Source organism: Macaca nemestrina, chromosome 1 (genome assembly GCF_043159975.1).
Source record: "Macaca nemestrina isolate mMacNem1 chromosome 1, mMacNem.hap1, whole genome shotgun sequence".
Classification (NCBI taxonomy): Eukaryota; Metazoa; Chordata; class Mammalia; order Primates; family Cercopithecidae; genus Macaca; species Macaca nemestrina.
This window is the reverse complement of record NC_092125.1, coordinates 217,642,368-217,886,160: the sequence shown is the minus strand read 5'-3', so window position 1 is coordinate 217,886,160 and position 243,793 is coordinate 217,642,368. Positions and strand designations below refer to the sequence as shown.

Here is a 243,793-nt window from a genome sequence, read left to right as displayed (position 1 = left end):
CTTTTGTTACTGTAGCATAACCTAGCGAAAGCTCAGTGAGACAGCATATAGAATATATGTGTACAGATAGACCAGATAGAGCAGTAGATGAGATTCCGACGATAGTTCAGTAAGCATTAACTAACTACACCCACACTCTCTTAATTCCCTAACAGTAATAATCGAATTCTCGTTCACTAAGATGTGCCTCAAATATTACTTACTTTGTGAAAACTTCCCTGGCTACTCAAGTATTTGGTCAGGACTCTTTATTTTTTTTCCCCCCAGGCTGGAGTGCAGTGGTGCCATCATAGCTCACTAACCTCTAACTGAAGTCTCAAGGAATCTTTCTGTCTCAGCCTCCCGAGTAGCTGAGACTACAAGTGTGCACTACCATGCTCGGCTAATTTTTCAGTTTTTATTTTCAGAGATGGGGTCTTACTATATTGCCCAGTCTGGTCAGGACTGTTGATTACATATGATAGAAACCCAACCAACTCTAGTTCCCCACCACCTTTCAAGCCGCTGTTCCCTGGGTCTTCCCAGTCTCTATAAATGGCAGCTCCATCCTTCAAGTTGCTGAAGCCCCAAATCTCAATGTTAACCTTAATTTCTCTCTTTTATCTCACAGGCAATCTGAAGGCAAATCCTGTTTCGACCCAGGCGAAGGTTCCTGGTGATCCAGGGTCTCACCAGCCGATTGTCCCTTCCTTTCCTCCTGAGGGTGTCTGGAGCTTCAGTGTTGTGTGCTCTTGGCCTCCACGCTGGGGTGCCACCGACTCCCACTGTCCAGGGCTTCTGGTGGACTCTCCGAGGCACTGATGCAGAAACTTCCCCATTCGGTGCACCAAGAGCAGCCTCACATGGTGTGGGCCGACATGAAGAGCTGCCGGATCCAACAGGTGAAAATCCCGAGGCATTGCCCGCTCGATGGGGTCAGAGAGTCCTCTTTCTATTGTGACTCAGATGTGAAGGGAAGATGCCAAGGTCCCTAAAGATCGCAGGGCCTTGCCTGGCATGAAACAGATATGAAATAAGTATTTGTTAAATGAATGAACAAATATTCCCAGCGTGTGCTGCCCATGACCTGCAGTGCCGTGGTCAGGTGGAAGTGATTTTACTTCAGGAGAGGACAGTGTTCTCTCCAGGACTTTTCCTCAGTAGCTAGATCTGCATCCCTCTCCTCACTCTTCCCCTCTCACCCCCCATTGTCTGCCCCCTTTTCTCTCTGTTTCCACCCTGCTGTCCCCTTTCACCTGCTTTCTCTTCTTCAGCTTTCGTGGCTCATCTCCTCCCTGTCCCCCTGCATCCCCCAGGCTCAGGCCCCTACTCTCTCCTGGATGGGGAGATGTGTCTGGTTTTAGGCAGTGCCCTCTAGATGTGTCCAGGATGGGGAAACATGGCTCAGTTGACAGTATAATGGGTTAAAAGAGTGGCCACTTTTGAAGGCCTGTCCCATCTCCCATTCCAGAATCCTGTAGGACTTAGAATTTATGGGCCACAGTGGAATTCTTGGTTCCCCAGGACCTTGTGGTGGATGTCTTCTTTCCCTGAGCTTTCATGGGGTGACTATTAGGTAGCAGGTCCTGCTCTGGGCTAGAGGCCCCATAAATCTCAGGCCACTACCCCACGGAACCCAGCACTGCAGGCATTGGGAGGGGGAGAAAGAAAGGGGCATGATTTGTTTGTGTCCTTCTCACGTGGCCGCCCACCAGGTCCTGGGGGAGTGGGAGCAAGTGCAAGGAGAGAAGTCCAGTGAGAAAGGTAAATGGATGACATCAGACCCAGGGGCTGAGGCCACTAACTGCAGCCAGGTAACTTCTGGAGTGGACAAGGATCAGTAGGGACGGTCGTGGCCTGGTGTTCTGGGGTCCACTATCTCCTCTCATTCTTGTGGGCAGAACTTATCCAAGATAAGACTCAGTGCCTCTGGCAATAGTGGGCGAGAGAATGTGTTTCAGAGGAGGAGGAAGGGGTTGTACCCCATGGACAGTATATGGTTTTACAGTAGTGCGTCTTTCTCTAGTAACTAGTTAGCATGTTCCTGTTAATGGAAAATATTGGTGGTGTAAGTTCCCCAGTGTTCTCATCTTCATGTAAATTTGTTCCCTCCCTCCCTCCCTCCCTCTCTCCCTCCCTCTCTCCCTCTCTCCCTTCCTTCCTTCCCTGCTTCCCTCCAACTCTCTTTCTCTCTCTTTATTCTTTCCCTCCCGCCCTCCTTCCCTTCGTCCTTTCCTTCCTCCTTCCCTCCCTCCCTTCTTTCCTTTCTTCCTTTCTGCTTTTCTTTTTCTTTCTTTCTCATGCTCTCTCTTTTTCTTTCCTTTTCATTCTCTCTGCTTTTTTGAGTAGATCACACTGTATTGAAACCTACATTATTTACCAGAATCTCTGGAGCTGCTTCTGTCTTGCAGGCAGGGAGCTCGTCCAGTAGCCCTTAGCTCCTCCCAGCCCCTCCTTTGATTTGTGGATTCCACCGGGGCAGCTGCTGAGTCTCAGTGGTTTCTAGTCTTCACCAAGGTCTGCCCACCCAGATGGTTTGTACGTGTCTTTACCACAAACCTGCACTATCTAGATTGCTGAGGCTGCTTCTCCCTAACTGATCTGCTGTTTTCCGGGGCACCCCAGGATTCGAGGTAAATAGCACAGGCCTGGAAATCTCCAACTGCTCTGACTCCAGGTTGGTGCACTTCAATGCCAAGTACTAACCACACAATAACAGGATGCCACCAAAACCTTGATATGCGACTGCTGCATCCTATTTAAAAAAAAAAAATTAATAGACATTATTTTTTAGAATGGTTATAGGTTTACAGAAAAATTGAGTGGATAGTACAGAGAGTTCCCCTAGGCTCCCATGTCCTCCAGCACACAATTTCCCCTATAAGTATGTTGTATTAGTGTGGTTCATTCGTTACAATTGATGAACCGCTATTGATACATCATTATCAACTGAAGTCCATAGTATACATTAGAGTTCATCTGAGTTTCACAGATTATGTGTTTTGGCAATTACATAGTGTCCTAAATCCCCAATACAGCATCATGCAAAATAATTTCACTGCTGAAAATTCCCTGTGCTTCACCATTTCATGCGTCTACCTCTCCACTCCTGACAACCACTCATCATTTTACTACTTCTCTCTTTTTGACTTTCCAAGAATGTCCTAGAGTTGGAATCGTACAGTATGTAGGTTTCCAGACTAACTTCTTTCTAGCATTATGTATTTTAAGTTCCTGCATGTCTTTTTATGACTTGATAGCTTGCTTTTTAGAATCACTGAATCAGATTTCGTTGTGGGGCTACAACACAGTTTGCTTATCCATTCACTTGGTGAAAGACATCTTGCGTACTTCCAACTTTTGGCAATTATGAATAAAATTGCTGTAACTACTTATGTGCAGGATTCTGAGTGAACTTAAGTTTTCCAGAGTGACTGTACCCTTTTGATTTCTACTGGCTATGGAGAGTTCTGGTTGCTTTTCATCTTTGAGAGCATTTGGTGTGTTCACCTTTTTGAATTTTAGCCATTCTAGTAGGTTTACAGTGATATCTCATTTTTGTTTTAATGTGCAATTCCCTAATCCCAAATGATTTTGAGCATCTTTTTCATATGCTTATTTGCCATCTGTGTATCTTATTAATGAGGTGTTCAGATCTTTCACCAATTTTTTCTTTTTTTTTTGGCTTTGTGTTGTTTAGTTCTCAGAATTCTTCATATATTTTGGAGAGAAGTTTTCCTACCAGATTATTTTGTAAATATTTTCTGCCAGTCTGTGACTTGCTTTTTCCATTCTCTTAACAGTGTCTTTCACAGAGCAGAAGTTTTTAATTTTAATGAGATTCAACTTAATTTTTTTTCATTAGTATATTGTGCTTTTGGTTTTGTATCTAAGAAGCCATCGTTGAACCCAAGATCCGTGAGATTTTCTCGAATGTTATCTCCTAGGATTCTTAGGGTTTTGCACCTTGTAGCCTTTTGCTAGCTGTGAGGACAAGTGATGGCTCCCTAGCTCTTTCTGCGTTGGAATAGAAACCCAAAAGTTTGTTTAAAGAATGACTTGTTATAAAAGTCACCCATTGTCAACATGCGACTCAGTGATTTCAGCTGATTTATGGAATTGTGCAGCCATCAGCAGAGTTTCTACTTCAGCACATTTTGTCGCTTCCCCAAATTCCCTTGAACCTCTTTGTAGTCATTTCCTAATCCCTGGTCCCCATGACTGGGTTGGAAGAGAATGAATATTTGGAAAGCAGACTTCATTGTATTTACATTTTCATGTGTTTGGGACTTTATATAGTGGACTATTGTGTTCATTTTGTGACAAGTAGAGAAGAGATTGCATTCTAGGGATGGTTTTTTTGGGAAACATAACAGTAGTCCTGTTTATGGCTCTCCTTGAATTGGTTAATCTGTGTTGGTGACCGGTATTTACTACCAGACCTTGTCTGGTGAGCACAAGGAAAGGAATTTTAAAAAATCTGCTGTTAAAATCGAGATGATACATTTTCATGTAATAATATGTGGAGTTAAGTAATGAACTATCTTTATTTGTTATTTATTTATTTATTTCCTTTTTGAGATGGAGTTTTTCTCTATTCCATGGACTGGAATGCAATGGTGCGATCTCAGCTCACTGCAACCTCCACCTCCTGGGTTCAAGTGATTCTCCTGCCTCAGCCTCTTGAGTAGCTGGGATTAAAGGTGCCTGCCACCACGCTTGGCTAATGTTTGTATTTTTAGTAGAGACAAGGTTCCTCCGTGTTGGCCAGGTTGGCTTCTAACTCTTGACTTCAAGTGATCCACCTGCCTTGGCCTCCCAAAGTGCTAGGATTACAGACATGAGCCACGGCCCGACCTGAACCATTTTTATGCTTTCAGAAATGTGATTGATAACGGTAAAGCCACGCTCCCCATGTGCCTGGAATACCCCTCATTGTCTTCTTCAGGTGGCAAGGGCTCTGGAACAACCACATAAGAGTGAGGGCAATATTTTTGCAATAGTTCTTTCATTCATTGATTGGTTGATTGATTTTCTCTCATAGAGGGGTTAGCATCCATGTGTCTGAAATTGAAATTCAAGAGGAGAGACAGACACCTGTACTAGTTTTCTCTTGCTGCCAATTATCACATTACTGTAAACCAGTGGTTTGAAACCACAGAAATCTGGAATGAAGTGTCTGGGTTCTCTGCTCAGAGTCATGTGAGGTGAAAATCCAGGAATGGGCTGGCTGTGTTTTCTTCTAGAGCTTAAGCGATTTCTCCCAGTTCACTACAGATAATGAAAGAGTTCCTATGCTTGTTTGTGGGGGACTGAGGGCCCTTCATCTTTGCTGACTGTCAGCCAGGAGACACTCTGACTTCAGAGGTCCCCTGCTTTCCTCCTTATCTGTCTTTTCCTTTATCAACCAATAGCAGCTCATGGAGTCCTTCTCAAGCTCCTATCTTCTCTAACTTCAGCTTCTCCAACCAGCCCCAGAAAGTTGTCATGTATGGAGTGATGTGATTAGATCCAGTTCATGCAGGTAACCTCACCAGCTTAAAGTCATATAACTGGCATATAACAACATAATCACAGGAATGGTGTCTCATCACCTTAATGGGCTTTAGAGACAAGGGTGTGGCATGTTTGGGGACCATTTCAGAAATTCCATCTACCGCAGTATTCACATTCCCCCAACTGCGAAATGCATTCACCCTCTCCCCTAAGGTTTCCGAATTTCATGTCATTAAAGCATTAGTTCAACATGAAAAATGTCATGTAGAACACATCAGATGAAAAGTTTAAAATCCCATTTAAAACATCCACACCAGGTGTGGATGAGGCTTCTGAGGGTGTCCGTTAAGTACAGATCCTTGATATAATTCCCTTTCCTCCGTTGACCTGTGAAACGGAACGAACAGCTTATCTTCCCCTAATGTGAAATGACGGGACAGACATGGAATAACAACTACAGTGATTCTAGTTCAAAATGAGGGAACAAGGAAGGGATAAAGAAGTCACTGACCCACAATAGTTTGGAAATGGAGCTGGGCAAAATCCAGCAGGAGTTTTTTAATTAGGATCCACAGCCTGGGACTGACCCGCTGTCCTGTGAGTCTTTGCCTCTGGGCTCTCTGCTCTGCATTTCTTGAGACCATGATTGTTCATCTCTTTTCTCAAGAGATTGTTCATACTCTTTTGTGTATGGCTCCTATTGCACTCAAAATGTTTTTGAGATTCATCCATGTTGTTTTGTGTGTCAACAGTTTGTTCCTTTAGGCTTTCCATGGAATGAATGTATCACCGTTTATTAATCCATTCTTGTATTGACAGATGCTTGAATGTTTCCAGTTTTTCCTCTTATGAATAAAAGTGCTATGAACATTCTTGTATAAATCATTTTCTGGACATATGTTTTAATTTCTCTTGGGTAAATGCTTAGGAATTACTAAGTCATAGAGTAGGTAGTTGTTTAGTTCTGTAAGAAGATGCCAGACATTTTTCCCCAAAGTGTTTATACTATTGTACATTCCAAGCCCTTAATGTATGAAGGTGAGAAAGCTTTTGCTACTTGTAAAGAGGCCTGTCTATATACATGTAATTTATTTTTTAATTTTTATTTTTTGAGACGGAGTCTCGCTGTGTCACCCAGGCTGGGGGGCAGTGGCGTGATCTCAGCTCACTGCAAGCTCCGCCTCCCGGGTTTACGCCATTCTCCTGCCTCAGCCTCCGAGTAGCTGGGACCACAGGCGCCCGCCACCACGCCCGGCTAGTTTTTTGTATTTTTAGTAGAGACGGGGTTTCACCATGTTAGCCAGGATGGTCTCGATCTCCTGACCTCGTGATCCACCTGCCTCGGCCTCCCAAAGTGCTGGGATTACAGGCTTGAGCCACCGCGCCCGGCCACATGTAATTTTTTCTAACTGGAGACAGGCTGATGACTTCAGGGACATGAGCATGGGATACAGGACACCTGTCATCACCACCAGCATGAAGTTGGGATTCAGGAAGGAGGTTAATTATATAAGGAATCCTGGGACAGCATGAGCTTCTGTCAGGGCACAAAGGGCACTGAAGTGAACAGGGCATAGGGGGCCCTGGTGTCATAGTAAGAAAGTGTCTCATTGGTAAAATCCTTACCCTTGGGGAGGTAAATAAATTCTTTGTTCCTTCTTGGTAGCCCTTGAAGATAAGGATGGTCAAACAAAATAATATCGTATCTGCAGAAACTCAGATCTTGGTAAGATTTTCTAGTAGGGAATCCAATGTTAATGCCAAGAAGCAGCGGCCAGTTGGGATCCAGTGTGAGCCTGTGGATCAAGGTGCGTACTCAAACACAGAGAGCTTTTTGAAAGATGCTACCAGTAGTTTTTCCAGGGCAGAGATGGGTCCTCTATCTTTCTCTCTAACCTAGCCCATATGCTTAGCTGAGAAGGTTTCTTCATATCACTTTAAATGATGATGTCCCTTGTTCAGCAATTTTCTAAACATTGTTTAGATAGGAATTTTATGGGCATTCTTTATTGCATTAGACTTAAATTTAATGCATCTTAAGGTTTTATCGTAAAGTGTTGCCTTATTTCCTTTTTAAGATGATACAATTTATAACATGCGAGTTTGCTGTCTGTCCCCTCCCTTTATGTTCGTATAAAATGAACAGACATGTGGCCATGAAACAGATGGTCATAGAATTGGTTCAGTGGTTGTGGGTGTAGCAAACCAAGAGTGTCTTATCTGAAATCCCACCAGGAATGCCTGGACACAGTAGACAAAGTTTGTTCAACTGGATGCCTTAGGATGCATGCTTCCAAAAACAAAGTAGCCAAAAAGAAACCAGAATAACGGAATATCAGAGCCAGAGGAACATTTGGTGGTAGTTCAGTACGTCCTCCTTTTCAAGCTACAGGGGACATAGTGGAACAGAAGCAGGGATGGGCCTGCCTGCTGTGCCCAAAATTCATTGGAGATTGTTGCGATGAAGAATTTAACTGATGATGAAGGAGAAATAAACCCCCATCAGCTTCAATTCAGGGAGGTTTATTGAAAAGGTGAAGAAGCGTCTTGCAAAGCACAGCATGGCTGAGGCTTGTGGGCTGTGTCTGGGAAAATGAGCAGCCGACAGTGGCTGATGCTCCCCTGACTCTGGGGCCGTGTGGTCTCTCGTTCCCTGAGAGCATCTCTTCTATTCTCTTGTGTCTTCCCTCAGCCTGGCAGTCTCTGTGTACTCTCCAACACATAATTGAGCAAGGCTGTGCCAGCCCCAATGCCACCTGGCACTTTAGGTCAAATTAGAAAGGCATGACATAAACTGGTCCTTTATAATACAGCTGTTGGAACAGCAGTTGAAAATACAGTATCTTGACTCCTGGTTTAGTACTTTATGCTGAACTTTCTTTTCTGAATATGAGCACAGACTTTGGAATGTTAGTGTCACCTAGCATTATTAGCTAGTATTCTCCTTTTGTTTACCCATATCATCCCCTCCTCCTTCCCACAGATCCACTCTCCACTCATTTCCATCCTGTCTTATGCCACTTGGTGCTTGTCCCTTCTAGAATGCATCCCTGGCTCCCCTGTGTACATACTTCTAGTTAGGTTTAGCAATGAAGGGCACCTGATGGAGCCTGGAAGTGAGAGGAAGGTGAGGTCTGTATTTCTTCCCTCTCCCTCCCTGCTCTGGCACTGAATATCTGGCAATAGCTGCATCTGTCTGTTACTTCAGTGGTCACTCTTCCATAGCCCCAATTCTCAGTGGGTCCCATAGCATTATTTACCTTTGTTCCTTTAGCTCCCATCAAGGAAGATCCAGAAACATTCTCCTCACCAAGGCATTAAGAAATGCACGGGTGAGGGGAACAGTGGCGTGACTGTCAAGTACCTGTGGTACCTACTGTCTGCAAACTGGAGGTCATGGCGGGAGATGCTGCATGGATTTGCCCTTGCTGCTGTCAGTGAGAAGAACAGGGTTCTGGAAGAGCAGAGGACAGGCCATGGGACTTGGCCATCTAGAGACAAGGCGGGAGGGATTTCTTTGAGAGGTAGGGTTATGTGGTGGTTACTAATCATTGTGAGGTGTCTGGGAATGTAATGGATGGGAAATCTAGTAAGAAATGAACTTTTGTAATAATTAGAAAAGCTCTAGTTCTGAGGACAGAGACCTGATGCAGTCACCATAGTGGGAATTTATGACCTGGCATCCAGTTGAGATCCCTGGAGCTTCTTGACTGAGGGGAGATGGATCCCTTGAGGAAGAGTGAAGCCTTCAATGTTGCCGCAAGTGTATGCTGTCAATCTTCCTTCAGGCCTCCCCCTGAAGGACCTGAAGTCATTTATGTGAGTGACTGAGGAAAGGGAGATACTCAGAGCTTCTGTGGCTTGTTAGATTCTGGCTCTGAAGAATGCTAACCTAAGGGCACCTGTGGTGGCCATGAAAATGCACTACTTGCATCTCCAGCAGCAGGAGGCCTAACGAATCAACAGCCCAGGCTGCTACACTCCGAATTGAAGACTTGGTGACATTTCCCCTGCGTCTGTGCTATCCCATGATGAGGAAAGCCTCATATCAAGTCCTCTCAACAGAACACCCCTGATGACTGATGAGGATGTCGAAGCTGTTTTCCTGTGGCTGCTGTGATTTACTTTCTTCAAAGTCTGTTTTGTTCATGCACATTAAGTGATTTATATAAAATAGGAGAATAAATGCCTAGACTCCCATGAGTCCATCTTTTATTGATAAACTCTAGTTCTGAGGACAGAAGCTTGATGGAGTCAGTATAGTGGGAATTTATAACTTGGCATCCAGTTCAGAGGCTTGGATCTTCTTGACTGAGAGGAGATCGGGTCCCTCTGGGGAACAAAGAAGCCTTCAATGTTGTTTCAAGTGTATCCTGTAAATCTTCCTCTAGGCCTTCCCAGAGGGACCTGCTATATGACGTATGATCCAGTGACCCCAAATTCAGAGTGTTCTCGTCTACTCTGAAGAATGCAATATCTTACTCCTCTGGATTCAACCTAGTACCAATATTTGTGTGTAGCTATGCAGCTTAATAGACCAAAGCTAATTAGATGAGGAATGGTAGACCCAATTCAACCGTACAGGCATCAACCAGATCAGCATACAGGCATCCCTCTCCCACCGTTTCATTTTTGTCCCCACTCCAACGTCTTCTCCATTTTGTTTGTATTAATTTTCTATTGCTGCATGCTAAATTACTGCTAGCTTTTAGAGGCTTAAAATAAGACTGATTTATTTTCTTGCAGTATCCACAGATGAGAAGTTGAGGCCTGGATTAGCTGGGTCTTCTTCTCAGGGCCTCACAGGCTGAAATTAGGCTGGGTTTCTTTCTGTAGTTTCTGGGGAAGAACTTGCTCTCTAGTTTCCTCAGGTTGTCAGCTGAGTTCAGTTCCTTGTGACTGTAGAACTGAGATCTCTATTTTCTTGCTGACTGTCAGCCAGGGGCCTCTCGCTGCTCCTGGAGGCCTCCCATGTTCCCAATACATGCTTCCTCCAGCCAGAAGAGGAGACTTGCCCTGCATGGAAACCCTCCTGCACTTCACATCTCTCCAGGAAGACCTCAGTCCCTCCAAGGAACTCACCTTCATTAGGTCAAGCTCATAAGATCATCTCTCTATATTAAATTTGACTGATCTGAGATCTCGATTACATCTGCTAACTTGTTTTTGCATTAAATTGTAACACAATCACAGGAGTGATGTCACTGGCCTTTGTCTACAGTCAGGAAGAAGTGATTATATGAGAACAAAGATCACTGGGGGTCATCTTAGGATTTGACCATAATATTATAAAGACACAGTAATTAAAAGAGTATGACAGATTTTTGGTTGTTTCCCCTAGAATAAATCATATCAGACTAATCCTGCCTCCATAAACAAGCATAAAATTGTTTTCAGACAGTGGACAACAGGCAGTACAACAGGAAACTAAAGGGGGGGGGGCATGATTTCCTAGTTCTTTAGGGAGAATTTTTCAGCAGCTGCATCGTGGGCTGGAGTCCACTCAAAGCAGGACAGCCCCACTGAGGTGAGAAGGCAGAGATCAGAGTTGAAGTCCACTGAAGCAACTGCAGTCTGTGGGGCAGGGCAGCAATGAGGAGACAGCTGTTCAGAGGGGCAGCTGTCGAAGTCCATGAGGGGTTCCATGTGCACACTTATCAAGGACGGTACTCTACCTGCACAAGGAAAAGACAAACAGATTTAACAGAGGGGTGGCTGCTGTCAAATTGAGTTTAGACCGGAGGTAGTTGAGGTGGAGGAGGGTTGGGGAATGGATGATGGCGTTTCTGCCATCCAGGGTGGGAAGAACTCACACACACCTCATTAGCACCTGGGTATCCAACTGAGACACTAGAATGACTGTGGTTTAGGAATAAGTGTCACACTTTACAGTAAGGCCTATTCTAGACCAACCCTAGTAAAGCCTAAAACCAAACCCTGACAAAATCCACAAAGCGGTGGATTGGTGATTGCCAAATTAGAGGGTCTTGGGAAATGCTGTGGGCTTTCCATGCATTCATTTTAATAAAACATAAACCAAGTCCACATAAGTCCAAAGTGATCAGACAGTAATTTTCCTGCCCACTAGAACAAAATTAATTCACACAATCAATGACACAAGCTAGTCAAGTCGACATTTAAGCAAAATACATCTAAGAACAGCTAACAAATAACTCTTCTCAAACTCACATAGAACATTCACCAAGATAAATCACATATGCTGAGGAATCCTTAGTATTTTCTGTCATGTCTCTTTGACTTGTGTATACTGTGCTCAAGCTCTTAAAATTATACACTTTAATTATACACATTAATATACTTGATTATACTTTAATAAATCTCAATTGCATGTAATTTATATTTCGATATATTTGTTAAATTTTATAATTAAAAAAAGTGTCCTGGCTTGATTCAAGAAATCTTTTTTATATTAAAAAAATATAATTTTATATATTATCAGGGCAAAAGAGAAAAACCATGTGATAACCTTATCATACACAGTAAAAGCATTTGGCAAAATTGAAAACTTTTTTCATGATTTTTATAAAAACAAATCCCAGAAAACTCTCAGCATGATAAAAACAGAAGGCAACACTTCTAACCCCATTAAGGATAGATTTGAAAAAAACTCACAGGTAACATTATATTAAATGGCATAAAATTGAATGCTTTTCTATTAAATCAGAGAAAAAAGTAGAATATCTGTTGGTACGCTTTCAATTCAGCATTATACTAGAGATCTAAATGCAATAAGGTAAGACAAATAAATAAAAGTATTGAAAAGATTGAAAAGAAAGAATTGAAATTGTTTTTATTCACAGATAATGGCTGTGTATGTTAATAATCCTAGAAATCTACAAAAATCTACCAAAAGTAATTAGTGAGTTTGATAATGTTACAGAATATAAGCTCAATATAAGTAGTCTTGTGTATTTCTGTATATTAGCAACGAGCATTTGCAAAAAGAAGTAAAAAACAGTGTCATTTAAAGTAACATCTAAATACATGTTTTCTTATAAATAAATTCAACAGGCTGGGCGCAGTGGCTCACACGTATAATCTTAGCACTTTGGGAGGCTGAGGTGGGCATATCATGAGGTCAAGAGATTGAGACCATCATGCGTAACATGGTGAAACCCAGTCTCTACTAAAAATGCAAACAATTAGCTGGGTGTGGTGGCATGTACCTGTAGTCCCAGCTACTGGGGAGGCTGAGACAGGAGGATCACTTGAACCTGGGAGGCAGAGGTTGCAGCGAGCTGAGATTGCATCACTGCACTCCAGCCTGGGTAACAGAGCAAGATTCTGTCTCAAAAAAAAAAAAAAAAAAAAAAAAAAAAGGAAAGAAAGAGAGAGGGAGGTGAGGAGGGAGGGAGAGAAGAAAGAAAGAAAATCAACAAAATTTATGTTTGGCCAGTACACCAACAACTACAAGAAATTGCTTTAAGAAATTATGAAAGAACTCAATTAGTGGGGAGATAAACCTTGTCATGGATCAGAAGAGTTATGTTTTAAAAGTCAGCTTTTCATCAGTTGATTTCCAGATCCAATGCAATTCTAATAAAAATTCCAAGCAGCATTGTGGTAGAAAGTTTACAAGTTGATTCTACTGTTTATATGGTAATGTCGATGATCAAGAATAATAAAGGAGCAATATTATAATAGAATAATGGTGAATGAATTCACTACCTATTTCCAGAATTACTCTGCAGCTATGAAAATCATGTGTTTTGTTGAAAAAAAATAGAATATATATCAGTGGAAGGGAAGAGAGAATCCAGAAATAGATACTCACATATATGTCTAATTAATGATTCTTAGGACATATGTATGTATACAAACCCCCCCCCACACACACACATATGTGACCTAGGGAAATTTTCCCATCTTTCTGAGTTTGTTTTCTCATCGGGAACAGGATAATACCTAAGTAACAGGCTAGTTCATAGATTTAAATATGATCCCGTGGCAGAGGACATGAACCATAATTAATTGTTAAGAATATATTTACACTGAACTCCCCTTTTTATCCATGTGAAAGTTGTAGACAAACAACAATTGACAAAGAATAGACAGAATGTTCTAAGCAAAATATTATTTATTCCTTTGTTTCTGGAAAGAAGTCACACATACAGTAAAAATAATTGGAGAGGACCTAGTTCATATTGAACAATCTTCTCCAAACCCTGAAACAGGTCTACTTTCTAACACCAGAGATGTCTTGACTGAGTCCAACCCCTGCAATCTCCTCTGTCTGGAATAGACAGAGGAAGTTTGCTCCAGCCTTAGAACAGCATGGGCTGGCAAGCATTCTCAGAGAGGCTCTCAGCTTCAACTCTAAAGGGCCTGAGGAATATGTGCAACTGGGTTGGGTTAAGGCCAAGCTGAACCACACGACCAGGGCTCTCACCAGCACCAAAGTCAGTGGAAGGATATGAGTCCCCAGAGCTCTGCTACAGGCCATGGATGCTCCATGGAGGGGTGGTGAGCATATGGATTACAATCAGGAGAAACATCGGTAATGGACAGGAGGCATAAATAAACCATGTCCACCCTCCTCTACAACCCAGGAAAGTTCTCCTTTAAAAAACGATGTCTTGAAGAAAACAAGTACAAATCTTTGTGACTTTGGATTAGACATTTTTTAAGTAGGCACAAACAATCCAAAAATAGATGGAGAAATGGACTTCATTAAAATAATAACTTATATGCTTCAAAGGACACTGTCAAGGAAGTGAAAACATAATCCACATAATGGGAGAACTATTTCCAAATTATATATTTGACACAGGTCTAATACCTAGAGTGTATAAGGAATTCATATAACTGAGCAAAAAACGACAAACGACCCAATTTAACAATGGGAAAAAAAGCTGTGAGTAGAGGTTTCTCTAAGGAAACACACAAATGGCCAAGAAGCACATGCTAAGATGTTCAATGTTTTTCATCATTAGGAAAATGTAAATTTAAACCAAAATGAGATACCAGTTCACACCCACTACTATGACTTAAGAAAAAAATAAAGACAATACATGTTTGGAAAGTTATGGAGAATATGGAATTCTCATATATTACTGTTGGGAATGTAAAATGGCATAGCTACTGAATTTGGTGAACAGTGTGTGAGTTCCTCGAAAATTTAACAACAACAAAAAAAGTAAAGCATAAAGTGACATATGATGCAGCAATTGCACTCGTAGGCTTATAACCAAGAAAATGAAAAACAGGTGTTCACTCAAAAACTTGTACAAAGCTGTTCATAGCAGCATTATTCTTAATAGTTAAAAAGTGGAAACATCTTAAACCACCATCAGTTGATGAATAAACAAAATGTGGTGTAACATATAGTGGCATATTATTGGGCCATAAAAGTTCATGTAACGAAAGATGAAACTTGAGAACAATATGCTAAGAAACAGATGGAAAATGTCACAGTTTGTTATTCCCTATAGAGGAAGTGCCCAGAACAAGTACATCTATATCTAGAGAAAATAGATTAGTGGTTGTCAGAGACAGCAAGAAGGGGGCAATTGAAGAGTGACTGCCCGTAGGTACAGGCATGCTTTTTGGCATTATGAAAATATTCTGGAATGAGGTAGTAGAGATGGTTGTGAAACTTTTGGAATATGGTAAAAGACTGAAATGTGTGGTTAAAATGGTGAATTTTGTGATATATGAATTATACTATAGAAATAATAACAGTAATAAAGCAAGGTGTCTTTCCACATCTCCATGTCCTGTATTTTCATTAAAAAAAAAAAAAAAAAGGGAAAAAAAAGGAAAAAGCATTTCAGGCCAGGCTCAGTGGCTCACTCCTGTAATCTTTGGAGGCCTAGGTGGGAGGATCGCTTGAGGCCAGAAGGTCAAAACCAGCCTGAGCAACATAGCAAGACCTTGTCTCTATGAAAAATAAAAAATTAGCCAGAAATGGTGATGTGTGCCTAGAGTTCCAACTACTTGTAAAGCTGAGGTAGGAGGATCGCTTGAGCCCAGTATTTCGAGGTTGCAGTGATCTATAATCACCGGTGCACTCCAGCCTGGGTGATAGAACAAGACCCTGTCTCAAAAAGGAAAGAAAAAAAAAAAAAAAAAAAGCATCTCACTTTAATAGTAAGTGACCAGAATGTGATGCTGGCAGCATGTTGTGAGGAAATGTATTAGATGAAAGAAGTTAAATTCCAGAAGTTTTCCTCTTTTCAGAAATGAGATATGGGGGAGAGAAACACGCACTTGGAAGGAACTGACCCGGCTGAATTGGAAAATGTGAGAAGGGAGTGGGGAAGAGGCTGCTCCACCTGAGATCTGGCTCCAGGACTTACAGCAAGGGGAACTTGGGCAAGTTACAGACTCTCTGTGCCTCAGTTTCTTCATCAGCAAAACAGAAAGAATCATCCCATCAACTGTAAGGTCAGTGCTATCAGTGGGTCCCCAAATTCAGTGCACATCCGAGTCATGTTAACAAACACATTCCAGGCCCCACCTGAGCCCTCTGAATCAGAATCCCTGCAAGGAGGACACTGAACTTGTATTTGCACTGACTTTCCCAGCTGTTTCTTACTTTGATGAAGTTGGGGGTAGGACCCATTGAGCTGCATCACATCATTCCGAAGCCAATACACAACAGCAGAACAAGAATATTTTCAATGCAGTCTCTAAAGCAGAGGAGAAACTATTGAGGGAACCTAGAAGTAAAGGAGAAGGAGATCTGGTTTGCTGGGCTCCATTTAAACTTTATTTTGAGTACAGCAGAGCCACGAGCCCTTCGGGACACATGCCTGAGGCAGTGACCGTCCAACTTTGGAAGAGTGGAAGCCCTAGTTTCAAATTCAAGCATGCTTTGAGTAGAAATTCAGTTGACCTCTTTTTGCACAGCCACATGGCCAATCTTGCCTAAGCTGCTCCCCTTACAAGAAAAGGAATCATCCTGCTAGGAATTCAAACTTCAGCAGTCATGGGTAAGTAAGGAAGTCTTATGAATCTATTCTAGCCACCTAACAAGAAACCAGAAATTTAGCAAGCTCTTTCCATTTCAGGACAGTTGTGTTCACTAGATCAGAGGCATGAAGAACAGACCCCTAAAAAGGGAAAGTGTTCCTTTCAGTTTTAGGACATCACTGGAACATTCGGGAAGTGGAAACACAGCTGCCTGCTCTACAGTATGGGTTGCCTTTGTGTCTGGAATGTGTCTGACATCCTGATCCCTGTGTCCATTTCAGGGAGCCTTGGGAGGAGCCTGAGTCACTGATGGAATTGGACAGTGCATGGAGATGCTTCAGCAGGACGCGGGTAAGTGCAGGGGCAAGTCCAGGTCATACTGAGGGAGAATGAGTGGTGTTGATGGGGACAGACAAAGGTAAAATCCAAAGTTTGTGCTTCATCTTCAAAAACTCAAACTAATAACAAACTTGGCCTTATGAGAAATCATAAGTATTTTTCTATTTCCATGAGAATTTAATCTCAAAACAGGAATCAGAAAAATATTAAGTCCAGGGCATAAAACCTAAACCGTTGCTCATATTTATTCTTTCTAAATAGAGCAAAGTATAAAATCATCTCCGTAAAACATACCCTGTGGTTATAAAAAGGCAAAAGTCTTAGTGAGAATCATTGGTATTCCATAGAAGACTGAATTAAACACAGCCAAGGGAAGACCCAAGTCTCATACTTCTCTTGTATATTTCAAAGTTTCAGGGAAATTCCAGGTGATAGAGGTTATTTCCCATAATGTTAAAGCAAGGTTTCAGACACTTGAGAATTTTGGTCCCAGTACTCTAGGAGGGCACACCTCTGTCCTGGAAAATAATCCAGGTATGTATACTCTTCCTGTGACTCATTGTGGTCATTCTTCCAGCTTCACAGAAACCAAAAAATAGAAATATGTCCAAAGACATGATTTGCTATCCCTCTTCTTCAGGTTTCTTACCTGTTACATATGGATAATAGCATTACCTTAAGGATTATGGTGAAGATACAACATCCAAATATGAGCACAGTTTTGAGCAAAATGCCTTGTACAAATTCATCAGTGAATATCTACTAATTATGTGAATATTTACTGAATTATATGGATCCTAGGAATAATGACTGAAGAATGACTGTGATTGCTTTTATTGGCAGTGCTGAAAACTCATCCCTGTGTGACCTCAAGTAAGCCATGTAACTTTGTGAACCTGCAGTTTTATCATTTTTAAAATGAAGAAACTTGACAGATTTTCATCATGACACAGAACGTCAGGTTTCCCAGACCCCGGAAAATACGTTAACTTAAAGCTGTTGATACATCTCAAAGCAGTATCCTTCCAGTGTCATTGGAGGACAGTGCGGGCTGCAGTGAGGCACGCCTTCAAATGGGATTGATCCAGTCCTCGTTCCTTAACTTCCACATGAATGCTGAGCGGCCCAGGATCACACCCAGTGCACCCACAACTCAGGCAAGTCCAGCAGCCAATCCTAGGAGACCTGGGCTACAGAACAGTCTCCCAAGTTCCAGGCTCACAAAACCTCGGTGGGGATGGAAGCTGAGAAAGTGAGGAGGTGGCTCAGGGGATTGCTCTTTCCTACTCATTCCTCTCATCTCAAACTCACCTTCTGCTGCACCACTGAGGATCACCAGCCAACCCTGACCATAACCTTGACCTTGCCATGTTCTGTTAGTGAAATGAAACCAAAAATGAATGATGTTAGTCCAACTCAACAAAATATATATCAAAACATATTCCATAAGAGCCGCTCATGGCCCTGTTCTTTCCAGTATATGGGAAAACAAAAGGGAAACAACCAAATAGCATCAGGTTTATGAAACTTCCTAAGATAGACGGTCATACATGTTTTCAGGAGATCTCTATATACATGAATTTGATCACTTGATCCCTTGAAAAGAGCTCTTGAGGCACTAGAATGACATCTACAATTGACAAGTATGAAATGTGGTGCTCAGTGCCGTGAAAATACAAATCAACCCACATAGAGGAAGAGCTTTGGACATAGGGATGTCAAACTGGTCTAGAGTGTAGTGAAAGCCAAGATGCTTTTCTTACTGGTGCCCCAGTAAGAAAAAAGAAATCAACATAACAATGAGATGCAGCAAGAAGAATACTGAGACAGGAAAGAAAACATTTTAAAAAAATGAATTATTTATTCACTTTCTAGTGGATACAGAAAAAACTGCAGAAGATGCAGAGGATATCAGGGCAGGCTAAAAGTTTCATATCTTACACTTGCAGAAAAGGCTTAAGATCTGTTTTAACTGGGAGCAGGTGGGGTGACTTCATGACTGCCATTAAGAAAATATAACCTGTTGGGAAACTGTTTCTGACTTGATGATGTTGTACAGACAAGAGAGAAACAGTGAGGAATGTGCTTAGATGTATTGGGAAAGAGACAGTCTGTGGCATTGTCACAAAGGTACATGAATATTGAGAGTGAATGCTGAAGGAATGAGCCCATTGGTGGTGACCCTCAGGTGAGACCAGGGTGCCTGTGTTTCAGCCAAGCCAGTGCAATTGGAACGCAGGCTCCTAAGATTCCATGACACCCCCACCTTCTAATTCTGTTATTGCAACTGCAGACCGTTACCTGGCACGCTGGCCACAATCTTCCTCACTCTTGTGAGACTCTGAGCGACTGGCAGTGCCTTAGCTCTGAACTCAGACACCTCGAACCTTGTTTTTGTGGTTAAGGATCCTAAAGTGCTGTGGGGACTGATCTCGTTTTTCTCAACAGTAAGTTAAGAATTTCAGTTACTGCCATCCCTCAGTCCTGATTCAACCTATTTGATATCACCGGTTTGTAACCCATCATGTGTTTGGGTTTCTTCTCCCCAGTCCCTGACTCCACGTCTTCTGCCACACACGTCAGCATGGTGGTATATGCGGGCCCTTGGTCCAGTAAGAAGGCAGAGATGAACACTCTAGAAATCAATGAGAAATTGCGCCCCCAGCGGACAGAGAACAAACATCAGTTCCTAAACACCAAGGAGAAATATCTTGTAACTCAAGTGGCCTACTTTCTGACCAAGGGGCAGAACAGTTACAGTAAGTTCCATAGGCTCACCATCACAAAAGTGATGGATGATGTCCTGTCTTCTCTCTGAGAAACTGAATTCTCTCTCCATCAAAAATAATTTAATCCTTCCCTTACTTCTAGGAAAATAGAAATGGGTATTTTCACATTTTGTTAATGTTAGAAGACAGAGGTACCAAAGTATTTTGAAACTTTCCCTGTTTGCCATCAGGTGGGGATGGACCTAGAGGTAGAATAGCAGTTATTGATTTCGGACACAGGCATGGAACCACCTGTTTTCTCCGAGAGGCTAAATCATGTTTTCAAGAATCCTCTCTGTACCATATAAGATCCGGCAGACAAATGACATCTAGTCTGTTGTTCTAAATGTCTGGGACTAGTGAACTTTTATTCAGGTCAAGCTTCTGTTGAGGCCCAATAGGCCAAGCTCTGTTCTAGGGACCCTGAGGGAAATTTGGTGTTAGTACACAGTACCCGCTATGTGGGGCCTCAAGAGGAGTCTGCTTCTAATAGAACCTGTGGTATCTATAACCGACAGCATCAAGAGCAGGGAGTAGGGGCCGTGCAAGGTGGCCCAGTCCTGTAATCCCAGCACTTTGGGAGGCTGAGGCGGGTGGATCACGAGGTCAGGAGTTTGAGATCAGCCTGGGCAACATGCAGAAACCCCGTCTCTAGTAAAATTACAAAAATTACATGGGAAATGGTGGTGGGCACCTGTAATTCTAGCTACTCGGGAGGCTGAGGCAGGAGAAACCTTTGAACCCAGGAGACAGAGGTTGCAGTGAGCCAAGATCACAGCATTGCACTCCAGCCTGGGTGACAGGGCAAGACTCGTCAAAAAAAAAAAAAAAAAAAAAATTAAAGAAAAGAAAAGAAAAAGCAGAGAGTACCCTGGTGAGAGGGAAGTCCTGCTTCCTCGGGCACAGGCTTTTGTTCCTAAAAGGAAGAAAGATCGCACCCGAGGATGTGTGGAAGTAGTAGTGCAGTGTGCAGAGCAGGAACCCTGAGTCTGTCTCCTGGGCTGCATGCAACTTGCTTGTCCTGTCTGTCCCTCAGTTTCCTCATCTGTTCATAGGGTGCTACAGTAATACCTACCTCTGTAAATTGCTGCAATGAGTTACATGAGTTATTTCTTGTCAATCTCCTAGAACATTTATGGGCACAGATTAAACACTATCTATTAGTTCCTCATTCTACTGTTTGTAAATTAACACAAACTTTGTTTGTATTAGGGCATATTTTCTTCATGGTCTTGTGGTCTTATGTCTCATACTTTATGTTTCTGTTATGATTGTTAAAATCATATCTGCAGATATGATTTAAAAATCAAAGATTTTTAAGATCTTTGACATATTTGTCCTTGAAATTCCCAAATGGAAACCATCAGTCCCATAGTCCTAGGGGCCTTCCCAACTGTCCAAGAAATCTCTACTTCATGCCCCAGTGCAGTGTTTTGGAGGAGAGGCTTCAAGGCTTGTGGAAGTGGCCCCGCATGCAGAGTCACACCTCAGGGGCTGTGAATTCTGACTCCACTTTATTGTGATTGAATCATCTTGTCAACTTCCTTGATGTGCCCTTGAGTTTCGGTTTGTTTGTCTCTAAATTTTGGAGGATGAGATGCCAGAAAGTCAGGAGACTGAAGAGTAAAGAGGTGGAAATCCCTGCCTAGAGCCTGGTACTGGGGTCAGTTATGTCCTTGGGACGGACCTGGCTCCTGCCCTGTAGGCAGTGACCACCGCTCTGTGTCCAGCTTTTCACTGAGGCCAGTGTGTCTGTCTTTTCTCAGACTATGAAGAGTGCAAAGACCTCCTAAAATCTATGCTGCGGGATGAGCTTCAGTTGAAGGAGGAGAAGCTTGCAGAGCAGCTCGGGCAAGCTGAAGAGCTCAGGTGAGGGGGCCCTATGCAGGCAGGTGGGCAGGTGTGTAAATCTCTGATGTACAGCCGCTCGGCGAGGTGAAGTAAGAGCTAAGCTGGGTCTGGGGAAGGGCAGGAATTGCCATGGCAGGCTCACAACACACAAATATTTATGAAACAGAGAGCAAGGATAATAATAAGTTATGGGTTGTGGTTGTTTCTCAGAGCCATGATTTCTCTTTTTGAAAGAAGTAATTGTTGAGGTGAAATTTGCATAACACAAAATTAACTAAAGGAGTGGGAACCACCCAACAGCATTCAGTCTACTCAAAATGATGCGCCATCACCACCCCACTTACCCTTAGTCAGAATCACCTCCTGACTGACTGTGGCTTCTCATCCTTTCGGTCAATCAGTGTTGCCTTCTGGAGCCTGTCATTCTTTCCTTCTTTCATCTTTTCGACTGGTCCCCTCTGCACTGGGCCTCATTTCTGTCCATGGCTTTGCATCTAGAGACTGCGAGATGCACTATGTGTATTTTCAGATGGAAATGTCCATGGCCAGAGTGAGGAACTGAAAGGATGAATGTCTTTTTGAAAGTGAATAAGGAAGGCACCTACTTTTGTTTACAGAAGGGAAAGATGAATGGAACATTGTCGAGGATCTTACAGGAGCCCTCTCTGATACAGACGAATCCTGTAAACCATTTTTTGTTCTTTCTCTTGGCCACAGACATTTGAAATATGTGCTGACCTTCTCCTTGGAGGTCTCCTTGAGAACATTGTCTCAGAAATCTCTGTCGCAATATTCGATCTGATCACTCACCCCTTTCCACTGTTCAATTTTCTCTACTATCTCACCTTAGGCAATATAAAGTCCTGGTTCAGTCTCAGGAACGAGAGCTGAGCCAGTTAAGGGAGAAGTTGTGGAAAGGGAGAGATGCCTCTCGCGCATTGAATCAGCATCTCCAGGCCCTCCTCACTCTGGACGAGCCGGCCAACTCCCAGGGGCGGGACCTCCGAGAACAGCTGGCTGAAGGCTGTAGGCTGGCACAGCACCTCGTCCGAAAGCTCACCCCAGGTAAGGTTTCCATAGGATCTGATGACCCAGAACCCCAGGCTTATGAGAGACTCCAGACCTTCGTACTTTCACAATGACAGTTGTATCGGTGGTGTTTTTTTCCACTAAACATATGTGGCCATGACATGACCAGGACTTCCTGGGTGAGATCAGAGATGGGAAACCCTGCAACCCATGGGGTTGGAGGTCACAGTATTGGGAATGTCCCTCCTTCCTTGATGGAAGATGGTCTTTGGAGCCAGAGGCAACATGTCTCTAGTTGTAAAGGAGAGGAAGGAGGCTGTGACAGGAGGGTGCTTGTTAGAGTGAAAAGAGCTCTGGACTAAGAATGAAGGTTCCCAGGCTGTCTCTTTGGCAATGTTCTTAGTAAGTGTCGGTGAGTGAGTGATTTTTCCCTCGTGAGATTCTCTCTCTCCATCTGCAAAGGCAGGCACATTGTCTCTTGCAAGGTTCTGAAGCATCCAAATGTGGGAACACTTATGACTGCTTTTGAAAATGAGATAAAGCCCTTCGCCGTGTGGTGTTGGGGAAGGCACTTGATGTGGGGGCATTTGGTGGTAGTAGGTGCTTCAGACTGGAGCACTCCCCATGGAGAGCATGTCCCTGAATAGCACAGCAGAAGCCACATGGAGGGCCTGTGAAGTCTCCTGATACATAGAGGACTGTGGAGCCAGTTTGTCCTCTCCTAAGAGAAAGAATTAGGTTCGAAATGCAAACTGTGACAGGACACCAAGCCTGTGCCTGGGAATCAGATTTGTGGTGGGATGATGGAGACAGCTGCCAAAGTTCTGAGAGAGACTGTGCAAGTCCCCAGTGATATAGGCAACAAAGGGTCTTTTCAATATTTGGCCACATCCTGATGGTGGCCCTCCAGAGCAGAAATGCATTGCCTGATGGAACAGGAAACCATGCCAGGGCATTTTGTTAAAGTAAAACATGAGGGCTTTCAGTTGAATGGTGACCCTTGCCTAGATGTTCATGTCTCTGTGCACATTGGGCTGACTGTGCTTCTAGAGTGTGAAGTGGGAAATATCTGAATGAACACTTCTGTATTTACAGAAAATGATGAAGATAACGATGAAGATGTTAAAGTTGAGGAGGCTGAGAAAGTACAGGAGTCGTGTGCCCTCAGGTAACCCTGAATAATCAGGAGCAAGTAATGGATTTTGACATATGAAAAAGGTCTAAGAGGCACACCCTCTCTGGCATCTATGATGGGCCAAAAGCCTGCATTCCCTTGGCCACAGTGTGTGAAATTCAACCCAACTTAGACACAGGGTGTGGCAGCTGTTGTGTTTCTCTGTGTGTGGCGAGTGTGATGTCTGTACTGTACAGGGATAGCTGAGTCCTCTTCTTTCTCAGCTCCTATCTGTCCAGTGCAATGAACACCAGTTGCCCTCTTCCTCTCTGTCTCCCATGGCTGCCATGCTGTATTGCAGAGAGAAGAGGATTGCCTGTTCCCTCTTAAAGGGAGCCTCTTGTTTGCTTTCTGTGACCACTCTCCTAATGCCTCCTGTCAAAACTGGCTAGGACTCCCTGGCGTCCAATCCCTCTGTGTTTAATCTTCTGGCATCTCTATCTCACCTCATCAGGGAGGTGCGGAAGGCAGAAGAAAAGGAAGTCCCTGAGGACTCAGTGGAGGAATGTGCCGTCACTTGTTCAAATATCTATGGCCCTTCTGAGTCCAACCAGCCTCACAAGAACTCCAAAATCACATTTGAGGAAGACCAACTAGACTCGACTCTGCTTATAGACCATGAATCATCTCCTGATGGAAGGCAGGATGCTCTAAACCTTGTCGCAGGTAGCCTCTATTTTCCTTGTGTCTCATACCTCTGTCTAGGCTACGGAAGATCCATTCTGAGTACAGGCTGTATAGGTACATATTGGTTTACTCAGAAACTAGGATGAAGCTAGCTGCGGTGACTGACATATATATTCGCAGCACTTTGGGAGGCCCAAGTGGGAGGATCATTTGAATTCAGGAGTTCAAGAGCAGGCTGGACAATATGGTGAAACCCATCTTTACAAAGAATACAAAACATTAGCCAGGCATGTTCCTTTGCCCCTATAGTCCCAACTGCTCAGGAGGCTTAGGTGCAAGGATTGGCTCAGATGATCCTCCCACTCATTCACTTTTCTCAGGCTAGACTCTCTCTCGTTTTCATTGGCTTGTCTTAGCTGTTAATAAGAAGTCTCTGGCCAGGGTCGCTGGGCTCACATCTGTAATCCCAGAAATTTGGGAGGGTGAGGTGGGCAGATCACCTGAGGTCAGGAGTTCGAAAGCAGCCTGGCCAACATAGCAAAATTGCATCTCTACTAAAAATACAAAAAATAGCTGGCATGGTGGTTTGTGCCTGTAATCCCAGCTACTTGGGAAGCTGAACCACGAAAATCACTTGAACACAGGAGGTAGAGGTTGCAGTGAGCTGAGATCATGCCACTGCACTCCAGCCTGGGCAACAGAGTGAAACTCCCTCTCAAACAAAACATAAAAAACCAAAACCAACCAACCAGTCAAACGAAAATTTAATGAAACAAAAAACAATCTCTTGAGCTACACAGAAACATTGGCCTCTCATGGGGTAAAAAGCTCAGAGCCCAGCCTTGCTTTATGGAAACTTCTAAGCAAGAAAAGGGTGGAAGTGTTTGTGTCCTGATTTCAAGGTGACTGCATAGGTCAGACACGTTGACTTAAAGGAGATCAAGAGTGGAGATGAGAAGAGTGAAACCAGGGAAACAGCATCTCCAAATCAGTGGACGAGGCTGTCAGTGACATCCCTCAGTCCTGATTCAACCTATTTGATTTCACCAGTTATTAACCCATCATGTGTTTGGATTTTTTCTCCCCAGTCCCTGGCTCCACCTCTTCTGCCGCAAACATCAGCTTGGTGGTATCTGCTGGTCCTTGGCCAAGTGAGAAGTCAGAGATGAACACTCCAGAAATCAACGAGAAACTGCGCCCGCAGTTGGGAGAAAAGAAAGAACAGTTTAGAAACACTAGAGAGAAATTTCTTGTAACTCAAGTGGCCTACTTCCTGGCCAACCAGCAGAACAGTTATAGTAAGTTCTATAGGCTCACCATCACAAAAGTGATGAATGATGTCCTGTCTTCTCTCTGAGAAACGGAATTCTCTCTCCATCAAAAATAATTTAATCCTTCCCTTACTTCTAGGAAAATAGAAATGGGTATTTTCACATTTTGTTAAAGTTGGAAGGCAGAAGTACCAAAGTATTTCATAACTTTCCATGTTTGCAGTCAGGTCGGGATGGGCCTAGAGGTAAAATCTCAGTGATGGTTTCAGACACAGGCACAGAATGACCTGTTTTCTCCAAGAGGCTAAATCATGTTTTCAAGAATCCTCTCTGTACCGTATAAGATCCGGCAGCCAAATAACATCTAGTCTGTTGTTCTAAATGTCTCGGGCTAGTGAATTTTATTCAGTTCAAGCTTCTGTTGAGGCCCAAGAGGCCAAGCTCTGTTCTAGGGACCCTGAGGGAAATTTGGTGATAGTACACAGTATCCGCTGTGAGGGGCGTCAAGAGGATTCTGCTCCTAATAGAACCTGTGGCATCTATAACCGACAGCATCAAGAACAGGGAGTAGGGGCCGTGCAAGGTGGCTCAGTCTTGTAATCCCAGCACTTTGGGAGGCTGAGGCAGCTGGATCACGAGGTCAGGAGTTTGATTCCACCCTGGGCAATGTGGAGAGACCCCATCTCTACTAAAATTAGAAAAATTAGCTGGGTGTGGTGGTGGGTGCCTGTAATCCCAGCTACTCGGGAGGCTGAGTCCAGAGAATCCTTTGAACCCAGGAGACAGAGGTTGCAGTGAGCCAAGATCATGCCATTGTACTTCAGCCTGGACGACAGGGCAAGACTCATCAAAAAAGAAACAAACAAAAAAGGCAGAGAGTAGCCTGGTGGGAGGGAAGTCCTGTTTCTTGGGGCACAGGCTTTTGTTCCTAAAGAGGAAGAAAGATGTACCCAAGAATGTGTGGAAGTAGCAGTGCAGTGTGCAGAGCAGGAACCCTGGGCCTGTCTCCTGGGCTCCATCCAAGTTGCTTGTCCTGTGTGTCCCTCAGTTTCCTCATCTATTCATAGGGTGCTACAGTAATACCTACCTCTGTAAATTGCTGCAGTGAGTTACATGAGCTATTTCTTATCAATCTCCTAAAACATTTATGGGCATAGAGTAAACACTATCTATTAGTTCCTCATTCTACTGTTTCCAAATTAACACAAACTTTGTTAGTATTTGGGTATGTTTCCTTCATAGTCTTGTGGTCTTATGTCTCATACTTTATGTTTCCGTTATGATTCTTAAAATCATATCTGCAGTTATGATTTAAAAATCAAAGATTTTTAAGATCTTTGACATAGTTGTCCTTGAAATTCCCATTAAAAGGGAAACCATCAGTCCCATAGTCCTAGGGGCCTTCCCAACTGTCCAAGAAATCTCTATTTCATGCCCCAGTGCAGTGTTTTGGAGGAGAGGCTGCAAGGCTTGGGAAAGTGGCCCCGCATTCAGAGTCAGACCTCAGGGGCTGTGAATTCTGACTCCACTTCATTGTGGTTGAATCATCTTGTCAACTTCCTTGATGTGCCCTTGAGTTTCGGTTTGTTTGTCTCTAAGTTTTGGAGGATGAGATGCCAGAAAGTCGGGAGACTGAAGAGTAAAGAGGTGAAGATCCCTGTCTGGAGCCTGTTATTGGGGACAGTTATGTCCTTGGGATGGACCTGGCTCCTGCCCTGTAGGCAGTGACCTCAGCAGCATGTGCAGTCTTTCACTGAGGCCAGTGTGTCTGTCTTTTCTCAGACTATGAAGAGTGCAAAGACCTCCTAAAATCTATGCTGCAGGATGAGCTTCAGTTGAAGGAGGAGAAGCTTGCAGAGCAGCTCGGGCAAGCTGAGGAGCTCAGGTGAGGGGACCCTATGCAGGCAGGTGGGCAGGTGTGTAAATCTCGGATGTATAGCAGCTCGGAGGGTAGAAGTAAGAGCCAAGCTGGGCCAGGGGAAGGGCAGGAATTGCTATGGCATGCTCACAATACACAGAGGTTTGTGAAACAGAGACCAAGGACAGTAATAAGTTATGGGTTGCAGTTGTTTCTCAGAGCCCCGTTTTCTCTTTTTGAAAGAAGTAATTGTTGAGGTGAAATTTGCATAACACATGATTAACCAAAGGAATGGGAACCCCCCAGCAGCATTCAGTGTACTCAAAATGGTGTGCCATCACCACCCCAGTTACCCATAGTCGGAATCACCTCCTGACTGACTGCGGCATCTCATCTTTGACCCAATCAATGTTGCCTTCTGGAGCCTGTCATTCTTTTCTCTTTCAATCTTTTCAATTGGCCCCGTCTGCACTTGGCCGCATTTCTGTATATGGTTTTGTATGTAGTCACTGCAAGATAGACTATGTGTATTTTCACATGGAAATGTCCATGGCCAGAGTGAGGAGCTGAAAGGATGTCTTTTTGAAACTGAATAAGGAAGACACCTAATTTTGTTTAGAGAAGGGAAAGATGAATGGAACGTCGTCGAGGATGTTACAGGAGCCCTCTCTGACATAAAGGAAGCCTGTAAACCATTTTTCCTTCTTTCTCTTGGCCACAGACATTTCTTTAAACGTGTGCTGACCTTCTCCTTGGAGGTCTCCTTGAGGAAATTGTCTTAGAAATCTCTGTTGCAATATTCGAACTGATCACTCACCCCTTTCCACTGTTCAATTTTCTCTACTATGTCACCTTAGGCAATATAAAGTCCTGGTTCAGTCTCAGGAACGAGAGCTGAGCCAGTTAAGGGAGAAGTTCCGGGAAGGGAGAAATGCCTCCCACGCATTGAATCAGCATCTCCAGACCCTCCTCACTCCGGATGAGCCGGCCAACTCCCAGGGGCGGGACCTCCGAGAACAGCTGGCCGAAGGCTGTAGGCTGGCACAGCACCTCGTCCGAAAGCTCACCACAGGTAAGGTTTCCATAGGACCTGGAGACCCAAAACGCCAGGCTTATGAGAGACTCCCGACCTCCATACTTTCACAATGACAGTTGTATCAGTGATGTTTTTTTCCACTAAACATATGTGGCCCTTCCAGGACTTCCTAGGTGAGATCAGAGATGGGAAACCCATGGGTTTGGAGGTCACAGTATTGCAGATGTCCCTCCTTCCTTGGTGGAGATGGTCTTTGGAGCAAGAGGCAGCATCTCTCTAGGTGTAAAGGAGAGGAAGGAGGCTGTGACAGTAGGGTTCTTATTAGAGTGAAAAGAGCTGTGGACTTAGAATGAAGGTTCCCAGGCTGTCTCCTTGGCAATGTTCTTAGTAACTGTCGGTGAGTGAGTAATTTATCCTTCTTGAGTTTCTCTGTGTCCATCGGAAAAGGCAGTAAAATTGTCTCTTGCAAGGGTCTGAAGCATCTAAATGTGGGAACACTTATGACTGCTTTTGAAAATGAGATAAAGCCCCTCGCCATGTGGTGTTGGAGAAGGCACTTGACGTGGGGGCATTTGGTTGTAGGAAGTGCTTCAGACTGGTGCACTCCCCATGGAGAGAATGTCCCTGAATAACACAGCAGAAGCCACATGGAGGGCCTGTGAAGCCTCCTGAGGCATAGAGGACTGTCGGGCAAGTTTGTCCGCTCCTAAGAGAAAGAATTAGGTTCCAAATGCGAACTGTGACTCAACACCAAGTCTGTGCCTGGGAATCAGATCTGTGGCGGGATGCGGGAGACAGCTGCCAAAGTCCAGAGAGAGGCTGCACAAGTCCCCAGTGATATGCGGAGCAAAGGGTCTTTTCAATATTTGGTGACATCTTGATGGTGGCCCTCCAGATCAGAAATGCATTGCCTGATGGATCAGGAAAGCATGCCAGGACATTTTGTTAAAGATAAAACATGAGAGCTTTCAATTGAACGGTGACCCATGCCTAGATGTCCATGTCTGTGTGCACATTGGACTGACTGTGCCTGCAGAGTGTGAAGTGGGAAATATCTGAACGAACACTTCTGTATTTACAGAAAATGATGAAGGTGAGGATGAAGATGTTAAAGTTGATGACACTGAGTAAGTACAGGAATCATGTGCCCCAGGTAACACTGAATAATCAGGTGCAAGTAATGGGTTTTAATATATGAAAAAGGTCTAGGAGGCACACCCTGTCTCTGGCATCTACAATGGGCCACAAGCCTGCATTCCTTTGGCCACAGTATGAGAAATTCAACCCAGCTTAGACACAGGGTGTGGCAGCTGTTGTGTTTCTCTGTGTGTGGTGAGTGTCATATCTGTACCGAACAGGGATAGCTGAGTCTTCATCGTTCTCAGCTCCTGTCTCTCCAGTGAAAACAACAGCGGTTGGTCTCTTCCTCTCTGTCTCCCATGGCCGCCATGCTCTGTTGCAGAGAGAAGAGGATTGCCTATTCCCTCCTAAAGGGAACCTCCTGTTTGCTTTCTGTGACCACAGTCTTAATGCCTCCCGTCAAAACCTGCTAGGTCTCCGTGGGGTCCAATCCCTCTGTATTTAATCTTCTGGCATCTCTATCTCACCTCATCAGGGAGGTGCGGAAGGCAGAAGAAAAGGAAGTCCCTGAGGACTCAGTGGAGGAATGTGCCATCACTTGTTCAAATAGCTGTGGCCCTTCTGAGTCCAATCAGCCTCACAAGAACTCCAAGGTCACATTTCAGGAAGACCAAATGGACTTGACTCTGCTTATAGACCGTGAATCGTCTCCTGATGTACGGCAGGATGCTCTAAACCTTGTCGCAGGTAGCCTCTATTTTCCTTGTGTCTCATACCTCTGTCTAGACTACGGAAGATCCATTGTGAGGACAGGCTATATACATACATATTGGTTTACTCAGCAACTAGGATGGAGCTAGGTGCGGTGACTCACACATATATTCCCAGCACTTTGGGAGGCCCAAGTGGGAGGATCATTTGAATTCAGGAGTTCAAGAGCAGGCTGGAGAATATGGTGAAACCCATCTTTACAATGAATACAAAACATTAGCCAGACATGTTCCTTTGCCCTTAGAGTCCTATCTTCTCAGGAGGCTTAGGTGCGAGGATTGGCTCAGATGATCCTCCCACCCTCATTCACTTTTCTCAGGCTAGACTCTCTCCTTTTCATTGGCTTGTCTTAGCTGTTAATAAGAAGTCTCTGGCCAGGGTCGCTGGGCTCCCATCTGTATTCCCAGCACTTTGGGAGGACAAGGTGGGCGGGTCACCTGAGGTCAGGAGTTCAAAAGCAGCCTGGCCAACATGGCGAAATTGCATCTCTACTAAAAATACAAAAAATAGCTGGCATGGTGGTTGGTGCCTGTAATCCCAGCTACTTGGGAGGCTGACGCACGAGAATCACTTGAACCCAGGAGGCAGAGGTTGCAGTGAGCTGAGATCGTGCCACCAGCCTGGGCGACACAGTGAGACTCCCTCTCAAACAAAACATAAAAAACCAAAACCAACCAACCAATCAAACAAAAAATTAACAAAACAAAAAACAATCTCTTGAGCTACTCAGAAACATTGGCCACTCATGGGGTAAAAAGCTCAGAGTCCAGCCTTGCTTTATAGAAACTTCTAAGCAAGAAAAAAGTGGAAGTGTTTGTGTCCTGGTTTCAAGGTGACTGCGTAGCTCAGACACGTTGACTTAAAGGAGATCAAGAGTGGAGGTGAGAAGAGTGAAACCAGGGAAACAGCATCTTCAAATCAGTGGACAAGGCTGTCAGTGACATCCCTCAGTCCTAATTCAACCTATTTGATTTCACCAGTTATTAACCCATCATGTGTTTGGATTTTTTCTCCCCAGGCCCTGGCTCCACCTCTTCTACCACAAACATCAGCATGGTGGTATCTGCGGGCCCTTGGTCCAGTGAGAAGTCAGAGATGAATACTCTAGAAATCAACGAGAAACTGCACCCCCAGCAGGCAGAGAACAAACGTCAGTTCATAAACACCAAGGAGAAATATCTTGTAACTCAAGTGGCCTACTTTCTGGCCAAGGGGCAGAACACTTACAGTAAGTTCCCTAAGCTCACCATCACAAAAGTGATGAATGATGTCCTGTCTTCTCTCTGAGAAACGCAATTCTCTCTCCATCAGAAGTAATGTAATACTTCCCATACTTGTAGGAAAATAGAAATGGGTATTTTCACCTTTTGTTAAAGCTGGAAGAGAGAGGTACCAAAGTATTTCAAAACTTTCCATGTTTGCAGTCAGGTGGGGATGGGCCTAGAGTTAAAATCTCAGTTATGGTTTCAGACAGAGGCACAGAATGACCTGTTTTCTCCAAGATGCTAAATCATGTTTTCAAGAATCCTCTCTGTACCATATAAGGTCCGGCAGACAAATGACATCTAGTCTGTTGTTCTAAATGTCTGGGACTAGTGAACTTTTATTCAGTTGAAGCTTCTGTTGAGGCCCAATAGGCCAAGCTCTGTTCTAGGGACCCTGAGGGAAATTTGGTGATAGTACACAGTACCCGCTGTGAGGGGTGTCAAGAGGAGTCTGCTCCTAATAGAACCTGTGGTATCTATAACCGACAGCATCAAGAGCAGGGTGTAGGAGCCGTGCAAGGTGGCTCAGTCCTGTAATCCCAGAACTTTGGGAGGCTGAGGCAGCTGGATCACGAGGTCAGGAGTTTGAGACCATCCTGGGCAACATGGAGAAACCCCATCGCTACTAAAATTACAAATATTAGCTGGGCGTGGTGGTGGGCACCTGTAATCCCAGCTACTCAGGAGGCTGAGGCAGGAGAATCCTTTGAACCCAGGAGGCAGAGGTTGCAGTGAGCCAAGATCACGCCATTGCACTCTAGCCTGGGCGACAGAAGAAGACTCCTCAAAGAATAAACAAAAAGGCAGAGAGTACCCTGGTGTGAGGGAAGTGCTACTTCCTGGGGGAAGAGGCTTTTGTTCCTATAGAGGAAGAAAGATCGCACCCAAGAATGTGTGGAAGTAGCAGTGCAGTGTGCAGAGCAGGAACCCTGGGCCCGTCACCTGGGCTCCATCCAAGTAGCTTGTCCTATCTGTCCCTCAGTTTCTCTTTCTTCGTCTCTAAAGTTTGGAGGTTGAGATGCCATAAAGTCGGGAGACTGAAGAGTAAAGTGGTGGAAATCCCTGCCTAGAGCCTGGTACTGGGGACAGTTATATCCTTCAGATGGACCTGGCTCCTGCCCTGTAGGCAGTGACCACCGCTGTGTGTCCAGCTTTTCACTGAGGCCGGTGTGTCTGTCTTTTCTCAGACTATGAAGAGTGCAAAGACCTCCTAAAATCTATGCTGCGGGATGAGCTTCAGTTGAAGGAGGAGAAGCTTGCAGAGCAGCTCGGGCAAGCTGAGGAGCTCAGGTGAGGGGACCCTATGCAGGCAGGTGGGCAGGTGTGTAAATCTCTGATGTACAGCCACTCGTCTGGGTGAAGTAAGAGCTAAGCTGGGTCTGGGGAAGGGCAGGAATTGCCATGGCAGGCTCACAACACACAAAGATTTATGAAACAGAGAACAAGGATAATAATAAGTTATGGGTTGCAGTTGTTTCTCAGAGCCTTGATTTCTCTTTTTGAAAGAAGTAATTGTTGAGGTGAGATTTGCATAACACAAAATTAACTGAAGGAGTGGGAACCACCCAGCAGCATTGAGTGTACTGAAAATGGTGCGCCATCACCACCCCACTTACCCTTAGTCAGAATCACCTCCTGACTGACTGCGGCTTCTCATCCTTTCGGTCAATCAGTGTTGCCTTCTGGAGCCTGTCATTCTTTCCTTCTTTCATCTTTTCAACTGGCCCCATCTGCACGTGGCCTCATTTCTGTCCATGGCTTTGCATCTAGTGACTGCAAGATGCGCTACGTGTATTTTCACATGGAAATGTCCATGGCCAGAGTGAGGAACTGAAAGAATGAATGTCTTTTTGAAAGTGAATAAGGAAGACACCTACTTTTGTTTACAGAAGGGAAAGATGAATGGAACATCGTCGAGGATCTTACAGGAGCCCTCTCTGGTATAGAGGAAGCCTGTAAACCATTTTTCATTCTTACTCTTGGCCACAGACATTTCTTTAAACATGTGCTGACCTTCTCCTTGGAGGTCTCCTTGAGAACATTGTCTCAGAAATCTCTGTCGCAATATTCGATCTGATCACTCACCCCTTTCCACTGTTCAATTTTCTCTACTATGTCACCTTAGGCAATATAAAGTCCTGGTTCAGTCTCAGGAACGAGAGCTGAGCCAGTTAAGGAAGAAGTTGCGGGAAGGGAGAGATGCCTCCCGCGCATTGAATCAGCATCTCCAGGCCCTCCTCACTCCGGATGAGCCGGCCAACTCCCAGGGGCGGGACCTCCAAGAACAGCTGGCCGAGGGCTGTAGGCTGGCACAGCACCTCGTCCAAAAGCTCACCCCAGGTAAGGTTTTTATAGGATCTGATGACTGAAAACCCCAGACTTAGGAGAGACCCCTGACCTCCATACTTTCACAATGACAGTTGTATCGGTGGTGTTTTTTTCCACTAAACATATGTGGCCCTTCCAGGACTTCCTGGGTGAGATCAGAGATGGGAAACCCATGGAGTTGGAGGTCACAGTATTGCAAATGTCCCTCCTTCCTTGGTGGAGATGGTCTTTGGAGCCAGAGGCGACATTTTTCTAGTTGTAGAGGAGAGGAAGGAGGCTGTGACAGGAGGGTTTTTGTTAAGAGTGAAAAGAGCTGTGGACTTAGAATGAAGGTTCCCAGGCTGTCTCTTTGGCAATGTTCTTAGTAACTGTCGGTGAGTGAGTGATTTATCTTTCTTGAGTTTCTCTCTCTCCATCAGAAAAGGCAGGCATATTGTCTCTTGCAAGGCTGTGAAGTATCTAAATGTGGGAACAGTTAGGACTGCTTTTGAAAATGAGATAAAGCCCCTCGGCATGTGGTGTTGGAGAAGGCACTTGATATGGGGGCATTTGGTGGTAGTAGGTGCTTCAGACTGGAGCACTCCCCCATGGAGAGCATGTCCCTGAATAACACAGCAGAAGCCACATGGAAGGCCTGTGAAGTCTCCTGATGCATAGACGACTGTGGGGCCAGTTTGTCCTCTCCTAAGAGAAAGAATTAGGTTTGAAATGTGAAGTGTGACAGGGCGCCAAGCCTGTGCCTGGGAATCAGATTTGTGGTGGGATGATGGAGACAGCTGCCAAAGTCCCGAGGGAGACTGCACACGTCCCCAGTGATATGGGGAGCAAAGGGTCTTTTCAATATTTGGCCACATCTTGATGGTGGCCCTCCAGATCAGAAATGCATTGCCTGATGGATCAGGAAAGCATGCCAGGGCATTTTGTTAAAGATAAAACATGAGAGCTTTCAATTGAACGGTGACCCATGCCTAGATGTCCATGTCTGTGTGCACATTGGACTGACTGTGCCTGCAGAATGTGAAGTGGGAAATATCTGAATGGACACTTCTGTATTTACAGAAAACGGTGAAGATGAGGATGAAGATGTGAACGTTGAGGAAACAGAGAAAGTACAGGAATCACGTGCCCCCAGGTAACACTAAAAAATCAGGAGCAAGTAATGGGTTTTAACATAGGAAAAAGATCTATGAGGCACACCCTGTCTGGCATCTACAATGGGCCACAAGCCTGCATTCCTTTGGCCACAGTATGAGAAATTCAACCCAGCTTAGACACAGGGTGTGGCAGCTGTTGTGTTTCTCTGTGTGTGGTGAGTGTCATATCTGTACCGAACAGGGATAGCTGAGTCTTCATCTTTCTCAGCTCCTGTCTCTCCAGTGAAATGAACACCGGTTGGTCTCTTCCTCTCTGTCTCCCATGGCCGCCATGCTCTGTTGCAGAGAGAAGAGGATTGCCTGTTCCCTCCTAAAGGGAACCTCCTGTTTGCTTTCTGTGACCACTGTCTTAATGCCTTCTGTGAAAACCAGCTAGGGCTCCCTGGGGCCCGATCCCTCTGTGTTTAATCTTCTGACATATCTCTCCCACCTGGCTCATCAGGGAGGTGCAGAAGGCTGAAGAGAAGGAAGAACCTGAGGACTCACTGGAGGAATATTCCATCGCTTGTTCAAATAGCCACGGTCCTTGTGAGTCCAACCAGCCTCACAGCAACACCAAAATCACATTTGAGGAAGACCAAGTCAACTCATGTCTCATTGACTCATCCTCTCATGATGAATGGGAGGATGCTGTATCCATTATCCCAGGTAGCCTCTATTTTCCTTGTGTCTCATTCCTCTTTCTGTGCTGAGGAAGTATAACCCCGAAGACAGACTCTATACACACAAATTGGTTTACATAAAAATCTGCGATGGGATTCTAAACCCAGATATCAGGGAGGTTTTCTGTCCTTCTCAGCTCATGTCATGCCTTTGTCTCCCGGTCCCCAGTGTGAAGTTACTGGACCCCAGGCAAGTGTGACAACCTCATAGTCACCTGAGTGCAGGAGGTGCATGGGAAGTAACTGTGAGGCTTCCTAGCTTCGATTCAGTATCTCTTGTCACCTGTGATTAAGTCATGTGTCCCTGAACAATGTCCATGGAGTTTCTATGCCTTTTGAAGGAGACTAGCAGCCTTGCCTTTGTATTTGGATATATTGCTCCCCAGGCTTCACTACTCTCAGCTTTAATCTTGATCTCTTTTAAGTCAGCTTGGTTAGCTGCACAGTCCCATTGAAATGTGGACGGAAACTTTTCTTGTTTAGTTTGCTGATACAGTTCCATAAAGCAAGGCTGGACCCTGGTTCTCCACCCCATCAATGCAATAGCTGATCCGATGTTTCTTTGTCGCATCATAGATTGTTGTTGTTGGTGGCGGTGGTGGGATTTTTTTGGCGATGGAGTCTTGCTCAACCACGGTGGAGTGCAGTGGCACCATCTTGGCTTGATGCAACCTCCGCCTCCCAGATTGAAGTGATTCTCCTGCCTCAGCATCTTGAGTAGCTGGTACCACAGGTACACACAACCACATATGGCTAATTTTTGTATTTTTCGTAGAGATGGGGTTTCCCCATATTGGCCAGGTTCATCTTGAACTCATGACCTCAAATGATTCACCTGCCTTGGCCTCCCGAATCCCAGATTCTTTTTAAAGCAAGAGTTGTTAGAATGCGTCTATCAGTTGAGTTTCATGTACAGATGCCCCTGAACATTTAATGTCCATGGTACCTGATGATATAAGTCAGTATTGCAGCAACACTCCTAGAAAATTGTTTGACTAATTTTTGGAGATTTGGGGGGGAAAATTTTATTTTCTTTGCATAGACGCAGGCAGGGAATATGGCATTATAGTCTACCCACAGAGGGAAATTTTGGCCTGTGGGACTGGAAAGCAGGGTCATCTACTTCTCACCAGACTTAATCTAGACCACCCTAGAATATTCATGTCAGAATCCATGTTCTTGCCCTGAGAATAGTTGGGTCCTTGTGCTATGACTGGACAGTGATTTGGTCATATGTGAAGTGTGAATTGCTTAATGTGACCTGCTTCTCTGAATGTATTTACAGAAAATGAAAGTGATCATGAAGAAGAGGAAGAAAAAGGGCCAGTGTCTCCCAGGTAATGCTGTGGAATTGTGAGCTGTGAATTCAGTAGTGACACCTGGAGATTGTAGATTTCGGGAAAATGAGGAAGCGATGAATAGAACGATTTCTTTCATTCACTCAGCTACAAATTGTCATTATTAACAATGTTGTGCATTATTTGTGGCACTTGTATTGGTTTTAATTTCATAGTCCTCTGAAGATAAGTACTTGCAATCAGTTGAGCCAGGTGAACTAGCCAAAGAGGGATATCTTGTTCATCTTTTCAAAAAACCAGCTCCTGGATTCACTGAGTTTTTGTTTTGTTTTGTTTTGTTTTTTTGAGACGGAGTCTCGCTCTGTCACCCAGGCTGGAGTGCAGTGGCTGGATCTCAGCTCACTGCAAGCTCTGCCTCCTGGGTTTACACCATTCTCCTGCCTCAGCTTCCTGAGTAGCTGGAACTACAGGCACCCGCCACCTCTCCCAGCTAGTTCTTTATATTTTTTAGTAGAGACCGAGTTTCACCGTGTTAGCCAGGATGGTCTCGATCTCCTGACCTCATGATCTGCCCGTCTCGGCCTCCCAAAGTGCTGGGATTACAGGCTTGAGCCACCATGCCTGGCCCATTGATTTTTTTGAAGGATTTGTTGTGTCTCTGTCTCTTTCAGTTCTGCTCTGATCTTAGTTATTTCTTGCCTTGTGCTAGCTTTTGAATTTGTTTGCTCTTGCTTCTCTAGTTGTTTTAATTGTGATTTTAAGGTGTTGATTTTAGATCTTTCCTTTCTCTTGTGGGCATTTAGTGCTAGAAATTTCCCTCTCCATACTGCTTTAAATGTGTGCCAGAGATTCTGGTATGTTGTGTCGTTGTTCTCAATGGTTTCAAAGAACATCTTTATTTCTGCCTTCCTTTCATTATTTACCCAGTAGTCATTCAGGAGCAGGTTGTTCAGTTTCCATGCAGTTGTTCAGTTTTGAGTGGGTTTCTTAATCCTGAGCTCTAATTTGATTGCACTGTGTTCTGAGAGACAGTTTGTTGTGATTTCTGTTGTTTTACATTTGCTGAGGAGTGCTTGACTTCCAACTATGTGGTCAATTTTGGAAAAAGTGTGATGCGATGCTGAGAAGAATGTATATTCCGTTGATTTTGGGTGGAGAGTTCTGTAGATGTCTGTTAGGTCTGCTTGGTGCAGAGCTGAGTTTGCGTTCTGGATATCCTTGTTAGCATTCTGTCTCATTGATGTGTGTAGTATTGACAGTGGGGTGTTAAAGTGTCCCATTATTGTTGTCTGGGAGTCTAAGTGTCTTTTTAGGTCTCTCAGGAGTTGCTTTATGAATCTAGGTGCTCCTGTATTGGGTGCATATATCTTTAGGATAGTTAGCTCTTCTTGTCGAATCGATCCCTTTACCATTATATAATGGTCTTCTTTGTCTCTTTGGATCTTTGATGGTTTAAAGTCTGTTTTGTCAGAGACTAGGATTGCAACCCCTGCTTTTTTTGCTTTCCATTTGCTTGGTAGGTGTTCCTCCATCCCTTCATTTTGAGCCTATGTGTGTCTCTGCACGTGAGATGCATCTCCTGAACACAGCACACTGATGGGTCTTGACTGTTTATCCAATTTTCCAGTCTGTGTCTTTTAATTGGGGCATTTAGCCCATTGACATTGAAGGTGAATATTGTCATGTGTGAATTTGATCCTGTCATTAAGATGTTAGCTGGTTATTTTGCCTGTTAGTTGATGCAGTTTCTTCCTAGCATCGATGGTCTTTACAATTTGACATGTTTTTGCAGTGGCTGGTACTGGTTATTCCTTTCCGTGTTTAGTGCTTCCTTCAGGAGCTCTTGTAAGGTAGGCCTGGTGGTGACAAAATCTCTCAGCATTTGATTGTGTGTGAAGGATTTGATTTCTCTTTCACTTACGAAGCTTAGGTTGGGTGGATATGAGATTCTGGGTTGAAAATTCTTTTCTTTAAGAATGTTAAGTATTGGCCCCCACTGTCTTCTGGCTTGTAGAGTTTGTGCAGACAGATGTGCTGTTAATCTGATGGGCTCTCCTTTGTGGGTAACCCGACCTTTCTCTCTGGCTGCCCTCACCATTTTTTCCTTCATTTCCACCTTGGTAAATCTGACAATTATGTGTCTTGGGGTTACTCTTCTCGAGGAGTATCTTTATGGTGTTCTCTGTATTTCCTGAATTTGAATGTTGGCCTGCCTTGCTAGGTTGGGGAAGTTCTCCCGGGTAATATCCTGAAGAGTGTTTTCCAGCTTGGTTCCATTCTCCCCATCACTTTCAGGTACACCAATCAAATGTAGATTTGTTCTTTTCACATAGTCCCATATTGCTTGGCAGCTTTGTTTCTTTTTACTCTTTTTTCTCTAAACTTTTCTTCTCACTTCATTTGGTTAATTTGATCTTCAATCACTGATATCCTTTCTTCCACTTGATCGATTCAGCTACTGAAGCTTGTGCATGTGTCATGTAGTTCTCATGCCATGGTTTTCAGCTCCATCAGGTCATTTAAGGTCTTCTCTACACTGTTTATTGTAGTTAGCCATTCGTCTAATCTTTTTTCAAGGTTTGTAGCTTCCTTGCGATGTTTTCGCACATCCTCCTTTAACTCGGAGAAGTGTGTTATTACCAACTTTCTGAAGCCTACTTCAGTCATCTCGTCAAAGTCATTCTCTGCCCTTTTTTGTTCCGTTGCTGGCGAGGATCTCTGATCCTTGGGAGGAGAAGGGGCGCTGTGGTTTTTAAAATTTTCAGCTTTTCTGCTCCGGTTTCTCCACCTCTTTGTGGTTTTATCTCCCTTTGGTCTTTGATGCTGGTGACCTAGAGATGGGGTTTTGGAGTGGATGTCCTTTTTGTTGAAGTGGATGCTATTCCTTTCTGTTTGTTAGTTTTCTTGTTAACAGTGAGGTCCCTCAGCTGCAGGTCTGGTGGAGTTTGCTGGAGGTCCACTCCAGACCCTCAAACAGGGATTTCTTGGTGTCGCCTGTTCTGTCCCCTGCGTTTAAATCCAGGGAGAGAATGTACATATGCTTTCTGCTTATTTTTTGTTAGTATGTTTTCCAGTATTTGTGCAAGAAAAGAAACTGAAAAAATAAACATATTCTATCAAAATATTGGGAAAATGGGGCCCTTAGCACACAAGATCTGTGTCTGCACTGCCTCAAGAGCTCTGTTCACTTGAATGCTGTATGGAAAATTCAACGCAATTTATGCAAAGTAGTTGAAATCTTGTGTTAGTCTCTGTGCTGCAAATCATGAGGGTAGTTTACAGGGAGAGTCGGGGTGCCCTACATTGGCTCATCTGTGGCAAGTGTACTGAGCACGTGCAGCCCATTTTTGGTCATTCCCCAGGGCACTCACCCTCTGCCCTGCATTTAGAAGGATACTTTTATTTCTGTCAAAGGAAAACTGGCTTTGGTTTCTGTGACCACTCCATTCTGCCTCCCATCAGATCATCTGGGAGGTTTTGCTGTCTAATCTCTGTCGGTTAAATCTTCTGTCATCCCTGTCCTGCCTGTGTCATCAGGAATCTGCAGGAGTCTGAAGAGGGTGAAGCTCTCCAGGAATCCTGGGATGAAGGTTATTCGACTCCCTCAATTCCTCCTGACATGTCTGCCTCATACCAGTCTTACAGCAGCACCTTTCACTCATTAGAGGAACAGCAAGTCGACTTGGCTCTTGACATGGGCAGTGAGTACTCCATTGTGAAGGTGATAAAGCTCCAGTTCATGTCCCAAGTAGACCCCGTAATCTTGGGGCTTTCCGTCCCTGGTTGGGCTGAGAGTTGCCATCACTGTGGGTTTAACTTATATATCAATGTAGATTTCAATCACTCTGGAGTTGAGTCTGAAGTACAGGCATGGCGTGGTTCAGTGAGCTTTAATATCTTGCTAGTCTCAGGCCATGCCAGTGCCACCCTAGACTGACTGTCAGGACATGGAACTCAACGCAGGTGTGGCAAACTCACACCAAGCCATGCAGCACATGCCCAGGTGTTGTCTGTCAGATCAGTTCATGTGAATTAAATGTGTCTTGCCAGCTACAAAGTTCCTCATGAGTTTTGTTCCCAAAGCATGTCTGTGCGGTTCTTTACCTGCCCGAGGCCAGTGTCACCATTGTCTACCTCTGAATCGGAGATGTGACCCAGGTTTCACTGAATTTATCCCCATTTTCTGTGTCTTCTCAGTTGGCTTGTTTTAGCTCATCTGTCCATCGTCTTGCTGGTGTGTTTTCTAGATAAATGACTGACTTTTCACCCACAAAAGCCATAATAGCTGATGCTTCTGTGTAGAACCAAGTCTCGTTGTAACAAGAGCTGGAATATTACACCCCTACATGAAATCTCAGTGTCCACAATCTCATAACTATCAAATCCTGGGTATTTGATGTGAGAAACCTGAATATTGCAGCATCTCTCCTACGAGGTGTTAGAAGTATTTGCCTAGAATCTATTGGGAAAGTCATTGCTCATTTGTGTACACAAACCTAGGACAGATCACATTGGGAAGATAACATTCCAAAAGAGAGGAATTTTGCCCAAGGCTCATGAAAGGAACCAAGTCAGTTCTCTCAAGACTTGACCTCATGCCTCTGGTTATGTTTCTCTCAAAGTCTTCTGTTCCCACACTGAGAAGACTGATGTCCCTGTGTTAGGATTGGACAGAGGAATGTTTCTGTGTGCAAGGAAGAACTGCTTCATGTAAGAGGCCCCATCTGAATTTATTTGCAGGACATTGGTGTGATGAAGTGAAAAAGGAGGACCAAGAGGCCACAGGTCCCAGGTGAGTCTGAGAAATTGTGGACAGTTCATTTGCTGTTGACACCTAGAGACGTCAAGTGCAGGGATAACAGTACATGCTGAAAAGAGTGACTTTGCCTTATCAGACAAGTCTGAATTACGCCTACTAATATTGCTTTTGGTTTTCATTACAGTAAATATTTAGGTTTCCATTTTTTCCCACCCTTATTATTTACTAACGTACTGAAGGTTGACCATGCCTCAAAAGCTGTATTCTCATGGTGACTGCAGGGAAACTTGAGCACATTTTATGCAAAATTATTGAGCCCACTGTTTTCATGATCACTGTTCACTGTTCGTCCTGAGGGCACAAATACAAAGTGTTCTTTGACTGCCTCATCAGTGTGTCACCTGGCCGATTCACTGAGCTCTTACTCTCTCTGTCTATCTCTGTCTCGTGTGTGTGTGAGTGTGTGTGTGTGTGTGTGTGTGTTTCTTTCTCTTTCATCCTTTTCTACCTGGCCCTGATTGTGCCAACATTAAGGCAATAATCTGTTACCTCATTAATAGAGCTGTCCTTTTTCTTTCCAAACACTTCCTTATGTTACCTATGAAATCTAGCTGGGGCTGTGTGGTTTCTGATTCCCCCTGGCTTATTCTTTACTTTTCCTACTTTTCCAGGCTCAACAGGGAACTGCTGGATGAGAAAGAGCCTGAAGTCTTGCAGGACTCACTGGATAGATTTTATTCAACTCCTTGTGGGTATCTTGAATTGCCTGACTTATGCCAGCCCTACAGAAATGCCTTCTGCTCGTTGGAAGAAGAGCACTTTGGCTTGGCTCTTGATATGGACAGTGAGTTCCTTACTATGAAGGTGATAAGGCTCCACCTGGTCTTCCCGATAGGGGTGATATTCCTGTTCCAAGTGACCCTTCCTGACCCGAGAGATGTCATTGCTGCTGGCAGGACCAATGGACACATATAGGTTGTAATGCAACTGTAGTTTCAGTTGGAAGCCCAGATATGAAATGGGTCAGTGAGCATGGCTCTATTCCTAGTCTCCAGTCATGCCTGTGGCAACCTGAACCCACTCTCAGCACATTGGACCGAGGCAGATGTAAAAAATTCACAGAACTATGATTCGGACTCAACGTTTGTAGATTTCCTCCTTTATTCTAATTTCAGTGTCTTGCGACCATGAACGAGTTGGGAATTTGATGAGACAGGGCTGAATACAGCAGTTTTCCTCCTAGAAATCATCTGGGGCATTTTCTTTGAATTGATGGGAACAATAAGACATAACTGTTTGCACAAACTTGGGATAAATGATTTTGGGATAACTGTCTACCAGAATAGGGACATTTGACCCTTGGTTCTGAGATGTAAATCACAGAATCTCTATCATGACCGGCTTTGAGGCCTCCTGCAGTGTATCTCTCACATTATCCTGTTCTCATGCTGAGGAGCCTGTGGTCCTTGTGTGGGGATTAGACAGTGGACTGTTATGGGTGTAGGTGAATTGGCTTATTTTGCCTGTCCCTGTCTGATTTTATTGCAGGAATTACAAAGGAAGAAGAGGAAGAAGACCAAGGCCCACCATGCCCCAGGTAACTCTGAGCAATTGACAACAGCGAATTCTGTGTTGACACCTGGAGACTCCTGGTTTGGGGAAAACAGAGCGGGCCGACATTATTGATTACATCTTTTCAACCAAGCCTGAATTATTCCTACTAACATTGCTGTTGGTTTTCATTGCATTACATATTTAGGTTCCCATTTCTTCCTCCCCTTATCATTTACTAACCTACTGTAGGTGGACCATATCTCAAAAGCTCTATTCTCATGGTGACTACATGGAAACTTGAGCACATTTGATGGAAAATTATTGATCACAGCCTTTTCATGATCACTGTATGCTGTGTGTCCTGAGGGCACTAACTCAGAGTGTCCTGTTACTCCCTCATCAGTGTGTCACCTGGACAACTCACCAAGTGCTCTCTGTCTCTCTCTCTGCCTCTGTTCTCTGTCTGTCTTTCTCTTTCATCCTTTTCCGTTTGGCCCTGTTCTGTCCCAACATGAAGGCAATAATTTGTTACCTCATTCATGGATCTATCATTTTTCTTTCTTGACCACTTCCTTGTGCTACCCATGAAATCTAGTTGGGGCTCTGTTGTGTCTGATGTCTCCTGACTTATTCTTTACTTTTTCTACTTTTCCAGGCTCAGCAGAGAGCTGCTGGAGGTAGTAGAGCCTGAAGTCTTGCAGGACTCACTGGATAGATATTACTCGACTCCTTACAGTTATCTTGAGCTTCCCGATTCATGCCATCCCCAGGGAAGTTCCCTTTACTCATTGGAGGAACAACACGTTGGCTTTTCTCTTGGCGTGGATGGTGAGTACCTTTCTCTGAAGCTGATGAGGATCCACTGAGTCTTCCGTATAGAGATCATATTCCTGTTCCAAGTGGCCGTTACTGAGCTGAGAGATGTCACTGCTGCAGTGAGGACCTATAGGCACATGTAGGTTCAATGAAACTCTAGTTCCACCTGGAAGCCCAGACATGGGATGGGTCAGTGAGCATGGCTCTCTCCCTAGTCTCAAGCCATGCCTGTGGCACTCTGATTCTACTCTCAAGACATTGGACCTGGGCAGATGTGACAAATTCAGAGAACTATGATTTTGACTCAAGGGTTTCCAGATTTCCTTTCTCACTCTAATTTCAGTGTCTAAAATCCTCACAACCATGAACAATCTGAGGATTTGATGAGACAGGGCTGAATATTGCAGTTTTTCTCCTAGAAATCACTTGAGGGCATTTGCTTTAAATTGATTGGAAAAATATGGCATAACCATTTGCACAAACTTGGGACAAATGATATTGGGATAACGATCTACCAGAAAAGGGACATTTTACCCTTAGTTTCTGGGACAAAAACCAAGGAATCTCTATCATGACCAGCCTTCAGGCCTTCTGAAATATATCTCCCACAGTGTCTTACTCTTATGCTGAGGAGCCTTAGGTCCCTGTGTAAGGATTAGACAGTGGATTGTTATGTGCGTAGGAGAATCAGCTTCATGTGTCTGAATTTATTGCAGAAATTGAAAAGTACCAAGAAGGGGAAGAAGATCAAAACCCACCATGCCCCAGGTAACTTTCAGCAATTGTGGACGCTTAATTCTTTCTTAATACCTGGAGACGACAGATCCAGGGGAAAGCAGTGTGTTTGGTTTCATGTTTTCAACGAAAGCTGAATTACTCCTACTGACATTGCTGTTGGTTTTCATTGCAGTAGAGGTTTAGGTTTCCATTTCTTCCTCCCCTTATCATTGACTAATGTACCATAGGTTGACCATACCTCAAAAGCTGTACTCTCATGGCGACTGCATTGAATTTTAATCACATTTTACGGAAAACTATTGAGCTCACTCTTCATAATCACTGTTTGCTGTGTGTCATCCGGGCACTAACTTAGAGTGTCCTTTTACTCCCTTATCAGTGTGTCACCTGGCCAATTCACTCAGCTCGCTTTCTCTCTCTCTCTCTCTCTCTCTCTCTCTCTCTCTCTCTGTCTTTCTCTTTCATTGTTTTCTACCTGGCCCTGTTCTATCCCAACATAAAGGCAACAATGGTTTACCTCATTAAAAAGATCTATCCTTTTCCTTTTTTAACCACTTCCCTATGTGACCCCTGAAATCTAGTTGGGGCTCTGCGGTGTCTGATTTCCCCTGGCTGCTTCTTTAGTATCATCTCGTTTTCCAGGCTCAACGGGGTGCTGATGGAAGCAGAAGAGCCTGAAGTCTTGCAGGACTCACTGAATGGATGTTATTGGACTCCTTCAAGTTACTTTCAACTACCTGACTCATTCCAGCACTACACAAGTGGCTTTTACTCACTTGAGGAACAGCACGTCAACTTGGCCCTTGACGTGAACAATGGGTTTTTTACTTTGACGATGATAAGGTTCCACCTGGGCTTCCAGATGGGAGTCCTATTCCCACACTAAGCAGCCCTTCCTAAGCTGAGAGATGTCATTGCCGCAGGCAGGACTTACAGGCACATGTAGGTTTGAATGAAACTGTAGTTCCGTTTGGAATCCCAGACATAGGATAGGAAAGTGGGCAGTACTCTATTCCATTCTCAGACCATGAAGTGGCAACCTGTGCTCAGTCTGACGACACTGGACCCAAGTTAGGTGTGACACGTTCACATAACTCTGCAGCACATGCCGGGAGTGAATGTGAGATATTCTGATTTGAACCAGGTATCTCTGGGTAGCTACAAAGTTCCTCAGGGATTTCATTTTACGCGCATGTCTCCGAGCTTCTATGCCTGCTCAAGGTCAGTGTCATCTTTGTGTTTAACTCATCCAAAGGTGTTACCCTGGTTTCAATGAACCTCCCCCCATTCTTTGTATCTTCAGTGTTGGTTTGTTTTAGCTGATCCATCTGTAACACAGGAGGGATCCTTGGCTGAGGATTGTATTTCAGAACCACTGACCGCTCTTGACAATTGTTAACCCACTAGGCTCCTTGGGTTAGAGAAGCCACAGTCCTTCAGCCTCCAATTGCTATCAATACTTAGGAAGACCACAGCTAGATGGACAAACAGCGTGGAGAGCCCTTAGCCTGGCTCCTCTCAATTCCATCCTGTAAAGAACAGGAGCCAAGAGCCGCTGGCAGGAGACAGCATGTCACCCGGGACTCTGCCGGTGCAGAATATGAACAATGCCATGTTCTTGCAGAAAACGCTTAGCCTGAGTTTCATAGGAGGTAATCACCGGACAACTGCAGAATGTAGAACACTGAGCAGGACGACTGGCCTGTCTCCTTCACACAGTCCATGTCACCACGAATCTCACAACAAAAAGGAGAAGAGATATTTTGGGTTCAAAGAAAGTAAAAAGGTACTGTAGCTACATTTCTTTATTTTGAACCCCAAATATTTCCTCATCTTTTTGTTGTTGTCATTGATTGTGGTGACATGGACTCGTTTGTAGAGGACAGGTCAGCTGTCTGGCTCAATGATCTACATTCTGAAGTTGTCTGAAAATGTCTTCATGATTGAATTCAGCCTAAATGTTTTGCCAGGAACACTGCAGAGTCAATACTGTGACTTTCCAACCTCAGCCTGTCTATCTGCGGGCATAGAAGGTCTAGTTTGTCCATCACCATTATCATGATATCAGGACTGGTTACTTGGTTAAGGAGGGGTCTAGGAGATCTGTTGCTTTTAGAGACACCTTACTTATAATGAAGTATTTGGGATAGTGGTTTTTAAAAGTATAAACGTCATGTATTCCAATCATCATCCTCTAAACACTTTATCGTTTATTAATCATCCCTGCCTGTGTCTATTATTATATCCATATCTCTACACTGGAAATTTTCTGTCTCAATTTTTACTCTGCCTCTGTTTTGGCTAGTGTCTGCTGTTGAAAAAAAAACCATTCTCTGCCTGAGTTTTAATTTTTGTCCAAAGTTATTTTACCCTATACAATTAAAAACGTTTGCCTATCGCTCTGGACTGTTGGATTGTTTTTTACATTCAGTGTTAGAATCTTTTATTATGCTGATTGGTTTTGGTGGGTTCTGATACAAATTAATAAAAAAATTTTCATTTCCCTGTTTATTTTCTAATCTCTTCCACATTGTAGACTATGTTTATCATATGTAGCAGACTATATTTACTACATTTCTTGATTCTAATTATTTTATTCTTTGTGAGCGTGTGTGTATGTGTGTGTGTGTGTGTGTGTGTGTCTGTGTGTGCCTTTGGCCTTTAGGAAGGGTTGCATAGCTCCTGTTTAATATTGCACTAAAAATGTTTTTGATAGTTTTCCCCCCTTTGAACTAGACACACTTCTAATATTTGTTTTATATGTTTTAAATTATGACTTTCAACCTCAAAGATTTCCATAAGACAGCAAATTACATATGCGTTATCTTTTTTCTACCTCCCTTACCTGCCACTTCTCTTTTTTTTTTTCTTTGTATTTTTTAGTAGAGACAGGGTTTCACCGTGTTAGCCAGGATGGTCTCGATCTCCTGACCTTGTAATCAGCCCGCCTCTGCCACCCAAAGTGCTGGCATTACAGGTGTGAGCCACCGCGCCCGGCCTGCCACTTCTCATAATAGTATTTGAACCTAAACATACACCAGTGACATTCTGTGATTGTCATCTTGGCCCCACCTTGGTTTTTGGTTAGATCCACAATTAAATATATTAATGCTCATGAGCTATTCAAAAGTGAATGTCACAGTCATCACTTGCTGAGTGGTACTCATCCTTAACAGAGTCCTCCTGAGGGAATCAGGTCTCGCTGAGCTTAGCATGTTTAATAATCTTTTCTCATGGTCTTGCATGGATCGCATGACTGGATATAAGGTACTCGCCCAAAATGATTTTTCTTGAGTTTTTAGGAGATACTGTCTTCCCTGGGGGACATACACGGTGTATGTTCTCATTGTGGGATTCAATTTTGTTCTACCAGGACCTCTAATTTCTGCCAGTTACTTCGTTCATGTGTTCTCTTCACCACGAGTCTCCAGAGGATGCTTCCTCTGTTCCTGCCTCCCCATCTCCCAGCAATTCTGCGTTTCCAAGATTGGCCCCTCTGGTCCTCTGCACGGTGAAGCCCCTTCCTTTCAATTCCCCAGTAGCCAGTGCTCTAATCCACCAGGTCTCAGGCATGATCTGTTTCTCCACACGCTCTTTCTGAGGGTAGTTTTACCTGTGTTCTGTCATGAACAGGCCCGCCCTGCTGTTCTGGCCTCGATTTGCATAGTGTCTCCTGCTCCCTCTGCAGTTGTGTGGCTCTCAGACCCAGCTAAAGACAATCTCCTGAGGGCCATAGTGTTCCCTAGCCCAGGTGTTTAGGGCCAGGGTTACAGGTGGGAGTTTTGACTCTCTAACCCCTAGGGCTTTGAAGTGTCCATTGAGAAATTCAGCGGTCATCATCCTAGGTGGACTTGCTCTCTCTTATCCTCCTACTTCTGCTATGCTTTTCTAGTATTATAGTTTATATTTAGTTGCATAATCCATTTTGAGTTAGTTTTTGAGTGAGTATTGAGGTTCAGGTGAATTTTTTTCCTTTGGGGATATGCATGTCCAGTTGTTTCTACAAAATTTGTTGACAAGGGAGCGCCTTCTCCACTGACTCATATCTGGAGGTTTGTCAATCCATTGGCTGGTTGAGACTGGTGAGAGGACTGTCCTGGTGTTTGGACAGAGAGACAGGGCATGAAGTCGGGTGGTTCTTAAGGGAAATATTAAGGAAGGCCCATTGTTGTATGAGGCATAGGAAAGCCCCAAGCACAACTGGGGTGCCATCTACCAGCATGTTGCAGCACACTCATCTCTGCTCTCTCCACCTCTCCTGTTGCAAAAGCTTGGGTGTGCATAGACACTGGGGTCGAGTGGTGTCTTTGGGCACTTTTGAGCATTGACAGCGAAGCTCCAGCATCAAATCTTAGAATATCAAGCAGCCGGGTGGATCGCCTGAGGTCAGGGGTTCACGACCAGCCTGACTAGCATGGTGAAACCCCGTCTCTACTAAATCCAAAACAAATTAGCTGGGCATGGTGGCGCATGCCTGTAATGTGAGCTACTGGGGAGGCTGAGACAGGAGAATCGCTTGTGTACCTGGGAGGCGGAGGTTGCAATGAGCTGAGATCACACAATTGCACTCCAGCCTGGGCACGAGAGCAAAACTCCGTCCCCCAAAAAATAAAGAAATAAAAATAAAAGAATATCAAGCAGCCAAAGAAGCAGGAAAACATGACACATAATGAAGAATCTAATGATCTAGTTGAAATTGAGACACATGTTGGAAATAGAAGAAAAGGACATTAAAACAGTATAATTTTATTTTAATTAAGTGGAGAGGTTGAAGATTTTTTAAATATCAAATTCTCTAGATAAAAACTATGATTTACAGTCTGAAATGGAGGAAGGCACTGGATTAAACATTGCGGAAGGGAAGATTATTGAACTAGAAGGAATAGAAGTTGAAACTAACATAAATGAAACACACAGTCACAAATGACTTGAAAACATAAAAAGACCATCAGTATAAAAACTTTAAACACCCTCTAGAGGGCTCAATGGAATCCCTGAAGGGCGTGTAGTGGAGAAGAGAGACAAAGATATTTAAAACATTGGATGGAAGATTTAGAAGCTCCATGGAAAGCATAAACTTCCAATATTACAGAAATACAAATATTCTAAGAACAAGAAACATGAAGAAAAGTTCACCAAGGAACACCTGAATCAAATCCATCAAAACCAATGATCAAAAGGAAATCCTAAAAGTAATCAAAGGTGAAAGAACATGTTCCATACAGAGCACTGCCTAGAAGGATGGCATAAGATTTCTCATAGGAAACTACAAACAAGAAGTTTGCAATAAAGCACTTAGAAAAACTGTTGCCTTCAATTCTACACCTGGTCAAATGATCTTTCAAATATAAACATGAGATAAAATATTTTTGAACAGAAAACAAAACGATCTCAATTTGCAGATGGTGTGATCCTATGGATAGAAAATCCCAAATAATAATTGCAAAGGCAAACACACATACATGCTCACAGACACCACACACCCACAGAGTTAATAAGTGAATTTAGCAAACATTCAGCAAACAATCCATTGTGTTAGCAATGAACAATCCGAGAAGAAAATTGACACAATGATTTCATTTATATTAGCATCTATAAGAATAATACACCTGGGAATAAGTTTGTTTAAGAAGCTGCAGTAATTGTACACAGACAACTCCTGAACATTGCTCCAGGTCACATGGTCCTGCTCCCATGGGCAAAGTGATGGTCTGGGCTCAAAACGCAGCCCGCCCGTCCACACCAACCCATGAAATTGGTAGGAAACCTGACAGCCAAGTGGCGGATTGGCTTTTTTTTCCCACTCTTCTTTTTCCTGGTGACCTTCCATCACCAGGAAGCCGGCTTCCTGGGAAGAAAAGCAAAGTAAGGGAGGAGATTCCCAAACAACCTCCCTCCTTGGGGTCCAGGCAGCGTAGGTCTAGGTCCCCCTAATAACGGAGGGCTCCTCTGAGTGAGCGATGTGAGCACACGAGCAGACCTGCTGGCAAAAGGGGACCAGCCTGGAATACCAGCACTTCGGGAGGCCGAGGCAGGAGGATCGCTTGGGCACAGGAATTTGAGACCAGCCTGGGCAACATAGAGACTTTTTTTGTAGAGACCCAGTCTCTACAAAAAAATTAAAAATAAAAAAAAAATTAGCTGGACTTGGTTGAGCCTGGGAGGTTGAGGCTGCAGTGAGCCATGATCGTGCCACTGCACTCCGGCCTGGGTGACGGAGGAAACCAAAATGAAAACCAAAAACAAGGACAGAAGATGCAGAGAAGATCCAGCACCATGCTAACCTCAGAGGAGGCGGCACGGGTTGGTGACCATCCCCTGGAGTTTTTTTCTTAAAGACCCTCATTCAGTCCAGGCACGGTGGATCACGCCTATAATCCCAGAGCTTTGGGAGGCCGAGGCTGGTTACCTGGCTTTGGGGTGATCGAATCCCTGCAGCACTGGGGGGCTGGAGCGTCCTCAAGGGCAGCCTCTCTTTCAGCCCATTAGCAGCTCATGCATTTTGCTCTTAGATGACTCAAGAGGCAGGAAATCAAATCGTCTCACTAAAGTCACTAAAAAACTGTCGTTAAACTAGTAAAGATGCTGTGCTTTCGATCAGAGGACAGTGCGTTTCTTCATTCACTGAACCCTGGCTGAGCCCTCCTGCTGTGGGAGGCTGCCCCTACAAGAAACGGAGCTCCTGCCCCCAGGTTCCCCTGAGTAGCTGAGGGACGTGGACAGGGAACCAGGCCTGCAGAATGGAGGGTTCTGCTGAGAGCAGAGTAATCACCACAGCCCGTCCCCAGGGAGCCCCCCATGGAGGCTGTATAAGGAAATATGGCCCATGGCAGGCTGGATGTCCTCACACAGGCTTGAAGAAGGGGCTGGGGGCTGGGATGCCTGTGCCTTAACAGGGCGTGTAGCCCACCCCACACCTCATTCTCCTGGGTCTAGCTGCTGAGCTAACTTCCAGAATTCCAGAATCACAAACTCAGCTGGGGTTGGAAACACTGCAGTGACTCAGTCACTGGTTCCATGAACTTGGGGTGGGGTCCGAGAATCTGCATTTCTCACAAGTCCCAGGTAACGCTGATGTTGAAGGCCCAGGGACCATGCTTTGAAGACTCCTGGCCTGGAGGCGAGGTCGAGGGCCAGGAGTCTAAGCAGGCCAGAGCCAGCCTGCTGCCTATTTTTGTAAATCAAGTTTTGTGGGAACACCTCCATGCCCGTTTGTTTACAAATCCTCTCAGGCTGCTTCTGAGCTCCAAGGCCAGGGCTGAGAAGCTGCAACAGAGACTGCTTGGCTGGCAAAGCCTAAATTATTTACTATCTGGTCCTTTACAGAAAGAGTCTGTGGGCACCTGCTCTACGCCATCGTCTCTCCCAGGTTCAGGGGACACCTGGCCACTCCTCCCTTCCACCTCACCCTCAGCTGCCACTGCTGCTTCCCAGACCCCTGAGAAAACACAAGCAACCAAAAGTCACCTTCCCCACACAGGGACACGATCTATGCTCAAAGGCACCTTCCTTCCTGTGGCTACCCAGTGAACCGGCCCCACAGTGTCCGTGGCCACGTGGCCACTCCCAGCCCCACACCCACTCAAGGGCATCCCAAGCCCATTCCTCCTTCTTCAGGAGGCACTGCCAGCTGCACCCAATGAGTTATTATTTCTCTCATCTCCAAATAAAACAAAAAGCACAGTTGCTTTTTTTGTGTGAGACAGAGTCTCACTCTGTCGCCTAGGCTGGAGTACAGTGGCTCAATCTCGGCTCACTGCAACCTCCGCCTCCTGGCTTCAAGTGATTCTCATGCCTCAGCCTCCTGAGTACCTGAGATTACAGAAGTGTACCACCACACCTGGCTAATTTTTGTATTTTTAGTAGAGACAGGGTTTCACCATGTTGGCCAGGCTGGTCTAGAACTCCTGACCTCAAGTGACCCGCCCGCCTCGGCCCCCCTAAATGCTGGGATTACAGGTGTGAGCCACCTCACTCGGCCTAAAAAGCACAATTTCTTTGACCCACTTTCTTCTCCCCTGTTTCTCACCTTCCATTCACAAGAAAATTCCTCAAATTTTTCCTTCACTTGTCTGCGATTCGTCTCCTTCTTCCGGCTCATAAACCGACTCCAATGAGCCTCTGCCCTCACCACTCCGTGGGAGCTGCACTTGCCAAGGTCGCGGTCACCTCTTTGTTGCTAGGTCCAGCGGTGCCCGTTTTATCAGGGCGACAGAGGCTCTGCCTGCGGTTTCCCCAGCTGCCAGGACTCCATGCCCCCTCCCATCCCTCCAGCCACTCCTTTTCCGTCTCCTGGGCTCTTCCTGCTCATCTCTGTCTTCCAGTGGCTGCCCTTGCTCAGGCCTTGAACCTCTTCTTTTCCCTCTCCACCACACCCCTCAGATTTCTGCCCATCTCCTGGCTCTGAACCCCGTCACTATGCTGCAGACCCCACCCCCTCTACCTCTCCCCTGAACCCCAGAGCTGTTTATTTCCTGCCTGTGGAGCTCCGCTACCAGGGTGGGGAACGTTTGCCTCAGATTCCCGGGTCAGACACTGAGCTTCCGACTGCCCTCACCCCAGCCCAGCTCTTCCCAGAGTGGCCCCCCACCCTCACAGGTGTCAGTCCCACTCCCAGGAGTCACCCAACTTCTCCCTTCCTCCACGTCCTGCCTCCCACATCCAGTCCATTACTGGGCCAGGGGCCCCATGCCTGTCCCTGTCTCCTCCCGGGCCCAGGCTCTTGTGCTGCTCCTCACAGCGTTCCCTGTGCCCACCTCGACCCCTGCCGGCAGACTCTACGTGGCCAGGGTGATCCTCGCAGAACATAAGTTCCATTATGTCATTGCTTTGCTCCAAACCTTCCTACGGCTTCCATTCCATTCAGAGCCAAAGTCCGATCTTAACAGTGGGTCCACAACCTTTCTAGCCACAGCCCCCGGCTGATCCCCTCACACACTGGCCCCTGCCACACTGTCTCCCTGGGGGTCTGTGAACCCAGCAAACACACTCACTCCCACCTCAAGGCTTCATGCACTCCCCTCCTCCTGCCCGAATTCAACTTCTGACCACCATGGTCTGCGTGAGCCCCCTTCCATGTTTGCCTCTTTATGCCAAGGTCACCTTCTTGTGGAGGTCTTCCCTGGACACCTCCCTTACATCGCAATCCCTGTCTCCCCCACGCTCCCTGTTCCCGCCCCTGGGCTGTTTCTCCCCAGCGCCTGTCACCTGCTCACATGCCTTCTCCTCCACCTACTCGTCTGGCTTGTGCTGTCTGCCCACCAAGATGCCGGCTCCGGGAAAGCAGGGAGATTTGTCTGCTGGTTCCCAGCTGTGCCTGGCACCTAGTAGACACGGAACAGGTATTTGTTGAGTGAATGAATGAGTGGGTGGATGCCTCTGCGACCCAGCCTGCTGAAGGCGGGAGGAGAGAGAGCACTGGAGAGGCAGCCGGGGCTGGTGGTCTGCTTTACTGCAGGTAGCACGGCCCAGGGCGCTGGGGATGGGGCTCGCATGTGGAACAGGGCAGCCTTCTCCGGAGGGTGCAATCCCCGCTGTGTCCAGTGGGGGTGCTCAGGGCAGCTACCGGTGCAGGGGCAAGCGGCACCGCTGGCCACTCAGGGAGGCGTCCCTGGGAGGCCACCTGTCCCACTCCCCACCCCTCTGGACTCCGAGAAGTGTTGACCTGAGGTCAAGCTGTGTCTGTGCTAGCCGTCAGCTCTCCAACCTGCAGCCACAGGCGGGAACTGTACACCGTTTGCTGACCACCTTACCAGGAACTGCGGGCCACCAACACAGCCTCTGTGTCTTTCCTCCCCAGGGGCCCAGCAGCACATCCCACCACCTTTGCCACCTCCCAGGGGAGGAGGGGTTGGTGAGGTTTCCCCACAGCCCCTGCTTTGCATTTCAGGATGCAAGACACACAGGCAGAGCCAACTGGCCCAGAGTCCACCTTCTCGAGCTGCAGATGCCACTGTCCAATCAGGAGCGACTGCATCTGCCAGGCAGCCAATCCCTGTGGAGCCGACATCCTTAGGGAGATAGTGTGAGTTCCAGGATGGGCACAGTGGCTCCTTCAGTGCAGAGGGAAGCAGGCACGGCTAAGCTGGGTGGCCCCGGGGTCCCTGATACCTCCGGGACTGGGGAGAACAGGCTTCAGAAACCGTTTGCCAACCCACCGGACCCAAGAGGGGAGCCTAGCAGCTGAGGGGTTGCAGGGCCCAGGGTCCAAGCAGGGAGCCCACAGGCTAGGTCCCTCCCTTCAGCTCCACTTCCACTTGGTCTGCCAATGACCTGGAGCAAATCTTCCGGATTTAGATTTGGAAAAACGGAAGCACGGGGCATTTAGAAAGGCTTGCCCAACTTCTCACGGAGCAAAGAGAAGCGAGATGTGAAAATGCTTGGAGCCCAGGAAGGAATCCGGTCATTAAATCCTAGCTCTTCCCCTTGACGTGGTTGGCTGACAAGGACAGGGGACCCAGGAAGGTCGGGAGGCTCCCTCTATGGGCATTTACTTTCTTCCTACCAACTTACTACTTTGAAAACTTTCAAACCTCATAAAAATGGAAATAATTGGAATGGCAATAAATCCCCATATACTCTTCATCCCAATCACTCACCAATTGTTTCCCTCTTATCTCACTCGTATGCATTCCCGCTCCTCTCCTCCCTTTTTCCTCTCTCTCCATGCACACACGCACACACATGCCATGCATACGTGCACAGGCACACACCTACATACGCACAGGCACACACATAAACACACCACCACATGCACACACATGCACACGTACAGACACACATGCAGTGCACACACGCGCACACATAGGCACACATGCAGATGCACACACAGGCACACACACATGCGCACACACCCACATGCACACACACACTTTTCCCTGAACTGTTTGAAAGTGCGTTGCAATCCCCTGAGCTCCACTCCTCAATACCTCAGCACTTACCTGAGAGTTATGTCTTAACCGCACCACCAGCATTGTACCTAAGATACTTAGCTCAGTATCACTGGATCCTCTATTCGGTGTTCCCAATCATTCCAAAATAACTCCTACAGCTTTACAAAAATCTGGGATCCATTCAAGGCTCTCAAATGGCATTGGTTATTTCTCTCTCCTCTGTCTCAATCTAGAAGCAACCCCTCATATTTTTCATTTTTGTGTTTTATGACGCTGACCTTTTTTGAAAAGTTCAGGTCATCTGTCCTGCAGACAGTCCCTCGGTTTGGATTTGTCTGACTGTAGCTTTGGGATTCAATTTAGCTGAACCTTTTTGGGGAGGTCTTGTCCTTCCCATGCATCCAGGCAGGGCCAAAGAAGCAACTTTGGCCATCAAGGGCAAGACCAGGTCTGGCCATTTGGTTAAGGTGGTGTCTGCCAGGGCACAGCTCTTTCTTTCTTTTCTTCTCTTTCCTTTTCCTTTTTTTTTTTTTTTTTTTTTTTGAGAGTCTCACTCTGTCACCAGGCTGGACTGCAGTGGCATGATCTCAGCTCACTGCCACCTCTGCCTCCCGGGTTCAAATGATCCTCCTGCCTCAGCCTCCCAAGTAGCTGGCACTAAAGGTGTGTGCCACCATGCCCAGCTAATTCTTGTAATTTTAGTAGAGACGGGGTTTCACCATGTTGGCCAGGATGGTCTCGATCTCTTGACCTCGTGATCTGCCTGCCTCGGCCTCCCAAAGTGCTGGGATTACAGGCGTGAGCCACCGCGCACCCGGCTTCTGCTCTTTCTTTTCTTCATGATTAACCAGGAATCCCAGGGAGGGTTCTTGAAGGCTGTGTGAATACTCGGTTCCCCTATGACTCCCCAGTGCAGGTTTTTTCTTGACTGCAGTTTTTCTAGAAAGGCCAAATGTGTTGCCAGTTTGGGTTCTGAATGCAGAGTTGGTGAGAGGTCAGGAAGCCGAGTTTCTTTAAACACAGGAAGGAATCCTGGGGGTCTTGAACTGTCATCAAAGCCACAGCCCCAAGAAGGCATCGCTGGTGAGACTCTTTCAGGGACTGATAGAAGGTCCACAGCGCCCCTTTATGGGACTCTGGCTCCTGGAGCAAGCCTGGGTCATGAGATTTAGGGCTGGCAGTTTCCTCCCCATGCTGCCCCAGGCCCCTCTCTCTTTCTTTCTTTCTTTTTTGAGACAGGGTCTTGCTTTGTTCCTCAGGCTGGAGCGCAGTGGCGTGATCCCTGCTCACTGCAGCCCTGATCCATGGGGCTCAAGAGATTCTTCGACCTCAGCCCCCAAAGAGCTGGATCACAGATGTGCACCACCGAGCCTGGCTAATTTTTTTTTCTTTTTATAGAGATGAGGCCTTACTCTGCAGCCCAGGCTGGTCTCAAACTCCTGGGCTGAAGCTATCCTCCTGCCTCAGTCTCCCAAAGGGTTGGGATTACAGGCTTGAGCCACTGAACTCGGCCAGGTTTGGCCATATTTTGGAAAAGGTGGACCCATACATGATTCTAGGCCAGGACACACAAGGAAGAGCTGCCCCAGACTAAGTGGAGAAATGGAGCAAAACTCCCTGGGGCACAGCCAACCAAGGCGAGGGCCTCTCTTGGAGCCTCAGTTTCCTCATCTGCTGAATGGGGGGCCCAGGACCAAAATTTCTCTGCTGGAGCTAATGGTAAATGACTGTTATTTTGGGGGCAAATGTGCCCTGGGGGGTCTGAGTAGGAGCTTTGAGGACACTGTCTCTGATTCCTTCAACCTCAGCATCAAAGATGGAATCTGGACCCTGTCGGAGCTGCCTGCGCTGCTCGCATGAGCTGGGAAGAAGTCAGTGCACCCAGCTGAGAGCAGGAAATAAATGAATGGCTTAAGCCAAGAAACCACTAGGGAAGGTCAGGACTGAGCCTAGGAGTCAAGGACAGAGACACAAAAATAATAGAAGACACTTTCTGATTTGACCTGGTGTGGGGACAACCTGTTATGGCTACCCACATGTTCTGGTTGATGGAGCTGGCACCTCATTTGCATAGGGAGGGCATGAGGGTATGGGAGGTGGAGTTACTGACCCCCAATGCCTCACTTCTCCCAGCATCCATGTCCTTTGCTGTGTGACTTTGCTGCCTCTCCCAACACACACACACACACGCACACACACACACCCCTACACACACATACAAACATATCTACTCACATACATACACACACGTACACATACATACACACACATGCCTACACAGACACACATATACACACATGAACACACACACCCCTACACACATATACACACATACACAAACATACACACAAACCTACACACATCCACACATATATGCACACATACACAAGCATACACAGCTATACATATACATACATATACACACATACACGCAAACACACTTGCATACACACATACACACACACCTATACACATACATATATACACACATACCTATACGCACATACACACATACCTACACACACACACACACACACACAGACACACACACCTAGACACGTACACACAGACATACATACACATACACAGATACCTTTATACGCACACACATATAGACACACATACATATATACACATATGTACACACATATACACACTCAAAAAGACACACATACAGACGCACATACACACACAGGCACACACACGTCAGAGGGGTGAACTCCTGGCCTTGCCCCCCTGTGCAGCCATGTGACTTGCTTTGGCCTCAGTCACAGGAGACTTGCCCCTGGGCCTCTGTCATCATCATGGGACACATATGCCCCAGTCCACCCTGCTACATATGAAAGAGCCACCCCACCTAGACCAGGCAACCCCAGCTTCTCTGTGATGTGGAACCAGCTGCCCCATGAGTGTGTGATCAATAAATGCTCACTGTAGCCGCCAACAGCATCATTATACAGAATTCGCCCTAGCGCTTAACCCCAGGGCTCCAGGGAGCAAGTTCTGCCTTGATTTAATCTCCGGGGTCGTATTTATCAACACTGAATTACAAGTCCAGTAGGTACCTGGAAACCTTCCAGTTCCTGCAAAAGGCATTAACTGTCTCTTTATTGTAGATTCTGGAGTACAAAACATTTGAGCTGGCCAGAACCTGCCTTCAGTGAGAAGTCTTGATCCAAAGTCAGTTCTTTGAGGCTGGAGAAGATCTCTCTTTAAGCTTAAATTTTGCCAGTGCCGACTGCACATGCTCCTATCTTCTTCGGGAGCTGGTTGATGACATTATTCCTTCCTCTTTGGGTGACCTGAGGTGATCATTCTGGGTCCTAGGAAGGAGGTCAGGCCCAGTCAGTGGTTCCGATCTGGGCTTTGGGTTTGGCGTTGGCGGGAATCCTAACTCTGCCGTGTGCTGGGCTATGGCCTAGGGCAATTCTCTCAGTCTTCCCTGTGTTAGTTTCTCCATCTGTCAAATGGGATGATGACGAGGGAGGACTCAGTGTGCTAACAGGTAGGGGTGTGCCACGGGGGCCGCAGGAGCTGAGAATAGCTTCTGCCCCACCCTGGTGTCACATGAGGCACAGGTGCAGGGCAGGCTCTGGCCCCAGGTCCAGGCGTGCCTCCTGGGGAGTCACTGACCACAGCTGCTTCCTGGACATCTGTGCCATCCGCATGACGGCAGGTGAAGCTGCTCTTGTGTGGTGCGCCCCGGGCAGCGGTCTTACCAGGAAAACCAGGGTTTGAGGGTCAGCCTTGCTACACCTGCTCTTCTGGCTGCTGGTCTCCTTGGCTGTCAGGAGGCTTCTCTGTCTTTTCCACTTTCCCAGAAAAGGCTCATCTTTTTCTTTTATTTTTGAGATAGAGTCTCTTCAGTCACCCAGGCTGGAGTGCAATGGTGTGATCTCGCTCACTGCAGCCTCTGACTCCTGGGTTCAAGCAATTCTCCTGGCTCAGCCTCCCAAGTAGCTGGGACTACAGGTGCACACTGCCACACCCAGCCAATTTTTTTTGTATTTTTGGTAGAGACGGGGTTTCACCATGTTGGCAAGGATAGTCTTGATCTCCTGACCTCGTGATCCGCTCGCCTTGACATCCCAAAATGAAGGCTCATCTTTTAGAGATGTGACTAGCCACGCCCAAGGTGAACCCATGCCTCAGGGTGTCACGGCAGGACCTGTGGCGCTTAGGCTTTCTGTGGCTGCATCCAAGTTCTGAATCACCCTGGAAGCTCTAAGGTTCTAGAAGGCTGGTCTGCAGATCCCTGAGGTCTTAAGAATGATCACCTTGTATTCCTTATCTATTTGGCAGGCGACTAGGACTCACAGCTTTCAAAAGGCCAACCCTAATACGATGGGGACCGTGGATACCAGGAGGTGGGGTCCCTGGAGGCCATCCTGGACGTCAGTGGCGCAATACCAACACTGGACTCTCCCCCAGATTCACCTCTGTACCCGTATCCCATAAGACTGCTGAGAGGTCAGATCCTCCCGGCAGGGAGCTTCATCTCTTTCCTTCACGGATGTGCCCCGGCGCCCAGAGCGGCCACCAGCACGTGGTAATGCCTAGTGAACATCGTGGAAGGAATGGAGAGAGTGGGGCTGTTCTGGGCTGGGTGTGACGTCCTGGGTGTCTTCCGGAAGGACTCGGGGCGAGGACTCTAGCACCTGCTTGTTGAACTGATGTTATTTTGCATGTTGCTTCTGGAACCCTGGAGGTCCCCCCAGGGAGTCAGGGCTGCCGCCGGCTGCTCACTCAGTAGCTGGCTGGGCCTGTCCCCTGCAGAGGCAGCAGGAGCCCACGCACGCCCGCGCGCGCACACACACACACACACAAGCACACACACATACATACACTAATCTGTCCCCCAGGAGGCTTACGACCTCCTCCCTCCATGAACACACGCTGCACCCACATCCTGCCCAGGGGAAGTGGAGGAGGCAAGTGAGAGGGGATGCGAGAAGCCATCACCAGGGAGCCCCTTGCCCTCCCCTCCGGGAAAGTGACCTCAGGGTTGTGCAAGGGGTTGCAGGGTGGGGAAGGGGTCTGAGAGGTCTTTATCGCCCACGACTGCCCTGTGCTCAGCCCCAAGGATGAGGGGAAAGAGGGACTGGGGACCCACGCCGTCCATGTTCAATGTAGGGGCCTTCGTGCCTTCCACTCAGAGATGGGAATCCCCAGGCTACGGCTTCCTGAAGAGAGCAGACAAGATGGACAGGGCTCTCCCCAGGAGCTCCCAGCCCTGCCCCCTGCAGAGGAACAGAGGTGGCCCCACAGGGCTCTCCATCTCTTGGCATCTCCCTCAACATCACCCCAGGGATGGAAGCAGAAGCCAGTGGAGAATGTGCGGCAGTCAGACATCTCTGCTGGGTGCCAGGCCCACTCTGCCCAGCAGCAGCAACAGGAAGCAGTGAAGGGCACGGCTGCATTGGGCAGAGTGTCTTTGGGGTCAGCTCACCCCAGGCTGAGGCCAATCCCTAGGGGGCACGCGGGGCTCAGGGGCTCAGGGACTCAGGCTGGCACAGTTAACACTGGACATTAGGGGGGCACCTAACCCTGCTCAGGGAGCGGGGGCTGCCCACCCATCAGACAGAAAACTGATCCTGGAAAACGTGATCCCTGTAGCACCCCGGGTACCTGCTCTTGAACGGGAACGACCAGAGACAAGGCCATTTTCAGAGCACTCCGGGGAACGCCAAGTCACACATTTGCTGCAAAGCAAGCGCCTTGGGACCACAGCACGCAATAGGAAGCTGGTGCAGCGTGTGCCAGAGCCAGGCACTGCTGCTGCAGGGCTGAGAAGCCTGGTGCGCCGGGACCAGGGCCCCGCGGGGTGCCGGTGCGTGGCCTTTGCTCTGAGGCAGGCCTAGCGCGTGACCCAGGAGGGAGGTCCCGACACCCCCGACCTTCCTGGATGAGCAGCGGCCAGATAGGGAAGGCGCAGGGAGGACAGGGAGCAGGTGGCTGTGAGGAGACAGTCCGGGCCTGTCCCCAAGCGGCCCCTCCAGAGTAGGAGGCAGACCTTCCCTGTCGGCCCAGGAGCCCCTTTCTCAGGGCAGGGGGTTCTGGTGATGTTGAAGAGTTCCCCTCACTGCTGCCGGCTGTGTGCTGAGATTGGCTGTGTGCCGGGATCCGCTGTGTGCCGGGATCGGCTGTGCGCCGGGATCCGCTGGGTGCCGGGATCCGCTGTGCGTCGGGATCGGCTGGGTGTCGGGATCTGCTGGGTGCCGGGATCCGCTGTGTGCAGAGGTGGGCTGCCCACCTTTTTACCTGAGCTCCTTCATCTGATCTTCCCTGCCGCCCTGGGAAGGGGTACTGCTGCCTCCCATGCCACAGGGGACAACACGGAGGGTCCGTGAGCCCTGCATTCAGGGCTGGCTGACTCCAAAGTGCGCTCTGAGCTGTGCACTGCTGAGAAGCCCAGGGCAGGCTCTGCCACTCCATCACATCATCTGTCTGCCAGGACACAGAGGGGGAAACCGCCTTGAGGGGACAGGTGGCCCTGGGAAGGACAGGCCAGAGGTAAGAGCACCGTCTGTGGGGGTTTTTCTCCCTCTCTGTGGCCTCTCCCTGCTCTGCTATTCCTTCTTGGGGAGGCCCCTCCTCCCTTTCACGCCAGCTGCTGAGCCTGGGGCCAAGCTCTCTGGTGACTCACTCTGGAGACAGCCCAAGCTCTTCGGGGTGCCAGGCAAAGGGAGGACTCGGGTGGAACATTCCATCTCCCGTGGTGCCAGCCACCTGCACTGTGTTGAGTCCCTGGTCCCAGGCCACCCCCGTGTGATTCCAGGAGGGAGGCTGGCACCCCCTCTCCTGGCGTGGGCACACAGCTCTGAAGCCTACACCAGGGGTGCTGCTGTGTTTTCCCGGCAGGATAAAGATAAAGACTGTGGTTAGGGGAGGTAGAAAGAAGAAAAAGAAGGGAAAATAAAATAGTTTGGGTGCTCAGTAAGAAAGCAGAGGTGTCGAGAGACAAACAGGAGGGAGAAAGGAGAAGGAGGAAGGCAAACAAATGGGAAAATGAAAAAGAAAGAGAGAGGCGCCATGAGGGAGAGCTGGGGGACAGCCACGCATGTTGAGCCAGCTCTGGGCCTTGCCCCCAGCCCTGGCAGTGACATGCTTTTTACAGATGGGGAAGTCGAGGTCCAAGAATGTTAAATAACATCCAAGGTCGCTTGGTGAAATTAGTGGCAAAGCTGGAACCAGAACCTGGGTGTATCCAGCTCCAAATCGGGGTTCTTTCCTCACACATACCTTGACCTCCCACCCTGGAGCCCCCCATGGACCTCTGGCTCTGGACAGGTGACCTCTACTGCCTCCCAGAGCCAGAGCACAGCCATTATCCTCCTGGCCCTCAGCACGGAGAGGTTGCCCTGACTCTGTGGGTCTCCAAACACAGGCTGTATTCACGACTCTCACAGACCACAGCTGCGGATGCTGAACCTCACAAGCAGAGGTAAAAGCTGGAGGCTGCGGAAGTAACCTCACTGGCTGCTTTGCAGTTTCAGACACACTGAACCAGCCCTCAAACCTCAGCTTCATTCCTGGCTCTTAAAAACAAATTGTATTTTCAGATATTTGTCAACCCTTTTTTTTTTTTTTTTTTTTTTAAAGTTTCTTTGGACCAGGAAGGCAGGTGACTGGTAAATGCTGAGTGGCAAAGTTAAAGACACTTCATTTAAAAGACACTATTGACTAGGTGCAGTGGCTCACACCTGTAACTCAGCACTTTGGGAGGTCAACGTGAGAGGATTGCTTGAGGCCAGGAGTTAGAGACCAGTCTGGGAAACATAGTGAGACGCAATCTCTAACATAAAATTTGAAAATTAGCCAGGCAGCTGGGCGTGGTGTCTCATGCCTGTAATCCCAGAACTTTGGGACACCGAGGTGGGTGGATCACCTGAGGTCAGGAGTTTGAGAGCAGCCTGACCAACATGGTGAAACGCTGTCTCTACTAAAAATACAAAAGTTAGCTGGGCATGGTGGTGGGCACCTTTAATCCCAACTACTCAAGAGGCTGAGGCAGGAGAATCACTTGAACCCAGGAGGCAGAGGTTGCAGTGAGCTTAGATTGTGTCATTGCACTCCAGCCTGTGCGACAAGAGTGAAACTTACCATTTAAAAAAAACATTAGGCACGGTGGTGTACGCCAGTGGTCCCAACTATTTAGGATTGCAGTTTGGGAGAATAAAAAGGTTCTGGAGATGGATGGTGGTGATGGTAGTACATATATTATGAATGTACTTAATACCACTGAACTATACACTCAATACCACTGAACTGTACACTCAATACCACTGAACTGTACACACAATACCACTGAACTGTACACACAATACCACTGAACTACACACTCAATACCACTGAACTGTCCACTCAATACCACTGAACTATACATTCAATACCACTGAACTGTACACTCAATACCACTGAGCTATACATTCAATACCACTGAACTGTACACACAATACCACTGAACTACACACTCAATACCACTGAACTGTCCACTCAATACCACTGAACTATACATTCAATACCACTGAACTGTACACTCAATACCACCAAACTATACATTCAATACCACTGAACTGTACACTCAATACCACCGAACTATACATTCAATACCCCTAAACTGTACACTCAATACCACCGAACTACACACTCAATACCACTGAACTGTACACTCAATACCACTGAAGTGTACACTCAATACCACCGAACTACACACTCAATATCACTGAAGTGTACACTCAATACCACCGAACTACACACTCAATATCACTGAAGTGTACACTCAATACCACCGAACTACACACTCAATATCACTGAAATGTACACTCAATACCACCGAACTACACACTCAATACCACGGAGCTACACACTCAATACCACTGAACTGTATACTCAATGCCACTGAACCATACCCTCAATACCACTGAGCTACACACTCAATACTACTGAACTGTACACTCAATACCACTGAACCATACACTCAATACTACTGCACTTTGCCCGCATTACCACTGAACTCTATACTCAATACCACTGAACTATACATTTAATACCATTGAATTGTATACTTAATACCACTAAACTGTACACTTAAAAGTGGGTAAGATGGCACATTTTACATGTACTTTTACCACAGTAAAAAAAAAACTGGGAAAAAAGAAAAAGAAACTTCTGTATCATGGAGTCAACAGCAGCTCCACATTTGGGTGTATGTGTTTAAGCCAAATATTGAAGCTGGATCAATAAACATGACACATGGTGGCTCACACCTGTAATCTCAGCACTTTGGGAGCCCGTGGTGGGTGGATTGCTTGAGCCCAGGAATTTAAGACCAGCCTGGGCAACATGGAGAAACCCTGTCTCTACACAAAAGACAATAAAATAATTAGCTGGGCATGGTGGTGTGCACCTGTAGTCCAGGCTACTCGGGAGGCTGGGGCAGGAAGATGGCTTGAGCCTGGAAGGTCAAGGCTGCAGTGAGCTGTGATTGTGCCACTGTACTTCAGCTGGGTAACAGAACGAGACCCTGCCTCAAAAAATATATATGCAAATAAAAATTTTAGGCCGGGTGTGGTGGCCTTACAGGTTTACAGGTGTGATTACACACCTGTAATCCCAACACTTTGGGAGGCTGAGGCGGGCAGATCACCTGAGGTCAGGAATTCGAGACCAGCCTGGTCAACATGGTGAAACCCCATCTCTACACAAAAATTGGCCGGACGTGTTGCTGGGAGCCTGTAATCCCAGCTACTCAGGAGGCTGAGGCAAGAGAATCACTTGAACCCAGGAGGCAGAGGTTGCAGTGAGCCGAGATCGCACCATTGCACTCCAGCCCGGGTGACAGAGCGAGACTCCGTCTCAAAAATAAATAAATAATAAAAAGAGAAATGTTTAAAATGTGGTAGATACAGTTGCTGGCTGGCCCAGCTATCACCCACGACCCCTATTTTCCTGAATTTTCTTCCAGCTGGGGTGGCCTGTGGCAGTCTGTAACCCGAGTCCTGGAGGGTGGGGCTTCGGGACAGTACTGCTTGGAAAGGGAAGCAATCCTGGTGCGTTCTTGTCATGGAAGAAGCTGAGTATCCAGTTCTGCTTCTGTTTTCAGCAGGGGTGGTGCTAGGGGCATCTCAGGCCGGATCAGGGGAAGGAGATGGCAGTCTGAGAGCTGAGGTGGGAGGCTGTACTGCAGCAGGTGATCCTAACCACAGAACGAGATCCCGAGCCAGCCCTGTCTGGGGACCACCAAAACTCTGCTCCAGCCTAATGGGGACCTCACAGTGGTTCTCCTAGCTTCTAGTTATTTCTACAACATAAGGATCAACTACTGAATCAATCTGCTTTGATGCAACTTCATTCCTCTGGACCAGGACTGTGGGGAGGGGGCACATCCCCCAAGCGTTACCAAAGATAACTAGGTTCACACGTCGTGACACGTCCGAGCATGCAGAGACGGGACCCCAGGTGCAGGGCTGCGGGGGATGCAGGACCCCCTCTGCAAGACCCGCAGATTGTAGGTCTCCCTGCCTCCACCTGTGGGAAACTCTAGGCAGATCGTCCCACTGGGGACAACTGAAATGACAACATGGTCCTTTGCATGATGATTGGAAACCAACTTCCTCATCACTTTCACCTGCTGGGCCTGCTCTGCCCACTGGAGATTGACAACGAAGTGAGTCCCTCTGTTTAGGACAATCCCTGGAGCATCTGAGGACACCCGCCATAGCTCACCCCATCTACAAGTGGGCCCTTTGTTCTTGAGAGCAATCCTTGCTTCTTTCCCTCCTTCCACACAAGGCTTCTGACTTAAGCCCATGAATGTAATTTTGGCCCACGCTGTGCAACTCGTGCCGCACATGGGCTGTGACATCAGACCCTCGCCAAACCTTACAGGCCAGCCTTGGGGCAGTGCTCTACCATGGAAGATGCTCAGGTCGAGGTCACCAAGCTGGGCTTTGGAGAGCAGGAAGTCCGGTGCTCCAGTGCCTCACTCCAGAGGCTTAGTTAGCCATCATTGGGCACAGTTTCTTTCTGGAACATCAGCACCCTGCCACCCTCTTTGAATGGTGTTTCTGTTTGCCACATCCTTCCTAAAATGACAGAGGCACCCAGAACCTGAGCAGCATTGCACGCTGGCTGGCCAGCAGAGTGCAGCGCGACAGCTTCCCTCCTTGCTCTGGGACAGGGGTTGGCAAACTGGTGGACCAGCCTGTCACCTGTGTTTGTGCAGCCCTCGAGCTAAGAATCGTTTTTCCAGTTTTATTTAATTCATTTAATCTTTTTTGGAAAAAGGAACTTGCTCTGTTGCCCAGGCTGGAATGCAGTGGCATGATGACAGCTCACTGCAGTCTTGAATTTGTGGGCTCAAGTAGTCTGTCTGTCTCAGCCTCCCAAGTAGCTGGAACTTTATGTGTGTGCCGCCACCCCCGGCTAATTTTAAGATTTTTTTGTAGACACAGAGTCTTAGCTGGGTGTGGTGACACGTGCCTGTAATCCCAGCTACTCCGGAGGCTGAGGCAGGAGAATGGCCTGAGCCTGGGAGTTGGAGGTTGAAGTGAGATGAAATTGCACCACTGCACTCCAGCCTGGGTGGCAGAGTGAGACCCTGTCTCAAAAAAAAAAAAAACAAAAAAAAAAACAAAAAAAAAAACCAAAAGAAAAAAGAAAAAAGAAAAGAAAAGAAAAGGAAAAAGAAATAGCACAGATGACCCAAATCATGAGATGAAAAGCCAATGACTAATGTGTGGGAAATACCTGCCAAAGACGTAGAGAGACAGAGAGGGAACACCTGGGGCCAGAGAACGCTCCCTGATAGAAATCACAGGGCCTCGCTGCCTCATCTGCGCAACTCCTTGAAGGCCTGTGGGCTTCACAGTGGAACCGCGGGGCAGAAAGTGAATTCCAGGTCATGCTGTAGTTCTTTTTCCCTTTAAAACTAAGTTTACACCCTTTGTGAAGTGTGTCAGAGCTCCTCCCATTACAGGAAGTTGATCAGGAGAAGCCAGGGAGAGAACAGAACCAGGCTGGACAGTGTGTTCCAGGCCAGTCCTGGCAAGAGGCTTTGATGGGGTCTAGACAGTGGACGTGCATCTGAAGATGTGTGTGCAGGTGTGTGCACACACATACGCACACATGCACACACACACGCACACATGTGCACACGTACACACACGGACACCGCCGGGCCCACTCTACCCGTTAGGGAGACTGCTTACGGTCTGATGCCTGCTCACGTTTCCAGCGAGCTGCTGGGGAAAAGCCGGACTCTGCACGAGTGGATGCCCCGCCCCATGCGAGGCAGGCCTCCTGCTGCTCTGGAAATCAAATACTCCAAGGGATAGGTGCAGAGTAAGGCCCAGCACCCCTACAGAGGACGGGGTGGCCACGAGGACTTGGAGAGCTGCATAGTGGTGCTGCGTGACCCTGGCTCATGTCCCCAGATGAGGATGTCCAGTCAGGGCCCACTGCAAACAGAGGTTCAGAGTGTGACCCGTAGCTCCTGGGGGAGAGGGGTTGGACTGTGGGGTGCAGTGCACCCAGGAGCACTTTTGCTTTGCTCTTTCCGGCCTGGACGTGCCCAGTTTCCCTGCTTTACAGCTTTCCCTGCGGCTGCTCCCAGAGGAATGGCAGGGCTGCTCTGTGGACTCACTGTGGGCCCAGGCCAGAGGCTTCGGACATCTCCCCACTCAGGCCCCAGGCCTGAGATTCCCACGGAAACAAGTCTCCCAGATGACCCCTCCCCATGTGGCACAGGGGGTCAAACTTGAGACCCCCGGGACCTGGGACAGAGCTCTGGGGTGGTGGTTCGGGGGCCTCACTCCCTCAGCCACTTCCCTGATTGCAGCTTTGTTTTCATCAACTGCTGCAGGTCTGTTGATACCAGGAGCATTTCTCAGCCCATGTTGGTGTCCTGAGTGATCCTATTTTTTGTGTGTGTGTGATGGAAACTTGCTTCATCTCTAGGCTGGAGTACAGTGGTGCAATATCAGCTCATTGCAACTTCCACCATGCCAGCTGGGTTCAAGCAATCCTGCCTCAGCTTCCCAACTAGCTGGGAATACAGGCACACACCATCATGCCTGGGTAATTTTTGTATTTTCAGTAGAGACGGGGTTTCCCCGCCTTGGCCAGGCTGGTCTCGAACTCCTGACCTCAAGCGATCTACTCGCCTCGGCCTCTCAAAGTGCTGGGATTACAGGCGTGAGCCACCGTGTCTTGCTGTGAGTGATTCTTAAAGAGGATGAACAAAGGAACAAGTTAAGCCTGTCCTGGGAGCTGGCTGCTCTAGGGGCAGGCAAGCCACTGTCAGGGTGATGGGGGGCAAGTCCTTTCTGCCATGGAGGACGCCGTGCAGTGGAACTGGACTTGGCTCGCCACCTGCCTCGTGAATTCCAAGCCCTGCCCTTCGCAACATGGAGAAAACAATCTGTGGATCTTAATGCCCCAGCTCCAGGATCTCCTCCTCATTGGTGCAGGTGAGGGGATGCCTGATGAGGCAGTGCTCCTGCCCCCACACTCATCAGCTCCCTTGGGGGGAGCCATGTCAAACCAGACAGTTCCAGGCAGCTCCTGCAGGCCACACTGAACTGAGGGGAGCCAGACCCCGCCCCTGCACCTGCCTCAGTGTCTCCCACCCCTCCCAGGGCTGTGGCTGCAGCTGCCTCTACCTGGCTGCAGTGTCAGGGAGAGAAGGAGCCTCTGCATCTGGGGGGCTCATCAGTGAGGGACCAGGGAGGGGCAGGTGCAGGAACAGGAGGGGAGGTCCCAGGTTCTCCTGGCCAGCCCCTCCCTCAGGGGTAAGGGCAACAGTGAGGCACACACACTGCGGCACCCAGCTTCTCCCACTCCTTTCCGAGCATCCACAGTAAATGGGGATAAAGGAAATGCTGAGTCTCCTCTCAGAGCCAGATTGAAATGTTAAGTGAGCCAAGGTAGGAAAATAACACAGGGGGATGGGGCCACAACAAGAACCACTTCCCAATGATGACCGCATTTCAAAGCCTGACTCAGCATGGCGGGGGGCGCAGAGGAGACCCAGCTCCCCATGGATGGGTGGCTCTGCCTCTGGCTCCAGCTCCAAGCTGCTGCCTTGGCTTCCTGGGCAGAGGTGGGGGGTTGTAACTTCTTAAATCCCAGGATGGGAGAAGGATGGAGAGACCAGTGTCCTGGTATTTCCCAGATGGGCAATTTCAGAGAGATCGTTGCTTTACTTTTCTGGTAAGTTTTCTTCTTCTCCTGTCAGGATAAAAGGTTTGCAGGGAGGAATCTGAGACCATCTTTCAAGTCTCAACTTCAGTATGATTGCCTCAATAAATAGTTTTCTGATACCCCTGGCTAGGAGAAGTCTCATATACGTCCTATGAAGTAAAGGTAGAATTCTAAGTGCCCCAACTGACTGGATGGACCCTTTCTCTTCACTAAGTGGCTCCAGAGACACTTGAAAAACTAGCTCAGGTCATGTTAGAAATAGAGGATCAGAAATACCTCATTATACTCTCCTCCCTTTGGAATTCAAGCACGACTAGCCAGCATTTTCATGAAAACAGAGAATTCAAGCCTCAGGAAACAGATTCTTTGTAGAAGTAAGATACCAAATTCCAACCTGACTCAAGAATAGTGGAAGGACACAAAGATAGATGTGTACCCGCCCCCCACCCGCTACACCCTTGTTCTGCTCTCTAATCTTTGCACATACCAGAGATTTCGTAAGTTCTGTGAGTACCTGGTTTTCCGCACGTACCAGAGATTTTGTTTTGCACATACCAGAGATTTTGTAAGTTCTGAGGCAAGGTCACAAGACGTGTTTAAGTAAGATAAACTCTTGCTGCCATAAACCTGCTCTCCCGCCTCAAAGTTTGAACCAAAATATCAGAAATGGCGGGAACCAATCATAGTTAGCCAAATCGCCTTGTTCAAACACTAGCCAATCATATATCTGATTTGTATAATAACTCTATGCCCACTTTTCTTAGACTATATAACACTGCTCGGAGCTCAGTGGGGGAGCTCTCCTGCCCGTCTCGTTTCACGAGCGAGGGAGAGTTCCAGGTTCGAACCTGTAATAAAGATCCTTGCTGCTTAGCTTTGACTCTGGACTCTGGTGGTCTTCTTCGGGGAATAAACGGTCTGGGCATAACAATAGCATCACATGACAGCGAGCAGGCCTTGAAATGATTCAAAGGCTTTTACCCTAAAATATATTTCTTTGACATATTTTCAAATTGCCCTGCACAGTTATCTTTTGTGAGAGAAATTTACATTTTTCAGAGAATCTCCTTCCCTTTCCAGGTCTTTTGTTATACTGAGGGGATTAGCTGAGAGTCTAGCATCTTTTAAAGGTCTTAACAGAAAATATTTGCCATCTGTTTTCTCTAAGGGTGGCCACATAAGCGACTTCTTCAGGGGCTGGGCATGGTGGTTCACGCCTGTAGTCCTAGCACTTTGGGAGGCCGAGGCAGGCAGATCACGAGGTCAGGAGATCCAGACCATCCTGGCTAACATGGTGAAACCCAGTCTCTACTAAAATACACAAAATTAGTCGGGTGTGGTGGCGGGCGCCTATAGTCCCAGCTATTCGGGAGGCTGAGGCAGGAGAATGACATGAACACAGGAGGCGGGGTTTTCAGTGAGCCGAGATCGCACCACTGCACTCCAGCCTGGGCGACAGAGCGAGACTCAGTCTCAAAAGAAAAAAAAAACAAAAAGAGACTTCTTCAGTAGTTTGAATCTTGTTCTCCAAAACCCATTATCTTAACTCAGACACTTTGTTATGCTGATTTCAGGTCTTTAGATAAAAAACTTAAGTCTTTCAATCAATTGTCAACCAGAAAATCTTTGAATCCACCTGTAAACTGTGATCCCCTCCCCACATTGCCTTACTTCTAGCAGTTTTGTGTTTATGGACCAAGTCAACATATATCTCACATGTATCGATTGATGTTATTAAATTTATGCTGCCATCAAACCACTTGGGCACATGTTCTCAAGATCTGTGGGGCTGTGTCGCAGGGCACGGGCCTCCCATTTGACTCAGAATAAATCTCTCTAAATATTTTACAATGTTGGCTTTTTACCAATAGTTCCAATAGACCCTACTCTGTGGTCTTTGTTCCATTCATCAGCATGGTATTCATAAAGTATTAGTTATTAAAATAACCGCATGTTGGCAATTTCTTATGAAGTTATATGTGGACTAACTATGGGATCCAGTGTAAATGTTTCAAAGTATTTATGCAGTTATTTCAAAATTTATGTTCCACAGATACTCCTATCAGATTCCGGATGACAGCTAATTGTTTGTTTTATAATTTTTGCATTTTTTCATAAATGCTCACACCCTATCTTTTCTAGGCCTTTATTGTAGAAAATTATGTGAAACTACTCAGGGCTACATGTGAAAGTCATGACTGCGGTGGCTGCCGGAAGTGAAGTGCCTTTCCTCTGCAGTCACCAGACACTCAGATTCCTCCAGTGACACCTTCATTTTGTTTCCCTCTTGGCTTTGGCCCTTAAATTGTGCTATCCAGGGAGACTCTGACTTTCATCTCCCCCAGTTCATGCCAGAGCCACAAGGACCTGACAATTGTCAATGTGGTGGGAAGGACTGCAGCAAACAGGCACTCTCTGTCCTCCCGAGGGAGCCATACTCCAGGCAGACATCGCAGTCCTGGCTCAGGGTGTGTCCTTCCAAGTATCCCTGCCCCTCCTGCAGGTGCGATGCTGATCCACGCATCTTCCTCCCATTCCTAGGTAGAGTGTCTCCTTGTTTTTCCCCAGATCATCTTCCAGCAGCCACTATGTCTTACACTGATGTCTTCAGCTTCCTCTTTTCTGCCCTTCCCAGCAGGATGAGGCTGTTTTTCCTGAGGATAAAGAGAGGAGGTGGGACATGAGTCTCATTCCTGAGAGAATGGACAGAGCTTTGGAGCTTTTCTTTCTTCTAACACAGTTTCTATGAGTTGCTCCAGTGCCAGTGACACAGAGATGTTAGTGGCTTTGCCCCTGCATGTTAATTCTTTGGTAATGTAGTGGTGGCAGGGGAGGTGTGTCTGGATGCATTTCGGCCACAGCTCCTGTTCCTCTTGCCCAGGCAGAATCATCTCAGGAGGGAGAGCGTGGAGATTTTTGTGATGTGTCCTCAATCCCGGGAGAAAGGTTTCAATAGCAGTAGGAGTCCCTCAGTCGTATGTCCTCTGATCATTTAAACAACAGCTTCTTTATTATACTCAATTGTAAACAATTGAGTATATATGTCTAATTTAGTCTTGCATTAGCTTATCTGAATTTGCTGGACACTGCCCCAGATAAGGTCATATTCTCTTCCTGTTTATCCCTGAAAGTCACTGACTTTCTCAAGATGTAAAGGCTCCTTTTTGTCCTATAACATCAATAAACTCGTGTATTAAAGAAAATGTGCTGATTTGCAGCTCAGTAAGGTTAGTTGTTGTAAAAATCATATAATTTTTATGGGATGCCTACATCTCCAGGCCAAGTAGAAGCTATATTTTTCATACTCAGAAACTGGAAATAACACAAATATTAAGGAGATTTATAAAGAAATAGTAAGGAGGCACTCATTAACTGGAATACTGTTCCTCATGAGAATCAACACATTCTTTGTTCACAACCAAATTACTGACTCATAGGTAATTATGCTGACCGAGAAGCCACACAAATGAAATGGAAACTATAAGATTTCACTTCAACAAAATCTTGAAAAATAGATCTGAGGTAACAAAGATGAGAGATTGACTCAGTATGGCGAGAGGAAAATGACTGGGACACAGGAATCACAGGAAGACAGGGAAACTTTTAAGCATAATTCATCATTATCTGGATTGTTATATTGGATGCACAGGTGAGCACATGTGAAATTACATGTGTTTTCCTCTAGAGACATGGTCTTGCTTTGTCATCCAGGCTGGAGCTCAGTGGTGAGATCATAACTCTCTGCAGCCTCAGACCCTGTGTCTCCAGTAATCCTCCTCCCTCCGCCACTTGTAGCTGGGACTACATGTACGCAGCATCATGCTCAGCTTCAGTGTGCATTACACTGCGCACTTAAATTATGCAATATTGAATACATAGCAATAATGCTTCAAAAAGGGTGTTGCAAATAAGTGGATAGATAATTTGCTCTATAAAGGTTAATGGAAAGATGGACACTAACGTGAGAAATGTGTTCTGCTTTTGTTGTCTGTTCTTTTAATGTGAAATAGAGGAAACCATTGTTAATATTATGTTTTGGGTGGGTGAAATTTTGCAATTGCAAGCCATATATTGAAATATTTAGCCCATTCAGAGGGATTTTTGTGTTTATTCTCACCTAAAATTCTCAATTCTTTGCATGTGTAGATTCAGTTTTTCTAACACCCTCTTAGGGAGAGACTTTGGTTTATCCACTGTGTATTGTTGGTTCTCATGATGAAAATCAGTTTGCCGTCAATGTATCAGTTTATTTTTCAGCTCATTCTACACATTTAGGCCAACACTATCCTGTTGTTATTACTCTGCTTTTGTGATTATTGTGAAATCTGGCAGTAAAATGTCATCAAGTTTATTCTGGCATTTTTACAAATACTATAGCAAAATGTTTTAACTTTTAGCGCCTAAGTATGATAAAAGTGTGGCTTTAAATAACGACTTTTGTTATGTACAGGTTATAGTCTTGCATTCCTCCTTTCCCCCCACCCCCCCCCCTTGGATCATAAAATTTTATTGGAAGGTCAGGGGAAGAACCAGGGGTAAGGGTCCCTTCCTTCCCATCCCCTTACCCAGGAGACACCCTCCGAAGGACAGCAGAAGCCCCCAGAGCCTGCTGCCTCAGAGGACCTTGGAGGCAGACAGGTTGTTGTAGTGATCTTCCTGGCCCTCGAGTGGGCTGCGGTAGGTGGCAATCTCCTGCTCCAGCCGCGACTTGATGTCCATCAGCCGCTGGTATTCCTGATTCTGCGGCTCACTATCAGCTCGCACATCGCCTAGCTGGGCTTCAACACCACTGATCAGTCCCTGATATGCGCCAGCTGGGCTCCAAAGCGCGCCTCGGTTTCTGCCAGTGTGTCTTCCAAAGCAGCTTTCATGCTCAGCTGGGACTGCAGCTCAATCTGAAGACCCTGGAGGGTGCGCCGCAGGTCAGTGACTTCGGACCTGCTTATCTGGAGCTGCTCCGTGTGGCCAGACAGCTCCCGGTTCGATCTTCAGTCCCGCTGGTGAACCAGGCTTCAGCATCCTTCCGGTTCTGCTCGGCCATGACCTGATATTGGCTTCGCATGTCATTCAGGATCTTGGCGAGATCAGTGCCTGGAGCTGAATCCACCTCCACACTGACCTGGCCTCCCACTAGGCCCCTCAGCACACTGATTTCCTCTTCATGGTTCTTCTACAGGTAGGCCAGCTCTTCCTTCAGGCCCTCGATCTGCATCTCCAGGTCAGTCCTGGCCAGGGTCAGCTCCTCCAGCACCCTGCGCAGGCCGTTGATGTCGACCTCCAGGCTCATACGCAGAGCTTGCTCCGTCTCAAACTTGGTTCGGAAGTCATCTGCAGCCAGACGGGCATTGTCGATCTGCAGGACAATCCTGGAGTTCTCAATGGTGGCACCAAGAATGTTGTCCCGCAGGTGGTGTAGTAGTGGCTGTAGTCGCGGGAGGGCCTGGGCCCCTGCTTCTGGTACCAGTCGCGGATTTTCACCTCCAGCTCGCCGTTGGCCGCCTCCAGGGCGCGCACCTTGTCCAGGTAGGAGGCCGGGCGGTCGTTGAGGTTCTGCATGGTGAGCCTCTTGTTGCCCGCCAGCAGCCCGTCGGACGTGGCCAGGACGCCGCCGTAGCCGCCGCTGTAGCCCCCGGAGGAGGACGAAGACACGAAGCGGGCAGAGGACACGGACACACCGCGGCCGCCGGAGCCCCCGTGCATGCTGGGCGCGCGAAAGGCGACCCCCGGCCCAAAATGCACCGAGCCGCCGCCCAGGCCTCCGACAGACGACATAGCCGACGACTGGAGATAACTGTAGGAAGTCATGGACAGAGCGACCCTGGTGCCAGAGGCTGCGATTCGCGGAAGGAGCCGCATTCCTCCTTTTTAGAGTTTTTATTATGAAATCTTGAAATTTTAAAACGTTATTTTCTGTGTCTGATCAGAAGTTAATGGATTTTTTCCTTTATTCTCCTTTTTTTTTTTTTTTTTTTTTTTTTTGAGACTGAGTATCGCTCTGTCGCCCAGGCTGGAGTGCAGTGTCAGGATCTCAGCTCACTGCAAGCTCTGCCTCTCGGTTTTATGCCATTCTCCTGCCTCAGCTTCCTGAGTAGCTGGGACTACAGGTGCCTGCCACCACGCCCAGCTAGTTTTTGGTATGTTTTAGTAGAGGCAGAGTTCACCGTGTTAGCCAGGATGGTCTCGATCTCCTGACCTCCTGATCCGCCCGTCTCGGCCTCCCAAAGTGCTGGGATTACAGGCTTGAGTCACCCCACCCAGCCTTCCTTTATTCTCTTAATTTAGCACTCCTAACTTACTGATTTGAAGATGTTGAATAATCAGTGCATCTCAAAAATAAATTTGAGTTTGTCATGTTGTATGATCCTTTTAAAGTCTTATAGAATTTGACTATTATTTGGGAGTAGTTTATTCATATGTACTAAGAAAATTTGTCTGAAGTTTAATTTTCTTCTTTCGCCATTCTCTATTACTTGTAATAAGGTAATTGTAGCCTCTTAGAAAGAATTTAGAAGGTTGGCACTTCACCCATTTTTGAAAAACTTAGAGAATGCTTGTCATTACTTTTTTAAATGCCGAGAGTCATTTTTTCTAATATATCACTTATCATGAAGAACATTTATAGTGTGCTCGGGAAGCAGGCATACTACGCTGCTCTGGGTTGGGATGTTCTGTAGATGTCTATTAGGTCCATTTATTCAACAGTGCTTCAGTCCACGGGCTTCCTGAGAATCTTTCTGTGGGTGTTCTATACATTATTGAAGGTGAGGTGTTGAAATCTCCTCCTTTTTTCATTGTTTTCTATTCCTCCCTTCATATCTCTTAAAGTTTGGCAAATGTAGTTAGAGTTCTATTTTTTCAAATATGTAAAAGAGAAAGAAAACACTAATTGCTTAGTAATTTTAATGAGAAAATCACATAACAAAATATTATATTTTCCAAATGCTGCCATCAACATTAAACTCCTCCAGGGGTCTCACATCTGCCCTGGACTCTGCTGTCTCCTCAGGCATCCCACCTCAAAGTTTGCTACAGAGGAGGGGACATGATAATAGGGTCCTCCCTCTCCTAATGAAAACCAGGAGAGCCCTGACCTGACAACTCTGGGAGAAGAGCCCCAGTCCAGAATTACCAGTAGTTTTGATTTGATGATCAGCTCTGAACGCACATGGCTCACCATAGAGTTAGGGCTGAACTGGGTTTTCTTGTTGCTATTTTAAAAGGCAAATAATGGAGAACTAGAGATATTGAGCATGAGTGGATGTGAGTGAAAAAACAGTGATGATGTGTGGCAGTTTCTTACCAAAGTGTCCTTAGGTTTGTAGGTGTCTAGTGTGAGGTGCAGGTGGTGGAGTCTAGGGGAGAGGCAAGAGGCAGAAAAGTGTGCAGGAGGCTGGGTGAGGCTGCAGACACCGTCAGTCCGCTATGCCAATCTCACCACAAGTGCTGGAGAAGGGTGGGGGTCTGATGGAGATTCCTAACAACCCTGTGGTTCAAGCTAAGTCCATCAAGGCCATTGGTTCTTCCCAGAGCATAGCTGTCCATCAGGAATCCCCCATGCGTCCAGCAGCAGCTATGCATTAGCATCTTCAAGGTGCACAGTCATTGTTGGGAGGAGCTCCAGGATGTGTTTCTTTGTCAAAAACTGGGTTATGATGTCAGAGAGCTATGCCGGGTGCCTGGTCCAGGTGCTCTCTGACGTTGGAGGTAGAGGAGGTGCGTTCTCAGGGTGGAAACACCATTTTTGGATATGTACATAAGAAAACATGATTTTCCTTGGTTCTCTTAGATGACATGGAGAAGCAAGCATGCAGCCTGCAAACAATTGTAATTTCCTACTTTACCCCAAGTTCATGGTTTCTTGTAAACTTTGGTTTCTGTCCAAGTACAGAGATATTGATTAGAGTTAGTTTGCTTCTTTTCACACACTAACCCTCACCTCCCCCAGATAAAGAGCACATTGTCCTCACTCTGAGTCTGAGGGAGGAGCTGTTCCTGTACAACTAAGTGCCTGCAGAGACCACCGTGTGCAGCTCTGCAGTCAGATGTTTCCCCACGTGAGGCGACCTCCATGGCCCGTGATTGCTGCTCAGGTCTCATTGTGGATTCAGGAGTAGCACGCATTTAGGCTATCACAGGTCAATCTGATTCTGAAAATCACCAGTTTCATAGAGAGAGGTAATAATCTAATGCCCATTCTTCTGTCGGCAGTTTGTCTTTCTTATTTGGTTGAAAGTTTGAAGAAAAAATGTGACCATATTTCTGTCTAATTCTAACTTCAGAATCTACTATTTGCTCTAGGAGACCCACAAATTGCAAAACAGGGAGTTCTTCATTTTCATCAAAATGTGCATATTTGCGAATTTCAACATGCTGTTCAGAACCTGTGCATGCTGACAACTATGGTTCCCGGTGCACTCCTGGCCTGGTGAAGCCCTCACAGACCCTGTCCCTCACCTGTGCCACCTCTGCATTCTCCATTACAACCAGTGCTTCCTGCTGGAGCTGGATCCATCAGCTCCCTGGGGAAGGGACTGGAGTGAATCAGGTACACAGGTCATGATGGAGTTCACATTCCAACCCACTCCTCAAGAGTCCAGTCACCATCTCCAGATCCACATCCAAAAAACAGATTTTCCTTCAGCTGAGCTACCTGAGCAACGAGGACACAACCATGGATTTTTACACAAAAGACACAGCCAGGGGAAGACACTGTGAGCTCAGACAAACCTCCGTGCAGGGGAGCTCGGGAACAGCAGGAGGCACTCAGGACACCAGGGGGCGCTCAGGACACACATCAAGGCAGGTGCAATGAGGGGGAAAAGGTGCTGGAGCTGGGGTTTGGCATCACCATTGTATTTCACCACTGGACACCGGCCACTATGTTTATTCTCATGTACGTGGTTCTTTGTATTATTAGAAAATGGCACTTATGTAAATATATACCATATGTAGGTGCATCAAGTCATCCTCTCCATCTTATACTTTTCCAATAAGACTCTGAGTCCCTGTATTTGTTTGAGCTCCTCATAAATTATGGTCAGTCATGTAGGATCTCTTTTTCTTCTTTCTCCCTTTTTCCCTCCTTCTCTCTCACTCACAAACTCTCTTTTTCTATCTCTCTTCTCACACACACACACACGCAGAATTCTGTAACTTCAATTTCATGATGTATTGAAGACAATTGATTAAACTGCAGCTTTTCCAGTTTAGCTGCTCTTCATATTGCTGTAAGAAGAAGAACGTCGTGTTTGTCAGCTATGTACTTCTCTAAGAAGAGTAGCAGCTTTTTAAATAATACCCAGATACTGAAAGCAGTCCAAATATCCATCAGCAGCTTAATCAAATAGTGGTAAATTCATTCACTGGAAAAACATCCACTGTTACAATCAGGTACTGCTGGATATGCTCAATAACAAGGGTAAATTCACAAGTACGTATGATGAGTGAAGTAAGTCAAACAAATATAAGTCCATACATATTATTCCGCTTTTATAAATTCTATAAAATGAAAACTAATGTAACATAAAGAAAACCAGTAGTTGACTCCGGACGTGGTGGGAGAAGGAAAGGTGGAGGAAGCAGGAGTTACAGGAAAACAAGAGGAAATTTTGAGGGTAACTGATTTTTCTATGTTGGGTAAGGTAATGGTTATGTCACTATTTTGAAATTGTACACGTTATTGGATGGCTATTATTTGCTCATTTTACCTCATTAAAATATTACAAATGTAAACACATATAATTTGATAGAAAATAAGTTAGTCAGAGATGAATAAAATATATGAGAAATGAAAAAAGAAAATCACCAAACAAGGGCATGAAGGACTTCACTCAATAAACTGAAGACATTTTAAATTTCTCAACACTGAATTAAAGATTTAATTAAATACATATAAGAAATTAAAGAATCCAATATATACACTTGAAGGAACCCTATCACTACCTATATTTTTAGGGAAAAACCAGAATACAACAAAGTAATGTCATGATTTCATAATGTAACAGGGGTTAATGAACCACACCAGGCATGTACAGCTCTGTCCCGGAGTTCATTCAGGGAACAGGTGTGTCCTGTGGTTAGGAATCGTGCACCAAGCTCACAGCATCAGTTCTAGTGGAAACAAGGCAAAGGCCAAGAGATCTCAACTAAAATGTAGTTGGATGTCACATCTGGGGGAGTGGCACATTCCCCGTGTCAGTATGGAAAGGTTAGTTACCTCTGGATGTGTCTGCCAAGATTAGTGCTCATATCTCAGGAATGTGCAAAATGACTAAATACAACAAGAAAGGAGACCGGCTCAGGGTTTCTACAGTGGTTTGGTGGTGGAGGCAGAATGAGGGTTCTCACTCACAGAAAGGAGGTTGTGGGGCTTGAATCTCCAAATGGCATCAAATGAGGGAGTTCCTGTGATTCCTAACTAGATTATTCATCTTGTGTAAGAAAGAAGAGAGATGATGGAGGAATGAGCCTTAATTATCAACAGCCAGGCTCAAAACAATAGTCTGACAATTTATTCTACGCAGCAACTATAAAAATCATGAATATGGGTTGAAAACTACCAGGTCTACACAAAATGAGAAGACTGCTTAAAGAATAAGCAAATAATAAGGAAAGAGAGGAGAAAAATGAGGAGAACGAGGTGGAAGGCACGGGATAGGGGATTAGACAAGGGTCCTGTCCCAATGTCTTGTGTGGAGACTTTTCACTGTCTAAAATCATCTGCTTATTCTGAATGTCTTAGGTGAGCTGTCTGCTCCAAACATCAGAAGCCCAGAGGATTCCTGAAGATACTAATATCTTCTATTTGGGTAGCCTTACAATAGTGAATTCTTCTTAGTTATTGTTACTGTAATGAGAGAGAGGCTCTCACTCTGTTGCAGAGGTTGGAGTGTAGTGGCACAATCACAGTCCACTGTAACCTTGAACTCCTGGCTCACATAATCCTTCTGTCTCAGCTTCCTGACTAGCTAGGAGAAGAGGAATGCACCACCACAACCAGCTAATTTTTAAAAAATTTTTTCATAGAAATGGGGTCTCCAACAGAGTGAAACTCCATCGCCAAAAAAAAAAAAAAAAAAGAAAGAAAGAAAGAAAAAGAAAAAGAAAAAGAAATGGGGTCTCTCTGTGTTGCCCAGGCTGGTCTTGAACCCCTAGTCTCATATGATTCCCCTGGTTTTGCTTCTCAAAGCAGTGGAATTATAGGCATGAGCCACCGCGTCTGGTCTGAACTGATTCTTTAGTTGCAAAATATCAACACAAGAATTGACTCCCTGAATTTTTTCTGCTGTGTTTTGGTCAGTAGTGACTGATAAGATTCATTCCAACATGTTTCAACAGCAGATTTTTTTCCTGATGTTTCTTCCAGTATACATAATTCCATGGCTGAAGATCACAAAACACTGTTAAAAGATGACATAAAAAGCCAACCTTAAACTTTTGGTGATTGAAGTGAGTATAATACAAAAATTACTTTCAATATTGTGTAACACATGCATGCAACAAAACGGAGGTGAGCAATGAGGGTAAAATTTTTCAATGTATGAATCTTACAGCTTCTGAATCACAGGGTAGTAACTGATGTGTCCTGAGGGAGGGACAAGAGTGCCATAGTACTAGTGGGATAACTGTTGGCCAAGAGAGTTTTCACATTTTAGCTGGGCACGGTGGCTCACGCTTGTAATCCCAGCACTTTGGAAGGGTGAGGTGGGTGGATCATGAGGTCAGGAGATCGAGACCATCCTGGCTAATATGGTGAAACCCCATCTCTACTAAAAATACAAAAATTAGCCGGGCATGGTGGTGTGCGGAGGTGCTTCAGTGGCTCACTCAGAAGCAGAACTGTCCCTGGAGCTGGCTGGAGGGAGGAAGCAGCTGTTGGTCAGCATAGACAGTGGTGGGGGGACTGAAATAATCTTTCTGCCGCTGGGAGGAAAGGTGAAGGTCCCTGTGCCTGGGAGGGTCCAGGCTGAGGCTCGGAGCACCCGCAGTGATGCTAATCCTGAGAGTCCCCTGCGTGCTCGGACTCAGGGATCTGCTCCCAGCCTCAAGGTTGGGGATGAGGCTCAGGAGGGATAGAGGGGTCTGTGTGGCAAGGGAGGCCCCCCCAGTGGGTGACAGCCCTGCCTACCAAGGGCTGGACCACAAGACTGAGCTTCCTCACGTGTCGTTCTTTGAGCCAAGTACCCTGTGGGGAGGTTTGGACCAGGCTGGCCTCAGTGCTCCTGCCTGGAACTTCGAGGCAGGCAGCCCAGGGGCCTCCTGAGCTCAGGCCATACCCAGCGACAACCTTCTTAACTGGGGTCCTGACCACATCCCTTCCTGCTTGAAACCGCTCAATGCCCAAGGTCCTGAACAGCGACTGCAGTCCCCCTACCCCCAGCCCCCGGCCTCTGCAGCACTCTGCACCCTTTCTGCCTGTTGTAATCCCCACTCCCCAGAGCTTGCTGCCTCTCTGCCTGCCCCTCTCCCTGCCTCTGCCTGCTCACCCCACCTGTCCCTCAGCTCTCAGCCTCTCCACAGGCCCTCCCACCACCCAGCTGGGCCTTCACACTCCTGTGCCCTGGCCTCCTCGAGCCCCCACAGGGCAGATGTCAGCTTCCCACTCTTCATCATGAGGGGCCTCGGGAGCCTCTTCAAAATGCTGCCGAGCACCAGGAAGCATGGGGAAACGGCCCGGCTACCCTTGGGAAGCACTCCGGCTCACCACACAATGCTGGGCATGCGCAGGGCCCTGGAAATAGCCCTGGAATGGTGGAGGGGAAGGGACCTACCCAGGGGCCTGAGCAGCGGACAGAAGCTGCAGTGTCCTGGCTCTGGGAGCCGAGGCTGCTCAGTGGCAGCTTCCCAAGGGCAGGCCAGAGGCCAGGAGTCTGGGGCACCAGTGCTGGGGGCCCTGCTGTCAGACTTGCCTGCCTGCCCTTCCTACTCAGTACCTACGGGGCACCTCACCATGAAGGGCTGGCACCGGACACTGGGTCCTGCTTAGACCCCGCCCCAGGGGCCTACTCATGCTTTCCCTGCCGCAGGGCCTCAGCTGGGCCAGCGCGATGACTCTGCTGACCAGGAGCTCTGGTGCCCCCTAGGAAGGGCGATAGAAAGAGTCAGGGCTGGTGAGTCAGGAGGCGGGTGCTCATCCTGGCTTCATGGCTGCCCCTCTATGGGGCCCTGGGCCAATGCTCCACCCTCTCTGCACCCCAGTACCCCTTCTATAAAGGGGCAGCAAGAATCTAGCAGCCTGTGCCCTAAGACCAGCACTTCCAGCCAGCTCAGGGGGCCCGGCTCAGCTCCTCCACCCCTGGGCACCCTGTCCAAGGGGCTGAGGCTGTCAGCTGGTTCCATTTCCAGGGAGGCGGAGTCACTCCAGGGGGCTCATCTTTGTCCTGCACAAGCTGCCATGGCTGAGTGCACTCCAGGGCTGGAGGAAGTGGCCTGGAACCTCCTTTCTGGGGCTTAGTCAATGCTTTCAAATAAGGGTCCTAAGGACTTTTGCCTTGAAAGGGTGACCAGGGTCCAGGTGCTTCTGGAGCTCCTCCCACCCCTCAGTGTTCACCTTTAGAGGGGAGTTCCCGCTCAAAACAAGTCTTCAGTCAGGAGGAGGAGTTGCCTTCCTGGCCTTTCTGAGCCTTCTGTCTGCTTCTTCTTAGGTCACTAGAAGGCGTTCCTCTTGTCAGATTCCACTGGAAAATTAGGGCCCCTTTGCTGGACAAAGGTCCCCATCCACATGGCTGGGGAGCAGCCCCAACCCCACTGGGCCGCAGTAAAATTTTCGAGAGATTGTGTGAGCCAGAGATGAGCCAAAGGGGTGCTCCCAAGGGAAAAGATGCCTTTCAAGGTGGCTCCTACAGTCAGAGGCTGCTGGCCTGGGCCCTCCCAAATTCTTCTCCACACACACAGACAGCCCTTCTCCTTCAGCCATACACTCCCTATATTCCCTGGAGCTGCCCATCCATCAGACAGGAATGCCACCTCCAGGCTGGGTGGGAGGAATTAGGCTTTGTGAACTTCAGGGGGTGGAAACCAGGCCGGCGCCAGCCTCCAATGCTGAACTGGAGGGAACTGTGAATGCTGCTCAAAAATCAGAAACTTATGTAAAACTCCAACAAACTCCCCATCAATCTAATAACACTCAGCTCTCTGGTGTTTCGGGGTTGGGGGTGGTGGAGGCAGAGCCACACACAATTACTCGTTGTGCACGTGCGTTACGAGAACACTGACTCTGGGGTTATATTTCCTGGGTTGGAATCTAATCTTGGTCACTTACTGGTGATGCTACCCCAGGTGTCTGTGCCTTCATTTCCCCACCCATAGAGATAGGGACAGGATAGCGGAAGGTATTGAGATTGAGCTGGGACCATCCGCATAGAGCTGCATGAGAGCCAGGAGGGCGCGAGGTGCAGCGCCAGGAGGCAGGCGAGCTGCAGGGCAGTCTGGGCGACGGCGCCAAGGAGAGCGAGGCCCTGCGGAGCTCCAAGGAGAAACTTCGGGCCGCTGTGAAAAAGGCAGAGTGAGCACATCAGGTGGGGTGTCATGGGGGGACCAGCCCTGAGTCCTCATGGAATCCCATCCCTGAAATCTAACTTCAACCCCAAGGTTCTGGCGAAATTGCCCAGATACGGATCCTCTGTCTCCTAAGCAGAGCCTGGCACCTGGCTCGTTTTAGGAAGGTTTCCTCCCTGTTGATTGGGGAAAGGGGCAGAGGGGTAGCAGGCAGGGTTGGGTCCAGACTCAGACCCACCCGCCTCATCACCCTGGAAACCAGGTCCCCTCCTGGAGTCACTGGTCTACCCCTCCCAGCCGAGAGCCTGGGCCCCAGCCCTGGAGGGCTCAGTTCTTGGAAGAGGCTGCATAGGCGGGCAGTGCCTGACCCTCTCCAGGAACTGGAGGAGGCAGCTTTTGTGTAGAGCCACTGACTACTCCCAGGACCAGGGCTGACCTCTGCCCTCTCCAGCCTGAAGCTTGCCAGTGAGGACAAGGAGCAGAAGCTGGCACTCCTAGAGGAGGCACGGACAGCCATGGGGAAGGAGGCCAGGGAGCTGCGAACTGGGCTGCAGGAGCTGGAGCGCTCATGGCTGGAGGCTCAGCAGGAGCTGCAGGAGCTCCGGCGTCAGGTACTCTCCCTGTGCCACCCCTTGTCCTGGGGCTTGCTGTGTGTCCTAGGGCCAGTAGCTCCCCCTTTCTGGAATCACGTTTCCCCATATGTAAAACCAGGGCCTTCAACTCTGACTCGCCCTCTCACCTAACCTTGGTGTGAATGGATGGGCTTTGCGCAGTCCTTGAATCCCTGAATCTGTGCAAAAGTCTGCGTGCATTTGTGTGCACGCTCAGGCTCACATTTCTCCAAGGAGAGGAGCTGGTGTCCTCGTCTAGTTCTCAAAGGAATCTGCGAACAACAAAAGGTACAGATTTCGTGAACTAGGTCAGAGGTTGGCAAATTGTTTTTTTTAAAGAGCCCAAATGGTAAATATTTCCAGCTTTACTGGCCACACAGTCTCTGTTGCAGCTACTTGGCTCTGCCGGGGTAGTGAGAAAGCAGCCCCAAACAGCGCATGAACGGAGGGGTGTGGGTTCCAGTCACACTTTGTTTAGGGACACTGAAATGTGAATTTTCTGTCATTTTCATGTGTCAAGAAATATTGTTCCTCCTTTAGAAAAGGCCATTCGAGGCTTGGTTAGTTAGGAGGTTTTGTCTAAGAGAATGGGAAGGCGTTTAAGTGGTTTAGGCTGGGAAGTGACAGGGTCACATTATATTTTGAAAAACCACTCTGCCAGTTGTGCTGAGATTAGAGAGGCAATAAAGTGGATATGGGTAAACCACAAGACTAGGTCAGTAGTCCCTCCACCCCCACTCCCCAGGTGAAGGTAGCCTGACTAGGGTGCTGATGGAAGAGACAGAAGAGGACACATTCAAGGAAAATTTGGAAGGTAAAAACCAGTAGGACTTGCTGATGGATGGAATATAGGAGGGGAGAGGTAGATGATCAGGGATGTATCTTTGTTTGCTTATACAAGATAGATTCAGTTGCAATGAAATTGGTAATTGAAATTGATTTTAAATAATGGCACGACCTAAAGTTATGCAAACATTTGCCTTAGATAAAACACCAAGTTTTCAAAGTTTAGCTGGGTGGACGGCATGGCTTTATTTCCTATTTCTTGATATTTCCAATTCTTGTTTAAAAAAAAAAAAAAGGGGGTTTTCTTTTTCTCAAAGGCTTATTTCTGTGGAAGCCAATCTGCAGACTCTGTTATAAATTTAAATTGGAAAATAACTACAAGTGCCATTGACACGTTGGTTATTGTTTTTGCGAGTGACCTAAGGCCACCTCTCGGGGGAGCTGGGGGCTGCCTTCTGAAGCCTGCGCGTCTGCACCGCGTGCCCGGGCCTGGAAGTCAGACTCTGGGGCGGGGCGGCAGCGCGAGGCCTGTGCTAAGTGCTAAGCGCGGGGACGCTCCTGGCCTCTGAGGGGGTGTGTGTCTGCCTCTTCAACCTGGAAGGGACTGTTCAAGTGGACGCGAAAATCAGCGATTCGCAGAGTGGAGGGCTGGTGCTTTGAAAGAGAGGCGGAGGGGAGAGAGAGATTTCCCCATCCCCGCTGCACTGGGTCCATCCACTCGGTTACTCCTTTTCTCGGCCCGCGAGACCCCTAACCTGCTGGAACCGTTATGCAGTAGAGGCGGCCCGGTCCCTTTAAGACCCCGCCGCGCCTGCGCCTTGGGTTCTGACGCGATTCTGAGGAGCCAGTCGCGGGCGGGCGCGGGCGCGGGCGCGGGGCTGGCTGGCGGTTGAGACCGCGGCTGTACTGGGAGGGGTAGGTGAGGGTCGCGAGGCTGCTTGAGCTTCTGAGTGAGCATGGCGCTTTTGGAACGCGGGACTGGCGACCTGCTGCGCCAGGAGCTGAACCGAGGCGCAGCGGTGCGGCTGCCGGCTGCTCTCTGGATGGGAAGTTACCGCGAAGTCCACCCAGCCTTTCCGAGGTGAGGACGCCCCGGCTGGGCGGGCGGTGAATCCGGGACTCGCGGGCGCACAGCTGGGTTGAGGCGCGGCGGTGGCAAGTTTTGTTGGGCGAGGGGTGGTGGGTGTGGGGGGTGCACGGCCGGGGCCTGAGTTCCCTGAGCTCGATTGTTCCCCTGCTGTGTCCGCCCGCAGCCCACCTCTGGTGCGCGCTGGGGAAGAAAGTCGCTGGCGGGTGTTGTGTGGCATCGCGGGCGGTGGAGGGACGGAGCAGCTTCGGGGGCACGTCCTCCTATATCCTGTAGAGGACACTGACCCCGGACCCCACCTTTGAGTCCAGAAATCGGTTCCCTCTGCTTGCAAAGTTGGAGTCTTTATTGGCCTCCCGGATTCTGCTCCTGGCGGTGCCTCCAGGCTGGCGATGGGCAAGCCAGGTGTGCCAGGTCCAGGATGCACATGAGGAGCGTTTGTGGCCATCACTGAATCACCTCATGACTAGCGGGGCAAGCCTCAAATTAACCGCAGGATTTCCAGTAGGATGGATTGTGGGGTTGGTGTTTGCACTGTAAAGAGTTGCTGTGATTTCCCTGTGTCTGTCTGTCTGTCGGACTTTCTTTCTGGCTTCTTAGATCATCTCATTTGGCTTCCTTTCACTGACGAGTTAACCAAGAGGTTTGGCCTGGTTTCCTCGCTTTCCTCCTGTCTGTTGCTGCTGGAGCTGCTTTGGAAAAGAAGTCTTTTCTCAAGTGGTATCTTTTCTTTGGGTTACAGTGTTGTTCATCCTTTCTTTTTGTTTTTAAATTTTATTAGTAAAACTTCACCGGTGAACCGGAAGCTATTTTTTTCTATTCTGAAATACTAGCTTTAAGATTTCTGAGAACTTTGTGTGAAAGAAATCTTTGAAAAGGTACTGAAGTATACAGAAGAAGTTGACTATTTTAAAAGTGCAGGTGGTCCGGGCGCAGTAGAGCACACATGTAATCCCAGCACTTTGGGACACCAGGGTGGGTAGATCACTTGAGTCCAGGATTTCCAGACCAGCCTGGGCAATGTGGCAAAACCCTGTCTCTACTAAAAATACAAAAGTTAGCTGTGTGTGGTGGTGTGTGCCTGTAGTCCCAGCTACCCGGTAGGCTGAGGTGGGAGGATCACCAGAGCCCGGGAGGCTGAGATTGCAGTGAGCCATGATCATGGCATTGCACTCCCACCTGGATGGCAGAGTGAGACCCTGTCTCAAAAACAAAAACAAAAAGAAACCAAAAATCCAAAAGGGAATGAATTTTTACCAAGTGAGCCACCACAGATGAAGAAATAGAGCATGACTAGACTGGGGTCTATTTGTAGGAGTGGCATTGTTGATTTCAGATGTATATGGATGATAAAACTTGAGTGTTACATATTGTTGAACATTTTCCCAAAATGGTTGAACCATTTAACAGGGATATTCTTGTTACCCCACGTCCTTGCTGATGCCTGGCAGTTAAAAATGATTTTGCCATTCTTGTAGGGATGCAGTAACATATCAGTGTGGTTTCATTGAGACTGAGTATCTTCTATTGGCATTTATATGTCCTGTTTTGTGAAGGGCCTGTTAAATCTTTTTATCCGGTTTTCACTGATATGCTTATTTTTCTGTTGATTTGTAATACTTTATTCTGGGTATGCATCCTTTCTAGGATATATATGTATTGCTTTTCCCTTTTTTTCAATCTGTAGCTTGGCTTTTTACTTTTTTAGTGGTGTTTTTTCATGAATGGAGATTCTCTTTTTTTGTTTGTTTTTGAGACAGGCTCTCACTCTGTTGCCCAGGCTGGAGTACAGTGGCACAATCACAGCTCACTGCAACCTTGACCTCCCAAGGCTTAGGTGATGTTCCTGCCTCAGCCCAGAAGTAGCTGAGACCTCCAGGGGAGCACCAGCACACTCGGCTATTTTCTGTAGTTTTAGTAGAGATGGGGTTTTGCAAGGTTGCATAGACTGGTCTGGAATTCCTAGGCTCAAGTGATACACCTGCCTCGGCCTCCCAAAGTGTTGAAATTATGGGCATGAGCCACTGCACCTGGCCTGAGATTCTTAATTTTAATGAAATTATACTTTATCAATCTTTTCCTTGATGGTTACTACTTTTTGTGTCCTGTTTAAGAAATCAATGCCTAACCTAAGAGTATGAACACATTTTTGTGTGTTAACCCTATAACAATTTTATTTTAGTTTTTGCTTTTTTTTTTTTTTTCAGACAGGGCCTCACTCTATTGCCCAGGCTAGAGTGTGGTAGTAGCATCTCAGCTCACTGCAACCTCCACCTCCTGGCTCAAGCGATCCTCCCACCTCAGCCTCCTGAGTAGCTGCGACTGTAGGCGTGCGCCACCACGCCTGGCTAATTTTCATATTTTTTGTAGAGATGGGGATTCAACGTGTTTCCCAGCTTGGTTTGAAATCTTGGGCTCAAGTAATCTGCCTGCTTCAGCCTCCCAGAGTGCTGGGGTTACAGGTGTGAGCCACCCCACTTGGCTATGATCACTGTTTACTACATGGGTGTGTCTGCTTGATCCAGCAGCATTTATTGAAAAGACCATCCTTTTCCTTCTGCACCGTGTGGCACTTGTTTTCATAAATCGAATGACTGTATTGTCATCTGATTTCTCAAATTAGTGTGGGTCTGTTTCTGTTTCTGGATCAACCTGGGTAACAGTGAGATCCCATCTCTACAAAAAATAAAAAGAATAAATAAATGAATAATATTTAAAAAATAAGTGCGTAGAGCTGATGAAGTCATAGGTGATAATTTAAAAATGATTGTCTGTTTCTTGGCTACATACGGGTTTTGGTCCTTCAGATGTGTTGGGCGTTCGGGCAAAATGTATTAAGTGAATTATATGGTGTTCAGAATGATTGCTAGATGTTCATTGTGAGTTGAATGAGATATAATTTGAGACTCACGGAGCTACAGTTTTCACTCTTTTATTTATTTATATGTCTTTTAAAAATTTTTGCATCTTCCTGTCAAGGCAGTAACTCTTTCATACTGAATTGTTCTTAGGTGTACTTAGTTCTCAGGAACGCTGTATGGACTGCACTGAAATAAGTGTTCAGCCATTGAAAGGGCTCACGTGATGTGATGTAAATAATAGTATTCTACATAATAGTTTGAGGACGCATCGAATATATATATATATTTTTTTCTTGAGACAGTGTCTCGCTCTGTCACCCGGGCTGGAGTGCAGTGGTGTGATCCTGGCTGTCTACAGCCTTGACCTCTCAGGCTGAAGCAGTCCTCCCACCTCAGCCTCCTTAGTGGCTGGGTCTACAGGAATGCACCACTATGCCCGGCTAATTTTCTATTTCTTTGTAGACAGGGTTTTCCTGTAGCGCCCCGACTGGTTACCAATTCCTGGGCTCAAATGGTCCTCCCACCTTGGCATCCCGAAGTGTTGGGATTACAGGCATCAGCCATCACACGTGGCCTTTTTTGTTGTAATAATTTTTATATTTTTCTAATTTAAAAGATTTACTAAAATGTCTTACAGCTGTTATTTATGAATATTCATTGTTGTTATTATGATGATTGTGTTTAATGTTATTTTCAATATTAGCTCCTGGAAATTAGAGATTTTGTCTCTTTTATTCACCACTGTATTCTCAATACTTGACCTTGCCTGGCATGAAAGAGATATTGAATGAATATTTGTTAAATGAATGAATGAATGAACATACTAATACCATATTCAGCAATCTCCAAGTATCACAGTTTTCACCATCTAACAAATAAAATAGCTTGTATAGAGCAGAGTCACAGTCAACCTGCCATAAGAGGAAATGTCAATGAAAAATAAACCTTTGTATGTGTAGCTGCTAAGATTTTGGGGCTTTTGTTACTGTAGCGTAACCTAGCGAAAGCTCAGCGAGACAGCATATACAATATATGTGTACAGATAGACCAGATAGAGCAGTAGATGAGATTCCAAAGATGGTTCAGTAAGCATTAACTAACTACACCCACACTCTCTTAATTCCCTAACAGAAATAATCGAATTCTCGTTCACTAAGATGTGCCTCAAATATTACCTACTTTGTGAAAACTTCCCTGGCTACTCAAGTATTTAGTCAGGACTCTTTATTTTTTTTCCCCCCAGGCTGGAGTGCAGTGGTGCCATCATAGCTCACTAACCTCTAACTGAAGGCTGAAGGAATCCTCCTGCCTCAGCCTCCCGAGTAGCTGAGACTCCAAGTGTGCACCACCATGCTGGTCTAATTTTTCGGTTTTGAATTCCAGAGACGGGGTCTTACTATGTTGCCCAGTCTGGTCAGGACTGTTGAATACATATGACAGAAACCCAACCAACTCTAGTTCCCCACCACCTTTCAAGCTGCTCTTTCCTGGGTCTTCCCAGTCTCCGTAAATGGCAGCTCCATCCTTCAAGTTGCCAAAGCCCCAAATCTCAATGTTAACCTTGATTTCTCTCTTTTATCTCACAGGCAATCTGAAGGCAAATCCTGTTTCGACCCAGGTGAAAGTTCCTGGTGATCCAGGCTCTCACCAGCCGATTGTCCCTTCCTGTCTTCCTGAGGGTGTCTCGAGCTTCAGTGTTGTGTGCTCTCGACCTCCATGCTGGGGTGCCACCGACTCCCACTGTCCAGGGCTTCCGGTGGACTCTCTGAGGCACTGATACAGAGACTTCCCCATTCGGTGTACCAAGAGCAGCCTCACACGGTGTGGGCCGACATGAAGAGCTGCCAGATCAAACAGGTAAAAATCCCGAGGCATTGCCGGCTCGATGGAGTCAGAGAGTCCTCTTTCTATTGTGACTCAGATGTGAAGGGAAGATGCCAAGGTCCCTAAAGATCGCAGGGCCTTGCCTGGCATGAAACAGATATGAAATAAGTATTTGTTAAATGAATGAACAAATATTCCCAGCGTGTGCTGCCCACGACCTGCAGTGCCATGGTCAGGTGGAAGTGATTTTACTTCAGGAGAGGACAGTGTTCTCTCCAGGACTTTTCCTGAGTAGCTAGATCTGCATCCCTCTCCTCGCTCTTCCCCTCTCACCCCCCATTGTCTGCCCCCTTTTGTCTCTGTTTCCACCCTGCTGTCCCCTTACACCTGCTTTCTCCTCTTCAGCTTTCTTGGCTCATCCCCTCCCTGTCCCCCTGCATCCCCCAGGCTCAGGCCCCTACTCTCTCCTGGATGGGGAGATGTGTCTGGTTTTAGGCGGTGCCCTCTAGATGTGTCCAGGATGGGGAAACATGGCTCAGTTGACAGTATAATGGGTTAGAAGAGTGGCCACTTTTGAAGGCCCGTCCCATCTCCCCTTCCAGAATCCTGTAGGACTTAGAATTTATGGGCCACATTGGAATTCTTGGTTCCCCAGGACCTTGTGGTGGATGCCTTTTTTCCCTGAGCTTTCATGGGGTGAGTATTAGGTAGCAGGCCCTGCTCTGGGCTAGAGGCCCCATAATGAATAAATCTCAGGCCACTACCCCATGGAACCCACCACTGCAGGCATTGAGAAGGGGAGAAAGAAAGGGGCATGATTTGTTTGTGTCCTTCTCACGTGGCCGCCCATCAGGTCCTGGGGGAGTGGGAGCAAGTGCAAGGAGAGAAGTCCAGTGAGAAAGGCAAATGGATGACATCAGACCTAGGGACTGAGGCCCCCACATGCAGCCAGGTAGATTCTGGAGTCTCTGGCAACAGTGGGCGAGAGACAGAATGTGTTTCAGAGGAGGAGGAAGGGGTTGTATCCCATGGAAACAGTATATGATTTTACAGTAGTGCGTCTTTCTCTAATCACTAGTTAGCGTGTTCCTGTTAATGGAAAATATTGGTGGTGTAAGTTCCCCCGATGTTCTCCTCTTCATGTATATTTGTTCCCTCCCTCCCTCCCTTCCTCCCTCCCTCCCTCCCTTCCCCCCTCCCTTCCCTCCCTACATCCCTCCAACTCTCTTTCTCTCTCTTTATTCTTTCCCTCCTGCCCTCCCTCCGTCCATCCCTTCCTTTCTCCCTCCCTCCCTCCCTTTCCTTTTTTCCTTTTTTCTTTTCTTTTTCTTTCTCTCTCATGCTCTCTCTTTTTTTTTTCCTTTTTGTTCTCCCTACTGTTGTAGTCGATCACACTGCATTGAAACCCACATTATTTACCAGAATCTCTGGAGCTGCTTCTGTGTTGCAGGCAGGGAGCTCATCCAGTAGCCCTTAGCTCCTCGCAGCGCCTCCTTTGATTTGTGGGTTCCACTGGGGCAGCTGCTGAGTCTCAGTGTTTTCTAGTCTTCACCAAGGTCTGCCCACCCAGATGGTTTGTACCTGTCCTTACCACAAACCTGCACTGTCTAGATTGCTGAGGCTGCTTCTCCCTAACTGACCTGCTGTTTTCTGGGGCACCCCAGGATTCGAGGTAAATGGCACAGGCCTGGAAATCTCCAACTGCTCTGACTCCAGGTTGGTGCACTTCAATGCCAAGTACTAACCACACAGGTACTAACTAACACTAACAGGATGCCACCAAAACCTTGATATGGGGCTGCTGCAACCTAATTTAAAAAAATTAATAGACATTATTATTATTATTATTTTTTTTGAGACGGAGTCTCGCTCTGTTGCCCAGGCTGGAGTGCAGTGGCCAGATCTCGGCTCACTGCAAGCTCCGCCTCACGGGTTTAGGCCATTCTCCTGTCTCAGCATCCCGAGTAGCTGGGACTACAGGCGTCCGCCACCTCGCCTGGCTGGTTTTTTTGTATTTTTTAGTAGAGACGGCATTTCACCATGTTAGCCAGGATGGTCTCGATCTCCTGACCTCGTGATCCGCCCACCTGGGCCTCCCAAAGTGCTGGGATTACAGGCTTGAGCCACCGCGCCCGGCCAATAGACATCATTTTTTAGAATAGTTATAGGTTCCCAGAAAAATGGAGTGGATAGTACAGAGAGTTCTCCTAGGCTCCCCTGTCCTCCAGCACACAATTTCCCCTATAAGTATGTCGTATTAGTGTGGTCCATTCTTTCCAATTGATGAACCACTATTGATACATCATTATCAACTAAAGGCTATAGTTTACACAAGAGTTCATTCTTTGAGTTTCACAGATTATGGGTTTTGGCAATTACATATTGTCCTAAATCCCCAATACAGTGTCATGCAAAATAGTTTCACTGCTGAAAATTCCCTGTGCTTCACCATTTCGTGCGTCCTCCTCTCTTCCAGTCCTGACAGCCACTCATCATTTTACTACTTCTCTCTGTTTGACTTTCCAAGAATGTCCTAGAGTTGGAATCGTACAGTCTGTAGGTTTCCAGACTAACTTCTTTCTAGCATTATGTATTTTAAGTTCCTGCATGTCTTTTTATGACTTGATAGCTTGCTTTTTAGAATCACTGAATCAGAATTCGTTGTGGGGCTACAACACAGTTTGCTTATCCATTCACTTGGTGAAAGACGTCTTGCGTACTTCCAACTTTTGGCAATTATGAATAAAATTGCTGTAACTACTTATGTGCAGGATTCTGAGTGAACTTAAGTTTTCCAGAGTGACTGTACCCTTTTCATTTCTACTAGCTATGGAGAGTTCTGGTTGCTCCTCATCTTTGAGAGCATTTGGTGTGTTCACCTTTTTGCATTTTAGCCATTCTAATAGGTTTCCACTGATATCTCATTGTTGTTTTAGTGTGCAATTCCCTAACGCCAAATGATTTTGAGCATCTTTTTCATATACTTATTTGCCATCTGTATATCTTATTAATGAGGTGTACAGATCTTTCACCTACTTTTTTTCTTTTTTTCTTTTTTTTTCTTTTTTTTTTTTTCCTTTGTGTTGTTTAGTTCTCAGAATTCTTCATATATTTTGGACAGCAGTTTTTCCATCAGATTATTTTGTAAATATTTTCTGCCAGTCTGTGACTTGCTTTTTCCATTCTCTTAACAGTGTCTTTCACAGAGCAGAAGTTTTTAATTTGAACGAGGCTCCACTTAATTTTTTTTCATTAGTAGATTGTGGTTTTGGTTTTGTATCTAAGAAGCCATCATCGAACCCAAGATCCCCGAGACTTTCTCCGATGTTATCTCCTAGGATCCTTATGGTTTTGCACCTTACATTTACATGTGAGATTTATTTTATGAAGGGTATAACATGCATACCGGGATTTATTTATATATTTTTTGCATGTGGTTATCCAGCTGTTGTAGCACCACTAGTTGGAAAGGGTACCTTCCCTGCTTTAAGTTGTCTCTAAACCTTCATGGAAGATCAATGGACTGTAGGTAGGCCTGTTTCTGGGCTCTGTATTCTTTTCCATGGATCTATTTGTGTGTGTGTTTTCTCTTTTCACCAGCTCACACTATTTAGGTTACTGTAGCTTAATGTAAGTCCTGAAGTTGGCAGTGCCAAACCTCAGGGGGGTTTTCAGAACTTCATCTTGAGAACCTGGTTGAGATCATTGTAGTAAAACTTGGAAATATGTGAGATTCCCCCTTAGTCTGGTTCTCAAGGAGTTTTTAATGCGCTAACCAGGCCACCCTCAGCTTCTAGTGATCTGTCAATACCATTTAAGTTCTTCTCCCACTTGCTGTCCCCAGTAGCTTCTCTTCCTGTGAGCTCTGACTCCTTGTGTGTTTGCCTGTCTGTCTCATTTTTAGGGTGGCAGTTTTCCCTGTGACTTCAATTCTCTGGTCCACCCTAGAAGGGTTGACTTTCAGTTCCTTCAGCCTTTTGCTAGCTGTGAGGACGAGTGATGACTGCCTAGCTCTTTCCATGTTGGACTAGAAACCCAAAAGTTCGTTTAAAGAATGACTTGTTATAAAAGTCACCCGTTGTCAACGTACGACTCAATGATTTCAGCTGATTTATGGAATTGTGCAGCCATCCGGAGAGTTTCTACTTCAGCACATTTTGTCGCTTCCCCAAATTCCCTTGAACCTCTTTGTAGTCATTTCCTAATCCCTGGTCCCCATGACTGGGTCTGAATAGAATGAATATTTGGAAAGCAGACTTCATTGTATTTACATTTTCATGTGTTTGGGACTTTATATAGTGGACTATTGTGTTCATTTTATGACAAGTAGAGAAGAGATTGCATTCTAGGGATGGTTTTTTTGGGAAACATAACAGTAGTCCTGTTTATGGCTCTCTTTGAATTGGTTCATCTGTGTTGGTGACCGGTATTTGCTACCAGACCTTGTCTGGTGAGCAAAAGAAAAGCAATTTTAAAAAATCTGCTATTAAAATCGAGATGATACATTTTCACATAATAATATGTGGAGTTAAGTAATGAACCATCTTTATTAATTAATTTACTTATTTTTGAGGTGGAGTTTTTGCTCTATTCCTCGGGCTGGCATGCAATTGCGTGATCTCCGCTCACTGCAACCTCCACCTCCTAGATTCAAGTGATTCTCCTGCCTCAGCCTCTTGAGTAGCTGGGATAATAGGCGCCCGCCACCATGCCTGGCTAATTTTTGTGTTTTTAGTAGAGACAAGCTTTCTCCATGTTGGCCAGGTTGGTCTCTAACTCTTGACTTCAAGTGATCCACCTGCCTTGGCCTCCCAAAGTGCTACGATTACAGACATGAGCCACGGCTTGACCTCAGCCATTTTTATTCTTTCAGAAATGTGATTGAAACAGTAAAGCCGCACTCCTCATGTGCCTGAAATATCCCTCATTGTCTTCTTCAGGTGGCAAGGGCTCTGGAACAGCCACATAAAGGTGAGGGCAATATTTTTTTTCATTGATTGATTGGTTGGTTGATTTTTTTTCTGTTAGAGGGGTTAGCATCCATGTATCTGAAATTGAAATTCAAGAGGAGAGACAGACACCTGTACTAGTTTTCTCTTGCTGCCAATGATCACATTACCACAAATCAGTGGTTTGAAACCACAGAAGTCTGGAATGAAGTGGCCGGGTTCTCTGATCAGAGTCATGTAAAACTAAAATCCAGGAATGGGCTGGCTGTGTTTTTTTAAAATCCCCTTTAAAACATCCACACTAGATGTGGATGAGCCTTCTGAGGGTGTCCATTAAGTACAGATCTTTGACATAATTCCCTTTCCTCCCTCGACCTGTGAAACTGAACGAACAGCTTATCTGCACCTAATGTGAAATGACAGGACAGACATGGAATAACAACTACAGTGATTCTAGTTCAAAATGAGGGAATAAGGAAGCGATAAAGAAGTCACTGACCCACAATAGTTTGGAAATGGAGCTGGGCAAAATCCAGCAGGCGTTTCTTAATTAGGATCCACAGCTTGGGACCGACCCGCTGTCCTGTGAGTCTTTGCCTCTGGGCCCTCTGCTCTGCATTTCGTGAGACCATGATTTTTTATCTCTTTTCTCACACTCTTTTGTGTATGGCTCCTATTGCACTGAAAATGTTTTTGAGATTCATCCGTGTTGTTTTGTATGTCAACAGTTTGTTCCTTTAGGCTTTCCATGGAATGAATGTATCACAGTTTATTGATCCATTGTTGTATTGACAGATGCTTGAATGTTTCCAGTTTTTACTATTATGAATTAAAGTGCTATGAACATTCTTATATAAATCATTTTCTGGACATATGTTTTAATTTCTCTTGGATAAATGCTTAGGAATTACTGAGTCATAGAGTAGGTAGTTGTTTAGTTCTGTAAGAAGATGCCAGACATTTTTCCCCAAAGTGTTTATACTATTGTACATTCCAAGCCTTACTGTATGAAGGTGAGAAAGCTTTTGCTACTTGCAAAGAGGCCTGTCTATAGACATGTAATTTTTTCTAACTGGAGACAGGCTGATGACTTCAGGGACATGAGCATGGGATACAGGACACCTGTCATGACCACCAGCATGAAGTTGGGATTCAGGAAGGAGGTGAATCGTATAAGGAATCCTGGGACTAGCATGAGCTTCTGTCAGGGCACAAAGGGCACTGAAGTGAACAGGGCATAGGGGGCCCTGATGTCATAGTAAGAAAGCGTCTCGTTGGTAAAACCTTTACCCTTGGGGAGGTAAATAAGTTCCTTGTTCCTTCTTGGTTACCCTTGAAGATAAGGATGGCCAAACAAAATAATATCATGTCTGCAGAAAGTCAGATCTTGGTAAGATTTACTAGTAGGGAATCCAATGTTAATGCCAAGAAGCAGCGGCCAGTTGGGATCCCGTGTGAGCCTGTGGATCAAGGTGCGTACTCAAACACAGAGAGCTTTTTGAAAGATGTTACCAGTGGTTTTTCCAGGGCAGAGATGGGTCCTCTATCTTTCTCTCTAACCTAGCCCATATGCTTAGCTGAGAAGGTTTCTTCATATCCCTTTAAATGATGATGTCCCTGTTCAGCAATTTTCTAAACATTGTTTAGATAGGAATTTTATGGGCATTCTCCATTGCATTAAGCTTAAATTTAAAGCATCTTATGGTTTTATTGCAAAGTGTTGCCTTGTTTCCTTTTTAAGATGATGCAATTTATAACATGGAAGTTTGCTGTCTGTGCCCTCCCTTTATGTTCCTATAAAATGAACAAACATGTGGCCATGAAACAGATGGTCATAGAATTGGTTCAGTGGTTGTGAGTGTAGCAACCCAAGAGTGTCTTATCTGAAATCCCACCAGGAATGCCTGGACACAGTAGACAAAGTTTGTTCAACTGGATGCCTTAGGATGCATGCTTCCAAAAACAAAGTAGCCAAAAAGAAACCAGAATAACAGAATATCACAGCCAGAGGAACATTTGGTGGTAGTTCAGTACATCCTCCTTCTCAACCTACAGGGGACACAGTGGAAGAGAAGCAGGGATGGGCCTGCCTGCTGTGCCCAAAATTCATTGGAGATTGTTGCGGTGAAGAATTTCATTGATGATGAAGGAGAAATAAACCCCCGTCAGCTTCAATTCAGGGAGGTTTATTGAAAAGGTGAAGAAGCGTCTTGCAAAGCACAGCATGGCTGAGGCTTGTGGGCTGTGTCTGGGAAAATGAGCAGCCGACAGTGGCTGATGCTGCCCCTGACTCTGGGGCCGTGTGGTCTCTCGTTCCCTGAGAGCATCTCTTCTATTCTCTTGTGTCTTCCCTCAGCCTGGCAGTCTCTATGTACTCTCCAACACATAATTGAGCACGGCTATGTCAGCCCCAGTGCCACCTGGCACTTTAGGTCAAATTAGAAAGGCATGACATAAACTGGTCCTTTATAATACAGCTGTTGGAACAGCAGTTGAGAATACAGTATCTTGAGTCCTGGTTTAGTACTTTGTGCGGAACTTTCTTTTCTGAATATGAGCACAGACTTTGGAATGTTAGTGTCACCTAGCATTATTAGCTAGTATTCTCCTTTTGTTTCCCCATAACATCCCCTCCTGCTTCCCACAGATCCACTGTCCACTCATTTCCATCCTGTCTTATGTCACTTGGTGCTTGTCCCTTCTAGAATGCATCCTTGGCTCCCCTGCGTACACACTTCTAGTTAGGTTTAGCAATGGGGGGCACCTGATGGAGCCTGGAAGTGAGAGGAAGGTGAGGTCTGTATTTCTTCCCTCTCCCTCCCTGCTCTGGCACTGAGTGTCTGGCAATATCTGCATCTGTCTGTTACTTCAGTGGTCACTCTTCCATAGCCCCAATTCTCAGTGGGTCCCATAGCATTGTTTACCTTTGTTCCTTTAGCTCCCATCAAGGAAGATCCAGAGACATTCTCCTCACCAAGGCATTAAGAAATGCACGGGTGAGGGGAACAGTGGCGTGACTGTCAAGTACCTGTGGTACCTACTGTCTGCAAACTGGAGGTCATGGCGGGAGATGCTGCATGGATTTGCCCTGGCTGCTGTCAGTGAGAAGAACAGGGTTCTGGAAGAGTAGAGGACAGGCCGTGGGACTTGGCCATGTAGAGACAAGGCGGGAGGGATTTCCTTGAGAGGTAGGGATATGTGGTGGTTACTGATCATTGTGAGGTGTCTGGGAATGTAATGGATGGGAAATCTAGTAAGAAATGAACTTTTGTAATAATTAGAAAAGCTGTAGTTCTGAGGACAGAGACCTGATGCAGTCACCATAGTGGGAATTTATGACCTGGCATCCAGTTGAGATACCTGGAGCTTCTTGACTGAGGGGAGATGGATCCCTTGAGGAAGAGTGAAGCCTTCAATGTTGCCGCAAGTGTGTGCTGTCAATCTTCCTTCAGGCCTCCCCCTGAAGGACCTGAAGTCATTTATGTGAGTGACTGAGGAAAGGGAGATACTCAGAGCTTCTGTGTCTTGTTAGATTCTGGCTCTGAAGAATGCTAACCTAAGGGCACCTGTGGTGGCCATGAAAATGCACTACTTGCATCTCCAGCAGCAGGAGGCCTGCCTAACGTATCAACAGCGCCGGCTGCTACACTCCGAATTGAGGACTTGGTGACATTTCCCCCGAGTCTGTACTAGCCCATGATGAGGAAAGCCTCATATCAAGTCCTCCCAACAGAACACCCCTGATGACTGATGAGGATGTCGAAGCTGTTTTCCTGTGGCAACCGTGACTTTCTTTCTTCAAAGTCTGTTTTGTTCATGCACATTAAGTGATTTATATAAAATAGGAGAATAAATGCCTAGACTCCCATGAGTCCATCTTTTATTGATAAACTCTAGTTCTGAGGACAGAAGCTTGATGGAGTCAGTATAGTGGGAATTTATAACTTGGCATCCAGTTCAGAGGCTTGGATCTTCTTGACTGAGAGGAGATCGGGTCCCTCTGGGGAACAAAGAAGCCTTCAATGTTGTTTCAAGTGTATCCTGTAAATCTTCCTCTAGGCCTTCCCAGAGGGACCTGCTATATGACTTATGATCCAGTGACCCCAAATTCAGAGTGTTCTTGTCTACTCTGAAGAATGCAATATCTTACTCCTCTGGATTCAACCTAGTACCAATGTTTGTGTGTAGCTATGCAGCTTAATAGACCAAAGCTAATTAGATGAGGAATGGTAGACCCAATTCAACCGTACAGGCATCAACCATATCAGCATACAGGCATCCCTCTCCCACCGTTTCATTTTTGTCCCCACTCCAACGTCTTCTCCATTTTGTTTGTATTAATTTTCTATTGCTGCATGCTAAATTACTGCTAGCTTTTAGAGGCTTAAAATAAGACTGATTTATTTTCTGGCAGTATCCACAGATGAGAAGTTGAGGCCTGGATTAGCTGGGTCTTCTTCTCAGGGCCTCACAGGCTGAAATTAGGCTGGGTTTCTTTCTGGAGTTTCTGGGGAAGAACTTGCTGTCTAGTTTCCTCAGGTTGTCAGCTGAGTTCAGTTCCTTGTGACTGTAGAACTGAGATCTCTATTTTCTTGCTGACTGTCAGCCAGGGGCCTCTCGCTGCTCCTGGAGGCCTCCCATGTTCCCAATACATGCTTCCTCCAGCCAGAAGAGGAGACATGCCCTGAATGGAAACCCTCCTGCACTTCACATCTCTCCAGGAAGACCTCAGTCCCTCCAAGGAACTCACCTTCATTAGGTCAAGCTCATAAGATCATCTCTCTATATTAAATTTGACTGATCTGAGATCTCCATTACATCTGCTAACGTGTTTTTGCCATAAATTGTAACACAATCCCAGGAGTGATATCACTGGCTTTTGTCTACACTCAGGAAGAAGTGATTATATGAGAACAAAGATCACTGGGGGTCATCTTAGGATTCGACCATAATATGATAAAGACACAGTAATTAAAAGAGTATAACAGATTTCTGCTTGTTTCTGTTAGAATAAATCATATCGGACTAATCCTGCCTCCATAAACAACCATAAAATTGTTTTCAGACAGTGGACGACAGGCAGTACAATAGGAAACTTAAGGGGGGAGCCCCGTGATTTCCTAGTTCTTTAGGGAGAATTTTTCAGCAGCTGCATCGTGGGCTGGAGTCCACTCAGAGCAGGACAGCCCCACTGAGGTGAGAAGGCAGAGATCAGAGTTGAAGTCCACTGAAGCAACTGCAGTCTGTGGGGCAGGGCAGCAATGAGGAGACAGCTGTTCAGAGGGGCAGCTGTCGAAGTCCATGAGGGATTCCATGTGCACACTTATCAAGGACGGGACTGTACCTGCACAAGGAAAAGACAAACAGATTTAACAGAGGGGTGGCTGCTATCAAACTGAGTTTGGACCAGAGGTACTTGAGGTGGAGGAGGGTTGGGGAATGGATGATGGCGTTTCTGCCATCCAGGGTGGGAAGAACTCACACACACCTCATTAGCAGCTGGGTATCCAACTGAGACACTAGAATGACTGTGCTTTAGGAATAAGTGTCACACTTTACAGTAAGGCCTATTCTAGACCAACCCTAGTAAAGCCTAAAACCAAACCCTGACAAAATCCACAAAGCGGTGGATTGGTGATTGCCAAATTAGAGGGTCTTGGGAAATGCTGTGGGCTTTCCATGCATTCATTTTAATAAAACATAAACCAAGTCCACATAAGTCCAAAGTGATCAGACAGTAATTTTCCTGCCCACTAGAATAAAATTAATTCACACAATCAATGACACAAGCTAGTGAAGTCGACATTTAAGCAAAATACATCTAAGAACAGCTAACAAATAACTCTTCTCAAACTCACATAGAACATTTACCAAGATAAATCACATATGCTGAGGAATCCTTAGTATTTTCTGTCATGTCTCTTTGACTTGTGTATACTGTGCTCAAGCTCTTAAAATTATACACTTTAATTATACACTTTAAATATACTTGATTATACTTTAATAAATCTCAATTGCATGTAATTTATATTTCGATATATTTGTTAAATTTTATAATTTAAAAAAGTGTGCTGGCTTGATTCAAGAAATCTTTTTTATATTTAAAAAATATAATTTTATATATTATCAGGGCAAAAGAGAAAAACCGTATGATAACGTTATCATACACAGTAAAAGCATTTGGCAAAATTGAAAACTTTTTTCATGATTTTTATAAAAACAAACCCCAGAAAACTCTCAGCATGATAAAAACAGAAGGCAACACTTCCAACCCCATTAAGGATAGATTTGAAAAAATCTCACAGGTAACATTATATTAAATGGCATAAAATTGAATGCTTTTCTATTAAATCAGAGAAAAAAGTAGAATATCTGTTGGTACACTTTCAATTCAGCATGATACTAGAGATCTAAATCAATGCACTAAGGTAAGACAAATAAATAAAAGTATTGAAAAGATTGAAAAGAAAGAATTGAAATAGTCTTTATTCACAGATAATGGCTGTGTATGTTAATAATCTTAGAAATCTACAAAAATCTACCAAAAGTAATTAGTGAGTTTGATAATGTTACAGAATATAAGCTCAATATAAGTAGTCTTGTGTATTTCTGTATATTAGCAACGAGCATTTGGAAAAGGAAGTAAAAAGCAGTGTCATTTAAAGTAACATCTAAATACATGTTTTCTTATAAATAGATTCAACAGGCTGGGTGCAGTGGCTCACACCTATAATCTTAGCACTTTGGGAGGCTGAGGTGGGCAGATCATGAGGTCAAGAGATTGAGACCACCATGCGTAACATGGTGAAACCCAGTCTCTACTAAAAATGCAAACAATTAGCTGGGTGTGGTGGCATGTACCTGTAGTCCCAGCCACTCAGGAGGCTGAGACAGGAGGATCACTTGAACCTGGGAGGCAGAGGTTGCAGAGAGCCGAGATCGCATCACTGCACTCCAGCCTGGGTAACAGAGCAAGATTCTGTCTCAAAAAAAAAAAAAAAAAAAAAAAAAAAGGAAAGAAAGAAAGAAAGAGGGAGGTGGTAAGGAGGGAGGGAGAGAAGAAAGAAAGAAAATCAACAAAATTTATGTACAGCAAGTGCACCAAAAATTACAAAAAATTGCTTTAAGAAATTACGAAAGAACTAAATTAGTGGGGAGATAAACCTTGTCATGGATCAGAAGAGTTATGTTTAAAAAGTCAGCTTTTCATCAGTTGATTTCCAGATCCAATGCAATTCTAATAAAAATTCCAAGCAACATTGTGGTAGAAAATTACAAGTTGATTCTACTATTTATATGGTAATGTCAGTGATCAAGAATAATAAAGGAGCAATATTATAAGAGAATAATGGTGAATGAATTCACTACCTATTTCCAGAATTACTCTGCAGGTATGAAAATCATGTGTTTTGTTGGAAAGAAATATATATATATCAGTGGAAGGGAAGAGAGTATCCAGAAATAGATACTCACATATATGTCTAATTAATGATTCTTAGGACATATGTATGTATACAAACGTGTATGTGTATAGACACACACACACACACCTTTTTGAAGATTATCTATCATTATGTCCACATAGGGAACATTAAGAGAACATAAAAGGAAACTACAATATAGGAGATATCACATTTATCTCCAACAAAGGGATTTTTTAGAGTGTGTGTATATGTGTGTGTGTGTGTGTGTGTGTATATATGTATATAGCACTCTGATTAAAGCATAATGAAACAGTTTCTCTAAAGACTTGAATAGATACTTCAGAAAAGAAGATACATGAATGGTCAATTAGCATAGGAAAAGATGCTCTACTGTTTAGTCATCAGGGAGATCAATCAATACGACAATGAGATACCAGTACATATCCATGAGAATGGCTAAAATTTAAAAGGCTGAAAGTAGCACATGTTGGTGAGGATATAAAGCACTTGCAAGTGTTATACTTGTAGGAGTGAAAAATGGTATGACTCCTTTGAAAGTCTAACAGTTTCTTAGAGGTTAAACATATACAACTCAGATGGACAGTCCTTCGATTCCTAGGAATTTACATACTATGTCTGCACAACGATCTGTGTATGTTTCCAGACTAAACTGAGGGGCGGGCTGCTATGTCTGGTGGCCCAGCAAGGAGATGCAGATGAACTGGGGAGGAAGAGAGTTTTTACTTCTGCAACTGGTTACAGGGAAAAGGCCTGGAAATTATCACCACACCAACTCAGAATTACAAAGTTCTCCTGAGCTTATGTGCCTTCTAAGCTATATGTGTATATGGAAGTTGCATTCATCTAAATACATAAGTGATTAACTTCTTTTAATCTAGAACTAAGTTCTGAGTCCTGAAGACCTTCCTCTGGAGCCTCAGTCAGTTCACTTAATCTAAATGGGTCTAGGTGCTGGGGACCCTTATCCTGTCTTCTGCTAAATCACAGAGGTTTGGGGAGTTCCTTCAGACCTCCAATAAACTTGTTCGTGGAGGCCTGGGGAGTTTCTTCAGACCCGCAATAAAACTTGTTTAATGCTAAATGACCCCTTTAAAAGTGCCTTTGTAATTTTGTCATGCTTTAAGGCTCAGGAAAATCCTAGGCAAAACTCTTGGTGGGCTTTTGTTACATTCCAGCCTTTGTATAAGGGCACTGGCTTTTTGTTTGTTTGTTTGTTTCCTCTTAATATTTGATTGGACCACTCAGTTGGTATGAAACAGTTGTCAGGAGGCCTGTGGTAGTGAGACCTGGCCTGCCATGTGCGGATGCTCATGGTAGTTTCTTCATACTAGCCCAAACGTGGAGGATAGAAATGTCCAATAACAGGTGAAAGGATAAACAAATATGGTATAGCCACACAAAGGAATACTACTTAGCAATTACAAGGCATGAACTCTTGATGCAAATACTCATATGGATGGATTTTAAAATTACATTGATGCATGAAAGAAGGCAGACACAAAAGAACATAGGTATAATTTCATTTATAGAAAAATGGTTAAAAAGGAAATGGACCTGAAGTGGCAGCGGCTCCTTGGGGCCGAGGGTTGAAAGACTGATGAACTGCAAAGGGGTCCAAGAAACTTTGGTGTGTAGGGAAATTCCTCTATCTTGGTTGTGGCAGTAGTTCCATTAGTGTATGCATTTGTAAACATGCATTGAATTGCACATTTTAAAGTGATGCAATCTGTTGTACCTGAATTATAACTTAATAACATTGATTTCATCATCTTATTTTCTCCATACTAGCAATTAGCAGCTAGAAAATGAAATGCAATAAAACATAATAGAGATTAATAGCCGGAATCATTACATGCTTAAGAATATATGCAGTGAAGCAGGTACAAGGCCCCTAAAAGCAATTGGTGAGAAAAATGAAAGAAGGCTAAATAGAGAAATATATGTCATTTTCATTGATTGGAAGATTCCATGTTGTTAGCATATTACATCAACACAGTTCTGATTGATATTTGTAGTAGGAGATTTTAGGGAAATTTAAAAGCTAATTTCAAAATGTATTTGAAAATCAAGGAACCTAGAATAGGCAAGTTGGTCTTGAAGAAGCAAATAAGTTGGAGGACTTACTCTGCTAGATTTCAAACCTGATATTAAAGCTACAGTAATTTTAAAACGGTAGTACTGGTGTAAGTAATCATAAATATATCAAAGTAAAAGAATACAGACTCAAACAATACGCCCACATATGAAGTTATTTAATGAGTAGAATCTTTTTTATTCATAAAAACATCCCTCAAAACAAAAAAGTTTTCCAACCACACACAGGAGGAGTATGAGTAGGGGAAGGTGTCTGTCCATCTATCCCTGGCCCCCAGCCCATGTGGTTTTGGCAGCAATGAGGGGTGTGGGGTAAGGGCTCCCGAAATTAAAATGGTATATGTGTGTATGAGAAGGAAAGGGGGGCAAACTGTGAGGAGCAGTGGAGGGGAAGGAACAAAGGAGGTCAGTACTGGGAAGGCTGAAGGAGGGAGGACATTTCATAACATTTATTGTTGCTAAAACTGCGGTGGACACCTTTGCCCATCAGCAGGCCTAGCGTCTTGGCAGTCATGGTGCCGGTGACATTGAAGGTGGGGGCTCCACCGATGATCTTCGTTTGAAGATCCACAGTCAATTCCCCATCCTGCAGCAGTGAGTCCGGGACCACAGTACATTTCTAGCCCCCAGTGTCAGCCCATTCACAAAAAAGCTTGACCGGTCTTTGCCAACCAGGACACCAAGCTCAGCTGACGTGATGTTCATAAAGGTTTTCCCTGGGATGGTGGCCCAGATGGAGGGCGAGTCCTTGTTGCCCACGATGGCCGCGTCCTAACAGGTCCGGTCCGCCACGAGGCTGTGGATAGAGGCATCCGCCTGGCCGTTGTGCTGCTGGGGGGGCTCCTCTGGTCGCTGCTGCTGGGGCCGCCTGGGCTGGCGGGGCAGGGGAGGCGGAGAGCTCGGGGCAGGCGCTGCCCTCTTCACCATGGCTCTGCTAGCTGTGCAGCGGCCCTCGCACCGCCCTATATATATAATATATATATAATACTATAAGTTCTAGGGTACATGTGCACAATGTGCAGGTTTGTTACATAGGTGTACATGTGCCATGTTGGTTTGCTGCACCCATTAACTCGTCATTTACATTAGGTATTTCTCCTAATGCTATCCCTCCCCCAGCCCCCCACCCCAGGACAGGCCCTGGTGTGTGATGTTCCCCGCACTGTGTCCAGGTGTTCTCATTGTTCAGTTCCCACCCGTGAGTGAGAATGTGGTCGCACCGCCACTTCTAAATGTTTTAAAAACAAAGTCGCCAATGCCCTTCATTGGGGAAATGAAAGACTTTTAAGTAAAACGATTTTGAGTGAAATAATATTTGTTGTTTTAAAAAGTTAATATTAACAACCACTCTCCATCATACTTTGAAATTAACTTAACATGTGAAAATTCAAATTAGAAACCTTGTAAAGGAAAATGAGAAATAGTTTCATGAACTTGACATAGGAAAATCTTAGACTAGATACTGTAGCACTCACCACAATAAGAAATCAAGTGAATTGCACTTCATTTTTAAAAACCTTCTGCTTATTATGTTGTTAACAACTTAAAAGCTATCTGTAGACCAGAAATAGCAAATAATTATAATATAGCAAAAAATATATATATTTGAATGGACACATTCAAAATATATAAAGAACTCCTATAGATTACAAAGAAAATGACAAACACCCCAGTAATAAATGAAAATAAAAATCTGAGTAGATATTTCCCATAAGAAGATGTCTAACTGAACATTAAGCATGAGAAAACCAACATAGGATATCACTACACACCTGGTAGAATGGCTATAATTTAAAAGACCAAAAATATTAAGTGTGTGGGAATGTAGGGCAACTGGAAATGGCCTACATCTTTCATAGCAATGTAAAGTAATACAATTACTTTGCAATAGTCTGGGTCTTTTTTCTTCCCATTCACCAAGCAATTCCATCCCCAGCTATAGATACCCAGGAAAATAAGTACGTATCTTCACAGAAATAATTGTATGAGAATATTCATAGTTACTTATACACAGTAGCCAACAACTAAACCTGTCACCCATCAGAAAAATGGATCTCAAATTGTGTGATAATCATGCAATCAATAGGATATAACTTGGCCAAAACAAAGTGAAACAAGGGAAAAACACAAAGAAATTAGTGTCATATATAACCACCTGAGTAGGAGAAGTGAAAACAAGAGAACATAGTAAATGATTGCATTTGTTTATTTTTTTGAGATGGAGTCTCACTCTGTCCCCCAGGCTGGAGTGCAGTGGCACGATGTCGGCCTCTGACTCCCGGGTTCAAGAAATGTTCCCTGCCTCAGCCTCCTAAGTAGCTGTGATTACAGGCACCTGCCAGCGCGTCTGGCTAATTTTTGTATTTTCAGTAGAGACAGGGTTTTGCTGTGTTGGCCAGGCTGGTCTTGAACTCCTGACCTCAGGTGATCTGCCCACCTCAGCCTTGCAGTCTTGGGATTACAGGCATGAGGCACCAGGCCCAGCCAAAATGATTCCATTTTTATGAAGCACATGATCAAGCAAAATTAATCTGTGGTGGCTGCTCTAGTTTAAATATTAGTCCCCTCCAAATCACATGTTTAAATGTGGTCCCCAGTGTTGGAGGTGGGGGTTAATGGTAGGTGTTTGGGTCATGGGAGCGGATCCGTCATGACTAGATTAATCCCCGCCCTGGGAGAAGGTAGTGAGTGAATTCTCTCTTAGCTCCTGTAGGAGCCGGTTATTAAAAAGTGCCTCTCACCTTTACTTGCTGTCTTTTGCTTCCTCTCTCACCATATGATCTCTGCACACTCCGGCTGCTTTTCACCTGCTGCTGCAAGTGGAAGCAGCCTCAGGCCCTCATGAGGAGCAGATGCGGGTGCCATGCTTCTTGTGCAGCCTGCAGAACTATGAACAAAATGCACCTCTTTTCTTTATAAATTACCCAGCCTCTGGTATTCCTTTCTAGCAGCACAAAGAGACTAAAGCAGTGACAACATTCAGAATATATTCTTCATTTGGGGGATGAGCATTGACTGGCAAGGACCACATCAGAACTTTGTGGCATGGAGGAAAATGTTCTCTGTCTTTAACTGGGTGTTATTATACAATGTATAATTATATTAAAATGTGTTAAGCTGTACTTTTAGGTTTTTTGCAGTATACTCTATGCAAATTATACCTCAGTGAAGAACTGTTAGCATACAACAAAGAGAGAGATAGAAACACTCAAAAATTGAAAATTGACAGAAAATAGGTAACAAATATTTAGCCTAGAAATAAGAGGGATCCATTGAGAAGAAACCAAAAGCAATGGAATAGAACAAAGATTAAAAAACAGTATAATACAAAAGAGTTTTAAATTTCAAAGTTTGAAATGATATTAAAGTGGCACACTCTTTCCTTGGGAAAATCAAGTGAGAACCATAAACTCTGAGACGAATTCCAGCAAAGGTATGTAAATCAGTTTGATCTAATGGTACAAGATTAGCTTTGAAGGCCAAAAGGAACTGGTTTCTAATTCTTATTCCTCTCCTCACTACTTTTGTGACCTAGGGAAATTTTCCAATCTTTCTGAGTTTGTTTTTTCATCAGGAACAGGATAATACCTAAGTGACAGGCTAGTTCATAGATTTAAATATGATCGCATGGCAGCGGACATGAACCATAATTAATTGTTAAGAATGTATTTACACTGAACTCTCCTTTATCCATGTGAAAATTGTAGACAAACAACAATTGACAAAGAATAGACAGAATGTTCTAAGATAAATATTATTCCTTTGTTTCTGGAAAGAAGTCACACATATAGTAAAAATAATTAGAGAGGACCTAGTTCATATTGAACAATCTTCCCCAAACCCTGAAACAGGTCTATTTTCTAACACCAGAGATGTCTTGACTGAGTCCAACCCCTGCAATCTCCTCTGTCTAGAATAGACAGAGGAAGTTTGCTCCAGTCTTAGAACAGCATGGGCTGGCAAGCGCTCTCAGAGAGGCTCTCAGCTTCAACTCTAAAGGGCCTGAGGAATATGTGCAAGTGGGTTGGGTTAAGGCCAAGCTGAACCATACGGCCAGGGCTCTCACCAGCGCCAAAGTCAGTGGAAGGATATGAGTCCCCAGAGCTCTGCTACAGGCCATGGATGCTCCATGGAGGGGTGGTGAGCCTATGAATAACAATCAGGAGAAACATCGGTAATGGACAGGAGGCATAAATAAACCATGTCCACCCTCCTCTACAACCCAGGAAAGTTCTCCTTCAAAAAATGATGTCTTGAAGAAAACAGGTACAAATCTTTGTGACTTTGGATTAGACATTTTTAAAGTAGGCACAAACAATCCAAAAATAGATGGAGAAATGGACTTCATTAAAATAAAAACTTATATGCTTCAAAAGACAGTGTCAAGGAAGCGAAAAGATAATCCACATAATGGGAGAACTATTTCCAAATTATATATTTGACACAGGTCTAGTACCTAGAGTATATAAGGAATTCATATAACTGAGCAAAAAATGACAAACAACCCAATTTAACAATGGGAAGAAAGCTGTGAGTAGAGATTTCTCTAAGGAAACACACAAATGGCCAAGAAGCACATGCTAAGTTGTTCAATGTTTTTCATCATTAGGAAAATGTAAATTTAAACCAAAATGAGATACCACTTCACACCCAGTACTATGACGTAAGAAAAAAATAAAGACAATATATGTTTGGAAAGTTATGGAGAATATGGAATTCTCATATGTTACTGTTGGGAATGTAAAATGGCATAGCTACTGAATTTGGTGAACAGTGTGTGAGTTCCTCAGAAAGTTTAACAACAAAAAAAAGTTAAACATAAGGTGACATATGATGCAGCAGTTGCACTCCTAGGCTTATAACCAAGAAAATGAAAAACAGGTGTTCACTCAAAAACTTGTACAAAGCTGTTCATAGCAGCATTATTCTTAATAGTTAAAAAGTGGAAACATCTTAAACCACCATCAGTTGATGAATAAACAAAATGTGGTGTAACCATATAGTGGCATATTATTGGGCCATAAAAGTTCATGTACTGATGCAGGTTACGAAGGATGAAACTTGAGAACAGTATGCTAAGAAACAGATGGAAAATGCCACAGTTTGTTGTTCCATATAGAGGAAGTGCCCAGAACAAGTACATCTCTATCTAGAGAAAGTAGATTAGTGGTTGTCAGAGAAAGCAAGAAGGGGGCAATTGAAGAGTGACTGCCCGTAGGTACAGGCATGGTTTTTGGCATTATGAAAATATTCTGGAATGAGGTAGTGGTGATGGTTGTGAAACTTTTGGAATATGGTAAAAGACTAAAATGTGTGGTTAAAATGGTGAATTTTGTGATATATGAATTATACTATAGAAATAATGATAACAGTAATAAAGCAAAGTGTCTTTCCACATCTCCATGTCCTGTATTTTCATTAAAAAAAAAAAAAAAGGAAAAGAAAACATTTCAGGCCAGGCTCAGTGGCTCACTCCTGTAATCCCAGCACTTTTGGAGGCCTAGGTGGGAGGATCGCTTGGGGCCAGAAGTTCAAAACCAGCCTGAGCAACATAGCAAGACCTTGTCTCTATGAAAAATAAAAAATTAGCCAGAAATGGTGATGTGCGCCTAGAGTTCCAACTACTTGGAAAGCTGAGGTAGGAAGATCACTTGAGCCCAGGATTTCGAGGTTGCAGTGATCTATAATCACCGATGCACTCCAGCCTGGGTGATAGAGCAAGACCCTGTCTCAAAAAGGAAAGAAAAAAAAAAAAAAAAAAGCATCTCACTTTAATAGTAAGTGACCAGAATGTGATGCTGGCAGCACGTTGTGAGGAAATGTATTAGATGAAAGAAGTTAAATTCCAGAAGTTTTCCTTTTTTCAGAAATGAGGTATGAGGGAGCAAAACATGTACCTGGAAGGAACTGACCCGGCTGGATTGGAAAATGTGAGAAGGGAGTGGGGAAGAGGCTGCTCCACCTGAGATCTGGCTCCAGGACTTACAGCAAGGGGAACTTGGACAAGTTACAGACTCTCTGTGCCTCAGTTTCTTCATCAGCAAAACAGAAAGAATCATCCCATCAACTGTAAGGTCAGTGCTATCAGTGGGTCCCCAAATTGAGTGCACAAATCTAAGGTTTGTGCCTCAACTTCAAAAACTCAAACTAATAACAAACTTGGCCTTATGAGAAATCATAAGTATTTTTCTATTTCCATGAGAATTTAATCTCAAAACAGGAATCAGAAAAATATTAAGTCCAAGGCATAACACCTAAACCATTGCTCATATTTATTCTTTCTAAATAGAGCAAAGTGTAAAATCATCTCCATAAAACATACACTGTGGTTATAAAAAGGCAAAAGTCTTAGTGAGAATCATTGGTATTTCATAGAAGACTGAATTAAACACAGCCAAGGGAAGACCCAAGTCTCATACTTCTCTTGTATATTCCAAAGTTTCAGGGAAATTCCAGGTGATAGAGGTTATTTCCCATAATGTTAAAGCAAGGTTTCAGACACTTGAGAATTTTGGTCCCAGTACTCGAGGAGGGCACACCTCTGTCCTGGAAAATAATCCAGGTATGTATATTCTTCCTGTGACTCATTCTGGTCATTCTTCTAGCATCACAAAAACCAAAAAATGGAAATATGTCCAAAGACATGATTTGCTATCCCTCTTCTTCAGGTTTCTTACCTGTTACATATGGATAATAGCATTACCTTAAGGATTATGGTGAAGATACAATGTCCAAATATGAGCACAGTTTTGAGCAAAATGCCTTGTATGAATTGGTCGGTGAATATCTACTAAATAATTATGTGAATATTTACTGAATTATGTGGATCCTATCAATAATGACTGAATAATGACTGTGATTGCTTTTATTGGCAGTGCTGAAAACTCATCCCTGTGTGACCTCAAGTAAGCCATGTAACTTTGTGAACCTGCAGTTTTATCATTTTTAAAATGAAGAAACTTGACAGATTTTCATCATGACACAGAACATCAGGTCTCCCAGACCCCGGAAAATACATTTACTTAAAGCTGTTGATACATCTCAAAGCAGTATCCTTACAGTGTCATTGGAGGACAGTGCGGGCTGCAGTGAGGCACGCCTTCAAATGGGATTGATCCAGTCCTCGTTCCTTCACTTCCACATGAATGCTGAGCGGCCCAGGATCACACCCAGTGCACCCACAACTCAGGCAAGTCCAGCAGCCAATCCTAGGAGACCTGGGCTACAGAACAGTCTCCCAAGTTCCAGGCTCACAAAACCTCGGTGGGGATGGAAGCTGAGAAAGTGAGGAGGTGGCTCAGGGGATTGCTCTTTCCTACTCATTCCTCTCATCTCACACTCACCTTCTGCTGCACCACTGAGGATCACCAGCCAACCCTGACCATAACCTTGACCTTGCCATGTTCTGTTAGTGAAATGAAACCAAAAATGAATGATGTTAGTCCAACTCAACAAAATATATATCAAAACATATTCCATAAGAGCCGCTCATGGCCCTGTTCTTTCCAGTATATGGGAAAACAAAAGGGAAACAACCAAATAGCATCAGGTTTATGAAACTTCCTAAGATAGACAGTCATACATGTTTTCAGGAGATCTCTATATACATGAGTTTGATCACTTGATCCCTTGAAAAGAGCTCTTGAGGCACTAGAATGACATCCACAATTGACAAGTATGAAATGTGGTGCTCAGTGCCGTGAAAATACAAATCAACCCACATAGAGGAAGAGCTTTGGACATAGGGATGTCAAACTGGTCTAGAGTGTAGTGAAAGCCAAGATGCTTTTCTTACTGGTGCCCCAGTAAGAAAAAAGAAATCAACATAACAATGAGATGCAGCAAGAATAATACTGAGACAGGAAAGAAAACATTTTTAAAAAATGAATTATTCATTCACTTTCTAGTGGATACAGAAAAAACTGCAGAAGATGCAGAGGATATCAGTGCAAGCTAAAAGTTTCATATCTTACACTTGCAGAAAAGGCTTAAGATCTGTTTTAACTGGGAGCAGGTGGGGTGACTTCATGACTGCCCTTAAGAAAATATAACCTGTTGGGAAACTGTTTCTGCCTTGATGATGTTGTACAGACAAGAGAGAAACAGTGAGGAATGTGCTTAGATGTATTGGGAAAGAGACGGTCTGTGGCATTGTCACAAAGGTACATGAATATTGAGAGTGAATGCTGAAGGAATGAGCCCATTGGTGGTGACCCTCAGGTGAGACCAGGGTGCCTGTGTTTCAGCCAAGCCAGTGCAATTGGAACGCAGGCTCCTAAGATTCCATGACACCCCCACCTTCTAATTCTGTTATTGCAACTGCAGACCGTTACCTGGCACGCTGGCCACAATCTTCCTCACTCTTGTGAGACTCTGAGCGACTGGCAGTGCCTTAGCTCTGAACTCAGACACCTCGAACCTTGTTTTTGTGGTTAAGGATCCTAAAGTGCTGTGGGGACTGATCTCGTTTTTCTCAACAGTAAGTTAAGAATTTCGGTTACTGACAACCCTCAGTCCTGATTCAACCTATTTGATTTCACCGGTTTGTAACCCATCATGTGTTTGGGTTTCTTCTCCCCAGTTCCTGACTCCACGTCTTCTGCCACACACGTCAGCATGGTGGTATATGCGGGCCCTTGGTCCAGTAAGAAGGCAGACGTGAACACTCTAGAAATCAACGAGAAATTGCGCCCCCAGCGGACAGAGAAGAAACATCAGTTCCTAAACACCAAGGAGAAATATCTTGTAACTCAAGTGGCCTACTTTCTGACCAAGGGGCAGAACAGTTACAGTAAGTTCCATAGGCTCACCATCACAAAAGTGATGAATGATGTCCTGTCTTCTCTCTGAGAACCTGAATTCTCTCTCCATCAAAAATAATTTAATCCTTCCCTTGCTTCTAGGAAAATAGAAATGGGTATTTTCACATTTTGTTAATGTTAGAAGACAGAGGTACCAAAGTATTTTGAAACTTTCCCTGTTTGCCGTCAGGTGGGGATGGACCTAGAGGTAGAATAGCAGTTATTGATTTCGGACACAGGCACGGAACCACCTGTTTTCTCCGAGAGGCTAAATCATGTTTTCAAGAATCCTCTCTGTACCATATAAGATCCGGCAGACAAATGACATCTAGTCTGTTGTTCTAAATGTCTGGGACTAGTGAACTTTTATTCAGGTCAAGCTTCTGTTGAGGCCCAATAGGCAAAGCTCTGTTCTAGGGACCCTGAGGGAAATTTGGTGATAGTACACAGTACCCGCTATGTGGGGCCTCAAGAGGAGTCTGCTTCTAATAGAACCTGTGGTATCTATAACCGACAGCATCAAGAGCAGGGAGTAGGGGCCGTGCAAGGTGGCTCAGTCCTGTAATCCCAGCACTTTGGGAGGCTGAGGCGGGTGGATCACGAGGTCAGGAGTTTGAGATCAGCGTGGGCAACATGCAGAAACCCCGTCTCTACTAAAATTACAAAAATTACGTGGGAAATGGTGGTAGGCACCTGTAATTCTAGCTACTCGGGAGGCTGAGGCAGGAGAATCCTTTGAACCCAGGAGACAGAGGTTGCAGTGAGCCAAGATCACAGCATTGCACTCCAGCCTGGGTGACAGGGCAAGACTCGTCAAAAAAAAAAAAAAAAAATTAAAGAAAAGAAAAGAAAAAGCAGAGAGTACCCTGGTGAGAGGGAAGTCCTGCTTCCTCGGGCACAGGCTTTTGTTCCTAAAAGGAAGAAAGATCGCACCCGAGGATGTGTGGAAGTAGTAGTGCAGTGTGCAGAGCAGGAACCCTGAGTCTGTCTCCTGGGCTGCATGCAACTTGCTTGTCCTGTCTGTCCCTCAGTTTCCTCATCTGTTCATAGGGTGCTACAGTAATACCTACCTCTGTAAATTGCTGCAATGAGTTACATGAGTTATTTCTTGTCAATCTCCTGGAACATTTATTGGCACAGAGTAAACACTATCTATTAGTTCCTCATTCTACTGTTTGTAAATTAACACAAACTTTGTTAGTATTAGGGCGTATTTCCTTGATAGTCTTGTGGTCTTATGTCTCATACTTTATGTTTCTGTTATGATTGTTAAAATCATATCTGCAGATATGATTTAAAAATCAAAGATTTTTAAGATCTTTGACATATTTGTCCTTGAAATTCCCAAACGGAAACCATCAGTCCCATAGTCCTAGGGGCCTTCCCAACTGTCCAAGAAATCTCTACTTCATGCCCCAGTGCAGTGTTTTGGAGGAGAGGCTGCAAGGCTTGGGGAAGTGGCCCCACATGCAGAGTCACACCTCAGGGGCTGTGAATTCTGACTCCACTTTATTGTGATTGAATCATCTTGCCAACTTCCTTGATGTGCCCTTGAGTTTCGGTTTGTTTGTCTCTAAATTTTGGAGGATGAGATGCCAGAAAGTCGGGAGACTCAAGAGTAAAGAGCTGGAATTTCCTGCCTAGAGCCTGGTACTGGGGTCAGTTATGTCCTTGGGACGGACCTGGCTCCTGCCCTGTAGGCAGTGACCACCGCTCTGTGTCCAGCTTTTCACTGAGGCCAGTGTGTCTGTCTTTTCTCAGACTATGAAGAGTGCAAAGACCTCCTAAAATCTATGCTGCGGGATGAGCTTCAGTTGAAGGAGGAGAAGGTTGCAGAGCAGCTCGGGCAAGCTGAAGAGCTCAGGTGAGGGTGCCCTATGCAGGCAGGTGGGCGGGTGTGTAAATCTCTGAAGTACAACCGCTCGGCGAGGTGAAGTAAGAGCTAAGCTGGGTCTGGGGAAGGGCAGGAATTGCCATGGCAGGCTCACAACACACAAAGATTTATGAAACAGAGAACAAGGATAATAATAAGTTATGGGTTGCAGTTGTTTCTCAGAGCCATGATTTCTCTTTTTGAAAGAAGTAATTGTTGAGGTGAAATTTGCATAACACAAAATTAACTAAAGTAGTGGGAACCACCCAACAGCATTCAGTGTACTCAAAATGGTGCGCCATCACCACCCCACTTACCCTTAGTCAGAATCACCTCCTGACTGACTGTGGCTTCTCATCCTTTCGGTCAATCAGTGTTGCCTTCTGGAGCCTGTCATTCTTTTCTTCTTTCATCTTTTCGACTGGTCCCCTCTGCACTGGGCCTCATTTCTGTCCATGGCTTTGCATCTAGTGACTGCGAGATGCGCTATGTGTATTTTCACATGGAAATGTCCATGGCCAGAGTGAGGAACTGAAAGGATGAATGTCTTTTTGAAAGTGAATAAGGAAGACACCTACTTTTGTTTAGAGAAGGGAAAGATGAATGGAAGATTGTCGAGGATCTTACAGGAGCCCTCTCTGATATAGACGAAGCCTGTAAACCATTTTTTGTTCTTTCTCTTGGCCACAGACATTTGAAATATGTGCTGACCTTCTCCTTGGAGGTCTCCTTGAGGACATTGTCTCAGAAATCTCTGTCGCAATATTCGAACTGATCACTCACCCCTTTCCACTGTTCAATTTTCTCTACTATCTCACCTTAGGCAATATAAAGTCCTGGTTCAGTCTCAGGAACGAGAGCTGAGCCAGTTAAGGGAGAAGTTGCGGAAAGCGAGAGATGCCTCCCGCGCATTGAATCAGCATCTCCAGGCCCTCCTCACTCCGGATGAGCCGGCCAACTCCCAGGGGAAGGACCTCCAAGAAGAGCTGGCCGAGGGCTGTAGGCTGGCACAGCATCTCGTCCAAAAGCTCACCCCAGGTAAGGTTTCCATAGGATCTGATGACCCAGAACCCCAGGCTTATGAGAGACTCCAGACCTTCGTACTTTCACAATGACAGTTGTATCGGTGGTGTTTTTTCCCACTAAACATATGTGGCCATGACATGACCAGGACTTCCTGGGTGAGATCAGAGATGGGAAACCCTGCAACCCATGGGGTTGGAGGTCACAGTATTGGGAATGTCCCTCCTTCCTTGATGGAAGATGGTCTTTGGAGCCAGAGGCAACATGTCTCTAGTTGTAAAGGAGAGGAAGGAGGCTGTGACAGGAGGGTGCTTGTTAGAGTGAAAAGAGCTCTGGAGTAAGAATGAAGGTTCCCAGGCTGTCTCTTTGGCAATGTTCTTAGTAAGTGTCGGTGAGTGAGTGATTTTTCCCTCGTGAGATTCTCTCTCTCCATCTGCAAAGGCAGGCACATTGTCTCTTGCAAGGTTCTGAATCATCCAAATGTGGGAACACTTACGACTGCTTTTGAAAATGAGATAAAGCCCTTCGCCGTGTGGTGTTGGGGAAGGCACTTGATGTGGGGGCATTTGGTGGTAGGAGGTGCTTCAGACTGGAGCACTCCCCATGGAGAACATGTCCCTGAATAACACAGAGGAAGCCACATGGAGGGCCTGTGAAGTCTCCTGATACATAGAGGACTGTGGTGCCAGTTTGTCCTCTCCTAAGAGAAAGAATTAGGTTCGAAATGTGAACTGTGACAGGACACCAAGCCTGTGCCTGGGAATCAGATTTGTGGTGGGATGATGGAGACAGCTGCCAAAGTCCTGAGAGAGGCTGTGCAAGTCCCCAGTGATATAGGCAACAAAGGGTCTTTTCAATATTTGGCCACATCTTGATGGTGGCCCTCCAGAGCAGAAATGCATTGCCTGATGGAACAAGAAACCATGCCAGGGCGTTTTGTTAAAGTAAAACATGAGGGCTTTCAGTTGAATGGTGACCCATGCCTAGATGTTCATGTCTCTGTGCACATTGGGCTGACTGTGCTTCTAGAGTGTGAAGTGGGAAATATCTGAATGAACACTTCTGTATTTACAGAAAATGATGAAGATAACGATGAAGATGTTAAAGTTGAGGAGGCTGAGAAAGTACAGGAGTCATGTGCCCCCAGGTAACCCTGAATAATCAGGAGCAAGTAATGGATTTTGACATATGAAAAAGGTCTAAGAGGCACACCCTCTCTGGCATCTATGATGAGCCAAAAGTCTGCATTCCCTTGGCCACAGTATGTGAAATTCAACCCAACTTAGACACAGGGTGTGGCAGCTGTTGTGTTTCTCTGTGTGTGGCGAGTGTGATGTCTGTACTGTACAGGGATAGCTGAGTCTTCTTCTTTCTCAGATCCTATCTGTCCAGTGCAATGAACACCAGTTGCCCTCTTCCTCTCTGTCTCCCATGGCTGCCATGCTGTGTTGCAGAGAGAAGAGGATTGCCTGTTCTCTCTTAAAGGGAGCCTGTTGTTTGCTCTCTGTGACCACTCTCCTAATGCCTCCTGTCAAAACCGGCTAGGTCTCCCTGGACTCCAATCCCTCTGTGTTTAATCTTCTGGCATCTCTATCTCACCTCATCAGGGAGGTGCGGAAGGCTGAAGAAAAGGAAGTCCCTGAGGACTCAGTGGAGGAATGTGCCGTCACTTGTTCAAATATCTATGGCCCTTCTGAGTCCAACCAGCCTCACAAGAACTCCAAAATCACATTTGAGGAAGACCAAGTGGACTCAACTCTGCTTATAGACCGTGGATCGTCTCCAGATGGATGGCAGGATGCTCTAAACCTTGTCCCAGGTAGCCTCTATTTTCCTTGTGTCTCATACCTTTGTCTAGGCTACGGAAGATCCATTCTGAGTACAGGCTGTATAGGTACATATTGGTTTACTCAGAAACTAGGATGAAGCTAGCTGTGGTGACTGACATATATATTTGCAGCACTTTGGGAGGCCCAAGTGGGAGGATCATTTGAATTCAGGAGTGCAAGAGCAGACTGGAGAATATGGTGAAACCCATCTTTACAAAGAATACAAAACATTAGCCAGGCATGTTCCTTTGCCCCTATAGTCCCAACTGCTCAGGAGGCTTAGGTGCGAGGATTGGCTCAGATGATCCTCCCACCCTCATTCACTTTTCTCAGGCTAGACTCTCTCCTTTTCATTGGCTTGTCTTAGCTGTTAATAAGAAGTCTCTGGCCAGGGTCGCTGGCTCACATCTGTAATCCCAGCACTTTGGGAGGGTGAGGTGGGCAGATCACCTGAGGTCAGGAGTTCGAAAGCAGCCTGGCCAACATGGCGAAATTGCATCTCTACTAAAAATACAAAAAATAGCTGGCATAGTGGTTTGTGCCTGTAATCCCAGCTACTTGGGAAGCTGAGCCACGAAAATCACTTGAACCCAGGAGGTAGAGGTTGCAGTGAGCTGAGATCGTGCCACTGCACTCCAGCCTGGGCGACAGAGTGAGACTCCCTCTCAAACAAAACATAAAAAACCAAAACCAACCAACCAGTCAAACGAAAAATTTAATGAAACAAAAAACAATCTCTTGAGCTACACAGAAACATTCGCCTCTCATGGGGTAAAAAGCTCAGAGCCCAGCCTTGCTTTATGGAAACTTTTAAGCAAGAAAAGGGTGGAAGTGTTTGTGTCCTGATTTCAAGGTGACTGCGTAGCTCAGACACGTTGACTTAAAGGAGATCAAGAGTGGAGATGAGAAGAGTGAAACCAGGGAAACAGCATCTTCAAATCAGTGGACTAGGCTGTCAGTGACATCCCTCAATCCTGAATCAACCTATTTGATTTCACCAGTTATTAACCCATCATGTGTTTGGATTTTTTCTCCCCAGTCCCTGGTTCCACCTCTTCTGCCGCAAACATCAGCATGGTGGCATCTGCTGGTCCTTGGCCAAGTGAGAAGTCAGAGATGAACACTCCAGAAATCAACGAGAAACTGTGCCCGCAGTTGGGAGAAAAGAAAGAACAGTTTAGAAACACTAGAGAGAAATTTCTTGTAACTCAAGTGGCCTACTTCCTGGCCAACCAGCAGAACAGTTATAGTAAGTTCTATAGGCTCACCATCACAAAAGTGATGATGTCCTGTCTTCTCTCTGAGAAACGGAATTCTCTCTCCATCAAAAATAATTTAATCCTTTCCTTACTTCTAGGAAAATAGAAATGGGTATTTTCACATTTTGTTAAAGTTGGAAGACAGAAGTACCAAAGGATTTCGTAACTTTCCATGTTTGCAGTCAGGTGGGGATGGGCCTAGAGGTAAAATCTCAGTGATGGTTTCAGACACAGGCACAGAATGACCTGTTTTCTCCAAGAGGCTAAATCATGTTTTCACGAATCCTCTCTGTATCATATAAGATCTGGCAGACAAATAACATCTAGTCTGTTGTTCTAAATGTCTCGGGCTAGTGAATTTTATTCAGTTCAAGCTTCTGTTGAGGCCCAATAGGCCAAGCTCTGTTCTAGGGACCCTGAGGGAAATTTGGTGATAGTACACAGTACCCGCTGTGAGGGGCGTCAAGAGGAGTCTGCTCCTAATAGAACCTGTGGTATCTATAACCGACAGCATCAAGAGCAGGGAGTAGGGGCCGTGCAAGGTGGCTCAGTCTTGTAATCCCAGCACTTTGGGAGGCTGAGGCAGCTGGATCACGAGGTCAGGAGTTTGATTCCATCCTGGGCAATGTGGAGAGACCCCGTCTCTACTAAAATTAGAAAAATTATCTGGGTGTGGTGGCGGGCACCTGTAATCCCAGCTACTCGGGAGGCTGAGTCCAGAGAATCCTTTGAACCCAGGAGACAGAGGTTGCAGTGAGCCAAGATCATGCCATTGCACTTCAGCCTGGGCGACAGGGCAAGACTCATCAAAAAAGAAACAAACAAAAAAGGCAGAGAGTAGCCTGGTGGGAGGGAAGTCCTGTTTCTTGGGGCACAGGCTTTTGTTCCTAAAGAGGAAGAAAGATGTACCCAAGAATGTGTGGAAGTAGCAGTGCAGTGTGCAGAGCAGGAACCCTGGGCCTGTCTCCTGGGCTCCATCCAAGTTGCTTGTCCTGTGTGTCCCTCAGTTTCCTCATCTATTCATAGGTTGCTACAGTAATACCTACCTCTGTAAATAGCTGCAGTGAGTTACATGAGCTATTTCTTATCAATCTCCTAGAACATTTATGGGCACAGAGTAAACACTATCTATTAGTTCTTCATTCTACTGTTTGTAAATTAACACAAACTTTGTTAGTATTTGGGCATGTTTCCTTCATAGTCTTGTGGTCTTATGTCTCATACTTTATGTTTCCGTTATGATTCTTAAAATCGTATCTGCAGTTACCATTGAAAACTCAAAGATTTTTAAGATCTTTGACATAGTTGTCCTTGAAATTCCCATTAAAAGGGAAACCATCAGTCCCATAGTCCTAGAGGCCTTCCCAATTGTCCGAGAAATCTCTGCTTCGTGCCCCAGTGCAGTGTTTTGGAGGAGAGGCTGCAAGGCTTGGGAAAGTGGCCCCGCATTCAGAGTCAGACCTCAGGGGCTGTGAATTCTGACTCCACTTCATTGTGGTTGAATCATCTTGTCAACTTCCTTGATGTTCCCTTGAGTTTCGGTTTGTTTGTCTCTAAATTTTGGAGGATGAGATGCCAGAAAGTCGGGAGACTCAAGAGTAAAGAGGTGGAAATCCCTGCCTGGAGCCTGGTATTGGGGACAGTTATGTCCTTGGGATGGACCTGGCTCCTGCCCTGTAGGCAGTGACCTCAGCAGCATGTGCAGTCTTTCACTGAGGCCAGTGTGTCTGTCTTTTTTCAGACTATGAAGAGTGCAAAGACCTCCTAAAATCTATGCTGAGGGATGAGCTTCAGTTGAAGGAGGAGAAGCTTGCAGAGCAGCTCGGGCAAGCTGAAGAGCTCAGGTGAGGGGGCCCTATGCAGGCAGGTGGGCAGGTGTGTAAATCTCTGATGTATAGCAGCTTGGAGGGTAGAAGTAAGAGCCAAGCTGGGCCAGGGGAAGGGCAGGAATTGCTATGGCATGCTCACAATACACAGAGGTTTGTGAAACAGAGACCAAGGACAGTAATAAGTTATGGGTTGCAGTTGTTTCTCAGAGCCCCGTTTTCTCTTTTTGAAAGAAGTAATTGTTGAGGTGAAATTTGCATAAGACATGATGAACCAAAGGAGTGGGAACCACCCAGCAGCATTCAGTGTACTCGAAATGGTGCGCCATCACCACCCCACTTACCCATAGTCGGAATCACCTCCTGACTGACTGCGGCATCTTATCTTTGACCCAATCAATGTTGCCTTCTGGAGCCTGTCATTCTTTTCTTGTTTAATCTTTTCAATTGGCCCCGTCTGCACTTGGCCGCATTTCTGTATATGGTTTTGTATGTAGTCACTGCAAGATAGACTATGTGTATTTTCACATGGAAATGTCCATTGCCAGAGTGAGGAGCTGAAAGGATGTCTTTTTGAAACTGAATAAGGAAGACACCTAATTTTGTTTAGAGAAGGGAAAGATGAATGGAACATCGTCGAGGATCTTACAGGAGCCCTCTCTGACATAGAGGAAGCCTGTAAACCATTTTTGCTTCTTTCTCTTGGCCACAGACATTTCTTTAAACGTGTGCTGACCTTCTCCTTGGAGGTCTCCTTGAGGACATTGTCTCAGAAATCTCTGTCGCAATATTCGAACTGATCACTCACCCCTTTCCACTGTTCAATTTTCTCTACTATGTCACCTTAGGCAATATAAAGTCCTGGTTCAGTCTCAGGAACGAGAGCTGAGCCAGTTAAGGGAGAAGTTCCGGGAAGGGAGAAATGCCTCCCGCGCATTGAATCAGCATCTCCAGGCCCTCCTCACTCCGGATGAGCCGCCCAACTCCCAGAGGCGGGACCTCCGAGAACAGCTGGCCGAGGGCTGTAGGCTGGCACAGCACCTCGTCCAAAAGCTCACCACAGGTAAGGTTTCCATAGGACCTGGAGACCCAAAACGCCAGGCTTATGAGAGACTCCCGACCTCCATCCTTTCACAATGTTGTATCATTGGTGTTTTTTTTCACTGAACATTTGTGGCCCTTCCAGGACTTCCTGTGTGATATCAGAGATGGGAAACCCATGGGTTTGGAGGTCACAGTATTGCAAATGTCCCTCCTTCCTTGGTGGAGATGGTCTTTGGAGCAAGAGGCAGCATCTCTCTAGTTGTAAAGGAGAGGAAGGAGGCTGTGACAGGAGGGTTCTTGTTAGAGTGAAAAGAGCTGTAGACTTAGAATGAAGGTTCTCAGGCTGTCTCTTTGGCAATGTTCTTAGTAACTGTCGGTGAGTAAGTAATTTATCCTTCTTGAGTTTCTCTGTGTCCATCAGAAAAGGCAGGAAAATTGTCTCTTGCAAGGCTCTGAAGCATCTAAATGTGGGAACACTTATGACTGCTTTTGAAAATGAGATAAAGCCCCTCGCCATGTGGTGTTGGAGAAGGCACTTGACGTGGGGGCATTTGGTGGTAGGAAGTGCTTCAGACTGGTGCACTCCCCATGGAGAGCATGTCCCTGAATAACACAGCAGAAGCCACATGGAGGGCCTGTGAAGTCTCCTGAGGCATAGAGGACTGTCGGGCAAGTTTGTCCGCGCCAAAGGGAAAGAATTAGGTTCCAAATGCGAACTGTGACACAACACCAAGTCTGTGCCTGGGAATCAGATCTGTGGCGGGATGCGGGAGACAGCTGCCAAAGTTCAGAGAGAGGCTGCACAAGTCCCCAGTGATATGCGGAGCAAAGGGTCTTTTCAATATTTGGTGACATCTTGATGGTGGCCCTCCAGATCAGAAATGCATTGCCTGATGGATCAGGAAAGCATGCCAGGGCATTTTATTAAAGATAAAACATGAGAGCTTTCAGTTTAACGGTGACCCATGCCTAGATGTCCATGTCTGTGTGCACATTGGACTGACTGTGCCTGCAGAGTGTGAAGTGGGAAATATCTGAACGAACACTTCTGTATTTACAGAAAATGATGAAGGTGAGGATGAAGATGTTAAAGTTGATGACACTGAGTAAGTACAGGAATCATGTGCCCCAGGTAACACTGAATAATCAGGTGCAAGTAATGGGTTTTAATATATGAAAAAGGTCTAGGAGGCACACCCTGTCTCTGGCACCTACAATGGGCCACAAGCCTGCATTCCCTTGGCCACAGTATGAGAAATTCAACCCAGCTTAGACACAGGGTGTGGCAGCTGTTGTGTTTCTCTGTGTGTGGTGAGTGTCATATCTGTACCGAACAGGGATAGCTGAGTCTTCATCTTTCTCAGCTCCTATCTCTCCAGTGAAAAGAACACCGGTTGGTCTCTTCCTCTCTGTCTCCCATGGCCGCCATGCTCTGTTGCAGAGAGAAGAGGATTGCCTGTTCCCTCCTAAAGGGAACCTCCTGTTTGCTTTCTGTGACCACTGTCTTAATGCCTCCCGTCAAAACCTGCTAGGTCTCCCTGGGGTCCAATCCCTCTGTATTTAATCTTCTGGCATCTCTATCTCACCTCATCAGGGAGGTGCGGAAGGCAGAAGAAAAGGAGATCCCTGAGGACTCAGTGGAGGAATGTGCCATCACTTGTTCAAATAGCTATGGCCCTTCTGAGTCCAATCAGCCTCACAAGAACTGCAAAGTCACATTTGAGGAAGACCAAATGGACTTGACTCTGCTTATAGACCATGAATCGTCTCCTGATGTATGGCAGGATGCTCTAAACCTTGTCCCAGGTAGCCTCTATTTTCCTTGTGTCTCATACTTCTGTCTAGACTACGGAAGTTCCATTGTGAGGACAGGCTATATACGTACATATTGGTTTACTCAGTAACGAGGATGGAACTAGGTGCGGTGACTCACACATATATTCGCAGCACTTTGGGAGGCCCAAGTGGGAGGATCATTTGAATTCAGGAGTTCAAGAGCAGGCTGGAGAATATGGTGAAACCCATCTTTACAATGAATACAAAACATTAGCCAGACATGTTCCTTTGCCCTTAGAGTCCTATCTTCTCAGGAGGCTTAGGTGCGAGGATTGGCTCAGATGATCCTCCCACCCTCATTCACTTTTCTCAGGCTAGACTCTCTCCTTTTCATTGGCTTGTCTTAGCTGTTAATAAGAAGTCTCTGGCCAGGGTCGCTGGGCTCACATCTGTAATCCCAGCACTTTGGGAGGACAAGGTGGGCGGATCACCTGAGGTCAGGAGTTCGAAAGCAGCCTGGCCAACATGGCAAAATTGCATCTCTACTAAAAATACCAAAAATAGCTGGCATGGTGGTTGGTGCCTGTAATCCCAGCTACTTGGGAGGCTGACGCATGAGAGTCGCTTGAACCCAGGAGGCAGAGGTTGCAGTGAGCTGAGATCGTGCCACCAGCCTGGGCGACACAGTGAGACTCCCCCTCAAACAAAACATAAAAAACCAAAACCAACCAACCAATCAAACAAAAAAAAATTAACGAAACAAAAACCAATCTCTTGAGCTACACAGAAACATTGGCCCCTCATGGGGTAAAAAGCTCAGAGCCCAGCCTTGCTTTATAGAAACTTCTAAGCAAGAAAAAAGTGGAAGTGTTTGTGTCCTGGTTTCAAGGTGACTGCGTATCTCAGACACGTTGACTTAAAGGAGATCAAGAGTGGAGATGAGAAGAGTGAAACCAGGGAAACAGCATCTTCAAATCAGTGGACAAGGCTGTCCGTGACATCCCTCAGTTCTGATTCAACCTATTTGATTTCACCAGTTATTAACCCATCATGTGTTTGGACTTTTTCTCCCCAGGCCCTGGCTCCACCTCTTCTACCACAAACGTCAGCATGGTGGTATCTGCGGGCCCTTGGTCCAGTGAGAAGTCAGAGATGAATACTCTAGAAATCAGTGAGAAACTGCACCCCCAGCGGGCAGAGAACAAACGTCAATTCATAAACACCAAGGAGAAATATCTTGTAACTCAAGTGGCCTACTTTTTGGCCAAGGGGCAGAACAGTTACAGTAAGTTCCCTAAGCTCACCATCACAAAAGTGATGAATGATGTCCTGTCTTCTCTCTGAGAAACTGAATTCTCTCTGCATCAGAAGTAATGTAATCCTTTCCGTACTTGTAGGAAAATAGAAATGGGTATTTTCTCCTTTTGTTAAAGTTGGAAGAGAGAGGTACCAAAGTATTTCAAAACTTTCCATGTTTGCAGTCAGGTGGGGATGGGCCTAGAGTTAAAATCTCAGTGATGGTTTCAGACAGAGGCACAGAATGACCTGTTTTCTCCAAGAGGCTAAATCATGTTTTCAAGAATCCTCTCTGTACCGTATAAGATCTGGCAGAAAAATAACATCTAGTCTGTTGTTCTAAATGTCTTGGGCTAGTGAACTTTTATTCAGTTCAAGCTTCTGTTGAGTCCCAATAGGCCAAACTCTGTTCTAGGGACCCTGAGGGAAATTTGGTGATAGTACACAGTACCCGCTGTGAGGGGCGTCAAGAGGAGTCTGCTCCTAATAGAACCTGTGGTATCTATAACCGACAGCATCAAGAGCAGGGAGTAGGGGCCGTGCAAGGTGGCTCAGTCCTGTAATCCCAGCACTTTGGGAGGCTGAGGCAGCTGGATCACGAGGTCAGGAGTTTGAGACCAGCCTGGGCAACATGGAGAAACCCCATCTCTACTAAAATTACAAAAATTAGCTGGGCGTGGTGGTGGGCACTTGTAATCCCAGCTACTCGGGAGGCTGAGGCAGGAGAATCCTTTGAACCCAGGAGGCAGAGGTTGCAGTGAGCCAAGATCACGCCATTGCACTCCAGCCTGGGCGACAGGAGAGGACTCCTCAAAGAATAAACAAAAAGGCAGAGAGTACCCTGGTGTGAGGGAAGTCCTACTTCCTGGGGAAGAGGCTTTTGTTCCTATAGAGGAAGAAAGATCGCACCTAAGAATGTGTGGAAGTAGCAGTGCAGTGTGCAGAGCAGGAACCCTGGGCCTGTCACCTGGGCTCCATCCAAGTAGCTTGTCCTATCTGTCCCTCAGTTTCTCTTTCTTCGTCTCTAAATTTTGGAGGTTGAGATGCCATAAAGTCGGGAGACTCAAGAGTAAAGTGGTGGAAATCCCTGCCTAGAGCCTTGTACTGGGGACAGTTATATCCTTCAGATGGACCTGGCTCCTGCCCTGTAGGCAGTGACCACCGCTGTGTGTCCAGCTTTTCACTGGGGCCGGTGTGTCTGTCTTTTCTCAGACTATGAAGAGTGCAAAGACCTCCTAAAATCTATGCTGCGGGATGAGCTTCAGTTGAAGGAGGAGAAGCTTGCAGAGCAGCTCGGGCAAGCTGAGGAGCTCAGGTGAGGGGGCCCTATGCAGGCAGGTGGGCAGGTGTGTAAATCTCTGATGTACAGCCACTCGTCTGGGTGAAGCCAGAGCGAAGCTCGGTCTGGGGAAGGGCAAGAATTGCCATGGCAGGCTTACAACACACAAAGATTTATGAAACAGAGAACAAGGATAATAATAAGTTATGGGTTGCAGTTGTTTCTCAGAGCCTTGATTTCTCTTTTTCAAAGAAGTAATTGTTGAGGTGAGATTTGCATAACACAAAATTAACTGAAGGAGTGGGAACCACCCAGCAGCATTGAGTGTACTGAAAATGGTGCGCCATCACCACCCCACTTACCCTTAGTCAGAATCACCTCCTGACTGACTGCGGCTTCTCATCCTTTCGGTCAATCAGTGTTGCCTTCTGGAGCCTGTCATTCATTCCATCTTTCATCTTTTCAACTGGCCCCGTCTGCACGTGGCCTCATTTCTGTCCATGGCTTTGCATCTAGTGACTGCAAGATGCACTATGTGTATTTTCACATGGAAATGTCCATGGCCAGAGTGAGGAACTGAAAGAATGAATGTCTTTTTGAAAGTGAATAAGGAAGACACCTACTTTTGTTTACAGAAGGGAAAGATGAATGGAACATCGTCGAGGATCTTACAGGAGCACTCTCTGGTATAGAGTAAGCCTGTAAACCATTTTTCATTCTTACTCTTGGCCACAGACATTTCTTTAAACATGTGCTGACCTTCTCCTTGGAGGTCTCCTTGAGGACATTGTCTCAGAAATCTCTGTCGCATTATTCGATCTGATCACTCACCCCTTTCCACTGTTCAATTTTCTCTACTATCTCACCTTAGGCAATATAAAGTCCTGGTTCAGTCTCAGGAACGAGAGCTGAGCCAGTTAAGGGAGAAGTTTCGGGAAGGGAGAGATGCCTCCCGCGCATTGAATCAGCATCTGCAGGCCCTCCTCACTCCGGATGAGCCGCCCAACTCCCAGGGGCGGGACCTCCGAGAACAGCTGGCCGAGGGCTGTAGGCTGGCACAGCACCTCGTCCGAAAGCTCACCCCAGGTAAGGTTTCCATAGGATCTGATGACCCAAAACCCCAGGCTTAGGAGAGACTCCCGACCTCCATACTTTCACAATGACAGTTGTATCGGTGGTGTTTTTTCCCACTAAACATATGTGGCCCTTCCAGGACTTCCTGGGTGAGATCAGAGATGGGAAACCCATGGAGTTGGAGGTCACAGTATTGCAAATGTCCCTCCTTCCTTGGTGGAGATGGTCTTTGGAGCCAGAGGCAACATCTCTCTAGTTGTAGAGGAGAGGAAGGAGGCTGTGACAGAAGGGTTTTTGTTAGAGTGAAAAGAGCTGTGGACTTAGAATGAAGGTTCCCAGGCTGTCTCTTTGGCAATGTTCTTAGTAACTGTCAGTGAGTGAGTGATTTATCTCTCTTGAGTTTCTCTCTCTCCATCAGAAAAGGCAGGCATGTTGTCTCTTTCAAGGCTCTGAAGTATCTAAATGTGGGAACAGTTAGGACTGCTTTTGAAAATGAGATGAAGCCCCTTGCCATGTGGTGTTGGAGAAGGCACTTGATGTGGGGGCATTTGGTGGTAGGAAGTGCTTCAGACTGGTGCACTCCCCATGGAGAGCATGTCCCTGAATAACACAGCAGAAGCCACATGGAAGGCCTGTGAAGTCTCCTGATGCATAGACAACTGTGGGGCCAGTTTGTCCGCTCCTAAGGGAAAGAATTGGGTTTGAAATGTGAACTGTGACAGGACACCAAGCCTGTGCCTGGGAATCAGATTTGTGGTGGGATGATGGAGACAGCTGCCAAAGTCCTGAGAGAGGCTGCACATGTCCCCAGTGATATGGGGAGCAAAGGGTCTTTTCAATATTTGGCCACATCTTGATGGTGGTCCTCCAGATCAGAAATGCATTGCCTGATGGATCAGGAAACCATGCCAGGGCATTTTGTTAAAGATAAAACATGAGAACTTTCAATTGAACGGTGACCCATGCCTAGATGTCCATGTCAGTGTGCACATTTGGCTGACTGTGCCTGCAGAATGTGAAGTGGGAAATATCTGAACGAACACTTCTGTATTTACAGAAAACGGTGAAGATGAGGATGAAGATGTGAACGTTGAGGAAACAGAGAAAGTACAGGAATCACGTGCCCCCAGGTAACACTAAATAATGAGGAGCAAGTAATGGGTTTTAACATAGGAAAAATATGTAGGAGGCACACCCTGTCTGGCATCTAGGATGGGTCCAAAGCCTGCATTCCTTTGGCCACAGTATGTGAAATTCAACCCAGCTTAGACACAGGGTGTGGCAGCTGTTGTGTTTCTCTGTGTGTGGTGAGTGTCATATCTTTACGGAACAAGGATAGCTGAGTCTTCATCTTTCTCAGCTCCTGTCTCTCCAGTGAAATGAACACCGGTTGGTCTCTTCCTCTCTGTCTGCCATGGCAGCCATGCTCTGTTGCAGAGAGAAGAGGATTGCCTATTCCCTCCTAAAGGGAACCTCCTGTTTGCTTTCTGTGACCACAGTCTTAATGCCTTCTGTCAAAACCAGCTAGGGCTCCCTGGGGTCCGATCCCTCTGTGTTTAATCTTCTGACATCTCTCTCCCACCTGGCTCATCAGGGAGGTGCAGAAGGCTGAAGAGAAGGAAGAACCTGAGGACTCACTGGAGGAATATTCCATCGCTTTTTCAAATAGCCACGGTCCTTGTGAGTCCAACCAGCCTCACAGCAACACCAAAATCACATTTGAGGAAGACCAAGTCAACTCACGTCTCATTGACTCATCCTCTCATGATGAATGGGAGGATGCTGTATCCATTATCCCAGGTAGCCTCTATTTTCCTTGTGTCTCATTCCTCTTTCTGTGCTGAGGAAGTATAACCCCGAAGACAGACTCTATACACACAAATTGGTTTACATAAAAATCTGCGATGGGATTCTAAACCCAGATATCAGGGAGGTTTTCTGTCCTTCTCAGCTCATGTCATACCTTTGTCTCCCGGTCCCCAGTGTGAAGTTACTGGACCCCAGGCAAGTGTGACAACCTCATAGTCACCTGAGTGCAGGAGGTGCATGGGAAGTAACTGGGAGGCTTCCTAGCTTCGATTCAGTATCTCTTGTCACCTGTGATTAAGTCATGTGTCCCTGAACAATGTCCATGGAGTTTCTATGCCTTTTGAAGGAGACTGGCAGCCTTGCCTTTGTATTTGGATATATTGCTCCCCAGGCTTCACTACTCTCAGCTTTAATCTTGGTCTCTTTTAAGTCAGCTTGGTTAGCTGCACAGTCCCATTGAAATGTGGACGGAAACTTTTCTTGTTTAGTTTGCTGATACAGTTCCATAAAGCAAGGCTGGACCCTGGTTCTCCACCCCATCAATGCAATAGCTGATCCAATGTTTCTTTGTAGCATCATAGATTGTTGTTGTTGGTGACGGTGGTGGTTTTTTTTTGGCGATGGAGTCTTGCTCACCCAGGGTGGAGTGCAGTGGCACCATCTTGGCTTGATGCAACCTCTGCCTCCCAGATTGAAGTGATTCTCCTGCCTCAGCATCTTGAGTAGCTGGTACCACAGATACACATAACCACATCTGGCTAATTTTTGTATTTTTCGTAGAGATGGGGTTTCCCCATATTGGCCAGGTTCATCTTGAACTCATGACCTCAAATGATTCACCTGCCTTGGCCTCCCGAATCACAGATTCTTTTTAACGCAAGAGTTGTTAGAATGCGTCTATCAGTTGGGTTTCATGTACAGATGCCTCTGAACATTTAATGTCCATGGCACCTGATGAGATAAATCAGTATTGCAGCAACACTCCTAGAAAATTGTTCGACTAATTTTTGGAGATTTTGGGGGGAAAATTTTATTTACTTTGCATAGACTCAGGCAGGGAATATGGCATTATAGTCTACCCACAGAGGGAAATTTTGGCCTGTAGGACTGGAAAGCAGGGTCATCTACTTCTCACCAGACTTAATCTAGTCCACCCTAGAATATTCATGTCAGAATCCATGTTCTTGCCCTGAGAATAGTTGTGTCCTTGTGCTATGACTGGACAGTGATTTGGTCATATGTGAAGTGTGAATTGCTTAATGTGACCTGCTTCTCTGAATGTATTTACAGAAAATGAAAGTGATCGTGAAGAAGAGGAAGAAAAAGGGCCAGTGTCTCCCAGGTAATGCTGTGGAATTGTGAGCTGTGAATTCAGCAGTGACACCTGGGGATTGTAGATTTCGGGAAAACGAGGAAGCGATGAATAGAACTCTTTCTTTCATTCACTCAGCTACAAATTGTCCTTATTAACAATGTTGTGCATTATTTGTGGCACTTGTATTGGTTTTAATTTCATAGTCCTCTGAAGATAAGTACTTGCAATCAGTTGAGCCAGGTGAACTAGCCAAAGAGGGATATCTTGTTCATCTTTTCAAAAAACCAGCTCCTGGATTCATTGAGTGTTGTTGGTTTTTTTTTTTTTTTTTTTTGAGACGGAGTCTCGCTCTGTCACCCAGGCTGGAGTGCAGTGGCTGGATCTCAGCTCACTGCAAGCTCTGCCTCCTGGGTTTACACCATTCTCCTGCCTCAGCCTCCCGAGTAGCTGGAACTACAGGCGCCCGCCACCTCTCCCAGCTAGTTCTTTATATTTTTTAGTAGAGACCGGGTTTCACCGTGTTAGCCAGGATGGTCTCGATCTCCTGACCTCATGATCTGCCCGTCTCAGCCTCCCAAAGTGCTGGGATTCCAGGCTTGAGCCACCGTGCCTGGCCCATTGATTTTTTTGAAGGATTTTTTGTGTCTCTGTCTCCTTCAGTTCTGCTCTGATCTTAGTTATTTCTTGCCTTGTGCTAGTTTTTGAATTTGTTTGCTCTTGCTTCTCTAGTTGTTTTAATTGTGATTTTAAGGTGTTGATTTTAGATCTTTCCTTTCTCTTGTGGGCATTTAGTGCTAGAAATTTCCGTCTCCATACTGCTTTAAATGTTACCCAGAGATTGTGGTATGTTGTGTCATTGTTCTCAATGGTTTCAAAGAACATCTTTATGTCTGCCTTCATTTCATTATTTACCCAGTAGTCATTCAGGAGCAGGCTGTTCAGTTTCCATGCAATTGTTCAGTTTTGAGTGGGTTTCTTAATCCTGAGCTCTAATTTGATTGCACTGTGTTCTGAGAGACAATTTGTTGTGATTTCTGTTGTTTTACATTTGCTGAGGAGTGCTTGACTTCCAACTATGTGGTCAATTTTGGAATAAGTGTGATGCGATGCTGAGAAGAATATATATTCCATTGATTTTGGGTGGAGAGTTCTGTAGATGTCTATTAGGTCTGCTTGGTGCAGAGCTGAGTTTGCGTTCTGGATATCCTTGTTAGCATTCTATCTCATTGATGTGTGTAATATTGACAGTGGGGTGTTAAAGTGTCCCATTATTGTTGTCTGGGAGTCTAAGTGTCTTTTTAGGTCTCTCAGGAGTTGCTTTATGAATCTAGGTGCTCCTGTATTGGGTGCATATATCTTTAGGATAGTTAGCTCTTCTTGTCGAATCGATCCCTTTACCATTATATAATGGTCTTCTTTGTCTCTTTGGATCTTTGATGGTTTAAAGTCTGTTTTGTCAGAGACTAGGATTGCAACCCCTGCTTTTTTTGCTTTCCATTTGCTTGGTAGGTGTTCCTCCATCCCTTCATTTTGAGCCTATGTGTGTCTCTGCACGTGAGATGCATCTCCTGAACACAGCACACTGATGGGTCTTGACTGTTTATCCAATTTTCCAGTCTGTGTCTTTTAATTGGGGCATTTAGCCCATTGACATTGAAGGTGAATATTGTCATGTGTGAATTTGATCCTGTCATTAAGATGTTAGCTGGTTATTTTGCCTGTTAGTTGATGCAGTTTCTTCCTAGCATCGATGGTCTTTACAATTTGACATGTTTTTGCAGTGGCTGGTACTGGTTATTCCTTTCCGTGTTTAGTGCTTCCTTCAGGAGCTCTTGTAAGGTAGGCCTGGTGGTGACAAAATCTCTCAGCATTTGATTGTGTGTGAAGGATTTGATTTCTCTTTCGCTTACGAAGCTTAGGTTGGGTGGATATGAGATTCCAGGTTGAAAATTCTTTTCTTTAAGAATGTTAAGTATTGGCCCCCACTGTCTTCTGGCTTGTAGAGTTTGTGCAGACAGATGTGCTGTTAATCTGATGGGCTCCCCTTTGTGGGTAACCCGACCTTTCTCTCTGGCTGCCCTTACCATTTTTTCCTTCATTTCCACCTTGGTAAATCTGACAATTATGTGTCTTGGGGTTACTCTTCTCGAGGAGTATCTTTATGGTGTTCTCTGTATTTCCTGAATTTGAATGTTGGCCTGCCTTGCTAGGTTGGGGAAGTTCTCCCGGGTAATATCCTGAAGAGTGTTTTCCAGCTTGGTTCCATTCTCCCCATCACTTTCAGGTACACCGATCAAATGTAGATTTGTTCTTTTCACATAGTCCCATATTGCTTGGCAGCTTTGTTTCTTTTTACTCTTTTTTCTCTAAACTTTTCTTCTCACTTCATTTGGTTAATTTGATCTTCAATCACTGATATCCTTTCTTCCACTTGATCGATTCAGCTACTGAAGCTTGTGCATGTGTCATGTAGTTCTCATGCCATGGTTTTCAGCTCCATCAGGTCATTTAAGGTCTTCTCTACACTGTTTATTGTAGTTAGCCATTCGTCTAATCTTTTTTCAAGGTTTGTAGCTTCCTTGCGATGTTTTCGCACATCCTCCTTTAACTCGGAGAAGTTTGTTATTACCAACTTTCTGAAGCCTACTTCAGTCATCTCGTCAAAGTCATTCTCTGCCCTTTTTTGTTCCGTTGCTGGCGAGGATCTCTGATCCTTGGGAGGAGAAGGGGCGCTGTGGTTTTTAAAATTTTCAGCTTTTCTGCTCCGGTTTCTCCACCTCTTTGTGGTTTTCTCTCCCTTTGGTCTTTGATGCTGGTGACCTAGAGATGGGGTTTTGGAGTGGATGTCCTTTTTGTTGAAGTGGATGCTATTCCTTTCTGTTTGTTAGTTTTCTTGTTAACAGTGAGGTCCCTCAGCTGCAGGTCTGGTGGAGTTTGCTGGAGGTCCACTCCAGACCCTCAAACAGGGATTTCTTGGTGTCGCCTGTTCTGTCCCCTGCGTTTAAATCCAGGGAGAGAATGTACATATGCTTTCTGCTTGTTTTTTGTTAGTATGTTTTCCAGTATTTGTGCAAGAAAAGAAACTGAAAAAATAAACATATTCTATCAAAATATTGGGAAAATGGGGCCCTTAGCACACAAGATCTGTGTCTGCACTGCCTCAAGAGCTCTGTTCACTTGAATGCTGTATGGAAAATTCAACGCAATTTATGCAAAGTAGTTGAAATCTTGTGTTAGTCTCTGTGCTGCAAGTCATGAGGGTAGTTTACAGGGAGAGTCGGGGTGCCCTACATTGGCTCATCTGTGGCAAGTGTACTGAGCACGTGCAGCCCATTTTTGGTCATTCCCCAGGGCACTCACCCTCTGCCCTGCATTTAGAAGGATACTTTTATTTCTGTCAAAGGAAAACTGGCTTTGGTTTCTGTGACCACTCCATTCTGCCTCCCATCAGATCATCTGGGAGGTTTTGCTGTCTAATCTCTGTCGGTTAAATCTTCTGTCATCCCTGTCCTGCCTGTGTCATCAGGAATCTGCAGGAGTCTGAAGAGGGGGAAGCTCTCCAGGAATCCTGGGATGAAGGTTATTCGACTCCCTCAATTCCTCCTGACATGTCTGCCTCATACCAGTCTTACAGCAGCACCTTTCACTCATTAGAGGAACAGCAAGTCGACTTGGCTCTTGACGTGGGCAGTGAGTACTCCATTGTGAAGGTGATAAAGCTCCAGTTCATGTCCCAAGTAGACCCCGTAATCTTGGGGCTTTCCGTCCCTGGTTGGGCTGAGAGTTGCCATCACTGTGGGTTTAACCTATATATCAATGTAGATTTCAATCACTCTGGAGTTGAGTCTGAAGTACAGGCATGGCGTGGTTCAGTGAGCTTTAATATCTTGCTAGTCTCAGGCCATGCCAGTGCCACCCTAGACTGACTGTCAGGACATGGAACTCAACGCAGGTGTGGCAAACTCACACCAAGCCATGCAGCACATGCCCAGGTGTTATCTGTCAGATCAGTTCATGTGAATTAAATGTGTCTTGCCAGCTACAAAGTTCCTCATGAGTTTTGTTCCCAAAGCATGTCTGTGCGGTTCTTTACCTGCCCGAGGCCAGTGTCACCCTTGTCTACCTCTGAATCGGAGATGTGACCCAGGTTTCACTGAATTTATCCCCATTTTCTGTGTCTTCTGAGTTGGCTTGTTTTAGCTCATCTGTCCATCGTCTTGCTGGTATGTTTTCTAGATAAATGACTGACTTTTCACCCACAAAAGCCATAATAGCTGATGCTTCTGTGTAGAACCAAGTCTCGTTGTAACAAGAGCTGGAATATTACACCCCTACATGAAATCTCAGTGTCCACAATCTCATAAACTATCAAATCCTGGGTATTTGATGTGAGAAACCTGAATATTGCAGCATCTCTCCTACGAGGTGTTAGAAGTATTTGCCTAGAATCTATTGGGAAAGTCATTGCTCATTTGTGTACACAAACCTAGGACAGATCACATTGGGAAGATAACATTCCAAAAGAGAGGAATTTTGCCCAAGGCTCATGAAAGGAACCAAGTCAGTTCTCTCAAGACTTGACCTCATGCCTCTGGTTATGTTTCTCTCAAAGTCTTCTGTTCCCACACTGAGAAGACTGATGTCCCTGTGTTAGGATTGGACAGAGGAATGTTTCTGTGTGCAAGGAAGAACTGCTTCATGTAAGAGGCCCCATCTGAATTTATTTGCAGGACATTGGTGTGATGAAGTGAAAAAGGAGGACCAAGAGGCCACAGGTCCCAGGTGAGTCTGAGAAATTGTGGACAGTTCATTTGCTGTTGACACCTAGAGACGCCAAGTGCAGGGAAAACAGTACATGCTGAAAAGAGTGACTTTGCCTTATCAGACAAGTCTGAATTATGCCTACTAATATTGCTTTTGGTTTTCATTACAGTAAATATTTAGGTTTCCATTTTTTCCCACCCTTATCATTTACTAACCTACTGAAGGTTGACCATGCCTCAAAAGCTGTATTCTCATGGTGACTGCAGGGAAACTTGAGCACATTTTATGCAAAATTATTGAGCCCACTGTTTTCATGATCACTGTTCACTGTTCGTCCTGAGGGCACAAATACAAAGTGTTCTTTGACTGCCTCATCAGTGTGTCACCTGGCCGATTCACTGAGCTCTTACTCTCTCTGTCTATCTCTGTCTCGTGTGTGTGTGAGTGTGTGTGTGTGTGTGTGTGTGTGTGTTTCTTTCTCTTTCAACCTTTTCTACCTGGCCCTGATTGTGCCAACATTAAGGCAATAATCTGTTACCTCATTAATAGAGCTGTCCTTTTTCTTTCCAAACACTTCCTTATGTTACCTATGAAATCTAGCTGGGACTGTGTGGTTTCTGATTCCCCCTGGCTTATTCTTTACTTTTCCTACTTTTCCAGGCTCAACAGGGAACTTCTGGATGAGAAAGAGCCTGAAGTCTTGCAGGACTCACTGGATAGATTTTATTCAACTCCTTGCGGGTATCTTGAACTGCCTGACTTATGCCAGCCCTACAGAAATGCCTTCTGCTCGTTGGAAGAAGAGCACTTTGGCTTGGCTCTTGATATGGACAGTGAGTTCCTTACTATGAAGGTGATAAGGCTCCACGTGGTCTTATCACTCCACCGATCTATCACTCCACCGATAGGGGTGATATTCCCGTTCCAAGTGACCCTTCCTGACCCGAGAGATGTCATTGCTGCTGGCAGGACCAATGGACACATATAGGTTGTAATGCAACTGTAGTTTCAGTTGGAAGCCCAGATATGAAATGGGTCAGTGAGCATGGCTCTATTCCTAGTCTCCAGTCATGCCTGTGGCAACCTGAACCCACTCTCAGCACATTGGACCGAGGCAGATGTAAAAAATTCACAGAACTATGATTCGGACTCAACGTTTGTAGATTTCCTCCTTTATTCTAATTTCAGTGTCTTGCGACCATGAACGAGTTGGGAATTTGATGAGACAGGGCTGAATACAGCAGTTTTCCTCCTAGAAATCATCTGGGGCATTTTCTTTGAATTGATGGGAACAATAAGACATAACTGTTTGCACAAACTTGGGATAAATGATTTTGGGATAACTGTGTACCAGAATAGGGACATTTGACCCTTGGTTCTGAGATGTAAATCACAGAATCTCTATCATGACCAGCTTTGAGGCTTCCTGCAGTGTATCTCTCACATTATCCTGTTCTCATGCTGAGGAGCCTGTGGTCCTTGTGTGGGGATTAGACAGTGGACTGTTATGGGTGTAGGTGAATTGGCTTATTTTGCCTGTCCCTGTCTGATTTTATTGCAGGAATTACAAAGGAAGAAGAGGAAGAAGACCAAGGCCCACCGTGCCCCAGGTAACTCTGAGCAATTGACAACAGCGAATTCTGTGTTGACACCTGGAGACTCCTGGTTTGGGGAAAACAGAGCGGGCCGACATTATTGATTACATCTTTTCAACCAAGCCTGAATTATTCCTACTAACATTGCTATTGGTTTTCATTGCATTACATATTTAGGTTCCCATTTCTTCCTCCCCTTATCATTTACTAACCTACTGTAGGTGGACCATATCTCAAAAGCTCTATTCTCATGGTGACTACATGGAAACTTGAGCACATTTGATGGAAAATTATTGATCACAGCCTTTTCATGATCACTGTATGCTGTGTGTCCTGAGGGCACTAACTCAGAGTGTCCTGTTACTCCCTCATCAGTGTGTCACCTGGACAACTCACCAAGTGCTCTCTGTCTCTCTCTCTGCCTCTGTTCTCTGTCTGTCTTTCTCTTTCATCCTTTTCCATTTGGCCCTGTTCTGTCCCAACATGAAGGCAATAATTTGTTACCTCATTCATGGATCTATCATTTTTCTTTCTTGACCACTTCCTTGTGCTACCCATGAAATCTAGTTGGGGCTCTGTTGTGTCTGATGTCTCCTGACTTATTCTTTACTTTTTCTACTTTTCCAGGCTCAGCAGAGAGCTGCTGGAGGTAGTAGAGCCTGAAGTCTTGCAGGACTCACTGGATAGATATTACTCAACTCCTTACAGTTATCTTGAGCTTCCCGATTCATGCCATCCCCAGGGAAGTTCCCTTTACTCATTGGAGGAACAACACGTTGGCTTTTCTCTTGGCGTGGATGGTGAGTACCTTTCTCTGAAGCTGATGAGGATCCACTGAGTCTTCCGTATAGAGATCATATTCCTGTTCCAAGTGGCCGTTACTGAGCTGAGAGATGTCACTGCTGCAGTGAGGACCTATAGGCACATGTAGGTTCAATGAAACTCTAGTTCCACCTGGAAGCCCAGACATGGGATGGGTCAGTGAGCATGGCTCTCTCCCTAGTCTCAAGCCATGCCTGTGGCGCTCTGATTCTACTCTCAAGACATTGGACCTGGGCAGATGTGACAAATTCAGAGAACTATGATTTTGACTCAAGGGTTTCCAGATTTCCTTTCTCACTCTAATTTCAGTGTCTAAAATCCTCACAACCATGAACAATCTGAGGATTTGATGAGACAGGGCTGAATATTGCAGTTTTTCTCCTAGAAATCACTTGAGGGCATTTGCTTTAAATTGATTGGAAAAATATGGCATAACCATTTGCACAAACTTGGGACAAATGATATTGGGATAACGATCTACCAGAAAAGGGACATTGTACCCTTAGTTTCTGGGACAAAAACCAAGGAATCTCTATCATGACCAGCCTTCAGGCCTTCTGAAATATATTTCCCACAGTGTCTTACTCTTATGCTGAGGAGCCTTAGGTCCCTGTGTAAGGATTAGACAGTGGATTGTTATGTGCGTAGGAGAATCAGCTTCATGTGTCTGAATTTATTGCAGAAATTGAAAATGACCAAGAAAGGGAAGAAGATCAAAACCCACCATGCCCCAGGTAACTTTCAGCAATTGTGGACGCTTAATTCTTTCTTAATACCTGGAGACGACAGATCCAGGGGAAAGCAGTGTGTTTGGTTTCATGTTTTCAACGAAAGCTGAATTACTCCTACTGATATTGCTGTTGGTTTTCATTGTAGTAGAGGTTTAGGTTTCCATTTCTTCCTCCCCTTATCATTGACTAATGTACCATAGGTTGACCATACCTCAAAAGCTGTACTCTCATGGCGACTGCATTGAATTTTAATCACATTTTATGGAAAACTATTGAGCTCACTCTTCATAATCACTGTTTGCTGTGTGTCATCCGGGCACTAACTCAGAGTGTCCTTTTACTCCCTTATCAGTGTGTCACCTGGCCAATTCACTCAGCTCGCTTTCTCTCTCTCTCTCTCTCTCTCTCTCTCTCTCTCTCTCTCTCTGTCTTTCTCTTTCATTGTTTTCTACCTGGCCCTGTTCTATCCCAACATAAAGGCAACAATGGTTTACCTCATTAAAAAGATCTATCCTTTTCCTTTTTTAACCACTTCCCTATGTGACCCCTGAAATCTAGTTGGGGCTCTGTGGTGTCTGATTTCCCCTGGCTGCTTCTTTAGTATCATCTCATTTTCCAGGCTCAACGGGGTGCTGATGGAAGCAGAAGAGCCTGAAGTCTTGCAGGACTCACTGAATGGATGTTATTGGACTCCTTCAAGTTACTTTCAACTACCTGACTCATTCCAGCACTACACAAGTGGCTTTTACTCACTTGAGGAACAGCACGTCAGCTTGGCCCTTGACGTGGACAATGGGTTTTTTACTTTGACGATGATAAGGTTCCACCTGGGCTTCCATATGGGAGTCATATTCCCACACTAAGCAGCCCTTCCTAAGCTGAGAGATGTCATTGCCGCAGGCAGGACTTACAGGCACATGTAGGTTTGAATGAAACTGTAGTTCCGTTTGGAATCCCAGACATAGGATAGGAAAGTGGGCAGAACTCTATTCCATTCTCAGACCATGCAGTGGCAACCTGTGCTCAGTCTGAAGACAGTGGACCCAAGTTAGGTGTGACACGTTCACATAACTCTGCAGCACGTGCCGGGAGTGAATGTGAGATATTCTGATTTGAACCAGGTATCTCTGGGTAGCTACAAAGTTCCTCAGGGATTTCATTTTACGGGCATGTCTCTGAGCTTCTATGCCTGCTCAAGGTCAGTGTCATCTTTGTGTTTAAGTCATCCAAAGGTGTTACCCTGGTTTCAATGAACCTCCCCCCATTCTTTGTATCTTCAGTGTTGGTTTGTTTTAGCTGATCCATGTGTAACACAGGAGGGATCCTTGGCTGAGGATTGTATTTCAGAACCACTGACTGCTCTTGACAATTGTTAACCCACTAGGCTTCTTTGGTTAGAGAAGCCACAGTCCTTCAGCCTCCAATTGCTATCAATACTTAGGAAGACCACAGCTAGATGGACAAACAGTGTGGAGAGCCCTTAGCCCTGCTCCTCTCAATTCCATCCTGTAAAGAACAGGAGCCAGGAGCCGCTGGCAGGAGACAGCATGTCACCCGGGACTCTGCCGGTGCAGAATATGAACAATGCCATGTTCTTGCAGAAAACGCTTAGCCTGAGTTTCATAGGAGGTAATCACCGGACAACTGCAGAATGTAGAACACTGAGCAGGACGACTGGCCTGTCTCCTTCACACAGTCCATGTCACCACGAATCTCACAACAAAAAGGAGAAGAGATATTTTGGGTTCAAAGAAAGTAAAAAGGTACTGTAGCTACATTTCTTTATTTTGAACCCCAAATATTTCCTCATCTTTTTGTTGTTGTCATTGATTGTGGTGACATGGACTCGTTTGTAGAGGACAGGTCAGCTGTCTGGCTCAATGATCTACATTCTGAAGTTGTCTGAAAATGTCTTCATGATTGAATTCAGCCTAAACGTTTTGCCAGGAACACTGCAGAGTCAATACTGTGACTTTCCAACCTCAGCCTGTCTATCTGCGGGCATAGAAGGTCTAGTTTGTCCATCACCATTATCATGATATCAGGACTGGTTACTTGGTTAAGGAGGGGTCTAGGAGATCTGTTGCTTTTAGAGACACCTTACTTATAATGAAGTATTTGGGAAAGTGGTTTCTAAAAGTATAAACGTCATGTATTCCAATCATCATCCTCTAAACACTTTATCGTTTATTAATCATCCCTGCCTGTGTCTATTATTATATCCATATCTCTACACTGGAAATTTTCTGTCTCAATTTTTACTCTGCCTCTGTTTTGGCTAGTGTCCGCTGTTGAAAAAAAAAAACCATTCTCTGCCTGAGTTTTAATTTTTGTCCAAAGTTATTTTACCCTATACAATTAAAAACGTTTGCCTATCGCTCTGGACTGTTGGATTGTTTTTTACATTCAGTGTTAGAATCTTTTATTATGCTGATTGGTTTTGGTGGGTTCTGATACAAATTAATAAAAAAATTTTCATTTCCCTGTTTATTTTCTAATCTCTTCCACATTGTAGACTATGTTTATCATATGTAGCAGAATATATTTACTACATTTCTTGATTCTAATTATTTTATTCTTTGTGAGAGTGTGTGTGTGTGTGTGTGTGTGTGTGTGTCTGTGTGTGCCTTTGGCCTTTAGGAAGGGTTGCATAGCTCCTGTTTAATATTGCACTAAAAATGTTTTTGATAGTTTTCCCCCCTTTGAACTAGACACACTTCTAATATTTGTTTTATATGTTTTAAATTATGACTTTCAACCTCAAAGATTTCCATAAGACAGCAAATTACATATGCCTTCTCTTTCTTCTACCTCCCTTACCTGCCACTTCTCTTTTTTTTTTTTCTTTGTATTTTTTAGTAGAGACAGGGTTTCACCGTGTTAGCCAGGATGGTCTCGATCTCCTGATCTTGTAATCAGCCCGCCTCATCCACCCAAAGTGCTGGGATTACAGGTGTGAGCCACCGCGCCCGGCCTGCCACTTCTCATAATAGTATTTGAACCTAAACATACACCAGTGACATTCTGTGATTGTCATCTTGGCCCCACCTTGGTTTTTGGTAAGATCCACAATTAAATATATTAATGCTCATGAGCTATTCAAAAACGAATGTCACAGTCATCACTTGCTGAGTGGTACTCATCCTTAACAGAGTCCTCCTGAGGGAATCAGGTCTCGCTGAGCTTAGCATGTTTAATAATCTTTTCTCATGGTCTTGCATGGATCGCATGACTGGATATAAGGTACTCGCCCAAAATGATTTTTCTTGAGTTTTTAGGAGATACTGTCTTCCCTGGGGGACATACACGGTGTATGTTCTCATTGTGGGATTCAATTTTGTTCTACCAGGACCTCTAATTTCTGCCAGTTACTTCGTTCATGTGTTCTCTTCACCACGAGTCTCCAGAGGATGCTTCCTCTGTTCCTGCCTCCCCATCTCCCAGCAATTCTGCGTTTCCAAGATTGGCACCTCTGGTCCTCTGCACGGTGAAGCCCCTTCCTTTCAATTCCCCAGTAGCCAGTGCTCTAATCCACCAGGTCTCAGGCATGATCTGTTTCTCCACACGCTCTTTCTGAGGGTAGTTTTACCTGTGTTCTGTCATGAACAGGCCCGCCCTGCTGTTCTGGCCTCGATTTGCATAGTGTCTCCTGCTCCCTCTGCAGTTGTGTGGCTCTCAGACCCAGCTAAAGACAATCTCCTGAGGGCCATAGTGTTCCCTAGCCCAGGTGTTTAGGGCCAGGGTTACAGGTGGGAGTTTTGACTCTCTAACCCTTAGGGCTTTGAAGTGTCCATTGAGAAATTCAGCGGTCATCATCCTAGGTGGACTTGCTCTCTCCTATCCTCCTACTTCTGCTATGCTTTTCTAGTATTATAGTTTATATTTAGTTGCATAATCCATTTTGAGTTAGTTTTTGAGTGAGTATTGAGGTTCAGGTGAATTTTTTTCCTTTGGGGATATGCATGTCCAGTTGTTTCTACAAAATTTGTTGACAAGGGAGCGCCTTCTCCACTGAATCATATCTGGAGGTTTGTCAATCCATTGGCTGGTTGAGACTGGTGAGAGGACTGTCCTGGTGTTTGGACAGAGACACAGGGCATGAAGTCAGGTGGTTCTTAAGGGAAATATTAAGGAAGGCCCATTGTTGTATGAGGCATAGGAAAGCCCCAAGCACAACTGGGGTGCCCTCTACCAGCATGTTGCAGCACACTCATCTCTGCTCTCTCCACCTCTCCTGTTGCAAAAGCTTGGGTGTGCATAGACACTGGGGTCGAGTGGTGTCTTTGGGCACTTTTGAGCATTGACAGCGAAGCTCCAGCATCAAATCTTAGAATATCAAGCAGTCGGGTGGATCGCCTGAGGTCAGGGGTTCACGACCAGCCTGACTAGCATGGTGAAACCCCGTCTCTACTAAATCCAAAACAAATTAGCTGGGCATGGTGGCGCATGCCTGTAATGTGAGCTACTGGGGAGGCTGAGACAGGAGAATCGCTTGTGTACCTGGGAGGCGGAGGTTGCAATGAGCTGAGATCACACAATTGCACTCCAGCCTGGGCACGAGAGCAAAACTCCGTCCCCCAAAAAATAAAGAAATAAAAATAAAAGAATATCAAGCAGCCAAAGAAGCAGGAAAACATGACACATAATGAAGAATCTAATGATCTAGTTGAAATTGAGACACATGTTGGAAATAGAAGAAAAGGACATTAAAACAGTATAATTTTATTTTAATTAAGTGGAGAGGTTGAAGATTTTTTAAATATCAAATTCTCTAGATAAAAACTATGATTTACAGTCTGAAATGGAGGAAGGCACTGGATTAAACATTGCGGAAGGGAAGATTATTGAACTAGAAGGAATAGAAGTTGAAACTAACATAAATGAAACACACAGTCACAAATGACTTGAAAACATAAAAAGACCATCAGTATAAAAACTTTAAACACCCTCTAGAGGGCTAAATGGAATCCCTGAAGGGCGTGTAGTGGAGAAGAGAGAAAAAGATATTTAAAACATTGGATGGAAGATTTAGAAGCTCCATGGAAAGCATAAACTTCCAATATTACAGAAATACAAATATTCTAAGAACAAGAAACATGAAGAAAAGTTCACCAAGGAACACCTGAATCAAATCCATCAAAACCAGTGCTCAAAAGGAAATCCTAAAAGTAATCAAAGGTGAAAGAACATGTTCCATACAGAGCACTGCCTAGAAGGATGGCATAAGATTTCTCATAGGAAACTACAAACAAGAAGTTTGCAATAAAGCACTTAGAAAAACTGTTGCCTTCAATTCTACACCTGGTCAAATGATCTTTCAAATATAAACATGAGATAAAATATTTTTGAACAGAAAACAAAACGATCTCAATTTACAGATGGTGTGATCCTATGGATAGAAAATCCCAAACAATAATTGCAAAGGCAAACACACATACATGCTCACAGACACCACACACCCACAGAGTTAATAAGTGAATTTAGCAAACATTCAGCAAACAATCCATTGTGTTAGCAATGAACAATCCGAGAAGAAAATTGACACAATGATTTCATTTATATTAGCATCTATAAGAATAATACACCTGGGAATAAGTTTGTTTAAGAAGCTGCAGTAATTGTACACAGACAACTCCTGAACATTGCTCGAGGTCACGTGGTCCTGCACCCATGGGCAAAGTGATGGTCTGGGCTCAAAACGCAGCCCCGCCCGTCCACACCAACCCATGAAATTGGTAGGAAACCTGACAGCCAAGTGGCGGATTGGCTTTTTTTTCCCACTCTTCTTTTTCCTGGTGACCTTCCATCACCAGGAAGCCGGCTTCCTGGGAAGAAAAGCAAAGTAAGGGAGGAGATTCCCAAACAACCTCCCTCCTTGGGGTCCAGGCAGCGTAGGTCTAGGTCCCCCTAATAACGGAGGGCTCCTCTGAGTGAGCGATGTGAGCACACGAGCAGACCTGCTGGCAAAAGGGGACCAGCCTGGAATACCAGCACTTCGGGAGGCCGAGGCAGGAGGATCGCTTGGGCACAGGAATTTGAGACCAGCCTGGGCAACATAGAGACTTTTTTTGTAGAGACCCAGTCTCTACAAAAAAATTAAAAATAAAAAAAAAAATTAGCTGGACTTGGTTGAGCCTGGGAGGTTGAGGCTGCAGTGAGCCATGATCATGCCACTGCACTCCGGCCTGGGTGACGGAGGAAACCAAAATGAAAACCAAAAACAAGGACAGAAGATGCAGAGAAGATCCAGCACCATGCTAACCTCAGAGGAGGCGGCACGGGTTGGTGACCATCCCCTGGAGTTTTTTTCTTAAAGACCCTCATTCAGTCCAGGCACGGTGGATCACGCCTATAATCCCAGAGCTTTGGGAGGCCGAGGCTGGTTACCTGGCTTTGGGGTGATCGAATCCCTGCAGCACTGGGGGGCTGGAGCGTCCTCAAGGGCAGCCTCTCTTTCAGCCCATTAGCAGCTCATGCATTTTGCTCTTAGATGACTCAAGAGGCAGAAAATCAAATCGTCTCACTAAAGTCACTAAAAAACTGTCGTTAAACTAGTAAAGATGCTGTGCTTTCGATCAGAGGACACTGCGTTTCTTCATTCACTGAACCCTGGCTGAGCCCTCCTGCTGTGGGAGGCTGCCCCTACAAGAAACGGAGCTCCTGCCCCCAGGTTCCCCTGAGTAGCTGAGGGGCGTGGACAGGAAACCAGGCCTGCAGAATGGAGGGTTCTGCTGAGAGCAGAGTCATCACCACAGCCCGTCCCCAGGGAGCCCCCCATGGAGGCTGTATAAGGAAACATGGCCCATGGCAGGCAGGATGTCCTCACACAGGCTTGAAGAAGGGGCTGGGGGCTGGGATGCCTGTGCCTTTAACAGGGCGTGTAGCCCACCCCACACCTCACTCTCCTGGGTCTAGCTGCTGAGCTAACTTCCAGAATTCCAGAATCACAAACTCAGCTGGGGTTGGAAACACTGCAGCGACTCAGTCACTGGTTCCATGAACTTGGGGTGGGGTCCGAGAATCTGCATTTCTCACAAGTCCCAGATAACGCTGATGCTGGAGTCCCAGGGACCATGCTTTGAAGACTCCTGGCCTGGAGGCGAGGTCAAGGGCCAGGAGTCTAAGCAGGCCAGAGCCAGCCTGCTGCCTATTTTTGTAAATCACGTTTTGTGGGAACACCTCCATGCCCGTTTGTTTACAAATCCTCTCAGGCTGCTTCTGAGCTCCAAGGCCAGGGCTGAGAAGCTGCAACAGAGACTGCTTGGCTGGCAAAGCCTAAATTATTTACTATCTGGTCCTTTACAGAAAGAGTCTGTGGGCACCTGCTCTACGCCATCGTCTCTCCCAGGTTCAGGGGACACCTGGCCACTCCTCCCTTCCACCTCACCCTCAGCTGCCACTGCTGCTTCCCAGACCCCTGAGAAAACACAAGCAACCAAAAGTCACCTTCCCCACACAGGGACACGATCTATGCTCAAAGGCGCCTTCCTTCCTGTGGCTGCCCAGTGAACCGGCCCCACAGTGTCCATGGCCACGTGGCCGCTCCCAGCCCCACAGCCACTCAAGGGCATCCCAAGCCCATTCCTCCTTCTCCAGGAGGCACTGCCAGCTGCACCCAATGAGTTATTATTTCTCTCATCTCCAAATAAAACAAAAAGCACAGTTGCTTTTTTTGTGTGAGACAGAGTCTCACTCTGTCACCTAGGCTGGAGTACAGTGGCTCAATCTCGGCTCACTGCAACCTCCGCCTCCTGGCTTCAAGTGATTCTCATGCCTCAGCCTCCTGAGTACCTGAGATTACAGAAGTGTACCATCACACCTGGCTAATTTTTGTATTTTTAGTAGAGACAGGGTTTCACCATGTTGGCCAGGCTGGTCTAGAACTCCTGACCTCAAGTGACCCACCCGCCTCGGCCCCCCTAAATGCTGGGATTACAGGTGTGAGCCACCTCACTCGGCCTAAAAAGCACAATTTCTTTGACCCACTTTCTTCTCCCCTGTTTCTCACCTTCCATTCACAAGAAAATTCCTCAAATTTTTCCTTCACTTGTCTGCGATTCGTCTCCTTCTTCCGGCTCATAAACTGACTCCAATGAGCCTCTGCTCTCACCACTCCGTGGGAGCTGCACTTGCCAAGGTCGCGGTCACCTCTTTGTTGCTAGGTCCAGCGGTGCCCGTTTTATCAGGGCGACAGAGGCTCTGCCTGCGGTTTCCCCAGCTGCCAGGACTCCATGCCCCCTCCCATCCCTCCAGCCACTCCTTTTCCGTCTCCTGGGCTCTTCCTGCTCATCTCTGTCTTCCAGTGGCTGCCCTTGCTCAGGCCTTGAACCTCTTCTTTTCCCTCCCCACCACACCCCTCAGATTTCTGCCCATCTCCTGGCTCTGAACCCCGTCACTATGCTGCAGACCCCACCCCCTCTACCTCTCCCCTGAACCCCAGAGCTGTTTATTTCCTGCCTGTGGAGCTCCGCTACCAGGGTGGGGAACGTTTGCCTCAGATTCCCGGGTCAGACACTGAGCTTCCGACTGCCCTCACCCCAGCCCAGCTCTTCCCAGAGTGGCCCCCCACCCTCACAGGTGTCAGTCCCACTCCCAGGAGTCACCCAACTTCTCCCTTCCTCCACGTCCTGCCTCCCACATCCAGTCCATTACTGGGCCAGGGGCCCCATGCCTGTCCCTGTCTCCTCCCGGGCCCAGGCTCTTGTGCTGCTCCTCACAGCGTTTCCTGTGCCCACCTCGACCCCTGCCGGCAGACTCTACGTGGCCAGGGTGATCCTCGCAGAACATAAGTTCCATTATGTCATTGCTTTGCTCCAAACCTTCCTACGGCTTCCATTCCATTCAGAGCCAAAGTCCGATCTTAACAGTGGGTCCACAACCTTTCTAGCCACAGCCCCCGGCTGATCCCCTCACACACTGGCCCCTGCCACACTGTCTCCCTGGGGGTCTGTGAACCCAGCAAACAGAGTCACTCCCACCTCAGGGCTTCATGCACTCCCCTCCGCCTGCCCGAATTCAACTTCTGACCACCATGGTCTGCCTGAGCCCCCTCCCATGTTTGCCTCTTTATGCCAAGGTCACCATCTAGGGGAGGTCTTCCCTGGACACCTCCCTTACATCGCAATCCCTGTCTCCCCCATGCTCCCTGTTCCCGCCCCTGGGCTGTTTCTCCCCAGCGCCTGTCACCTGCTCACATGCCTTCTCCTCCACCTACTCGTCTGGCTTGTGCTGTTTGCCCACCAAGATGCCGGCTCCGGGAAAGCAGGGAGATTTGTCTGCTGGTTCCCAGCTGTGCCTGGCACCTAGTAGACACGGAACAGGTATTTGTTGAGTGAATGAATGAGTGGGTGGATGCCTCTGCGACCCAGCCTGCTGAAGGCGGGAGGAGAGAGAGCACTGGAGAGGCAGCCGGGGCTGGTGTTCTGCTTTACTGCAGGTAGCACGGCCCAGGGCGCTGGGGATGGGGCTCGCATGTGGAACAGGGCAGCCTTCTCCGGAGGGTGCAATCCCCGCTGTGTCCAGTGGGGGTGCTCAGGGCAGCTACCGGTGCAGGGGCAAGCGGCACCGCTGGCCACTCAGGGAGGCGTCCCTGGGAGGCCACCTGTCCCACTCCCCACCCCTCTGGACTCCGAGAAGTGTTGACCTGAGGTCAAGCTGTGTCTGTGCTAGCCGCCAGCTCTCCAACCTGCAGCCACAGGCGGGAACTGTACACCGTTTGCTGACCACCTTACAAGGAACTGCGGGCCACCAACACAGCCTCTGTGTCTTTCCTCCCCAGGGGCCCAGCAGCACATCCCACCACCTTTGCCACCTCCCAGGGGAGGAGGGGTTGGTGAGGTTTCCCCACAGCCCCTGCTTTGCATTTCAGGATGCAAGACACACAGGCAGAGCCAACTGGCCTGGAGTCCACCTTCTCGAGCTGCAGATGCCACTGTCCAATCAGGAGCGACTGCATCTGCCAGGCAGCCAATCCCTGTGGAGCCGACATCCTTAGGGAGATAGTGTGAGTTCCAGGATGGGCGCAGTGGCTCCTTCAGTGCAGAGGGAAGCAGGCACGGCTAAGCTGGGTGGCCCCGGGGTCCCTGATACCTCTGGGACTGGGGAGAACAGGCTTCAGAAACCGTTTGCCAACCCACCGGACCCAAGAGGGGAGCCTAGCAGCTGAGGGGTTGCAGGGCCCAGGGTCCAAGCAGGGAGCCCACAGGCTAGGTCCCTCCCTTCAGCTCCACTTCCACTTGGTCTGCCAATGACCTGGAGCAAATCTTCCGGATTTAGATTTGGAGAAACGGAAGCATGGGGCATTTAGAAAGGCCTGCCCAACTTGTCACGGAGCAAAGAGAAGCGAGATGTGAAAATGCTTGGAGCCCAGGAAGGAATCCGGTCATTAAATCCTAGTTCTTCCCCTTGACGTGGTTGGCTGACAAGGACAGGGGACCCAAGAAGGTCGGGAGGCTCCCTCTATGGGCATTTACTTTCTTCCTACCAACTTACTACTTTGAAAACTTTCAAACCTCATAAAAATGGAAATAATTGGAATGGCAATAAATCCCCATATACTCTTCATCCCAATCACTCACCAATTGTTTCCCTCTTATCTCACTCGTATGCATTCCCGCTCCTCTCCTCCCTTTTTCCTCTCTCTCCATGCACACACGCACACACATGCCATGCATACGTGCACAGGCACACACCTACATACGCACAGGCACACACATGCACACACCACCACATGCACACACACGTACAGACACACATGCAGTGCACACACGCGCACACATAGGCACACATGCAGATGCACACACAGGCACACACACATGCGCACACACCCACATGCACACACACACTTTTCCCTGAACTGTTTGAAAGTGCGTTGCAATCCCCTGAGCTCCACCCCTCAATACCTCAGCACTTACCTGAGAGTTATGTCTTAACCGCACCACCAGCATTGTACCTAAGATACTTAGCTCAGTATCACTGGATCCTCTATTCGGTGTTCCCAATTATTCCAAAATAACTCCTACAGCTTTACAAAAATCTGGGATCCATTCAAGGCTCTCAAATGGCATTGGTTATTTCTCTCTCCTCTGTCTCAATCTAGAAGCAACCCCTCATATTTTTCATTTTTGTGTTTTATGACGCTGACCTTTTTTGAAAAGTTCAGGTCATCTGTCCTGCAGACAGTCCCTCGTTTTGGATTTGTCTGATTGTAGCTTTGGGATTCAATTTAGCTGAACCTTTTTGGGGAGGTCTTGTCCTTCCCATGCATCCAGGCAGGGCCAAAGAAGCAACTTTGGCCATCAAGGGCAAGACCAGGTTTGGCCATTTGGTTAAGGTGGTGTCTGCCAGGGCACAGCTCTTTCTTTCTTTTCTTCTCTTTCCTTTTCCTTTTCCTTTTTTTTTTTTTTTTTTTTGAGAGAGTCTCACTCTGTCACCAGGCTGGACTGCAGTGGCATGATCTCAGCTCACTGCCACCTCTGCCTCCCAGGTTCAAATGATTCTCCTGCCTCAGCCTCCCAAGTAGCTGGCACTAAAGGTGTGTGCCATCATGCCCAGCTAATTCTTGTAATTTTAGTAGAGACGGGGTTTCACCATGTTGGCCAGGATGGTCTCGATCTCTTGACCTCGTGATCTGCCTGCCTCGGCCTCCCAAAGTGCTGGGATTACAGGCGTGAGCCACTGCGCTCCCGGCTACTGCTCTTTCTTTTCTTCATGATTAACCAGGAATCCCAGGGAGGGTTCTTGAAGACTGTGTGAATACTCGGTTCCCCTATGACTCCCCAGTGGAGGTGTTTTCTCAACTGCAGTCTTTCTAGAAAGGCCAAATATGTTGCCAGTTTGGGTTCTGAATGCAGAGTTGGTGAGAGGACAGGAAGCCGAGTTTCTTTAAACACAGAAAGGAATCCTGGGGATCTTGAACTGTCATCAAAGCCACAGCCCCAGGAAGGCATCGCTGGTGAGACTCTTTCAGGGACTGATAGAAGGTCCACAGCACCCCTTTATGGGACTCTGGCTCCTGGGGCAAGCCTGGGTCATGAGATTTAGGGCTGGCAGTTTCCTCCCCATGCTGCCCCAGGCCCCTCTCTCTTTCTTTCTTTTTTGAGACAGGGTCTTGCTTTGTTCCCCAGGCTGGAGCGCAGTGGCGTGATCCCTGCTCACTGCAGCCCTGAACCATGGGGCTCAAGGGATTCTTCGACCTCAGCCTCCCAATGAGCTGGATCACAGATGTTTACCACCGAGTCTGGCTAATTTTTTTTTTTTATATATATAGAGATGAGGCCTTACTCTGCAGCCCAGGCTGGTCTCAAACTCCTAGCCTGAAGCCATCCTCCTGCCTCAGTCTCCCAAAGGGTTGGGATTACAGGCTTGAGCCACTGAACTCGGCCAGGGCTGGCCAAATTTTGGAAAAGGTGGACCCGTACATGATTCTAGGCCAGGACACACAAGGAAGAGCAGCCCCAGACTAAATGGAGAAATGGAGCAAAACTCCCTGGGGCACAGCCAACCAAGGCGAGGGCCTCTCTTAGAGCCTCAGTTTGCTCATCTGCAGAATGGGGGGCCCAGGACCAAAATTTCTCTGCTGGAGCTAATGGTAAATGACTGTTATTCTGGGGGCAAATGTGCCCTGGGGGGTCTGAGTAGGAGCTTTGAGGACACTGTCTCTGATTCCTTCAACCTCAGCATCAAAGATGGAACCTGGGCCCTGTCGGAGCTGCCTGTGCTGCTTGCATGAGCTGGGAAGAAGTCAGTGCACCCAGCTGAGAGCAGGAAATAAATGAATGGCTTAAGCCAAGAAACCATAAGGGAAGGTCAGGACTGAGCCTAGGAGTCAAGGACAGAGACACAAAAATAATAGAAGACACTTTCTGATTTGACCTGGTGTGGGGACAACCTGTTATGGCTACCCACATGTTCTGGTTGATGGAGCTGGCACCTCATTTGCATAGGGAGGGCATGAGGGTATGGGAGGTGGAGTTACTGACCCCCAATGCCTCACTTCTCCCAGCATCGATGTCCTTTGCTGTGTGACTTTGCTGCCTCTCCCAACACACACACACACACGCACACACACACACCCCTACACACACATACAAACATATCTACTCACATACATACACACACGTACACATACATACACACACATACCTACACACACATGCCTACACAGACACACATATACACACATGAACACACACACCCCTACACACATATACACACATACACAAACATACACACCTACACACATCCACACATGCACACATACACAAGCATACACAGCTATACACATACATACATATACACACATACACACAAACACACTTGCATACACACATACACACAACTATACACATACATATATACACGCATACCTACACGCACATACACACATACCTACACACACACACACACATACTTACACACACACACATACACACATACCTAGACACGTACACACAGACATACAGACACATACACACATACCTACACATGCACACACATATAGACATACATACATACACACATACACATACATATACACACATACGTACACACATATACACACGCAAAAAGACACACATACAGACGCACATACACACACACAGGCACACACACGTCAGAGGGGTGAACTCCTGGCCTTGCCCTCCTGTGCAGCCATGTGACTTGCTTTGGCCTCAGTCACAGGAGACTTGCCCCTGGGCCTCTGCCATCATCATGGGACACGTATGCCCCAGTTCACCCTGCTACATATGAAAGAGCCACCCCACCTAGACCAGGCAACCCCAGCTTCTCTGTGATGTGGAACCAGCTGCCCCATGAGTGCGTGATCAATAAATGCTCGCTGTAGCCGCCAACAGCATCAGTATACAGAATTCGCCCTAGCACTTAACCCCAGGGCTCCAGGGAGCAAGTTCTGCCTTGATTTAATCTCCGGGGTCGTATTTATCAACACTGAATTACAAGTCCAGTAGGTACCTGGAAACCTACTTCCAGTTCCTGCAAAAGGCATTAACTGTCTCTTTATTGTAGATTCTGGAGTACAAAACATTTGAGCTGGCCAGAACCTGCCTTCAGTGAGAAGTCTTGATCCAAAGTCAGTTCTTTGAGGCTGGAGAGGATCTCTCTTTAAGCTTAAATTTTGCCAGTGCCGACTGCACATGCTCCTATCTTCTTCGGGAGCTGGTTGATGACATTATTCCTTCCTCTTTGGGTGACCTGAGGTGATCATTCTGGGTCCTAGGAAGGAGGTCAGGCCCAGTCAGTGGTTCGGATCTGGGCTTTGGGTTTGGCGTTGGCGGGAATCCTAACTCTGCCGTGTGCTGGGCTATGGCCTAGGGCAATTCTCTCAGTCTTCCCTGTGTTAGTTTCTCCATCTGTCAAATGGGATGATGACGAGGGAGGACTCAGTGTGCTAACAGGTAGGGGTGTGCCACGGGGGCCGCAGGAGCTGAGAATAGCTTCTGCCCCACCCTGGTGTCACATGAGGCACAGGTGCAGGGCAGGCTCTGGCCCCAGGTCCAGGCGTGCCTCCTGGGGAGTCACTGACCACAGCTGCTTCCTGGACATCTGTGCCATCCGCATGACGGCAGGTGAAGCTGCTCTTGTGTGGTGCGCCCCGGGCAGCGGTCTTACCAGGAAAACCAGGGTTTGAGGGTCAGCCTTGCTACACCTGCTCTTCTGGCTGCTGGTCTCCTTGGCTGTCAGGAGGCTTCTCTGTCTTTTCCACTTTCCCAGAAAAGGCTCATCTTTTTCTTTTATTTTTGAGATGGAGTCTCTTCAGTCACCCAGGCTGGAGTGCAATGGTGTGATCTCGCTCACTGCAGCCTCTGACTCCTGGGTTCAAGCAATTCTCCTGCCTCAGCCTCCCAAGTAGCTGGGACTACAGGTGCACACTGCCACACCCAGCCAATTTTTTTTGTATTTTTGGTAGAGACGGGGTTTCACCATGTTGGCAAGGATAGTCTTGATCTCCTGACCTCGTGATCCGCTCGCCTTGACATCCCAAAATGAAGGCTCATCTTTTAGAGATGTGACTAGCCACGCCCAAGTGTGAACCCATGCCTCAGGGTGTCACGGCAGGACCTGTGGCGCTTAGGCTTTCTGTGGCTGCATCCAAGTTCTGAATCACCCTGGAAGCTCTAAGGTTCTAGAAGGCTGGTCTGCAGATCCCTGAGGTCTTAAGAATGATCACCTTGTATTCCTTATCTATTTGGCAGGCGACTAGGACTCACAGCTTTCAAAAGGCCAACCCTAATACGCTGGGGACTGTGGATACCAGGAGGCGGGGTCCCTGGAGGCCATCCTGGACGTCAGTGGCGCAATACCAACACTGGACTCTCCCCCAGATTCACCTCTGTACCCGTATCCCATAAGACTGCTGAGAGGTCAGATCCTCCCGGCAGGGAGCTTCATCTCTTTCCTTCACGGATGTGCCCCCGCGCCCAGAGCGGCCACCAGCACGTGTAATGCCTAGTGAACATCGTGGAAGGAATGGAGAGAGTGGGGCTGTTTTGGGCTGGGTGTGACGTCCTGGGTGTCTTCCGGAAGGACTCGGGGCGAGGACTCCAGCACCTGCTTGTTGAACTGATGTTATTTTGCATGTTGCTTCTGGAACCCTGGAGGTCCCCCCAGGGAGTCAGGGCTGCCGCCGGCTGCTCACTCAGTAGCTGGCTGGGCCTGTCCCCTGCAGAGGCAGCAGGAGCCCACGCACGCGCGCGCACACACACACACACACAAGCACACACACATACATACACTAATCTGTCCCCCAGGAGGCTTACGACCTCCTCCCTCCATGAACACACGCTGCACCCATATCCTGCCCAGGGGAAGTGGAGGAGGCAAGTGAGAGGGGATGCGAGAAGCCATCACCAGGGAGCCCCTTGCCCTCCCCTCCGGGACAGTGACCTCAGGGTTGTGCAAGGGGTTCCAGGGTGGGGAAGGGATCTGAGAGATCTTTATCGCCCACAACTGCCCTGTGCTCAGCCCCAAGGATGAGGGGAAAGAGGGACTGGGGACCCACGCCGTCCATGTTCAAGGTAGGGGCCTTCGTGCCTTCCACTCAGAGATGAGAATCCCCAGGCCAGGGCTTCCTGAAGAGAGCAGACAAGATGGACAGGGCTCTCCCCAGGAGCTCCCAGCCCTGCCCCCTGCAGAGGGACAGAGGTGGCCCCACAGGGCTCTCCATCTCCTGGGGTCTCCCTCAACATCACCCCAGGGATGGAAGCAGAAGCCAGTGGAGAATGTGCGGCAGTCAGACATCTCTGCTGGGTGCCAGGCCCACTCTGCCCAGCAGCAGCAACAGGAAGCAGTGAAGGGCAGGGCTGCATTGGGCAGAGTGTCTTGGGGTCAGCTCACCCCAGGCTGAGGCCAATCCCTAGGGGGCACGCGGGGCTCAGGGACTCAGGCTGGCACAGTTAACACTGGACATTAGGGGGGCACCTAACCCTGCTCAGGGAGCTGGGGCTGCCCACCCATCAGACAGAAAACTGATCCTGGAAAACGTGATCCCTGTAGCACCCCGGGTACCTGCTGTCGAACGGGAACGACCAGAGACAAGGCCATTTTCCGAGCACTCCGGGGAACGCCAAGTCACACATTTGCTGCAAAGCACGCGCCTTGGGACCACAGCACGCAATAGGAAGTTGGTGCAGCTCGTGCCAGAGCCAGGCACTGCTGCTGCAGGGCTGAGAAGCCTGGTGCGCCGGGACCAGGGCCCCGCGAGGTGCCGGTGCGTGGCCTTTGCTCTCAGGCAGGCCTAGCGTGTGACCCAGGAGGGAGGTCCCGACAGCCCCGACCTTCCTGGATGAGCAGCGGCCAGATAGGGAAGGCGCAGGCGGAGGACAGGGAGCAGGTGGCTGTGAGGAGACAGTCCCCAAGGGGCCCCTCCAGAGTAGGAGGCAGACCTTCCCTGTCGGCCCAGGAGCCCGTTTCTCAGGGCAGGGGGTTCTGGTGATGTTGAAGAGTTCCCCTCACTGCTGCTGGCTGTGTGCCGGGATCGGCTGTGTGCCGGGATCCGCTGGGTGCCGGGATCGGCTGTGTGCCGGGATAGGCTGTGTACAGAGGCGGGCTGCCCACCTTTTTACCTGAGCTCCTTCATCTGATCTTCCCTGCCGCCCTGGGAAGGGGTACTCCTGCCTCCCATGCCACAGGGGACAACACGGAGGGTCCGTGAGCCCTGCATTCAGGGCTGGCTGACTCCAAAGTGCGCTCTGAGCTGTGCACTGCTGAGAAGCCCAGGGCAGGCTCTGCCACTCCATCACATCATCTGTCTGCCAGGACACAGAGGGGGAAACCGCCTTGAGGGGACAGGTGGCCCTGGGGAGGACAGACCAGAGGTAAGAGCACCCTCTGTTGGGGGTTTTCTCCCTCTCTGTGGCCTCTCCCTGCTCTGCCATTCCTTCTTGAGGAGGCCCCTCCTCCCTTTCACACCAGCTGCTGAGCCTGGGGCCAGGCTCTCTGGTGACTCACTCTGGGGACAGCCCAAACTCTTCGGGGTGCCAGGCACAGGGAGGACTCGGGTGGAATATTCCATCTCCCGTGGTGCCAGCCACCTGCACTGTGTTGAGTCCCTGGTCCCAGGCCACCCCCGTGTGATTCCAGGAGGGAGGCTGGCACCCCCTTTTCTGGCGTGGGCACACAGCTCTGAAGCCTACACCAGGGGTGCTGCTGTGTGTTCCCGGCAGGATAAAGACCGTGGTTAGGGGAGGTAGAAAGAGGAAAAGGAAGGGAAAATAACGTAGTTTGGGTGCTCAGTAAGAAAGCAGAGGTGTCCAGAGGCAAACAGGAGGGAGAAAGGAGAAGGAGGAAGGCAAACAAATGGGAAAATGAAAAAGAAAGAGAGAGGCGCCGTGAGGGAGAGCTGGGGAACAGTGACCCAAGTTGAGCCAGCTCTGGGCCTTGCCCCCAGCCCTGTCAGTGACATGCTTTGTACAGATGGGAAAGTCGAGGTCCAAGAATGTTAAATAACATCCAAGGTCACTTGGTGAAATTAGTGGCAAAGCTGGAACCAGAACCTGGGTGTATCCAGCTCCAAATCGGGGTTCTTTCCTCACACATACCTTGACCTCCCACCCTGGAGCCCCCCATGGACCTCTGGCTCTGGACAGGTGACCTCTACTGCCTCCCAGAGCCAGAGAACAGCCATTATCTTCCTGGCCCACAGCACGGAGATGTTGCCCTGACTCTGTGGGTCTCCAAACACAGGCTGTATTCACGACTCTCACAGACCACAGCTGCGGATGCTGAACCTCACAAGCAGAGGTAAAAGCTGGAGGCTGCGGAAGTAACCTCACTGGCTGCTTTGCAGTTTCAGACACACTGAACCAGCCCTCAAACCTCAGCTTCATTCCTGGCTCTTACAAACAAATTGTATTTTCAGATATTTATCAACTCTTGTTTTTTTTTTTTTTTTTAAAGTTTCCTTGGACCAGGAAGGCAGGTGACTGGCAAATGCTGAGTGGCAAAGTTAAAGATACTTCATTTAAAAGACGCTATTGACTAGGTGCAGTGGCTCACACCTGTAACTCAGCACTTTGGGAGGTCAAAGTGAGAGGATTGCTTGAGGCCAGGAGTTAGAGACCAGTCTGGGAAACATAGTGAGACCCAATCTCTAACACAAAATTTAAAAATTAGCCAGGCAGCTGGGCGTGGTGTCTGATGCCTGTAATCCCAGAACTTTGGGACACCGAGGCGGGTGGATCACCTGAGGTCAGGAGATCGAGAGCAGCCTGACCAACATGGTGAAACCTCGTCTCTACTAAAAATACAAAAGTTAGCTGGGCATGGTGATGGGCACCTTTAATCCCTGCTACTCGAGAGGCTGAGGCAGGAGAATCACTTGAACCCAGGAGGCAGAGGTTGCAGTGAGCTTAGATTGTGCCATTGCACTCCAGCCTGTGCGACAAGAGTGAAACTTACTTACCATCTAAAAAAAAAAAACATTAGGCACGGTGGTGTATGCCAGTGGTCTCAACTATTTAGGATTGCAGTTTGGGAGAATAAAAAGGTTCTGGAGATGGATGATGGTGATGGTAGTACATATATTATGAATATACTTAATACCACTGAACTATACACTCAATACTACTGAACTGTACACTCAATACCACTGAACTGTACACTCACTACTACTGAACTGTACACTCAATACCATTGAAGTGTACACTCAATACCACTGAACTACACACTCAATACCATTGAAGTGTACACTCAATACCACTGAACTACACACTCAATACCACTGAACTGTATACTCAATACCACTGAACTATACATTTAATACCATTGAATTGTATACTTAATACCACTAAACTGTACACTTAAAAGTGGGTAAGATGGCACATTTTACATGTACTTTTACCACAGTAAAAAAAAAAAACTGGGAAAAAAGAAAGAGGAACTTCTGCATCATGGAGTCAACAGCAGCTCCACATTTGGGTGTATGTGTTTAAGCCAAATATTGAAGCTGGATCAATAAACATGGCACATGGTGGCTCACACCTGTAATCTCAGCACTTTGGGAGCCCGTGGTGGGTGGATTGCTTGAGCCCAGGAATTTAAGACCAGCCTGGGCAACATGGAGAAACCCTGTCTCTACACAAAAGACAATAAAACAATTAGCTGGGCATGGTGGTGTGCACCTGTAGTCCAGGCTACTCGGGAGGCTGGGGCAGGAGGATGGCTTGAGCCTGGAAGGTCAAGGCTGCAGTGAGCTGTGACTGTGCCACTGTACTTCATCTGGGTAACAGAACGAGACCCTGCCTCAAAAAATATATATGCAAATAAAAATTTTAGTCTTGGCGTGGTGGTCTTACAGGTTTACAGGTGGGATTACATGCCTGTAATCCCAACACTTTGGGAGGCTGAGGTGGGTGGATGACCTGAGCTCAGAAATTCAAGACCAGCCTGGTCAACATGGTGAAACCCCATCTCTACACAAAAATTAGCCCGGCATGTTGCTGGGAGCCTGTAATCCCAGCTACTCAGGAGGCTGAGGCAAGAGAATCACTTGAACCCAGAAGGCAGAGGTTGCAGTGAGCCGAGATTGCACCATTGCACTCCAGCCTGGGTGACAGAGCGAGACTCCGTCTCAAAAATAAATAAATAATAAAAAGAGAAAATTGTAAAATGTGGTAGACACAGTTGCTGGCTGGCCCAGCTGTCACCCATGACCCCTATATTTCCTGAATTTTCTTCCAGCTGGGGTGGCCTGTGGTGGTCTGTAACCCGAGTCCTGGAGGGTGGGGCTTCGGGAAAGTACTGCTTGGAAAGGGAAGCATCCTGGTGTGTTCTTGTCATGGAAGAGGCCGAGTATCCAGTTCTGCTTCTGTTTTCAGCAGGGGTGGTGCTGGGGGGCATCTCAGGCCAGATCAGGGGCAGAAGATCCAGTCTGAGAGGCTGAGGTGGGAGGCTGTACAGCAGCAGGTGGTCCTAACCACAGAACGAGATCCCGAGCCAGCCCTGTCTGGGGACCACGGAAACTTTCCTCCAGCCTAATGGGGACCTCACAGTGGTTCTCCTTCTAGCTTCTAGTTATTTCTACAACATAAGGATCAACTACTGAATCAATCTGCTTTGATGCAACTTCATTCCTCTGGAACAGGACTGTGGGGAGGGGGCATGTCCCCCAAGCGTTACCAAAGATAACTAGGTTCACACGTCGTGAGACCTCTGAGCACGCAGAGACAGGACCCCAGGTGCAGGGCTGCGGGGGATGCAGGACCCCCGCCGCAAGACCCCCACATTGTAGGTCTCCCTGCCTCTACCTGTGGGAAACTCTGGGCAGATCATCCCACTGGGGACAACTGAAATGACAACATGGTCCTTTGCATGATGATTGGAAACCACCTTCCTCATCACTTTCACCTGCTGGGCCTTCTCTGCCCTCTGGAGATTGACAACGAAGTGAGTCCCTCTGTTTAGGACAATCCCTGGAGCATCTGAGGACACCCGCCATAGCTCACCCCATCTACAAGTGGGCCCTTTGTTCTTGAGAGCAATCCTTGCTTCTTTCCCTCCTTCCACACAAGGCTCCTGACTTAAGCCCATGAATGTAATTTTGGCCGACGCTGTGCAACTCGTGCCGCGCATGGGCTGTGACATCAGACCCTCGCCAAACCTTACAGGCCGGCCTCGGGGCAGTGCTCTACCATGGAAGATGCTCAGGTCGAGGTCACCAAGCTGGGCTTTGGAGAGCAGGAAGTCCGGTGCTCCAGTGCCTCACTCCAGAGCCTTAGTTAACCATCATTGGGCACAGTTTCTTTCTGGAACATCAGCACCCTGCCACCCTCTTTGAATGGTGTTTCTGTTTGCCACATCCTTCCTAAAATGACAGAGGCACCCAGAACCTGAGCAGCATTGCACGCTGGCTGGCCAGCAGAGTGCAGCACGACAGCTTCCCTCCTTGCTCTGGGACAGGGGTTGGCAAACTGGTGGACCAGCCTGTCACCTGTGTTTGTGCAGCCCTTGAGCTAAGAATCGTTTTTCCAGTTTTATTTAATTCATTTAATCTTTTTTGGAGAAAGGAACTTGCTCTGTTGCCCAGGCTAGAATACAGTGGCATGATGACAGCTCACTGCAGTCTTGAACTTGTGGGCTCAAGTGGTCTGTCTGTCTCAGCCTCCCAAGTAGCTAGAACTTTATGTGTGTGCCGCCACCCCCGGCTAATTTTAAGATTTTTTTGTAGACACAGAGTCTTAGCTGGGTGTGGTGACACGTGCCTGTAATCCCAGCTACTCCGGAGGCTGAGGCAGGAGAATCGCCTGAGCCTGGGAGTTGGAGGTTGAAGTGAGATGAAATTGCACCACTGCACTCCAGCCTGGGTGGCAGAGTGAGACCCTGTCTCAAAAAAAAAAAAAAAAAAAGAGAGAAAAGAAAAAGAAAAGAAAAGGAAAAAGAAATAGCACAGATGACGAAATCATGAGATGAAAAGCCAATGACTAATGTGTGGGAAATACCTGCCAAAGACGTAGAGAGACAGAGAGGGAACACCTGGGGCCAGAGAACGCTCCCTGATAGAAATCACAGGGCCTCACTGCCTCATCTGCGCAACTCCTTGAAGGCCTGTGGGCTTCACAGTGGAACCGCGGGGCAGAAAGTGAATTCCAGGTCATGCTGTAGTTCTTTTTCCCTTTAAAACTAAGTTTACACCCTTTTGTGAAGTGTGTCAGAGCTCCTCCCATTACAGGAAGTTGATCAAGAGAAGCCAGGGAGAGAACAGAACCAGGCTGGACAGTGTGTTCCAGGCCAGTCCTGGCAAGAGGCTTTGATGGGGTCTAGACAGTGGACGTGCATCTGAAGATGTGTGTGCAGGTGCGTGCACACACATACGCACACATGCACACACATACGCACACATGTGCACACGTACACACACATGGACACCGCCGGGCCCACTCTACCTGTTAGGGAGACTGCTTACGGTCTGCTGCCTGCTCATGTACCCAGCGAGCTGCTGGGGAAAAGCCGCACTCTGCACGAGTGGATGCCCCGCCCCATGCGAGGCCGGCCTCCTGCTGCTCTGGAAATCAAATACTCCAAGGGATAGGTGCAGAGTAAGGCCCAGCACCCCTACAGAGGATGGGGTGGCCAGGGGGACTTGGAGAGCTGCATAGTGGTGCTGCGTGACCCTGGCTCATATCTCCAGATGAGGATGTCCAGTCAGGGCCCACTTCAAACAGAGGCTCAGAGTGTGACCTGTAGCTCCTGGGGGAGAGGGGTTGGACTGTGGGGTGCAGTGCACCCAGGAACACTTTTGCTTTGCTCTTTCTGGCCTGGACGTGCCCAATTTCCCTGCTTTACAGCTTTCCCTGCGGCTGCTCCCAGAGGAATGGCAGGGCTGCTCTGTGGCCTCACTGTGGGCCGAGGCCAGAGGCTTCGGACATCTCCCCACTCAGGCCCAAGACCTGAGATTCCCACGGAAACAAGTCCCCCAGATGACCCCTCACCATGTGGCACAGGGGTGTCAAACTTGAGACCCCAGGGACCTGGGACAGAGCTCTGGGGCGGCGATTCGGGGGCCTCACACCCTCAGCCACTTCCCTGATTGCAGCTTCGTTTTCATCAACTGCTGCAGGTCTGTTGCTACCAGGAGCATTTCTCAGCCCATGTTGGTGTCCTGAGTGATCCTTTTTTTGTGTGTGTGACGGAGTCTTGCTCCGTCCCTAGGCTGGAGTGCAGTGGTGCGATCTCAGCTCATTGCAACTTCCACCATGCCACCTGGGTTCAAGCAATTCTCCTGCCTCAGCTTCCCAGCTAGCTGGGATTACAGGCACACACCATCAGGCCTGGGTAATTTTTGTATAGTCATTAGAGACAGGGTTTCCCCGCCTTGGCCAGGCTAGTCTCGAACTCCTGACCTCAGGTGATCTGCCTGCCTCGGCCTCCCAAAGTGCTGGGATTACAGGCGTGAGCCACCATATCTGGCTCTGAGTGATTCTTAAAGAGGATGAACAGAGGACCAAGGGAAACCTGTCCTGGGAGATGGCTGCCCTCGGGGCAGGCAAGCCACTGTCAGGGTGATGGGGGGCAGGTCCTTTCTGCCACGGAGAACACAGCGCAGTGGAACCCGACTTGGCTCGCCACCTGTCTCGTGAAATCCAAGCCCTGCCCTTCGCAACATGGAGAAAACAATCTGTGGATCTTAATGCCCCAGCTCCAGGATCTCCTCCTCATTGGTGCAGGTGAGGGGATGCCTGATGAGGCAGTGCTCCTGGCCCCCACACTCATCAGCTCCCTTGTGGGGAGCCATGTCAAACCAGACAGTTCCAGGCAGCTCCTGCAGGCCACACTGAACTGAGGGGAGCCAGACCCCGCCCCTGCACCTGCCTCAGCATCTCCCACCCTTCCCAGGGCTGTGGCTGCAGCTGCCTCTACTTGGCTGCAGTGTCAGGGAGAGAAGGAGCCTCTGCATCTGGGGGGCTCATCAGTGAGGGACCAGGGAGGGGCAGGTGCAGGAACAGGAGGGGAGGTCCCAGGTTCTCCTGGCCAGGCCCTCCCTCAGGGGTAAGGGCAACAGTGAGGCACACACACTGCGGCGCCCAGCTTCTCCCACTCCTTTCCGAGCATCCACAGTAAACGGGGATAAAGGAAATGCTGAGTCTCCTCTCAGAGCCAGATTGAAATGTTAAGTGAGCCAAGGTAGGAAAATAACACGGGGATGGGGCCACAACAAGAACCACTTCCCAATGATGACCGTGTTTCAAAGCCTGACTCAGCATGGCGGGGGCGCAGAGGAGGCCCAGCTCCCCATGGATGGGTGGCTCTGTCTCTGGCTCCAGCTCCAAGCTGCTGCCTTGGCTTCCTGGGCAGAGGGGGTGGGTGGTAACTTCTTAAATCCCAGGATGGGAGAAGGAAGAAGAGGCCAGAGTCCTGGTGTTTCCCAGATGGGCAATTTCGGAGAGATCGTTGCTTTACTTTTCTGGTAAGTTTTCTTCTTCTCCTGTCAGGATAAAAGGTTTGCAGGGAGGAATCTGAGACCATCTTTCAAGTCTCAACTTCAGTATGATTGCCTCAGTAAATAGTTTTCTGATACCCCTGGCTAGGAGAAGTCTCATATACGTCCTATGAAGTAAAGGTAGAATTCTAAGTGCCCCAACTGACTGGATGGACCCTTTCTCTTCACTAAGTGGCTCCAGAGACACTTGGAAAACTAGCTCAGGTCATGTTAGAAATAGAGGATCAGAAATGCCTCATTATACTCTCCTCCCTTTGGAATTCAAGCACGACTAGCCAGCATTTTCGTGGAAATAGAGAACTGAAGCCTCAGAAAAGAGATTCTTTGTAGAAGTAAGATACCAAATTCCAACCTGACTCAAGAATAGCATCACATGACAGCGAGCAGGCCTTGAAATGAATCAAAGGCTTTTACCCTAAAATATATTTCTTTGACATATTTTCAAATTGCCCTGCACAGTTATCTTTTGTGAGAGAAATTTACATTTTGCAGAGAGTCTCCTTCCCTTTCCAGGCCTTTTGTTATACTGAGGGGATTAGCTGAGAGTCTAGCATCTTTTAAAGGTCTTAACAGAAAATATTTGCCATCTGTTTTCTCTAAGGGTGGCCACATAAGCGACTTCTTCAGGGGCCGGGCACGGTGGTTCACGCCTGTCGCCCCAGCACTTTGGGAGCTCGAGGCAGGCAGATCACGAGGTCGGGAGATCCAGACCATCCTGGCTAACATGGTGAAACCCCGTCTCTACTAAAAATACACAAAATTAGTCGGGTGTGGTGGCGGGCGCCTATAGTCCCAGCTATTCGGGAGGCTGAGGCAGGAGAATGACATGAACACAGGAGGCGGGGTTTTCAGTGAGCCAAGATCGCACCACTGCACTCCAGCCTGGGCGACAGAGCGAGACTCCGTCTCAAAAAAAAAAGAGACTTCTTCAATAATAAGAATCATGTTCTCCAAAACCCATTATCTTAACCCAGATACTTTGTTATGCTGATTTCAGGTCTTTAGATAAAAAACTTAAGTCTTTCAATCAATTGCCAATCAGAAAATCTTTGAATCCACCTGTAAACTGTAATCCCCTCCCCACATTGCCTTGCTTCTAGCAGTTTTGTGTTTATGGACCAAGTCAACATATATCTCACATGTATTGATTGATGTTATTAAATTTATGCTGCCATCAAACCACTTGGGCACATGTTCTCAAGATCTTCTGGGGCTACGTCACAGGGCACGGGCCTCATATTTGACTCAGAATAAATCTCTCTAAATATTTTACAATGTTGGCTTTTTGCCAATAGTTCCAATAGACCCTACTCTGTGGTCTTTGTTCCATTCATCAGCATGGTATTCATAAAGTATTAGTTATTAAAATAACCGCATGTTGGCAATTTCTTATGAAGTTATATGAGGACTAACTATGGGATCCAGTGTAAATGTTTCAAAGTATTTATGCAGTTATTTCAAAATTTATGTTCCACAGATACTCCTATCAGATTCCGGATGACAGCTAATTATTTGTTTTATAATTTTTGCATTTTTTCATAAATGATCACACCCTATCTTTTCTAGGCCTTTATTGTAGAAAATTATGTGAAACTACTCAGGGCTACATGTGAAAGTCATGACTGCGGTGGCTGCCGGAAGTGAAGTGCCTTTCCTCTGCAGTCACCAGACACTCAGATTCCTCCAGTGACACCTTCATTTTGTTTCCCTCTTGGCTTTGGCCCTTAAATTGTGCTATCCAGGGAGACTCTGACTTTCATCTCCCCCAGTTCTTGCCAGAGCCACAAGGACCTGACAATTGTCAATGTGGTGGGAAGGACTGCAGCAAACAGGCGCTCTCTGTCCTTCCGAGGGAGCCATACTCCAGGCAGACATCGCAGTCCTGGCTCAGGGTGTGTCCTTCCAAGTATCCCTGTCCCTCCTGCAGGTGTGATGCTGATCCACGCATCTTCCTCCCATTCCTAGGTAGAGTGTCTCCTTGTTTTTCCCCAGATCTTCTTCCAGCAGCCACTATGTCTTACCACTGCTGTCTTCAGCTTCCTCTTTTCTGCCCTTCCCAGCAGGATGAGGCTGTTTTTCCTGAGGATAAAGAGAGGAGGTGGGACATGAGTCTCATTCCTGAGAGAATGGACAGAGCTTTGGAGCTTTTCTTTCTGCTAACACAGTTTCTATGAGTTGCTCCAGTGCCAGTGACACAGAGATGTTAGTGGCTTTGCCCCTGCATGTTAATTCTTTGGTAATGTAGTGGTGGCAGGGGAGGTGTGTCTGGATACATTTCGGCCACAGCTCCTGTTCCCCTTGCCCAGGCAGAACCATCTCAGGAGGGAGAGCGTGGAGATTTTTGTGATGTGTCCTCAATCCCGGGAGAAAGGTTTCAATAGCAGTAGGAGTCCCTCAGTCGTATGTCCTCTGATCATTTAAACAACAGCTTCTTTATTATACTCAATTGTAAACAATTGAGTATATATGTCTAATTTAGTCTTGCATTAGCTTATCTGAATTTGCTGGACACTGCCCCAGATAAGGTCATATTCTCTTCCTGTTTATCCCTGAAAGTCACTGACTTTCTCAAGATGTAAAGGCTCCTTTTTGTCCTATAACATCAATAAACTCGTGTATTAAAGAAAATGTGCTGATTTGCAGCTCAGTAAGGTTAGTTGTTGTAAAAATCATATAATTTTTATGGGATGCCTACATCTCCAGGCCAAGTAGAAGCTATATTTTTCATACTCAGAAACTGGAAATAACACAAATATTAAGGAGATTTATAAAGAAATAGTAAGGAGGCACTCATTAACTGGAATACTGTTCCTCATGAGAATCAACACATTCTTTGTTCACAACCAAATTACTGACTCATAGGTAATTATGCTGACCGAGAAGCCACACAAATGAAATGGAAACTATAAGATTTCACTTCAACAAAATCTTGAAAAATAGATCTGAGGTAACAAAGATGAGAGATTGACTCAGTATGGCGAGAGGAAAATGACTGGGACACAGGAATCACAGGAAGACAGGGAAACTTTTAAGCGTAATTCATCATTATCTGGATTGTTATATTGGATGCACAGGTGAGCACATGTGAAATTACATGTGTTTTCCTCTAGAGACATGGTCTTGCTTTGTCATCCAGGCTGGAGCTCAGTGGTGAGATCATAACTCTCTGCAGCCTCAGACCCTGTGTCTCCAGTAATCCACCTCCCTCCGCCACGTGTAGCTGGGACTACATGTACGCAGCATCATGCTCAGCTTCAGTGTGCATTACACTGCGCACTTAAATTATGCAATATTGAATACATAGCAATAATGCTTCAAAAAGGGTGTTGCAAATAAGGGGATAGATAATTTGCTCTATAAAGGTTAATGGAAAGATGGACACTAACGTGAGAAATGTGTTCTGCTTTTGTTGTCTGTTCTTTTAATGTGAAATAGAGGAAACCATTGTTAATATTATGTTTTGGGTGGGTGAAATTTTGCAATTGCAAGCCATATATTGAAATATTTAGCCCATTCAGAGGGATTTTTGTGTTTATTCTCACCTAAAATTCTCAATTCTTTGCATGTGTAGATTCAGTTTTTCTAACACCCTCTTAGGGAGAGACTTTGGTTTATCCACTGTGTATTGTTGGTTCTCATGATGAAAATCAGTTTGCCGTCAATGTATCAGTTTATTTTTCAGCTCATTCTACACATTTAGGCCAACACTATCCTGTTGTTATTACTCTGCTTTTGTGATTATTGTGAAATCTGGCAGTAAAATGTCATCAAGTTTATTCTGGCATTTTTACAAATACTATAGCAAAATGTTTTAACTTTTAGCGCCTAAGTATGATAAAAGTGTGGCTTTAAATAACGACTTTTGTTATGTACAGGTTATAGTCTTGCATTCCTCCTTTCCCCCCACCTCCCCCCCTTGGATCATAAAATTTTATTGGAAGGTCAGGGGAAGAACCAGGGGTAAGGGTCCCTTCCTTCCCATCCCCTTACCCAGGAGACACCCTCCGAAGGACAGCAGAAGCCCCCAGAGCCTGCTGCCTCAGAGGACCTTGGAGGCAGACAGGTTGTTGTAGTGATCTTCCTGGCCCTCGAGTGGGCTGCGGTAGGTGGCAATCTCCTGCTCCAGCCGCGACTTGATGTCCATCAGCCGCTGGTACTCCTGATTCTGCCGCTCACTATCAGCTCGCACATCGCCTAGCTGGGCTTCAACACCACTGATCAGTCCCTGATATGCGCCAGCTGGGCTCCAAAGCGCGCCTCGGTTTCTGCCAGTGTGTCTTCCAAAGCAGCTTTCATGCTCAGCTGGGACTGCAGCTCAATCTGAAGACCCTGGAGGGTGCGCCGCAGGTCAGTGACTTCGGACCTGCTTATCTGGAGCTGCTCCGTGTGGCCAGACAGCTCCCGGTTCGATCTTCAGTCCCGCTGGTGAACCAGGCTTCAGCATCCTTCCGGTTCTGCTCGGCCATGACCTGATATTGGCTTCGCATGTCATTCAGGATCTTGGCGAGATCAGTGCCTGGAGCTGAATCCACCTCCACACTGACCTGGCCTCCCACTAGGCCCCTCAGCACACTGATTTCCTCCTCATGGTTCTTCTTCAGGTAGGCCAGCTCTTCCTTCAGGCCCTCGATCTGCATCTCCAGGTCAGTCCTGGCCAGGGTCAGCTCCTCCAGCACCCTGCGCAGGCCGTTGATGTCGACCTCCAGGCTCATACGCAGAGCTTGCTCCGTCTCAAACTTGGTTCGGAAGTCATCTGCAGCCAGACGGGCATTGTCGATCTGCAGGACAATCCTGGAGTTCTCAATGGTGGCACCAAGAATGTTGTCCCGCAGGTGGTGTAGTAGTGGCTGTAGTCGCGGGAGGGCCTGGGCCCCTGCTTCTGGTACCAGTCGCGGATTTTCACCTCCAGCTCGCCGTTGGCCGCCTCCAGGGCGCGCACCTTGTCCAGGTAGGAGGCCGGGCGGTCGTTGAGGTTCTGCATGGTGAGCCTCTTGTTGCCCGCCAGCAGCCCGTCGGACGTGGCCAGGACGCCGCCGTAGCCGCCGCTGTAGCCCCCGGAGGAGGACGAAGACACGAAGCGGGCAGAGGACACGGACACACCGCGGCCGCCGGAGCCCCCGTGCATGCTGGGCGCGCGAAAGGCGACCCCCGGCCCAAAATGCACCGAGCCGCCGCCCAGGCCTCCGACAGACGACATAGCCGACGACTGGAGATAACTGTAGGAAGTCATGGACAGAGCGACCCTGGTGCCAGAGGCTGCGATTCGCGGAAGGAGCCGCATTCCTCCTTTTTAGAGTTTTTATTATGAAATCTTGAAATTTTAAAACGTTATTTTCTGTGTCTGATCAGAAGTTAATGGATTTTTTCCTTTATTCTCCTTTTTTTTTTTTTTTTTTTTTTTTTTGAGACTGAGTATCGCTCTGTCGCCCAGGCTGGAGTGCAGTGTCAGGATCTCAGCTCACTGCAAGCTCTGCCTCTCGGTTTTATGCCATTCTCCTGCCTCAGCTTCCTGAGTAGCTGGGACTACAGGTGCCTGCCACCACGCCCAGCTAGTTTTTGGTATGTTTTAGTAGAGGCAGAGTTCACCGTGTTAGCCAGGATGGTCTCGATCTCCTGACCTCCTGATCCGCCCGTCTCGGCCTCCCAAAGTGCTGGGATTACAGGCTTGAGTCACCCCACCCAGCCTTCCTTTATTCTCTTAATTTAGCACTCCTAACTTACTGATTTGAAGATGTTGAATAATCAGTGCATCTCAAAAATAAATTTGAGTTTGTCATGTTGTATGATCCTTTTAAAGTCTTATAGAATTTGACTATTATTTGGGAGTAGTTTATTCATATGTACTAAGAAAATTTGTCTGAAGTTTAATTTTCTTCTTTCGCCATTCTCTATTACTTGTAATAAGGTAATTGTAGCCTCTTAGAAAGAATTTAGAAGGTTGGCACTTCACCCATTTTTGAAAAACTTAGAGAATGCTTGTCATTACTTTTTTAAATGCCGAGAGTCATTTTTTCTAATATATCACTTATCATGAAGAACATTTATAGTGTGCTCGGGAAGCAGGCATACTACGCTGCTCTGGGTTGGGATGTTCTGTAGATGTCTATTAGGTCCATTTATTCAACAGTGCTTCAGTCCACGGGCTTCCTGAGAATCTTTCTGTGGGTGTTCTATACATTATTGAAGGTGAGGTGTTGAAATCTCCTCCTTTTTTCATTGTTTTCTATTCCTCCCTTCATATCTCTTAAAGTTTGGCAAATGTAGTTAGAGTTCTATTTTTTCAAATATGTAAAAGAGAAAGAAAACACTAATTGCTTAGTAATTTTAATGAGAAAATCACATAACAAAATATTATATTTTCCAAATGCTGCCATCAACATTAAACTCCTCCAGGGGTCTCACATCTGCCCTGGACTCTGCTGTCTCCTCAGGCATCCCACCTCAAAGTTTGCTACAGAGGAGGGGACATGATAATAGGGTCCTCCCTCTCCTAATGAAAACCAGGAGAGCCCTGACCTGACAACTCTGGGAGAAGAGCCCCAGTCCAGAATTACCAGTAGTTTTGATTTGATGATCAGCTCTGAACACACATGGCTCACCATAGAGTTAGGGCTGAACTGGGTTTTCTTGTTGCTATTTTAAAAGGCAAATAATGGAGAACTAGAGATATTGAGCATGAGTGGATGTGAGTGAAAAAACAGTGATGATGTGTGGCAGTTTCTTACCAAAGTGTCCTTAGGTTTGTAGGTGTCTAGTGTGAGGTGCAGGTGGTGGAGTCTAGGGGAGAGGCAAGAGGCAGAAAAGTGTGCAGGAGGCTGGGTGAGGCTGCAGACACCGTCAGTCCGCTATGCCAATCTCACCACAAGTGCTGGAGAAGGGTGGGGGTCTGATGGAGATTCCTAACAACCCTGTGGTTCAAGCTAAGTCCATCAAGGCCATTGGTTCTTCCCAGAGCATAGCTGTCCATCAGGAATCCCCCATGCGTCCAGCAGCAGCTATGCATTAGCATCTTCAAGGTGCACAGTCATTGTTGGGAGGAGCTCCAGGATGTGTTTCTTTGTCAAAAACTGGGTTATGATGTCAGAGAGCTATGCCGGGTGCCTGGTCCAGGTGCTCTCTGACGTTGGAGGTAGAGGAGGTGCGTTCTCAGGGTGGAAACACCATTTTTGGATATGTACATAAGAAAACATGATTTTCCTTGGTTCTCTTAGATGACATGGAGAAGCAAGCATGCAGCCTGCAAACAATTGTAATTTCCTACTTTACCCCAAGTTCATGGTTTCTTGTAAACTTTGGTTTCTGTCCAAGTACAGAGATATTGATTAGAGTTAGTTTGCTTCTTTTCACACACTAACCCTCACCTCCCCCAGATAAAGAGCACATTGTCCTCACTCTGAGTCTGAGGGAGGAGCTGTTCCTGTACAACTAAGTGCCTGCAGAGACCACCGTGTGCAGCTCTGCAGTCAGATGTTTCCCCACGTGAGGCGACCTCCATGGCCCGTGATTGCTGCTCAGGTCTCATTGTGGATTCAGGAGTAGCACGCATTTAGGCTATCACAGGTCAATCTGATTCTGAAAATCACCAGTTTCATAGAGAGAGGTAATAATCTAATGCCCATTCTTCTGTCGGCAGTTTGTCTTTCTTATTTGGTTGAAAGTTTGAAGAAAAAATGTGACCATATTTCTGTCTAATTCTAACTTCAGAATCTACTATTTGCTCTAGGAGACCCACAAATTGCAAAACAGGGAGTTCTTCATTTTCATCAAAATGTGCATATTTGCGAATTTCAACATGCTGTTCAGAACCTGTGCATGCTGACAACTATGGTTCCCGGTGCACTCCTGGCCTGGTGAAGCCCTCACAGACCCTGTCCCTCACCTGTGCCACCTCTGCATTCTCCATTACAACCAGTGCTTCCTGCTGGAGCTGGATCCATCAGCTCCCTGGGGAAGGGACTGGAGTGAATCAGGTACACAGGTCATGATGGAGTTCACATTCCAACCCACTCCTCAAGAGTCCAGTCACCATCTCCAGATCCACATCCAAAAAACAGATTTTCCTTCAGCTGAGCTACCTGAGCAACGAGGACACAACCATGGATTTTTACACAAAAGACACAGCCAGGGGAAGACACTGTGAGCTCAGACAAACCTCCGTGCAGGGGAGCTCGGGAACAGCAGGAGGCACTCAGGACACCAGGGGGCGCTCAGGACACACATCAAGGCAGGTGCAATGAGGGGGAAAAGGTGCTGGAGCTGGGGTTTGGCATCACCATTGTATTTCACCACTGGACACCGGCCACTATGTTTATTCTCATGTACGTGGTTCTTTGTATTATTAGAAAATGGCACTTATGTAAATATATACCATATGTAGGTGCATCAAGTCATCCTCTCCATCTTATACTTTTCCAATAAGACTCTGAGTCCCTGTATTTGTTTGAGCTCCTCATAAATTATGGTCAGTCATGTAGGATCTCTTTTTCTTCTTTCTCCCTTTTTCCCTCCTTCTCTCTCACTCACAAACTCTCTTTTTCTATCTCTCTTCTCACACACACACACACGCAGAATTCTGTAACTTCAATTTCATGATGTATTGAAGACAATTGATTAAACTGCAGCTTTTCCAGTTTAGCTGCTCTTCATATTGCTGTAAGAAGAAGAACGTCGTGTTTGTCAGCTATGTACTTCTCTAAGAAGAGTAGCAGCTTTTTAAATAATACCCAGATACTGAAAGCAGTCCAAATATCCATCAGCAGCTTAATCAAATAGTGGTAAATTCATTCACTGGAAAAACATCCACTGTTACAATCAGGTACTGCTGGATATGCTCAATAACAAGGGTAAATTCACAAGTACGTATGATGAGTGAAGTAAGTCAAACAAATATAAGTCCATACATATTATTCCGCTTTTATAAATTCTATAAAATGAAAACTAATGTAACATAAAGAAAACCAGTAGTTGACTCCGGACGTGGTGGGAGAAGGAAAGGTGGAGGAAGCAGGAGTTACAGGAAAACAAGAGGAAATTTTGAGGGTAACTGATTTTTCTATGTTGGGTAAGGTAATGGTTATGTCACTATTTTGAAATTGTACACGTTATTGGATGGCTATTATTTGCTCATTTTACCTCATTAAAATATTACAAATGTAAACACATATAATTTGATAGAAAATAAGTTAGTCAGAGATGAATAAAATATATGAGAAATGAAAAAAGAAAATCACCAAACAAGGGCATGAAGGACTTCACTCAATAAACTGAAGACATTTTAAATTTCTCAACACTGAATTAAAGATTTAATTAAATACATATAAGAAATTAAAGAATCCAATATATACACTTGAAGGAACCCTATCACTACCTATATTTTTAGGGAAAAACTAGAATACAACAAAGTAATGTCATGATTTCATAATGTAACAGGGGTTAATGAACCACACCAGGCATGTACAGCTCTGTCCCGGAGTTCATTCAGGGAACAGGTGTGTCCTGTGGTTAGGAATCGTGCACCAAGCTCACAGCATCAGTTCTAGTGGAAACAAGGCAAAGGCCAAGAGATCTCAACTAAAATGTAGTTGGATGTCACATCTGGGGGAGTGGCACATTCCCCGTGTCAGTATGGCAAGGTTAATTACCTCTGGATGTGTCTGCCAAGATTAGTGCTCATATCTCAGGAATGTGCAAAATGACTAAATACAACAAGAAAGGAGACCGGCTCAGGGTTTCTACAGTGGTTTGGTGGTGGAGGCAGAATGAGGGTTCTCACTCACAGAAAGGAGGTTGTGGGGCTTGAATCTCCAAATGGCGTCAAATGAGGGAGTTCCTGTGATTCCTAACTAGATTATTCATCTTGTGTAAGAAAGAAGAGAGATGATGGAGGAATGAGCCTTAATTATCAACAGCCAGGCTCAAAACAATAGTCTGACAATTTATTCTACGCAGCAACTATAAAAATCATGAATATGGGTTGAAAACTACCAGGTCTACACAAAATGAGAAGACTGCTTAAAGAATAAGCAAATAATAAGGAAAGGGAGGAGAAAAATGAGGAGAACGAGGTGGAAGGCATGGGATAGGGGATTAGACAAGGGTCCTGTCCCAATGTCTTGTGTGGAGACTTTTCACTGTCTAAAATCATCTGCTTATTCTGAATGTCTTAGGTGAGCTGTCTGCTCCAAACATCAGAAGCCCAGAGGATTCCTGAAGATACTAATATCTTCTATTTGGGTAGCCTTACAATAGTGAATTCTTCTTAGTTATTGTTACTGTAATGAGAGAGAGGCTCTCACTCTGTTGCAGAGGTTGGAGTGTAGTGGCACAATCACAGTCCACTGTAACCTTGAACTCCTGGCTCACATAATCCTTCTGTCTCAGCTTCCTGACTAGCTAGGAGAAGAGGAATGCACCACCACAACCAGCTAATTTTTAAAAAATTTTTTCATAGAAATGGGGTCTCCAACAGAGTGAAACTCCATCGCCAAAAAAAAAAAAAAAAAGAAAGAAAGAAAGAAAAAGAAAAAGAAAAAGAAATGGGGTCTCTCTGTGTTGCCCAGGCTGGTCTTGAACCCCTAGTCTCATATGATTCCCCTGGTTTTGCTTCTCAAAGCAGTGGAATTATAGGCATGAGCCACCGCGTCTGGTCTGAACTGATTCTTTAGTTGCAAAATATCAACACAAGAATTGACTCCCTGAATTTTTTCTGCTGTGTTTTGGTCAGTAGTGACTGATAAGATTCATTCCAACATGTTTCAACAGCAGATTTTTTTCCTGATGTTTCTTCCAGTATACATAATTCCATGGCTGAAGATCACAAAACACTGTTAAAAGATGACATAAAAAGCCAACCTTAAACTTTTGGTGATTGAAGTGAGTATAATACAAAAATTACTTTCAATATTGTGTAACACATGCATGCAACAAAACGGAGGTGAGCAATGAGGGTAAAATTTTTCAATGTATGAATCTTACAGCTTCTGAATCACAGGGTAGTAACTGATGTGTCCTGAGGGAGGGACAAGAGTGCCATAGTACTAGTGGGATAACTGTTGGCCAAGAGAGTTTTCACATTTTAGCTGGGCACGGTGGCTCACGCTTGTAATCCCAGCACTTTGGAAGGGTGAGGTGGGTGGATCATGAGGTCAGGAGATCGAGACCATCCTGGCTAATATGGTGAAACCCCATCTCTACTAAAAATACAAAAATTAGCCGGGCATGGTGGTGTGCGGAGGTGGTTCAGTGGCTCACTCAGAAGCAGAACTGTCCCTGGAGCTGGCTGGAGGGAGGAAGCAGCTGTTGGTCAGCATAGACAGTGGTGGGGGGACTGAAATAATCTTTCTGCCGCTGGGAGGAAAGGTGAAGGTCCCTGTGCCTGGGAGGGTCCAGGCTGAGGCTCGGAGCACCCGCAGTGATGCTAATCCTGAGAGTCCCCTGCGTGCTCGGACTCAGGGATCTGCTCCCAGCCTCAAGGTTGGGGATGAGGCTCAGGAGGGATAGAGGGGTCTGTGTGGCAAGGGAGGCCCCCCCAGTGGGTGACAGCCCTGCCTACCAAGGGCTGGACCACAAGACTGAGCTTCCTCACGTGTCGTTCTTTGAGCCAAGTACCCTGTGGGGAGGTTTGGACCAGGCTGGCCTCAGTGCTCCTGCCTGGAACTTCGAGGCAGGCAGCCCAGGGGCCTCCTGAGCTCAGGCCATACCCAGCGACAACCTTCTTAACTGGGGTCCTGACCACATCCCTTCCTGCTTGAAACCGCTCAATGCCCAAGGTCCTGAACAGCGACTGCAGTCCCCCTACCCCCAGCCCCCGGCCTCTGCAGCACTCTGCACCCTTTCTGCCTGTTGTAATCCCCACTCCCCAGAGCTTGCTGCCTCTCTGCCTGCCCCTCTCCCTGCCTCTGCCTGCTCACCCCACCTGTCCCTCAGCTCTCAGCCTCTCCACAGGCCCTCCCACCACCCAGCTGGGCCTTCACACTCCTGTGCCCTGGCCTCCTCGAGCCCCCACAGGGCAGATGTCAGCTTCCCACTCTTCATCATGAGGGGCCTCGGGAGCCTCTTCAAAATGCTGCCGAGCACCAGGAAGCATGGGGAAACGGCCCGGCTACCCTTGGGAAGCACTCCGGCTCACCACACAATGCTGGGCATGCGCAGGGCCCTGGAAATAGCCCTGGAATGGTGGAGGGGAAGGGACCTACCCAGGGGCCTGAGCAGCGGACAGAAGCTGCAGTGTCCTGGCTCTGGGAGCCGAGGCTGCTCAGTGGCAGCTTCCCAAGGGCAGGCCAGAGGCCAGGAGTCTGGGGCACCAGTGCTGGGGGCCCTGCTGTCAGACTTGCCTGCCTGCCCTTCCTACTCAGTACCTACGGGGCACCTCACCATGAAGGGCTGGCACCGGACACTGGGTCCTGCCTAGACCCCGCCCCAGGGGCCTACTCATGCTTTCCCTGCCGCAGGGCCTCAGCTGGGCCAGCGCGATGACTCTGCTGACCAGGAGCTCTGGTGCCCCCTAGGAAGGGCGATAGAAAGAGTCAGGGCTGGTGAGTCAGGAGGCGGGTGCTCATCCTGGCTTCATGGCTGCCCCTCTATGGGGCCCTGGGCCAATGCTCCACCCTCTCTGCACCCCAGTACCCCTTCTATAAAGGGGCAGCAAGAATCTAGCAGCCTGTGCCCTAAGACCAGCACTTCCAGCCAGCTCAGGGGGCCCGGCTCAGCTCCTCCACCCCTGGGCACCCTGTCCAAGGGGCTGAGGCTGTCAGCTGGTTCCATTTCCAGGGAGGCGGAGTCACTCCAGGGGGCTCATCTTTGTCCTGCACAAGCTGCCATGGCTGAGTGCACTCCAGGGCTGGAGGAAGTGGCCTGGAACCTCCTTTCTGGGGCTTAGTCAATGCTTTCAAATAAGGGTCCTAAGGACTTTTGCCTTGAAAGGGTGACCAGGGTCCAGGTGCTTCTGGAGCTCCTCCCACCCCTCAGTGTTCACCTTTAGAGGGGAGTTCCCGCTCAAAACAAGTCTTCAGTCAGGAGGAGGAGTTGCCTTCCTGGCCTTTCTGAGCCTTCTGTCTGCTTCTTCTTAGGTCACTAGAAGGCGTTCCTCTTGTCAGATTCCACTGGAAAATTAGGGCCCCTTTGCTGGACAAAGGTCCCCATCCACATGGCTGGGGAGCAGCCCCAACCCCACTGGGCCGCAGTAAAATTTTCGAGAGATTGTGTGAGCCAGAGATGAGCCAAAGGGGTGCTCCCAAGGGAAAAGATGCCTTTCAAGGTGGCTCCTACAGTCAGAGGCTGCTGGCCTGGGCCCTCCCAAATTCTTCTCCACACACACAGACAGCCCTTCTCCTTCAGCCATACACTCCCTATATTCCCTGGAGCTGCCCATCCATCAGACAGGAATGCCACCTCCAGGCTGGGTGGGAGGAATTAGGCTTTGTGAACTTCAGGGGGTGGAAACCAGGCCGGCGCCAGCCTCCAATGCTGAACTGGAGGGAACTGTGAATGCTGCTCAAAAATCAGAAACTTATGTAAAACTCCAACAAACTCCCCATCAATCTAATAACACTCAGCTCTCTGGTGTTTCGGGGTTGGGGGTGGTGGAGGCAGAGCCACACACAATTACTCGTTGTGCACGTGCGTTACGAGAACACTGACTCTGGGGTTATATTTCCTGGGTTGGAATCTAATCTTGGTCACTTACTGGTGATGCTACCCCAGGTGTCTGTGCCTTCATTTCCCCACCCATAGAGATAGGGACAGGATAGCGGAAGGTATTGAGATTGAGCTGGGACCATCCGCATAGAGCTGCATGAGAGCCAGGAGGGCGCGAGGTGCAGCGCCAGGAGGCAGGCGAGCTGCAGGGCAGTCTGGGCGACGGCGCCAAGGAGAGCGAGGCCCTGCGGAGCTCCAAGGAGAAACTTCGGGCCGCTGTGAAAAAGGCAGAGTGAGCACATCAGGTGGGGTGTCATGGGGGGACCAGCCCTGAGTCCTCATGGAATCCCATCCCTGAAATCTAACTTCAACCCCAAGGTTCTGGCGAAATTGCCCAGATACGGATCCTCTGTCTCCTAAGCAGAGCCTGGCACCTGGCTCATTTTAGGAAGGTTTCCTCCCTGTTGATTGGGGAAAGGGGCAGAGGGGTAGCAGGCAGGGTTGGGTCCAGACTCAGACCCACCCGCCTCATCACCCTGGAAACCAGGTCCCCTCCTGGAGTCACTGGTCTACCCCTCCCAGCCGAGAGCCTGGGCCCCAGCCCTGGAGGGCTCAGTTCTTGGAAGAGGCTGCATAGGCGGGCAGTGCCTGACCCTCTCCAGGAACTGGAGGAGGCAGCTTTTGTGTAGAGCCACTGACTACTCCCAGGACCAGGGCTGACCTCTGCCCTCTCCAGCCTGAAGCTTGCCAGTGAGGACAAGGAGCAGAAGCTGGCACTCCTAGAGGAGGCACGGACAGCCATGGGGAAGGAGGCCAGGGAGCTGCGAACTGGGCTGCAGGAGCTGGAGCGCTCATGGCTGGAGGCTCGGCAGGAGCTGCAGGAGCTCCGGCGTCAGGTACTCTCCCTGTGCCACCCCTTGTCCTGGGGCTTGCTGTGTGTCCTAGGGCCAGTAGCTCCCCCTTTCTGGAATCACGTTTCCCCATATGTAAAACCAGGGCCTTCAACTCTGACTCGCCCTCTCACCTAACCTTGGTGTGAATGGATGGGCTTTGAGCAGTCCTTGAATCCCTGAATCTGTGCAAAAGTCTGCGTGCATTTGTGTGCACGCTCAGGCTCACATTTCTCCAAGGAGAGGAGCTGGTGTCCTCGTCCAGTTGTCAAAGGAATCTGCGAACAACAAAAGGTACAGATTTCGTGAACTAGGTCAGAGGTTGGCAAATTGTTTTTTTTAAAGAGCCCAAATGGTAAATATTTCCAGCTTTACTGGCCACACAGTCTCTGTTGCAGCTACTTGGCTCTGCCGGGGTAGTGAGAAAGCAGCCCCAAACAGCGCATGAACGGAGGGGTGTGGGTTCCAGTCACACTTTGTTTAGGGACACTGAAATGTGAATTTTCTGTCATTTTCATATGTCAAGAAATATTGTTCCTCCTTTAGAAAAGGCCATTCGAGGCTTGGTTAGTTAGGAGGTTTTGTCTAAGAGAATGGGAAGGCGTTTAAGTGGTTTAGGCTGGGAAGTGACAGGGTCACATTATATTTTGAAAAACCACTCTGCCAGTTGTGCTGAGATTAGAGAGGCGATAAAGTGGATATGGGTAAACCACAAGACTAGGTCAGTAGTCCCTCCACCCCCACTCCCCAGGTGAAGGTAGCCTGACTAGGGTGCTGATGGAAGAGACAGAAGAGGACACATTCAAGGAAAATTTGGAAGGTAAAAACCAGTAGGACTTGCTGATGGATGGAATATAGGAGGGGAGAGGTAGATGATCAGGGATGTATCTTTGTTTGCTTATACAAGATAGATTCAGTTGCAATGAAATTGGTAATTGAAATTGATTTTAAATAATGGCACGACCTAAAGTTATGCAAACATTTGCCTTAGATAAAACACCAAGTTTTCAAAGTTTAGCTGGGTGGACGGCATGGCTTTATTTCCTATTTCTTGATATTTCCAATTCTTGTTAAAAAAAAAAAAAAGGGTTTTCTTTTTCTCAAAGGCTTATTTCTGTGGAAGCCGATCTGCAGACTCTGTTATAAATTTAAATTGGAAAATAACTACAAGTGCCATTGACACGTTGGTTATTGTTTTTGCGAGTGACCTAAGGCCACCTCTCGGGGGAGCTGGGGGCTGCCTTCTGAAGCCTGCGCGTCTGCACCGCGTGCCCGGGCCTGGAAGTCAGACTCCGGGGCGGGGCGGCAGCGCCAGGCCTGCAGTGCCAAGCGCGGGGACGCTCCTGGCCTCTGAGGGGGTGTATGTCTGCCTCTTCAACCTGGCAGGGACTGTTCAAGTGGACGCGAAAATCAGCGATTCGCAGAGTGGAGGGCTGGTGCTTTGAAAGAGAGGCGGAGGGGAGAGAGAGATTTCCCCATCCCCGCTGCACTGGGTCCATCCACTCGGTTACTCCTTTTCTCGGCCCGCGAGGCCCCTAACCTGCTGGAACCGTTATGCAGTAGAGGCGGCCCGGTCCCTTTAAGACCCCGCCGCGCCTGCGCCTTGGGTTCTGACGCGATTCTGAGGAGCCAGTCGCGGGCGGGCGCGGGCGCGGGACTGGCTGGCGGTTGAGACCGCCGCTGTACTGGGAGGGGTAGGTGAGGGTCGCGAGGCTGCTTGAGCTTCTGAGTGAGCATGGCGCTTTTCGAACGCGGGACTGGCGACCTTCTGCGCCAGGAGCTGGGCCGAGGCGCAGCGGTGCGGCTGCCGGCTGCTCTCTGGAGGGGAAGTTACCGCGAAGTCCACCCAGCGTTTCCGAGGTGAGGACGCCCCGGCTGGGCGGGCGGTGAATCCGGGACTCGCGGGCGCACAGCTGGGTTGAGGCGCGGCGGTGGCAAGTTTTGTTGGGCGAGGGGTGGTGGGTGTGGGGGGTGCACGGCCGGGGCCTGAGTTCCCTGAGCTCGATTGCTCCCCTGCTGCTGCCGCCCGCAGCCCACCTCTGGTGCGCGCTGGGGAAGAAAGTCGCTGGCGGGTGTTGTGTGGCATCGCGGGCGGTGGAGGGACGGAGCAGCTTCGGGGGCACGTCCTCCTATATCCTGTAGAGGACACTGACCCCGGACCCCACCTTTGAGTCCAGAAATCGGTTCACTCTGCTTGCAAAGTTGGAGTCTTTATTGGCCTCCGGGATTCTGCTCCTGGCGGTGCCTCCAGGCTGGCGATGGGCAAGCCAGGTGTGCCAGGTCCAGGATGCACATGAGGAGCGTTTGTGGCCATCACCGAATCACCTCATGACTAGCGGGGCAAGCCTCAAATTAACCGCAGGATTTCCAGTAGGATGGATTGTGGGGTTGGTGTTTGCAATGCAGAGTTGCTGTGATTTCCCTGTGTCTGTCTGTCTGTCGGACTTTCTTTCTGGCTTCTTAGATTATCTCATTTGGCTTCCTTTCACTGAAGAGTTAACCAAGAGGTTTGGCCTGGTTTCCTCGCTTTCCTCCTGTCTGTTGCTGCTAGAGCTGCTTTGGAAAAGAAGTCTTTTCTCAAGTGGTATCTTTTCTTTGGGTTACAGTGTTGTTCATCCTTTCTTTTTGTTTTTAAATTTTATTAGTAAAACTTCACCGGTGAACCGGAAGCTATTTTTTTCTATTCTGAAATACTAGCTTTAAGATTTCTGAGAACTTTGTGTGAAAGAAATCTTTGAAAAGGTACTGAAGTATACAGAAGTTGACTATTTTAAAAGTGCAGGTGGTCCGGGCGCAGTAGAGCACACATGTAATCCCAGCACTTTGGGACACCAGGGTGGGTAGATCACTTGAGTCCAGGATTTCCAGACCAGCCTGGGCAATGTGGCAAAACCCTGTCTCTACTAAAAATACAAAAGTTAGCTGTGTGTGGTGGTGTGTGCCTGTAGTCCCAGCTACCCGGTAGGCTGAGGTGGGAGGATCACCAGAGCCCGGGAGGCTGAGATTGCAGTGAGCCATGATCATGGCATTGCACTCCCACCTGGATGGCAGAGTGAGACCCTGTCTCAAAAACAAAAACAAAAAGAAACCAAAAATCCAAAAGGGAATGAATTTTTACCAAGTGAGCCACCACAGATGAAGAAATAGAGCATGACTAGACTGGGGTCTATTTGTAGGAGTGGCATTGTTGATTTCAGATGTATATGGATGATAAAACTTGAGTGTTACATATTGTTGAACATTTTCCCAAAATGGTTGAACCATTTAACAGGGATATTCTTGTTACCCCACGTCCTTGCTGATGCCTGGCAGTTAAAAATGATTTTGCCATTCTTGTAGGGATGCAGTAACATGTCAGTGTGGTTTCATTGAGACTGAGTATCTTCTATTGGCATTTATATGTCCTGTTTTGTGAAGGGCCTGTTAAATCTTTTTATCCGGTTTTCACTGATATGCTTATTTTTCTGTTGATTTGTAATACTTTATTCTGGGTATGCATCCTTTCTAGGATATATATGTATTGCTTTTCCCTTTTTTTCAATCTGTAGCTTGGCTTTTTACTTTTTTAGTGGTGTTTTTTCATGAATGGAGATTCTCTTTTTTTGTTTGTTTTTGAGACAGGCTCTCACTCTGTTGCCCAGGCTGGAGTACAGTGGCACAATCACAGCTCACTGCAACCTTGACCTCCCAAGGCTTAGGTGATGTTCCTGCCTCAGCCCAGAAGTAGCTGAGACCTCCAGGGGAGCACCAGCACACTCGGCTATTTTCTGTAGTTTTAGTAGAGATGGGGTTTTGCAAGGTTGCATAGACTGGTCTGGAATTCCTAGGCTCAAGTGATACACCTGCCTCAGCCTCCCAAAGTGTTGAAATTATGGGCATGAGCCACTGCACCTGGCCTGAGATTCTTAATTTTAATGAAATTATACTTTATCAATCTTTTCCTTGATGGTTACTACTTTTTGTGTCCTGTTTAAGAAATCAATGCCTAACCTAAGAGTATGAACACATTTTTGTGTGTTAACCTTATAACAATTTTATTTTAGTTTTTGCTTTTTTTTTTTTTTTCCAGACAGGGCCTCACTCTATTTCCCAGGCTAGAGTGTGGTGGTAGCATCTCAGCTCACTGCAACCTCCACCTCCTGGCTCAAGCGATCCTCCCACCTCAGCCTCCTGAGTAGCTGCGACTGTAGGCGTGCGCCACCACGCCTGGCTAATTTTCATATTTTTTGTAGAGATGGGGATTCAACGTGTTTCCCAGCTTGGTTTGAAATCTTGGGCTCAAGTAATCTGCCTGCTTCAGCCTCCCAGAGTGCTGGGGTTACAGGTGTGAGCCACCCCACTTGGCTATGATCACTGTTTACTACATGGATGTGTCTGCTTGATCCAGCACCATTTATTGAAAAGACCATCCTTTTCCTTCTGCACCATGTGGCACTTTTTTTCATAAATCGAATGACTGTATTGTCATCTGATTTCTGAAATTAGTGTGGGTCTGTTTCTGTTTCTGGATCAACCTGGGTAACAGTGAGATCCCATCTCTACAAAAAATAAAAAGAATAAATAAATGAATAATATTTAAAAAATAAGTGCGTAGAGCTGATGAAGTCATAGGTGATAATTTAAAAATGATTGTCTGTTTCTTGGCTACATACGGGTTTTGGTCCTTCAGATGTGTTGGGCGTTCGGGCAAAATGTATTAAGTGAATTATATGGTGTTCAGAATGATTGCTAGATGTTCATTGTGAGTTGAATGAGATATAATTTGAGACTCACGGAGCTACAGTTTTCACTCTTTTATTTATTTATATGTCTTTTAAAAATTTTTGCATCTTCCTGTCAAGGCAGTAACTCTTTCATACTGAATTGTTCTTAGGTGTACTTAGTTCCCAGGAACGCTGTATGGACTGCACTGAAATAAGTGTTCAGCCATTGAAAGGGCTCACGTGATGTGATGTAAATAATAGTATTCTACATAATAGTTTGAGGACGCATCGAATATATATATATTTTTTTTCTTGAGACAGTGTCTCGCTCTGTCACCCGGGCTGGAGTGCAGTGGTGTGATCCTGGCTGTCTACAGCCTTGACCTCTCAGGCTGAAGCAGTCCTCCCACCTCAGCCTCCTTAGTGGCTGGGTCTACAGGAATGCACCACTATGCCTGGCTAATTTTCTATTTCTTTGTAGACAGGGTTTTCCTGTAGCGCCCCGACTGGTTACCAATTCCTGGGCTCAAATGGTCCTCCCACCTTGGCATCCCGAAGTGTTGGGATTACAGGCATCAGCCATCACACGTGGCCTTTTTTGTTGTAATAATTTTTATATTTTTCTAATTTAAAAGATTTACTAAAATGTCTTACAGCTGTTATTTATGAATATTCATTGTTGTTATTATGATGATTGTGTTTAATGTTATTTTCAATATTAGCTCCTGGAAATTAGAGATTTTGTCTCTTTTATTCACCACTGTATTCTCAATACTTGACCTTGCCTGGCATGAAAGAGATATTGAATGAATATTTGTTAAATGAATGAATGAATGAACATACTAATACCATATTCAGCAATCTCCAAGTATCACAGTTTTCACCATCTAACAAATAAAATAGCTTGTATAGAGCAGAGTCACAGTCAACCTGCCATAAGAGGAAATGTCAATGAAAAATAAACCTTTGTATGTGTAGCTGCTAAGATTTTGGGGCTTTTGTTACTGTAGCATAACCTAGCGAAAGCTCAGCGAGACAGCATATACAATATATGTGTACAGATAGACCAGATAGAGCAGTAGATGAGATTCCAAAGATGGTTCAGTAAGCATTAACTAACTACACCCACACTCTCTTAATTCCCTAACAGAAATAATCGAATTCTCGTTCACTAAGATGTGCCTCAAATATTACCTACTTTGTGAAAACTTCCCTGGCTACTCAAGTATTTAGTCAGGACTCTATGTTTTCCCCTCAGGCTGGTGTGCAGTGGTGCCATCATAGCTCACTAACCTCTAACTGAAGGCTGAAGGAATCCTCCTGCCTCAGCCTCCCAAGTAGCTGAGACTACAAGTGTGTACCACCATGCTGGTCTAATCTTTCCGTTTTCATTTCCAGAGACGGGGTCTTACCATGTTGCCCAGTCTGGTCAGGACTGTTGATTACATATGACAGAAACCCAACCAACTCTAGTTCCCCACCACCTTTCAAGCTGCTCTTCCTGGGTATTCCCAGTCTCCGTAAATGGCAGCTCCATCCTTCAAGTTGCCGAAGCCCCAAATCTCAATGTTAACCTTGATTTCTCTCTTTTATCTCACAGGCAATCTGAAGGCAAATCCTATTTCGACCCAGGCGAAGGTTCCTGGTGATCCAGGCTCTCACCAGCCGATTGTCCCTTTCTGTCTTCCTGAGGGTGTCTCGAGCTTCAGTGTTGTGTGCTCTCGGCCTCCACGCTGGGGTGCCACCGACTCCCACTGTCCAGGGCTTCCGGTGGACTCTCCGAGGCACTGATGCAGAAACTTCCCCATTCGATGCACCAAGAGCAGGCTCACACGGTGTAGGCCGACATGAAGAGCTGCCAGATCCAACAGGTAAAAATCCCGAGGCATTGCCGGCTCGATGGGGTCAGAGAGTCCTCTTTCTATTGTGACTCAGATGTGAAGGGAAGATGCCAAGGTCCCTAAACATCGCAGGGCCTTGCCTGGCATGAAACAGATATGAAATAAGTATTTGTTAAATGAATGAACAAATATTCCCAGCGTGTGCTGCCCACGACCTGCAGTGCCGTGGTCAGGTGGAAGTGATTTTACTTCAGGAGAGGACAGTGTTCTCTCCAGGACTTTTCCTCAGTAGCTAGATCTGCATCCCTCTCCTCGCTCTTCCCCTCTCACCCCCCATTGTCTGTCCCCTTTTCTCTCTGTTTCCACCCTGCTGTCCCCTTACACCTGCTTTCTCCTCTTCAGCTTTCTTGGCTCATCCCCTCCCTGTCCCCCCTGCATCCCCCAGGCTCAGGCCCCTACTCTCTCCTGGATGGGGAGATGTGTCTGGTTTTAGGCGGTGCCCTCTAGATGTGTCCAGGATGGGGAAACATGGCTCAGTTGACAGTATAATGGGTTAAAAGAGTGGCCACTTTTGAAGGCCTGTCCCATCTCCCCTTCCAGAATCCTGTAGGACTTAGAATTTATGGGCCACATTGGAATTCTTGGTTCCCCAGGACCTTGTGGTGGATGCCTTTTTTCCCTGAGCTTTCATGGGGTGACTGTTAGGTAGCAGGCCCTGCTCTGGGCTAGAGGCCCCATAATGAATAAATCTCAGGCCACTACCCCACGGAACCCACCACTGCAGGCATTGAGAAGGGGAGAAAGAAAGAGGCATGATTTGTTTGTGTCCTTCTCACGTGGCCGCCCACCAGGTCCTGGGGGAGTGGGAGCAAGTGCAAGGAGAGAAGTCCAGTGAGAAAGGCAAATGGATGACATCAGACCCAGGGGCTGAGGCCCCCAAATGCAGCCAGGTAGATTCTGGAGTCTCTGGCATCAGTGGGCGAGAGACAGAATGTTTCAGAGGAGGAGGAAGGGGTTGTACCCCATGGAAACAGTATATGATTTTACAGTAGTGCGTCTTTCTCTAATCACTAATTAGCGTGTTCCTGTTAATGGAAAATATTGGTGGTGTAAGTTCCCCCGATGTTCTCATCTTCATGTATATTTGTTCTCTCCCTCCCTCCCTTTCTTTCTCCCTCCCTCCCTCTCTTCCTCCCTTCCTTCCTTCCCTCCCTACGTCCCTCCAACTCTCTTTCTCTCTCTTTATGCTTTCCCTCCCGCCCTCCCTGCCTCCATCCCTTCCTTTCTCCTTCTGTCCCTCCCTTTCCTTTCTTCCTTTTTTCTTTTCTTTTTCTTTCTCTCTCATGCTCTCTCCTTTTTTTTCTTTTTGTTCTCCCTACTGTTTTGAGTCGAAACCCACATTATTTACCAGAATCTCTGGAGCTGCTTCTGTGTTGCAGGCAGGGAGCTCATCCAGTAGCCCTTAGCTCCTGGCAGCGCCTCCTTTGATTTGTGGGTTCCACTGGGGCAGCTGCTGAGTCTCAGTGTTTTCTAGTCTTCACCAAGGTCTGCCCACCCAGATGGTTTGTACCTGTCCTTACCACAAACCTGCACTATCTAGATTGCTGAGGCTGCTTCTCCCTAACTGATCTGCTGTTTTCCGGGGCACCCCAGGATTCGAGGTAAATGGCACAGGCCTGGAAATCTCCAACTGCTCTGACTCCAGGTTGGTGCACTTCAATGCCAAGTACTAACCACACAGGTACTAACTAACACTAACAGGATGCCACCAAAACCTTGATATGGGGCTGCTGCAACCTAATTTAAAAAAATTAATAGACATTATTATTATTATTGTTATTTTTTGAGACGGAGTCTTGCTCTGTTGCCCAGGCTGGAGTGCAGTGGCCGGATCTCGGCTCACTGCAAGCTCCGCCTCACGGGTTTAGGCCATTCTCCTGTCTCAGCATCCCGAGTAGCTGGGACTACAGGTGTCCGCCACCTCGCCTGGCTGGTTTTTTGTATTTTTTAGTAGAGACGGCGTTTCACCGTGTTAGCCAGGATGGCCTCGATCTCCTGACCTCGTGATCCACCCGCCTGGGCCTCCCAAAGTGCTGGGATTACAGGCTTGAGCCACCGCGCCCGGCCAATAGAGATCATTTTTTAGAATAGTTATAGGTTCACAGAAAAATGGAGTGGATAGTACAGAGAATTCTCCTAGGCGCCCCTGTCCTCCAGCACACAATTTCCCTTATAAGTATGTTGTATTAGTGTGGTCCATTCTTTCCAATTGATGAACCACTATTGATACATCATTATCAACTAAAGGCTATAGTTTACACAAGAGTTCATTCTTTGAGTTTCACAGATTATGGGTTTTGGCAATTACATAGTGTCCTAAATCCCCAATACAGCGTCATGCAAAATAGTTTCACTGCTGAAAATTCCCTGTGCTTCACCATTTCGTGCGTCCTCCTCTCTTCCAGTCCTGACAACCACTCATCATTTTACTACTTCTCTCTGTTTGACTTTCCAAGAATGTCCTAGAGTTGGAATCGTACAGTATGTAGGTTTCCAGACTAACTTCTTTCTAGCATTATGTATTTTAAGTTCCTCCATGTCTTTTTATGACTTGATAGCTTGCTTTTTAGAATCACTGAATCAGATTTCGTTGTGGGGCTACAACACAGTTTGCGTATCCATTCACTTGGTGAAAGACGTCTTGCGTACTTCCAACTTTTGGCAATTATGAATAAAATTGCTGTAACTACTTATGTGCAGGATTCTGAGTGAACTTAAGTTTTCCAGAGTGACTGTACCCTTTTCATTTCTACTGGCTATGGAGAGTTCTGGTTGTTCCTCATCTTTGAGAGCATTTGGTGTGTTCACCTTTTTGCATTTTAGCCATTCTAATGGGTTTCCACTGATATCTCGTTGTTTTAGTGTGCAATTCCCTAACGCCAAATGATTTTGAGCATCTTTTTCATATACTTATTTGCCATCTGTATATCTTATTAATGAGGTGTACAGATCTTTCACCTATTTTTTTCTTTTTTTTTTTTTTCCTTTGTGTTGTTTAGTTCTCAGAATTCTTCATATATTTTGGACAGCAGTTTTTCCATCAGATTATTTTGTAAATATTTTCTGCCAGTCGGTGACTTGCTTTTTCCATTCTCTTAACAGTGTCTTTCACAGAGCAGAAGTTTTTAATTTGAACGAGGCTCCACTTAATTTTTTTTCATTAGTAGATTGTGGTTTTGGTTTTGTATCTAAGAAGCCATCATCGAACCCAAGATCCCCGAGACTTTCTCCGATGTTACCTCCTAGGATCCTTATGGTTTTGCACCTTACATTTACATGTGAGATTTATTTTATAAAGGGTATAACATGCATACCGGGATTTATTTATATATTTTTTGCATGTGGTTATCCAGCTGTTGTAGCACCACTAGTTGGAAAGGGTAAGTTCCCTGCTTTAAGTTGTCTCTAAACCTTCATGGAAGATGAATGGACTGTAGGTAGGCCTGTTTCTGGGCTCTGTATTCTTTTCCATGGATCTATTTGTGTGTGTGTTTTCTCTTTTCACCAGCTCACACTATTTAGGTTACTGTAGCTTAATGTAAGTCCTGAAGTTGGTAGTGCCAAACCTCAGGGGGGTTTTCAGAACTTCGTCTTGAGAACCTGGTTGAGATCATTGTAGTAAAACTTGGAAATATGTGAGATTCCCCCTTAGTCTGGTTCTCAAGGAGTTTTTAATGCGCTAACCAGGCCACCCTCAGCTTCTAGTGATCTGTCAATACCATTTAAGTTCTTCTCCCACTTGCTGTCCCCAGTAGCTTCTCTTCCTGTGAGCTCTGACTCCTTGTGTGTTCGCCTGTCTCTCTCATTTTTAGGGTGGCAGTTTTCCCTGTGACTTCAATTCTCTGGTCCACCCTAGAAGGGTTGACTTTCAGTTCCTTCAGCCTTTTGCTAGCTGTGAGGACGAGTGATGACTGCCTAGCTCTTTCCATGTTGGACTAGAAACCCAAAAGTTCGTTTAAAGAATGACTTGTTATAAAAGTCACCCATTGTCAACGTATGACTCAGTGATTTCAGCTGATTTATGGAATTGTGCAGCCATCGGCAGAGTTTCTACTTCAGCACATTTTGTCGCTTCCCCAAATTCCCTTGAACCTCTTTGTAGTCATTTCCTAATCCCTGGTCCCCATGACTGGGTCTGAATAGAATGAATATTTGGAAAGCAGACTTCATTGTATTTACATTTTCATGTGTTTGGGACTTTATATAGTGGACTATTGTGTTCATTTTGTGACAAGTAGAGAAGAGATTGCATTCTAGGGATGGTTTTTTTGGGAAACATAACAGTAGTCCTGTTTATGGCTCTCTTTGAATTGGTTCATCTGTGTTGGTGACCGGTATTTGCTACCAGACCTTGTCTGGTGAGCAAAAGAAAAGCAATTTAAAAAAATCTGCTATTAAAATCGAGATGATACATTTTCACATAATAATATGTGGAGTTAAGTAATGAACCATCTTTATTAATTAATTTACTTATTTTTGAGGTGGAGTTTTTGCTCTATTCCTCGGGCTGGAATGCAATGGCGTGATCTCCGCTCACTGCAACCTCCACCTCTTAGATTCAAGTGATTCTCCTGCCTCAGCCTCTTGAGTAGCTGGGATGATAGGCGCCCGCCACCATGCCTGGCTAATTTTTGTGTTTTTAGTAGAGACAAGCTTTCTCCATGTTGGCCAGGTTGGTCTCTAACTCTTGACTTCAAGTGATCCACCTGCCTTGGCCTCCCAAAGTGCTACGATTACAGACATGAGCCACGGCTTGACCTCAGCCATTTTTATTCTTTCAGAAATGTGATTGATAACAGTAAAGCCGCACTCCTCATGTGCCTGAAATATCCCTCATTGTCTTCTTCAGGTGGCAAGGGCTCTGGAACAGCCACATAAAGGTGAGGGCAATATATTTTTTCATTGATTGATTGGTTGGTTGATTTTTTTTCTGTTAGAGGGGTTAGCATCCATGTATCTGAAATTGAAATTCAAGAGGAGAGACAGACACCTGTACTAGTTTTCTCTTGCTGCCAATGATCACATTACCACAAATCAGTGGTTTGAAACCACAGAAGTCTGGAATGAAGTGGCCGGGTGCTCTGATCAGAGTCATGTGAAACTAAAATCCAGGAATGGGCTGGCTGTGTTTTTTTAAAATCCCCTTCAAAACATCCACACTAGATGTGGATGAGCCTTCTGAGGGTGTCCATTAAGTACAGATCTTTGACATAATTCCCTTTCCTCCCTCGACCTGTGAAACTGAACGAACAGCTTATCTGCACCTAATGTGAAATGACAGGACAGACATGGAATAACAACTACAGTGATTCTAGTTCAAAATGAGGGAACAAGGAAGCGATAAAGAAGTCACTGACCCACAATAGTTTGGAAATGGAGCTGGGCAAAATCCAGGCATTTCTTAATTAGGATCCACAGCCTGGGACCGACCCGCTGTCCTGTGAGTCTTTGCCTCTGGGCTCTCTGCTCTGCATTTCGTGAGACCATGATTTTTTGTCTCTTTTCTCACACTCTTTTGTGTATGGCTCCTATTGCACTGAAAATGTTTTTGAGATTCATCCGTGTTGTTTTGTGTGTGAACAGTTTGTTCCTTTAGGCTTTCCATGGAATGAATGTATCACAGTTTATTGATCCATTGTTGTATTGACAGATGCTTGAATGTTTCCAGTTTTTACTATTATGAATTAAAGTGCTATGAACATTCTTTTTTTTTTTTTTTTTTTTTTTTTTGAGACGGAGTCTCGCTCTGTCACCCAGGCTGGAGTGCAGTGGCCGGATCTCAGCTCACTGCAAGCTCCGCCTCCCGGGTTCACGCCATTCTCCTGCCTCAGCCTCCCGAGTAGCTGGGACTACAGGCGCCTGCCACCTCGCCTGGCTAAGTTTTTGTATTTTTAGTAGAGACGGGGTTTCACTGTGTTACCCAGGATGGTCTCGATCTCCTGACCTCGTGATCCGCCCGTCTTGGCCTCCCAAAGTGCGGGGATTACAGGCTTGAGCCACCGCGCCCGGCCGAACATTCTTATATAAATCATTTTCTGGACATATGTTTTAATTTCTCTTGGATAAATGCTTAGGAATTACTGAGTCATAGAGTAGGTAGTTGTTTAGTTCTGTAAGAAGATGCCAGACATTTTTCCCCAAAGTGTTTATACTATTGTACATTCCAAGCCTTAATGTATGAAGGTGAGAAAGCTTTTGCTACTTGCAAAGAGGCCTGTCTATAGACATGTAATTTTTTCTAACTGGAGACAGGCTGATGACTTCAGGGACATGAGCATGGGATACAGGACACCTGTCATGACCACCAGCATGAAGTTGGGATTCAGGAAGGAGGTGAATCGTATAAGGAATCCTGGGACTAGCATGAGCTTCTGTCAGGGCACAAAGGGCACTGAAGTGAACAGGGCATAGGGGGCCCTGATGTCATAGTAAGAAAGCGTCTCATTGGTAAAACCTTTATCCTTGGGGAGGTAAATAAGTTCCTTGTTCCTTCTTGGTTACCCTTGAAGATAAGGATGGCCAAACAGAATAATATCATGTCTGCAGAAAGTCAGATCTTGGTAAGATTTACTAGTAGGGAATCCAATGTTAATGCCAAGAAGCAGCGGCCAGTTGGGATCCAGTGTGAGCCTGTGGATCAAGGTGCGTACTCAAACACAGAGAGCTTTTTGAAAGATGCTACCAGTGGTTTTTCCAGGGCAGAGATGGGTCCTCTATCTTTCTCTCTAACCTAGCCCATATGCTTAGCTGAGAAGGTTTCTTCATATCCCTTTAAATGATGATGTCCCTGTTCAGCAATTTTCTAAACATTGTTTAGACAGGAATTTTATGGGCATTCTCCATTGCATTAAGCTTAAATTTAAAGCATCTTATGGTTTTATTGCAAAGTGTTGCCTTGTTTCCTTTTTAAGATGATGCAATTTATAACATGGAAGTTTGCTGTCTGTGCCCTCCCTTTATGTTCCTATAAAATGAACAAACATGTGGCCATGAAACAGATGGTCATAGAATTGGTTCAGTGGTTGTGAGTGTAGCAACCCAAGAGTGTCTTATCTGAAATCCCACCAGGAATGCCTGGACACAGTAGACAAAGTTTGTTCAACTGGATGCCTTAGGATGCATGCTTCCAAAAACAAAGTAGCCAAAAAGAAACCAGAATAACGGAATATCACAGCCAGAGGAACATTTGGTGGTAGTTCAGTAAATCCTCCTTCTCAACCTACAGGGGACACAGTGGAACAGAAGCAGGGATGGGCCTGCCTGCTGTGCCCAAAATTCATTGGAGATTGTTGCGGTGAAGAATTTCATTGATGATGAAGGAGAAATAAACCCTCGTCAGCTTCAATTCAGGCAGGTTTATTGAAAAGGTGAAGAAGCGTCTTGCAAAGCACAGCATGGCTGAGGCTTGTGGGCTGTGTCTGGGAAAATGAGCAGCCGACAGTGGCTGATGCTGCCCCTGACTCTGGGGCTGTGTGGTCTCTCGTTCCCTGAGAGCATCTCTTCTATTCTCTTGTGTCTTCCCTCAGCCTGGCAGTCTCTATGTACTCTCCAACACATAATTGAGCACGGCTATGTCAGCCCCAGTGCCACCTGGCACTTTAGGTTAAATTAGAAAGGCATGACATAAACTGGTCCTTTATAATACAGCTGTTGGAACAGCAGTTGAGAATACAGTATCTTGAGTCCTGGTTTAGTACTTTATGCTGAACTTTCTTTTCTGAATATGAGCACAGACTTTGGAATGTTAGTGTCACCTAGCATTATTAGCTAGTATTCTCCTTTTGTTTCCCCATAACATCCCCTCCTGCTTCCCACAGATCCACTCTCCACTCATGTCCATCCTGTCTTATGTCACTTGGTGCTTGTCCCTTCTAGAATGCATCCTTGGCTCCCCTGCGTACACACTTCTAGTTAGGTTTAGCAATGGGGGGCACCTGATGGAGCCTGGAAGTGAGAGGAAGGTGAGGTCTGTATTTCTTCCGTCTCCCACCCTGCTCTGGCACTGAGTATCTGGCAATATCTGCATCTGTCTGTTACTTCAGTGGTCACTCTTCCATAGCCCCAATTCTCAGTGGGTCCCATAGCATTGTTTACCTTTGTTCCTTTAGCTCCCATCAAGGAAGATCCAGAGACATTCTCCTCACCAAGGCATTAAGAAATGCACGGGTGAGGGGAACAGTGGCGTGACTGTCAAGTACCTGTGGTACCTACTGTCTGCAAACTGGAGGTCATGGCGGGAGATGCTGCATGGATTTGCCCTGGCTGCTGTCAGTGAGAAGAACAGGGTTCTGGAAGAGTAGAGGACAGGCCGTGGGACTTGGCCATGTAGAGACAAGGCGGGAGGGATTTCCTTGAGAGGTAGGGATATGTGGTGGTTACTGATCATTGTGAGGTGTCTGGGAATGTAATGGATGGGAAATCTAGTAAGAAATGAACTTTTGTAATAATTAGAAAAGCTGTAGTTCTGAGGACAGAGACCTGATGCAGTCACCATAGTGGGAATTTGTGACCTGGCATCCAGTTGAGATACCTGGAGCTTCTTGACTGATGGGAGATGGATCCCTTGAGGAAGAGTGAAGCCTTCAATGTTGCCGCAAGTGTGTGCTGTCAATCTTCCTTCAGGCCTCCCCCTGAAGACCTGAAGTCATTTATGTGAGTGACTGAGGAAAGGGAGATACTCAGAGCTTCTGTGTCTTGTTAGATTCTGGCTCTGAAGAATGCTAACCTAAGGGCACCTGTGGTGGCCATGAAAATGCACTACTTGCATCTCCAGCAGCAGGAGGCCTGCCTAACGTATCAACAGCGCCGGCTGCTACACTCCGAATTGAGGACTTGATGACATTTCCCCCGAGTCTGTACTAGCCCATGATGAGGAAAGCCTCATATCAAGTCCTCCCAACAGAACACCCCTGATGACTGATGAGGATGTCGAAGCTGTTTTCCTGTGGCAACCGTGACTTTCTTTCTTCAAAGTCTGTTTTGTTCATGCACATTAAGTGATTTATATAAAATAGGAGAATAAATGCCTAGACTCCCATGAGTCCATCTTTTATTGATAAACTCTAGTTCTGAGGACAGAAGCTTGATGGAGTCAGTATAGTGGGAATTTATAACTTGGCATCCAGTTCAGAGGCTTGGATCTTCTTGACTGAGAGGAGATCGGGTCCCTCTGGGGAACAAAGAAGCCTTCAATGTTGTTTCAAGTGTATCCTGTAAATCTTCCTCTAGGCCTTCCCAGAGGGACCTGCTATATGACGTATGATCCAGTGACCCCAAATTCAGAGTGTTCTCGTCTACTCTGAAGAATGCAATATCTTACTCCTCTGGATTCAACCTAGTACCAATGTTTGTGTGTAGCTATGCAGCTTAATAGACCAAAGCTAATTAGATGAGGAATGGTAGACCCAATTCAACCGTACAGGCATCAACCAGATCAGCATACAGGCATCCCTCTCCCACCGTTTCATTTTTGTCCCCACTCCAACGTCTTCTCCATTTTGTTTGTATTAATTTTCTATTGCTGCATGCTAAATTACTGCTAGCTTTTAGAGGCTTAAAATAAGACTGATTTATTTTCTTGCAGTATCCACAGATGAGAAGTTGAGGCCTGGATTAGCTGGGTCTTCTTCTCAGGGCCTCACAGGCTGAAATTAGGCTGGGTTTCTTTCTGTAGTTTCTGGGGAAGAACTTGCTGTCTAGTTTCCTCAGGTTGTCAGCTGAGTTCAGTTCCTTGTGACTGTAGAACTGAGATCTCTATTTTCTTGCTGACTGTCAGCCAGGGGCCTCTCGCTGCTCCTGGAGGCCTCCCATGTTCCCAATACATGCTTCCTTCAGCCAGAAGAGGAGACTTGCCGTGCATGGAAACCCTTCTGCACTTCACATCTCTCCAGGAAGACCTCAGTGCCTCCAAGGAACTCACCTTCATTAGGTCAAGCTCATAAGATCATCTCTCTATATTAAATTTGACTGATCTGAGATCTCGATTACATCTGCTAACGTGTTTTTGCCATAAATTGTAACACAATCCCAGGAGTGATATCACTGGCTTTTGTCTACACTCAGGAAGAAGTGATTATATGAGAACAAAGATCACTGGGGGTCATCTTAGGATTCGACCATAATATTATAAATACACAGTAATTAAAAGAGTATAACAGATTTCTGCTTGTTTCTGTTAGAATAAATCATATCGGACTAATCCTGCCTCCATAAACAACCATAAAATTGTTTTCAGACAGTGGACAACAGGCAGTACAATAGGAAACTTAAGGGGGGAGCCCCGTGATTTCCTAGTTCTTTAGGGAGAATTTTTCAGCAGCTGCATCGTGGGCTGGAGTCCACTCAGAGCAGGACGGCCCCACTGAGGTGAGAAGGCAGAGATCAGAGTTGAAGTCCACTGAAGCAACTGCAGTCTGTGGGGCAGGGCAGCAATGAGGAGACAGCTGTTCAGAGGGGCAGCTGTCGAAGTCCATGAGGGGTTCCATGTGCACACTTATCAAGGACGGGACTGTACCTGCACAAGGAAAAGACAAACAGATTTAACAGAGGGGTGGCTGCTATCAAACTGAGTTTGGACCAGAGGTACTTGAGGTGGAGGAGGGTTGGGGAATGGATGATGGCGTTTCTGCCATCCAGGGTGGGAAGAACTCACACACACCTCATTAGCAGCCGGGTATCCAACTGACACACTAGAATGACTGTGCTTTAGGAATAAGTGTCACACTTTACAGTAAGGCCTATTCTAGACCAACCCTAGTAAAGCTTAAAACCAAACCCTGACAAAATCCACAAAGCGGTAGATTGGTGATTGCCAAATTAGAGGGTCTTGGGAAATGCTGTGGGCTTTCCATGCATTCATTTTAATAAAACATAAACCAAGTCCACGTAAGTCCAAAGTGATCAGACAGTAATTTTCCTGCCCACTAGAATAAAATTAATTCACACAATCAATGACACAAGCTAGTCAAGTCGACATTTAAGCAAAATACATCTAAGAACAGCTAACAAATAACTCTTCTCAAACTCACATAGAACATTTACCAAGATAAATCACATATGCTGAGGAATCCTTAGTATTTTCTGTCATTTCTCTTTGACTTGTGTATACTGTGCTCAAGCTCTTAAAATTATACACTTTAATTATACACTTTAAATATACTTGATTATACTTTAATAAATCTCAATTGCATGTAATTTATATTTCGATATATTTGTTAAATTTTATAATTTAAAAAAGTGTGCTGGCTTGATTCAAGAAATCTTTTTTATATTTAAAAAATATAATTTTATATATTATCAGGGCAAAAGAGAAAAACCGTATGATAACGTTATCATACACAGTAAAAGCATTTGGCAAAATTGAAAACTTTTTTCATGATTTTTATAAAAACAAACCCCAGAAAACTCTCAGCATGATAAAAACAGAAGGCAACACTTCCAACCCCATTAAGGATAGATTTGAAAAAATCTCACAGGTAACATTATATTAAATGGCATAAAATTGAATGCTTTTCTATTAAATCAGAGAAAAAAGTAGAATATCTGTTGGTACACTTTCAATTCAGCATGATACTAGAGATCTAAATCAATGCACTAAGGTAAGACAAATAAATAAAAGTATTGAAAAGATTGAAAAGAAAGAATTGAAATAGTCTTTATTCACAGATAATGGCTGTGTATGTTAATAATCTTAGAAATCTACAAAAATCTACCAAAAGTAATTAGTGAGTTTGATAATGTTACAGAATATAAGCTCAATATAAGTAGTCTTGTGTATTTCTGTATATTAGCAACGAGCATTTGGAAAAGGAAGTAAAAAGCAGTGTCATTTAAAGTAACATCTAAATACATGTTTTCTTATAGATAAATTCAACAGGCTGGGTGCAGTGGCTCACACCTATAATCTTAGCACTTTGGGAGGCTGAGGTGGGCAGATCATGAGGTCAAGAGATTGAGACCACCATGTGTAACATGGTGAAACCCAGTCTCTACTAAAAATGCAAAAAATTAGCTGGGTGTGGTGGCATGTACCTGTAGTCCCAGCCACTCAGGAGGCTGAGATAGGAGGATCACTTGAACCTGGGAGGCAGAGGTTGCAGAGAGCCGAGATCGCATCACTGCACTCCAGCCTGGGTAACAGAGCAAGATTCTGTCTCAAAAAAAAAAAAAAAAAAAAAGGAAAGAAAGAGAGAGGGAGGTGGTAAGGAGGGAGGGAGAGAAGAAAGAAAGAAAATCAACAAAATTTATGTACAGCAAGTGCACCAAAAATTACAAAAAATTGCTTTAAGAAATTACGAAAGAACTAAATTAGTGGGGAGATAAACCTTGTCATGGATCAGAAGAGTTATGTTTAAAAAGTCAGCTTTTCATCAGTTGATTTCCAGATCCAATGCAATTCTAATAAAAATTCCAAGCAACATTGTGGTAGAAAATTACAAGTTGATTCTACTATTTATATGGTAATGTCAGTGATCAAGAATAATAAAGGAGCAATATTATAAGAGAATAATGGTGAATGAATTCACTACCTATTTCCAGAATTACTCTGCAGGTATGAAAATCATGTGTTTTGTTGGAAAAAAATATATATATATCAGTGGAAGGGAAGAGAGTATCCAGAAATAGATACTCACATATATGTCTAATTAATGATTCTTAGGACATATGTATGTATACAAACATGTGTATGTGTATAGACACACACACACACACCTTTTTGAAGATTATCTATCATTATGTCCACATAGGGAACATTAAGAGAACATAAAAGGAAACTACAATATAGGAGATATCATATTTATCTCCAACAAAGGGATTTTTTAGAGTGTGTGTATATGTGTGTGTGTGTGTGTATATATATGTATATAGCACTCTGATTAAAACATAATGAAACAGTTTCTCTAAAGACTTGAATAGATACTTCAGAAAAGAAGATACATGAATGGTCAATTAGCATAGGAAAAGATGCTCTACTGTTTAGTCATCAGGGAGATCAATCAATACGACAATGAGATACCAGTACATATCCATGAGAATGGCTAAAATTTAAAAGGCTGAAAGTAGCACATGTTGGTGAGGATATAAAGCACTTGCAAGTGTTATACTTGTAGGAGTGAAAAATGGTATGACTCCTTTGAAAGTCTAACAGTTTCTTAGGGGTTAAACATATACAACTCAGATGGACAGTCCTTCAATTCCTAGGAATTTACATACTATGTCTGCACAACGATCTGTGTGTGTTTCCAGACTAAACTGAGGGGCGGGCTGCTATGTCTGGTGGCCCAGCAAGGAGATGCAGATGAACTGGGGAGGAAGAGAGTTTTTACTTCTGCAACTGGTTACAGGGAAAAGGCCTGGAAATTATCACCACACCAACTCAGAATTACAAAGTTCTCCTGAGCTTATGTGCCTTCTAAGCTATATGTGTATATGGAAGTTGCATTCATCTAAATACATAAGTGATTAACTTCTTTTAATCTAGAACTAAGTTCTGAGTCCTGAAGACCTTCCTCTGGAGCCTCAGTCAGTTCACTTAATCTAAATGGGTCTAGGTGCTGGGGACCCTTATCCTGTCTTCTGCTAAATCACAGAGGTTTGGGGAGTTCCTTCAGACCTCCAATAAACTTGTTCGTGGAGGCCTGGGGAGTTTCTTCAGACCCGCAATAAAACTTGTTTAATGCTAAATGACCCCTTTAAAAGTGCCTTTGTAATTTTGTCATGCTTTAAGGCTCAGGAAAATCCTAGGCAAAACTCTTGGTGGGCTTTTGTTACATTCCAGCCTTTGTATAAGGGCACTGGCTTTTTGTTTGTTTGTTTGTTTCCTCTTAATATTTGATTGGACCACTCAGTTGGTATGAAACAGTTGTCAGGAGGCCTGTGGTAGTGAGACCTGGCCTGCCATGTGCGGATGCTCATGGTAGTTTCTTCATACTAGCCCAAACGTGGAGGATAGAAATGTCCAATAACAGGTGAAAGGATAAACAAATATGGTATAGCCACACAAAGGAATACTACTTAGCAATTACAAGGCATGAACTCTTGATGCAAATACTCATATGGATGGATTTTAAAATTACATTGATGCATGAAAGAAGGCAGACACAAAAGAACATAGGTATAATTTCATTTATAGAAAAATGGTTAAAAAGGAAATGGACCTGAAGTGGCAGCGGCTCCTTGGGGCCGAGGGTTGAAAGACTGATGAACTGCAAAGGGGTCCAAGAAACTTTGGTGTGTAGGGAAATTCCTCTATCTTGGTTGTGGCAGTAGTTCCATTAGTGTATGCATTTGTAAACATGCATTGAATTGCACATTTTAAAGTGATGCAATCTGTTGTACCTGAATTATAACTTAATAACATTGATTTAATCATCTTAATTTCTCCATACTAGCAATTAGCAGCTAGAAAATGAAATGCAATAAAACATAATAGAGATTAATAGCCGGAATCATTACATGCTTAAGAATATATGCAGTGAAGCAGGTACAAGGCCCCTAAAAGCAATTGGTGAGAAAAATGAAAGAAGGCTAAATAGAGAAATATATGTCATTTTCATTGATTGGAAGATTCCATGTTGTTAGCATATTACATCAACACAGTTCTGATTGATATTTGTAGTAGGAGATTTTAGGGAAATTTAAAAGCTAATTTCAAAATGTATTTGAAAATCAAGGAACCTAGAATAGGCAAGTTGGTCTTGAAGAAGCAATAAGTTGGAGGACTTACTCTGCTAGATTTCAAACCTGATATTAAAGCTACAGTAATTTTAAAACGGTAGTACTGGTGTAAGTAATCATAAATATATCAAAGTAAAAGAATACAGACTCAAACAATACGCCCACATATGAAGTTATTTAATTAGTAGAATCTTTTTTATTCATAAAAACATCCCTCAAAACAAAAAAGTTTTCCAACCACACACAGGAGGAGTATGAGTAGGGGAAGGTGTCTGTCCATCTATCCCTGGCCCCCAGCCCATGTGGTTTTGGCAGCAATGAGGGGTGTGGGGTAAGGGCTCCCGAAATTAAAATGGTATATGTGTGTATGAGAAGGAAAGGGGGGCAAACTGTGAGGAGCAGTGGAGGGGAAGGAACAAAGGAGGTCAGTACTGGGAAGGCTGAAGGAGGGAGGACATTTCATAACATTTATTGTTGCTAAAACTGCCGTGGACACCTTTGCCCATCAGCAGGCCTAGCGTCTTGGCAGTCATGGTGCCGGTGACATTGAAGGTGGGGGCTCCACCGATGATCTTCGTTTGAAGATCCACAGTCAATTCCCCATCCTGCAGCAGTGAGTCCGGGACCACAGTACATTTCTAGCCCCCAGTGTCAGCCCATTCACAAAAAAGCTTGACCGGTCTTTGCCAACCAGGACACCAAGCTCAGCTGACGTGATGTTCATAAAGGTTTTCCCTGGGATGGTGGCCCAGATGGAGGGCGAGTCCTTGTTGCCCACGATGGCCGCGTCCTAACAGGTCCGGTCCGCCACGAGGCTGTGGATAGAGGCATCCGCCTGGCCGTTGTGCTGCTGGGGGGGGCTCCTCTGGTCGCTGCTGCTGGGGCCGCCTGGGCTGGCGGGGCAGGGGAGGCGGAGAGCTCGGGGCAGGCGCTGCCCTCTTCACCATGGCTCTGCTAGCTGTGCAGCGGCCCTCGCACCGCCCTATATATATAATATATATATAATACTATACTTTAAGTTCTAGGGTACATGTGCACAATGTGCAGGTTTGTTACATAGGTGTACATGTGCCATGTTGGTTTGCTGCACCCATTAACTCGTCATTTACATTAGGTATTTCTCCTAATGCTATCCCTCCCCCAGCCCCCCACCCCAGGACAGGCCCTGGTGTGTGATGTTCCCCGCACTGTGTCCAGGTGTTCTCATTGTTCAGTTCCCACCCGTGAGTGAGAATGTGGTCGCACCGCCACTTCTAAATGTTTTAAAAACAAAGTCGCCAATGCCCTTCATTGGGGAAATGAAAGACTTTTAAGTAAAACGATTTTGAGTGAAATAATATTTGTTGTTTTAAAAAGTTAATATTAACAACCACTCTCCATCATACTTTGAAATTAACTTAACATGTGAAAATTCAAATTAGAAACCTTGTAAAGGAAAATGAGAAATAGTTTCATGAACTTGACATAGGAAAATCTTAGACTAGATACTGTAGCACTCACCACAATAAGAAATCAAGTGAATTGCACTTCATTTTTAAAAACCTTCTGCTTATTATGTTGTTAACAACTTAAAAGCTATCTGTAGACCAGAAATAGCAAATAATTATAATATAGCAAAAAATATATATATTTGAATGGACACATTCAAAATATATAAAGAACTCCTATAGATTACAAAGAAAATGACAAACACCCCAGTAATAAATGAAAATAAAAATCTGAGTAGATATTTCCCATAAGAAGATGTCTAACTGAACATTAAGCATGAGAAAACCAACATAGGATATCACTACACACCTGGTAGAATGGCTATAATTTAAAAGACCAAAAATATTAAGTGTGTGGGAATGTAGAGCAACTGGAAATGGCCTACATCTCTCATAGCAATGTAAAGTAATACAATTACTTTGCAATAGTCTGGGTCTTTTTTCTTCCCATTCACCAAGCAACTCCATCCCCAGCTATAGATACCCAGGAAAATAAGTACGTATCTTCACAGAAATAATTGTATGAGAATATTCATAGTTACTTATACACAGTAGCCAACAACTAAACCTGTCACCCATCAGAAAAATGGATCTCAAATTGTGTGATAATCATGCAATCAGTAGGATATAACTTGGCCAAAACAAAGTGAAACAAGGGAAAAACACAAAGAAATTAGTGTCATATATAACCACCTGAGTAGGAGAAGTGAAAACAAGAGAACATAGTAAATGATTGCATTTGTTTATTTTTTTGAGATGGAGTCTCACTCTGTCCCCCAGGCTGGAGTGCAGTGGCACGATGTCGGCCTCTGACTCCCGGGTTCAAGAAATGTTCCCTGCCTCAGCCTCCTAAGTAGCTGTGATTACAGGCACCTGCCAGCGCGTCTGGCTAATTTTTGTATTTTCAGTAGAGACAGGGTTTTGCTGTGTTGGCCAGGCTGGTCTTGAACTCCTGACCTCAGGTGATCTGCCCACCTCAGCCTTGCAGTCTTGGGATTACAGGCATGAGGCACCAGGCCCAGCCAAAATGATTCCATTTTTATGAAGCACATGATCAAGCAAAATTAATCTGTGGTGGCTGCTCTAGTTTAAATATTAGTCCCCTCCAAATCACATGTTTAAATGTGGTCCCCAGTGTTGGAGGTGGGGGTTAATGGTAGGTGTTTGGGTCATGGGAGCGGATCCCTCATGACTAGATTAATCCCCGCCCTGGGAGAAGGTGGTGAGTGAATTCTCTCTTAGCTCCTGTAGGAGCCGGTTATTAAAAAGTGCCTCTCACCTTTACTTGCTGTCTTTTGCTTCCTCTCTCACCATATGATCTCTGCACACTCTGGTTGCTTTTCACCTGCTGCTGCAACTGGAAGCAGCCTCAGGCCCTCATGAGGAGCAGATGCGGGTGCCATGCTTCTCGTGCAGCCTGCAGAACTATGAACAAAATGCACCTCTTTTCTTTATAAATTACCCAGCCTCTGGTATTCCTTTCTAGCAGCACAAAGAGACTAAGGCAGTGACAACATTCAGAATATATTCTTCATTTGGGGGATGAGCATTGACTGGCAAGGACCACATCAGAACTTTGTGGCATGGAGGAAAATGTTCTCTGTCTTTAACTGGGTGTTATTATACAATGTATAATTATATTAAAATGTGTTAAGCTGTACTTTTAGGTTTTTTGCAGTATACTCTATGCAAATTATACCTCAGTGAAGAACTGTTAGCATACAACAAAGAGAGAGATAGAAACACTCAAAAATTGAAAATTGACAGAAAATAGGTAACAAATATTTAGCCTAGAAATAAGAGGGATCCATTGAGAAGAAACCAAAAGCAATGGAATAGAACAAAGATTAAAAAAAAGTATAATACAAAAGAGTTTTAAATTTCAAAGTTTGAAATGATATTAAAGTGGCACACTCTTTCCTTGGGAAAATCAAGTGAGAACCATAAACTCTGAGACGAATTCCAGCAAAGGTATGTAAATCAGTTTGATCTAATGGTACAAGATTAGCTTTGAAGGCCAAAAGGAACTGGTTTCTAATTCTTATTCCTCTCCTCACTACTTTTGTGACCTAGGGAAATTTTCCAATCTTTCTGAGTTTGTTTTTTCATCAGGAACAGGATAATACCTAAGTGACAGGCTAGTTCATAGATTTAAATATGATCGCATGGCAGCGGACATGAACCATAATTAATTGTTAAGAATGTATTTACACTGAACTCTCCTTTATCCATGTGAAAATTGTAGACAAACAACAATTGACAAAGAATAGACAGAATGTTCTAAGATAAATATTATTCCTTTGTTTCTGGAAAGAAGTCACACATATAGTAAAAATAATTAGAGAGGACCTAGTTCATATTGAACAATCTTCCCCAAACCCTGAAACAGGTCTATTTTCTAACACCAGAGATGTCTTGACTGAGTCCAACCCCTGCAATCTCCTCTGTCTAGAATAGACAGAGGAAGTTTGCTCCAGTCTTAGAACAGCATGGGCTGGCAAGCGCTCTCAGAGAGGCTCTCAGCTTCAACTCTAAAGGGCCTGAGGAATATGTGCAAGTGGGTTGGGTTAAGGCCAAGCTGAACCATACGGCCAGGGCTCTCACCAGCGCCAAAGTCAGTGGAAGGATATGAGTCCCCAGAGCTCTGCTACAGGCCATGGATGCTCCATGGAGGGGTGGTGAGCCTATGAATAACAATCAGGAGAAACATCGGTAATGGACAGGAGGCATAAATAAACCATGTCCACCCTCCTCTACAACCCAGGAAAGTTCTCCTTCAAAAAATGATGTCTTGAAGAAAACAGGTACAAATCTTTGTGACTTTGGATTAGACATTTTTAAAGTAGGCACAAACAATCCAAAAATAGATGGAGAAATGAACTTCATTAAAATAAAAACTTATATGCTTCAAAAGATAGTGTCAAGGAAGTGAAAAGATAATCCACATAATGGGAGAACTATTTCCAAATTATATATTTGACACAGGTCTAGTACCTAGAGTATATAAGGAATTCATATAACTGAGCAAAAAATGACAAACAACCCAATTTAACAATGGGAAGAAAGCTGTGAGTAGAGATTTCTCTAAGGAAACACACAAATGGCCAAGAAGCACATGCTAAGTTGTTCAATGTTTTTCATCATTAGGAAAATGTAAATTTAAACCAAAATGAGATACCACTTCACACCCAGTACTATGATGTAAGAAAAAAATAAAGACAATATATGTTTGGAAAGTTATGGAGAATATGGAATTCTCATATGTTACTGTTGGGAATGTAAAATGGCATAGCTACTGAATTTGGTGAACAGTGTGTGAGTTCCTCAGAAAGTTTAACAACAAAAAAAAGTTAAACATAAGGTGACATATGATGCAGCAGTTGCACTCCTAGGCTTATAACCAAGAAAATGAAAAACAGGTGTTCACTCAAAAACTTGTACAAAGCTGTTCATAGCAGCATTATTCTTAATAGTTAAAAAGTGGAAACATCTTAAACCACCATCAGTTGATGAATAAACAAAATGTGGTGTAACCATATAGTGGCATATTATTGGGCCATAAAAGTTCATGTACTGATGCAGGTTACGAAGGATGAAACTTGAGAACAGTATGCTAAGAAACAGATGGAAAATGCCACAGTTTGTTGTTCCATACAGAGGAAGTGCCCAGAACAAGTACATCTCTATCTAGAGAAAGTAGATTAGTGGTTGTCAGAGACAGCAAGAAGGGGGCAATTGAAGAGTGACTGCCCGTAGGTACAGGCATGGTTTTTGGCATTATGAAAATATTCTGGAATGAGGTAGTGGTGATGGTTGTGAAACTTTTGGAATATGGTAAAAGACTAAAATGTGTGGTTAAAATGGTGAATTTTGTGATATATGAATTATACTATAGAAATAATGATAACAGTAATAAAGCAAAGTGTCTTTCCACATCTCCATGTCCTGTATTTTCATTAAAAAAAAAAAAAAAAGGAAAAGAAAACATTTCAGGCCAGGCTCAGTGGCTCACTCCTGTAATCCCAGCACTTTTGGAGGCCTAGGTGGGAGGATCGCTTGGGGCCAGAAGTTCAAAACCAGCCTGAGCAACATAGCAAGACCTTGTCTCTATGAAAAATAAAAAATTAGCCAGAAATGGTGATGTGCGCCTAGAGTTCCAACTACTTGGAAAGCTGAGGTAGGAAGATCGCTTGAGCCCAGGATTTCGAGGTTGCAGTGATCTATAATCACCGATGCACTCCAGCCTGGGTGATAGAGCAAGACCCTGTCTCAAAAAGGAAAGAAAAAAAAAAAAAAAAAAGGATCTCACTTTAATAGTAAGTGACCAGAATGTGATGCTGGCAGCATGTTGTGAGGAAATGTATTAGATGAAAGAAGTTAAATTCCAGAAGTTTTCCTTTTTTCAGAAATGAGGTATGAGGGAGCAAAACATGTACCTGGAAGGAACTGACCCGGCTGGATTGGAAAATGTGAGAAGGGAGTGGGGAAGAGGCTGCTCCACCTGAGATCTGGCTCCAGGACTTACAGCAAGGGGAACTTGGACAAGTTACAGACTCTCTGTGCCTCAGTTTCTTCATAAGCAAAACAGAAAGAATCATCCCATCAACTGTAAGGTCAGTGCTATCAGTGGGTCCCCAAATTGAGTGCACAAATCTAAGGTTTGTGCTTCAACTTCAAAAACTCAAACTAATAACAAACTTGGCCTTATGAGAAATCATAAGTATTTTTCTATTTCCATGAGAATTTAATCTCAAAACAGGAATCAGAAAAATATTAAGTCCAAGGCATAACACCTAAACCATTGCTCATATTTATTCTTTCTAAATAGAGCACAGTGTAAAATCATCTCCATAAAACATACACTGTGGTTATAAAAAGGCAAAAGTCTTAGTGAGAATCATTGGTATTCCATAGAAGAGTGAATTAAACACAGCCAAGGGAAGACCCAAGTCTCATACTTCTCTTGTATATTCCAAAGTTTCAGGGAAATTCCAGGTGATAGAGGTTATTTCCCATAATGTTAAAGCAAGGTTTCAGACACTTGAGAATTTTGGTCCCAGTACTCGAGGAGGGCACACCTCTGTCCTGGAAAATAATCCAGGTATGTATATTCTTCCTGTGACTCATTCTGGTCATTCTTCTAGCATCACAAAAACCAAAAAATGGAAATATGTCCAAAGACATGATTTGCTATCCCTCTTCTTCAGGTTTCTTACCTGTTACATATGGATAATAGCATTACCTTAAGGATTATGGTAAAGATACAATGTCCAAATATGAGCAAAGTTTTGAGCAAAATGCCTTGTATGAATTGGTCAGTGAATATCTACTAAATAATTATGTGAATATTTACTGAATTATGTGGATCCTATCAATAATGACTGAATAATGACTGTGATTGCTTTTATTGGCAGTGCTGAAAACTCATCCCTGTGTGACCTCAAGTAAGCCATGTAACTTTGTGAACCTGCAGTTTTATCATTTTTAAAATGAAGAAACTTGACAGATTTTCATCATGACACAGAACGTCAGGTCTCCCAGACCCCGGAAAATACATTTACTTAAAGCTGTTGATACATCTCAAAGCAGTATCCTTCCAGTGTCATTGGAGGACAGTGCGGGCTGCAGTGAGGCACGCCTTCAAATGGGATTGATCCAGTCCTCGTTCCTTCACTTCCACATGAATGCTGAGCGGCCCAGGATCACACCCAGTGCACCCACAACTCAGGCAAGTCCAGCAGCCAATCCTAGGAGACCTGGGCTACAAAACAGTCTCCCAAGTTCCAGGCTCACAAAACCTCGGTGGGGATGGAAGCTGAGAAAGTGAGGAGGTGGCTCAGGGGATTGCTCTTTCCTACTCATTCCTCTCATCTCACACTCACCTTCTGCTGCACCACTGAGGATCACCAGCCAACCCTGACCATAACCTTGACCTTGCCATGTTCTGTTAGTGAAATGAAACCAAAAATGAATGATGTTAGTCCAACTCAACAAAATATATATCAAAACATATTCCATAAGTGCCGCTCATGGCCCTGTTCTTTCCAGTATATGGGAAAACAAAAGGGAAACAACCAAATAGCGTCAGGTTTATGAAACTTCCTAAGATAGATGGTCATACATGTTTTCAGGAGATCTCTATATACATGAATTTGATCACTTGATCCCTTGAAAAGAGCTCTTGAGGCACTAGAATGACATCCACAATTGACAAGTATGAAATGTGGTGCTCAGTGCCGTGAAAATACAAATCAACCCACATAGAGGAAGAGCTTTGACATAGGGATGTCAAACTGGTCTAGAGTGTAGTGAAAGCCAAGATGCTTTTCTTACTGGTGCCCCAGTAAGAAAAAAGAAATCAACATAACAATGAGATGCAGCAAGAAGAATACTGAGACAGGAAAGAAAACATTTTTTAAAAATGAATTATTCATTCACTTTCTAGTGGATACAGAAAAAACTGCAGAAGATGCAGAGGATATCAGTGCAGGCTAAAAGTTTCATATCTTACACTTGCAGAAAAGGCTTAAGATCTGTTTTAACTGGGAGCAGGTGGGGTGACTTCATGACTGCCCTTAAGAAAATATAACCTGTTGGGAAACTGTTTCTGCCTTGATGATGTTGTACAGACAAGAGATAAACAGTGAGGAATGTGCTTAGATGTATTGGGAAAGAGACAGTCTGTGGCATTGTCACAAAGGTACATGAATATTGAGAGTGAATGCTGAAGGAATGAGCCCGTCGGTGGTGACCCTCAGGTGAGACCAGGGTGCCTGTGTTTCAGCCAAGCCGGGGCAATTGGAACGCAGGCTCCTAAGATTCCATGACACCCCCACCTTCTAATTCTGTTATTGCAACTGCAGACCGTTACCTGGCACGCTGGCCACAATCTTCCTCACTCTTGTGAGACTCTGAGCGACTGGCAGTGCCTTAGCTCTGAACTCGAACCTTGTTTTTGTGGTTAAGGATCCTAAAGTGCTGTGGGGACTGATCTCGTTTTTCTCAACAGTAAGTTAAGAATTTCAGTTACTGACATCCCTCAGTCCTGATTCAACCTATTTGATTTCACCGGTTTGTAACCCATCATGTGTTTGGGTTTCTTCTCCCCAGTTCCTGACTCCACATCTTCTGCCACACACGTCAGCATGGTGGTATATGCGGGCCCTTGGTCCAGTAAGAAGGCAGACATGAACACTCTAGAAATCAACGAGAAATTGCGCCCCCAGCGGACAGAGAAGAAACATCAGTTCCTAAACACCAAGGAGAAATATCTTGTAACTCAAGTGGCCTACTTTCTGACCAAGGGGCAGAACAGTTACAGTAAGTTCCATAGGCTCACCATCACAACAGTGATGAATGATGTCCTGTCTTCTCTCTGAGAACCTGAATTCTCTCTCCATCAAAAATAATTTAATCCTTCCCTTGCTTCTAGGAAAATAGAAATGGGTATTTTCACATTTTGTTAATGTTAGAAGACAGAGGTACCAAAGTATTTTGAAACTTTCCCTGTTTGCCGTCAGGTGGGGATGGACCTAGAGGTAGAATAGCAGTTATTGATTTCGGACACAGGCACGGAACCACCTGTTTTCTCCGAGAGGCTAAATCATGTTTTCAAGAATCCTCTCTGTACCATATAAGATCCGGCAGACAAATGACATCTAGTCTGTTGTTCTAAATGTCTGGGACTAGTGAACTTTTATTCAGGTCAAGCTTCTGTTGAGGCCCAATAGGCCAAGCTCTGTTCTAGGGACCCTGAGGGAAATTTGGTGATAGTACACAGTACCCGCTATGTGGGGCCTCAAGAGGAGTCTGCTTCTAATAGAACCTGTGGTATCTATAACCGACAGCATCAAGAGCAGGGAGTAGGAGCCGTGCAAGGTGGCTCAGTCCTGTAATCCCAGCACTTTGGGAGGCTGAGGCGGGTGGATCACGAGGTCAGGAGTTTGAGATCAGCCTGGGCAACATGCAGAAACCCCGTCTCTACTAAAATTACAAAAATTACGTGGGAAATGGTGGTGGGCACCTGTAATTCTAGCTACTCGGGAGGCTGAGGCAGGAGAATCCTTTGAACCTAGGAGACAGAGGTTGCAGTGAGCCAAGATCACGCCATTGCACTCCAGCCTGGGTGACAGGGCAAGACTCGTCAAAAAAAAAAAAAATAAAAAAAAAATTAAAGAAAAAAAAGAAAAAGCAGAGAGTACCCTGGTGAGAGGGAAGTCCTGCTTCCTCGGGCACAGGCTTTTGTTCCTAAAAGGAAGAAAGATCGCACCCGAGGATGTGTGGAAGTAGTAGTGCAGTGTGCAGAGCAGGAACCCTGAGTCTGTCTCCTGGGCTGCATGCAACTTCCTTGTCCTTTCTGTCCCTCAGTTTCCTCATCTGTTCATAGGGTGCTACAGTAATACCTACCTCTGTAAATTGCTGCAATGAGTTACATGAGTTATTTCTTGTCAATCTCCTGGAACATTTATTGGCACAGAGTAAACACTATCTATTAGTTCTTCATTCTACTGTTTATAAATTAACAGCAACTTTGTTAGTATTAGGGCATATTTCCTTCATAGTCTTGTGGTCTTATGTCTCATACTTTATGTTTCTGTTATGATTCTTAAAATCTTATGTGCAGATATGATTTAAAAATCAAAGATTTTTAAGATCTTTGACATATTTGTCCTTGTAATTCCCAAATGGAAACCATCAGTCCCATAGTCCTAGGGGCCTTCCCAACTGTCCAAGAAATCTCTACTTCATGCCCCAGTGCAGTGTTTTGGAGGAGAGGCTGCAAGGCTTGTGGAAGTGGCCCCGCATGCAGAGTCACACCTCAGGGGCTGTGAATTCTGACTCCACTTTATTGTGATTGAATCATCTTGTCCACTTCTTTGATGTGCCCTTGAGTTTCGGTTTGTTTGTCTCTAAATTTTGGAGGATGAGATGCCAGAAAGTCAGGAGACTGAAGAGTAAAGGGGTGGAAATCCCTGCCTAGAGCCTGGTACTGGGGTCAGTTATGTCCTTGGGATGGACCTGGCTCCTGCCCTGTAGGCAGTGACCACCGCTGTGTGTCCAGCTTTTCACTGAGGCCGGTGTGTCTGTCTTTTCTCAGACTATGAAGAGTGCAAAGACCTCCTAAAATCTATGCTGCGGGATGAGCTTCAGTTGAAGGAGGAGAAGCTTGCAGAGCAGCTCGGGCAAGCTGAAGAGCTCAGGTGAGGGGGCCCTATGCAGGCAGGTGGGCAGGTGTGTAAATCTCTGAAGTACAGCCGCTCGGCGGGGTGAAGTAAGAGCTAAGCTGGGTCTGGGGAAGGGCAGGAATTGCCATGGCAGGCTCACAACACACAAAGATTTATGAAACAGAGAACAAGGATAATAATAAGTTATGGGTTGCAGTTGTTTCTCAGAGGCATGATTTCTCGTTTTGAAATAAGTAATTGTTGAGGTGAGATTTGCATAACACAAAATTAACTAATGAGTGGGAACCAGTCAACAGCATTCAGTGTACTCAAAATGGTGCGCCATCACCACCCCACTTACCCATAGTCGGAATCACCTCCTGACTGACTGCGGCTTCTCATCCTTTCGGTCAATCAGTGTTGCCTTCTGGAGCCTGTCATTCTTTTCTTCTTTCATCTTTTCGACTGGTCCCCTCTGCACTGGGCCTCATTTCTGTCCATGGCTTTGCATCTAGTGACTGCGAGATGCGCTATGTGTATTTTCACATGGAAATGTCCATGGCCAGAGTGAGGAACTGAAAGGATGAATGTCTTTTTGAAAGTGAATAAGGAAGACACCTACTTTTGTTTAGAGAAGGGAAAGATGAATGGAACATTGTCGAGGATCTTACAGGAGCCCTCTCTGATATAGACGAAGCCTGTAAACCATTTTTTGTTCTTTCTCTTGGCCACAGACATTTGAAATATGTGCTGACCTTCTCCTTGGAGGTCTCCTTGAGGACATTGTCTCAGAAATCTCTGTCGCAATATTCGAACTGATCACTCACCCCTTTCCACTGTTCAATTTTCTCTACTATCTCACCTTAGGCAATATAAAGTCCTGGTTCAGTCTCAGGAACGAGAGCTGAGCCAGTTAAGGGAGAAGTTGCGGAAAGGGAGAGATGCCTCCCGCGCATTGAATCAGCATCTCCAGGCCCTCCTCACTCCGGATGAGCCGCCCAACTCCCAGGGGCGGGACCTCCGAGAAGAGCTGGCCGAGGGCTGTAGGCTGGCACAGCATCTCGTCCAAAAGCTCACCCCAGGTAAGGTTTCCATAGGATCTGATGACCCAGAACCCCAGGCTTATGAGAGACTCCAGACCTTCGTACTTTCACGATGACAGTTGTATCGGTGGTGTTTTTTTCCACTAAACATATGTGGCCATGACATGACCAGGACTTCCTGGGTGAGATCAGAGATGGGAAACCCTGCAACCCATGGGGTTGGAGGTCACAGTATTGGGAATGTCCCTCCTTCCTTGATGGAAGATGGTCTTTGGAGCCAGAGGCAACATGTCTCTAGTTGTAAAGGAGAGGAAGGAGGCTGTGACAGGAGGGTGCTTGTTAGAGTGAAAAGAGCTCTGGACTAAGAATGAAGGTTCCCAGGCTGTCTCTTTGGCAATGTTCTTAGTAAGTGTCGGTGAGTGAGTGATTTTTCCCTCGTGAGATTCTCTCTCTCCATCTGCAAAGGCAGGCACATTGTCTCTTGCAAGGTTCTGAATCATCCAAATGTGGGAACACTTACGACTGCTTTTGAAAATGAGATAAAGCCCTTCGCCGTGTGGTGTTGGGGAAGGCACTTGATGTGGGGGCATTTGGTGGTAGGAGGTGCTTCAGACTGGAGCACTCCCCATGGAGAGCATGTCCCTGAATAACACAGGAGAAGCCACATGGAGGGCCTGTGAAGTCTCCTGATACATAGAGGACTGTGGTGCCAGTTTGTCCTCTCCTAAGAGAAAGAATTAGGTTCGAAATGTGAACTGTGACAGGACACCAAGCCTGTGCCTGGGAATCAGATTTGTGGTGGGATGATGGAGACAGCTGCCAAAGTCCTGAGAGAGGCTGGCAAGTCCCCAGTGATATAGGCAACAAAGGGTCTTTTCAATATTTGGCCACATCTTGATGGTGGCCCTCCAGAGCAGAAATGCATTGCCTGATGGAACAGGAAACCATGCCAGGGCATTTTGTTAAAGTAAAACATGAGGGCTTTCAGTTGAATGGTGACCCTTGCCTAGATGTTCATCTCTCTGTGCACATTGGTCTGACTGTGCTTCTAGAGTGTGAAGTGGGAAATATCTGAATGAACACTTCTGTATTTACAGAAAATGATGAAGATAACGATGAAGATGTTAAAGTTGAGAAGGCTGAGAAAGTACAGGAGTCATGTGCCCCCAGGTAACCCTGAATAATCAGGAGCAAGTAATGGATTTTGACATATGAAAAAGGTCTAAGAGGCACACCCTCTCTGGCATCTATGATGAGCCAAAAGCCTGCATTCCCTTGGCCACAGTATGTGAAATTCAACCCAACTTAGACACAGGGTGTGGCAGCTGTTGTGTTTCTCTGTGTGTGGCGAGTGTGATGTCTGTACTGTACAGGGATAGCTGAGTCTTCTTCTTTCTCAGCTCCTATCTGTCCAGTGCAATGAACACCAGTTGCCCTCTTCCTCTCTGTCTCCCGTGGCTGCCATGCTGTGTTGCAGAGAGAAGAGGATTGCCTGTTCCCTCTTAAAGGGAGCCTCCTGTTTGCTTTCTGTGACCACTCTCCTAATCCCTCCTGTCAAAACCGGCTAGGACTCCCTGGGGTCCAATCCCTCTGTGTTTAATCTTCTGGCATCTCTATTTCACCTCATCAGGGAGGTGCAGAAGGCTGAAGAAAAGGAGATCCCTGAGGACTCAGTGGAGGAATGTGCCGTCACTTGTTCAAATAGCTATGGCCCTTCTGAGTCCAACCAGCCTCACAAGAACTCCAAAATCACATTTGAGGAAGACCAAGTGGACTCAACTCTGCTTATAGACCGTGGATCGTCTCCAGATGGATGGCAGGATGCTCTAAACCTTGTCCCAGGTAGCCTCTATTTTCCTTGTGTCTCATACCTCTGTCTAGGCTACGGAAGATCCATTGTGAGTACAGGCTGTATAGGTACATATTGGTTTACTCAGAAACTAGGATGAAGCTAGCTTTGGTGACTGACATATATATTTGCAGCACTTTGGGAGGCCCAAGTGGGAGGATCATTTGAATTCAGGAGTGCAAGAGCAGACTGGAGAATATGGTGAAACCCATCTTTACAAAGAATACAAAACATTAGCCAGGCATGTTCCTTTGCCCCTATAGTCCCAACTGCTCAGGAGGCTTAGGTACGAGGATTGGCTCAGATGATCCTCCCACCCTCATTCACTTTTCTCAGGCTAGACTCTCTCCTTTTCATTTGCTTGTCTTAGCTGTTAATAAGAAGTGTCTGGCCAGGGTCGCTGGCTCACATCTGTAATCCCAGCACTTTGGGAGGGTGAGGTGGGCAGATCACCTGAGGTCAGGAGTTCGAAAGCAGCCTGGCCAATATGGCGAAATTCCATCTCTACTAAAAATACAAAAAATAGCTGGCATAGTGGTTTGTGCCTGTAATCCCAGCTACTTGGGAAGCTGAGCCACGAAAATCACTTGAACCCAGGAGGTAGAGGTTGCAGTGAGCTGAGATCGTGCCACTGCACTCCAGCCTGGGCGACAGAGTGAGACTCCCTCTCAAACAAAACATAAAAAACCAAAACCAACCAACCAGTCAAACGAAAAATTTAGTGAAACAAAAAACAATCTCTTGAGCTACACAGAAACATTCGCCTCTCATGGGGTAAAAAGCTCAGAGCCCAGCCTTGCTTTATGGAAACTTTTAAGCAAGAAAAGGGTGGAAGTGTTTGTGTCCTGATTTCAAGGTGACTGCGTAGCTCAGACACGTTGACTTAAAGGAGATCAAGAGTGGAGATGAGAAGAGTGAAACCAGGGAAACAGCATCTTCAAATCAGTGGACTAGGCTGTCAGTGACATCCCTCAATCCTGAATCAACCTATTTGATTTCACCAGTTATTAACCCATCATGTGTTTGGATTTTTTCTCCCCAGTCCCTGGTTCCACCTCTTCTGCCGCAAACATCAGCATGGTGGCATCTGCTGGTCCTTGGCCAAGTGAGAAGTCAGAGATGAACACTCCAGAAATCAACGAGAAACTGCGCCCGCAGTTGGGAGAAAAGAAAGAACAGTTTAGAAACACTAGAGAGAAATTTCTTGTAACTCAAGTGGCCTACTTCCTGGCCAACCAGCAGAACAGTTATAGTAAGTTCTATAGGCTCACCATCACATAAGTGATGATGTCCTGTCTTCTCTCTGAGAAACGGAATTCTCTCTCCATCAAAAATAATTTAATCCTTTCCTTACTTCTAGGAAAATAGAAATGGGTATTTTCACATTTTGTTAAAGTTGGAAGACAGAAGTACCAAAGGATTTCATAACTTTCCATGTTTGCAGTCAGGTGGGGATGGGCCTAGAGGTAAAATCTCAGTGATGGTTTCAGACACAGGCACAGAATGACCTGTTTTCTCCAAGAGGCTAAATCATGTTTTCACGAATCCTCTCTGTATCATATAAGATCTGGCAGACAAATAACATCTAGTCTGTTGTTCTAAATGTCTCGGGCTAGTGAATTTTATTCAGTTCAAGCTTCTGTTGAGGCCCAATAGGCCAAGCTCTGTTCTAGGGACCCTGAGGGAAATTTGGTGATAGTACACAGTACCCGTGTGAGGGGCGTCAAGAGGAGTCTGCTCCTAATAGAACCTGTGGTATCTATAACCGACAGCATCAAGAGCAGGGAGTAGGGGCCGTGCAAGGTGGCTCAGTCTTGTAATCCCAGCACTTTGGGAGGCTGAGGCAGCTGGATCACGAGGTCAGGAGTTTGATTCCATCCTGGGCAATGTGGAGAGACCCCGTCTCTACTAAAATTAGAAAATTATCTGGGTGTGGTGGCGGGCACCTGTAATCCCAGCTCCTCGGGAGGCTGAGTCCAGAGAATCCTTTGAACCCAGGAGACAGAGGTTGCAGTGAGCCAAGATCATGCCATTGCACTTCAGCCTGGGCGACAGGGCAAGACTCATCAAAAAAGAAACAAACAAAAAAGGCAGAGAGTAGCCTGGTGGGAGGGAAGTCCTGTTTCTTGGGGCACAGGCTTTTGTTCCTAAAGAGGAAGAAAGATGTACCCAAGAATGTGTGGAAGTAGCAGTGCAGTGTGCAGAGCAGGAACCCTGGGTCTGTCTCCTGGGCTCCATCCAAGTTGCTTGTCCTGTGTGTCCCTCAGTTTCCTCATCTATTCATAGGGTGCTACAGTAATACCTACCTTTGTAAATTGCTGCAGTGAGTTACATGAGCTATTTCTTATCAATCTCCTAGAACATTTATGGGCACAGAGTAAACACTATCTATTAGTTCTTCATTCTACTGTTTGTAAATTAACACAAACTTTGTTAGTATTTGGGCATGTTTCCTTCATAGTCTTGTGGTCTTATGTCTCATACTTTATGTTTCCGTTATGATTCTTAAAATCGTATCTGCAGTTACCATTGAAAACTCAAAGATTTTTAAGATCTTTGACATAGTTGTCCTTGAAATTCCCATTAAAAGGGAAACCATCAGTCCCATAGTCCTAGAGGCCTTCCCAATTGTCCGAGAAATCTCTGCTTCATGCCCCAGTGCAGTGTTTTGGAGGAGAGGCTGCAAGGCTTGGGAAAGTGGCCCCGCATTCAGAGTCAGACCTCAGGGGCTGTGAATTCTGACTCCACTCCATTGTGGTTGAATCATCTTGTCAACTTCCTTGATGTGCCCTTGAGTTTCGGTTTGTTTGTCTCTAAATTTTGGAGGATGAGATGCCAGAAAGTCGGGAGACTCAAGAGTAAAGAGGTGGAAATCCCTGCCTGGAGCCTGGTATTGGGGACAGTTATGTCCTTGGGATGGACCCGGCTCCTGCCCTGTAGGCAGTGACCTCAGCAGCATGTGCAGTCTTTCACTGAGGCCAGTGTGTCTGTCTTTTTCAGACTATGAAGAGTGCAAAGACCTCCTAAAATCTATGCTGCGGGATGAGCTTCAGTTGAAGGAGGAGAAGCTTGCAGAGCAGCTCGGGCAAGCTGAAGAGCTCAGGTGAGGGGGCCCTATGCAGGCAGGTGGGCAGGTGTGTAAATCTCTGATGTATAGCAGCTCGGAGGGTAGAAGTAAGAGCCAAGCTGGGCCAGGGGAAGGGCAGGAATTGCTATGGCAGGCTCACAATACACAGAGGTTTGTGAAACAGAGAACAAGGACAGTAATAAGTTATGGGTTGCAGTTGTTTCTCAGAGCCCCGTTTTCTCTTTTTGAAAGAAGTAATTGTTGAGGTGAAATTTGCATAAGACATGATGAACCAAAGGAGTGGGAACCACCCAGCAGCATTCAGTGTACTCAAAATGGTGTGCCATCACCACCCCACTTACCCATAGTCGGAATCACCTCCTGACTGACTGCGGCATCTTATCTTTGACCCAATCAATGTTGCCTTCTGGAGCCTGTCATTCTTTTCTTGTTTAATCTTTTCAATTGGCCCCATCTGCACTTGGCCGCATTTCTGTATATGGTTTTGTATGTAGTCACTACAAGATAGACTATGTGTATTTTCACATGGAAATGTCCATTGCCAGAGTGAGGAGCTGAAAGGATGTCTTTTTGAAACTGAATAAGGAAGACACCTAATTTTGTTTAGAGAAGGGAAAGATGAATGGAACATCGTCGAGGATCTTACAGGAGCCCTCTCTGACATAGAGGAAGCCTGTAAACCATTTTTGCTTCTTTCTCTTGGCCATAGACATTTCTTTAAACGTGTGCTGACCTTCTCCTTGGAGGTCTCCTTGAGGACATTGTCTCAGAAATCTCTGTAGCAATATTCGATCTGATCACTCACCCCTTTCCACTGTTCAATTTTCTCTACTATGTCACCTTAGGCAATATAAAGTCCTGGTTCAGTCTCAGGAACGAGAGCTGAGCCAGTTAAGGGAGAAGTTCCAGGAAGGGAGAAATGCCTCCCACGCATTGAATCAGCATCTCCAGGCCCTCCTCACTCCGGATGAGCCGCCCAACTCCCAGAGGCGGGACCTTCGAGAACAGCTGGCCGAGGGCTGTAGGCTGGCACAGCACCTCGTCCAAAAGCTCACCACAGGTAAGGTTTCCATAGGACCTGGAGACCCAAAACGCCAGGCTTATGAGAGACTCCCGACCTCCATCCTTTCACAATGTTGTATCATTGGTGTTTTTTTTCACTGAACATTTGTGGCCCTTCCAGGACTTCCTGTGTGATATCAGAGATGGGAAACCCATGGGTTTGGAGGTCACAGTATTGCAAATGTCCCTCCTTCCCTGGTGGAGATGGTCTTTGGAGCAAGAGGCAGCATCTCTCTAGTTGTAAAGGAGAGGAAGGAGGCTGTGACAGGAGGGTTCTTGTTAGAGTGAAAAGAGCTGTAGACTTAGAATGAAGGTTCTCAGGCTGTCTCTTTGGCAATGTTCTTAGTAACTGTCAGTGAGTGAGTAATTTATCCTTCTTGAGTTTCTCTGTGTCCATCAGAAAAGGCAGGAAAATTGTCTCTTGCAAGACTCTGAAGCATCTAAATGTGGGAACACTTATGACTGCTTTTGAAAATGAGATAAAGCCCCTCGCCATGTGGTGTTGGAAAAGGCACTTGACGTGGGGGCATTTGGTGGTAGGAAGTGCTTCAGACTGGTGCAGTCCCCATGGAGAGCATGTCCCTGAATAACACAGCAGAAGCCACATGGAGGGCCTGTGAAGTCTCCTGAGGCATAGAGGACTGTGGTGCCAGTTTGTCCGCTCCAAAGGGAAAGAATTAGGTTCCAAATGCGAACTGTGACACAACACCAAGTCTGTGCCTGGGAATCAGATCTGTGGCGGGATGCGGGAGACAGCTGCCAAAGTCCAGAGAGAGGCTGCAGAAGTCCCCAGTGATATGCGGAGCAAAGGGTCTTTTCAATATTTGGTGACATCTTGATGGTGGCCCTCCAGATCAGAAATGCATTGCCTGATGGATCAGGAAAGCATGCCAGTGCATTTTGTTAAAGATAAAACATGAGAACTTTCAGTTTAACTGTGACCCATGCCTAGATGTCCATGTCTCTGTGCACATTGGACTGACTGTGCCTCCAGAGTGTGAAGTGGGAAATATCTGAATGAACACTTCTGTATTTACAGAAAATGATGAAGGTGAGGATGAAGATGTTAAAGTTGATGACACTGAGTAAGTACAGGAATCATGTGCCCCAGGTAACACTGAATAATCAGGTGCAAGTAATGGGTTTTAATATATGAAAAAGGTCTAGGAGGCACACCCTGTCTCTGGCACCTACAATGGGCCACAAGCCTGCATTCCCTTGGCCACAGTATGAGAAATTCAACCCAGCTTAGACACAGGGTGTGGCAGCTGTTGTGTTTCTCTGTGTGTGGTGAGTGTCATATCTGTACCGAACAGGGATAGCTGAGTCTGCATCTTTCTCAGCTCCTATCTCTCCAGTGAAAAGAACACCGGTTGGTCTCTTCCTCTCTGTCTCCCATGGCAGCCATGCTCTGTTGCAGAGAGAAGAGGATTGCCTGTTCCCTCCTAAAGGGAACCTCCTGTTTGCTTTCTGTGACCACTGTCTTAATGCCTCCCGTCAAAACCTGCTAGGTCTCCCTGGGGTTCAATCCCTCTGTATTTAATCTTCTGGCATCTCTATCTCACCTCATCAGGGAGGTGCGGAAGGCAGAAGAAAAGGAGATCCCTGAGGACTCAGTGGAGGAATGTGCCATCACTTGTTCAAATAGCTATGGCCCTTCTGAGTCCAATCAGCCTCACAAGAACTGCAAAGTCACATTTGAGGAAGACCAAATGGACTTGACTCTGCTTATAGACCATGAATCGTCTCCTGATGTATGGCAGGATGCTCTAAACCTTGTCGCAGGTAGCCTCTATTTTCCTTGTGTCTCATACTTCTGTCTAGACTACGGAAGTTCCATTGTGAGGACAGGCTATATACGTACATATTGGTTTACTCAGTAACGAGGATGGAACTAGGTGCGGTGACTCACACATATATTCGCAGCACTTTGGGAGGCCCAAGTGGGAGGATCATTTGAATTCAGGAGTTGAAGAGCAGGCTGGAGAATATGGTGAAACCCATCTTTACAATGAATACAAAACATTAGCCAGGCATGTTCCTTTGCCCTTATAGTCCCATCTGCTCAGGAGGCTTAGGTGTGAGGATTGGCTCAGATGATCCTCCCACACTCATTCACTTTTCTCAGGCTAGACTCTCTCTCCTTTTCATTGGCTTGTCTTAGCTGTTAATAAGAAGTCTCTGGCCAGGGTCGCTGGGCTCACATCTGTAATCCCAGCACTTTGGGAGGACAAGGTGGGCGGATCACCTGAGGTCAGGAGTTCGAAAGCAGCCTGGCCAACATGGCGAAATTGCATCTCTACTAAAAATACAAAAAATAGCTGGCATGGTGGTTGGTGCCTGTAATTCCAGCTACTTGGGAGGCTGACGCATGAGAGTCGCTTGAACCCAGGAGGCAGAGGTTGCAGTGAGTTGAGATCGTGCCACCAGCCTGGGCGACACAGTGAGACTCCCCCTCAAACAAAACATAAAAAACCAAAACCAACCAACCAATCAAACAAAAAAAAATTAACGAAACAAAAAACAATCTCTTGAGCTACACAGAAACATTGGCCCCTCATGAGGTAAAAAGCTCAGAGCCCAGCCTTGCTTTATAGAAACTTCTAAGCAAGAAAAAAGTGGAAGTGTTTGTGTCCTGGTTTCAAGGTGACTGCGTAGCTCAGACACGTTGACTTAAAGGAGATCAAGAGTGGAGATGAGAAGAGTGAAACCAGGGAAACAGCATCTTCAAATCAGTGGACAAGGCTGTCCGTGACATCCCTCAGTTCTGATTCAACCTATTTGATTTCACCAGTTATTAACCCATCATGTGTTTGGACTTTTTCTCCCCAGTCCCTGGCTCCACCTCTTCTACCACAAACGTCAGCATGGTGGTATCTGCGGGCCCTTGGTCCAGTGAGAAGTCAGAGATGAATACTCTAGAAATCAGTGAGAAAATGCGCCCCCAGCGGGCAGAGAACAAACGTCAATTCATAAACACCAAGGAGAAATATCTTGTAACTCAAGTGGCCTACTTTTTGGCCAAGGGGCAGAACAGTTACAGTAAGTTCCCTAAGCTCACCATCACAAAAGTGATGAATGATGTCCTGTCTTGTCTCTGAGAAACTGAATTCTCTCTGCATCAGAAGTAATGTAATCCTTTCCGTACTTGTAGGAAAATAGAAATGGGTATTTTCTCCTTTTGTTAAAGTTGGAAGAGAGAGGTACCAAAGTATTTCAAACCTTTCCATGTTTGCAGTCAGGTGGGGATGGGCCTAGAGTTAAAATCTCAGTGATGGTTTCAGACAGAAGCACAGAATGACCTGTTTTCTCCAAGAGGCTAAATCATGTTTTCAAGAATCCTCTCTGTACCATATAAGATCTGGCAGAAAAATAACATCTAGTCTGCTGTTCTAAATGTCTTGGGCTAGTGAACTTTTATTCAGTTCAAGCTTCTGTTGAGTCCCAATAGGCCAAACTCTGTTCTCGGGACCCTGAGGGAAATTTGGTGATAGTACACAGTACCCGCTGTGAGGGGCATCAAGAGGAGTCTGCTCCTAATAGAACCTGTGGTATCTATAACCGACAGCATCAAGAGCAGGGTGTAGGAGCCATGCAAGGTGGCTCAGTCCTGTAATCCCAGCACTTTGGGAGGCTGAGGCAGCTGGATCACGAGGTCAGGAGTTTGAGACCAGCTTGGGTAACATGGAGAAACCCCATCGCTACTAAAATTACAAAAATTAGCTGGGCGTGGTGGTGGGCACTTGTAATCCCAGCTACTCGAGAGGCTGAGGCAGGAGAATCCTTTGAACCCAGGAGGCAGAGGTGGCAGTGAGCCAAGATCATGCCATTGCACTCCAGCCTGGGCGACAGGAGAAGACTCCTCAAAGAATAAACAAAAAGGCAGAGAGTACCCTGGTGTGAGGGAAGTCCTACTTCCTGGGGAAGAGGCTTTTGTTCCTATAGAGGAAGAAAGATCGCACCCAAGAATGTGTGGAAGTAGCAGTGCAGTGTGCAGAGCAGGAACCCTGGGCCTGTCACCTGGGCTCCATCCAAGTAGCTTGTCCTATCTGTCCCTCAGTTTCTCTTTCTTCATCTCTAAAGTTTGGAGGTTGAGATGCCAGAAAGTCGGGAAACTCAAGAGTAAAGTGGTGGAAATCCCTGCCTAGAGCCTTGTACTGGGGACAGTTATATCCTTCAGATGGACCTGGCTCCTGCCCTGTAGGCAGTGACCACCGCTGTGTGTCCAGCTTTTCACTGAGGCCGGTGTGTCTGTCTTTTCTCAGACTATGAAGAGTGCAAAGACCTCCTAAAATCTATGCTGCGGGATGAGCTTCAGTTGAAGGAGGAGAAGCTTGCAGAGCAGCTCGGGCAAGCTGAGGAGCTCAGGTGAGGGGACCCTATGCAGGCAGGTGGGCAGGTGTGTAAATCTCTGATGTACAGCTACTCCTCTGGGTGAAGTAAGAGCTTAGCTGGGTCTGGGGAAGGGCAGGAATTGCCATGGCAGGCTCACAACACACAAAGATTTATGAAACAGAGAACAAGGATAATAATAAGTTATGGGTTGCAGTTGTTTCTCAGAGCCTTGATTTCTCTTTTTGAAAGAAGTAATTGTTGAGGTGAGATTTGCATAACACAAAATTAACTGAAGGAGTGGGAACCACCCAGCAGCATTGAGTGTACTGAAAATGGTGCGCCATCACCACCCCACTTACCCTTAGTCAGAATCACCTCCTGACTGACTGCGGCTTCTCATCCTTTCGGTCAATCAGTGTTGCCTTCTGGAGCCTGTCATTCTTTCCTTCTTTCATCTTTTCAACTGGCCCCGTCTGCACGTGGCCTCATTTCTGTCCATGGCTTTGCATCTAGTGACTGCAAGATGCGCTATGTGTATTTTCACATGGAAATGTCCATGGCCAGAGTGAGGAACTGAAAGAATGAATGTCTTTTTGAAAGTGAATAAGGAAGGCACCTACTTTTGTTTACAGAAGGGAAAGATGAATGGAACATCGTCGAGGATCTTACAGGAGCCCTCTCTGGTATAGAGGAAGCCTGTAAACCATTTTTCATTCTTACTCTTGGCCACAGGCATTTCTTTAAACATGTGCTGACCTTCTCCTTGGAGGTCTCCTTGAGAACATTGTCTCAGAAATCTCTGTAGCAATATTCGATCTGATCACTCACCCCTTTCCACTGTTCAATTTTCTCTACTATCTCACCTTAGGCAATATAAAGTCCTGGTTCAGTCTCAGGAACGAGAGCTGAGCCAGTTAAGGGAGAAGTTGCGGAAAGGGAGACATGCCTCCCGCGCATTGAATCAGCATCTTCAGGCCCTCCTCACTCCGGATGAGCCGGCCACCTCCCAGGGGCGGGACCTCCAAGAACAGCTGGCCGAAGGCTGTAGGCTGGCACAGCACCTCGTCCGAAAGCTCACCCCAGGTAAGGTTTTTATAGGATCTGATGACCGAAAACCCCGGACTTAGGAGAGACCCCTGACCTCCATACTTTCACAATGACAGTTGTATCGGTGGTGTTTTTTTCCACTAAACATATGTGGCCCTTCCAGGACTTCCTGGGTGAGATCAGAGATGGGAAACCCATGGAGTTGGAGGTCACAGTATTGCAAATGTCCCTCCTTCCTTGGTGGAGATGGTCTTTGGAGCCAGAGGCCACATTTTTCTAGTTGTAGAGGAGAGGAAGGAGGCTGTGACAGGAGGGTTTTTGTTAAGAGTGAAAAGAGCTGTGGACTTAGAATGAAGGTTCCCAGGCTGTCTCTTTGGCAATGTTCTTAGTAACTGTCGGTGAGTGAGTGATTTATCTTTCTTGAGTTTCTCTCTCTCCATCAGAAAAGGCAGGCATATTGTCTCTTGCAAGGCTGTGAAGTATCTAAATGTGGGAACAGTTAGGACTGCTTTTGAAAATGAGATAAAGCCCCCGGCATGTGGTGTTGGAGAAGGCACTTGATACGGGGGCATTTGGTGGTAGGAGGTGCTTCAGACTGGAGCACTCCCCCATGGAGAACATGTCCCTGAATAACACAGCAGAAGCCACATGGAAGGCCTGTGAAGTCTCCTGATGCATAGACGACTGTGGGGCCAGTTAGTCCTCTCCTAAGAGAAAGAATTAGGTTTGAAATGTGAAGTGTGACAGGGCACCAAGCCTGTGCCTGGGAATCAGATTTGTGGTGGGATGATGGAGACAGCTGCCAAAGTCCCGAGGGAGGCTGCACACGTCCCCAGTGATACGGGGAGCAAAGGGTCTTATCAATATTTGGCCACATCTTGATGGTGGCCCTCCAGATCAGAAATGCATTGCCTGATGGATCAGGAAAGCATGCCAGGGCATTTTGTTAAAGATAAAACATGAGAGCTTTCAATTGAACGTTGACCCATGCCTAGATGTCCATGTCTGTGTGCACATTGGGCTCACTGTGCCTGCAGAATGTGAAGTGGGAAATATCTGAATGGACACTTCTGTATTTACAGAAAACGGTGAAGATGAGGATGAAGATGTGAACGTTGAGGAAACTGAGAAAGTACAGGAATCACGTGCCCCCAGGTAACACTAAAAAATCAGGAGCAAGTAATGGGTTTTAACATAGGAAAAAGATCTATGAGGCACACCCTGTCTGGCATCTAGGATGGGCCAAAAGTCTGCATTCCTTTGGCCACAGTATGTGAAATTCAACCCAGCTTAGACATAGGGTGTGGCAGCTGTTGTGTTTCTCTGTGTGTGGTGAGTGTCATATCTGTACCGAACAGGGATAGCTGAGTCTTCATCTTTCTCAGCTCCTGTCTCTCCAGTGAAATGAACACCGATTGGTCTCTTACTCTCTGTCTCCCATGGCCGCTATGCTCTGTTGCAGAGAGAAGAGGATTGCCTGTTCCCTTCTAAAGGGAACCTCCTGTTTGCTTTCTGTGACCACTGTCTTAATGCCTTCTGTGAAAACCAGCTAGGGCTCCCTGGGGCCCGATCCCTCTGTGTTTAATCTTCTGACATCTCTCTCCAACCTGGCTCATCAGGGAGGTGCAGAAGGCTGAAGAGAAGGAAGAACCTGACGACTCACTGGAGGAATATTCCATCGCTTGTTCAAATAGCTACGGTCCTTGTGAGTCCAACCAGCCTTACAGCAACACCAAAATCACATTTGAGGAAGACCAAGTCAACTCACGTCTCATTGACTCATCCTCTCATGATGAATGGGAGGATGCTGTATCCATTATCCCAGGTAGCCTCTATTTTCCTTGTGTCTCATTCCTCTTTCTGTGCTGAGGAAGTATAACCCCGAAGACAGACTCTATCCACACAAATTGGTTTACATAAAAATCTGCGATGGGATTCTAAACCCAGATATCAGGGAGGTTTTCTGTCCTTCTCAGCTCATGTCATGCCTTTGTCTCCCGGTCCCCAGTGTGAAGTTACTGGACCCCAGGCAAGTGTGACAACCTCATAGTCACCTGAGTGCAGGAGGTGCATGGGAGGTAACTGGGAGGCTTCCTAGCTTCGAATCAGTATCTCTTGTCACCTGTGATTAAGTCATGTGTCCCTGAACAATGTCCATGGAGTTCCTATGCCTTTTGAAGGAGACTAGCAGCCTTGCCTTTGTATTTGGATATATTGCTCCCCAGGCTTCACTACTCTCAGCTTTAATCTTGATCTCTTTTAAGTCAGCTTGGTTAGCTGCACAGTCCCATTGAAATGTGGACGGAAACTTTTCTTGTTTAGTTTGCTGATACAGTTCCATAAAGCAAGGCTGGACCCTGGTTCTCCACCCCATCAATGCAATAGCTGATCCGATGTTTCTTTTTCGCATCATAGATTGTTGTTGTTGGTGGCGGTGGTGGGATTTTTTTGGCGATGGAGTCTTGCTCAACCACGGTGGAGTGCAGTGGCACCATCTTGGCTTGATGCAACCTCCGCCTCCCAGATTGAAGTGATTCTCCTGCCTCAGCATCTTGAGTAGCTGGTACCACAGGTACACACAACCACATCTGGCTAATTTTTGTATTTTCAGTAGAGATGGGGTTTCCCCATATTGGCCAGGTTCATCTTGAACTCATGACCTCAAATGATTCACCTGCCTTGGCCTCCTGAATCCCAGATTCTTTTTAAAGCAAGAGTTGTTAGAATGCGTCTATCAGTTGAGTTTCATGTACAGATGCCTCTGAACATTTAATGTCCATGGTACCTGATGAGATAAATCAGTATTGCAGCAACACTCCTAGAAAATTGTTCGACTAATTTTTGGAGATTTTGGGGGGAAAATTTTATTTTCTTTGCATAGACGCAGGCAGGGAATATGGCATTATAGTCTACCCACAGAGGGAAATTTTGGCCTGTGGGACTGGAAAGCAGGGTCATCTACTTCTCACCAGACTTAATCTAGACCACCCTAGAATATTCATGTCAGAATCCATGTTCTTGCCCTGAGAATAGTTGTGTCCTTGTGCTATGACTGGACAGTGATTTGGTCATATGTGAAGTGTGAATTGCTTAATGTGACCTGCTTCTCTGAATGTATTTACAGAAAATGAAAGTGATCGTGAAGAAGAGGAAGAAAAAGGGCCAGTGTCTCCCAGGTAATGCTGTGGAATTGTGAGCTGTGAATTCAGTAGTGACACCTGGAGATTGTAGATTTCGGGAAAATGAGGAAGCGATGAATAGAACGATTTCTTTCATTCACTCAGCTACAAATTGTCCTTATTAACAATGTTGTGCATTATTTGTGGCACTTGTATTGGTTTTAATTTCATAGTCCTCTGAAGATAAGTACTTGCAATCAGTTGAGCCAGGTGAACTAGCCAAAGAGGGATATCTTGTTCATCTTTTCAAAAAACCAGCTCCTGGATTCACTGAGGTTTTTTTGTTTGTTTGTTTGTTTGTTTTTTGAGACGGAGTCTCGCTCTGTCACCCAGGCTGGAGTGCACTGGCCGGATCTCAGCTCACTGTAAGCTCTGCCTCCTGGGTTTACACCATTCTCCTGCCTCAGCCTCCCGAGTAGCTGGAACTACAGGCGCCCGCCACCTCTCCCAGCTAGTTCTTTATATTTTTTAGTAGAGACCGAGTTTCACCGTGTTAGCCAGGATGGTCTCGATCTCCTGACCTCATGATCTGCCCGTCTCGGCCTCCCAAAGTGCTGGGATTACAGGCTTGAGCCACCATGCCTGGCCCACTGATTTTTTTGAAGGATTTGTTGTGTCTCTGTCTCTTTCAGTTCTGCTCTGATCTTAGTTATTTCTTGCCTTGTGCTAGCTTTTGAATTTGTTTGCTCTTGCTTCTCTAGTTGTTTTAATTGTGATTTTCAGGTGTTGATTTTAGATCTTTCCTTTCTCTTGTGGGCATTTAGTGCTAGAAATTTCCCTCTCCATACTGCTTTAAATGTGTGCCAGAGATTCTGGTATGTTGTGTCGTTGTTCTCAATGGTTTCAAAGAACATCTTTATTTCTGCCTTCCTTTCATTATTTACCCAGTAGTCATTCAGGAGCAGGTTGTTCAGTTTCCATGCAGTTGTTCAGTTTTGAGTGGGTTTCTTAATCCTGAGCTCTAATTTGATTGCACTGTGTTCTGAGAGACAGTTTGTTGTGATTTCTGTTGTTTTACATTTGCTGAGGAATGCTTGACTTCCAACTATGTGGTCAATTTTGGAATAAGTGTGATGCGATGCTGAGAAGAATGTATATTCCGTTGATTTTGGGTGGAGAGTTCTGTAGATGTCTGTTAGGTCTGCTTGGTGCAGAGCTGAGTTTGCGTTCTGGATATCCTTGTTAGCATTCTGTCTCATTGATGTGTGTAATATTGACAGTGGGGTGTTAAAGTGTCCCATTATTGTTGTCTGGGAGTCTAAGTGTCTTTTTAGGTCTCTCAGGAGTTGCTTTATGAATGTAGGTGCTCCTGTATTGGGTGCATATATCTTTAGGATAGTTAGCTCTTCTTGTCGAATCGATCCCTTTACCATTATATAATGGTCTTCTTTGTCTCTTTGGATCTTTGATGGTTTAAAGTCTGTTTTGTCAGAGACTAGGATTGCAACCCCTGCTTTTTTTGCTTTCCATTTGCTTGGTAGGTGTTCCTCCATCCCTTCATTTTGAGCCTATGTGTGTCTCTGCACGTGAGATGCATCTCCTGAACACAGCACACTGATGGGTCTTGACTGTTTATCCAATTTTCCAGTCTGTGTCTTTTAATTGGGGCATTTAGCCCATTGACATTGAAGGTGAATATTGTCATGTGTGAATTTGATCCTGTCATTAAGATGTTAGCTGGTTATTTTGCCTGTTAGTTGATGCAGTTTCTTCCTAGCATCGATGGTCTTTACAATTTGACATGTTTTTGCAGTGGCTGGTACTGGTTATTCCTTTCCGTGTTTAGTGCTTCCTTCAGGAGCTCTTGTAAGGTAGGCCTGGTGGTGACAAAATCTCTCAGCATTTGATTGTGTGTGAAGGATTTGATTTCTCTTTCACTTACGAAGCTTAGGTTGGGTGGATATGAGATTCTGGGTTGAAAATTCTTTTCTTTAAGAATGTTAAGTATTGGCCCCCACTGTCTTCTGGCTTGTAGAGTTTGTGCAGACAGATGTGCTGTTAATCTGATGGGCTCCCCTTTGTGGGTAACCCGACCTTTCTCTCTGGCTGCCCTTACCATTTTTTCCTTCATTTCTACCTTGGAAAATCTGACAATTATGTTTCTTGGGGTTACTCTTCTCGAGGAGTATCTTTATGGTGTTCTCTGTATTTCCTGAATTTGAATGTTGGCCTGCCTTGCTAGGTTGGGGAAGTTCTCCCGGGTAATATCCTGAAGAGTGTTTTCCAGCTTGGTTCCATTCTCCCCATCACTTTCAGGTACACCAATCAAATGTAGATTTGTTCTTTTCACATAGTCCCATATTGCTTGGCAGCTTTGTTTGTTTCTTTTTACTCTTTTTTCTCTAAACTTTTCTTCTCACTTCATTTGGTTAATTTGATCTTCAATCACTGATATCCTTTCTTCCACTTGATCGATTCAGCTACTGAAGCTTGTGCATGTGTCATGTAGTTCTCATGCCATGGTTTTCAGCTCCATCAGGTCAATTAAGGTCTTCTCTACACTGTTTATTGTAGTTAGCCATTTGTCTAATCTTTTTTCAAGGTTTGTAGCTTCCTTGCGATGTTTTTGCACATCCTCCTTTAACTCGGAGAAGTTTGTTATTACCAACTTTCTGAAGCCTACTTCAGTCATCTCGTCAAAGTCATTCTCTGCCCTTTTTTGTTCCGTTGCTGGCGAGGATCTCTGATCCTTGGGAGGAGAAGGGGCGCTGTGGTTTTTAAAATTTTCAGCTTTTCTGCTCCGGTTTCTCCACCTCTTTGTGGTTTTATCTCCCTTTGGTCTTTGATGCTGGTGACCTAGAGATGTAGTTTTGGAGTGGATGTCTTTTTTGTTGAAGTGGATGCTATTCCTTTCTGTTTGTTAGTTTTCTTGTTAACAGTGAGGTCCCTCAGCTGCAGGTCTGGTGGAGTTTGCTGGAGGTCCACTCCAGACCCTCAAACAGGGATTTCTTGGTGTCGCCTGTTCTGTCCCCTGCGTTTAAATCCAGGGAGAGAATGTACATATGCTTTCTGCTTATTTTTTGTTCGTATGTTTTCCAGTATTTGTGCAAGAAAAGAAACTGAAAAAATAAACATATTCTATCAAAATATTGGGAAAATGGGGCCCTTAGCACACAAGATCTGTGTCTGCACTGCCTCAAGAGCTCTGTTCACTTGAATGCTGTATGGAAAATTCAACGCAATTTATGCAAAGTAGTTGAAATCTTGTGTTAGTCTCTGTGCTGCAAGTCATGAGGGTAGTTTACAGGGAGAGTCGGGGTGCCCTACATTGGCTCATCTGTGGCAAGTGTACTGAGCACGTGCAGCCCATTTTTGGTCATTCCCCAGGGCACTCACCCTCTGCCCTGCATTTAGAAGGATACTTTTATTTCTGTCAAAGGAAAACTGGCTTTGGTTTCTGTGACCACTCCATTCTGCCTCCCATCAGATCATCTGGGAGGTTTTGCTGTCTAATCTCTGTCGGTTAAATCTTCTGTCATCCCTGTCCTGCCTGTGTCATCAGGAATCTGCAGGAGTCTGAAGAGGGGGAAGCTCTCCAGGAATCCTGGGATGAAGGTTATTCGACTCCCTCAATTCCTCCTGACATGTCTGCCTCATACCAGTCTTACAGCAGCACCTTTCACTCATTAGAGGAACAGCAAGTCGACTTGGCTCTTGACGTGGGCAGTGAGTACTCCATTGTGAAGGTGATAAAGCTCCAGTTCATGTCCCAAGTAGACCCCGTAATCTTGGGGCTTTCCACCCCTGGTTGGGCTGAGAGTTGCCATCACTGTGGGTTTAACCTATATATCAATGTAGATTTCAATCACTCTGGAGTCGAGTCTGAAGTACAGGCATGGCGTGGTTCAGTGAGCTTTAATATCTTGCTAGTCTCAGGCCATGCCAGTGCCACCCTAGACTGACTGTCAGGACATGGAACTCAACGCAGGTGTGGCAAACTCACACCAAGCCATGCAGCACATGCCCAGGTGTTATCTGTCAGATCAGTTCATGTGAATTAAATGTGTCTTGCCAGCTACAAAGTTCCTCATGAGTTTTGTTCCCAAAGCATGTCTGTGCGGTTCTTTACCTGCCCGAGGCCAGTGTCACCCTTGTCTACCTCTGAATCGGAGATGTGACCCAGGTTTCACTGAATTTATCCCCATTTTCTGTGTCTTCTCAGTTGGCTTGTTTTAGCTCATCTGTCCATCGTCTTGCTGGTATGTTTTCTAGATAAATGACTGACTTTTCACCCACAAAAGCCATAATAGCTGATGCTTCTGTGTAGAACCAAGTCTCGTTGTAACAAGAGCTGGAATATTACACCCCTACATGAAATCTCAGTGTCCACAATCTCATAAACTATCAAATCCTGGGTATTTGATGTGAGAAACCTGAATATTGCAGCATCTCTCCTACGAGGTGTTAGAAGTATTTGCCTAGAATCTATTGGGAAAGTCATTGCTCATTTGTGTACACAAACCTAGGACAGATCACATTGGGAAGATAACATTCCAAAAGAGAGGAATTTTGCCCAAGGCTCATGAAAGGAACCAAGTCAGTTCTCTCAAGACTTGACCTCATGCCTCTGGTTATGTTTCTCTCAAAGTCTTCTGTTCCCACACTGAGAAGACTGATGTCCCTGTGTTAGGATTGGACAGAGGAATGTTTCTGTGTGCAAGGAAGAACTGCTTCATGTAAGAGGCCCCATCTGAATTTATTTGCAGGACATTGGTGTGATGAAGTGAAAAAGGAGGACCAAGAGGCCACAGGTCCCAGGTGAGTCTGAGAAATTGTGGACAGTTCATTTGCTGTTGACACCTAGAGACGTCAAGTGCAGGGAAAACAGTACATGCTGAAAAGAGTGACTTCGCCTTATCAGACAAGTCTGAATTATGCCTACTAATATTGCTTTTGGTTTTCATTACAGTAAATATTTAGGTTTCCATTTTTTCCCACCCTTATCATTTACTAACCTACTGAAGGTTGACCATGCCTCAAAAGCTGTATTCTCATGGTGACTGCAGGGAAACTTGAGCACATTTTATGCAAAATTATTGAGCCCACTGTTTTCATGATCCCTGTTCACTGTTCGTCCTGAGGGCACAAATACAAAGTGTTCTTTGACTGCCTCATCAGTGTGTCACCTGGCCGATTCACTGAGCTCTTACTCTCTCTGTCTATCTCTGTCTCGTGTGTGTGTGAGTGTGTGTGTGTGTGTGTGTTTCTTTCCCTTTCATCCTTTTCTACCTGGCCCTGATTGTGCCAACATTAAGGCAATAATCTGTTACCTCATTAATAGAGCTGTCCTTTTTCTTTCCAAACACTTCCTTATGTTACCTATGAAATCTAGCTGGGGCTGTGTGGTTTCTGATTCCCCCTGGCTTATTCTTTACTTTTCCTACTTTTCCAGGCTCAACAGGGAACTGCTGGATGAGAAAGAGCCTGAAGTCTTGCAGGACTCACTGGATAGATTTTATTCAACTCCTTGCGGGTATCTTGAACTGCCTGACTTATGCCAGCCCTACAGAAATGCCTTCTGCTCGTTGGAAGAAGAGCACTTTGGCTTGGCTCTTGATATGGACAGTGAGTTCCTTACTATGAAGGTGATAAGGCTCCACCTGGTCTTCCCGATAGGGGTGATATTCCTGTTCCAAGTGACCCTTCCTGACCCGAGAGATGTCATTGCTGCTGGCAGGACCAATGGACACATATAGGTTGTAATGCAACTGTAGTTTCAGTTGGAAGCCCAGATATGAAATGGGTCAGTGAGCATGGCTGTATTCCTAGTCTCCAGTCATGCCTGTGGCAACCTGAACCCACTCTCAGCACATTGGACCGAGGCAGATGTAAAAAATTCACAGAACTATGATTCGGACTCAACGTTTGTAGATTTCCTCCTTTATTCTAATTTCAGTGTCTTGCGACCATGAACGAGTTGGGAATTTGATGAGACAGGGCTGAATACAGCAGTTTTCCTCCTAGAAATCATCTGGGGCATTTTCTTTGAATTGATGGGAACAATAAGGCATAACTGTTTGCACAAACTTGGGATAAATGATTTTGGGATAACTGTCTACCAGAATAGGGACATTTGACCCTTGGTTCTGAGATGTAAATCACAGAATCTCTATCATGACCGGCTTTGAGGCCTCCTGCAGTGTATCTCTCACATTATCCTGTTCTCATGCTGAGGAGCCTGTGGTCCCTGTGTGGGGATTAGACAGTGGACTGTTATGGGTGTAGGTGAATTGGCTTATTTTGCCTGTCCCTGTCTGATTTTACTGCAGGAATTACAAAGGAAGAAGAGGAAGAAGACCAAGGCCCACCATGCCCCAGGTAACTCTGAGCAATTGACAACAGCTAATTCTGTGTTGACACCTGGAGACTCCTGGTTCGGGGAAAAACAGAGCGGGCCGACATTATTGATTACATCTTTTCAGCCAAGCCTGAATTATTCCTACTAACATTGCTATTGGTTTTCATAGCATTACATATTTAGGTTCCCATTTCTTCCTCCCCTTATCATTTACTAACCTACTGTAGGTGGACCATACTTCAAAAGCTCTATTCTCATGGTGACTACATGGAAACTTGAGCACATTTGATGGAAAATTATTGATCACAGCCTTTTCATGATCACTGTATGCTGTGTGTCCTGAGGGCACTAACTCAGAGTGTCCTGTTACTCCCTCATCAGTGTGTCACCTGGACAACTCACCAAGCACTCTCTGTTTCTCTCTGTCTCTCTCTCTGCCTCTGTTCTCTGTCTGTCTTTCTCTTTCATCCTTTTCCGTTTGGCCCTGTTCTGTCCCAACATGAAGGCAATAATTTGTTACCTCATTCATGGATCTATCATTTTTCTTTCTTGACCACTTCCTTGTGCTACCCATGAAATCTAGTTGGGGCTCTGTTGTGTCTGATGTCTCCTGACTTATTCTTTACTTTTTCTACTTTTCCAGGCTCAGCAGAGAGCTGCTGGAGGTAGTAGAGCCTGAAGTCTTGCAGGACTCACTGGATAGATATTACTCGACTCCTTACAGTTATCTTGAGCTTCCCGATTCATGCCATCCCCAGGGAAGTTCCCTTTACTCATTGGAGGAACAACACATTGGCTTTTCTCTTGGCGTGGATGGTGAGTACCTTTCTCTGAAGCTGATGAGGATCCACTGAGTGTTCCGTATAGAGATCATATTCCTGTTCCAAGTGGCCGTTACTGAGCTGAGAGATGTCACTGCTGCAGTGAGGACCTATAGGCACATGTAGGTTCAATGAAACTCTAGTTCCACCTGGAAGCCCAGACATGGGATGGGTCAGTGAGCATGGCTCTCTTCCTAGTCTCAGGCCATGCCTGTGGCGCTCTGATTCTACTCTCAAGACATTGGACCTGGGCAGATGTGACAAATTCAGAGAACTATGATTTTGACTCAAGGGTTTCCAGATTTCCTTTCTCACTCTAATTTCAGTGTCTAAAATCCTCACAACCATGAACAATCTGAGGATTTGATGAGACAGGGCTGAATATTGCAGTTTTTCTCCTAGAAATCACTTGAGGACATTTGCTTTAAATTGATTGGAAAAATATGGCATAACCATTTGCACAAACTTGGGACAAATGATATTGGGATAACGATCTACCAGAAAAGGGACATTCTACCCTTAGTTTCTGGGACAAAAACCAAGGAATCTCTATCATGACCAGCCTTCAGGCCTTCTGAAATATATCTCCCACAGTGTGTTATTCTTATGCTGAGGAGCCTTAGGTCCCTGTGTAAGGATTAGACAGTGGATTGTTATGTGTGTAGGAGAATCAGATTCATGTGTCTGAATTTATTGCAGAAATTGAAAATGACCAAGAAGGGGAAGAAGATCAAAACCCACCATGCCCCAGGTAACTTTCAGCAATTGTGGACGCTTAATTCTTTGTTAATACCTGGAGATGACAGATCCAGGGGAAAGCAGTGTGTTTGGTTTCATGTTTTCAATGAAAGCTGAATTACTCCTACTGACATTGCTGTTGGTTTTCATTGCAGTAGAGGTTTAGGTTTCCATTTCTTCCTCCCCTTATCATTGACTAACGTACCATAGGTTGACCATACCTCAAAAGCTGTACTCTCATGGCGATTGCATCGAATTTTAATCACATTTTATGGAAAACTATTAAACTCACTCTTCATAATCACTGTTTCCTGTGTGTCATCTGGGCACTAACTCAGAGTGTCCTTTTACTCCCTTATCAGTGTGTCACCTGGCCAATTCACTCAGCTCGCTTTCTCTCTCTCTCTCTCTCTCTCTCTCTCTCTCTCTCTCTCTCTCTCTGTCTTTCTCTTTCATTGTTTTCTACCTGGCCCTGTTCTATCCCAACATAAAGGCAACAATGGTTTACCTCATTAAAAAGATCTATCCTTTTCCTTTTTTAACCACTTCCCTATGTTACCCCGAAATCTAGTTGGGGCTCTGCGGTGTCTGATTTCCCCTGGCTGCTTCTTTAGTTTCATCTCCTTTTCCAGGCTCAACGGGGTGCTGATGGAAGCAGGAGAGCCTGAAGTCTTGCAGGACTCACTGAATGGATGTTATTGGACTCCTTCAAGTTACTTTCAACTACCTGACTCATTCCAGCACTACACAAGTGGCTTTTACTCACTAGAGGAACAGCACGTCAGCTTGGCCCTTGACGCGGACAATGGGTTTTTTACTTTGACGATGATAAGGTTCCACCTGGGCTTCCAGATGGGAGTCCTATTCCCACACTAAGCAGCCCTTCCTAAGCTGAGAGATGTCATTGCCGCAGGCAGGACTTACAGGCACATGTAGGTTTGAATGAAACTGTAGTTCCGTTTGGAATCCCAGACATAGGATAGGAAAGTGGGCAGTACTCTATTCCATTCTCAGACCATGAAGTGGCAACCTGTGCTCAGTCTGACGACACTGGACCCAAGTTAGGTGTGACACGTTCACATAACTCTGCAGCACATGCCGGGAGTGAATGTGAGATATTCTGATTTGAACCAGGTATCTCTGGGTAGCTACAAAGTTCCTCAGGGATTTCATTTTACGGGCATGTCTCTGAGCTTCTATGCCTGCTCAAGGTCAGTGTCATCTTTGTGTTTAAGTCATCCAAAGGTGTTACCCTGGTTTCAATGAACCTCCCCCCATTCTTTGTATCTTCAGTGTTGGTTTGTTTTAGCTGATCCATGTGTAACACAGGAGGGATCCTTGCCTGAGGATTGTATTTCAGAACCACTGACTGCTCTTGACAATTGTTAACCCACTAGGCACCTTTGGTTAGAGAAGCCACAGTCCTTCAGCCTCCAATTGCTATCAATACTTAGGAAGACCACAGCTAGATGGACAAACAGCTTGGAGAGCCCTTAGCCTGGCTCCTCTCAATTCCATCCTGTAAAGAACAGGAGCCAGGAGCCGCTGGCAGGAGACAGCATGTCACCCGGGACTCTGCCGGTGCAGAATATGAACAATGCCATGTTCTTGCAGAAAACGCTTAGCCTGAGTTTCATAGGAGGTAATCACCGGACAACTGCAGAATGTAGAACACTGAGCAGGACGACTGGCCTGTCTCCTTCACACAGTCCATGTCACCACGAATCTCACAACAAAAAGGAGAAGAGATATTTTGGGTTCAAAGAAAGTAAAAAGGTACTGTAGCTACATTTCTTTATTTTGAACCCCAAATATTTCCCCATCTTTTTGTTGTTGTCATTGATTGTGGTGACATGGACTCATTTGTAGAGGACAGGTCAGCTGTCTGGCTCAATGATCTACATTCTGAAGTTGTCTGAAAATGTCTTCATGATTCAATTCAGCCTAAACGTTTTGCCAGGAACACTGCAGAGTCAATACTGTGACTTTCCAACCTCAGTCTGTCTATCTGCGGGCATAGAAGGTCTAGTTTGTCCATCACCATTATCATGATATCAGGACTGGTTACTTGGTTAAGGAGGGGTCTAGGAGATCTGTTGCTTTTAGAGACACCTTACTTATAATGAAGTATTTGGGAAAGTGGTTTCTAAAAGTATAAACGTCATGTATTCCAATCATCATCCTCTAAACACTTTATCGTTTATTAATCATCCCTGCCTGTGTCTATTATTATATCCATATCTCTACACTGGAAATTTTCTGTCTCAATTTTTACTCTGCCTCTGTTTTGGCTAGTGTCCGCTGTTGAAAAAAAAAAACCATTCTCTGCCTGAGTTTTAATTTTTGTCCAAAGTTATTTTACCCTATACAATTAAAAACGTTTGCCTATCGCTCTGGACTGTTGGATTGTTTTTTACATTCAGTGTTAGAATCTTTTATTATGCTGATTGGTTTTGGTGGGTTCTGATACAAATTAATAAAAAAATTTTCATTTCCCTGTTTATTTTCTAATCTCTTCCACATTGTAGACTATGTTTATCATATGTAGCAGAATATATTTACTACATTTCTTGATTCTAATTATTTTATTCTTTGTGAGAGTGTGTGTGTGTGTGTGTGTGTGTGTGTGTGTGTGTGTGTGTCTGTGTGTGCCTTTGGCATTTAGGAAGGGTTGCATAGCTCCTGTTTAATATTGCACTAAAAATGTTTTTGATAGTTTTCCCCCCTTTGAACTAGACACACTTCTAATATTTGTTTTATATGTTTTAAATTATGACTTTCAACCTCAAAGATTTCCATAAGACAGCAAATTACATATGCGTTATCTTTCTACTACCTCCCTTACCTGCCACTTCTCTTTTTTTTTTTCTTTGTATTTTTTAGTAGAGACAGGGTTTCACCGTGTTAGCCAGGATGGTCTCGATCTCCTGATCTTGTAATCAGCCCACCTCATCCACCCAAAGTGCTGGGATTACAGGTGTGAGCCACCGCGCCCGGCCTGCCACTTCTCATAATAGTATTTGAACCTAAACATACACCAGTGACATTCTGTGATTGTCATCTTGGCCCCACCTTGGTTTTTGGTAAGATCCACAATTAAATATATTAATGCTCATGAGCTATTCAACAGTGAATGTCACAGTCATCACTTGCTGAGTGGTACTCATCCTTAACAGAGTCCTCCTGAGGGAATCAGGTCTCGCTGAGCTTAGCATGTTTAATAATCTTTTCTCATGGTCTTGCATGGATCGCATGACTGGATATAAGGTACTCGCCCAAAATGATTTTTCTTGAGTTTTTAGGAGATACTGTCTTCCCTGGGGGACATACACGGTGTATGTTCTCATTGTGGGATTCAATTTTGTTCTACCAGGACCTCTAATTTCTGCCAGTTACTTCGTTCATGTGTTCTCTTCACCACGAGTCTCCAGAGGATGCTTCCTCTGTTCCTGCCTCCCCATCTCCCAGCAATTCTGCGTTTCCAAGATTGGCACCTCTGGTCCTCTGCACGGTGAAGCCCCTTCCTTTCAATTCCCCAGTAGCCAGTGCTCTAATCCACCAGGTCTCAGGCATGATCTGTTTCTCCACACGCTCTTTCTGAGGGTAGTTTTACCTGTGTTCTGTCATGAACAGGCCCGCCCTGCTGTTCTGGCCTCGATTTGCATAGTGTCTCCTGCTCCCTCTGCAGTTGTGTGGCTCTCAGACCCAGCTAAAGACAATCTCCTGAGGGCCATAGTGTTCCCTAGCCCAGGTGTTTAGGGCCAGGGTTACAGGTGGGAGTTTTGACTCTCTAACCCCTAGGGCTTTGAAGTGTCCGTTGAGAAATTCAGCGGTCATCATCCTAGGTGGACTTGCTCTCTCCTATCCTCCTACTTCTGCTATGCTTTTCTAGTATTATAGTTTATATTTAGTTGCATAATCCATTTTGAGTTAGTTTTTGAGTGAGTATTGAGGTTCAGGTGAATTTTTTTCCTTTGGGGATATGCATGTCCAGTTGTTTCTACAAAATTTGTTGATAAGGGAGCGCCTTCTCCACTGAATCATATCTGGAGGTTTGTCAATCCATTGGCTGGTTGAGACTGGTGAGAGGACTGTCCTGGTGTTTGGACAGAGAGACAGGGCATGAAGTCGGGTGGTTCTTAAGGGAAATATTAAGGAAGGCCCATTGTTGTATGAGGCATAGGAAAGCCCCAAGCACAACTGGGGTGCCCTCTACCAGCATGTTGCAGCACACTCATCTCTGCTCTCTCCACCTCTCCTGTTGCAAAAGCTTGGGTGTGCATCGACACTGGGGTCGAATGGTGTCTTTGGGCACTTTTGAGCATTGACAGCGAAGCTCCAGCATCAAATCTTAGAATATCAAGCAGCTGGGTGGATCGCCTGAGGTCAGGGGTTCACGACCAGCCTGACTAGCATGGTGAAACCCCGTCTCTACTAAATCCAAAACAAATTAGCCAGGCATGGCGGCGCATGCCTGTAATGTGAGCTACTGGGGAGGCTGAGACAGGAGAATCGCTTGTGTACCTGGGAGGCGGAGGTTGCAATGAGCTGAGATCACACAATTGCACTCCAGCCTGGGCACGAGAGCAAAACTCCATCCCCCAAAAAATAAAGAAATAAAAATAAAAGAATATCAAGCAGCCAAAGAAGCAGGAAAACATGACACATAATGAAGAATCTAATGATCTAGTTGAAATTGAGACACATGTTGGAAATAGAAGAAAAGGACATTAAAAACAGTATAATTTTATTTTAATTAAGTGGAGAGGTTGAAGATTTTTTAAATATCAAATTCTCTAGATAAAAACTATGATTTACAGTCTGAAATGGAGGAAGGCACTGGATTAAACATTGCGGAAGGGAAGATTATTGAACTAGAAGGAATAGAAGTTGAAACTAACATAAATGAAACACACAGTCACAAATGACTTGAAAACATAAAAAGACCATCAGTATAAAAACTTTAAACACCCTCTAGAGGGCTCAATGGAATCCCTGAAGGGTGTGTAGTGGAGAAGAGAGACAAAGATATTTAAAACATTGGATGGAAGATTTAGAAGCTCCATGGAAAGCATAAACTTCCAATATTACAGAAATACAAATATTCTAAGAACAAGAAACATGAAGAAAAGTTCACCAAGGAACACCTGAATCAAATCCATCAAAACCAGTGATCAAAAGGAAATCCTAAAAGTAATCAAAGGTGAAAGAACATGTTCCATACAGAGCACTGCCTAGAAGGATGGCATAAGATTTCTCATAGGAAACTACAAACAAGAAGTTTGCAATAAAGCACTTAGAAAAACTGTTGCCTTCAATTCTACACCTAGTCAAATGATCTTTCAAATATAAACATGAGATAAAATATTTTTGAACAGAAAACAAAACGATCTCATTTTGCAGATGGTGTGATCCTATGGATAGAAAATCCCAAATAATAATTGCAAAGGCAAACACACATACATGCTCACAGACACCACACACACACACACACACACACACACACACACACACACACACACAGAGTTAATAAGTGAATTTAGCAAACATTCAGCAAACAATCCATTGTGTTAGCAATGAACAATCTGAGAAGAAATTGACACAATGATTTCATTTATATTAGCATCTATAAGAATAATACACCTGGGAATAAATTTGTTTAAGAAGCTGCAGTAATTGTACACAGACAACTCCTGAACATTGCTCGAGGTCACGTGGTCCTGCACCCATGGGCAAAGTGATGGTCTGGGCTCAAAATGCAGCCCCGCCCGTCCACACCAACCCATGAAATTGGTAGGAAACCTGACAGCCAAGTGGCGGATTGGCTTTTTTTCTCACTCTTCTTTTTCCTGGTGACCTTCAGTCACCAGGAAGCCGGCTTCCTGGGAAGAAAAGCAAAGTAAGGGAGGGGATTCCCAAACAACCTCCCTCCCTGGGTTCCAGGCAGCATAGATCTACGTCCCCCTAATAACGGAGGTCTCCTCTGTGTGAGCGATGTGAGCACATGAGCAGACCTGCTGGCAAAAGGGGACCAGCCTGGAATACCAGCACTTTGTTAGGCCGAGGCAGGAGGATCGCTTGGGCACGGGAATTTGAGACCAGCCTGGGCAACATAGAGACTTTTTTTGTAGAGACCTATTGTCTACAAAAAAATTAAAAAATAAAAAAAAAATTAGCTGGACTTGGTTGAGCCTGGGAGGTCGAGGCTGCAGTGAGCCATGATCGTGCCACTGCACTCCGACCTGGGTGATGGAGCAAGATCCTCTTTCAAGTAAACCAAAATGAAAACCAAAAACAAGGACAGAAGATGCAGAGAAGATCCAGCACCATGCTAACCTCAGAGGAGGCGGCACGGGTTGGTGACCATCCCCTGGAGTTTTTTCTTAAAGACCCTCATTCAGTCCAGGCACGGTGGATCACGCCTATAATCCCAGAGCTTTGAGAGGCCGAGGCTGGTTACCTGGCTTTGGGGTGATCGAATCCCTGCAGCACTGGGGGGCCGGAGCGTCCTCAAGGGCAGCCTCTCTTTCAGCCCATTAGCAGCTCATGTATTTTGCTCTTAGATGACTCAGAGGCAGGAAATCAAATCATCTCATTAAAGTCACCAAAAAACTGTCGTTAAACTAGTAAAGATGCTGTGCTTTCGATCAGAGGACAGTGCGTTTCTTCATTCACTGAATCCTGGCTGAGCCCTCCTGCTGTGGGAGGCTGCCCCCACAAGAAACGGAGCTCCTGCCCCCAGGTTCCCCTGAGTAGCTGAGGGACGTGGACAGGAAATCAGGCCTGCAGAGTGGAGGCTTCTGCGGAGGGCAGAGTCATCACCACAGCCCGTCCCCAGGGAGCCCCCCATGGAGGCTGCATAAGCAAACATGGCCCATGGCAGGCAGGATGTCCTCACATAGGCTTGAAGAAGGGGCTGGGGGCTGGGATGCCTGTGCCTTTAACAGGGCGTGTAGCCCACCCCACACCTCACTCTCCTGGGTCTAGCTGCTGAGTTAACTTCCAGAATTCCAGAATCACAAACTCAGCTGGGGTTGGAAACACTGCAGCGACTCAGTCACTGGTTCCATGAACTTGGGGTGGGGTCCGAGAATCTGCATTTCTCACAAGTCCCAGATAACGCTGATGCTGGAGTCCCAGGGACCATGCTTTGAAGACCCCTGGTCTGGAGGCGAGGTCGAGGGCCAGGAGTCTAAGCAGGCCAGAGCCAGCCTGCTGCCTATTTTTGTAAATCAAGTTTTGTGGGAACACCTCCATGCCCGTTTGTTTACAAATCCTCTCAGGCTGCTTCTGAGCTCCAAGGCCAGGGCTGAGGAGTTGCAACAGAGACTGGCTGGCAAAGCCTAAATTATTTACTATCTGGTCCTTTACAGAAAGAGTCTGTGGGCACCTGCTCTACGCCATCCTCTCTCCCAGGTTCAGGGGACACCTGGCCACTCCTCCCTTCCACCTCACCCTCAGCTGCCACTGCTGCTTCCCAGACCCCTGAGAAAACACAAGCAACCAAAAGTCACCTTCCCCACACAGGGACACGATCTATGCTCAAAGGCACCTTCCTTCCTGTGGCTGCCCAGTGAACCGGCCCCACAGTGTCCATGGCCACGTGGCCGCTCCCAGCCCCACAGCCACTCAAGGGCATCCCAAGCCCATTCCTCCTTCTTCAGGAGGCACTGCCAGCTGCACCCAATGAGTTATTATTTCTCTCATCTCCAAATAAAACAAAAAGCACAGTTGCTTTTTTTGTGTGAGACAGAGTCTCACTCTGTCGCCTAGGCTGGAATATAGTGGCGCAATCTCGGCTCACTGCAACCTCCGCCTCCTGGCTTCAAGTGATTCTCATGCCTCAGCCTCTTGAGTACCTGAGATTACAGAAGTGTACCACCACACCTGGCTAATTTTTGTATTTTTAGTAGAGACAGGGTTTCACCATGTTGGCCAGGCTGGTCTAGAACTCCCGACCTCAAGTGACCCGCCCGCGTCGGCCCCCCTAAATGCTGGGATTACAGGTGTGAGCCACCTCACTCGGCCTTAAAAGCACAATTTCTTTGACCCACTTTCTTCTCCCCTGTTTCTCACCTTCCATTCACAAGAAAATTCCTCAAATTTTTCCTTCACTTGTGCGATTCGTCTCCTTCTTCCGGCTCATAAACCGACTCCAATGAGCCTCTGCCCTCACCACTCCTTGGGAGCTGCACTTGCCAAGGTCGCGGTCACCTTTTTGTTGCTAGGTCCAGCGGTGCCCGTTTTATCAGGGAGACAGAGGCTCTGCCTGCCGTTTCCCCATCGCCCAGGACTCCACGCCCCCTCCCGTCCCTCCAGCCACTCCTTTTCAGTCTCCTGGGCTCTTCCTGCTCATCTCTGTCCTCCAGTGGCTGCCCTTGCTCAGGCCTTGAACCTCTTCTTTTCCCTCCCCACCACACCCCTCAGATTTCTGCCCATCTCGTGGCTCTGAACCCTGTCGCTATGCTGCAGACCCCACCCCCTCTACCTCTCCCCTGAACCCCAGAGCTGTTTATTTCCTGCCTGTGGGGCTCCCCTGCGAGGGTGGGGAACGTGTGCCTGAGATTCCCGGGTCAGACACTGAGCTTCCGACTGCCCTCACCCCCGGCCCACCTCTTCCCAGAGTGGCCCCCCACCCTCACAGGTGTCAGTCCCACTCCTGGGAGTCACCCAGACTCCTCCCTTCCTCCCACGTCCCGCCTCCCACATCCAGTCCATTACTGGGCCAGGGGCCCCATGCCTGTCCCTGTCTCCTCCCAGGCCCAGGCTCTTGTGCTGCTCCTCACAGCGTTCCCTGTGCCCACCTCGACCCCTGCCGGCAGACTCTACGTGGCCAGGGTGATCCTCGCAGAACATAAGTTCCATTATGTCATTGCTTTGCTCCAAACCTTCCTACGGCTTCCATTCCATTCAGAGCCAAAGTCCGATCTCAACAGTGGGTCCACAGCCTTTCTAGTCACAGCCCCCTGCCGAGGTTCTCACACACTGGCCCCTGCCACACTGTCTCCCTGGGAGTCTGTGAACCCAGAAAACAGACTCACTCCCACCTCGGGGCTTCATGCACTCCCCCTCCTACTGCCCGAATTCAACTTCTGACCACCACGGTCTGCCTGAGCCCCCTCCCATGTTTGACTCTTTATGCCAAGGTCACCTTCTCGTGGAGGTCTTCCCTGGACACCTCCCTTACATCGCAATCCCTGTCTCCCCTACACTCCCTGTTCCCGCCCCTGGGCTGTTTCTCCCCAGCGCCTGTCACCTGCTCACATGCCTTC

At 46.0% G+C, this 243,793-nt stretch overlaps 1 protein-coding gene, 1 long non-coding RNA gene and 4 pseudogenes across 17 annotated transcripts; 2 read left to right on the top strand and 4 right to left on the bottom strand.

The window, feature by feature from the left end:
• Positions 1-17,771: 17,771 nt before the first annotated feature.
• Positions 17,772-235,397, top strand: LOC139364200 (NBPF family member NBPF3-like). Of its 16 annotated transcripts, none has more exons than XM_071099659.1 (39): positions 17,772-17,906; positions 19,299-19,508; positions 21,284-21,386; positions 22,219-22,433; positions 23,493-23,565; positions 24,026-24,237; positions 25,287-25,496; positions 27,252-27,354; positions 28,185-28,399; positions 118,810-118,882; positions 119,343-119,554; positions 120,604-120,813; positions 122,565-122,667; positions 123,498-123,712; positions 124,754-124,799; positions 125,288-125,499; positions 126,545-126,754; positions 127,978-128,080; positions 128,916-129,130; positions 213,202-213,274; positions 213,735-213,946; positions 214,996-215,205; positions 216,954-217,056; positions 217,887-218,101; positions 219,143-219,188; positions 219,677-219,888; positions 220,936-221,145; positions 222,369-222,471; positions 223,307-223,521; positions 224,568-224,640; positions 225,105-225,310; positions 226,610-226,661; positions 230,167-230,330; positions 231,371-231,422; positions 232,057-232,229; positions 232,934-232,982; positions 233,606-233,778; positions 234,483-234,534; positions 235,154-235,397. In XM_071099659.1, the coding sequence occupies exons 2-39, from the start codon at positions 19,334-19,336 to the stop codon at positions 235,395-235,397; spliced, it is 5,742 nt and encodes a 1,913-aa protein (XP_070955760.1). In that variant the 5' UTR covers positions 17,772-17,906; positions 19,299-19,333. The 16 variants fall into 16 exon arrangements, with proteins under 16 accessions (XP_070955760.1, XP_070955783.1, XP_070955767.1 ...); XM_071099660.1 differs by lacking the exon at positions 17,772-17,906 and adding an exon at positions 19,060-19,196; XM_071099682.1 differs by lacking the exons at positions 119,343-119,554; positions 120,604-120,813; positions 122,565-122,667; positions 123,498-123,712; positions 124,754-124,799.
• On the top strand, positions 53,845-65,065 carry LOC139364246 (uncharacterized). The gene is made up of 3 exons (XR_011625747.1): positions 53,845-54,129; positions 54,678-54,812; positions 59,983-65,065. It is a non-coding gene; the product is annotated as an uncharacterized lncRNA (long non-coding RNA).
• On the bottom strand, positions 74,359-75,690 carry LOC139364235 (keratin, type I cytoskeletal 19 pseudogene; annotated as a pseudogene).
• Positions 106,445-106,965, bottom strand: LOC139357137 (profilin-1 pseudogene; annotated as a pseudogene).
• LOC139364233 (keratin, type I cytoskeletal 19 pseudogene) lies at positions 168,508-169,835 on the bottom strand (annotated as a pseudogene).
• Positions 200,836-202,348, bottom strand: LOC139357136 (profilin-1 pseudogene; annotated as a pseudogene).
• Positions 235,398-243,793: the final 8,396 nt, after the last annotated feature.

Coding starts and splice junctions, on each gene's coding strand:
- LOC139364200 (XM_071099659.1), top strand. CDS start 19,334: ATGGTGGTATATGCGGGCCCTTGGTCCAGTAAGAAGGCAGAGATGAAC. Junction 215,206..216,953: donor CAACCAGCAGAACAGTTATA/GTAAGTTCTATA, acceptor TGTCTTTTTCAG/ACTATGAAGAGTGCAAAGAC. Junction 223,522..224,567: donor CGTCCGAAAGCTCACCCCAG/GTAAGGTTTTTA, acceptor CTGTATTTACAG/AAAACGGTGAAGATGAGGAT.